Below are 288,358 nucleotides of genomic sequence, written 5' to 3'. Positions count from 1 at the left end.
TATACTGCCTAGAGCAATCTATACTTTTAATGCCATTCCGATCAAAATTCCACCGGTATTTTTTGAAGAGCTGGAGCAAATAATCCTAAAATTTGTATGGAATCAGAAGAGACCCCAAATTGCTAAGGAAATGTTGAAAAACAAATATAAAACTGGCGGCATCACGTTACCTGATTTCAAGCTTTACTACAAAGCTGTGATCACCAAGACAGCATGGTACTGGCATAAAAACAGACACATAGACCAGTGGAACAGAGTAGAGAGCCCAGATATGGACCCTCAACTCTACGGTCAAATAATCTTTGACAAAACAGGAAAAAATATCCAGTGGAAAAAAGACAGTCTCTTCAATAAACAGTGCTGGGAAAACTGGACAGCTATATGTAGAAGAATGAAACTTGACCATTCTCTTACACCGTACACAAAGATAAACTCGAAATGGATAAAAGACCTCAACGTGAGACAGGAATCCATCAGAATCCTAGAGGAGAACATAGGCAGTAACCTCTTTGATATCAGCCACAGCAACTTCTTTCAAGATATGTCTCCAAAGGCAAAGGAAACAAAAGCAAAAATGAACTTTTGGGACTTCATCAAGATCAAAAGCTTCTGCACAGCGAAGGAAACAGTCAACAAAACAAAGAGGCAACCCACGGAATGGGAGAAGATATTTGCAAATGACAGCACAGACAAAAGGTTGATATCCAGGATCTACAAAGAACTCCTCAAATTCAACACACACAAAACAGACAATCATATTAAAAAATGGGCAGAAGATATGAACAGACACTTCTCCAATGAAGACACATGAAAAAATGTTCGTCATCACTAGCCATCAGGGAGATTCAAATTAAAACCACATTGAGATACCACCTTACACCAGTTAGAATGGCCAAAATTAGCAAGACAGATGGCTTGCTAACCTTTCTCTGTTGGAGAGGATGTGGAGAAAGGTAACCCTCTTACACTGTTGGTGGGAATGCAAGTTGGTGCAGCCACTTTGGAGAACAGTGTGGACATTCCTCAAGAAATTCAAAATAGAGCTTGCCTATGACCCTGCAATTGCACTACTGGGTATTTACCCCAAAGATACAGATGTAGTGAAAAGAAGGGCCATCTGTACCCCAATGTTTATAGCAGCAATGGCCACAGTCGCCAAACTGTGGAAAGAACCAAGATGCCTTTCAACGGATGAATGGATAAAGAAGATGTGGTCCATATACACTGTGGAGTATTATGCCTCCATCAGAAAGGATGAATACCTAACTTTTGTAGCAACATGGACGGAACTGGAAGAGATTATGCTGAGTGAAATAAGTCAAGCAGAGAGAGTCAATTATCATATGGTTTCACTTATTTGTGGAGCATAACAAATAACATGGAGGACATGGGGAAATGGGGAGGAGAAGGGAGTTGAGGGAAATTGGAAGGGGAGGTGAACCATGAGAGACTATGGACTCTGAAAAACAACCTGAAGGTTTTGAAGGGGTGGGGGGTGGGAGGTTGGGGGAACCAGGTGGTGGGTATTAGGGAGGGCATGGATTGCATGGAGCACTGGGTGTGGTGCAAAAACAATGAATACTGTTACGCTGAAAATAAAAAATTAAAGAAAAATAAAAAATAAAAGAAATATTAAAAATAAAAAAAAATTTTAAAAAGGCACAGGGATGTTACTCGGAAATCTAAATGGAGTCAGGCTCCAGGGAAAGGAGGAAGTGCACTGTGTGTTCTGGACAGGCATTTCAGCCTCAGTGAGTCCCTTGGAGGCCAACTGCTTTCTTAGCCTCCAGTTCCTCATCTGTCCAATCCACTTCTCCAGGGATTGGATCCCCTAGACCTCCCCTGCCACCCTGCATTGGAGGGGCAATCCTAGTTCCCTCAGCTCCCATACCTGCATCCCCTCCCTAGCCTCAGAGGGTCTGGGTGGGCACTGACATTCAGCCCAGGGAGGAGACTGGGAACCAAGCAGTGATAGAGAAGACCCAGCAGCTGAGCTCAGAAAGAGAAAAGGGGAGGGGAGAGGGCAAAGAGGGCTGCAGGAGGAGGCAAGGAGAGTGGCTTGGCTGAAGAGCAGTAGTTCCCTGACCAGAGGGCAGCCCCTGGCCTGTTTGACTAAGGTTTTTTTTTTTTTTTTTTAGATTTTTTTAAGATTTAAGATTAAGATTAAGTTTTAAATTAAGATTAAGAGAGAAAGAGTGTGAGAGACAGCATGAGAGGGGAGAAGTTCAGAGGAAGAAAGTCAGAGACTCCCCATGGAGCTGGGAGCCCAATGTGGGACTCGATCCTGGGACTCAATCCTGGAACTCCAGGATCATGAACTGAGCCGAAGGCAGCCGCTCAACCAACTAAGCCACCCAGGTGTCCCGAGTTTGACTAATTTTAAACGGATGTCTTATCCATAGACCCCTGAACTCCCTTTCCTTTTTGCTAACATAAAACATTTACCTTAGAATACCTAATCATAAATTCTTGCTCTACTCCCTTTGAAATGTATATAAATATCCTTCAAAGCCCCTTGCCAGCTTTAAGATCCAGGGAATGTCTTTCTCAAGGACCTGGGATGTCTCTGAAATGTAATCATCAGAGAAGATCTCCATGGTAAGGTAGGGGCTTACCTTCAGAGGGTGCCTTGCGCCAAGTATAAAAGCCCCTCCTGTCATGAAGACAAGAGAAAATGTACTTATTCTTTGGAAAAAGCCATTTAGCAGACACAAGTGGCCAGTGACAATCCCCACCGTCGCCACAGACCTCTTATAAACTCTGTCTTTTGTTTCACCTGAGGTGAGTTCAACTTCTCTGCCCGATTGCCATAGTCTGAAATAAAGTCTTCCTTGCCTGGTTAACCTTGCCCAGACAAGGTGTGCTTTGATATCTTCTAACCCAAAAATGAATGAGATTTTTGACCAACAGGCCACGGAAAGTCCCATTTGTTTCTGACGAGAAATAGAGGCTCACCGGGCCTCAGCAGTAACAAGCATCTTTGTGCCAGAGTAAACACGCTCAAATTTCCTCAGACTTACAAAAAGTCCTGTGGTACAGGACTGACATGGATATGCAGGTCCTGGAGTAAAGGAGCTTTCCCACCATCATTTAGGTTTAGTTTAGCTCTTTCTCTTTAAGCATTTTCTCAACAACCCATTCATGTGTGAGGGTGAAGAAACAGAAGGTGAGTGATATAGTTAACTAAGAGCTATCACCTGACTAGAGACCTGGGAGCTTCAAGGCTACCTGCTCACCTGCTACCTGAGAGAAGAGGGCTGGTGCGCACGTATCCTAGATTTAAGGTCTAAGCTGATGTCCCAGCTCACTCACTGGGTGCCTCCCACTACACTAACAGGTCTCTCCAGCCAAGAGCTGGTCCGTTAGAGTGGCTCCCTTAAGTTGAATAATAGTAAAAAATGAGCCAACATAGAATCTATGAAAAAGCAATGTAGCCATTTGCCCAAAAAATGGCAAATTATAAGGAAAAAGAGACAAAGGAAATACCTGTTTGCACCTCAAAAGAACTGCTACAAAACAGAGAAAATACATAAAGAAATTAAATATGGCCATTATGAAAAAGAGTTCAAAAGAAGAAATACAAAATTATTTGTTAACGTGACATTGAAACTGCGGAGGAATTTTTTTTTAAAGATATTATTTATTTGACAGACAGAGATCACAAGGAGGCAGAGAGGCAGGCAGAGAGAGGAAGGGAAGCAGACTCCCCGACCGAGCAGAGACCCCTACACGGGGCTCAATCCCAGGACCCCGAAACCATGACCAGAGCTGAATGCAGAGGCTCAATCCACTGAGCCACGCAGGTGCCCCAACTGCAGAGGAATTTTTAATGTGACCTGAAAGAACTCAGAAAAGACAGGAAAGAGAGGGACCCCGGGGTGGCTCAGTCCTTAAGCGTCTGATTTCGGCTCAGGTCATGATCCCAGGGTCCTGGGATGGAGGCCCGCTTTCGGGTCTTGCTCAGCAGAAGGCTCCCGCTCCCTGCTCCCAAGCTTTTGTTCCCTCTCTCCACGTGTCTCTCTCTGTCAAATAAATAAAATCTTTAAAAAAAAAAAAAACTGGTAAAGTAGATCTTTCTTTAATGAGAGCATGATTATGAAAGATCAGACACAAAATAAATACCGAGACACATCTTGACAAAGTTTATTGGACTTTAAGAATAATGAAAAAATCACTATTAGACAAATCAAATCACTTTTGAGGGTTGGAGAAAGAGGGAATGAATACTGGGGCCACACTCAGATGTCACCACTGAAATATTCAAGCTAGAAGCAGGAGACCCAGGTATCCTATCAAGAAATGAATGAAAAGCTGAAAAACGAGATGTAGACAGCAGTGATTTATCTGGATACAAAAATAAGGCTTTAGATAGCCCATCTTCTTGTAACCAAACTTCTGAAACAGCTTCAAATGCTGACTTGCAAGGGAAAAAAAGCTTTTTAAATTCAAGATAGTAGCTATTTAAATGCAAGATAGTAGCTATTATCGAGTCAAATTTTAATCAAAAACAAAAATCAAGAGGAGTAGGCAAAAAATTCAAAAAGCATTTTTTTCCTGAAGAAATTTGCCAATTAATACTAAAGTTAGCTGTGGGGGAACAGGGGCTGTATAAGTCAAGGCTCAGGTTGTGCCCAAGATGGAGCCTCTAAGAAAACCCCATAGTCGCACAGATTCACCTCAGGGTCGGAGTGAAGTAGAAAGAATGCTGCACCATTATCCATTCATCCACTCCCACAGGGTTTTCGGGAAAGTTACCTTGGTATCATTCTGAGGAAGGAGAGAAAGAAAAAAACAGAGACAGAGACAGACAGAGAGAGACACACAGAGAGAGAGAGAGACAGAGAGAGAGACACACACAGAGAGAGAGAGAGAGACAGAGAGAGAGAGAGAGACACAGAGAGAGAGAGAGAGAGAGACAGAGAGAGAGAGAGACACACACACACACACACAGAGAGACACAGAGAGAGAGAGACACACACAGAGAGAGAGACACACACAGAGACACAGAGAGAGAGAGAGAGAGACAGAGAGAGACAGAGAGAGAGAGAGAGACAGAGACAGAGGATGACGGGAAGGAGGGAGGTTTCTAGCAGAATAACCCAAATTGGAATCAACAGAGTTGTCCAAGAAATTTCAAGCATTGTCAGTTTAAAATGGTTCATAACTGGTAGTGCTACAAGATAAAAGCAAATATGACTCTTCTCCAAAGAAAAATCCCTTCATCCTAGGCCTCAAAGAACTCCCAAAAATTATTTATCAAAGGAAAGAAGTACTATACAAAAGAAGCAAGAATTATAAGAACGATTACAAACAAAAGACTACAGAAAATACCCAGTATAGATTTCAGATGCTTGAATTAGAAGATACAGATTTCTTTAAAAGAAAATAAACATGCTTATTATGAATGAAGAAAAACATGCTTTAAAATAACTGTATGGAGAGACACTACAGGAAGTGACACAGTAATTTGAAATGGAACCAAATAAAGTCTCTAAAATGGGGAAAGTCCTAATGAAACTTAAAAATTCAATGGACAGGGAAGCCTGGGCCGTTCAGTCGGTTAAGTGCCCGCCTTCGGCTCCAGTCATGATCCCAGGGTCCTGGGATCAAGTTCCACATTGGGCTTCTTGCTTGGTGGGGAGTCAGCTTCTCATTCTGCCTGCCGCTCCCCCCTGCTTGTGCTCACTCTCTCTCTTTCTCTCTCTGACAAATAAATAAATAAAATCTTTTAAAAAATCCAATGGACAAATTTGACAGATAGGATGCTGCTGAGAGGGAAAATAATAAAGTGATATGTGGATCAGAGAAATTCCCCAAAATACAGCATGAGGAAACAGGAAGACAGATTATACAGAAAAGAATTTAGGAGGCGAAGTAAACAAAGTGAGAAGATCTAACAAAATTTCAGTTGAATCCTGATGGGGGAGAGGGAGAGAGGGAGAGGAAGGTTGAGAGAGTGAGAGGGAGAGAGACAGAGAAAGAGGGAGGAAGGGGGAGAGAGAGGATGAGAGAGAGATGAAGGGAGAGAGAAAGAGAGAGGAGGAAGAGGGAAAGAGGAAGGGAGAGGGAAAGAGGGAGAAATGGGACAAAAGCAACATGCAAAGAGACGATGGCTATGAATTTTTCACAAAGGCAAGAAAACCAACAAATCTCAAACAAGGTAAATAAAAAATAAAATCACGCTTAGATTTATAATGAATACACAGAAAACAAAAGACAAAGAGGAAATCTTAAAAGAAGCCAGAAAAAAAAAATAAGAGGAACGAACTCTTCCCAAAATATTTTATAAAATCACATTAGGACACCAAAACCAGACAAAGTCATTACAAGAAAAAAAAAAGTACAAATTAAAATCCTTTATAAACATGAATACAAAACTCCTTAACAAAACACTAAAACTCAAATCTACCAGTATGTAAAATGATTACACATCATGACCTTTATGGGTTGAATTGCATCTTCACACCAAACAAAGATACAGTGATGTCCTAATCCCCAGTACCTCAGAATGTGACCTTATTTTGAAATAAGCTGTCTTAGTCTATTCGGGCTGCTCTAATAAAATACCACAGACTAGGTAGCTCACAAACAACAAATTTATTTCTCACGGTTTTGAAGGCTGGGAAGTCCAAGATCAAGGCACCAGCATGGTGATTTCGGTGAGGGCCATCTTCCCAGTTCACAGTCGGTGCATTCCCATCATGCCTTTACATAGGGGAAGGGGCTAAGGAGCTCTCTGGGCCTTCTTATATACAGCACTGATCCTATTTGTGAGGGCTCCACCTGCGTCCTTAAGCACCTCCCAAAGGCTCCACCTACTACTACCCTCACCCTTGGTGGTTAGGATTTCAACACATGGATTGAGGGGAGAGGGACACAAACATTCAGACCTTAGCTTAAGCTCCTTGCAGACTTAACCAAATTAAGATAATGTCAAAGGATGGGCTCTAATCCAAAATAACTGCTGTCCTTATGATAAGGGGAACTTTGGTCACAGACACAGATACACATAGGGAGGGAAGATTATGTGAGGAGACAAGAAAAATACCGTGTGAGGTATAAAATGAAATCATGCTGCTACAAACAAGGAACACCTAGAGCTCCCAGAAGCCACAAGAGGCAAAGAATGACCCTTCACCCACAGGTTTCAAATCAAGCCCTACCCTGACATCCTGACTTCAGACTTCTATCTCTGCAAGTTCTGAGACAATAGATTTCTGTTGTTCTAAGTCACCAAGTTTGTGGTACTTTCCCATGATAACCCTAAGAAATGGATAGTGATCTGGTGGGGTTTATTCCAAAAAAGGAAGTTTGAGTCATCATTTGAAAATAAAATGATGTAATTTATCATCTCAAAAGACTAAAGGGAAAAAAGTCCTAGGATAATCTCAATAGATACAGAAGAAGCATTTGACAAATTTTAACATCAATTGATAAAAACTCAACAAGCCAAGGAAATAGGGTAAATTCTTCTACCTGATGAAGGATATCTATGAAAGACCTGCAGCAGATATCAGACTTAATTGTGAAAGACCAAATGTTTTCTTCCTAAGACTGGCGACATTGCAGACTGTCCTTATTCACCAGGTGTATATAATATTTAAAGGGAGGTTTTCATCAATGCAATAAGGCAAGACAAATAAACAAAAAGCAAAGGGAAAAGAAAGAAAGAGAACTCCATTCACAAATCACATGATGGCTTATGTAAAATACTCTCAAAGAATCTATCATAAAAACTTTTCTGGTGTACCATGTGAAAATAATTGGAGATTAAGACTCCCCTCCTCCTAAAGAGAAAAAAATAGCTGATTAAACTGAAAATCAACAACTCTTCTTAGATCTATCAGATAGTTTAGGTCACAGGGCAAATTGTCACCCCAAAAATGGAAGAGTTGGGTAAATACGAAGAATCACAGTTTATCTCTGGAGCCAGCAACTGGTAGAAACATGAGAGGCTAATGGACAAATTGCAGAAGGCTGAGCCATGCATTAGCTTTGAGATAAAATCTCCTGAAGACACAGCCCAAGAGGGGGACCTTAAGGAGCACCGCCATGTTCTCAGGGTGAAGATCAGAGACAAGGCCCCTCATGCTTCCAGCAAGGGAAGGGGAAAGGGGACCATTATAAAATATGCCCAGCACATTCTGTTCCCCTCAACAAAGACCTGCCCTCAAGGAGAAGTATTTTACCAGAGATTCATCAACACGGAAGAAGGGAAATACCTAACTTTAGCTCATTCTAGTCTTAGTCTTCCTGTCTCATTTAACAGGGGAGGAAAAAAAACCACCTAAAAAGCCCTTGTGAAGAACAAAACCAAGTCATAGGATTATAGAACATTTGCTCTCTCCTGCACTTACCACAACATGAATACAGTTCCTGTACAGTAAGAGGGAATGACAGCTGAAAAAACTGGCTTAAAACCTATTTAGAAAGGAGTCGCAGTCTCTTCAACAAATGGTGTTGGGAAAATTGGACGGCCACATGCAGAAGAATGGAATTGGACCATTTCTTTATACCACACACAAAAATACACTCCAAATGGATGAAGGACCTCAATGTGAGACCGGAAGCCATCAAAATCCTTGAGGAGAACACAGTCAGCAACCTCCTTGACCTCAGTCACAACAACTTCTCCCTAGAAACATCACCAAAGGCAAGGGAAGCAATGGCAAAAATGAACTATTGGGACTTCATCAAGATCAAAAGCTTTTGCATAGCAAAGGAAACAGTCAACAAAACCAAAAGACAACTGACAGAATGGAGAAGATATATGCAAACGACATATCAGATAAAGGGCTAGTGTCCAAAATCTGTAAAGAATTTATCAAACTCAACACCCAAAGAACAAATAATCCAACCATGAAATGGGTAGAAGACATGAACAAACATTTCTGCAAAGACATCCAGATGGCCAACAGACACGTGAAAAAGGGCTCCACATCACTCAGCATCAAGGAAATACAAATCAAAACCACAGTGAGATACCACCTCACACCAGTCAGAATGGCTAAAATTAACAAGTCAGGGAATGACAAATGTTGGTGAGGATGCAGAGAAAGGGGAATCCTCCTACATTGTTGGTAGGAATGCAAGCTGGTGAAGCCATTCTGGAAAACAGCATGGAGGTTCCTCAAAAAGTTGAAAATAGAGCTACCTTATGACCCAGCAATTGCACTACTGGGTATTTACCCCAAAGGTACAAATGTAGTGATCTGAAGGGGCACGTGTGCCTGAATGTTTATAGCAGCAATGTCTACAATAACCAAACTATGGAAAGAACCTAGATGTCCATCAACAGATGAATGGATAAAGAAGAGGTGGTATAGATATACAATGGAATACTATGCAGCCATCAAAAGAAATGAAATCTTGCCATTTGTGACGACCTGGATGGAGCTAGAGGGTATTATGCTGAGCAAAATAAGTCAAACAGAGAAAGACAATTAGCATATGATCTCTCTGATATGAGGAATCTGAGAGACAGGGTGAGGGGTCATTGGGGGTAGGGAGGGAAGAAATGAAACAAGTTGGGATCGGGAGGGAGACAAATCATAAGACAGTCTTAATCTCACAAAACAAACTGAGGGTTGCTGGGGGTTGGGGGGTAGGGAAAAGGTGGCTGGGTTATGGACATTGGGGAGTATATGTGCTATGGTGAGTGCTGTGAAATGTGTAAGCCTGGTGATTCACAGACCTGTACCCCTAGGGCAAATAATACATTATCTGTTAATTTAAAAAAAAAAAAAAAAAACTTCTCTTGAGAAACAGCTGCGTTTTGAAACTTTGCTACTTAGAAATGTAACAGTGGAAGATGTGGGGTTTGGGAGGGTTTAGATTTCATGTGAGCATTCAGGGAAAAGAGAGCTGAGCACTGGGATAAGGCAAAAGGAGATTGCTTGAGAGAGACAGCAAGAAGATGGTGGACTTGGTGTGACATGCCAACCTCAGCAGGTTCAGCTATCACCCTGAAGGGCAGCTTCTGAGGCAGACTACAGGAGAAGAAGGAGATAACTCAGTCCCCGCTGATTCAGTGAGGACTTGGTCTCTAGTTCTGCGATTCAGAGGTAAATCAGTACTGCTGTGCTCTCCATTAATGGGTTCTGACACATGGCTAAGAGCAGAACTACTGCATAAGAAAGAGAGACAAGACTTGCCCGGGGCTGTGCACAGCCAAGGCATACTTGAAAGTAAATCTATCTTCATAAACCAATAAGAAAAAACAAATTTCAACCACAGTGGGTAAATTAAAACTAGTCTTAGATCATCTTAATTTCACATCTTGGTTTATTTTATTTTTTTTAAATATTTTATTTAGTTAGTTGAGAGAGAGAGGGGGAGAGAATGGGTGAGCATGAGCAGGGGGAGGGGCAAAGGGAGAGGGAGAGAAGTAGACTCCCCTCTGAGCCTGGAGCCTGATGTGAGGCTCGATCCCAGGACCTTGGGATCATGACCTGAGCCAAAGTCAGATGCTTAAACAAGCGTGGTATTCAGGTGCCCCCCTCACATCTTGCTTTAATGTCATGTTGTCTTGTAATGGAAATGTATATATGTTTAATCCATATTTACCTTTCTATTTAATAAACAGGTATTTTTATGTAGGTAAAACACTCTGAATTTTAATAAACTATGGCTATATAAAGGGGAAAAAATAAGAAGGAGTCTCTAGGGAAACCAAAATACACACTGAATCTGCAGCTGCATATAGAACAACATCCAGGGGTAGGAAAGGGAAGGCTAAGAACTAGCTGAGCAACTTCTACACAAAAAGTGAGTGACAACAACCCACATCAGAGTGGTAGGAGAGGCTGACACTATCTCACTGTGAACGCTACCAGAGGTGTGGCAACACACAATCAGGAGGAAATCAGAACCCTGAGCTTCTCCCTGAAGAGTGAAGGGTTTGAACCCCACATGTGGCATCCTAACTTTTTCCTGCATCTTAGAAATGAGCCCCCAAAACATCTAATGTGGCTCGCATCCACAAGACTCACAAGACTATGGTGAACTGCGTTGTTCTTAAAGGATTCACATATGCAAATACACCTACCCCAGGACCAAGCACACAGGCAGCCGACTGAAAAGTGCCTACCTAGACTTTTGTTAGAAAGTCATGTTAAAGCACTAGCCTGAGGGGCTAGCATCTGCATTAACGCACATCTAGGGGTCTGTAGAAATTCTCTCCAAACATGGAGGCCCGAGGGCGCCATCTTTGCACTCCCCTTTGCCTCCCTCTAACCCTCTGGTATCTCCTGGAGTGGAGCTTGTACCCCTGTCTTGTGACATGATTTTGCAACCAACAGGACTTATGCTCCTGAGTCCCACTGGACTGTAAGCAACGGAGACAGAGTTTTTACCCAGCCTCCACCCCGTCTACAGGGCAGAGCATAGAGGCAACAGACTGAGGAGCCCAGACTCTCTGTGAATCAAGCCAATTAATTTCTCCCCACAGGTGTCACCTGAGGGGCAGGCTTCTAACCAAACACACATCTAAAGGCCCACAGTCAACCTCATCCTCTCCAGAGACCTGGGAGGTTAGGCACTGTCCGTACTCTGCCACCCTCCAGAGCACCAGTGTCTCCCAGAGGGGAGCTTCTAGACTCAGTGGTGCCCCAGTTTTCATGGCTGCCACTCAGGGGATGCTGCTTGCTTCCCTGGCTCTGGTTCCCAGTGGGGTTTACCTTCCTGGTCTCATGGGACGGGACTGCACCAGTCACAGAGCTGGTTCTTGGCTAGCACCACCCCCAAGTCAGGTCACAGACAGTGGACTGAAACCAGCCCCTCTCCCCACAGCCCCAGTCTTTCTGTGGAAGAGGCCTTTTAGCTGGTCCTGGAGCTTCAGCCTGAGGGGCAGGCTACTGGTTTGGCACACTAAGGACTGTTGACGTATTCTCTAGGGATGGATGCCGGTGGATGCTTGCTGTGTGCTCTCCCTCTACCGCATTCCGGGTTGCCAATATCTCCCAGAAACGAGCTGGCCCCTCATCTGGGCACCCTGATTTTTCTAACTGCTGCCCGGGGATCACCTCTAGGTTGTCTGGCTCTTAAGCAGCAGGATTTATACTCATGGGTCCCCTAAGAACGTAACCAACAGAGAAAGTTCTTAACCAGCTACCCCTCTGAGAGCAAAGCAGAGTGGCAGCTGCCTTTCTGCAAAACAGGCCTATTGGCTTCATAGCTGCAGCCCGAGGGGCAGGCTTCTAATCAAGCACACATGTAACAGCTAACTGGAATCCTCTCCGGAGACCTCAGAGGCTGGTACCGTCTTTGCAACTGCTACCCAGGGGACTCCTCTAGACTGCCTGGTTCTGCTAGCCAGTGGGGATTACATTCAGGGTCCTGCCTATATACATGAAAAACTTCATGTATACGTGAAAAACTGCCACCTGAAGGCCTATGTACCAATCAGGAAATGAAAACACTAATTTTAAAAGATATTCATTGCAGCATTATTTACAATAGTCAATATATGGAAACAACCGAAGTGTCCGCTGGTGAATGAATAATAAAGAAAACATGGTGTATAGATAGATAGCTAGATAGCTAGATAGATAGATATAGGTATAGATATTATTCATATATATATAAATAATAAAACATGGTATATATATGTGGTATATGTGATATATATGTATACCATGTTTTCTTTATATATATGTGGTATATATATATAATATATATATCATGTTTTTTTATTACTCATTCTCTCTCTCTCTCTGTATATATATATATATAGAATTAATTATTTAGTCATAAAAAAGAGGAAATCTTGCCGTCGGCAACAACATGGATGGACCACAAGGACAGTATGCTAACTGAATTAGAGCAGAGAAAGACAAATACCTTATGATCTCCCTTACATGTAGGAATTAAAACAAACAAACAAACAAACAAAAAACAAGCTCATAGATCCAGGGAACAGATTGGTGACTGCCAGAGGTAGGGATGGGGAGTGGGCAAAATTTTAAAGAAGGTCAAAAGGTACAAACTTTTGGTTACAAAATAAATAAATCCTGGGGATATAACATACAGCATGGTGACTATAGTTAATCATACTGTGTTGCATATTTGAAAGTTGCTAAGACTAAATCTTAAAAGTTCCTATCACAAGAAAAAAATTTTGCAACTATGTGTGATGACAGATACTTACTAGACTTGAATATATACAAATATTGAATCATTATGTTGTATACCTGAAACTAATGTTGTATGTCAATTATATCTCCAAAAAAAAAAAAAAAAAGTTAAACATAGAGGGGCGACTGGGTGGCTCAGTTGTTTAAGTCCAACTCCTGATCTCAGCTCAGAGGTTGATCTCAGGGTTGTGAGTTCAAGCCCTGTGTTGGGCTCCATGCTGGGCAGAGACTTACTTAAAGAAAAAAAAAAAAAAAGTTAAACATAGAATTACCATATAATCTGGGAATTCTACTTCTTGACTTTTCTTGATTTTCTCTCCAAAAATTAAAAGCAGGGACTCAAAAAGAAACTTGCACACCAGTGTTCACAGAAGTATTATTCACAGTGGCCAAAATGCACAAATAACCCAAACGCTCATCAACAAATAACCTGATTTTTTAAAAATGTGATATATACATATAAGGAAATATTACTCAGCCTTAAGAAAGAATGAAATTCTGATACATCTTACATGGATGAAACTTGTAAACATTATGGTAAGTGAAATAAGGCAGACACAAAAGGACAAATATTATGATTCCACTTATAGGAGGTAACTAGAGTAGTCAAATACACTGAAACGGTAAAAACAGAACGGAGGTTATCAGGAGCTGGCAGAAAGGAAAAAAGGAGAATTTAATGGGTATGGGTTTTTCATCTAGGATGATGAAAATGTTCCTAAAATATAGAGTGGGGATATTTACACAATTTTGTAAATGTACATTATGCTACTGAATTATTAACCTAAAAATGGTTTGAATGGTAGATTTTCTGTGTCTCTGACCTCAATAAGATAATAGGCAACAGATATTATAAAACTATTATAATTAAACAGTGACTAGCAACAAAATAAGCAAAGGAAAGTTGAGCATATACACATACAGAGGCTTGGAGAGTAATGAGTGGCATTAAAATTCTTTGGGAAAAGAATAGACCATTCTGAAAATGACACTGGACTAACTGGTTAGTGATATAGGGGAGGAAATTATATCTCTAACTTACGCTACTCACAAAAATACATTTTAGATAGGCTAAATGTCTAAGCATGAAAAGCAGAATTTCAAATATTTAAAAGAAAATAGTAATTGAATCTGTATGATATCACGGAATGGGAAAGATTACTGCAAAAATGGTCAAAAGCACAAACCATAAAGGAAAACACTAATTAATCCAACTCACTTCATGACAACAAAGAATCTTTGGTACATTGCAAAATGAAATAAAATTTAAAAACAAACCCCATACCTCTAGAGTATATTTTACTAGAGTATATTTTACCACATGTAACTGACACAGGTTTTCTACCCAGATGATTTTAAGAAGTCCTACAAATCAGTAAAAAAATATAAAAACAGGGGCGCCTGGGTGGCTCAGTGGGTTAAAGCCTCTGCCTTCAGCTCAGGTCATGATCTCAGGGTCCTGGGATCGAGCGCCGCATCGGGCTCTCTGCTCAGCGGGGAGCCTGCTTCCTCCTCTCTCTCTCCGCCTGCCTCTCTGCCTACTTGTGATCTCTATCTGTCAAATGAATAAATAAAATCTTTTAAAAAATATATAAAAACATGAGCAAAATATATGATTTGTGATTAACTTGGCCCATAAACATACTAAGATATGCTCAAGTTCAATCAGGCTAAAGCTAAAAACTCAAGAGTGTGATAATGCCAAGTGTTGGTGAGGACATGGGAAATGAGAAGCCAGCAGAGGACTGGTGGAAGCATAAATTACTATAAGCATTTTAAAGAGTAAGTTTAGGCTGCAGGTGTCCCACAATCCAGTACAGTAGTCACTACTTATCCATGGGTGGTACATTCCAAGACCCCCAGCAGATGCCTGAAACCACAGAAAGTACTGAAACTTATAAACGCTATGTTATTTCCTATTCATACACAATTATGATGAAGGTCGAGTTATAAATTAGGCAGGGTAAGAGATTAACAACAACAGTAATAAAATAGACCAGTTACAACAATATACCATAACAAAAGTTATGTGAGTATGGTCTCTCTCTCTCAAAATATCTGGTAGTATCGTAGCTCACCTTGGGTTGATGGGAGGTGATAAAATGTTTGTGTGATGAAACAAAGCAAAGTCAATGACATGGGCACTATGACCTAGTGTTAGGCTACTATTGACCTGCTGACCATACACCGGAAGGAGGATCATCTGCTCTTGGGCTGCAGGTGACCCCCAGAATGACTGAAACCTTGGAGAGCAAAACTGTGGTTAAGAGGGGACTACTGTATTTCCGCTTCTAATTATGGCTTTAAAAAATCTCATACGTGTGTCCAAGGAGGTGTGGACAAGCATGTGCATTTCAGCACCATTTGCAACAGTGAAAAAAAAAAGGAAAAACTTGTCAACAGAGGAACAGGTAAATAAAACCCATCTTGGGCTCCTGGGTGGCTCAGACAGTCAAGTGGCTGCCTTCGGCTCAGGTCATGATCCCAGGGTCCTGGCATCAAGCCCCACATCAGGCTCCCTGCTCAGCTGGGAGCCTGCTTCTGTAGCTGGCCATTCTCCCTGCGTGTGCTTCTGTCTCTCTCACTCGCTGTCTGTCAAATAAACAAAATCTTTAAAAAAAAAAAATCTTAATCGTGTGATGAAATGTTGTGGAGATGTTTAAAAGAGTGACTATCAACAGATGATAGATGATTGATATGGTAGATAGAGCTCTGAAATCTAAGAGTGATGTGAAAATGATAGATATATGTACTCTACTAAATCATTTATGTAAACTTTTCAGAAACGTAAGTACAATATTGTGTCTTGCTTGTGGATCTGTATTTGTAATTGTATTTGTAAATGTAGGTATGTAAATGTATTTTTAAATGACTGAAATCATTCACAACATGCTCAGAATAGTAAGTGCCTGCAGCAGGGTCCAAGGGAGGGAGACGGAGGGATTGAGCATGGAGGTAACATTAAAGGTGATTTTTGCAGGGTGCCTGGGTGGCTCAGTGGGTTAAAGCCTCTGACTTCAGCTCAGGTCATGATCCCAGGGTCCTGGGATCGAGCCCTGCATCGAGCCCCGCATCAAGCCCCGCATGGGGCTCTCTGCTCAGCAGGGAGCCTGCTTCCCTTCCTCTCTCTCTGCCTGCCTCTCTGCCTATCTGTGATCTCTGTCTGTCAAATAAATAAATAAAAATCTAAAAAAAAAAAGGTGATTTTTGCTTTGCCTTATCTCCAATGATTTAACAATTAATCTATTCAATTTAAATTAAATAAAAATTTTAAAACATAAACATTTAAAAACATAAAACCAAAAAATAACTACATACATATATATAGTTTATAAATATATATGTGTGTGTAAACCTATATATCTGTGTGTGTGTGTGTGTGTGTGTGTACATATGTAGGTTTATTCCGTATGGTGAACATATACATGTTTGTTGAATTTTATATATATGCACAGACACATATCTCACAGAGTGACTGCACTGGCACCCGCCAAACAGTGACAGTCCAAACTACTAGAATGTTTTTAAGCATTGGGTAAGTGAATATGAATCTGTTATCTCGGTTTATTATTCTTCTGGCCATTTAGGGTACAGGGCACTGATTCCAGCCTCTTGACACCTGTTCCACAAAATTTCAAGGGCCAGGCCCTGGAATGAAAGGGAAGGACTGGCTCCCTGGGTGAGCCTGGGACTCCCAGAATGGACCCAAGTTCAGTTACTGGAACAGTTACAGCTGCTCTTAAAGGGACCACACACTGAAACAGAGGGTTTCCTAGTTACTCACCAGTCAGGCTGGGGACACTTTTGACTGGAAAACTGACCCGTTCTGGTTAATATCCTGAATGTCTTCACCCAACACCAACAGCCCTAATCCGGACGGTGGCCCCTGGTCCTGGCCCGGAATCAGCAAAAACCTTCCCAGCTTGCCTCTGGAAGTTCTGAGAGTGGAGGGCTCAACACGGCCCTCACCCTGTGCTCCTGGGACAGGGCTGTCCTTCCACTCTCCCAGCCTGCTTTCCTTGCCCTCTGAAGTACCTCCCTCCTTTCAGTTCAGCCTAGAAGGATAAAAGAGAACTTCCATGCTTGTGAGTTAATTCGCTTTTCCTCCAAATGGTAAAAAAAAAAAAAAAAAAGGAGGGAACGTGCCTTCCTAATAGGTGAACACTTAAAGATAAGACAGTACCTCACCGGATACATGAACTTAACGTAGATTTGATAATTGATGATTTTCACCAATACTGTTGTAGACTAAGTCACTGGCTTTCAAAATGTAGGGTCTCAGGATTCTTCAGATTCTTAAAAAGGATCAAAGAACCTAAGGAACTTTTGTTTATGTAGTTTATATCTATTGCTAGTATTTACCATATTAGAAATTACACTGGTACAACCATTCCTGAGAACAATCCAGCATGACTTAGGGAAATGAAATATGTAAGCCCGAACCTCTGGCATCTACTCTAGGACATAGATACAAAAAAACAAACAAAAAAAAAAAACAAAAAAACCACCACTACAGGGCAGGTTCATAAGAAGCTGTGTACAAGTTCATAAAAGCAGGAACAGTTAGGAATAACCTAAGTAAGTATGAGTAGAGGAAAAGATGAGCTATGGCATGTGGCTGCACCAATCAGAAGGATGTCATATAAAAAAAATAAAAATAAAAATAAAAAAAGAAGGATGTCATATAAAACAACATGACTAGATCCTGAAGACCAAGCATTTTACAAAAGTTGGCAGAATGAGATTTATAGTACAATATCCTTTATGTAAAATTTTAAAACTTATACAAAGTAAATATTATTGTATAGTTTTCCAAAGAAATATATTCAAAATAGAGAAGATGGCTGGAGGGGGAGGGGACAAACATTAACTATATGAGTGAGTGAGGAATGTGGAAATGCAGACAGGAGATGAAGAAAAACTGCTCATGAGAGACATCCAAAGGTGGATTACTCTGTAAGACTGTCTGTCACAGGTAGACAAGAGAATTTTTACAGTCCTAAAAAAAAAAAAAAAAAAGTGATTTATTTTTCTTCCTTCTCTTCCTGTTTCTCATCATTCCCAGGTAAATTCCACACATGTGCATATCACTTTTAATTTCTTCCTACCACCATATTTAAATTATTGGAATATCGGTTGGCAGGGGTGCCTGGGTGGCTCCGTCAATTAAACATCTGGCTTCAGCTCAGGTCATGATTTCGGAATCCTGGGATTGAGCCCCACACTGGGCTCCCTGCTCAGCAAGGACTCTGCTTCTCCCTCTCCCTCTGCCTGCTGTTCTGCCTGCTTTTGTTCTCTCTCTTTCGGTCAAATAAATAAATAAGAATATATGAGCTGGGGAAATGATGTCTGTGTTTCATGTGTCATGAAACAGCTTCTGATTCACTATTATCATCTCGAATGTAGAAGGTTCGCTTCCCTGGATGAATCTGAAAAGGGAACATCTCACAAGTACTTAGAAATCAGCACTTGGAACAGAGTTAGCCGCCCTCCCCTAACTCTGTATTTTTAAAATGGAACATCGCTTGTAGCAAAGATGTTAACTGGATGAAATGTAACATGAGCCCAGGTGGCAGAAAGCAGTTCCTTGAACACACTGGGGAAGAAGAGGTACATCTGCTCATCCTGATTTGCTTCTCCCTACCGCACCCTTATCAGCTCTCCATAGGGTGCTATGACCTCGTGATGGGTCACAGTTTAGGGAAACTATGGAGCAGGGCCCACTTCTAGACTGTCCACCAGGAGACTTAATCGTGCCCATTCTCCTACTAGTTTGGTAGAATGCCCTAACAAAATGCCACAGACTACATGACTACATGATATAGATATAAATCTATTTTCTCACAGTTCTGGAGACTAGAAGATCAAGGTGCTGGCCGGTTAGGCTTCTTCCAAGACCTCTCTCCTTCCCTTGCAAATGACCATTTTCTTGCTGTTGTTGTCATGTGACCTTTCCTCTGTAGACACACATTCCAGGAGGCTCTCTGTGGATTCTAATCTCTTCTTGTAAAGATACCAGTCATATCAGATTAAGGCCCACTCTAAAGGCCTCATTTTAACTTAATTTCCTCTTTAAAGGCCCTGTTTCCAAAAAGTCACATTCTGAGGCACTAGAGATTAGGACTTCAATATATGAATTTTTTTAGGAGACGTATTTCAATCCATAACAATTTCCAAAGGGTCTTGCTCATGACCAGGTTCCTCTTGATGCTTTAGCAGCCAAGGAGTTTAGTACCAACCACGGTGCTCATATTCTGAATCAGGTGTATTTTAAGAGGATACCTGATCCAAAGAATGAGCGTCCTTCTCCAGGCCCCAGACTCCAGGCATACTCATTATCTCCTCTTCTCCAAGATAACCTAGGGGGTAACTGGGATATCCTTAGGGCTTATCACATTGCCTTCCCTAAGATAAAACTTGGCTTATTCATCTTTGACATCCTGATTACCATCACAGCTGCTGGCAACCTAATAAATTATGCACAGATGTACCTTGTTTGCAGGCCAGGAGCAGGCTGAAAGTGAGGAACACTGGGGAGGATGGGAGAACCAGAAGATGCCATGAGGGAGTCAGAGAGGGTAGGCCAGAAACTAATGTGCTACCCCTTCACTTTTGCAGTAACCTCCTTGTATGGAAGTATGCACTTCCAAGTTATAGCAAGATTCCAGGCAATTTCCAATTTGAAAATATGCATGGGAAATAGCAAAAATGATAGATTTCTTATAGTTATCTCATACTTATTTAAAACTTACGATTCTCAAGGAATAGTGTCTATGTGTTTGACCAGGAAAAGGTAGGAACACAGTATTCTCATATTCCAGGGAAAACCAGCAATGGACTTGTTCTGGACAAACCTAACTGTCAGTCTTAGGACACAAACTTGCCCGTCAGATCTTTAGAAGTGAACCTTAAAGATCTGACCAAGAGGAGGGGAAACCACTGAAGGATGGTGGTGGTTGTCTGGGTTGGGAGGCCTGAAGTGAGACAGAAAGAAGGGTTAGATGCCAAACTATGAAATGAAATTACACCTTTCTGGTCAAGACTGGCCATTGTTGGGGCACCTGGGTGGTTCAGTTGGAAAAGCATCTGACTCTTGATTTAGACTCAGGTCATGATCTCAGGGTTGTGAGATCAAACCCCGCATTGAGCTATGCACTGGGTGTGAGCCTGCTTGGGATTCTCTCTCTCCCTCTCCCTCTGTCCCCCACTCCTCTCTCTCATCCTCTCTCAAAATTTAAAAAAAAAAAAAATTAAAAAAAAAAAAAGACTGACCATTGTTCTGTAGGGAAATTTGTCTTCAGTTCATTTGCTGGTATTCTCTAGTCTATATTTTTACTTTAAGGATGCTCTTCCCAGCCTCCCCTTGAAAGACTACTGTGGACTAGACTGTGCCCCCCAAAAAGATATGTTGATGTCCTAATCCCTGGTATCTGAGAATGTGCCCTTATTTGGAAATAGGGTCTTTGTAGATGTAGATGTAGATCTTTGAGAAGATGTCATTAGGTGGATCCTGATCCAATAGGATTGGGGTCCTTATAAGAAGAAAGTGCCGTGTATAGACAGAAACACACCAAGAGTAGTGCCACAAGATGATGGACAAAGAGAATGGAGTGATGGGTCTATCATCAAGGGAACACCAAGAATTGATAGCCACTGCCAAAAACTAGGAAAAGGCAAGACAAGATTCTCCTCAAAACCTCAGAGGGAGCATGGCTCTACAGATACCTAGATCTCAGACTCGTATCCTCCAGAATTGTGAAAATACACTTCTGTTGTTTCAAGCCACCTGGTTTGTTGTGCTCTAAGAAGCTGACACAAACTTCTGGATACAGAAGCTCTAAGGAACTGATACAAAGACAGACCTCCTGGAAGCACCGTCTACACCAGCGGACTCTGCTTTATCAAGTTCCATTAATCATTCAGCTTGATGAAATCGAGTACTACCACTTCACAGAAACTGCTCACAAAGATCACTGCTTGTCAACGTCCTGCTTGTCAACTGCTCCAACAGACTCTTCTTAGATCCCCGTGTCACTTCCTGGGGGCATCTTCTTCCTCTGTCCATCTCCAAAACATCAGCGTGCAGCAGAACTCTGTCCTGGTTCCCTTCTTTTCTTGTTTGAAGCCCTCTCAGTGTGAGAGTCCATCCATTCTAACACCCAAGTGATTATCACAACCATGAGAGAGGCCCAAATTCAAATCACCCCAAACCTATTCCACCTTACATTTCCTGTAAGTTGAGAAATAGTTTAACAATCTATCGTGCTGCCAGAACACAAACTAAAACCCTTCAGCTTACTCACTCTCCACATTCAACTGTCAGTTTCCTCTTAAATACCTTCTCCATCCACCACCATTGCCAAAAGTCTACCATGACCCACTCATTTCTCACCTGCACTGTCACAAGATCCTCCTCTTTAGTTATGTCCTACCCCATGTACTTATTTCTTTCCAAAATACAAGTATGATGATGTCACTCTCAGCTTAAGAACATGACTGCCCTCCAAATGGAGCCCAGGCTCCTTAACTAGAGTGTTCTATAACCTGGCCCCTGGTTACTTAGTCTTTCTTGCCCCTCACCCTCTCTTTTCCAATTAGATTGAATGTTGAACAACTTTTGGGTCCCTACACTCAAGTCACTTTCTTGCCTATAAACTCTGGCTTGTGATACCTCACTAGACTGTAATTCCCACAAGGACAAGAACCATGTCTAATTCAACATTCTATCTCCAGTGCCAGGCAGTGTGCCCAAAAATTTGCAGGTATTCAACACTTGTTAAATACAGGAATGGGCATACCTTTGTCTGTAGGTGTCCTGCCTCAGAGCCTTCTTAGAAGCTGAAGCAGTGGAAGGCCACTGGCCTCTTTGAGCTCTGCCCAGAAATATGGGAGAATGGTTGCTGTTTCCTCTGCTCCCCATGCCCTTTCTCCACACCCCTGCTAAGGGAAAACCTTTACCATGGGCAGAAAGCAGGTTCCCATCCTTCAAAATAAGTAGTTCTAGAAAACATCTGGAACATTCCCGGAGAACTGAGCTCCCACTGGCCACAGGAGTGATTTTCAGACCACACTGTTATATTGGCTCTTCCTCACTCCCTCATGGTCACAATATCCCTGCCCCTCACTCAGGCTTTTGGAAGTGTTACCCAATGTTTTTAGCAGTTGGATCTGTAATACTTTGGGGGAAAAATAATCCACATTCAGAGCTCTGTTAAGATTTGTGGCTTAAAATAAATTCAAATGCTCAGAAAATTTAAAATGCATTCTGTGTAACTTGCATTAAATGACAAATTAAATAAGAAATTATAGCATATTTAGGATAATCACAGGGAATGAGGCTTCCTTGGTTTCCAGACCTGTGGGCTGCAGTTATAGCAATCTTCAGGTCATGAGAGTTCACCACGATAAGTAGTAAGGAGAGAAGTCTTCACTGATAGAGTGGGATTTGAGCTTGGTTTCCCAAAATAAATACCTTATCAAAGTCTTGACCCCCAGAAATCCTCACTGGTTTACTGGGGCTACTCAGAGTAAGGACATTCAACACTGAGTCTAGGAGGAACAGATTCTAGAGTTTGTGTGAGTATTTGATGCTATGAAATTAAAGTCATAATGACATCAATAAAGACTAATGTATAATGCATAATGATGCACCTTTCCACTGTCTCTACATGTATGAACTACTCAATGGTGATTAACAGTAAGTACTTGGGAAAAAACACATCTTTGTGTCTGAATCCCAGCTCAGCCACTGATTTTGCAACTTTGGGAAAGTTTTCTTAATTTTTTCTGAAACTAAATTTCTTCATCTGTATAATGAAGATAAGCTATTGCTATGGGTTGTCACAAAGATGAAATAAGATTATACATATACATATAGCACTTAGTCCAGTTTCTGATACATGTGCTTTTAAATAATATGTATTGTTATTGTGTCTCATGCCCTTTCATCTCTCTGGAAAAGTTAAGTAAATGGCCTAAAGAAGAGCTAGAACTAGAGCCTGGGCTCCTGAATCAATCCTGACTTCATGGGTTTGTTTATAGGTTATGATTTGTAAACCCAGTACAACAGAAATTTGTTTCACAATGCTAAATATAAACAGCCAAGGGTTTTTCTTTTTTTTTTTTCTTTTTGTTTCTTTTCACTTGGTTCACCTTATTACCACACACCGACTGTGAGGCTTATCCAATTCTCACAGTGCGTGGAGAGGCAGGGTGAGCAATTAACTTTAACATTCTGGAGCCAATATGGACATTGACAGGCTAATGTTGACCTCGTGGCCTTGATAGGGACATTATGGTTTATATTGCTATCCCTGCCAACAACACCAAGTGAAAACACCTGGAGAAGTGGGCTGAAGCCACACTACTCAAGGTCACCAAGTCATTCTCAATATCATCAACCACAGTCAAGATATTCTGTGGAAGGAAAATAGGACAAAGCTAGTATCAATGAATTCCATGTTCCGTGGACTTGGAGATCTAGTAGTTCTCTAAATTAATAATGAGCATTAGTTTTCTGTGGCTACAGTAACAAATTATCATGAACTTGCTGACTTAAAACACCAGAAATGTATCCTACCACAGCTCTCGAGGCCAGAAATCCAAAATTAGTTCTAGTGAACCAAAAATTAAGGTGTTGTTCATGGGGCACCTGGGTGGCTCAGTCGGTTAAGCAGCTGAATCTTGATTTTGGCTCAGGTCATGATCCCAGGGTCCTGGGATCCAGCCCCACCTCACCATGCGTGCTGCATTCAGAGGGGGCTTTGCATTCAGCGGGGAGTCCCTCCCTCCTCCCCCTCCCCCTGCCCCACTAGTATGCTCTCACCCTCTAAAATAAATGCATAAATCTTTAAAAGAGAAAAAAAAAACAAGGTATCGGCAAAACACCTTGCTCTCTCTGGAGACTCAAAGGAAGAATCCAGTCTTCATCTCATCCAGCTTCTGATGGCTGCCAACATTCCTTGGCTTGTGGCCATAAAACTACAATCTCCCCCTTCATCTTCCCATGACCATCTTCTCTTTTTCCCGTGTAATCTCTCTTTGCCTCTCTCTATTTAAGGACACCTATAATAGCATTTAGGGCCGATTCAGCTAATCCAAGATAACCTCTCCATCTGGAGATCCTTATTTAATTACAGCTGCAAACTCTTTCCCAAATGAGGTAACATTCACAGGTTACAGGCATTAGGATGTGGATATCTTAGGGGTGGGTGCATTTTCAGCCTACCACAATGGGCTCATACTTCCTAAAACATAATATCCAGGTACTCCATCAGGCTTGTTTCTAAGACATAAAATGGGCCCCTCTATTCACAAATATATATTCTTTACCATGATTTAACAGGAAATGCCTGAAAATCCAACCATGATCCCTAAAAGAGTCTAATGTCTGCTCCCATGATTCTTCATGCAACAATGCTGGCTGTCTGGTGAGTTGCCTTCTGCCCAACAATTTAACACTTCCCTGAAGAGTCTTCTCATATATACACACCTTTGATTACCTTCCTTTCCACTAGCACAGTAATTAGCAAAAATAATACATTATAAGGAATATACAGCCTTAAGAAGAAACGTTTTTGAAATGTGTAGGTTAAAGAACAGAGCAAATCTGGTAAGTGACTGGTAAATTTCCCAAATCTGGCAAAGTAAAGCTGTCCCCAACACAGCCTCCCAGAAGCTGACCCTCCAAAGAGGGAGATAAAGTGCCAACAACTCAAGCAGCCACAAGAATGCAGGAGTTGCTTTTCCCAGTTGCAGGTGATGTAGAAAGACATCTTCTTGGCTTCTCGCTCTTCATCCAGCCCTCACCACGCCCGCCTTGAAGGGAGTGCTGTCACCAGGTCCTGCTTACAGCTGAAGCGTGTGCCCAATGCATTGGTCCGTTATTAAATGAAACGAGACTGAGACAAAGTGAAAGTTATTTAAAGCTTTATTTTATGATAAGTATTAGAAGTTAGACTGATCAGCCAGGGGAACAAGACTGAGACAAGGTGAAAGTTATGCAAACCTCTATTTTATGCTAAGCATTAGAAGTCAGACTGACCGGCCAGAGCCATTTCTGAAGAGAATGATCACCCTCAGCTTACAGGCTCAAGAACTGACTGACTGACCGGTCAGGGCCATCTCCGAAAAGGGCGACCCCTCCCCATCTTACAGACGACCTTTTATAGAGCAAAAGTCTGGCCACACATAGGTGGCCAGTGAGATGGTAGTCATGTTAGGTCACACGCAGGTGGCCAATTGAATTACAATTTACCCTATAGTAGCTGTTTGCCCTAACCTATTACTCTGGTCAGAATTGGTGCTCAAGGTTGGTGCCCAAACGGCGGGGTTTACATTCTTTTGTGGTTCGGGAAAAAGTATGTGTGTTTCTTACTGATTGGATGTCTCCACCTGGCCCGACTCGTCCTTGTATTCTGGGCTCTGTTATCAAGAACTGGCCGACCTGGCCTTGTATTCTGGCCTCTGTTATCAGGAACTAGCTGACCGTATTTTACTGGTTTCCCAGACTTGCTTCTAAGTAAGTTTCTCGGGGGGGCGGGGGGCAGGGTCAGTTTAAGTTTTACTGCACAAACAACAAAATGGCTTTTAACCAAGATGGAGTCGCTCTGGCTAAATAGGTTCTTACATTCCCCCCTTTTCTTTGGAGATTAGTCAAATCTTTGACTTTTCAGCCAGTCTTTTGTTCCCTTATTATTTTCTCCTGAACCATTTTGACCCTTAAATCTTTAAGGTAGTTGAAGGTGGAAGGTCTCATCTTCTGTAATTTCTTCCTGCTGAATAGGGGTGTTTATAATGCAGGAGCCAAAAAGCAACATTAGTAATAGTAAAACCAGGGGGCCTGCAGTTGCTGATATTAGGGAAGTCATCCACGGAGACCAGTTGAATAAACTTTCATACCATCGCTGGGAGTTCCTGCGTTGTTGTTCACACTCATCTAGTCTCTTTTTAACAGCTGCCAGACTGTTTTTAATGACTCCAGTGTGATTTACCCAGAAACAGTATTCCTCTCCTAGGGCTAGGCGGAGCCCCCCTTTTTCTAGGAATAGTATGTCAAGTCCTCTTCTATTTTGCAGTACTACTTCAGCTAAAGAGCTCAAAGAATCAGTTAGTTTGTCTATATTTTTATGTATGTGGCATAGGACAGCATCTATTTGGGACTTAAGAGTCTCAAAATCTACTTTTTCCTTTATTAAAGCTGCGGTTCCTACTGCTGTGGACCCTGCTATCCCTGTCATAACTAGTGCTAGAATTAGGATGGGAACCGCATGCTTTGTCCGTTTTATCCCTGCAGTAAGATATTGGAACCCTTTGGGTCCTCTATAATGATCTATTCGGGGAAGAATGTGGGCAGTTATGCAGAGTTTGTTCCAGGAAGAGTTTTGGAACAAAGCGAGATTAAGGCATGACATGAGTCCTGAACTGCAAGCAAACCAGGCTCCGGTAGGAGCCTTAAGGAAGTTAGTGAAGACAGTAGGGACTAATATGGTCTCACATAGGTCTTTATATGGGGAAGCTTGTCTTCCTTTTTGTGTTGCAAGGCAAAGTCCTTTTCCTTCTATATCCCCTAGGGTTAGTCTAGGTATCCTTCCCCATTCACAAGAGTCATAAGAACTTTCATTTTTTATCTGTCCCTTTCGAGTCCCTATGGTAAGGTTGGCCCCCATTCCAATATAATATGGGGGCTGAGGGTTTAAGCATAGCCAACAGTCTTGAGTAATATTAGGGTCTGAAGTATTTAAAAAGTTAAACATTGAATTTACCAGTGGGAGTAAGACTTTGGCGGCACTGTTGTCACTATCAACATTCTCTTTTTTATTTTCCAGAATAGTCTCTTTTGGAGTTGGGGTGGCGAGTGGTCTTGTTGGTTTTGGTGGCTTGGGAGGATTCAAAACTGGGTTTGGCCCTATAGGTCAGGGTGGCTCCCTAATTTTTATTTTTTGGATGGTGAATTGTCCCCCTCTGTCTGTGCCAGTTTCATAATATCTGAGGCCCCAAGATTGGCCATATTCCCAAAGATGGTCCTTGGGGTTGGTGATTGTGATAGTTATATTTGTACAAAACTTCCTATATTGTCAGGACGCGGTTGAGGAGAAGATCCCCCCAGCCAAATTTCCAACAAATTCTTTTTGAGTTACATAGTTGTTTGTCCTGGTGGGTGCAACGGTTATATGGGGATCATGGTTTGTTCCCCAGTCAGAGGCTATTGTTTCACAACCCCATCATGCATAGTAATAGTCCGAGGCTCCCCCATATTCTGTATAGACCCCTGTACTAGGACACATGTAATAAGGGACATACGTGATGCAGGGGGTTATGGGTGCCAGTTGGCATATGCTTATATTAAATTGTACAGTTGGCTGATGAGTTAGCCATTCACCGTTTTGTATAACCTTTCCCATTTCTCCTAATTCTGTTTGTCTAATTTCCCATCTATATTTTTCTGTCTTATGAGATGACTCAGAATCTCTTACACAAACAGGTAACAATAGGAGCAACAATGAATTCAATGAACTTTTTTGAGTCTTAGCTTTAGTCCATGGTTGGCGGGGTCCATCGGCAGTTGCTTCCATCTCTGGGGGACATCCTTGTCCTCGGCTCGTTTGATGTGACTTACATGAATCCAGGCCCTGATGCTTTCTACTTTTATTGCCATGGGGGTGGTCAGGATGACAGTAAATGGTCCCTTCCAGTGAGGCTCCAGGTTTTCCACTTGGTGGCGGCATATCCAAACCAAGTCCCCGGATTGGTAAGGATGTGGTTTCACTTCAGTCTCCATCTCAGTGTAGGCAGCTCGGATCCCTGCGTGGGCTCTTTTTAAGATAGACTGTAGTGCCTGCAGTGACTGGAGTACAGACTGATCAGTCATTTCCTCTAGGGCAACCTCTTGTAGCCAAGGGCAGAGCGGGGGGCGGGGGGGACGAGGGGGGGGTGTCTCCCGAACATTATTTCAAATGGGGTAACCTTATTAAGTAGGGTGTACATCGCACCCTAAGGAGGGTGAAGGGAAGGAGATCCACCCATCCACTGCCAGTCTCCAGAATTAACTTTGTCAAGGTTTCTTTAAGAGTCCGTTTCATTTTCTCTATTCGTCTGGAGCTCTGGGGCCGGTAGGCACAGTGTAGTTTCCAATTAGTGCCCATGGCCTTGGCTAATGTCTGTGAGATTGAACTTACAAATGTAGGGCTGTTGTCTGACCCAATCGCGGGAGGCAACCCAAACCTAGGAATTATTTCTTCTAGTAGCTTTTTGGCTACCATTCCTGCTGTCTCATGTTTGGCAGGAAAAGCCTCTACCCAGCCAGAAAAGGTATCTATAAAAACTAACATATACTTGTGTCCATATTTTCCCTCCTTCATCTCTGTAAAATCCACTTCCCAATAAATTCCTGGTTCCTTACCTCTTTCTCTTTTCCCTCTTCCCATCCTAATTCCTCCTGCATTTACTGCCTGACATTGAGCACATCTATCAACCACATCCTGTGTTATACGCCCTAATTTAGAAACCTGGAATTGCTTGCCTATAAGCTCTTTAAGGTTGTGTGTCCCTAAATGAGTGCCCTGATGTATTTGGCTTACTAATTTTTTTCCTAGTCTTTGAGAAAGAATTAACTTTCCTGTCCTAGTCTTAGCCCAATCCCCTTCGGAGTCTAATTTAGCCCATTTTTGTAAATATGTTAAATCTTCCTCTGAATAGTCTGGTTTTTCTGGTAGGACTGGAGCCGGGAGTGTAACCAATTCTTGTGCCATTTCTCAAGCTGCTTGTTTTGCGGCTCCATCTGCTAATTGGTTTCCTTTTGAAACCAAATCGGTCCCCTTTTGGTGCCCTGGGCAATGCACAATGGCCACCTCTTTCGGGTCCCAAATAGCCTGGAGGAGAGCCAATATTTTTTCTCTGTTTTTAATTTCTCTTCCTCCTGCTGTTAATAGGCCCTTTTCTTTATAAATAGTCCCATGTACATGGAGAGTAGCAAAGGCGTACCTGCTGTCTGTATAGATGTTGCCGGTCTTACCCTTGGCCATCTGGAGTGCCTTGGTTAGTGCGATCAGTTCCGCTTTTTGCGCCAATGTTCCGTGTGGCAGGGCTGCTGTTCAGAGTTCCTGCTCAGGGGAAACCACCGCAGCCCCCCAATACCTCTTTCCATCAATCATGTAGCTACTCCTGTCTGTAAACAGAGTTATCTCCGCATCCGGGAGGGGAGTGTCTCTGAGATCTGGCCTTATTCCTGTGGCTTGGGTTAGGATCTCCCCATAATTGTGTGGGTGGTCGGCCAGCTCCTCCAGCAGCAATGTGGCTGGATTTAGTATTGCCGGGGGCCGGAAAGTTACTTTTGGTTCATTGAGGAGGAGGGCCTGATACCCCGTCACTCGGGCGTTTGTTATCCATCGGTCTGGTGGAGTCTGGAGGAGGCCTTTGATAGCGTGAGTGGTGGTCAAGATGAGATTTTGATCCAAAGTCAATTTACTTGCATCCTTGACCAGGAGGGCCGTGGCAGCAATTGTGTGGAGGCAAGAGGGGAACCCAGCTGCTACTGGATCTAGTTTCTTGCTAAGATAGGCTACTGGCCTTTGCCAAGGCCCTAGAGTCTGAGTCAAAAGTTTTTTGGCCATCCCTGCTTTTTCATCCACATACAAGTGGAAGGGCTTGGTAACATCTGGGATGGCCAGTGCTGGGGCACTTAATAAGGTTGTTTGTAATTCCCGAAATGCCCTTTCTGCCTCAGCTGTCCACTCCACCATAGTGAGTTCTCCCTTAGTTCATAGAGGGGTCGGGCAATCTCTGTGAACCACGGTATCCACAGTCTGCAGTAGCCCACCATCCCAAGGAACTCCCTCACTTGTCGGGGCATGGTGGGGCGCGGGTATCGGGTGATCATCTGTTTCCTGGACTCGGTGAACGCACTACCTCTTGGGGATCAAAGCCTAGATAAGTGGCATGGCTCTGACAGAGCTGTGCTTTCCTTGCTGACATCTGATACTTTTTTTCCAGCAAAGTCTGTAAGAGAGCTCTCGTCCCCTGCAAACATGACTCATAGTCCTCAGCGGCTATTAGCAAGTCATCAGCATACTGTAACAGAGTGACTCCCGGGTTAGAGGTCCTGTACTCACACAAATCCTCATGTAGGGCCTCATTGAAGACGGTAGGTGAATTCTTGAACCCTTGGGGAAATCTTGTCCAGATGAGTTGGCCCTGGAATCCTTCCTGTGGGTCAGACCACTCAAAAGCAAAGAGGGGCTGAAACTCCCTTGCTAGAGGTATGCAGAAAAATGCATCCTTAAGATCTAAGACAGTATACACAGTTTTTGGGGGGCCCAGGAGGGATAGTAGGGTATAGGAGTTAGGCACTGTCGGGTGGATGTCTTCAACCCTTTTATTAACTTCCCGCAAGTCCTGGACGGGTTGATACTCTCCAGTCTCAGTCTTTTTGACGGGCAGCAGAGGTGTGTTCCATAGAGACTTACAAGGAACTAGGATTCCGTCTCCCCAGAGGCGGTTAATGTGTTTTCTGATCCCTTCCTTTGCTTCCAGGGGAGGGAGTACTGCCAAACGCGAATGGCTGTAGCCGTCGCTTTTAACTATACCACCACTGGAGGCTGTCCCTTGGCCAGGCCAGGGGGCTTTCCTTCTGCCCAGACTTCAGGGAACTCAACCTGTAGGGTTTGGAGAAGGTTTTCCTCCCTTGTCTCTCTTGGTTTTAAGGCTGGCTCACAAAGGAAGTGTTCATCTACTGCTGCCATAAGCATCTGCACAGTGGGTTGTCTTAAGGTCACAGTCATGTCTCCTTCCGAGAATTGAATGCCAGCTCATAGTTTGTGGAGGAGATCTCTTCCCATTAGGTTATATGGGGCATTAGGGAGGACCAAGAATCTATGTTTGACTATTCCCGAGGCCAAATTTTAAGTTCTTTCTGTTGTCCATTTAAGTTTTTCTGTGCCATTTGCCCCTTGTATCCAGACTTCTTCTCCAGATAATTTTCCCATAGGCTTTAGTAATGATGAAAATTGGGCTCCTGTGTCCACCAAAAAATCAACTGGTTTCCCCTCCACCTCAATTTTAACCTGAGGTTCGGGGAGGGGCTCTGAACCACGGCCCCTTCAGTCCCTGGTGGCCAGCAGTGCTGCCTTCTTTTCGGGGCATTCTCTGGCCCAGTGTCCTTTTTCCCTGCAGTAAGCACACTGATCTGAATCTAAGTCTTCTCGCCTGCTTTCTCTGTGCTTAGACTTCTCTTTCCACAGACCATCCCCTACCTGCCTTTTCCCTCCCCATTGACCTCTTTCCTCTTGTTTCCTTCCTGCCTCATGTAATGCCAAAACTTAAACTATTTTTCTAAACTGCTTTCCATCTTCCTGTGTATCCCTGTTGTTAAACACCTTTTCTGCTATTCCCACTAACTCAGTCAGATTCTTCCCTTCCAATCCTTCAATCTTCTGAAGTTTCTTCCTTATATCTGGGGCTGACTGACTGGCAAAGGCAAGATTTATTGCTCTCTGGTTTTCGGACGCCTCAGGGTCGATCGGGCTATACATTTTATAGGCTTCCATAAGCCTTTCTAGAAAAGCCCCCGGAGACTCATCCTTACCTTGAGTCAGCGTACTAATTTTAGATAAATTTATGGGTCTCCTTGCAGCCGCACGGAGGCCTCCCAGCAGAGCCCGGCGGTAGAAACATAAGTTCTCCTTACCTTCATCGGAATTTGGATTCCAGTCAGGGGTTTCCTTCGGGCAGTAGTCCTCCATTCACTGGGCATCAAGGTCCCGGCCAAGTCTCTCACTTATCACCTTATGGGTCTCTCGCATAATGCGATCCGTCTCTTCTGCGTTAAAGAGGGCCATAAGGAGCTGTTGAATATCCACCCAGGTGGGCTGGTGAGTAAGAAAGACAGTCTCCAAGAGAGTAATTAAATCCTGAGGGTGGACAGAGAAGGATTTATGTTGGGCCTTCCAGTTATAGATATCAGAAGAGGGAAAAGGAATATAGGTTAGGTGGGGGCACCCTTTCCCGTCTGATGGAGCGACCTTGCGGAGAGGCAGCATAGGTGCCAATGGCACCGGTGGGGCAGAGGGCGGCAGAAGCGTGTAGAGGGAAGGGGAAGGATCAGGGCGGTCTTTCTGCCCAGTGGTCCCATAGGTGGATCCCGACCGTGTATGTGGTGGACTTGTAAGGGTGTCTCTGGACCAAGAGTCAGGTTTAGGGGATGGATAAGAAAGGGGAGAATCCATGTCCTCCACATCTGACGGAAGCAGGATGGTTTTCCCTGGTTTCCCCTCATCTTTCTGTTCTGGTTTTGGTGATCTGACCTGCCTTAGAGGGAGAGAAATGGTTTTATTAGTAGGGGGAAGGTGAGACTTGAGCCATGACGGTGGCTCTTCCACCAGTATCGCCAGGCCACGATGTACGGTATTTGGTCTCAATGGAAATTGAAAATCTTACTCTGGGTAGAATAGATTTGAACCAAGGCAAATGTCCCTTCCGGTGGCCATCCTGTGGAGAAAGTGGGCCACTCCAACTGGCAGAGTGTTTTTATTTTTCCTGGGTAAACCTTGCCACCGGACTGGGTGGCTTTACCTTGAAAATCCTTGAAATGCTGGAGAACAAGACTTAGGGGTGTTACAGGTTCCTTACTCTCCACTTTGCCTCATTTCTTTAAACACAGCAAACAACACAACAGACAACAAAAAGACAAGACAAAGACAAACGCAAACCCAACGGCCCTTCCTCAACCAGATATCAAGTCTGAGGATGTGCAAGATATAATCCCAACTCAAAAACACAATCTGCCGCTGGTGGGGATTTTCTCGGTCCCCTGACCGTGTAGGGGGACTTGAACCCCTGGTAACTGCCTAGGGGGACTCGAACCCCCTGTGACCTGTGACCGCCTAGGGGGACTCGAACCCCCTGGCAGGTCCTTGACTGCCTAGGGGGACTTGAACCCCCTGACAGGTCTACTAGTGGAGGGAAGGGGTGTCCCCGCATCCACTCCAGCCCTGGGGAGCAATACTGCGTCCAGTTTACTGTACAAACAACAAAATGGCTTTTAAGCAAGATGGAGTCGCTCTGACTAAATAGGTCCTTACACCATGGTCAAGTCATTAGCCAGTCACTGGGCTTGAAGCGGTCCGGCCAACTCAGTTCTGTCTGCAGAGTGTCCAGTCACTACCTCATGCGTCCGCGTTTGTCTGCGGAGCGCTCTTAGTTGGCCCTGGTGCACTAGCTTGGATGCAGAGCTGGAGAGCTGCTGGCGGAGGACCCTCCAGGGCTACCAGGCCCCAGCAGCCTGGCTTCACATAGCCCGCAGACTCCAGGACCGGGCCCAGCACGCGCCCCCTTTCCCCCATCCCCCGCCCCAGCGTGCTCGGGACCGCGCCCACGCACGCCACCGACGCACCGGCAGCCCTGCAGCTTTTGATCCTTGACTACACGGAGGCGCGCAGGCGCACAGCCGTCAGTGCGGAGGATCTGCCAAAACCTGGGACTTGGACCTTCTCAGTTGCGGTCGCCCGCTCTGAGGTCCCTGACTGTCATTGGCGTCGTGGCGCCTTGCTCCCAAACATGGACAGTGCGCTGTGTGTGCCCACAGTCCATCCCAGGATCGAGGCTTGCCCACCGTGGGGAGGGGATGGAAGCGTCAGGTTTCTGTCCCTTGGGCCCCTCCTTTTTCACCCGACCAGGGGCCGGCCGACCTTAGCGCAGGACTTCTCCACAGCCTCGCCTGGTGTGAAGTTCGGGGTTGGCGCGGTCCCCGTACCTTCCGTCTCTGCAGCCCGCGGGGCCATGGCTGGTCCAGCCACCGTGGGCTCCTCTGGCCCTAGGAACGTGGGAGATCCCAGCCTTCGGACCGGAAAGCTGGCAGGAGACAAAAGACGGCGCAAGTCCTGAAAACTTAAGCCGGCTCAAGAAGGGTGAATGATGGTCAGACTCAGACGGGGCCAATAGCCTTGGGGATGGCGGAGTATGAGAATTCTTGAGGTTTTCTGGTGTAGTCGGTAAGAATGGTGGCCAGCGAACTCTGGTGAGCAAGAAATGTCACGTGTCTTGATTTTCTGGGTCTCAGTCAATTTCAGACTCCTCTGAACCACGTCCACCCACCCTTCCCTGCTCCCATCGGATGTGCTAGTTGAATAAAAATTACCCCAGCCCTTGTTGGAGTCTCCTTAGCAGGGATTAGGCCAAATTCTGACTTGCTGGGTAAATTCGTGGTTAGCAATTTACCCAAGGTCACATTGCCAGTAAGTGGCAGGATTCACACCCAGTTATCCTGGACTCCAGAGGCTGTTCTCTCAACCAACATGCTAGATCTCTTTATGAAATGTTTAGCCTCAGCTGTATTTGAAACCAGTTTGGGTCACAGTGCTCTGAACCATGAAGCGCACTGGACTAGGAGTCAAAAAATAGAACTAGCAGTCAGAAGATGACCTATAATAAGACTCTATAGTTCTCTCCTCTTCAGTGTCCTCTGGATGAAATGGGGTTAATGCCCGAGGTCTAGGAATTCTAGGTAGTGTAACTGGTCATTTGAAGGCCACATCCAGCCCATCATAATGATGTCTCCCGGCTAACAGATTTTCAAGCCCAGCTGCAGCAGCTAGCTCCTAGGTGAAGTAGCCTCATCATTGCTGATGCAAAACTAGATTCTATACCACTAATCTGGTTGGTGCACGAGGACAGATGAGACATTCTGAAGGTGCAAAGGAGGTGATTATAACACTAGCTGCCCCCTATACCCACTCCCTCTCCACCTCCCTTCAAACAGACACAAGAATCTAACTGTGCCACGTGGGGAAGGGAGGCTGACTCGAGACAGTGACTCTGTGGTCAAAATGCTGCTTATCAGTTTCAGAGAAATCCCTCACATCACATATGGCTGAATAGCTCCTGGAATTATCCACAGTCCATATCAATTTACATTTTACTTTCCAAAACAAGTGTAAACCCCCCCCCCCAAAAAAAGAGCAGCAACGTCTAGGTACTTCTTAAGGCACACGTGCTGACTTCCTTGAAGCCAGAGGCCAGTGACACATGAAAGCACAGACCAGAGGGAGTTTTAAGTGAAATCTGCAGCTCTTCTCTTCCTCTCTCTAGGGAACCTTAGTTGGCAAGTCAGAACAGATTCCTGGAGAGGGTTCTGGTTGTGTGAAAACTGATTTGCAGGCTCAAAGGCTTGTGCTCCCCTGAGGCAAAAGGGAGTTTTCTTAAATTTAAGAAATCATCAAAATGGTTCCTATTATAACAGACCTTTGTATGGAAATAAGCAGACTTGCTCAATCACTCAAAATCAAATGGCAGGCTCATTTGAACATAATATCAATGGCTGTGTTATATGTGAAATTTTATATCCATTCCAAATAGGAAATAAAAATTTTTAAATTGCTTCATTTTGGACATTTTCGCCTAAAACCCAAAGCATTCCGAAGGGAAATTCCACTTAAAGCCTACATGAATGAATGAATGAATGAATGAGGAAATGAATGAATGCAGTTTGCTCCATTCTTATAGAAACCCTACCTTTTCACTTCTGAGTTCTTTTATAGACTCCAGGAAGTGAGACTTCATCTAGCTTATCCGCAGAACTCTTGGGAAATGGAACTTTAGACCGATCACATTCACCCATTCTGATCTTTAAACTTGTGAGAGATAGGGATTTCACAATCTACTCAATAAACAACCTCCATGCTTAAAAACCCTCAACTTTGGAGTTGTTTTCCTGGCTCTAATCCAGGCCTTCCTCCCAACAATTCAGCATTATAGAAACTTAGATCTGGAAAATAATCTTACAGGTGGTTGTATTCGTTTTCCAACAAACTTGATTGATTAAAACACAAATTTATTATTTTACAGTTCTGTACATTAGAATTCCAACAGATGTCAAAAACTCAACACAAGTCATAAAAATAGTGCTAACAGGGCTGTGTTCCTTTTTGGAGGCTATGTATGGGGCAGGGGACTCTTTTCTTGCCTTTTCTACCTTTTAGAGGCTAACCATATCCCTTGGTTTGTGGCCCCCCTTCTTCTTCCTTCAAAGCCAGCAATATTGTACTTCTCTGTTCTTCCCATTATCCTTTGACTGCAACATCAACCAGGAAATGTCTGATTTTAAGGACACATAATTAGTTTCTTCCTCCCTCCCCCATTGTCCAGAATAATCTCCCCATGTTAAGGTCCATCACATGTATAAAATGCCTTCTACCATGTAAGATAACACTCAAAGGTTCTAGAGATTAGGATGTAGATATCATTGGGGGCATCATCATTCTATGTATCACAGTCGTCTCTTCCAACTCCTCCCTTACAGATGCTCCTCTAATCTGAGTACTTCTACAGATGGGGAGTTTATTACTTCACAAAGCCATAAAACAGTAATGATGACCAACTCTAAATGTCACAGAATTCTTATGTTCAGTCCCAGTAGCTCCCATGCATAGGTCCTTGGGACCTATGGCAGAGATCACAAGTAGGCAGAGAGGCAGGCAGAGAGAGTGGGGGAAGCAAGCTCTCCACTGATCAGGGAGCCCGATGCGGGGCTTGATCCCAGAACACTGGGATCATGGCCTGAGCAGAAGGCAGAGGCTTTAACTCCCTTTAACCCAGGCACTCCACATAGGTCCTTGTCTTAAGAAGCACAGGAGAAAACCTAAACTGGTATCCCCACCTACATATCCCCCACATGAAGTTCTTGATATATTTGAAGACATCCAGAAAATTTCCCTTTTATTCATTAGTTGAACAAATTGAACACCTATTGTATGTGGATGCTATATTCTAGGCTTCAGAGATACAGTTTTATTAATCAGCCAAAGTCCCCAATCTCATAATGCATTTCTTCTAGTGAAGGAAGCAGGTGAATAATCCAATAGACAGAAAGCCTTAGCATCACCTTGAATACTACCAAATCAGGGGAACAAAAATAATTTTTGGAAGAATTTTATATATGTTTTCAAAATCACCTGTTGGGCCACCTGGGTGGCTCAGTCGTCGGTTAAGCGTCTGACTCTTGATTTCAGCTCAGGTCGTGATCTCTACGGTCATGAGACTGAGCCCCACCTCAGACTCTGTGCTGGACATGGAGTCTGCTTAAGATTCTCTCTCTCTCTCTCTCCCCCTCTGTCCCTCCCCTCCCCCCACCCAAAAAAAAAATTCCTTTCTGGCAATTATGGAGGGGGTGGGTAGAACTGGTTAGACCTTTGTACACATATTTTGTATTTTAGAATTGTTTGCATTTTGAATAAGGGAAGAATACCAAAACCTTTTCAGAGCCATGGGTCTCTGAAGATCTTACTCTAGCCTTGAGGGAGAAACAATTGTAAATGAGGCAGATCGGTTTCTATTAGATTAAGCAAAGACGGCTTCCTGGAAAAAGTGGAGCCTTCCACGATGACCATCCAAGATTTCAGTAAGCCAAGACTAGGGGGAGACATTCCATAGACTCGTACTGACACCATAGCAACCAGATGAGAGGGGGAATCAGGGCAGATAAGCCTCCTAGTTTGGGCATATGGCTGAAGACAGGGCATTTCCTCTAGTTGTTAAATAGAAGTCTTCGCAAAGGCACAGAGAAGGCTAGGAATTCAGTGGCAATGGGATAGCACAGTTCTGGCATCTCCCCGTACTATCTGTAAAGATCCTGTAAAGCAAGAAAGAACCAAAAGTCAGACGTGGAGGATGAGCAAGGCACTTGGGAAGTTGGAGTCCCCAGTCCGAGCATATCTTCTCACATGATTGGCAGCACATCAGAATAGGGAGGTCTGACCCTGTAGTGCTCAAAAGGAAGGTAACATGAGCCCACCAATGTGCTCTTCAGAAATAACGTGAGGGTGTTTGCAGCACAAGAGCCACTTCTTACAGTGTCCCTCTCTACAGCCTACAAAATCCAGGTCTAAGCACCTTGGTTTGCTGTGGTTGAGTTTACCCGAGTCACTCAAAACGCCAGGCTGTGACAATCTGTAAAGCAAAAGCTAGAGGATGCTCCAGTGGGTGAAGTCATCAAGGCATTTTTCTTATTCATTTAACTTAAATTTTACCCTTTTCTCTTCGTCTAAATGCAGCCTCTCCACATGCGTTCTCAGAGCTGGTAAGAGGGATGTGTCATTCCCACTCATAGTCTGCGCTCCTGTTTCTAGATGTCACTGAAATAATGTAAATAAACCTAACCAGTTTTCATTCAAATGTCCTGACATAGAAAATGAAAAAAAAAATCTGTTTATTTTTAATTCAGCTTTCCAGGAGGCTCTGCCGTTGACACAATAATATTAAAAGTTCACTGGACTGAGTTATCTGATGACACAGCTTCTCCATTGTTGGGAAAGTGATGCATTCTGTAATCAACATTTGAGGTCTCTCCTTTGATTTCGCTTTCTTATTAGAATGCTTTGTTGCCAAATGATTAAGTTCGTGTATTTATGTTGGCTGTCTGCCTTTTAGACTCAGAAGAATTCTGACTTTTGTTTGGCTACAGATTGATGTCAGTCATGGTTCTGAAGACCTTCTTAATGACTGCTGGAAACGTTTCTGGCTTTGTTTTTGTTGGGACCAAATTTGTATCTGGTGATGATAACCTCATTCTCAGAGTTTCTTATTTTTAAATTTTGTTGTGTCCCTAAGCGGGTATGCTCACTTGAAACTACAAATTCTGCTATAAGTGGGCAGGGTCTAAAATAAGAACAAAATGGTAGTACAGTGTTGGCTCCCTTACTCAGTGTCTGAGTAGATAGTGGTATGACACTGGCATCTTATTCTTTTTTGGTTCTCTACAAGGTTCTGGAAAACTCTGATCACTCCCTACTGTTACTACCTGTATCACCCAAAGGAACTTGGGCACATCTAGTAGCAAAGATCAATGGTTCCCTTTCCTGTGAGGCAAAGTGTAATCTTGCTGGGGCAGCCAACCATGACTCAGTTTCTTCCCGTATTTGTACAGAGGTTTAACTGTTGAAAGATGTAACATGATTGAGACAATTTGACTGAACCAAGCTAAGCTCACTTAATTTCTACAATTACCATGGAAAATATTCCAAACCTCCAAGTCTACTCTTAAACAGGAAATTGTTTCTCAGGGGAAGTTCCAGGGTTGACAGATCTAGATGTGACCTCTACAGTATCAGATCCTTACTGACAATTGTAGCTTTAGACAGTGGGTAGGAGTTGAGAGGGCTTATCTGTAGGCACATGTGAGACACTCTGAGGAGCTCAGAGGAAGACTTTGAGAGGAGCTGGAGATCATGCACTAGCTGGTGGAAATTTGGGCTGTACAAAATGGCCTACTACTATCAATTTTATCTGATTTGTCATTGTTCATCAATCACTTCTCTAATCCAAAAGATGTCATGGCTGGTGGATTCATGGGTTCTTCTTTATCATCACCATCACCATCATCACCAATGTTTTGATTCATTATTCATTTAGCATGAAACAGAAAAATCCAGAAATCCAAAGGGGGACTGAGTCATATGAAATGTCAGAGAACTAGAGTGAAAAATCTACAAATTCTTTCTGAGAATACAGACTCATTATCCAGCTCCAGTTCATGTGGCCAAGCCTCATTAAAGGATGCCATAAAGCTAGAATATTAAAAAACTGGTAGAGAAATAGATAATGTTCTATGGAACATTACACTCTATTTAGACTATTTCAGTTCAGGGGGAAGTGGTGGTGTGTGGGATAGATTATTAAATACAAGATGTTGGAATAATTGGCCCTGTTTGGGGGGGGGGATGATTAAGGTACATTCTTCTCTCCAATATTCATAAAAATTAATTTCAGATGGATTAAATATGTAAGTACGTTCACTTACTAAACAAATACATATTTAATCCATTACCATGTTCAAGTTGTTGTAGATATAGCAGTAAACTAGACAAGAATCTCCGTTCTCAGGGTGCCTGGGTGGCTCAGTCAGTTGAGCACCCAACTCTTGGTTTTGGCTCAGGTCATGGTCTCAGGGTCATGGGATTGAGCCCTGCATGGGCTCTGCACTGGGCATGGAGTCTGCTTGACATTCTTTCCCTTTCCCTTTCCCTCTGCCCCTCCCTCACTTGTGTGCACATATGTGCTCTCTCTTTCTAAAATAAATAAATCTTTTTTTAAAAAGTAGAAGAATCTTGGTTTTCATGGAGGCTACATTCTAGTGCAGATTAAGACAGGAAGCATATTAGTAGGAGTATGTGTTATGCAGAAAAACAAATCAAGCAATGGGAATAGGGAATAGGAGTTTGCAATTTCAAATAGGATGTTTAGGGAAGGCAACACTACAAAGATAACATTTGGGTAAAGACTTAATAAGGTAGGAAGGTGCTATGCAGTTATGGAGGGGGAACATTTCAGGCAGAGGTAGCATTTAATACAAAGCCCTAAAATGGGAGCATACTTGTTTCGGAAATCGCAAGGAGTGGCTGATGTGCAGTGAGTGCAGGGGAGAATAATAGGAAATAAGGCCAGAGAAGTAGCCAGGGATAGAAGGTTGATGGCCATTATAAAAACCTTGGCTTTTTCAAGTCAGATTGGAAGTGGCATGATCTGATTTTAAATGGAATCTCTCTAGTTTTTGTTTGGAAATAGAGTCCATGAAGGCAAAGTCAGGAACAGGAAGACCTGTTAGAAGGCTATTGCATTACTCTAGCTGAAAGAGAGCAATGGCTCAGACCAGAGTGATTGCCGTGAAGGTAGTGAGAAAGTGGTTGTTTCTGAATATGTGGAAGGCAGAGCCAGTAGGATTTGCTGCTGGGTTGGATGTGCAGGCAAAGGAAAAATAGGAGTACCTCTGTCTCCTGGTAATCATTCCCTTTTGGAATCCCCTCCTCTTGAGGGTGGGCTGGACCCAACGGCCTGCTTCTAACCAACAGAAGATGACAAAGATGACGGGATGCTACTTCACTGAGTAGATTACATAATACTGTGACTTCTGTCTTATTAGCAGACTCTGTTACCTTCTTAGCTTGCATGCTTTGATGAACTAAGCCGCCACGTTGGAGAGGCCCATGTGGCAAGGGACTGAGGGTGGCCTCTGGCCAACTGCCAGCTAGGAATGGAGTCCTTCAGTCCAACAGCTATAAAGAGAAATATTGTCATATTTTATTTTATAATAATTATACATTTCTTAAGAAAAAATTAATAAACAAAGTTTTTAAAAATTCAACTAGCCACTTTGGAGAACAGTGTGGAGATTCCTCAGGAAATTAAAAATAGATCTTCCCTATGACCCTGCAATTGCACTGCTGGGTATTTACCCCAAAGATACAGATGTAGTGAAAAGAAGGGCCATCTGTACCCCAATGTTTATAGCAGCAATGGCCACGGTCGCCAAACTGTGGAAAGAACCAAGATGCCCTTCAACGGATGAATGGATAAGGAAGATGTGGTCCATATACACTATGGAGTATTATGCCTCCATCAGAAAGGACGAATACCCAACTTTTGTAGCAACATGGACAGGACTGGAAGAGATTATGCTGAGTGAAATAAGTCAAACAGAGAAAGTCAAGTATCATATGGTTTCACTTATTGGTGGAGCATAACAAATAATATAGAGGACAAGGGTAGATGGAGAGGAGAAGGGAGTTGAGGGAAATTGGAAGGGGAGGTGAACCATGAGAGACTATGGACTCTGAAAAACAACCTGAGGGTTTTGAAGGGGCGGGGTGGGAGGGTGGGGGAACCAGGTGGTGGGTATTAGGGAGGGCACAGATTGCATGGAGCACTGGGTGTGGTGAAAAAACAATGAATACTGTTACGCTGAAAATAAATAAAAAATTAAAAAAAAAAAATTCAACTAGAAATAAGAATTTATAACACATATAATCAACAAAATAGTAAATGAGTAAGATATAGTTGCAATAATACATCTTAGTATTTTAACTTCATACTAAGGTAATAAAAAACTCATAACCCGATGAATATTAATTCAATGAATATATGTAAATGCACAACAATATCAGCAGGCAATTCACAGGGAAAAATATGACATACAATTACATTCAAAGATGCTCAGCCTCACTAATTTAAAAAAATGCTAATTCAAACAACAAAATACCATTTTTCCTTCTTATAGCTCCATAAAGTAGGTGCATGAATACCATACTTTATATATACTGCAATTTTTATAAACTGAAGATTTGTGTCAATCCTGCATCAAGTAAGTATGTGAGTATCATTTTTCCAACAGCATTTGCTCATTTTGTGTCTGTGTCACTTTTTGGTAATTCTTACAATATTTCAAACTTCTTCGTTATTATATATGTTATGGTAATCTATAATCATTGATTACGACTCACTGAAAGATAATGATTAGCAATTTTAGCAATAAAGTATTTTTAATTAAAGTATGTGCATTGTTTTTTTAGACATAATGCTATTACACACTTAATAGTCTACAGCACAGTGTAAACATAATTTTTATATGCACTGAAAAACCAAAGAATTTACTTGACTCATTGCAATATTATACTTATTGCTGTATTAGCTTTATTGCAGTGGTTTGGAACCGAACCCACAATATCTCCCTCTGAGTTATACCTATGCTAATATTGTCCCCATTTCATAGATGAAGAAACTGAGGCTTCAAGAGGCTAAGTAACTTGCTCAAGGTCACACAGTAATTCAGTTGCAAAGCCAGAATTTGAAACCAGTGTGTCTGTCTGCAGAGCTAATAGTCCTAACCATTGTACCATCATAGGGTGATATGTAAACCCCATCATCTCCCCTCTTATATACACACACACCCACACATACACACAGTCATGTACAGGACCATCTTTTGTAATTTCTCTAAAGATGACCTTATTTATTTGAACCTAATTTTCCTTGGACATGTTATATGAGTTATTCTTTTCAGTCAAATCCTGATAAGATAAGCCAAGGATCCTGTTGGGGGATATACCAAGCAGATTAAAATATATATATAATAGAAGACCCAAAAGTAGAAGAGAATTAGAAAGAGTCATAAAAATATTTAAAGATATAATGACCAAAGTTTTCCAAAATTTGATTAAAGCTCACAGATCCAAAAAGTTCACTGAACATCAAATAAAATAAATTCAAATAAAACTACCCAGGTACATTGTAGTCACCCTGCTGAGAACCAAAGATAAAGAAAATGTCTTGAAAGCAGCAAGAGAAAGAAGATATCACAAACATACATTGTTTCTGATGAGAAACAATATAGGGCCAGAAGTCAAAGATACAAAATCTCCAAAGTGCTGTAAGAGAAACTTTTTCAATCCAGAATGTTATGTCCAGAGAAGGGAACCTTCAGAGATAGGGGAGAAATAAAATATTTTCAATTAACTAAAAGTAATGGGAGTCCCGGACAGTGTTACAGGGCAAGGGAAAAAAAAAAAAAGGCATACATATCAAAAAGGGGAAAAAATGTGCATATGAAAAATGTGCATATGAAATGATTGGTACACAGAATATAAAAATCTTTAAAAAGCTACCAGAATAAGTGAGTTTAGCAAAATCAGAGAATATAAGCTCAAAATACAAAAACCAATTGCATTTCTATATGCTAGTAATGAAGAGCTAGAAATTAAAATTGTACAAAAATAGCATTTACAATGACTTCAGACAACCCAAAATACTTAGGCATAAATTTAACAAAATATACAAAATACGCTAAAAAAAAATCATTGATGAAATTAAAGAAAACCTAAATACAATATATACAATATTGTATATCTACAATATTCACAGATTGAAAGATTCAATGTTTTTTAAGATGTCATTTCTCTCCCAATTGATCTGTAGACTCAATGCATACCCAATCAAAATGCCAACCTCCTTGATGGAGAGGGACTTAAAAGTTTTTAATTTATACCCAACTTGGGTCTTGAACTCATGACCCCGAGATCAAGAATCAGATTCTCTTCTGACTGAGACAGCCAGTTGTCCCTCCCCACAGCCGCAACCTTCTTTTACATAGATATTAACAAGCTGATTATAAAATCTATTTGACAACACAAAGGATCTAAAATAGCCAAAAGAATAGAGTATGGTGTAAGAAAAGATATATAGAACAACACAACAGAACAGAGAACTTAGCAATAGACTCACACATACACATTTACTAATTCTCACCAAAGAGTTCAGTGGCAAGGATAGTCTTTTCAGCATACGGAGTTGAGACAAGAGAGTATCCATATTCGAAAACAAACAAAAAAATTAATCTTGATTCTTACCTCCCACCACACAAAAAAATAAGCTCAAAATGGATCATAGATTTAAAATATAACAGCTAAAGAAGATGAAGAGGGGCACCTGGGTGGCTCAGTGGTTTAGGCCTCTGCCTTTGGCTCGGGTCATGATCTCAGGGTCCTGGGATCGAGCCCCACATCGGGCTCTCTGCTCAGCAGGAGCCTGCTTCCCCCTCTCTCTGTCTGCCTCTCTGCCTAGCTCTGATTTCTCTCTGTCAAATAAATAAAATTAAAAAAAAAAAAAAAAAGAAGACAAAGAGAAGGTGGCAGGGGAGGAATACATTACAAGAGAAGGAGGAAGGAAGAAATCTCTGTGATTTGGGATTAGGCAAAGATTCTTAGGTAAGACACAAACTGCATAAATGATAAAAGACAAACACTGATAATTTGGACTTCACCAAAATTAAAAACATTCTCCTTCAAAGATGCCATTAAGAAAATGAAAAGGCAAGTCAGACACTGGGAGGAAAAAACATCCATAATGTGTATATATCTATGCATAGTATGTATGTATATCTATATCTATCTATATATATATATATATAGTATAGATAACTACATAGTTACACACGTTGCATCTATGCATCTAGAATCTAGTATCACATACATAGATATGGATCACAAGTGACTGATACTCATAATACATAAGGAACTCTTACAACTCAACACTAACAAGATAAACCAATGGGGGGGGGGGTGGGAAACATATATAACTATATAAAGAGAGGACTAAAAGAAGAGATATAAAGAGCTAACAAGTACAGAAAAAAATATTGTCAACCTCATTAATCATCACGGAAATTCAAATTAAAACTACAATGAGATACCATTTCACAACCATACAGTGGCTAAAATCAAAGAGCCTGACAATTTTACCTTTGAGTTAGTGTTTTCTAAGTGAAGTCCAATGAAACAATGGAAAATGCATGTGAGCAGAGGAGATGTTCATTATATGCCTGTGTGTTCCTTCCTGCCTCGTTTAGACATGGTGTTTGCAGTGTCCCGTGAGCACAGAATTCTGGTGAATGCAATGCATGGGCATTCGGCAAGAATCGAAGCAAAGAAAAACTAATCATGTTGTTCCTCAGAAAATTAAAATAGGATTATCTATGGGTATGTATCCCAAAAGAAATGAAAGCAGAGACTTTGTACACCCATATCCATGGAGGCATTATTTACAATACCTAAAATGTAGAAGAAATGTAAGTATCAATCAGTGGATGACTGGGTAAACAAAATGTGGCATCTGTGTACAATGGAATATTAGTCAGCCTTAAAAAAGGAAATTCTGACACAAGGCACAACATGGATGAACCTCGAAGACATTATGCTAAGTGACATAATGAGTTGCAAGAGGGCTTTAAAATGCTGTAAAAAAATACTACATGATCCCACTCATCTGAAGTACTTAACGCAGCTAAATTCATAAAGACAGAGAGTAAAATGGTGGTTGCCAAGGGGCTGGGCAAGGGGAAAATGAAGAGTTTGTGTTTAATGCTATAGAGTTTCCATTTTGCAAGATGAAAAGAGTTCTGTGGGTAACAGTTGCGCAACAGTTTAAGAGTACTCAATGCCACTGAATGGACCCTAAAAATGCTTAATGGTTCCATGTATTTTACACGGTTCTAAAAAACTAGTTATGTTGCATGTCTGGCTGAGAAATCAGGGGCACTGATAGCCCTAAGACACAGAGTTGCCACGTAAAATACAGTGTGTCCCATGCGGGATTTGGGATGTACTTGTACTATAGAAATGATTTGTAGTTTCTCTGAGACCTAGATTTAATCGTTTATCTCAGGTTTTTATTTGCTAATATGGGCAATCCTACTCAAGAGGCCACACTTGCCATTTGAACCAGAACTTCCTTTGAATGAAGAAAGGGGCAGTAGCATTCTAAGAAACAGGAAACACCAAAGAACGCTTTTTCACTTGTGTTACCCCCTGTGTTAGCCAACTACTTACACTGAGAATGAAGACCTAGGACCTAAAAGGAGCAAAAAAAGATCAGGCAGCTACAGTTCCTGCTCCTTTCAGCTCTTTCTCAGTCATCACTAAGCCTAAGGTAGCCTTGCTACAACGTGCATGTGTCAAGAAGAGAAATAGAGTTGACTTAGTTTTGAGCAGTGTTTCTATTGCTTTCCTAAGAGCTAAATAAATATATGCTCTATGAACTCCAAACTGTGTAATTTCAGTGATTCCACATACAAGCTAAAAGCTCTTGGATTTGTACCTAAAACTGGCTGTTTGGGATTCTCTCATGAGACCGTCAGTCAGGTACAGACACAAAAGGAGACGAGGAGTAGCTCAAGACAAAACAAAGGTAATTACACTTACAGGTCCTAGAGGCAGGAGGCGCACAAGGTGAAATCTGAGATGCCAGAGTGGTCAAGAGGCGGAAAACGAGAGTGGGGGTGGTTACGTGTGCCAGCGGGGGGTGGGGCCAGGAGGCTTGCACTTAGACCAGGGTCTTTATTGGTGTTTCCTTGGAGAAGTCAAGACAGGGCAAGAGAACAACGTAGGATAGACTAATCTGAATCATTTCTGGAGGCTTTGGACTACCGGGGAGGTCCCTAGTTACCTGAAAACGTGTGAAGAAAAAGTCAAAGGAATATAGCCTACTGGGGTGCAATGGGCCAGGGAGAGGAGGTATGGCTTTGGATTGGACAGCTCATGTAGCAACAGCATGCTCAGGCTGAATTCCTTGCTATCTTTAAGAATTGGCTAGCCCAGGATGACATGCGCTCCCCAGTTGGAAAAGATTTTTAAGATGTCGAAATGTGATAATGTACAGGGGGAAAATACACACACACATATACACACACAATGCAATTGGCCCTCTGATTTTTAACATCATATTAAGGAAAGTTTGGGGTGATAGTAACGGGGGTTTTTGGACTAGGGGCTTAAGTTGCCCTAAACAGCATAGAAAATATTTTATTATGAGAGTAGAGAGGAGAAACAGAAGTACAAGGAGTCTCCACAGGCAGGTCCATAACTACATTTCCCATCAACACAACATTAGCCAAGAAAAATAGATCCCAAATTTTGAAGGTTTTAAATAATAGCTTGGAGGAGTTCAAAGTCTGTTAGAAATATGTTCAGGTCAAGGTGGTAGGTCTGGCAGTTATGTTGTCGAAGGGTATGAAATGATAAGTTCATAGAGTATATATTAAGACTAGTGGTTCTGTGTGTAACCAAGAGGAAACAGTGGTTCGGTGGTGGTCTGAGATACAAGGTGGGAGATCGCGGTGGGAAGTTGCAGGTGGGTAGTAGGAGGGACAAAGTGTTGACTAATATGAAGCAAGTGCCTCCTGGGGAAAATGATAATCTCCATTAATTTTTAGAATGGCACAGATAGAAGTAACTTCTACCAGATTCCTTGTTAGGCATGGGAGTGCAGGATGCATATCTGAGAAGAGAGCAAGGAATATACCAGGATCCTGGGCTAAGCAGACAGTGAACTCAGAAACATAGCAGAACCCCTACTATTAAAGAAAGGAAAGCAAACATGCCTTGTGTCCAATTTGTGTCTAAGGAGAGGCAGTCTGGGGTCATCGTTTGGGTCATCGTTTGTGATCTTAGTATCCAGGGCGAAGTATCTCTCACACAGTGGCTTAAGTCATCTCCAATGCTGAGTCTTGGGTAGAGACCACATCGTCTGAGGTGATGTCATCTCCAGCAGTGAGCTCCCCAGCCAGGGATGTGGGACTGGGGTATACTTTTCAAGTGGGTACTTACTGGAGTTGATGCGGGTCTCAGCATTTGCCACATTTGGTTGAAACAATGTTTACTGGAGTGTAAATGAGTGAAAGCACCCTGATCAGGAATAATAAGATCAGATATAACAGAGTTTTGTATTTTGTTTTTGTTTTTGTTTTTGTGGAAGTTCAGGTTCAAATGCGTCCCATGTCAGATGGTAGGTGCCTGGCCTGGGCGACAGTCTATGGTTAATGGGTCCTGGGAGAGTGGGAGAATATAAATCGCTAGCCTAGGAGGGAGCAGTCTCTCTCCAGCCAGAAAGGCATTTGAGGTGTCCAAACATCATAACACAAAGAAAATTTCTCATATATACATATATATATGGAAAACAATATATATATATAATTTCCATATATATATGGAAAACTTTCTTTGTGTTATGATGTGTGTATATAGACATATACACACACATATATATGTGTATATAAAATATATATATATTTCTTTGACATTGCATAATATAAAGATGAAATAGCAGTAAACTTCACGCTAATAATTAATAACATGAACAAATAAAAACCACCATGACAAGTCAAGAGAGAGACTGCAGAAGAAAAGAGCCTTATATTTCCTGCCTTTTGAACAGTGAACCACACATTTGAATTTGCAACAGATCTAGCAAATTATGCAGCTGGCTCTGGCTTATACATTTCTGGTAGGAATGTCAATGGTATGACCATTTTGGAAAACAATTTAGTGACTTCTTGTAAAGTCAGCCATGCATTTACCACATGACCTGGAAAGAGAAGCTGGCGAAGCTAAGTTGGTCACATTTGCAGCCTTCTGAAGAAAGTGAAAGAGATCTTATGATCGGCAGCCCTACCAGTAACACAGAGAATGGAAGAAGAGTATTTCCTCTAAAAGAATGGAGAAAGGGATGCTAAGCAAGCAGCAATAATGAGGCAGAAAATGAATAAAGAGAGAAGCGAGAATGCTCTATTGCAAATGGCAGCGCTCAAATTTCAGGTTCTTGCTTTGATTCAATCCCTTTTTTGATTCAAGCCTACATTAAGACATTATCTAGAAGGGCACCTGGGTGGCTCAGTGGGTTAAAGCCTCTGCCTTCGGCTCAGGTCATGATCTCAGGGTCCTGGGATCGAGCCCCACATGGGGCACTCTGCTCAGCAGGGAGCCTGCTTCCTTCTCTCTCTCTGCCTGCCTTGTGATCTCTGTCTGTCAAATAAATAAATAAAATCTTAAAAAAAAAAAAGACATTATCTAGAAAGATGACTGCTTTCTGCAAAGAATTGCTTGTAAATTGCACCTGAGGCAACCAAACATGGATCAAACATATTCAAACACATATGGGCCACTAGTCCCTAGGAGTATAGAGTTATTAATGATTTTACTTAAAAGCAGTGTAACTAAGAGGCAGGCTTGGGCTAAGATTCCTAAAATAGTAATTCAGAATTCATGAGGCCTATTAAGTGTCTGAGATTTTATGTTGCTGCCCAGAAGTTTGGTTTCATACCTCGAAAGCCAGTTGACTGATACCCCAGTGACCCAGCTATGAGACCTGTCTAGAAGCTTCAGGGACTGACTACTTATTCCCTACTGGGAGGACAAAGACAAGCTGCCTATGGAGGGGTGTCGTTCTAGACCCCTGCATGGTGGAAGGAGGAGAGCCTTTCTGCCCTTATTCTGGGAGTGTAGCTCTATCCTGCCTTGAAGCAGTCTGGCCCAAACTGAAGAGCCTGTAATGCAAATTTGGAGAACCAAGGTCTGCTTTTGGCAACTGCCACTGGCCTTTTGGTTGACTTGGGCCAATTATTCACTTTTCTATACTTCGGTTTCTTCCCAAATAAGCATAAATTATTCTTACCCAACCTAGTCTCAAATTGGTTCACACATGAGACAATAAGCATGAACTCTCTTTCGGAAAATGAAATTTCATAGAAAATTGAGATGATGTGATACTTATTATTAGTAGCTCTAGAGAGTGGGGCTGTACCCTCCCCTTGATTATGGGAGAAGATAAAATTAGGACCGTGTTTGGATTTGGAGAATGACCTTTCAATATACTGCTATTCATGAAATAAGGATCAAAGAGTTCTGTGGCTATGCCAGCTTCCTGAAAACCCAGGAAATGCTATGAATCCAGAAAAGGTATTAGCTGTTAAAACTCAGAGATGGACTATTTTAACAATGATAAAAGTCAGCTTCTTATCTCTTGCCTCACAGCATCCTAAAACAAAAACAAAAACAGAAATAAAAACCTTTAACTGATTCCCAGAAGCACAGACTTTACAGAAAAGCTGGAGGAGACAGAGGGTCAGCGAGCAAGAATAAAAATAGTATGGTACATTTGGGAAGGAAAAATAGAGACCTCATTATCACACTGGCAGATACTGAGAATAAATAATGAACAAAAGTACCTCAAGGCTTAGCCAAATTGATCACAAACTGGGTATGAGTCAGCAACCCGAGTCCTTTTATTAGTAAAGCTCAAAACTGAATATAATGCTAATATTTTATGCTGATGTTTATGAAGCACTTATTATGGGCAATGGATTCTTAGTGTATTCGTGCATTTAATCCCACCAGGTAGGTGTGAGTGTTATTCAATTCATTTTCCCGAGTGAGGAAATGACCAGAAAGTTGAAGTATTTCCACAAGTTCTCCTAGCCCTTATGTGGCAAATCTGAGACTTGAGCTGATATCTGTCTCCAGAATCTGTGTTCCTAATCTCAGTATTGTAAATCGACTCCCAAAGATCACCCTGCTCACATAGAACATGGGTTGCAATTCTGGGTTTTGGCAAAGGGCCTTGGCAAACCTTATGCAGATTCAAAGGATAGCAGTGAAAGGAATAAGATTATTATTTAATCTGGAGAAAAGAAAGCTAAGATACAATCCAGAGCCATGTTAACTTATTTGATGGCAATTGGAATCAGGGAATGGAAAACCAGTATGGGTGGTTTTGGAGAGCAAAGAAGGAGTCAGAGTAAACCAGGATCAAACCGTGATCTAGAAGTTTCTAGAAGTGAAGAGCGTTAAATATTTGTGGTGGTCATGAAGCTGCACCACTCGAGAACCTTGATGGGGGAGTATAAGTGACGGTCAACCTCCAGGTGTCACACTATTGGGTCTGCCCTGGCACTCTGGCCCTTGCCATGCTGACCCCCAGGCTGCCCTAGCCAATGACTGGGCCTGAGGAGGTACAAGAGCTGGACCATTCCTCCCCCCATCAGCCTTGACTTCCTACCTGAGAGACGCAGAACTCCACTGCAGTCTGAAGCTCTTCCTATCTAAGCCTCCTCCTACCCCCTTCCTTTCTTAGGTAACATACCTATATCACAGCCTGGAAGTTCTCACCTATGCCTGCTCCCTCACCTTTCTCCTTAACAGGTGTTCCCCCAATAAATCCCTTGCATGTAATCTTGTATTGGTGTTCACTACTCAGAGACCCAAACTCATACAATATTGAGTGTGTACTGAAAGGGAAATGATACCTTTGTCTTTAAAAGCAAGTGTGGCAACTAGTGATTGAGAAACTTTAGGCTTTCAGGGCCTAAAGAAAATGTGCTTAGAAAATGGCCCATCTTCTCCCAGGCCTGAAATTCTAGGAGTTTATATTTGGGACATGAATATAACAGATTGAATGTTCTCAGCTTTATTTTTTTAAGAAAAATTCACTTCGTTATAAAAGTAAGAATTAGGACCTTAAGGTATTATCTGAATGACAATGAGAAATGCCTGAAATGACATCTTCATTGCACCTGTTCCCACCTGTGATCTGAAACCTGCACTGCTCTAACAGAAGCTATTAAAATTAATCAGATTAATCAAATTAATCAAAAGTAAGCAGCGACCAATACTCATTAGTAACAGACGGCTGTAGATCTGAGGTTTAAGCCCTCACAAACCAGCTTTGGAACTCTACTGAATCCTTGGAACAGCATGACTCAGCTCAAACTTCCCCCAAATCCTAAAGAGTCAGATAACCCATGGCTCAGCATTTGTCCTTACTAGGTTAGAAGAGGCCTTTCCCTAGAGTGAGTCATCAGCCTTATAAGACCCATAGTTAGACATATTTTGACAGTTAAAAGAAGGGTTAGAGCTTTGAATAATTCTTTGTAATTAATAAAGTAAGACATTAAAAAAATTACAAAGGATATTATGTCTTGCTTCTAACAACCTGTGTGACCTTGGATAAATTATTCAGGCTGTCCAGATCTCTCTTTCTCTCTCTCTCCCCGCCCCACCCCCCCACACACATTCTGCATTTTGGGAGTCAACATTATAAAATCATTGAAGTTGTAATCCTCACCCCCTATTAAGGGGTTAAGGTTATTTTTTGTTTCTCATGAGGACTGGCCATTTCAGAAAATGCCTTTCCATAGGTATATAGTACATTTCCCTTAGGAGGATGTGGTCATTATCCCTCTGTATACTCAGTTGAGAAGGTTAAACCTCTGTTCTCACCTGAACTGGTTAAAGAGCTTCATGACAATGTTATATTGAATAAGGTGTTTGCTATCATCAGCTCCCAAGATAGAAACAACTCTACTATCAAACAATCACATAGAATAAACACTCTTTAAGATTAAACCTAAAACCTTCTTCTTTGCAAGGAAAAAAAAAAGCTGAGTACAGTTAATGGTGAGACACATTTAGAATTAAGCTGTAAAAGGGCCAACCTGTTCTGACAAGGCACTCGCAACCACTAAGCCCCTTTCCCACTTGCCTATGTGGTTCTCCCCACTGTCGAAATGACCAGCCTGTCTGCCTGCTCTTTGGCTGGAGGACCCTTCACCCCCTCCCAGTGGTTGCGGATGGGAGTCAGGAGAGAGAGATGGAGGCAGTGAGAGACAAGAAAAGCACCAGACACATGAAAAAATGTTCATCATCACTAGCCATCAGGGAGATTCAAATCAAAACCACATTGAGATACCACCTTACACCAGTTAGAATGGCCAAAATTAGCAAGACAGGAAACAACGTGTGTTGGAGAGGATGTGGAGAAAGGGGAACCCTCTTACACTGTTGGTGGGAATGCAAACTGGTGCAGCCACTTTGGAGAACAGTGTGGAGATTCCTCAGGAAATTCAAAATAGAGCTTCCCTATGACCCTGCAATTGCACTACTGGGTATTTACCCCAAAGATACAGATGTAGTGAAAAGAAGGGCCATCTGTACCCCAATGTTTATAGCAGCAATGGCCACGGTCGCCAAACTGTGGAAAGAACCAAGATGCCCTTCAATGGATGAATGGATAAGGAAGATGTGGTCCATATACACTGTGGAGTATTATGCCTCCATCAGAAAGGACGAATACCCAACTTTTGTAGCAACATGGACAGGACTGGAAGAGATTATGCTGAGTGAAATAAGTCAAGCAGAGAGAGTCAAGTATCATATGGTTTCACTTATTTATGGAGCATACAAATAACACGGAGGACAAGGGGAGATGGAGAGGAGAAGGGAGTTGAGGGAAATTGGAAGGGGAGGTGAACCATGAGAGACTATGGACTCTGAAAAACAACCTGAGGGTTTTGAAGGGGCGGGGGGGGTGGGAGGTTGGGGGAACCAGGTGGTGGGTATTAGGGAGGGCACAGATTGCATGGAGCACTGGGTGTGGTGAAAAAACAATGAATACTGTTACGCTGAAAATAAATAAAAAATTTAATTTAAAAAAAAAAAAAAAGAAAAGCAGAACACACACAACCAAAGCCACCATTTACAGAGCAAGGTGGCCCGAGGCAGAACTGGGGGCCTGGTTTAGCCACTGTGGTAAGTAAACAGAGTGGCCAATGAGGACAGGGCAACTTGAAATTTGAGAAAGACATCCTTGAGGTACCTGGCTGGCCCAGTCCGTAGAGCTTGTGACTCAGTGTTGGGGTGGTGAGTTCAAGCCCTACGCGGATGCAGAGCTTTCATTAAAAAAAAAAAAAAAAAAGTAAAAGAAAGGCTTCCTTTATAGCGTCTCAAGCACCACCATTCAACATCCAAGATAAATTTTTTAAAAATACTTTCTTCAATTTCATTCTTGTTCTCTTTGTTAACTTGCAGGAATATTAGTTTTTTCTGCTTTTGGCTGCACTTAAATCGTACTTCAGAAACACTCTGGGTAATGTAGATTTTTGTGGGCTGGCCTGGGAGCCTTTCCCCTCTTGCCTCAAACCACAAACATATGATATTGTATCTATGGTAAATGTGTTCTGAGTTAAAAAAAAAAAAAAATCTTACAAACAAGCTTTTAATGTAAGAGCCATTTGTAAGCCAGGGCCTACCTATTTATGGCACTTTTATTCATTTACTTATTAAATATATACTGAGTGACCTACTATATGTACTAGGCATCATGCCAGGTGCTGAGGATAATTTCAAGGAACTCACAGTTCTTTGCAGAAGACAGTGTAGCTGAAGTGCATAATGGGGAGGAGAGCAGAGCCACATCATTACTTTCATGGGCTCTCAGCACTTTTGCCTTCCATGCCCCTCCCCCCATAAAAAATATTAAAATTATATTCTATTACTATTATTAAAGATAAATATAATACAGTTTGAATTATATTTTTTTCTGACTTAAAAAAAATTAAAACACAAAAATGTGATCCTAGAATTCAGGAGAATATTCTGAGCTATAGATGGAGATGTGGGTGTGTGTAGAAAAGATAGCCTTAGGCCTGCATGCAAGATTGACCCTTGGCCAGTATCTAGGAACTTGATTTGGGGAGGGTTTCCACTATTCCCTTACTGATAAAAGTGCCTCAATGTACCTAAACTGTGTAAACAATATGTTTTATGCTTAATATTTCCTTTCTTTCTGGGAGTCTAGAATTTCGGTACATGACAGGCAGAGGTGTCTATGTGACCAACCCCCAATAAAAACCTTGGGCACTGAGTCTGTAATGAGCTTCCCTCGCAGACAACACTTCTCCCGTGTCCCATTGGGTGCTGAAGGAATGTAAGTGTGTCTTGTGTGATTCCACTAGGATAGGACTCGTGGAAGCTTGCCTGGTTTCCTCCACACTTCAACCCATGTGCCTTTTCCCTCTGATTTGTCTCCTTCCCTTATAATTAATCTTAGCTGTGAGCACAGCTATGTATGTGGTGTCCCATGAGTCGTAGCCGGCCACTAACCTGGGGGTGGTCTTGGGATGTTCCAACACAGAAAGTTATCAGGAAGACTGGGTAACTTCAACCCTGGGACTCAAAATAGAATTAAACCTCTCCCAAGCAACATGATTGCAATGGACTGGCCATGTGACTTGAGTCAGAGTAGAATGGTCACTCTGCCTCATCCTACAGACAAAAATGAACATTGCAAAGCACACTGTCTGAAGTGCAGCAAAGGGACAAGGGTAACACTCAAGGGAAGACTAAAGAAAAGCTCCCCAGTACGCCAGTAGCAAAACCTACTTTGCTAAGAATTAGAGTGGTAAGATACCCAAAAATTGTTGCAAGGGCCATGGCTAGTACCTCTAGCAAATCAAGAATACAAGGTTTCTGGCATATGAAACAAGACCCCAACTGAAATTGTTAAGGAGCTGATTAAAAAGTTTTAAGGAAGTTATCTAAAAAGTCCCTAACCTGTTACACAGAGACTTAGGACTGTTCAACACTACAGCAGTTCTTGAACCAAGTACATCAAAGTGCTAAGATCAAAGCTGATCACTAGCATCTCCTCAAACCTTTGATCCGCCACCATGAATACCCACCCACAGCACCAATAGGGAAATTCTCTCTGGATGTCTTTCTGAAAGTGGCCCTAATTCAGGATCAGGGCCAGCCAGATTGGCTGAAGAAACAACTTACTCTACATTCAGATAAGGAAGTCAACAAAGAGATGCTTACAAGACTCAATATTCCTATCATTCATCCCACTAAGCTTGTTAGCAAGATGTGTGTACATTCTCTACCAGTAATCAATGACATTTCTTCCCACCTTTTTAGTTTGATCTTTATTCCGGTTCACTCTATCAGGTAGATAGAAGTTACATTTATCATTTATCCCATAAGCTGGATGGTAAGGGATCACAATTAAACCTGATCAATCCAACTTAATGGAAGAATGGACACCATCCAGGGAAGAACATGTAAGAGTGGCTAAATTGTGTCACTTCACAATACAGAAGCTATATATGAAGTTGGATTATTTCCCACTGGGGAGAATATAACAATTTTTTGCAATTGCACAGAAGACAGTTTGAATACAGTTAAGTAGGGGCATTTTTTCAGTCAAATGTGTAAGAAGGAAGGGCACATATATACTCGGCAACCAAGAGCTTTCTCGGTCTTCAAATGAGACAGTTATACCACAGAGGAAAAATACATCTGAAAGTGTTGTTTATTTTGCAGAAGTCATGTGATTATGTTATTTTAAAAGAAAAAAAAGAAGAAAGAAAAAGTATAGGGGCCAACTCAAAGAGTCTTCAGAGATTTATGCTCAAAATTAAACAAAAAGCTTGCGGAGAGTAATTATTGTAATTGATCCCTAATTATCTCAAGGGCAGATACGTTCAGGGCCTAATACTTCCATAGTAACCGAAAAGAACTTATGACCTGCCTGTGGAGATTGAGGAAACAGTCACCACTAACACTTGCAGTCATGTCTTCTGGAACATCAAACATTTGGCCTTCTCAGTGATGGATGGCTCTGGCTTGCTGGGAAATCATCTTCTGTATTAACAGATAAACCAGCTCTGACTTCCAATGTTATACAGGGTTGAAGAGAGGACCCCAAACGAGCTTATTGCCACTGCAAAGAGAATAATTACCCCCTTCATGTGGAGCACTATTTCTACACAATCCCTTGCTCCTCTGGCCAGACATTATTCAAATGGAGAGGTGCAGAAGATTAGAAATTCACCAGAAATTCTTGTCTATGAGTAATACTCGTGAAAAAGCCTCAAACTCAGCTTATTAACTATGATCCTTAACACAGGGTCTTCAGATGACTCGTTCATTTCTTTTCTGGATCCATCCTTACAACACAGATTCTGCTTTATAATTTTCAGGAGCAGCCCCTCTCATCATTTGTGAAACAGAAAGGATGTATTTGCATATGGACATTAATCACAAAGACATGCTATGCTATAAGATACTAGAAAAATATTTTTACGAAGGAGTAAAATTGATTGAAATCTTCTCAAATCATTTCTGCTTTTCCAGAGTGAAACTGAGTGGGAGAAACACAAGCTTTGGAGGCAAATGGTCCTGTGATTGACTGTAAACTCTGCCACTTACTATGTTAAGTGGCAGTAATACTTCAAGAGGATCTTAGGAGGCTTAAATGACAAATTCATTTTAAATACTGAAAGGAAAATAACCTCAGAATGAGTAAGAAACAGTCAAGTACAGGTCAATGCTAGTTGAAATGATACAAATCTAGGATAAAAGAGGGAAAGCAGCTGGGAAGCTGACAGTTTTGACACAGGAGTTTGCAAGACAACCACACTATGAAAAACAAGCTCTCAGGATGCGGCATGGAATGTAATATTCAAATGAAGAGTTTCAAACTATTTGTTCCTTTCTATATTGGAACCATAAGGGGTACAATCATTGCTAAATAGAAGCTATAAATAAAAAGGCTTTGTATTTGTCATCAGCCCGTTTACTGGGAAATGAATGAAAATATTAAATACACTTCTTTGTTCCCAACTAGAATACCAATTTACAAAATGTATTAAGCTTTCCTGCCATTTTCAGGGAATTTTCCATATAATAGAGGATCTGGTTCTATTTCAAATGCCTATTTGAGATCTCTTTACATGCTGGTCCTACCACGTCTTGCAAAGGACGAAGTCAAACAAAGAATCAACGTGTTTCTACTTTTTCTTCTTTATCCCTACTTTTTTTCCATTTCCCCCTCTTTTGTTTTCCTCTTGATATTCCTAACTGATCAAACCAGGGAAGGTAGAACTTCCTGAAGAATATTCCATATATAAATATATGGATTTAGTCTCTTGTCATACTGGGAACAAATGGTAACACTCAAATGAGATACACAAATAAGGCTATATTCAAGATAAATGTCTAAATTGGCATAGCTTGTAACACCTCTCCCTCTTCTATTCGGGTGATTTTCTGTCTGTGAATGTACCACTCTCCCACTTCTTCATAATGAACAAGAAACCAAATGTCTTTTTCCCCCAACATTTTTACTTCCTTCTCTTTCCAGTTTCATTGCCATCGCCCTGGATTAGAGAAAACTGAGGATGATAACTGATAATAAAATGATCACAATAGTTTCTTTATTGTTTTCTTTTGCTCTCCCTTCCCCATTCCACTGTGTTCTGAACACTACACCACACCAATTTTCCTGAAACTTGAAAGAGGATCTTAGCATTCACCACTAAAATTCATCAAGAGACATCTAAAGTCTGTAAAGTTAAACTCCTTAGTCGGGTATTTAAAGCCTTCAAACATCCCAGTCCCATGTCCTATAACTAAACTATAGAAACCATTTACTCCAGACAAAGTCATGACTCTTACTAAAACCTTTCACTCCAGGTGTTAAATGCAGTCCTTAAAAATTCCTGTGTATGCATCTCACATGATGAACTGAATACAATTACTAATCAGAAAGTAAAAGTAAATCTTAAGATACATGTAAGTCTCACAGAATCTGGTCCTGAGGTATTTGTTCTTGTGATTTTGCCCAAGCAGTATCACCACAGGAAAACTGTGTCATATATTCATAAACAAACACAGAAGTCATATAATTCAGTAACTCATTTTACCAACTGATTTTCAGTTTCTAAGAGCAAATATCCTTTTGCCTATGAAGACGGGGACTTTGTCCTCAGCTAAATCCTCAACACCTGTAACAATGCCTACACCTTGTAGGTACAAAAAAATTTTTTTTGAGTAAATAAACCACAGGGGACCAACAGAAAAGAATAGTTCACATACAGCTTTAGTTTTAATATTTATTGGTAGAAATAGATCTTCAATGCATACTTTATGTGTTTATATAAATTCTACATTCTCTTTTGTTTTGTATTATTTGGAGTTTTTTGGCCTCCAAGTGAACTTAACATATTATCTATGCATTTGATTCTTCATAGACATTTTTTTTAAGATTTTAACGGTAAATTTAAGAAACCATGCATATTGTATACCTTACTTAATATCCAAAGAATTGTCTGCACGTTCAAAAAAGTCACAAAAAGGCTGAACTCAAGTTAAATAATCTACATGTACTAAAATGTCCATGTTCCATTTCTGAGTAAAGAAATACTTTTTCAGTATTACATATTGCTTGCTGTCTAGTAAGATTGTCAGAGACGCTTCAGTAAATTACCTCTATTTTTAAATATCTTAATCTACTTCCTCCCAGAGATGATCCTGTAAATGTCAAACATTGTGCCATATGCAGTAATAGCTCAAAAGCTTAAATAAGAACCAAACTGTAGTTTTTAGACTGAATAGTTTAACCTTAAAATTATATATCTATATATACATATATGATATGCTGCATATCAAATTTAACATTTCAAATAACTTAAATATATTTAGCAAACATTCAGCCAAACACTCTTTCATGAAAAGATACTGTCCTTAGAACAAAAAGTGAATGAAAGGCTTATTTAGACACCAGTGTCTGCACATGGTACTAAGCCTATGGAACATGAAAGTCCAAGTAACATCTGCTGTGCTATCAAGAAAAGGAAGATTGACTTTTAACCTACTGAATTGTGCAGATACAAAAGTGCTTAGCATGACAAAATTACCAAAATAAAAACATTTTAAAGATTATTTGGTTCTAGCAATCTTAACTATTCTGTACTTATGAATAATTTAACATTTGCCACTTTAAGTTTTATATAAATTTTCTTTTTAACAAGTTAAAAAAGCACACAAAAAATAGTTCAAACTATAATAATCTGTTCTTTTTCATCCTGGTTAGCTCATCACAAATGATTCAACAAAAGAGCGCTTAAATACTCAGCTCTACTAAAATGTACTATTTGAATAGACCCAACACTTCACCCATCGTTTGCTATGCTGGACCCTAAAACAGGCTGCCGACAGATGGGGCAAGTGCAATTCTCTGAGAGCCATCGGTCAATACAATGAATGTGAAATTCGTGCATGCAAGGTAATTGCCTGAGCTTGTTTCCAGTTACATAGTCACTGATACACACACTACAGATTTTACCTAGTTCACTATCGATACTGTTATGCTCATAGTTCCGGGTGGAAAGATTGTCGATCTGCTCTTTGGTTAAACCACGTATGTGATCATCATCATCACCTTCATTCAGTAAAAAGAAGTGTGCAAGGCGAAGGATAGGGAGTGTTCCAGTTTCAACTAAGTTATTTGAATTTCGTGACTGCCTGCCACCTCGATTATCACTGCTTGGGGCAGGAGGCTGGGTGGTCTGGTTTGCACCATGCACTGCAGTGCTGTCTTCTCGGGCCCGCCTGTTTGGGGAGGCACCTTCACTGCGCTGGCTGATGTCATTAGCTGCACCTACATTACTCAGATCTGAGTGCCTCTCTGATAAGTGCTGACCATGTCTCTGAATCTCTGACTCAGATTCGGCCTCCATTAAAGAACTCAATTCTCCAAATCCAGTCATGATCTGCCTTAAAATTGACCGAAGAGCCACTGATGACGGTTCAACAAGCTCATTCTCAGAAATCCTACGAAGAGGAACAGTGATAGTACTAACATAGGTCTGAATACCTGACCGCTCTAAACGGGAGATAGTTCGGCGAAAGCCCCCACTGTTGCTTTCGATAGTGACTGTATTTTCTGCCAGCCCTACCCTAGATCGAGTCCTACTTGCAATACTATCCCGATCGCGGTTTTCTCCTGGACGAATCCTTCTCACTTGGAGGTCCAGTGTGATTGTTGGATGTCGTCGTGCAGCAGTTGAGGATCTGCTGGATTCTTCTCCTTCTTCTACTGTTATTCTTGACACAAGTCTTGAGTTAGAGAATGGAGCATAAGCTGTACCTCGACGTTCCCTATCTTGCTCTAAAAAGACACGTGTTATACCTCTCCTCCTAACAGACCTTCTCGAGTTTTGCTGTAAAGGTCTACCTTCCCTCTGTGAATTACGATAAACAGTGCCACTTTGTCTTTGAATTGGTGAACGGCTTCGACTACTGAAAGTAGACCGTAATCTTATTGGCTCTAATCTTTGGTTTGTATTCCTCACTGTAACGTTAGTTCTAGCCCCATTTTCCCAAACATGTGCCGCTCCAAACCGCTGCCCCTCCCTTTGCCTGAGTTGACTACCACCTGACTGGTTTGTGTGACCACTGAAATTAGTACGTGGAGCACTAGTTCTAGGAACACCAACAGCTCCCCCAATTCCATTTCTTAATCTTTCCAATGTTGAGGAAGATCCTTCCACTGAATTCTGACCCCTTGAACCAAGCCTAGTCCTTGGGATGTTGGAACTACTACCATTAAAATTCATCGAGGTTTGGCTTCTTGTTCGCCTAGCCACAGGACTAGCTGATCTTTGTTGCCTACTTGTAGTATGATCTCTGCTAATGTCTGAAAATGGAATGCCTGTATGATCTTCACCATGAATTTCAATTCCTCTATTCTCATGATTTATGTGTATTTCCAGACTAAACCGAAACTCTCCACTGTTTGGGTTTGTTCGACTCACAGCTCTCCAAGTTTGGTTCCCATTTTGTCCACTTCGAGTTGCATTTCCTGTGCGTCGAAAGGTGTTCAACCATTCTAGCAGAGAATCTTCATTTGAATTTTCTCTAGGGACTTCTGACTCTGGAAAGCAAACCAAATCAACTTAAGATCAATTCCTAAAATCTATGCTCTTTTATTGAAAGCTTGCAAGATAAAGTTTTAAATTAAGTTATATTTAAGAGCATCTGTGTATATTTCAATGTATTAAAAATGGCAAAAAACTAAACTTTCTCAAAGAAAGTATTATACTGTAAGTATAATATATTTTTATGTACTATAAAAATATAAATACTGTTTATGCAAAACCCTGAAAAAATCCTCACTCTTACTTTCTCTGTGCCTGTTACTGGCAAATATTAAGGAAAATGAGAAACAGATCCCATACCAAAATCATACATTTAAAATGCTTTATTCATATGGTAAAATCAATAAAATGTAGTGGCAAAACTTATAAATTCACCTTGAATTTGTGGAATCCTTCTGGTAAAGGTAACTCAGCATTTTTGCAATTACATATTTTTGTAACCTTAGGAATTTTATCCTATTTCTCAGGAACTGCCAAAAATGTGTATCTCAAGAAATACGGCTTTCTGAATACAATATTAGAACTACATTATGTCTTTATGTGAAGCTGGAAAACTTTAGACATGTTAAAGACTGTATCCTTATCTGTAAATTGGAGATAATAAAAGTATAAATGTCATAGGGTTATCATGAGAATAAAATAAGATACTGCATATAAAATGATTAGTATAATACCTGGCACAGTATGGCTGGCCACTACCTATAACATATTTTCTGTTCATTTAGAATGTAAGCTCTGTGAACATAAACGGTTTTGTCTTATTTTATTTACCGTTAAATCCCCAACCTCTACAACAGTATCTGGTACAAATCAGACTTCCAATATTGTTCAGTGAATCAATTTAGAAGTAAATGTGTCCCTGATAAGCTTTTTTTACTACAATTCTGCTACTATGGGAAGCTTGTTTTCCATTTTTAACCAGTGGATCATGTAAAGGGCAAAACTCAACAAAAAACATTCTAATGCACAGGAACTATACAGACTTTAACCTTAACTTTTATTCTACACAAAAATGGCTGTTAAATGAGATTGATTTCATTTCATTACTACAATCTCTTATAAAAACTATTTTTATATGTTAAAGCTATTAATAGGCTTCTGGTGTCAATAAAAATAAACAGCAACTTTAGCCATATCTAAAGATACAAACTAAAACATAATAAAAGAGTTAAGTGTTACCAGCTACAACAATATAGTACAACTCTCATATCTACATATGCAGAAGAAAAAAGGTTAATATCCAATTTCCATTTTAATTTGGAAAGAAATAGTAAAAGGCAGGAAAAGCATTCTAAAGGATACTTCCTTCTTTAATTACTTGAATATTGTGATGATGTGTATATGTTAAGAGTTCACTAATTATCTAACAAAACCTGTCCTGCCTTTCTCCCATTGTAAATGCATTGTAATGGTCACGTGAGCAGCCTGGCAGATGGGTGTGGCCATGTAACTGTCATCAATGGAATCAGAGTGGAAGTGATAAGCTCACTTTCAGGCTAGTGCCTGAACCTCCTTCTGGAACCTGGATGAGTAGAACCTAGATGCGGCTGTGACTTAGCTTGATCATGCAAACAATACTCTGGAGCAGCAATGTCCAATGAAACTTTCTGCAGTAGTGGAGATATTCTACATCTGTGCTGTCTAATACAGAAGTCTCTAACCATGTGCAGTGACTATTGAGCACCTGAATACGGCTAATAGGAGTGAAGAAGTGAATTTTAAAATTATTATTTAAAATTATTTAATTTTTACTTAATTTACATTTAAATGGTCACATGTGGCCAGTAGCTCCTGCACTAGATGGCACAGTTGTAGAACCACTCTGCTGGCTGGCTGGCTTCCAGGAGGATTACGGAGTAAAGTTTCCCTATCTTCCCTGAACGGTCAACATGAAAGATAAATTTCTATCTTATTGAATCATTACATTTTTGAATTTTTAATAGTCTTTGCCCTAATACAATAATCTTAATATAGTATGTGAAACTACCAAAAAAAAAAAAAAAAGGTGAAACTATACCAATAATAAATACCTCTGGGGAAGGAAATAGAACTGGTAAGAGCTATATTAAGTTGGCTTTACTTTTAACTCCGTATATTTCTCTTTAGTTTGAATTTTCTTAAAAACTTCTTATACTATGACTTAGTGTTTTTTCAATAAAATGACAAAACAAACTCAAAAACAGTAAAAACAATAAAGCAGGTCACCTCACTCAGTCTTTCTGTATCGCTCGGTACAAATTTTTAGAAGTGAAGTTTAGTTCCATTACTTTAAAAAAAGTAGTGTGTACATTCTAAGATTAAAAAGAACTATGCTGGTAATTAACTTAATTGTATACTATAAGCTCCCTAAAGGCAATCTGTGTATAAAAAGGTTTTTGTATTCAACCCCTGTCCTATACTGCCTAACTACACTGCTTTGAATATAATGGGTAAATGCAATCTGAATATCACATTAAAACTGGAAAACATTAAAAACAAACATATCATACAAGATCCAGTAAGTACAAATTTGCATTTGCTCCAATCAAACCTGCTCCCAATGGAAAGGAGTCCACAATACCTCTGGTATTTGTCCCATTTCTCAAGTCAGGCTGAGATGCCAGTTGTTCCTTGACACCATCTAACCTCTGTTGTAGTTCTTCTGATGTTATTTCTCCTAAAAGAATAAAAAAATGAAGGGTAACACTAATCTTCAGCAATCTGTAGAAGCCATTCTATTATTTTAATGTTCTGTTAAACTAAAGACAGTTAAAAATATTTAATTGACACAAGTATATATCATTGTGGTTGTGTCTCTTTTATGTTTTATTAAAATAAAAATATAAGATTTAATTTGAATAATTTAAAAGGTCCTCTTAGTTGATACACTAAGGAATCTATAAGCTCTGATTAACAGATTTTTGTCTGAGATAAAAAGAAATTTAAAAGGCTGGATTTCTAGAGAACTTTGAAACTGTATTTGAATTTTACCTCAGTAGCTCACTATATGGGTTATCAATATATGATGTGCAAATATGCAATATACAAATGTATACCGTACAAACATTCAAGTTTTAATTAGTTCATTTGTGAAAAGAATTTGTATAAAATTCACGAAACACACTGGACTTTTGGAATATTATTAATTCAGCTAAATAAGTAAATTATAATACCTCAGAAGAGTTAGAATTGGGTTCTAAGTAATATTTTATTTGTATAAATATTACTTAAAAGAGAAATAGGACCATATATGTAAATATTTGACACTATTATGTACATTAAGTTATTTGTTAGCTTGGCATTTGTATAACAGTGCTCCATGTCCAAGATTCATACTTAATTATCAAATACAGAAGTAAGACAGTGATTTTCTATTTTGTTATATTAAAAGGTTCTTAAATTTAAAAATAGTGCACTATATTTTGGGAGAGGGAAGCAGGGGGAAAAAACCCTCCTTATTTTGAAACTCCTCTTATAATGATAGAAAAGGTGTCTCCTCTTTCACCCATCTCTTACCAGGGGTGCCTAAAAGATTGTGGTCTCTCATTAGCCTATAATCTTCATCACTGAGTTCATTAATAAACTGATAATAGGCTTCTTCTCTGTGGAGACGCTCTTGCTGCCATCTTCTCTCATTTTCACGATGATTATGGTCCTGAGATGAGGTTTCTTCACTACCATCATGCGATCTAGATCTAGAGGTATTCATACTGAGATTCCTGGCTTTCTGTTCAAACAATATACATTAGATTCAAGCTGTTAGTCATGGACTACACATGGCTTCATGTTTTTAACTTATATCTCTTTATTTTCATTTTTAAATTTCATTCTCCAGTCATATATTTCATATGCCAAATTTTGCACTGAATAACTCACATATAAAATGAAAAAGGGCTTCTTAGGAGACAGACTACAACTGGACCTACTTCTTTGCTCAAAGCCATTGTTTACGTCAGACTAGATCTGGTTTCATCACTCATTTCTAATTCCTGAATACCAAAGTGATTATATCGCTTTTTTTTTTTAACCTCTTGCACTCTCTGGTAAAGTTGATCTAAAAGCCCTCCCTGATGTTTCAAATATCTGGGTACTTCATGTTAGCATATAAATTTTAAGCTGAATTATGCACTTTAAGCATAATTTTAAATTATGTTCTTTACTTAATAAACAAAGAGCTATTGGGAGGCTATGGTTTACATTTACTTCCAGCAAAGGTATTCTTCCCAAAATAAAACCCGTATTTGTAATATTACCCTCCATTGTACTTTGTTGAGGTAAAAATAATTTAGCCTACTATATCTACTGAACAGACTTGGGGTTAATCTCTTCTTAAACCTAACAGGAAACAGTACTCAATGCATGGCTTTGAGGACTGTGAATGTACAGCAGAGTACTCTGTGTCTCCCACAGCAAACCTCATCCCTAGGCCTGGAATAGTTAGTCCCTGAGGTTTCGGAGTACCAGTGAAACTTCTTGGCCTTGCCTAGGCAAACCTTATTTTTGGATTATACTTCAACATCATTTCTTAGAGGCTTATTTTTAAACTCTACAGAAATCAATGGAGAAAATTATTTGTTTCATAAATATTTCAGAATTTCTTAAACACATGTATTTAGGGAGTCAACAGTTCTCAACTGGGAAGGCACCAACTTACTTGAGAAAATTTTTTTTATTTAAATTCAATTAATTAACATATAATGTACTATTATTTTCAGAGGTAGAGTTCAGTGATTCACCAGTGTTATATAACACCCAGTGCTCATTATATCACGTGTCCTCCTTAATGTCCATCACCCAGTTACCCCGCTCCCCCACCCACCCCTGTTTCAGCAACCCTCAGTTTGTTTCCCTCGATTAAGGGTCTCTTAATGGTTTGTCTCCCTCTCTGATTTTGTCTTGTTTTATCTTTTCCCCTCTTCCCCTATGATCCTGTTTTGTTTCTTAGATTCCACATATGAGTGAGATCATATAATTGTCTCTCTCTGATTGACTTCTTTTGCTTAGCACATAATACCCTTTAGTTCCACTTGAGGAGAATTTTAAAAGTACAGATGCCCAGATCTCATCTCTAATCCTAAATCAGAGTTTTTCAAGGTAGGGCCCAGGTCTATCTTTAAGAGCTAATTTGGGTGTTCTGTGGATGAAATAAACTATTCCTTGACAACTTCTGGATGTTAATAAAGGGTATCTGTAATATAGCACATGACTTAATGGCGGCTGGGGAATCAAATAGCTAGGTGACCAGTGAAGCAATTGTTGCAACTCTGACTCAGTGTTTAAGCAAACTACTTTAAATACAAAGTAAATTAGTCTACAAGTCTAAACTAGGTATGAGTAAGCAACTATCCAATTTCACTTGCATTCTAACATTAGGTTACACATTCAAGGATTTTATTACAGTGATTATTACATAGTTTTTTAAAGGAAAGATCTAGTAGCACTACCCAAACACCAATTAACATTATTAAAAACTCGAGATTTCTTTCCATTTTTAGAATAAACAGGACTAGGCCATCATTAGCAAGAAGCACATTTGGCACATACAGCAGTAATACGATTTTTTGTACCAAACAATCAAAAAAATTGAAAGCTATTATAAAATCAAGCTACCCTACTATTATTCAAAACTTTAAGAGCTTCTTCTCAAAGGTAATTTTCTTATACAATTAACCACAATTAAACAAAGTGAGTACCTTATTTTCCTTTCAACATGCTTTTAATATAGGCAATGGCATCCATCCTTCAATTGTTTGTGCTTTTTTTGAGAGCTGCCCATCTGAAGCAATAAGAGAGAATGGAATTATTCAATAAATTGTCTCTTTGAAGGACAGGAATGGCTAGCAAAGCCAAAGCTCTGCTGCAAAGTCAAAGCAAAATCTTCAGTGGATTTGGTTAGACACTCCCCTAGAAAATTAGATCCCCACACAATTAGGTCATTAAAACCTCCCGCAAGGCCCTTTTCTCCCACAACAGAAACTAGGCCTTCCCTCCTACACTGTCACAGCTCCTGGGATTACAACTCCCCCTCTCAGAGGCCTTCCTTCCTACCCTGCTCCCATTCAGATGTTACCAGGGTTAAGTCTCTCCAGTTTACTTCTGAACCTTCACTTTCTTGCCACCCCCGCCCTCCGTCCCGCTACTGGTTCCTTCCCTGGCCGTTGCGACCGAAGCTCGCGCCGGGGTACGGTTCGCACCACAATAAACAAACTAGGCTCAAGGGCCCAACCAACCTCTTCCCAACCGAGCCTCAAGTAACGCTTCCCTTAGCGACCTGGATTCCCACAGGGAGGCAGGTGACAGACGGCGCATCTGAGCCAATCACCAGTTAGGGGGGCGCATTAAGAGAGCAGTTAACCAATCGGAAAAGAGATGGGGGCCAAGGAGGGCTGGCTTTCCTCAGCGTCTCCCGGAAGTAGTGGCCGAGCCCGGAGCCTTCCCCCCAGCTCACCTCGTCCGGAGCGGGGCCGTCCTCCTATTCCCCGAAGGAAAGTCTGTGGCGGGTGGCGCGCCTCTGGGGTCCTGGAAGGCTGTGACCCACGGGCGAGAGGGGCTAGCCTCCGGAGGCCGCTGCGCCCTCTAACCGTTGACTGAAGGGAGAAGCCGGAAGCCCGTGCTGCAGCACTCCGTGCTGGAGTCGTCCAGCTGGCGGGGCGGCTCCGGAGGAGGGACGAAGGCCCCGGCCCTGCTTTCCTCACTGCCAGGTGCCCCCTCGGACGAACGGAGACGCCGCACCGCCGGCTGGACGCTCGCGGGTGCGACTGAAAATTGAGTCCGGAGGGATCCTAGGGTGCTATCGTTCCGCGTTCCGTCGCGTCAGTGCTCGCGGCCGGGGTGGTAGTCCCAGGGCCTCCACGAGGAGCGTCAAGTACCGGGCCACTCAGCGCTCCTGCAGCTGCATAGTTCCGGGGACACAGCCTGCTCTCCACCATTGGGAAGCTGTAGCACCTACGCTGCTCTTTGTTGTGGCCTGTTTGCCGAGCCTGGCTATGGAGTGCCACCGAACAGCAGTCTGTCCCTGTTTCTTTGCTGCCTGGGTACCACGTTAACTAATCAACCAGGCTCTTCCCTTTATTGCTCACGGGCACCTGGAAACTACAAATCCCAATCATTCTAAAGTGCTTTCGTTTGTGTTTCTTCACTTTTCCTCTAGGAATGCACTTGGAAACCCCTCCCTTTCATGTCTCTCGTTTTATTGCTGAGATGTGACACTTAACCACATGAATTAAGCCCTTGAGTGGGGCTCAGCCCAATCTGGTGTAGGCTCCTTTCTTACAGCCCTACCACCCAGAAGACTTCATCATTGAACAGTGTTCACACTTATTCTTCATTCGTTCGTTCATTAACTCATTCATTCATTCCTGCCTTAATTTTTGAAGAGCTAGTCTATCGCCACCATTAAGCGACCGCCTGGGTAGAAGAGGTAGTCTTCTTAAGTGTGGACTTAAGTAGGGGTAGATAGACAAGTTAAAAAAAAAAAATCATATCGTTATAGCTGCTAAAATGGCCCTTTGGGATATCTCTCCTGCATACCTCTATAGACTGATCTTTTCTTGAACTACTTTAAGTCCCTTAACAATCATATGGGAACTCCTAAGCAATCCCCAACCCCACTTCTACCTAGTTTCCTTTATCTCCCAAGACCCAGCTCATTCCTCATCTTTAAGGAACTTTTTCTGACATATCGGAAGTGACACCCTCACTCCACCCTCCAGCCCAACATTCACACATAAAACTATACAGATGTCCCTTTGGGGTTCTTCAGAGCATCCTCTGTATAACTCTAGCATATATTCATTTACTTGACAAATATGGGGTGCCACATGTACTAAGTGCTAGTGGTAACAGCAGAGGATAAAACAAACAAGGTCCTTGCCCTCCTTTTCAATGGAAAAAAGACAGCCACTGAGCAAGTGCTCGCAATGATTTTCTGTTAATTTATATATCCCATCTAAGACTCTAAAATCCATAAATTTGAACAAATGGTTTTATTCATTTTTATAGTCCCAGAATTTAGCTCAGCTCCTGACACTTTGTCCTCAGCTTACCGCATGGAGGAGCAGAGAAAAATGCAAACTTTCTGCAAACAGGATTAATGCATGTTAGTACAATGACCTCAGAAATTGTGAGTACAAATCAGAGAAAGCCACAGGTGAGCTATCTAAATTTCAAGCAGAAATCATTTGAAATATCTACACGAGTTTTTTAAAGAGCATACTAGTCCATCAAGTGCAAATACCTTTAAATATTAAACTGAAAGACATGTATATATCCTAAGAGTCAAAAAATGTAAAATCCAATCAAGTGATTTTAGCTGGTGGGAAGCTGCAGATTTTTGTGAGTGAATGAATAATGTATATACCTTGAATCCAACACTCTGCTTCAGTTTTATAGCCCAAGACAAAGTGACTATAAAGAAGGGTGAGATATGGTAATTGTGAGAGACAAGTCATTCTGGACATCTGTATTCCAGGTTTCATTACCTGCCCAAATCTCTGTTCTAACGAGTCTGAGTTAACTGGAATGACATTTGGCCTTTTTAGTGTGTATACATCTTTTAACTCCAGGACTTTTGACAATTAAGAATAAAAAGGTGTAGGGATGCCCGGGTGGCTCAGTCAGTTAAGCTTCTGCCTTTGGCTCAGATCATGATCCCAGAGTCCTGGGATTGAGTCCAATTGGGTTCCTTTCTCAGCAGGGAGTTTGCTTCTCCCTCTGCCTGCTGCTCCCCCTGCTTGTGCTCTCTTGCTCCATCTCTTTCTCTCTCACACACAAATAAATAAATAAAATCTTTTTAAAAAAGAATAAAAAGGTGTTAAGAGAATTTAAACCATGACATTAAAATGATCCTCTGTATATTTGGTGTTTTGTGTTCTTACCATCTTTAAATGATTTGGCGTCTTACAATGGCAGCCTTAATTAAAATGTAAAATGCAAAATGAATAGTTGCTTTAGACATCCATATCGGTTGAAATCTTACTGAGTTTGTAGACAGTATGGGAACAACTAAGAGAAGTTCAGATTCATTGTATAAATTTTTACAATTAATTTTAATGTTATTATTTAAGGATTCATTGAAGGCATCAAATCCAACACTTGAAGTACTTATGGAAGGAACATCTCTTACAGAACGGACCAAAGAGGAGAGAGCTACCCCCTTCTAGGTTGCCTGTGGAAGTCCTGAGTCAAGAAGCTACTGCATCAGCTGCTGCTGTAGAGTGATCTAGAAGCCAACATCCAAAAACATCTGCCACCACATCCATTAGTTGTCTCTTAACACCATCAAAGCTGGGGATTGGGTGCTGAATCCTACTGCAGAAAATCCTCCCTTCTCTATAACCTTGCTTACCATCAGAGAAACAGCCCCAAGTGGATAGAAATATGGCCTCTGCTTTGGCTCCATTTCCCACATCTTGGTGAATATGTTTTAACTGGCATAAGCTAATTTGCATTAGAACTATAGTTGCAGAAAAGTCTGGGTAAGGTCACTTTTAATATGCCAGCCCTTGTACGAGATGGCACACTAGAAGAAGGAAAGAATGGAGGTTGAGTGAGGAAATCCAAAGTATCCAAAGACTAGTCTCATCAATTTCACCTACCCAGTTAGGCCAGAAATTGTGTCTTGGGTCAGGTTCTCTAGAAACAGAACCTGAGACAAGGATTTTTGTTCAAGTGATTTATTAGTGAAGTGCTCTCCAGAGAAGGCAAGGGAAGAAAACAGGATTGGCCAGGAATACAAAGAAATAAGAAGGAACTTCAGCTGATCCCACAAAATTCATCAGCAAGAAGACCAATTTTTTTGTGTCCCCATGCCATTGGATGAGGTTTGCAGGGGCAGAAGGACAATTCTCTAGGGAAGGTGGCATCCTGAATTGTTATCCAACATTCAGAGCAGCTGAAATATAGATGAAATAACTTATAAAGTGGAATTGGACAGAGCGCACACAGAATTCACTCTAGTCTGCTCTTTGTAATGCATAGATCACTTACTTTTCACATTAAGTTACTCCAAGCACAATTTTTTCAGAATTCTTATTCGTCACAATTTCTGGGAAATTTTACAAGAGGAGGGTAATGGAACAAACCATGGTCCTTATTGCTGCAGTTGATCTCACAGCCACAACTGTTAGCCATTATCTCCCTCCTCCACCACCCCTTCCAGATTCCCCTCCACTTGGGCTATCACTTCTGTTAGCACAGGTGGTTTGACTGATGGATTAACCTAGGCACTGCTCCCTAAGGGGTTTCATACCCTGGTTATCATGTTCTTATCAGGCTGCAGTTGCTGTACTTATCTGTTTATAGTTAAAACCAGGCTTGGGAATACCAAGAAATGCCCCCAGTGGACTTCCTGTGTGCCAAGCACATTCCTCTCCATCTCCATTATGTATCAGTGGCCCCAACTCCTGACGATTTGTCAGTCTTCCAGCATTAGGAGCCCCAAGTGATCTGGGAGCAACCATGGCTTTAAGTTGAGAGGGATTCTTGCAGGAGGAAGGAAGCCTCCCACGTCTGATCTCCAGGCTGGCAGGGCCCAAGGTTGTAGAAGGGAAACACAAAGTCGCCAAATGGATCCCTGGGAGTGATGGCAAGCAGGCCACTCCTACTTCTATCCCTGGATCTCTGGCCCCATAAATTCTACCTACTAGGGACACCAACACATATTATGGCCATTGCTTTAGGAAGTAAAGGATAAGGTACCAGCCTCATGGGCTCATTTTGAACCTGGAGCCTTAGCTGTGTCTTCACCAGCCATAGGTGTGCTCCATCCATCCAACAGCTCCCTCACAGTGTGTATGGTGTGTGTTATGACCAGTGGAGCCTTGGGTCAAGTGCCTGCCACTAACACCCTCTTGCTGTAAAGTGAGCCCCTAGGGTGGAGGCAGCATTATATGAGATCCCATGTCAGAATATCAGACTTCAATCTGAGGCTGTATTATGGGAGAGCCTGTGTCAGAGTCCTCGGATAGTGGTGCTGACTGAGGTGCTGTGGGCAGAAAAAGCAGACCCATTCTTGGAATACAGGCCAAATCCAGTCATGATGACATAGTACTCTGGATCAGGAGGGTCTGATGTGTCAACTTGCCACCCAGCCACTGTTTGACCTCCTTAAAAGCTCAACATTGGTCTCCGCTGCTGATAGTCAAATATTTAGTAGTAGCAGTAGTTATGCTGAATTGGAGAGAGAGTACAAGTTCTTGGGTCTGTGCGTCCCTCCATCTCTGCCACTGTGGCTGTTCCCTCCATTAGCCTGCTGTGGGAGAACTTGGGTGGCCAGTGACACAGGCTGACTGACACCTGCCAGCCTAGTCCATCCTACCTGCTTGGTTGGTTAGTGGCCTCTTCAGCAGTGGACACTCTCTAGAGGGCATTAGGTGCCATAAAATGTCTTTACGTCCTGTCCCTCCCATAGATGCAGCCACCTGTCTCTTCTCCAACCTTCCCCCATTCTTCTTCTTCCAACTCCTGACCAGTAAGCTGAGCTAACATTTGTCACTATAGAGTACACCCTTCCCCTGGCCCCTCCTGTCTCCAAATGAAGTTGATGACTAAATACTCCGCCAACTGGGAAGATTCCCCTTCACCACTCTCTTTCAGAACCACCTCCGAGCAGGGCTAAATCACAGGAGCAGATATTTTCAGCTTGTCGCCATGCAAAGGTGACCCATCCATGAACCAAGCTTAGATTTTTCCTTCTGTGTCAGCTGGTCACAGACACCCGCCCCCACCCGGCTCCCCACCACCCACCCTGAGGCCATGGCTATGGCTTGAGGGAGAAGCCTTGGTACAATTGTGGTTGGTGACATGGGGGGGGGGGGTCCCAGCCACCTGTTACGCAGCTCACTTGTGCTCTCTGTATTTGCTTGAGCCTAACCCCAGATGTATGAAATGGCTTTATAGCACATTGCTGCTACAACCATCTGACCATCCTCTGACCCAGTAAGTCTGGCAGAACCCAACTTAGGATCACTTGGCGTCTCATGAGCACTTGGTGTCCCATGTTAGATGCTTAGTTTCTGCCAGAGCCCAGCAGCATGACAGGGGCTGCTTTTCAAATGCTGAATAGTTCCATGCTGCAGATGCCATGGCCTTGCTCCAGAACCCCGGGGCTTATGCTCTGATTTGCTTATTGGGGCTTGCCAGGAGCACCAAACGGCATTTTCCTCTGCAACAGACACCTCTAGCACCACAGGATCTGCTGACTCAAATGGCCCCAGTGGGATGGCTGCTTGGGCCATGGGATGTACCTACTGTAGAACCCTCTATCGCCCTGGACCTTACTAAAAGATAGCCACCTTTTAAGTCACTTATATAATATAATATAATAAGTGTATTCCCAAGTGCAATGAATATGCTGCCTCCCAAACCCAAAGAGATCTCTGAGCACTATGCTGTCCTCCCAGCAGCAAGAACGCACAGTCCAATAACTTTCCTTATACTTCAGAAATGTTCTAGCATGCTCAGACCACTGTATCCCTAAAACCTTGACTGACATGGCAGGCCCCTGACCCTTAGTAGGCTTTTCTCCCACCTTCTGTGGCAAGTATGGATTACCAAGGCATGCAGAGTACTTGCCATTTCTTGCTTCTAAATTGTAATCAACATATCAATGCTTCATCAGTGTAGCAGATCAACATAATGTTCTTCTGGATGTCCAGGTTGTCCGGGTCCCTTTGAACTCTATTATGCCAAAGAGCAGGATAATTAACATTGCCCTGGGGCAAGGGTCTACTGTGTTCATGCCACGTGGATGCCAACTGCCTCTGATCCTTCTTCCTGGTGAGTTCAGAAAAGAACACATCTACAGATTAACAGTGGAATGCATGTACCAAGCCTGTATTAATAGACTCTAGTAAAGTTATATATTTTTAAAAAGCAGCAACAGTGGAGCCAACACTTGTTTAAGTTTGTGGTACTCCACCGTCCTATGTCATGACCCATCAACTTTTTGCCAAGGTCAGATTCACAAATTAAATGGCGCTATGACAAGGAGCAACATATCCTCATTTTTCAAGGCTTCCTGGATGGTACTCATCTCTGTCATCGCCCCTGGCCTGCAGTACAGTTTTTTACTTACTGTCTTGGTGGAAGAGGGGTGGTTTTAGGGACTACTTCTTGGTTTCCTACCATAGTAGCTCAAGGAACCAATGTGAGGTTTCTGCCAACACCTGAGCATTCTAATTCTGATCCTACATTTGGGAACCAGGGAAATAATTGAGGCCATGGAATCAGCGGACCCGCTTTAGGCGGACCCGCAGCCAGAACTCCAGTTATTACCTGACTCCCTGTTGGTCCTTCCTTGTAAGAATGCAACTTCCCTTTCCGCTGATTGGCTCTCCGTCTAAGAAATGACTCCAGTCTGGAAACTGCACGAGATCATGACTTTCCATTGCGGAGCCTGATCTCAACCTTCTGCTAGCCTATTATTAATTAGGGGTCATATTCTATTTACATATTTTTAGTACTTTTCTTCCTGACTGCCCCTCTCTCATGCTCCTACAAGCACTCTGTGGGGGCCTCTCCATGAATCCTCAAAGATCAGGCCCCTCGGCTGACGTTCTGACTTCGCCACCCATTATAGGCATTAAAAGGATCTAACGTTTAAGTGCTTCTGATGGCTAAGTGCTGTCACCTGCCTCTGCTGTTCTGGAATTCTCTAATCCCTTTTGCTACCAGGAAGCCCAGTTCTGCAACGCCATCTCTTACTATCAGCCTCAGCCTACAGGGAATGTTCTCTCAATGATGCTTGTAGCCCTTTTACTTGGGAATTTCTTATTGCCTTAGTTTTCCCTGGCAATGCTTGAGAAAAATAATCAGCTGGTGGGCTTTCTGATCTTCTACAGTAGATCCGTTCTATCATGGTGTTATGGACTATTTGTGTTCCTCCAAAATACATATGTTGAAATCAAAACTCCCTTGTGGGAGTATTAGCAGGTGGGACCTTTGGAAGACGATTAGGTCACAAGGGTGGAGCCCTTATGAATGGGATTAGTACCCTAACAAGAAAAGGCTAGAGAACTAGTTCACCATCTTTTTGCCATGTGTAAGATACAAGAAGTCAGCATTCTGCAACCCACAAGAAGATCCTCACTAGAACCTGACTGTGCCAGCACCCTGATCTCAGACTTCCAGCCTCCAGAACTGTAAGAAATAAGTATCTGTTGTTTATAAAACACCCAATCTATGGCATTTTGTATAGCCGCCAAGCTGACCAAGACACATGTCCACTTCTCTGAGCCCTTTTTAAAAAATATTTTATTTATTTTTTTGACACAGAGAGAGAGAGAGATCACAAGTAGGCAGACAGGCAGGCAGGCAGGCAGAGAGAGAGGGGAAGCAGGCTCCCTGCTGAGCAGAGAGCCCGATGCAGGGCTTGATCCCAGGACCCTGAGATCATGACCTGAACCAAAGGCGGAGGCTTAACCCACTGAGCCTCCCAGGCGCCCCTTCTCTGAGCCTTTTGCTCTCTTCCTCCACAGCCTGTCATGGCAATTCTGTTGCATTTAACGTAAGCCACGGTTTCTTCCAAGTTTCCAAGAGCCATTCGGCAGCATAACAGAAACATTCTCGAGGGGCTTTACAGGGAATTAAATCCTGTTTCATGGGGGAAATGCCCCCCTACTGACAAATTCTCTTTTCTCCAGCTTTTTGGCCTACCTGCCTTGCTCCAGCACAATCATGGACCCCTCCCAGAAGTTTTCTCCCTGTTGTTCCTGATGAAAAATTATTTAGGTCCAATTACTCTTTAGCTTATAACCCCTCTCTGCTTATAGCACAACAAGCATGTCCCTAATTGAACCACGGTGAAATGAGTCCCCAAGTGAAGTGGGCGCTGAGAAATCTTTGCCTTCATCTGAGATTCCTGCTCAGCAAGGGAAGGAAGGTAGGAGACAGAACCTTCCTAGCAAGGGGCGAGGACCACTTCGGCAGGCCCATTAATTCCGGGGAGGGTGGGGGTTCACATGCTGTGTCTACCCAGCAATGCCATCTGCGTATCTCAGGGTCTCATGCCCTCCCTCTCCGATCAGGTCTGCCTTGACTGAGTATTGAGACCTCTCCACAGTTCTGCTGCTCCTGCAAGTTAGACCTAGACAGATCTGCTGTCAGGAATGCCCTCTGACTCTCACAGTTCACTCCTAATCCATGATTAAGTGTCTTGAGCCGGCCATTTTCTTTCCTTGGTACATCAATGGTGCCCAGCAGTAGCCATCCAATTCCACTGCCCTTATAATAACTGCTTCCTCCATACCTCTCAAATGCCAGACAACCAGCCAGGCCATTTTCTTCCACCTGCAAAACACACCAGCTTCCCACAGGGCAAAACCTCAGCCACTGCACTGTTTCATGGGCCAGGACTGTCCACACTCCACCAAATTTTGTGAATTTTCCCCTGGCCATTCCCATAGCAGGTGATGCAGCTCCAAAAGGTCATCCTTGCTTGCCGCAATTCCTCCAGCTAGCAACTATCTTAGGTTGGATTCCCCAGAAACAGAGCAGGGTCAGTGATTTATTGATGGAGTGTTCTTCAGGAAAACCTTTCACTAGCGAGGGCAGACAGACAGGAAAGGGAGCAAAGTTGAGCAATGACGGGCTAATGCCTAGCCTAGCTCGATTCTTTTATTTGGGAAAAATCAATCCTGTCTCTCTCTACCAAGCTAACTCTTTTAGGACTCATGAGCTCTGACATCTCCCTCAGAAGATTCGCTGACTCTTTGACCTTGGTTACGTTTTCCTTCTCTGTGATCTTATAAGAACCCATATAATTAATTGTCTTCCAACTTAGTGAGGAAGAGAAAAGAGAAGAATTTTCCAAAACACCTGTGATACTCCACTCTCTGAGGCTCTTAATATGCCTTAATTGGGATATTACATGGGAAAATTGGGATATAACATGGGAAATCCACAAGTCTAGCGAGCAATTAGGACTAAGGAGACTAAACTAGACTATGATGTGCATGGAGCAGGCTTCTGGTCCTATTCCTCTTGATATTTCCAGGGTCTACCTCACGATCTATGGAAGCCATACAATAATATTGAATAGATGAATGAATGATTGAAAAAAGTAGAGCAGTAAATGCAATTTCTTCCCTACTTATGACGAAAACTGATGTTTAACAGTATTAAATCACATTTATAAATAAAGTTGACCTAAGCAAACTTTCCATTCCTGTGATCACAAATATCCCCAGAAGAGGTAAAGTTACCAAATTCTACTCAGACTTATAAAAAGATAGCTCTGGTAAATCAGTGGAAGATTAAAGCACATCTATTTTGCTGGAATAGGCAAGAGAATAGGGATGGACAAGTTCATAAGAAGATAAGGTCAGTGGGAAAGGAAATAAACATTTAGGAATACCCTCCATGTTCCAGACAACATACCAGCTGTTTTCATAGCAGCCAGAAGGGCACAGCATACAATAGGAGCTCAGTAAATATTGTCACAGGAATAATGGGGTGGAATGGAGCAGAGGGTGGACGGGAGGGGGAATGACTCCTGTGTAAGAAATAGTCCACACATGCCCTGTTGAGAACTGTCTTTTTAAAATATGAAGGTAGCCCCTGGGTGGCTCAGTCGGTTGAGAATCGGACTCGATTTTTGGTGCAGGTCAGGATCTAAGGGCTGTGAGATCAAGCCCTAAGGCAGGCTCTGAGCTTAGCAGGGAGTCTGCTCAAAATTCTCTCAGTCCTCTGCACCTCCCTCCCTCTTTAAAATAAGTAAATCTTTAAAATATGAAGGACATTATATCTGGAAAGAACTATAGTGAACTGGGCTGGGAATGAGGAGAATAGGAGACAAGAGCTTAAATCTGGAAGTGCTGGAAATTCATTTCAATAAGCATTGTTTATGATTCAGAACACATATTCTAGAGAAAGCATGCATATAATTCCCAGCCTAGTCCCAAAATTCACATTTAATCTGTAGTGGATCTAAATGATTAATTGTCCAAATATGGGTTTTACTTCCTGTGATCAGATGTGCCTACTATAAAAATACTGCAGGGAGAGAAGTGGGTAGAAGAAGGGGATATTCTGACAGTCACTTAGAAATGAGGTTTCTTTTTAAGATCTTATTTATTTATTTGAGAGAGAGTGAGCAAGAGAGACAGCATGAGCAAGGTGGAGGAGCAGGAGGAGAGAGAGAAGCAGACTCCTTGCTGACCAGGGAGCCTGATGTGGGGCTTGATCCCAGGACCTTGGGATCATGACCTGAGCCAAAGGCAGACGCTTAACTGACTGAGTCACCCAGGTGCCCCAGAAATGAAGTTTCTAACCTAAAAATAGATTGTGTTTGAAAATGTGTAAATTGCTTATCAGAACTCAGAACTCATTTCATTAGAAAGAAAAGTATACATGGTGGTTCAGTTTCTCACTACAAAGCTTAACTGGTAAGTTGGTTGAAATTAAATTTTTTAAAATTTGATTTGACTCCTCTACTGTCCTTGCCCTATAAGTTTATTTACCACTTTTTTTTTTAGTTCCTTCTTTTATATCTGCGACCTTGGGCCAATTACTTAATCTCTATATGCCTCCATATTCTAAACTGTAAAATGAGGAGGACCACAGGACCTACTTAATTCTGAGGATTAATGACTTCATGCCTTGTACATAGAAAATATTCAAGAAATAATAGCTGCTATATCTATTATCATATTATTGTCTGTTTATGGTGGGCTATCTCAAGGCAAAACCTTAGACAAGGATTCATGTAAAAATACTTTATTTAGGAAGTGTTTCCTGGAAAAACCAGGAAGGGAATAGGGGAATGGAACTGGAAATGAAAGGAGCTTAAGTAAGGAATGCTATGCCAACTTTGACCTAAATTCATAGACACAGGAGATAATGTAGGTCACCCCTGCATTGTCCCAGTCAGAGGCTATGAGAGCTGGAGTAGTCATACTTGTACATATAGTTATTAAGTTAAGGTGGGGGTGGCTTAATTTGCAGGTACTTTAGTTGTGCAGGTGAAAAGTAAGGTGGGTTCCAATAGCCTAAGAGTAGCCCCACATGTAGCCCCAGGTCAGTGCTCTGAAAGGATATGGTCGTCTGCTTGACTCGGCATCTGCTACCACATCATCCTCATTATCATCATCACTACCTCCCATCAGACACACAATGGTATATAGTATAAAAGGCATTGTGTCATGTTCTGGGAATTAAAAAAAAATTCCTGTCCCTCTACCCATTAGAATTCTTCTGAAGCCACAGGATAAATACACAAAGGTATAAGAAGTACGTGCCAAACGCCAAGTAAGTGTAAACAAGGTGCTGGCTATGAGTATATCAGCTTTGGGTGACAAGGAAAGATGCTACTAGAACCTGAGTTGAATCTCAAAGAGTGGATAGGGTGTAGACAAGTAAAGAAAAAAAAGTTGGGGGTGTTGATGAAGAAAGGAGTGGAATGATGAATGTTTTAGGGAGAATCAATAAACTTGTTCTAATGTGGTGGTTCTCAGCCTTGAATGCTCATTACAATCACCAGTGAGCTTTAAAAGTCCCACTGCCCAGCTGTAGCCCAGATCAATTACATGTGAATTGCCGGGGTGATTTGCCCAGGTATTTCCAAAAGACACCCAAGGCTGAGGACCACTGTTTTAAATTGACCAGGAAACAGCTTATGAGAAACTGGCTAGGAGCTACACTAGAGATACAGAAGAGCTCAGATTGTGGAAATTTTGGCTATGCGGAGCTAATTACTTTAATCTCACTCTAACGTTTCTATTGCAAGCTGCCTTAACGCATTTTTCCTAAGTCAGGGGAAAGTAAATACAGAGCCTGGAACATTAGATGAAGGAGTGTGAACTCCTTGCTGTCGGCAGTGAAAGGTCACACAGGGTCCTTGAAGATTTTTGAGCCCAAGAATGACGTAAATAAAACAACATTTTAAAATGTAAACAGGATGTAGAGTTTTGGAGCAAAAAGGACAATATTTGATGGAACTTGACCTTGGCTGGTAGGGGGAAGGGCTACTAAAGGAGAAAAAGTTCCAGAAGTTCTGAGCATGAAGTTGCATGGAAACAAATAGCCTCGGGTATCAAGTATCAGGTGGTTGCAGAGGTGACCTAACCATGTTTATGTGTGAAAAGGGAGCTATGTGGTTCACAGGAGAGCCATGTTTGTAGAGGAACCAGCCAGAAAAAACTTGGCTTTTCTGGTGAGTGGACCTGAATAACAGTGCAGCTAGCTATAGGGTGAAATATATTGGAATGAGGAGCAAGAATAATATTTGAAGCCTTGAAATTCTGAACACAAAACTACACCGTGTTCCTATAGATCACTTGCTACACTGTTGTGTAGCAAAATATACTTTGCACTGAAAAACAGAAAGTACCGTGCTTACTCCAAGAAAAAAGACATCCAATAGAAGAAAAAAGGACAAGATTATAATATTGTTTATCATATAAAGAGGTAAATTTTCCTTAATTCTTAGAGAACCCAAGAGCAGAATTCATCATTGACAAATATGCAACATTTTCAGTTTGGGATGCCCTTATCGGTCTCTGTAAAGGGAAGCTGTTAGGTAAGAAAAGAAGAAATCATTTTTAACCTGTTATTTATATTATTTCTTCAGCTGTCTGTTTTCCTCAGTATGTATTTGATGGGGTCTTCTTACCATACATAGATATGAAAGAAGCCAGGAATGAGGGTAATTATTTTTTAAATTATCCTACAAAAAAATTAAGTGAAAAAATTTCAAGCTACCGTTATGCTTTATAGCATAGATCCTGTTCTCATTTTCCTCATTTCCCCAGCTTAAATGTCATGGTCTGTCATTTTAACTACTCTATCACCGATAATTCTAACCTCTGTCGCCTCATCTTCTTTTCATTAAACCCAGCTGGCAAGGCTCTAACCCTGGATGAATCTAACATCTGTCTTTGCCAGGCCTCCACCTGGGCTGCTGAGTGCTGGTGATGAAAGTCTTACAACAGGGCAGATGGATATTGATATAAATGCATGGCTGCATCTGCAAATGGACCCGCGACATTGACTGGAAGTCCCACGATGCTATCCTGCCAGCAGGATAGTGTGTTTTAAACCTGTAGTCTTTTCGGACATGAAAAGATCTCACCGATTTCTCCTTCTACTCCTGTCTCCTCACTCACAGAGGTGAACTTTTCTTGTAGCTTATAGAGAAAACCAAAGCCATTTGCAAAGGAACTGGTTCAACTTCTACCAAATTCACAGATTTATACGTACCCATGAAAGAAACCAAAAAACCGAAGGTATTGTACCCTTCCTATAACCAAGAAGGGGAGTGTGCTTGCCCCTCTTTGAATCTGGGCTGGTCTTGTATCTTGCTTTGACCCAAACTTATTCCTTGCAAAATTGTTCCCATCTCAATAAGTGGCAGCATCTTCAGGAGTCCTCTTGATTCCTTCCTTTTCCTCACAACCAACCGAGCATCAAGTGCCATACCTACTTGTCCATCTGTCTGTCAGTCTCTCTTTCAATCTTTTCTCCTGCAATCCACTGTTAACATAGGAGCTGGGATATACTTTTTAAAGTATAGATCACATCTGGTGGCTCCCTTGTGTACAACCTTCCAATGACTTCCTATTGCCCTAAAAATAAAATCCAAGCCCCTTATTATGGTCTAAAAGGCCCTGTATAATCTGGTCCCTGCCTACCTCTTTGTATTTCTCTCACACAACCTCCCCCCTCACTTGTGACACTCCTATCACATGAGACTCCTTTCCCAGGGTGCCTGGATGGCTCAGTTGGTTGAGCACCTGCCTTTGGCTCAGGTCATGATCCTGGGGACCTGGGGTCAAGCCCTGCATCAGGCTCCCTGCTCAGCGGGAAGTCTGCTTCTCTCTCTCCCCCTTGTCCCTCCACCCTGCTCATGCTCTCTCTCTTGCTCACTCTCCTCAAATAAATAAATGAAATCTTAAAAAAAAAAAGACTCCTTTCCCAGCTTAAAGCCTTTTTTTTTTAAAAGGTTTTATTTATTTATTTGACAGAGAGAGAGAGAGATCACAAGTAGGCAGAGAGGCAGACAGAGGAGGAGGGGAAAGCAGGCTTCCCACTGAGCAGAGAGCCTGATGCGGAACTCGATCCCAGGACCCTGAGATCATGACCTGGGCTGAAGGCAGAGGCTCAACCCACTGAGCCACCCAGGTGCCCCCAGCTTAAAGCCTTTGCACTCGCTGTACACCATCCATCCACGTGGATTACCCTGATCTCCCACCTTAGCAGGTTTTTCTCCTCATCATTCCGATCTCACTTAAGTATTACCTCAGCGAATCCTTGACCATCCAGGCAGTCTGAAGTAATCTCCTTCGGGCTCACTTTCCATCGCATTGCTTTGTTTCAGAACCTTCACTGTACCTAGAGCCTTATCCCTTCTCCTGTGAGCTCCCCACCCCATCTTCCTCATCCCTCTGAATGAAGGAGCTCTCATATTTTTATATGACCCTGCCCCGTGGGGGTCCAGGAATGGGCCCCCAACCTAGCTGGGCTGGAGTCCTTCCTGTGATTTTTAGAACCAGAGTTGAGAAACAGTGTCAGTTCTTCTCTAATGATAGGTGTCTGATGACAAATTCGGCAACTGTTAGTGGTCATCTTTCCAGTCATGTGAAAATGAGTCTATAAGAACAAATGACATTCACATGATGAAGGAGAGAAAGAAAGTTATTTTTGGAAGTGCTTTTTGGTTTTGGTTGTTTCTAAGTTTTAAATTAAATTATATTCTGGATGCATATGGAGTCAATTGAGCAATTTTGCATTAGTATTTTCTTTGTAAAAATTTAAAAGGCTAGAGTGTCGATTGACCTAACTTGTTCTTTCTTGTGTACAATGCTACTCAAATGTAGATGTTTAATATGTGCTTTTTGATGATGAAGATGCTGAACATTCCACCTGCAGAATGGAAGATTAGAAACTTTCTGCTTAAAGCACACTCTAATATCAATTGAGAAAACAAAAGTGGTAGAGATGAGAAGCGATCAACTCTGAGAAGACCCACTTGGGCTTGTTTGTACATCAATACATCATGTTATATACAGCATCAAATTCTTTTTGAGTACACTGCAAAAAGTACACATTCAGAGGCAAAACAGAGGTAAACTGTTAAATATTTTAAAATGACTATTCCCCACCCCCCCTTAAAGTCTATTTCAGCCTTTATAGAAATCAGTCCAATTCAACACATGCTAATCAAATATAATTATGCAACCAAGTTCTGGGCACTTTAAGAGATACAGAGATGAGTAAGTCAGAGACTCAGTCATTAAGGTGTTCATTAAAGGACATTTTTTTTAAGTACATAAAAGAAATTACTAAAATACAAAGTAGCTGTGATGTTTCTATATGAGTTACAAATAAAGTATAATGGCGCCAGGGCTGGAGTAGGAGCTCCGGGTGTTTAAAAAAAAAAAAGGAAGGGGATTATATTCAGTTGTAAGAACCAGGAAAAGCTTCATGACTAAGTTAGGCATTTGAGCTGTACCTTGGAGGATGGGTAGGACTGCAAAGGTCAGAGATGGTATGAGGAAGCATCCAGCCTTTGAGGACAGGCCAGACAAAGGCATATTTGGCAGCAGCATGAAGAACAATGTGCAGCTAATGAACTCCTAGGACTGACAGTAAAACGACATAATGTCTGTCTCTTGGCATTGCTATTCACTGGATTTGGGAGGCTTGGGGCACAGTATGATCATTTTCAGAAATTTTAAGTTTGAAATGGCAGCAGAATATTCCCTTAGGCTGAACAGGAGGTAGCTGAAATGTGGGGCTGGTGTTTGGGAGGCATGTTAAGACTGGAGATGTTAAATTTAGAATGTAAATAAAAACCACATTTATGAAAAGCGTGAGCATTATTTGACATTGTTTGGAACATGAACCAATGAGGGTCAGAGACTCTGCACCATCATGACCTCCAGTGACCGTGTAAAGAGACATGTGATATCAGTATAACCTGAAATTGAAAATCAAATTGAAATGACAGCTCCATGTTCCTGATACGTTCAATTCATTGAAGTAACAGTTAAGTATGAACCCTCATTCTGTGATCTATAGGAAGCCCATTCTAAAAACAGATTCCATTCCTCAAGTTTTTGGAAACATAACATGTGCCTAGCCTTTCCTGCTCATGGCTTTGGCTCTGCAGGCCACTTTTTATATTTCATAATTGAATCTCGGGCTGCTGCCTTCTCTTTTCCTCCAAGCATGGACACAGGTAAGACCAGGCTGATAAACTGGAGATAACAGGAGGGTATTACCACACAGAAAAGAAAAATCTAAAATTGGATATTAGATGTTACTTCTCCTAAGACATTGGCCAACCTCCCTCAAAGTCTCTAATGACTGTCTCTTCCTTAGCTCTCCATCCTGATGCTGTGTTTTGCTTACCTCAAACCACCATATTCTCCCAACCTGGAGTTCAGATCCTCAACTTCACCCTAGCTCCAGAGAGGGAGGCAGGCCTTTCTCTGCCCTAGTCCAAGTCTGGCTTCCTTTCCTGCCCCAGGATTACTGATAGAAATAATACTGTTAGTTAGCTTGACTATGGTAATACTATTTATGTCTGTATATATATGTGTGTGTATACAGACATATACACACATCACATTGTACATCTTAAAACTATACAATTTTTTAAAGAGTGGGGAAAGGGAGAGGGAATCTCTCTCTCTTTTTTTTTTTTAAGATTTATTTCTTTATTTGTCAAAAAGAGAGAGAGAGAGAGCAAGCACAGGCAGACAGAGGGGCAGGCAGAGGCATCGGGAGAAGCAGGCTGCCAGCCGAGCAAGGAGCCCGATGTGGGACTCGATTCCAGGACGCTGGTATCACGACCTGTTCCGAAAGCAGCCGCTGAACCAACTGAGCCACCCAGGTGTCCCGGAGAAAGAGAGAATCTTAAGCAGGCTCCACACCCAGTGCAGAGCTCAACCTGGGGCTTGATCTCATGACCCTGAGATCATGACCTGAGCTGAAATCCAGAGCCTCACTTTCACTCATGTTTGTAATATGTGTCAATATGTTAGTATCATTGTGCAGCCCTTATCAGATTGTGAACGACAAGAATACACCAAATAATATTTCGCGAGGTGTTCACAAACACACAGACTTTTTGATAATGATGATGCCCTTTAACATCTGGAGTTCGGCAGGGGAACAAAATGTGGTTCTAATGCAAACTAACCTCCCTCGCACGTAAATTTCTCTGTTTAAGTTTATGGCCCAAATCACACTCTAGCGATATTGCAATAAAATAAAAATTATTTTTCCTCCAAGCTATTGAAACTCAGCTCCCCTTGGACTACTGATCCCAGCATGCAACGCTCCCGTATTACCACTGTGTGGGGTGGAGTCATAGAAGGGGCGGCAACGGCGGTGGCCTGTGCATTCTGGGCATTGTAGTCTAGGGCCCTGGCCGCCGTCGGGACAGTCCACGTGGTGCGTCTGGCGGCAGCTTTGGGCAGCGGCTACCCTGCTTCTTGCACTGGGTCCTCGAGGTGCGGGCCCCGGAGAGACCGGACCGGCGCCGCGGACCAAGCTGCAGGGAGGCCCGGAGGCAACCCGAGCCTTCGCGACGTTTTTGCGACAGCCGTGGCCGTGTTCCGCGAGTCCCCTCCCTCCCTCCTCTCTCTGAGGAGGTACCGGCTGTTGTGCGGCGCTGCCTTTCTGTTTGAGTGTATGGGAGAGAGAGTGAGTGAGTGAGTGTGAGCGTGTGTGTGAGAGGGTGAGGCGTGAGTGCGAGTGTAAGGGAAGGAGAGCCGGCCGCGGCCGTCCCGCCGCTCCCCGCAGCGGGAGCAGAACGCGCGGCACGAGCGAGCCGGAGAGCCGGCGCCCCGGGAGCCCGCGGGGACAAGGGCAGAGACGCCGCTCCCCACCCCCAGCCCTCGTCCCTCTGCTCTCCTTCGCCCGGGGGAGCCTCCCCGTCCCCCCACGCTCTCGGTCGGCCTCTGCCCCGCCGTCCCCCTGGATGTCCCCGGCGCTCTCGCGGGGCCTCCTCCTGCTCTTGCCGCATCAGTCGGGCTGGTGCTGCGGCCGCCGGGTGTAGAGCGGGCGGGTTCCCGGGGGCTGCGGCTGCCGGTGCTTCCCCGGTCCCCACCCCTGTCCCCCGGCCCCCCGACCCAGCTCCCCGGCCCCGGAGGCTGTGACAATGGACTATGACTTTAAAGTGAAGCTGAGCAGCGAGCGGGAGCGGGTCGAGGACCTGTTTGAATACGAGGGCTGCAAAGTTGGCCGAGGCACTTATGGTCACGTCTACAAAGCCAAGAGGAAAGATGGGTGAGTGTTTGTGTCTTTGCCGGTGTCCGCGCTGGGCGGCGCTCCCGCAGGCCGAGGCAGGTAGCCCGGAGGGAGAGCGGGGCGCCGGCGTGCCGGTCTCCCACTTCCTCGACACCAGCATCTGGCCCTGCTAGCCAGGTTTGGGGAGGAAGTGGTGTACGAGGGATCCAAACCCACACGAAATCCTGCGTGCTGCTGCTTCTGTGTTCTACTTTGGTGGCGAATGGGGAAAAGGAGCTTCTACTCCATGGGCTGTATACTTTTCAAGGGTTTCGGTTACAGATTAAAAAAAAAAAATTTTGTAGTAAAACGTCAGTTTAAATGGTTTTCGGGGGGGTTCGATTTATTATGGTAACCTTCTAGGAGATTTCCTCACGCCTCTGGAGTGACATCCATCAGTCTGGAAGGGAAGCTGTGATCCTTTCCCCCACCAGTTTGTAATTGATTTATTACCAAATTTGGATTTTATTTAGGGGAAAGAAAGCAGCAAGTTAAATGTGATGCTGAAGAGTTCTTCGTAGTGATAATCTGTAACATAAATGTAGCAGTTGCTATTTAGATATCATTAACCTGTGAGTTTTAGATAGAACAATGGGGGTTTGGTGCAGGGTGGGTGGTGGGGAAAAAGGCAAGGGACAAATAGGGACTATTTTGTTCAGGCCTGTTCCCCCAAAATTTAGCAGTTGGCAATGAACTGTAAATAGTCTCTTTGCTTTAAATATTTTCCCCTAGAAATAACTTAATTAAGTCTATGACTGGTAATGCTCCCAATTTAGTTTCTTGAGCAGGCAAGTGAAGTGTTCATTTTTTCCTTTGTCAGTAGATGAATGTCGTGTAATATTGACAAAAGAGAAGGCAATTCTTAGTTGAGGGAAAAATACATTTTATTAACTCCTTGTTTTCCTCTTGTTAAAACGTATGTTGCTCTGTTGCCTTTGACAGTATAGAAAATTGCTGGAAAGATAATGTCAGAGCTTATTATATAATCTTTAGATTTCAGTGTAAACAAAGTAGGTTTACTTGAATATCACTGTTAATTTGTTAGCTGCTGTTCAAGTTTTAAAATAATTGCTTTTTTTTTCACATTAGGTAGGAGGGTATGTTCAGAACTATATTAGCACTGAAAAAATGAAACCATTCATAAAGCCAAAGTAAGTTGGGGGAGCCATATTTGTAAATATTTTAATATTCTGGATATTGGAAAAAGAAGTGTATATTTTAATCCAATATTTTTCTTAGATTTAGTGAGATATCTCTTTAAAATAAAAAGGGACTTTTAGAGGAAGATAGTGATTCTAATAAATTGGGTATGTGCATTTCAGTGCTAATATGCAGCAGTTAAAGCAGGACAGATACCTGTAAAAGCTACGGATTTGAAAACTTGATACTCTGTGTGCTGCAGATATTTAAAAGTACTTCTTAGTGGAATGGATAATCTGGTGACATTTGAGAAATCAGCATCTGGAGATACCTACCATTGACTCTGTTGTTTATACTTTTCATTGAAGAATTCCAGCATATTTTTAAAATGATCCTCATATAATATTTTTCCAAAAGCCTTAAACCATCTCCCTTTCCCCCAATATTATGTAATTTGGGGCATATTCAGAAAATCCCCAATCCCATGAGATTAGGCATAGTAGTATATTTGACTAGTCTGTCATCTGTTTTGTAAAATTCTGGTGACTTGAAATTATTTTTAATCTCTAAGAGAAGCCAGTTCTATTTTCATAAATTACCAGTTTAAGCTAATAAAACATACATTTATTAACTTTGATTTTATATTTTATTTTAAAACTATGGTATTTTTTATTGGCAAGTGGTACTTCTAACCACATTTTATATCTCATGGTTAAGTTTATTTTAGACCAAGAATAATTTTAGAAGCATTAAACAACTTAAAAATAGTCAAATGTATAGTATGTGAACATTTCTTAGTCATTTTGATAGCTAAAAAGTAGCACTGCGTATTGGAAAAAATAACTTTATTTATAATTCTTTAGGCTTGTTTTCTAGTAACCTTTAATGATTTTGTTTATAAGATGAACTTTAAAAAAATAAAAAAGGATCAAATGTCAAGAGAGTTTTAAAATACTTAAAGACAGTTTTTGTTTTCCAGAGGGAATATTTTTGGTTTGGCTTCTTATAACCTCACTCTGGTAAAATACAGCTTTGTATTTATGAGGTTCTTTTGATCTTTTGTCAGTGAAATGTAATTTAATGCATTTTAGTCTTGGTAAAATAAAATTTGTGGCTGTTTAATCTTTTGTAAAAAGATGATGATGAAATAATTTGTTTCTAGTATTGATTTACTTTCAAATTAAATTATACATTCTGTAACTGAAATTGCAGTTTACTCTAGGAACCCAGACAATAACACCTTCAAAGAGAATCCAGAGATTTACAATAAAATAGGTTTTGTTTAGACATATTTGACTATTAAAATTAACATATGTAAATGTTATATCCTTTCAGTTGTTCAGCAAGCATCACAGAACATGAATACATAGTAAAAGAATTTAAACCAGATGAGTTAGCTTCTTAAATTATTTTTAGGAAACAAAACAGCTCAAAAGGTTGTTGCTTTGACTTAAAGAATTAATACTGTCCTGCTAGTATCCTATACTTATGATAAACTGTGCTTTATAAGGAATGTGGGGAAGGAGGAAATACTTTATTTGAGGCATGAATATATGTATCGATAAAGGTCTTTTTGTAATTGTGTTAATTTCAGATTCTAATAGAGTTAAAACATAAGTGCACAATAAATCTTGGAAATAATTTGCTCTCACTGTCACCATAAATGAGATAGAGAGTGTCCTTTGTGTCTGAACACCAAAAGGGTACTCAGTAGGAAGCAAGGAGATTCATTTTCTTTCTGAGTCAATTACATTTCCTTTTGCAGAATTTAGGTAGCCAAACTCCTTTTGTTCCAAAAAATGGAAAAGTGCAAGAAGACAGAAAACAATTTGTAGTTTTAAATTCTTAACTCTCATTATAGGGAATGGACATTTCTAGAATTTAAAAATCAATTTGACATAAGAGTTTGATCTCTAAAAAAGAAAAGCAAAAGGAATTCTTTTGAGCAGTGTTGTCAGTTTGCTACACTCTATGTTCAGAAGAGCAGATAATATATAATTGGGATTGTGTGTGTGTTTGTGTGAGAGAGAATGAGAAATATAAAGAAAACTTTTGTTGGGGTACTTTTGTAGGCAACCCGCAGATTAGTAGGCAGTAATATTGATAATAACTTAATTATTGAATAAGAGCTAAGTCCTTGGCAAAGTCCTTTACATTTATCATCTATTTAACCCTCATGAGTACCGTATCAGGTCAGTTCTGTTTTTCAGTTTTACAGGTGAGGAAACTGTAAGAAAGGTTAAACTGTTAGAAAGGTTAAATTTGTCAATGGTTATACAACTGATTAAATATCAGAGCTGCAGTTAGGGGTTACAAAGAGGTTTCTTACTCCAGAGCCCATGTGCTTAACCATTATGCTTTATATAATTAATATATTAAGGTAAATATAAACCTAGACATGGAGATTTGGTGTTTTAATGGGTCATTCAGAAAACATGAATACCTTATCATAGGACTAGGCTTTTCAATTAACTGGTATACTTTTTAAATATATTTCTGAACAGCCCTGGTTTTTTCCAGTGCCATGAGTGTGTATGTAGGTATGTGGGTGTATCTATACATACACACATACATTGTATGTGTACAAATATATACACACATACATACACATGTGTGGAGGGAGAACCTAACTCTAATAAGGCGTGTTATGATAAGACAGTTCTTAATCTAGTGGGAAAAACTCTTGAATCCAACCTCAAGGTCAGTTTTCTAGTTGGGGAGACTAGAAAACTGACTTTGAGTTTGGATTCTGCCTCTCATTACCAGTATGACTTGCCTTTTGTAGCCCTTGGTTTACTTATTTGTAAGACTGGAGGATTTGAGTTGAAAATTTTACGGTCTTTTCTAGTATTATGATTTCAGAAAGTAAAAATTATAAATATAAAATGTAATACTTTTGCAAGATGAGGTAACCAGCCACGAAAATTTTACTTTAGACAGTGATACATTTTTTTTTAAAGATTTTATTTATTTATTTGACAGACAGAGATACAATTAGGCAGAGAGACAGGCAGAGAGAGAGAGAGAGGGGGAAGCAGGCTCCTTGCTGAGCAGAGAGCCCGATGTGGGGTTCAAACCCAGGACCCTGAATACATGACCTGAGCCGAAGGCAGAGGCTTTAACCCACTGAGCCACTCAGGCGTCCACATTTTTATGTTTCTTAGTGTCACGTCTTAATGTGGGTTCTCGCCAGCTGGCTAAAAGAAGTTAGGTCAACTTCCAAAGACTTACCAGCTTTACCTGCCTTATACTGCTATAGCATTCCATCATCTTTATCTCTACAGATGTTGGGATTTACAGGCTAGTGCTTGCTTCCACTTCTGTGAACCATTCATTTGGTGGCTAGCACAAGGGACTCTTCTGATCTAGTCTGCGTGGGAGCTTTAATTCAGTTTTAATTCCTTAATTATGATCAGAACTTGGTGGAACCCTTTGTTTCCCCTGAAGGAATCTAATAGTTTTTCTTCCAGATATTACTGAATTCTGTATCTGTGTTCAATTTGTTTTAAATATTTCTTTAGATGTCAGAAATGCCAGATACAAAATGTATACCCATTGTTGGGGATTTTGCATGCCCAATAAGGAGTATTCCTTATGACTTTTTAAAAATGTGATAGAAAGGGACTAGCAGAATATTCACTATGCACTTTATGTCTGCTTACTGTTGACTTTATCTGCCTTGGGTATTCAGTGCATTCAGATCCACTGGTTGAAACCACTTTGAGGTTTCATGCTTAAATTCCATTTTCTTAGTATCAAGACTGGCAAATTAATTAATTTGGAATTTGTTTATTTGATTTTTAGTTTTGCTCTTTCTTTGAACATTTGAAGAAATCCATTCAGTCATGCATTAACCAATATTTATTGGACCCCTTTATATGCCGAGCACTGTCCAAAGTATTGGGCATACAAAGATGAGTAAAATATTCCATTATTTGAGGAGGTATCTACTGGGGAAACCAATGTAAATAAATTGCAGCAAGGTAATAAGCACTATAATAATTAATACAAGGTGCGATTGGAACACAGAAATGGAAAGTCCCAACTGTTTAGGGTTTTCAAGGAAAGCCTCTCAAAGATGGCAACATTTTGTTTGACTTTTAAAAGATGGGGAAGATCTCATCAGAAAGGGTATTTTAAGACGACTGGGATAAAGAACAGTGCTTTCTTATTGTCTGCTACAGACCCCAGTAGATTTTGTGTGTTTGAATTTTTCTTCTCACACATTACCTCCCCGCACCTTTTTGCCTTTGAGCTCCTGCTGTGTGTGTTGTATTAGGTACACACACTACAGATGGTCCATTGTACCCACCGGACATGATGACGTTTCTATTACTTAACAGCAAACACCTTAATTCTCTGTGTGGCCGTTTTCCATCACAAGAATGTTGCTGAATCAGAGTATGGGCAGCCTCTGAAATTCAAATGTCTGATTTAAGAATGATCTCTCATAGGTAAAGCTGCCATGGCAAAACTCCATTTTGATTACAACTCTAGATAGCAGGTGATTTTACCTTGGTCTCACCTCCATGAGGAGTAGGGAGCCAGAATTTTCTATGCTGCAAGATGGTGGTGACAACAAATTGGAGGGGGAATTTCTGTTGTTGGAATCTGATGTATGAAGAGATGGGAGGGAGGTGGGGAGATGGCTTCCAGCAGCCTGGATTTCAGCTAGGAAAATAGAAATAATGACAGATTATGATAAACTACTGTAGGCATTTGCAAACTTACCTGCTTTTTCAAAAATTATTTCTCTTAGCAAATGCGGTCAGAATTATGATTTATAAACATTTGAAATGTGACCCATACGTAAGTTGCAACTGTATGTACTAAATCAGTGTTGAGAAACTGATATTTTCCCTGTGGCTGGTGTCTTCTTTCTTGTAGTGCCTTTTGTTGTTGAATCCAATCCTCATTGTCTATTCTTTTTTTATTCTTTTTCTGTTCTTAGCTGCTGCTAGAGAATGAAAATCCTACTGTCCTTTCTTCCTTCAGAACAATTTGTAAATCCTTTTCTTCACACCAGCTTAGGTAGGCCTTGGTCATCTCTTTGTTACTTAGAAACTACTAAGATATTTTTTGTCTTTAGGTATCTCTTGTTACTTCAAGGAAGTTCTTGATGTTGTTACTAAAAAGTGACCTTCAGCTGTTATTTTGATCTTGATGCTTGAAGACCCATTAGTGTCATGATTCTCAAGGTTCCTTAAGTACAGTTGTCAAAGTCACAAAACCACCCATTTGTAGTAAGCTGCCTTTACTGATGGAATTAATGTCATGTCCTCCAGATGTGTTATGGCAGGAAAAAAAGGCTGAGAACCCCTTTTTAAAATTGAGATATGTTACATACCATAACAGTCACCCTTTTATTTATTTATTTTTTTAAGATTTTATTTATTTACTTGACACAGAGAGAGAGAGTGAGAGAGAGCGTGGCAGGCAGAGGGAGAAAGAAGCAGGGTCCCTACAGAGCCAGGAATCAGACGCAGGGCTCTATCCCAGGACCCTGGGATCATGACCTGATGACCCTTAATGACTAAGCCACCCAGGTGCCCCACATTCACCCTTTTAAAGTATACAATCCACTGCTTTTTAGTATGTTTCCAAGGCTGTGCACTTATTTCCCCTTTCTTTTTTTTTTTTTTTAAGATTTATTTATTTATTTATTTGACAGACAGAGATCACAAGTAGGCAGAGAGGCAGAGAGAGAGGAAGGGAAGCAGGCTCCCTGCTGAGCAGAGAGCCCGATGCGGGGCTTGATCCCAGGACCCTGAGATCATGACCTGAGCCGAAGGCAGAGGCTTTAACCCACTGAGCCACCCAGGTGCCCCTTATTTCCTCTTTCTAATACCAGAACATTTTTATTACTCCAAAAAGAAACCCCCTATCAGTTAGCCATCACTGCACATCCTCGTCTTTCCAGCTTCTGGCAACCACTAATATACTTTTTCTATGGATTTGGCTATTGCGGACATTTCATATAAATGGAATTATACAGTGTGTGGCTTTTTTTTGTTTTTTACTTACTTACTTACTTTTTACTTAGCATAATGTCTTTAAGGTTCATCTATGTTGTGCATGTATCAGTATTTCATTCCCTTTATGGTTGAATAATATTGCATTGTATTGGTATAACACATTTTGTTTACTTATTCATCAGTTGGTGGACATTTGTGTTATTTCTACTTGTGCTGGAAATTTTTCCTCCCAACTGAAGTAGGTTCTAACATTTAGGTTTGGAAATCCTAACTGCTTTATCTTAACATACAACTCCAATAATTCCCTCTTCACTCATCACTCCACACAACATATTTAGTCCTTCATAGAGGTATTATGTAACTACTTCAGTGTATATGTGGTTAATGTTTATATGTCCTTTGGGTCTTTCTGGTGAATGTTTATGGGTTAGATATTATAGATTTCCTCTAGGGCAGTAATTGTGTTCCCCTCAGTTCCTGGCACTTTGCCAGATGTTGACAGGTATTGAATGCTTTTTTATTTTTGGTGTACATGAAATTCATAGTTGAAAGTCTTCCTTTTAAGTTCGCTAAAATTAAAAACTTGAGCATATTATAGGACACTAAAAAAGGAGCATCTTATGAAAATACTCAGACAAGCAAAGTTGATACCAGGAACAGAATTGAAGAAAACCAAAAGCCAGAGACAAGGCAAACTTTGTTACTCAGCTGAACCAAATATAAGTCCCAGGTATTTGAAAAATTGAACCACTACAAAGGATAAAGGTATTTTCTGAAATATACCTTGTAAATAAATCAGTTTAAGGGGGAATCAAACCTATATTTCTAAATTTAAGGAAAATATAATTAGTCTTGGGACCAGAGTTGACATTTTTGTTTAAATTCCATGGTTATTTGATATTTGAAGTTTACTTTTGTTGTATGAATACAAAATTATTTAGGCTACTACTACTCAAGGTGACTCAGTTACTCCTCTCCCTAGACAGCTCTTTAAAATCTATAGTTTTATTATAGCTCATGAACTGTAACAAATAATCATTCCAAGGAGAGGAATTCTTTACATCATGATGCAGGGCTCAGTCTGTTCCTAGACACATGGATTTAGAGGCTGTCCAGAGAACTAAAGGGATTAAAAAAAACCTAAAACTTGTCCATCAGTGATATTATGTTTTATGTTAAACAAGTCATATTTCTGGGGAAAGCAGAGTTAAGTATTGAAAAAATGATTTTTATAAGGCTTTTGTTTTAAGGAAAGCCAATTGTGAAAATTTAAGTTCATATAGAATAAATTTATGTGGAGTTTTTTTTTTTTATTTTCTTGAAGTACCTGAGCTCTCCTAGTGTATCACATGACTCAGTTTGCAAAAAATTCAGTTCATACGCAATTTTTAAAACATGTCAAGCTTATAATTTGTTTTCTAATGCTAACTTAACATTGAAGATTCTTTTAAATGTAAAATCAGATCATTCAGATATCTGACATTTCATTATAGTTTCTCTTTAGCGGTAGTTTTGTTTTCTTGTTGGTAAAATTTTTTAAAATGTTTTTAATTTATTTGGTGACTATTTGCTGAACATCTGTAATATGCCAGGTTCTGTGCCAGATATGGGTGATTCAGCAGTCAATAGGCCATGGTCTAAGTCCTTAGTGAACTTACAGACTTTTGAGGGATACAGGCAAGTAAAAAGGTAATTAGAGCATAGTAGGATAGGGCTGAGATAGGGAAAAATATATAGGTTGCCATATGGGTACCTGATCTGCTCTTGGGGGTTTAAGGATGATATTTCAGTTGCGACTTGAAAGATAATTAGAAGTTACACAAGTGAATGGGCAGTACATAAGAGTGAGTGAGTGTTGGGGACTTACTGTGCAGGCTAGAGGGGTAGCATCTGGTTCTGGAAATTCTTTATAAAGGAAGGGGTTCTATTTTGTTGAAAAGGGAGTGTGGTAGGGGTTGTATGGTGTGTAATAAACAAATTTTAACTTAAATTATTTATTTGAATTGATCTCAGAAACTTTTATATCATATTATAGGTGGGAAGGCTAAAGCTCTCTTCAGGACCCTTTGGAACCACCACTGAGTAGCATTTATAGAGATATGAAGGAAAGATAGTATAGTGAGGGAATTGAAAGGATTTCAGTGCCAGATCTTAGAGAGTAGTAACAAGTGAGGTGAGAAGTATAAAAAATTAAGTTGGAGAAGTAAGTGGAGTCTTGGAAATCATGTCATGGACTTCATACTTTATTCTGAAGACAATGAGGACCAGTTGTAGGATTTTAAACAGATAGTAACAAGTTCAGATTAATAATTTTAAAAGATTGCTTGGCAACACATTCAGAATAACTACAGGGAACTGGGGTTAGGAGAATGTAACAGTATTCTAGGTGAGAGAGGCTGGAATTAGGAAATGACCGAGAGAATGAGGAACAATTGATAGGACTTGTTAATTTCTTGGAAGTGAGAAAGGAGGAAGTAAGAAGAACCATGGATAAGGCTTAGGTTTCTGGTGTGAGCAGCAGGATATTGCCATTCACACAGATAGCCGAAACAGGAAAAGGAGCAAGTTTGAGTTTTGTTGTATTGAATTTTGTGTACCTGTTAAACATCTAAGAAGAAATGTCCATTAGGCAGATACATGAGTCTAGTGTTTGAGAGAGAGAGAGATCTGGGTAGAGGTAAACTTGGGACTTACCAGGTACTTGAAGCTTTGAGCAATCTTAAAATTGTCTAGGGAAAGTATAGAATGAGAAGAGATCCTAGGATAGAATGTAGAAAAAAAGATGTCCATCCAGGCCAGTAAGTTGAGTCCTGAGAAGGAAGAGAAAACTCAGGATCAACCCCATCGTGCAACAGGATTTACGCAGTATATAGCTTATTGGCTGTACACAACAACTTGGAGAAAAACCAGGACTTTGTAGGTAAAAGTATAACAACCAATTAGAGAGTGTTTTCAGTATGCCACACAAAGGGCAAGGGAGATGATGAAATGTTTGGGTTAAGTAATGTATGCTAAACAAAAGGAAAATTCAGTGAAAGATTTTTGGACCCTAGAGCTGAAATTATAACTCACTTTGTAGGTTTTATCCAAAATGTTTTGTGGTACTTTTATGGGTAGCTTTATCATTCAGGGCCAAGCAATGAGAAACTTTACTTCCATCTTTGGTTCCACATTGGCTGTATTATTGAAGCTAAACAGGTAGATACTAGCTTGCTATTTCTTTATTTGTTTGTTCATTCATTCCATGCTATTCAAGGTAGTTCTTTTTTTTTTTTTTTTTTAAATAAAATAGCTTTTTTTTCCCCTCTGATTAAGAGTGATACAGGTTCATTGTAGAAAATTTGTAGTCCAGAAATGTATACAGAAAACTAAAAGCCTGTCTGTCTTTAGACAGTTACTGTTTTCTTTATCATCTTCACAGATAATGCTGTGAATATGAGTAGAGATTAATGAAATCTAGTATGATCTTACTTTTTTTTTCATTCAAGAATATTATGCATCTTTTCCCACCAGTAAATATAGTTATAATTAAGTTTTAATTATTGTGGGCATTACATATATATGAATATAAATATGTATCTAGTGAACCAGTTCTCTAGTGATAGAAAAAATTTAAGTAGTCTCCAAATTTTAACCATTACAGTTATCAAAGGATCTCTTAGAAAATATGTATGCAGTGCTCCAACTGTAGCATGTCCTTGAAGTGGAATTTCAGGGTCAAAAGTTATATACTTTAAACACCTGTCTTTTTATTATCAAATAAGATTAGGATATGAAATTCATATATCCTCATAATAAAAAATTCAGACAGTACATAAGGATAACTAGGAAAATCTAAGTCTTCCTCTTTAGAATAATCATTGTCAGCAGCTCCTCGTGTGTATACATAAAGAAGCATTTATATGTACGGATAGACTTTAAAATTTATTGTAATACTTTATTCAATTTGAGCATACCACACATGCATATGAAAAAGAACGTAAATCTACTGAGTGTAAACTGAAGTGTTGTCACCCTGTCTCCTCCAGCCACTCAGGTCCTCTTCCCAGAGCTGTCCACTGATAGCTTTCTTGGGTATGCTTTCTGGTTTGTGGGAACAAACATCTTTTGACTATGTTATTGTTTTTCACATGCAACTCTTATTTTTATGAAGTCACATTTATCATTCATTTCTTTAATGGCTGCTGGGTTATATGTCTGAATTAGTTAGAAAGGTCTATATGTCATCTTTAAACAAAAATTGTATGATAATGTGTATATAATTCTGTGCCTTGCTTTTTTCAGTTCATATGTTTTGGTGATCAGTATCTGTGCATATAACACAATTCATTTCATCAGCTCATCATCCTGTTTTATGGATGTAATATAATATACTGGTCCAGTTGAAGGGCATTTTGATTCCTTCACTTTTTCATGCTCCTTAAAAGCACTGCAATAAATGTCCTTTACATCTATCTTTGCACACAGCATTCTCTCAGGTGGGAGCAGAACTTCCCAGGGCCCCAGAATTCCCCACAGAGTTATTTGCTGATACCACTGGCAAAGAGTAAAGTTTTCCTGTAGGAAGAGAAGCTCCCTTGTTCTATCTACAGGTAGTTTTATCCCTGTTGGCTTTCAGTGGTCCTAGAAACTGGTCATTATGCCCAAGAACAAGTTACTGTTAACAACCCTGGTACCTCACTGCAGGACTGGTGAAGTGCAGGTCAGTTTCTTAGGAATAAGTCCTAATAGGCCTGGATTAAGGCTCTTCTGTGGGTCAGTGTTATGTCCTATAGAAAGTTTGCACCAATTACACATCACCACTCCAAAAACAAAGCTTACCTGAAAGGAAGAAGTGGGAATAGATATAGTATTGATATGTTTGAATGAATCATGGGGAGGTAAATACATTGTAAAGTTGGAATTGTTTAGATTATTCTTTTGGAACTTTTGCTTTGAGTTTTCTTTCTCCACATAGTTCTTTGTATTTTAGATTACTTGTTGGGATAGAAAAAATTAAGAGCCATGTGGATGTTTAAAGTTATAGTCATTATTATGTTTACATCTTATGTTCATTTCATCAGATTTCTCTATTCCCACTTAATATTGCTGGTACATTTTGTTCCTATTACAAATAACTAATGCTCTAGATGTGTTCTACCTCCAGCCACTTAACATACTGACTCTTACTTAGATGATTCCTTCTCTTTCCTATTGCTTGGCTTTGGTCATGCTTTCATTCTCTGCCCAGCTTTGATCTTCACCCAATCTTTTACTGTCTCCCCCTTTCTGGCTTGCTTTTCATTTTTTATTTTTATTTTTTTACATTTAGTTTATTTTTGCTTAAATTCAGTTAATTAACATATAGTGTATTATTAGTTTCAGAGGTAGAATTCAGTGATTTATCAGTTGCATGTAACACCCAGTGCTCATTACATCACATGCCCTCCTTAATGCCCATTACCCTGTTTACCCTGTTCCCTCACTGCCCTCCCCTCCAGCAACCCTCAGTTTGTTTCTGATGGTTAAGAATCTCTATGGTTTATCTCCCTTTCTGATTACATCTTGTTTTATTTTTCCCTGCCTTCCTCTGTGCTCCTCTGTTTTGTTTCTTAAATTCCACATATGAGTGAAATCACGTAACAGTTGTCTTTCTCTGATTGACTAATTTCACTTATCGCAATACCCTCCAGTTCCATCAGCATCGATGTAAATGGTTAACTATTCATCATCTGCTGACTAATAGTCCGTTTTGTGTGTGTGTGTGTGTGTGTGTATGTATATACATATATATGTGTGTGTGTGTGTGTATGTGTGTATGTGTATTTGTGTGTGTGTATATATATATATATATATATATATGCATACACCAAATCTTCTTTATCCATTTATCTATCAATGGACATGTGGACTCTTTCCATAGTTTGGCTATTGTGGACATTGCTGCTATAAACATTGGGGTGTAGGTGCCCCTTTGGATCACTACGTATCTTTTGGGTAAATAAATACCTAGTAGTGCAATTATTGGGTTGGAGGATAGCTCTGTTTTTAACTTTTTCAGGAACCTCCATACTGTTCCAGAGTGGCTATACCAGCTTGCATTCCTACCAGCAGTGTAAGAGTATTCCCCTTTCTCTATATCCCCACCAACATTTGTTGTTTCCTGACTTGTTCATTTAACCATTCTGACTGGGATGAGGTGGTTATCTCATTGTGGTTTTGATTTGTATTTCCCCGATGAAGAGTGATGTTGAACATTTTTTTGTGTCTTTGGCCATTTGTATGTCTTCTTTGGAGAAATGTCTGTTCATGTTTTCTGCCCATTTCTTGGCCGGATTATTTGTTCTTTGGGTATTGTGTTTGATAAGTTCTTTATAGATTTTAAATACTAGCCCTTTATCTGATAAAACATTTGCAAATATCTTCTCCCATTCTATAGGTTGTCTTTGGGTTTTGTCTACTATTTCCTTAGCTGTGAAAAAATTTATTATCTTGATGAAGTCCCAGTTTGCTTTTTCTGTTTTGTACTGATTTTGGTTTTGGCCTTGTGCTTTGTCACCTGTCTCGGGTGACCTCTGGGCTTACCTCCACAGACTGGGAAACGAGCTCCTGCTGTCAATGAAATTGCTTGACTGTGTGTTCAGCAGAGATAATCATTTATGGTAGATAAGCAGGCAGGTGATTATTAAGATAATTTTGATGCGTTTCAATTTTGAAGAAACTTACAAAAAGTTTTAGGTACTGTTATAAATAATTCTTTCTTCATAGACATAATTTCTGCTGGACAGAATTTGGGAAGGTATTTACTCTGTATAGAGAGATAAAGCTGAAGAAATTCACAAGCATTTTCTCTTCTTATCTTTTTTTTTTTTTAAAGATTTGATTTAGTTATTTGACACAGAAAGAGAGAGAGCACAAACAGGGAGAAGCAGAGGGAGAGGGAGAAGCAGACTCCCTGCTGAGCAGGGAGCCGATGCAGGGTTTGATCCCAGGACCCTGGAACCATGACCTGAACCAAAAGCAGATGCTTAACGGACTGAGCCACCCAGGCACCTGTATCTTTTTATCTTAAAATCTGTTAGTACAAATAAGTCCAGCTCTACTTGAAAATCTAAACCCGATATCCTGAAGTTGAAAGTTACTATTATCCTGTTTTAGCCGAGACTAGCTGACCTCTGCATATCCTCTTTAGGCTTGTGACATGAGCTAGACCTGGAGGTGCATAAGTGAAAAAAAAATAAGGAAATCTATTAAAGTAGCATATACTTCTCATACTTATCTGTTCTGCTTTTCATTTGTTTTTTGGATTGGACCATTCAATTCTAAAAGGTGATTCAGCGTGATGTTCTTTAAGTACTTGAAGTATTCAGTGCAATCAAAAACTCTTAACACTTTTAAACCTTATTATTTTGACTTTGATCATGCAGAGTCTTTGCTCTATTTCTTTTGCACTTTGTGTAACTGGACTCACTGAGTGTAAGTTTGCTTGCTGGTTCTCAGATCAGAATGCGGTACAATTACATTTTGCCTTAGTGAAATTCTGTACTATAATTATCCCAGAACATTTTGGAATGTAAGATAACATTTGCCACTAGTTATTTATTTTAAAAGTGTTTAAAAGTACTTTTGATCTAGTTCTATTGTACTAAGTTGAGAAATTAAATCCCAGTTGTCTTCATGGAGAAAAAATTAACATTACTTTCCAAGAAGTTACAGATTTATAGTTCATAAAAAAATTTTTTTTAAATAGGCTCCATGCCCAGCGCAGAGCCCAATGTGGGGTTCGAACCCACAACCCTGAGACCAAGAGCTGAGCTGAGATCAAGAGTCTGATAAACCTACTGAACCACCCAGGCGCCCCATGAAAGTTCTTTGTAGCTTTATCGAGATAAAATTACATACTATAGTTACCTATTTAAACTGTACAGTTCACTGTTTTTTAGTATATTCAGAGGGTTGTGCAGTTGTCACCACAATCTAATTTTAGAATATTTTTGGCCCTCCTAAAAGAAACCCTGTACCCACTAGCAGCCATTACCCTTTCCCTTCGATCCTCTAGCCCTAAGCAACCACAAATCTGCTTTCTGCGTCTTGATTTGCCTACAGTGGACATTTGATTTAAATGAAATCATACAATATGTGGTCTTTTGTGACTGGCCTCTTTCACTTTACATAATGTTTTCAAGGTTTATCAATGATTTAGGATGTATCACATTTTGTTTAGTTATTTATCAGTTGATAGATATTTGAGTTGTTACCACTTTTTGGTTATCATAAATAACGCTGCTATGAACATTGGTGTGCAACTATTTGAGTTCCTACCTTCAGTTCCTGCCTTAGGTATATACCTAGGAGTGGAGTTGCCAGATCATACGGTAACTCTGTTTAATTTTTGAGTAACTGCCAGGCAATTTCTACAGCAGCTGCACCATTCTACCTTCCGAACAATTTGGGTTCCAGTTTCTTCACATCCTTACCAACACATATTTTCTTTTTCTTTCTTTTTTTTTTTAATATAGCCATCCTTATGGGATTAATGGTATCTCGTTGTGGGGTTTTTTTTTTCATTGTGGTTTTGATGTGCATTTCCCTAATGATGATGATGTTGAACATCTTGTCTTATACTTACTGACCATTTGTGTATCTTTGGGAAAACATAATCAAATCTTTTGCTCATTTTAAGATAGTGTTATCTTTTTATTATTGAGTTGTAGGAGTTGTTTTTAAAATCTGGATACTAGCCCCTTATCAGATACATGATTTGCAAATATTTTTTCCCACTGTGGGTTGTCTTTTTACTTTCTTATTGGTGTTCTTTATAGCATGGAACTTTTTAATTTTGATGCAATCCAGTGTGTTTATTTTTCCTTTTGCCACTTGTGCTTTTGGTGTTGTATCTAAAAACTGCCATCCAACCCAAGGTCACACAGACTTACTCCTGTGTTTTTTCCTAAGAGTTTTATAATTTTAATCCTAGATTTAGGTCTGTGATAAATTTTGAATGTTGTGTGAGTTGGGGTCCAACTTTGTTCTTTTGCTGCTTGTGGATATCCAGTTGTCCCAGCATCTTAGAATTATCTGGGTATCTTTGTTAAGAAATCAGTTGGTCCTAAATGTAGGATTTTTTCCTGCACCCTCAGATCGGTTTTACTGATCTATATGTTGTCCATAAGCCAGTACTACTTTGTTTTGATTACTGTAGTTTTATAAATCCATTTTGAAATTGGGAAATGTGAGTGCTCCAATTTTGTGAGTGAAATTGGGAAGTGTGAATTGAGAGTGAAATTGGGAAATGTAAGTGCTCTATTTTCAAGATTTCATTTTTCATTTTTTTAATTGCAGTAAAATACCCATAATATAAAATTTACTGCTTACCCATTTTTAAGTATACAATTTACGGATACTAAGTTCATTCTTATTGTTGTTCAGCCATATCCCACCATCCATCTCCAGAACTGTTTTTGTCTTGCAATACAGAAACTCTGTATCTGGTCAGTAATAACTCCCCCTTCTACTCCCATCCCAGCCCCTGAAAACCCCCATTCTACTTTTTGTGCCTGTGATTACTGCTTTAAGTACCTCATGTAAGTCACTTTAAGTACTTCATGTAAGTCTCTTTTTTGTCTGTGGTTACTGCTTTAAGTACCTCATGTAAGTGGAATCATAGAATATTTATTTTTTTGTAAATGGCGTATTTCACTTAGCAGAGTATTCTCAAAATTCATCCATATTTTTAGGATATGTCAGAACTTCTTTTCTAAGGCTAAGTAATATCTCATTAAATGTATATACCACATTTTGCTTATCCATTCATCAATTGATGGACATCTGCGTAGCTTCCACATATTAGCTACTGTGAATAATGCTGCTGTGATCATGGGTACACAAATATTTCCTTAAGACCCTCCTTTCAGTTTTCTTGGGTGTATAACCAGAAGTGAAATTGCTGGATCATATGGTAATTTTATTTTTAAATTTTTGAGGAATTGGCATACCTTTTTCCTCAGTGGCTACACCATTTTACATTTCCACCAACAGTGCATAGGGGTTCCAATTTCTCCACATCTTTGCCAACATATATTATTTTCTGGGTTTTGTTTGCTTTTATTGTAGCTATCCTAATGGGTATCAAGTATCTTGTAGTTTTGATTTACATTTCCCTGATGATTGGTGATACTGAGTATATTTTCATGTTCTTATTGACTATTGTGTAAGTTCTTTGGAGAAATGTCTATTCAGATCCTTTGCTCATTTTTGAATTGGTGGTTTATTTTTTGTTGTTGAGTTTTAGTAGTTCTCTTTATATTCTGAATATTAATTCCTTATATATGAATTGTAAATATTTCCTGCCATTTTGCAGGCTGCCTTTTTACTCTGTGGATATTGTCTTTTGATACACAATTAAACAATCTGTATGAAGTCCAATAGCTATTTTGTCTATTTTCTATTTTGTTTTGTTTTGTCCTCTGTGCCTTTGGTGTTATATCCAAGAAATCATTGCTAAATCCAATGTTTTGAAGCCTTCACCCTGTTTTCTTCTAAGAGTTTTATAGTTTTAGGTCTTATATTGAGGTTATGAATCTATTTTGGGTAATTTTTGCATGTGTTAGGTAGTTGTCCAGCTTTATTCTTTGGCATGTGGATATCCACTTCTCAACCACTTGTCATAAAGATCTTTTCCTACATCAAATGGCCTTAGCACACTTACCAAAAATCATTTGACCATATATGCAAGAGTTTATTTCTGGGCTCTTTATTCTCTTCTTTTGGTGTATATATTTGTCTTTATGTCTCTATCAGAGTTGTTTTGATTACTATAGCTTTGTAGTAAGTTTTGAAATCAGGAATGTGAGTTCTCTCTAGCCTTATTCTTCTTTGTCAAGATTGTTTAGGCTGTTCTGTGGCTCATAAAGTTTAAACTCTTATTGTATTTGGTCTTATATTTTACTTTACCTTTTTTTTTTTTAAGATTTTATTTATTTATTTGACAGACAAGAGATCACAAGTAGGCAGAGAGGCAGGCAGAGAGAGGGGAAGGGAAGCAGGCTCCCTGCTGAGCAGAGAGACTGATGCGGGGCTCAATCCCGGGACCCTGGGATCATGACCTGAGCTGAAGACAGAGGCTTAACCCACTGAGCCACCCAGGCACCCCATATTTTACTTTTCTAATAGAGTGGAATGTGTGTGAATGGCTCTAGGTTACTAAGTTTTCTTTCTAGGTAACTGGTTCACTTTTTATTTACCGAACTTGTTTGTAATCTCATACATAATGAATGGGAGTAATATTTGCAACTTTCTTGATCAGTATCTTTATTGTTTAATTTAAAAAATGATTTTATTTTAATCTTTGCAAATTTGATTGGAAACATGGAATCATAGTTTTATTTACATTTGTTTCATTAATACTTAAATTTATAGCTTCATTTTTATTCATTATTTAGTGTCTTGTAATTGCCTGTATTTTATCTGTTTTCCTATAATATTCTTCTTTAAAAATTTTTTATAAAGTGTTTTGTTTAATGGGATATTAACTCTTTTTATTCATATTGCAAATATTTCTAATTTTTATTTGTTTCTACATTTATGAAATTTTAATGTGTAATAAAATTCATCATTGTCTTATTGCTTCTGACTTTTCTCCATTACATACATTTTTCTTACATCTTGTAAAATTTTTAAGGTCTTTAAAATTTTTGCAGTTAAATTTATATTTAATCTTTAATTTATGTTAATAGTATGTTATGTAGGGTTCTAAGTTTTCTAGTCCTTTTAATACTGCTGGGTAATTCTTTCACAATTGATTTGAAATGCTACCTTTATCATTTCCCTAGTTCCCATGTATACTTATATTTCTCTGCTAGTCCACTGATCTGTCTATTCTTGTGTTACTCCCCTATTGTTTTTAAGTCATAGATTATAATAACTGGTAAGGTACCTTTTCATTACTCTTTAAAAAAATTGTAGTTGTTTTTGTCCATTTATTCCAAGTAAACTTTAAAATCAACAGTTCAAGAGGCTCCTGGGTGGCTCAGTTTGTTAAACATCCAGTTCCTGGTTTCAGCTCAGATTATGATCTCAGAGTCCTGAGATCAAGCCCCATGAGCCCTACCTGGGGCTCCATCCTCAATGGGGAGTCTGCTTGATAGTCTCTCTCTCTCCCTGCCCCTCCCCCTCATGCTTGTACACATGCACACTCTCTCTCTAAATAAATAAATTTTTAAAAATACAAAATCAGCAATTCAAGTTCTAAAAAGTATTTTTTGACTTGGGTTTAAATGTGTTAAGTGTGTTGATTAATTACTTCCCATATTCAGCAGTATGGTTGTGTTTTTTTTTAATTCAAATTTTATGAATCTTGATAAAACCTTATAATCTTATTCATATAGATCCTACATATTGTTTATTACTAGGTATATTGTTTATTACTAGGTATTTTATTAGTATTATGTGTAGCTTTATGTGTAACTTGTCTCATGCAATATTTATGATATACTAACAATTTTTCATTAACTATTTGTTATGGAATTTAAAAAAAATACCCAAAATAAGGGTAGTTCAGTGAATCCCCATTAACCTTACCATGATGCTAAAAGAGCCATAAACTTTCTCTTCCTCTCTAGTTAAAAGTTCTTACTGCATTTGTGACTCTTTCCTTTTACATTTTTAGTTTTATTATTAATTTTTTTTCTAGTACTTCAACTTTAGAAAATCTGATGTTATTGCATTGGCTGTAACTTTTTAATAATGGCAGCGTTGAGGGTGGGGTAGTTTTGTCTTACTTTTAATTTTAAATGGTAATGTTACTAGTTTTTTCTTTGTTAGGTAAGACCTCTTATTGGTTTTTATTTTCATAACATTATTAGATATGAGATTGATATCTTATGTGCAATATACTAGCTTTGTGAGCTTGAGCAGTTTAATCTGTTGGAGCACTTCAGATTTCTCATCTGTAAAATGAATTCATCCCGCGGAGATCTTTTGTGTAATACGATAAGATAAAGCATGTAAATGAAGTTTTCAAGCTCTTGTAAGGCCATCTAAGTTTCATGTACTTTAATATATTTATTAAATTAATATCACTAGTTCAGTCATTCGTGATTCTCTGTTTCTCCAGTGCCCATTTATGGTAATTCATGTTTGTCAAGAAGAATTTGAGATGTTTATTAGTGGACAATTTTCCTAAATGTCTGTTTGTAGATAGTAACCTATAGTGCTTCTGCTATAATGTCACAGTTGTGTTCCTGAGAAATGTTTTATTATGAAAAATCTCTTATAAAAACAGCTGTTTCATTGGGGAGAGAGGGCTGCAGGGTTTCTGTTGACTTTCTATGATCTATCTATCTATATTACAGCTGTAATCTAAAAGTACTACATCTGTTGACTAAATTTTATAGAAACAAGCCATGTATTTACTCCTATCCCATTTAGTTCATTCACATAGAGGGTTCTTAGATACCCCTATCACCTTTGTCTTTGACCTTGCATTCTTTTGTTTACTTCTGGCAGTGGTAAACAAAAGAGTAAAGTTGTACTTGGATAAATAGAACAATTCTGTTACAGAAGAATGTCCATACACTCAAACAATGCATCTATGCATGCCTATTTTTTGCATGCAACTATTATTTTTCCTACTTACTCTATGCTGATTCCATTTTGCATTGTAATAACAATGGCTTTGTACACTGATTTTTACCCCTAATTAATTGGTAGTGTTATAACCACATTGTGTTATTAAAAACTCATGCTATAAGAGACTTGCCTATTTCCTAGTATAGAGTAAATAATTAAGTGCTGTAAATACTCCTTGATTACAAATGGCCAGATGACCCATTTCATATATTGAGACACAATATTGTTGCTCTGGCTCAGTGCAGGTGTTCAAGCTTGGTGCAGTTAAACTGTGCCTATTGAATAGGATCTGGGTGTATAAATATGGTTCTTCTTATTATAAACTTTTGAATGGGTTCCAGAAAATTGTAGGGGAGAGTATCTCTAGAAAACACATGTGTGGGGGTGGGAGTTGGGCAGATGAAGCAGGTATTTGCTGTTATCATTAGACCTTGTATTAAAAACAAAGTAAAAAATGTAATCCTACTATTGTATAAAATCTTAGTACCTTTTTACTTTTTACAAGTGTTATCATTTTGTAGGGAGACAAACTAGAACAGGTTTAGAGGAAGGCAAGTAAAATGATTGGGAGAAGGGTTTTATATAAACTAAGAGGGTTTGTGTCTTTCTGCTTAGAAATTGAATGGATGAATTTAAAGTATAGAAACTCAGGTAAGTTGAATATGACCTCGTTTCTAAATCTCAGGCTTATGAGCTCTTATTTCTTCCTTTTCCAATCTTGAAATAGGACAGTTGGATAGAATCTTTATAATACTATATTTCACTGTCAAAAACATAATGAATTTCTCGAAAAGTTTAGGTGTATTTATGAATGATAAATCTACAATTAATTACTAAGTGAAACTTGAGGTTTTGTTCTCAGTCTTCTAATGATGAAGGGGTAGCATACCTTCCCGTATGGGTGCTACTTTAAATATGTGGAAGACTAACAAAACTTTGTGACCCAAGATATGTAATTGTGACCAATAACTGAAACTAAAGAAGACACACTTTGGCACAGTAACATAAAGAGCAATTTTATAATAGACAGAGTTGTCCAAACATGAGGTAGGAGGCAGAGGATTCTTTCCTTATACACAGGGTTTCAGCATATCCTAAATGACAAGTTGATGGAGTTGTTTCATAGGAAACTCAAGTATTGGATGGGTGTTTGGACTAGATAACTTGTATGGTCCTACCAGATCTGAGATTTTATAGTAAAATATGAGGAACCATTATCAGAGAACATTGGACCGAATGGGCTAGATCTGGAAGAAGTACAGTAAGTTATGCTGAAACCTGGAGATGGCTGGTTTGTCTTTCAAAGTTGATGAGCTTCACTTACATTTTTTAAAAAAGATTTATTTATTAGAAAGAGTGCGCACACAAGTGCATGGTGGAGGGTAGAGGGAAGAAGAGGTTTTTTTTTTTTTAATTTTTTTATTATTTATTTATTTGAGACAGAAATCACAAGTAGGCAAAGAGGCAGGCAGAGAGAGGGGGAAGCAGGCTCCCTGCTGAACAGAGAGCCTGATGCGGGACTTGATCCCAGGACCCTGAGATCATGACTCGATCCCAGGACCCGAGCCGAAGGCAGAGGCTTAACCCACTGAGCCACCCAGGCACCCTGAGAAGAAGTGTCTTTTTAAGCAGACTCCATGCTGAGTGGGGAGCTGAGATCACAGCCTGAGTCAAAGCAAAGAGTCAGATGCTTAAGTGATGTGCCACACAGGCACCCTACACTTTGCATTTTTTAAACAATATTTAAATGTTTTTAAAAATAATGAGGTGATCATAGAAAGAAGTATAAACAGTGTATATACATAATACATTGAAGAGCTGAACTGGAAGGCAATGGTGCTCCATTCCTCCAACTTCTCTATTTCCTTCTCCAACTATTGGTGAGGGAAAGGGAGGGTCGAAATTATTCTGAGATTCCTGGCTTGAATAATTGAGTTGGTGGTGGTGCCATTAGGGGAGAGATGGAGTAACTCTTGGAAAAACAGGAAGCTGTATGGGACAGTCTTATTGAATTGTCTTAATATTGTTTGTCTTATTTAATTATTTAGGCCTTAAATTTTGTTTGCCTTCTAGTGACATTTTGTCTTCAAAGATGTCAACTTATTTCAAAAGGAATAGGAGCAGACTTGAAGAGATTTTTACCGGACAAATTTGGGGCAATTTGAACAACAAAAAGAGTAATAGATTATAATATGTCAAATGAAGAATCCATGAATCCCTATTGACAGTAAAAAAGGGAGGGAGAGGGAATTCTTTATAGAAGATTGCCAATTGATAAATGCAGAAGGAATGATAGAATTGGAAAAAAGCATTTTGAGACTTCCAGTATAATAATTGATTCAGGCAAGAATCATCTATCGATACTAAAGTCATTTGGTGAAAGTTTGTTGGAATATAGAATATTCCTTTTACCTCCAAGTATCATCTCATGAATAATTTACTAATTGCAAAGAAGAAAATAGACCTTTACACATGGAGAGATCTGGTAGTCACCAGCTTAACAAAATGATCAATCTTAGTGTCACAAATAGTGGGAGAGCCCATCACTATCTGTTGTGATGCAATTAGAAGATTGAAAGAATCACCTTTGAATTATTCTTGCCCAAAATGTTTAACTTAAATCTATAGGTGTTTATTATACTGTCCCTTCAATTTTTCATTAGGTTTAAAAATTTTCAAATAATAAATTTTTTGAAGGCATGATTTTTAATGACCATCATACATACTATATGACGATTTGTTAAATGTAAACCTTTGAATGAGATTACTTAGGGATGATTTTTATAAATGGTGGTTTAGGCCTTAAACTCTCAAATATTCATTTAAATCTGTAACAAAAATAGTGCTAATAGTAATCTTGAATGACTCCATAACTTTGAACATTTCACCTTTTCCTCCTTGGAGCCTTCATTGGAGGCTCTTCATTAAGAGCCTCCCAGAAGACTGAATTGATAAGGAAGGATATGGAATAGTGAGATGGAGGGATTGGCACCATTTAGGTCCCACAGTTCTATGATAGTAAGTAGCTCAAAGTGACTCCTGTGGGAACTTCGTGTTACTGTCTATAAATTAAGCCATTAAGCCACTGGTGATCTGTAATGATACCTCAGTATAATTTTAGTTTTCTTTCACTGATAACTAGCGAATGTGAATATCCTCTCATATGATTGATGACCATTTGAATATCTTCTTTTGTGAGATATTGTTCTAATCTTTTGCCTCTTTTTCTACTGGATTGTGTATCTTTATTGATTTGTAGGAATTCCTGTGCTTTGTCAAATATATATGTATTACAGAAAATTTTTCTCATTCTGTGATTTGCATTTTTACCTTCATAACAGTGTCTCTTGATTAAAAGAAGTTATTAATTTTAACACAGTTTAATTAATTAATTAAGCTTTTGGTGAGCAAAAAACAATTTAAGAAATTGTTGCCTACCACAGGGTTGCTTTTTTTCACATTTAGATTTATAGTTCATTCGAGATTGATTTTTGTATGTTAGGATCAAGATTTATTTTACACAGTAATAATTACTGCATCTTCTTAGTAAGTCTTTATAATAAGTGTAATAAGTCAGATAATATAAGTCTTCCAATTTGTTTTTTAAGATGATCTTGGCTATTCAGGCTCCTTTTTATTTCTTTACACATTTTAGAATTAGCTTGTCAGTATCTACCAAGTATGGATACACACCACAAACCCTACTGGGGTTTTAATTGTGATTGCTTTGACTCTGTAGATCAGTTTGGGGGAAAATTAACATTTTTATGACACTGAACCTTCCAATCCATGAACATGATATACCCTACATTTATGTAGGTCTGTAATTTTTCCGTATTTCATATGGAGAAATTCTTACACATCTTAAAATTATTTTAAATTTAATTCAATTAAAATTTTTATTGAAATATAGTTGATGTACACTGTTAGTTTTAAGTGTATAACATATTGATTTGACAATTCTGTGCCTTACTCTTCTCATCATGATAAGTTCAGTCACTGTCTGTCACCATGTTATTACAATATTATTGACTATTTTCCTTATGCTGTACTTTTCAGCTCTGTGACTTATTTTACTTCTTAATCCCCTTTATCTATTTCACCCATCCCTCTGCCCGCCTCCCCTCTGGCAACCACCAGTTTGTTCTCTGTCTCTGCTTTGTTTATTTGTTCACATATCTTGTTTTTTAGATTCCACATATAAATGAAGGCATGAGGTATTTGCCTTTTTCTCTCTCTCTGACATATTTCAATCAGCATAATACCCTTAGGTTCATCCATATTGTTGAAAATGACAAGACCTTAGTATTTGGATGGCTGAGTAATATTCCACTGTGTATACAGATACAGTGCATGAGGGTTCCCTTTTCTGCACATTCTTACCAATACATGTTATTTCTTGTCTCTTTTGATACTAGCCATTGTGACTGATATAAGACGATATGTCACTGTGATTTCTTACACATCTTTTGTTAGATTTATACCTAGGCATTGGACTTTTTTTTTATCCTATTGTAAATTGTATTTATTTTTAATTTTATTTTCTGTTTTTGCTGTCATGCAGGAATACAGTTGGTTTTTGTATGTGAAAAGTGATTCCAGCAACCTTTAAATTTGCTTCTAATTTTAATGATTTGTCAAAAGTTCTTCCAGTTCTTCTTGGTTTTATTTCTAAGATCATCCTACCACAGTCTAATCTACCAATGCTATTGTAATCTATTAGCTTTTCTTGAGTACTATATTACATTTAGATTGGAACTCATAAACAATTGACATTAAAATAATGTGTTATAAAGTTTGACGTTAGTAAATACCAGTTGTAGTACAAATATTTTATTAAACATGATTTCTCATTTCTAACAAAATTAGAGAAACCAGACCCTGGAAGATGCTAGTTCTTACCTTGAGCTTTCTTCTAGAAATAACTTTAGCATAACCGTGTGTTAAAATGTGTTAATAAAGGAGCTCCTGGGTGGCTCAGTTGGTTAAGCGTCTGCCTTCAGCTCAGGTCATGATCCCAGGACCCTGGGGTCATGCCTGGCATCCGGCTCTCTGCTCAGTGGGGAGTCTCCTTCTCCCTGTCCCTCTGCCCCTCCCCCAGCTCTTGCTCTTTCTCTCTCTCAAATAAATAAAATCTTAAAAAAATTTAAAAATAAAATGTGTTAATTAAAACAGCTTGAAAAACTATTATCTGATTTATGCAAATTTTGCTAGTTAACACTTTTCAGAAATATTCTTTGTTTTTCTTTCATTTATCATGGGTTTATCAAGCATTTATAAATTACCTGTTGTATAAGGCACTTAACTGCTCAGAGTTGAGAATTCAATAAGAGTGGAAGTAGGGGTTGGGAGGCAGATAAGTAGTTGTAATAAAGTGATATTAATGTAATTGTAGTATCTTCTCGATGTTATAGGAGCAAAGAGAAGGGTTACCTAACTTGTAGTGGAGGAAGCCCTTATGCACTCTATATAAACTTTTTCTCCTCTCCCAGGTCCCTATGAGATTTCTTGAAGGTTACTTTAAATCTCCCCCCCTGTTTTTTGTTTTTTTGGGGGTTTTTTTTGCTTCTTTTCACTGATAAGTTAGCACACATGTGAGTTGATATCTCATTAAATCAAATATATGTATTGCAGTATATTTGTATTCATTCAGCATATTGGTATTTGTTTGGGTTTTAAAAGAAAATAACATTCTTTTTTTCCTTTGTGGGAATTTTTTATTTTATTATTTTTTATATTTTTTCAAGTTTTTATTTAAATTCCAGTTAACATATAGTGTAATATTAATTTCGGGTGTAGAATTTAGTGATTCATCACTTGTATTCAACACGCAGTGCTCAGTACAAAGTGGCCCTCCTTAATCCCCATTCCTCTGACCACCTCCCCTCCAGCAACCTGCCTTTGTCCTTTATAGTTAAGTCTGTCTCCTGGTTCGCCTCTCTCTTGCTCTTTTTTTCCCATTTTTTCATATCATGTAATATATGTTTGTTGACATTCTGGAAAATAAAAAAAAATCATAGAAAGTGTTTAAATGAACACACATGTAGAAGGACAAAGAAATTCAGACTGGAAGTGAACATGCCAAGCTATTAGTTCTGAGTGGTAGACAAACAAATGATGTAACATTCCAAAATTTCTGCAGCGAGGCTGTGTTATTTTCTATCCAGGCATGGGGATATAAAGTAATTAATAGACTTTCTACTTTAGAAGATTTAAGTTGTGATACAGTCTGATCTTAAGCTTTACAAATACTCCTTGACAAGATTCCGTATTTTTATTTTATTTTTTAAAAAAGATTTTATTTATTAATTTGACACAGAGAGCAAGAGTGAGAGAGAGAGCATACAGGTAGGCAGAGCAGCAGGTAGAGGGGAGGAGAGGCAGGCTGCGCCCTGAGCAGAGAGCCCGATGCCAGGCTGATCCCAGGGTCCTGGGATCATAACCTGAGATGAAGGCAGATGCTTAACCAACTGAGCCACACAGGCACGCCTCCATATGTTTATTTTAATGCAAGTTGTAAATCACTAATTTTTTGGCAGAAATATTATTAGACAACTAAGTACACCATTATCAGTTTTTGGTTTGGTTTTGTTCTTTAGTAGTATATTGATGGTTTAAACAATAAAGATGTTTATTTCTCTTTCATTACTGAGCTGGTCAACAGTTGAGTGAAGGTAGAATGGATTTTTCAGGGAGCCAGGTGCCTTCTTTCTAGTTGTTATGTCATTCTCTACTCTTGAGCCTTGGAACTGTAAGTATGATTCCTGGAAACAGCAGCAGCAACATATGGGAACTTGTTAACAATGCAGAATCTCAGGCCTAGCCCAGACCTACTGAATCAGAATCTTCATTTTAACGAGATTCCTGGGTGATTCATGTATACATTAAGAACTGTTCTATGGTTTATCTTTATCTGTATGCTGAAAGATGACTTATCACCCTGTATTCTTACTCCATCTACTGAGAAAGGAGAAGGAGGACATGAAGTGGAGGTCATGCAGATTTGTTTTAAGGCATAAACTGGAAGCTGCCCACAGTACTTTTGGCTATATCTCATTGGCCTAAAGTTTGTCATATAGTCACACCTATTAGTAGTTAACAAGGGAAGCAGGAAAATCTAGTATATTTAGTTGGGTAGGAATGTGCTCAGCTATACATAGTGGGGCTGTGATACCAAAAGGAAGAAAAGAGTGGATATGGTAAGAAACTAAGAGTGATACTTTGGCTGAATATGGAATTCTAGGTTGGAAATTGGAAAAAAAAAAAAAAGAAGAAGAAGAAGAAAAGAAAGAAAGAGAAAGAAAACCCCAGAATTTTGAATATATTGTTATCCTGTCTTCTAACTTCAGTGTTGCTGAAAACTCCAATGTCTTATTCGTGTATATAACTTCTTTTTATTTCTGAAAGCATTTAAGATTTTTTAAAACTCCTGTTTTAACTGTTTTGATTGCTGGATTATTTCTGGGTTTTCCTTATTGTGTGTGGTTTTACCTGGTTTTGGCACTCAAACCCCCCCCCCCATTAACATCCAACAATATGGTCAGTCCAGATCTTTATCTCACTGTATGAGATCTTGCGATGAAATAACAAGCTGGAGGCAGAGGTGTGAAAGGGGAAGATGGTCACTTCAGCTTTTTAAGAATTAGAGTTTCCTCCTGTTACATGGTCATTTGGGGGCCATTTGACTGAATAGTGTTTGTGCAGCAGCATGTGATACTCTGGAGGTCACACTTAAGCACTGCAACACAAATACTTAGAAAAGGATTATGATTAGAGTCTGCAGTCTGTAGGAGCCAGGAGTGCCAAAATTAAGCCAAAAAATAGATCCCACTTTATCCAAAGAGCCCACAGAACCAGATGGGGGTTATTGGCAGAATTACCAATTTTATGATTATTATCTTTGCTCTTCCAGTATCCTTAATAATAGTGAAGATCCAAGGGGTGCCTAGGTGGCTCAGCTGTGATTCAGTGTCCAACTTGTGATTTCGGCTGAGGTCATGATCTCATGGGTCATGAGATCAAGTCCCTGTGTTGGGATCTGCATTCTGCAGGGAATCTGCTTTAGATTCTTTCCCTCTCTCTTTCTCTATCTCTAAAATAAATAAATCTTTAAAAAATAATACAAATTATAAAGATCCAAGAGAGGACTGAAGGTTTGTAAGCACACCACATTCCCCTTAAGACAAACTAATATTACATCTAAAGTAGCTCTTTTCTGGGCTCCTACGTATCTTGTTTTATGAGCCTTTGGGACAAAGAATTCTTTGGTCTTACTTGCATTGTCTCGTTCTTTTGCTCTGAACCTTGGTGTGTAGAATTCTTCATTACTTAATATGCTTCTTCTGAAGCTAGAAGTGAAGAAGCTTGATGTGAGAAGGAAGTAATTCAGAATCCCTTTGAGTGGTTAGGGAATTAGATTCTCAAATTGTTACCACGAGGGGAAGCTGATGGGCCAAAATGGGCTTTGGGTGAGAGCTGAAGGGAAACATCAGTTTACCAAGTCACAAATCTCTGATTAGTTGGTAGCTTGTAACCAATAGACTTTAATGTCATAGATTTAATGGTAGTCTTTAGGAAACACTTGATGATATGTGGGAATTGTCTAAGAATACTCTAAAATTTTGATGTCACTTATGAAGAATGATCCAGTACCAGGTAATGAAATTTATAGTGTCAATAGCATTAGGTAGCTTTAAAGCAGAGGAACTTGGGGTTGAATTTAAGTAGTGTGTCTTCACTGTGAGGGCTGTGAAAATGAGAGAGCTTCCACATGTACACCCTCTATTCTCTTGTCTTTTTCCGAGGACTACTCCTGTGAAAGTTAAGCTACAGAAGCTAGCTCCCCTGAAAGATCCCTGAGTAATGTTTTCGTGAAGATAGGACCCTCCTATACTATGAACAATATGATGAATCGTCTTTTGTGGAACCTGCATTTAAAAAGTTAGTTAAAAGTTGAGTCCAGTTACCTTTATCCAGAACACAAATTGATTCATTAGCAAGAAACTGGTACCACGTGAAGCTGCGTGAATACCAAAAGAAACTGTAAAAACCCAATAGTCAGTGCTACAGACTGAATGTTTGTGTCCTCCCCAAATTCATACGTTGAAACTTAATCCCAAATGTGTTTGCATTTCGAAGGGGGTCCTTTGGAAGATAATTAGGACATGGGGGCAAGCCCTTATGAATGGGATTAGTGTCCTCATAAAAAAGACCCCTGAGAACTCGCTAGAAGACAGCCATTTATGAACCAGGAAGCAGGCCCCCCAGCAGACACTGACTCTGCCAGCATCTTGATCTTGGGCTTCCCAGCTTCCAGTACTGTGAGAAATAAATTTGTGTTGTTTATAAACCACCCAGGGCATTTTTTAAAAATGTTTGTAAATTTAGTTAGCATATAGTGTATTATTAGTTACAGAAGTAGAGTTCAGTGATTCATCAGTTTTATATAATATCCAGTGACCATTGCATCAGGTGCCCTTCTTAATGCCCATCACCCAGTTACCCCATTGCCCATCCCCTCCCCTTTAGCAATCCTAGTTTTTTTGTTTCTTGTTTTTTTTTTCTTTTTTTAGAGAGAGCATGTGCACTGGCAGGAGTGGGGGCTTGGGGCAATGGGGAGGGGAAGGGGCAGAAGGAGATTGAAAATCTTAAGTGGGCTCCGTGCCCAGAGCGGTGCTGGGTGTAGGGCTCAGTCTCATGACCCTGAGATCATAACCTGAGCCGAATCAAGAATCAGATGCTTAACAGGGCCCCTGGGTGATGGTATTTTTGTTATAGCAACTGGAATGGACTAAGATGGTCAGTTCGATTATATGCTTTAGTCAAATCATGAGTAAATTTTAACCAGGTTTTGGGTTTATAAGAGGGAGTGACTAAAAATGGAAAAACCAGTTTTAAGAATAGGGTCCTTTAGGGTTATAGTTTAGTTTAGTTAAAGGTAACCTTAACAGCAAAAGAGGAAAAGAAGATAGCTAAGAAAATGAAGAGCAGAATACTAGAGATTAAAGCATGACAGTCATTAGTCTTGTTCTGTGGATCTTGGCCTAAAGGTCTTTGGTTGAAGCCCTCTCCTGCTAAAGACCTTCTGCTTCTGGAAGGATTGAACCCTCTCTTGAGGGATTTATCTAGTTCTAGGAGACTCCTAAGAATCCTCAGCTTGAGGTTTCTGGGTGCAGTAGTCTTCCAACAATTCAAGGCTGATTTATGCCTATTGAATTGAGAGACATGATTCCAAAGAGTTTCACTGCTCTACTAGTTGCAAACAGTAGATAGTTCTTTCCCTCAGAGTCAAGGACTATTTTTCTCTGTCTTTTCCAAAAGACCATGTCTTCGGGTTTTAAGTTAGATAGGAATCATTTAGGAAGATGTTGAGGAAAGGCTGCTTGTACTTATTAATGGTAAGACTGGGTATATTGCATGACTCCCTGGCAGACAGTGTTTGGCTATGTCTGCTTCGAGTTTTGTAGAGTCTAATATCAGAGATAACATTCCTAAATAAATGGGCTAGTCTGTAATAACTCACAATTGGAGAGTGGTTGAGCCCCAGAAGGAATTGATTTCATTGTCATTAAAGCCAGTGGTAGTATCTTAGGCCATGGAAGTTTGAGAGACTCTTAGGTGTTTGCTGATACTAGTTTCAGAATTCCCTTTGTTTTTTCTACCTTTCTTGAAGATTGGACAGTAAAGTTTCTGAGTAAGTGGAAGGGCTTTTGGGAACTCTTTAATAGTAGCTTCAGATGGGTACCTCTCATCAGAGAGAGAAGCTGGAATTTCTGAGGTTGGGAGCACACATCTATTTGATGTAGATGTGTATTTGAGATGTAGATTTCCAACAAGGAAGGGTTTATGTCTGTCCCAAGAATAAGCAAATGATGACCAGGACATATATGGAACCCTTGTATGAAAATCATTTGGAGGCATTCAGAGAGATCCTGAGGTTTGGACTCTTCGCCCATGCTCCACTTTCACTGTTTTAACCAAGGATTATGCTGGTGAGAGGTGAGAAATAAATCACAACATGCTCAGAGTTTAGTAAAGTTTTCCTACTGAGTGAGTTCACTAACCAGTTTGTCCTTACCAGAATATATATAATTTTATGTAAAATTTTCTCCAGGTTTCTTTTGAGGACCTCTGATGCCACAAAGAAACTGTCCTGAGAGTACCAGAAGCTAACTTGGGTAATCACCCAGATTTCTCCCCCAAACCCTTCCTTTTCCAACTCTGGAGACAATTGCTAGCATTGTATAATAGCCTCTTTGAGCCTCTATAAAGATTTGAACTTTTCCTGTCATGAAGGCTAAGATCTTAGTAAGGGATGCCTGTCTGCCATAATGGTCAGCCAGGGCATTTTCTTTAATCTTTATCTCTCTTTTTTTAAATGGGCTTCTATCTTTATAATAGTTATCTTTTTAAAAAGGAAGCATTAATGCTGGAATCAAGAACCCTCGTTGTTTCCAAAGCATTTCAAAATTATGTACTACCCCCAAAGCCGATCCACTTTGAATTTATATGTGTTAACCCTTTTAACTCCAGCTAACCAGTTCACCAACTGGCAAACTCTGGTGAATTCATGGTGAGTTCTGTCATCTGGGCATCTCTTGCCTCTAGCAAAGGAGTCACATTCTAGGGGAGTTGAGATCTGTTCCAGCATATTGTTTTCTTGTTTGATTCTCAAGATCTAACCCATCAACCATGAAGATTGAGTGTGAATTTTTTTGAGGAATTTCTGATAAGTCTACTTAGGGCATGGTTTGCCAATATAGACTAGTTTCTCCTCTTTTTAGAGAAGAGATGAGTAGCAAAGATCAGCAAACTTTTTCTGTGGAAGGTCAGATAGTAAATGTTTGGGCTTTGTGGGCTGTAAAACAATCTCTGTTGTATATTCTTTTTTTCTTGTTTTTAATAATCATTTAACATTATAAAAATCATTCTTAGCTCATAGGCCATCCTGTAGGTGGAATTTGGCCTGTGAGCCATATTTTGCTGACCCCTTAAGTATTACAGTGAATGGAAATATGTGAGAGATAAAGTAATGGGATTTTATATGAGGTAAGCCTCGTTGCTGAGACATCATCTGTCTTTGCAGTGAGCAACAAAGATTGTACAGTTTGAAGGACCTTGGGGTTGGAAGAAGATCCTTAAATGAAGTGGACAGAAGCCTTTAACTACTGTGGCTATTTTTAGATAAAATGGGTAGTCTTTTGCCACTGGGTCAAGAGAAACTTCGGTCATCTTTTGATCTTTGATGATTCTCATGAGGTTAAGTCAGAACACTAACGACTTGTTCAGATCTCTCATGGATGACTAGGTAGAATATCTTATAATAATTAACTCAGTAGGAAGTGGCTGAGGTGCTCACTTTATATTGCAAAAGATCTATTTGTATTTAGGTTTTCATGGAATAGCTTTGGTTACGGAGGAGGTCTTGGTTAAATTATTTAATAATCATACCATTATGGAAAAGTTGGAACCCATTACCTGCAGTGGTCAGTGAGATCTAGGAATCCTTGTAATTGTCTCAGTTATTTGTCTTGGAAAGTTTTGAATGATTTGTAATCTGTAAAGGGTAAGGGATTTATCTCCTTAGGATAACTCATGTGCCAGTTAGTATACTTTAATATAACTTTCTTTGGAAATTTTACTTCCTTTCTGAGCTAAAACAAAAAAATGTAATCAGCCTGAGGGCTTACCTCATCTTTCAAACACAACAAAAGACTATCCATAGTAGACTAGAGTAGAAACCCAGAGAAATTTAAGATCCTTAAGATACAGGTTGAGGACCTGTTGAAAAATGGAGGTGCCCCAGGGAACCCCTAAGGCATAACTGTCCAGATATAATTGATTTTCCTGAGATAAACAAGTATTGACTATTTTGATGTAAAGAAACACTACAGAAAGACACAGATCTCTAAGTGTGAAATATGTAGCTTTAGGAGGCAGAGAAGCATTTGGTCTGTGTGAAAGTGAGGTGAGAGGGGAGATGAAATATTCTATTTATGGCCTGATAGCCTGAATAAATCTATATTCTTTTCCATTGCATGTTTTCTTTGAAGTCATGAAGATGGGAATATAATGTGAACTACAATGAGTCCTTTTCCCTATAGGTTTTCAGCTGTTGTTTTTAGCCCTTCTTGGAGCTGCTGCTTTTAGAGAGTATCTCCAAATGTGGATAGGTATTTGGATGGGTCAGTTGAGCTTTGATGGGTTCAGCTTCAATAAATCTGCCAATGTCAGCAAATTTTTGTTTTTCCACAGAAAGGCGTACTTCCTAAAGATGTTGAACTTGGGTTTGATTTAAATAAAGGGATACCATAAATCAATGTTCAAATTAGCTATGACCTGATTATTGAATAGGAAGACATCATGATTTCAAGGAAAGGACCATTAGGAGAACACTAAATATGGTAATTCCTTTTGCACAGTAGCTCTTTCCCTATTAAATTACCTGGAGTGACATCACAAAAGAAGGGGGAAAATGTTCCTTTGTTAAAGGCCTGCCAGTAAGCTGAGGGTAGTGAAGGGTTAGAGACGCCATCACTGAAGTGGTTTGTCAGCTCCAAGAGAGACACAGGTTCTGTAATAGTGGTAGAGTTTAAGATATAGCATCAGTGTTAACACAGATGTTGCAAGATTGCCCTTTAATATTTAGAGAAATTTCTTCCTGTGAGTTTAAGGATAAAATAGGGTATTCTCCATCGTATTACCTTCCTTGATCACCTACTTTATTTTTTCCCTTCACTTTCTTGTCAGTGGCAGAACTATTGTTTTTCCATTGTCCTTTCTGGTTATATTATCTACAGATATCTTTATCAGAAGACTCACTTTATTAATTCAGAAGTTCTACACTTCTGTTATTCCTTTAGTAGTTACACCAGAGATTAAAACATGCATTTTTGACTCATTATGTAATATTAATTGGTGCATTTACTCTTTCCCCAAACAATGAAAGAATATTAAAATGTTTGAAATCCGTTTACCCTCCAATCTCTGACTTAATATGACAATGTTGTTTTATCTTTTAATGCTGTATGTTTAATACCCTACAAGATACTATCATTGTTATATATAGTCAATATTCATTTAGAAATACTACCACCATTACCATTTCTTATTCCTTCCTGCATTATTGGGCTTCCTTTATAGATCATTTTTGTTCTACCTGAAAAATAGCCCTTTTACTTATGCCTCTATGATTCATAATGCTTCTTGAATCTATAATTTGCTGTCATTAGTAGAAAATGCTCAGCCATTGTCTCTTTAAATTTGTTTGTCCCCCCCCCCTTGTTTCTCTCTCTCTCTTCTGATGGGATCCAGTTATACGTATGTTAGACCTTCTCATCTGTATTATTTATGTCTCTTATCCTGTCCTTCATGGTTTTTATCATTTTATCATTCCAGTCTTTATTTTGAATATTTTCCTATGATATCTCTTCCAGTTCATTAATCCCTTCTGCTGTACTTCCTGTGCTTTTAAACCTACCCATTGTGTTATTAAATGAAGTTATTTTTTCAGTTTTATAATTTGTTTTCTCCTCAAACATCTGTTGTGTCCTATTCTTGAGCTTTTGAGACTTTCAGAATTTCCAGTCTTTTGTTTTTTTTTTTCATTTTTAAGATTTTATTTATTTATTTGAGAGAGAGCACACAGGAGTGGGGGGAGGGACAGAGGGTGAGGGAGAAGCAGACTCCCCACTGAGCAGGGAGCCCAACGTGGGGCTGGATTCGAGGACCCTGAGATCATGACCTGAGCCAAAGTCTGACACTTAACCCACTGAGCACCCCAGTCTTGTGTTACCTTAAGCATTGTATGCGCAGTTAGAACTGCAGAGCCTATCTGGAGCCCTTTCAAGTCTGTTTCTGTTGTTTGTGGTTTCTGCTAGTTGTCTTGTCACTTCATGTGCTTGGGTTTTTGTTTTTGTTTTTGTTTTTTTTTAATTAGGTTTAGACATTGTATTTGAAATTTTTCTTTAGAAATAAGTTATACCTAGGAGATGCTATCTCCCAACAATGAGCTCTTCAGTGGTGCCTGAAGGAGCTAGCAATCTAGGACTATATTGATCAATTTTTCAGGCTTTGATATTTGAAGCCAGCTGTAGTCCTCATGAGAGTCAGTATACTTCTTATTCATATTGCTCATAGAGTACTTCTTTTTATGGTCTTAACCAAAAGTGCCTGGGCATTTCCATGCATCCTTTCCTTCTTTTTCCCTGGTTTCAGTGGTCCTTGCACAGACTGTAAGTTTTATCTCCTTAACCCTGCAGGGTTGTCCAAAACATCATTCAGCTCTATTGTAGGACTGAACATATCTCTTCAACTATCATTAAATCCTGAGTTAGCTTGTTAATTATTTATTTCTTATACCATATAAATTTATTTTATTATAGTTTCTCTTGGAGTCACATGCCAGTTATATTTTCCATTTTTTGTTTGTTTGAATAATTGGAATCCTTTTTTTCTTTTCAAATGAAATGTTTGTAGACAAGTAAAAGGTAATAAAAAGAGGATCTGTTTAGGTGGAGACAGGGCCAATGTCTTAATTCTTCCATATTTTTCTCCCTTTACCCCTTACTGTCCTGAGTCATCTCATTAAAATTTTAAGGCTCCATGCAAGTTTGAAAAATTTGCCTTGCAAGAAAATTTCACATCAAAGATTTTAAGTGTATTCGAGGCATATAAAAACATATAATAAAAAACATACCTTTACCTTCTGCTTAAGGAATAAAACATTACAAAATTAAAGCTTCTTGTGTACCTTTCTGTGGGAGGGAGAAGAATAGTCCCCCCAAAGATATCCATGCCCTAACCCCTAAAACCTTTGGATATGTTAAGTTACATGGCAAAGGGAGATTTAAGTTGCAGATGGAATTAAAGTCTCTCATCCAGTGACCTTAAAATAGGAAGATTATTCTGGATAATTTGGTTGGCCCAAGGTAATCGCAGTAGTACTGAAAGTGGAAGAGGGAGGTACAAATGTTAGAGAAAGAGATGTGACATCAGAAGCAAGGTCGGAGTGATGTGATATGAGAAGGACTTCTTCAACTGTATTTCTTATTTTGAAGATGAAAGAAGAGGTCTATGAACAAAGAAATGTGGTTGCCTCTATAAACTGGAAAAGGCAGGGAAACTGATTCTTCCTTAGGGCCTCTACAAAAAAATATAATTGTGCTGACACCTTGAATTTAGCTCACCAAGACCCATGTTGGACTTTCAACCTGCAGGTGTATATTATAATAAATTTGTGGTGTTCAGCCAAGTTTGTGGTAATTTGTTACAGCAGCATAAGAAACTAATACACCCTCTCTGATCAGATTTACATCTCTTACCCTAGAAGTAACCAACACACTGGTGTTAATAATTCCTGTGAATGGCTTTGTACTTCTATACCACATGCATTTTTTTTATATTGTATGTACATTAAGTAATGCTGTGCATGTGTTTAAACTTAATATAAATGGTATTGAATGGTACTTCCCGTTCTGTGGCTTTGTGGTAAACATTGTTTTTGAGATACACATATTAAAAAAGTAGTTATGCCTTATTCATTTTATTGCTGTAAGTTTCATTGTAACTTGTGAAAATTATATAGGTATTCTCTTAATGTACATTTGGATTGTTTGATAAGCACTTTTGTTTTTGTTTTTGTTTTTGTTTTGTTTTAAAGGAATCAACATTTTAAAATTAGAAGATTTCACATTAAAGTCTATTGTTGGGGCACCTGGGTGACAGAGTCAATTAGGCCTCGGCTCTTTCAGCCCAGGTCATAATCTCAGGATCCTGATATGAGCCCTGCATCGGACTCTACACTCAGTGGGGAATTTGCTTGAGGATTTCTCTCCTTCTCCCTGCCCTCCCCCCCACCACCTCCCACATCCCATCTGTCTAAAATAAAATAAATCTTTAAAAAATATTTCTGGCTTACCTTTAAAAAAAATTAGAACATTCATAAACAATTCTCTGGAGTTGTGCTATCCAGTATAATAGCCACTGGCTACATGTGGCTCTTTAAATTTAAATTAATTAAATGAAATAAAATTTAAAGTTCAGTTTCTCAGTCATACCACCTTTATTTCACGTGCTCAGTACTCATACAACGCTGATGGCCGCTACCTTGGACAGAACATAGAACATTTCTGTCTAATAGAATGCTCTGTTGGACCGTGCTTGGCTACTGGAGTCATAAATACCCTCTTTAGTGTACTTGTGCTCTTCAGTTCACTAAAGCTCCCATATCACATGCACATTTTTGGCCCTTTCTCTGATAGAAGATACTTGCTCAGGAAGGTTTGAATCCCAGCTAACACTTTGACTTTGGCCATCTACCAGACGTTTTGGTGTGTCTGTTTTCTCATCTGTAAAATGGGGCTAACTAATTAGCTATTCTTGGCATTACATTTGTTAATATATAAGAAGAGTATCTGGTGCATTGTAAATGTTTGTAAGTGCTGATTGTCCTTATTGTGTAAATTATCTCCCTGATATCTCTGCATACTTGAGTATGCTGCCCTGCTTTTAGTAGCAAGTTAAGCAACAATGAAACTTTCTAGACACTGAATCCTCTTTCCTCTACCACCCTGTCTTTCACCTTTATTATAGGCATATTTCTTTCTTTCTTTTTTTTTTTTAAGGGAGGGGCAGGGGGAGAGGGAGAGAGAGTCTCTTAAGTAGACACCACATGCAGCGCAGAGCCCAAAGTGGGGCTCAGTGTCACGACCCTGAGATCATGACCTGAGCCAAAATCAGAAGTCAGGCATTTAAATGACTGAGCTTATTATAGCCATACTTCTTAGGACCTATTTGTTCATATTACCTTTAGTTCCTCACTTTCCATTTACTCTTAAATGCACTCCAGTCTGGCTTCTGCCTCCACCATTCCATTTAACTCCACTTGGCTAACATCACCATTCTGTCTGTTGCTAAATCCGGTGGACACTTACAGAGCCAGTATCACATAATGGCTAAGAATTCAGGTTCTGGGTTCTGCGTAGTTTGCTAGTTATGGCCCTGTACTAGCTACTTGCTTTCTCTAGGCCTTAATTAGTTCATCTGTAAAAAGGGGTTAAAGAAGCTTTCTGATAGGGTGTTATGAGAAATGAATGAATCAGTACCTTTATAGTGCTTACACCAATCTTAGGAATGTTATAGTCATTTAATGAATGCCTCCTATTATTATCATCAGTATTCTATATTTTAACATATTTCCTTTCCTGAAATATTTTCTTCTTGAAATAAGAAGCTCTTGATTTATTATACTTTACTTATATTTTGTACGTATGGCTTCTCTTTCTCATTCGGCTGTGGGAATTTCTTCTTGTCTTTTTTCCAATGTAAAAGTGAGAGTTCCTCATAAATAGATCCTACAAAGCCTGATTTTCAGGCCTTCTTTTCTTTTTCCCTTACACTCTCTTCCTAGGTAATATCATCAACTTGCAGGTGTCAGATACCTTTGAAATACTGAAGATTGTGTGATTTGCCTCTCTGGGCCAGACATATCTTTTGAGCTCAGGACCCATTTATACACTCATCTACTCACTTCCATTTTGATGTATGACAAGCTTCTCAAACTGAGCATGTTCAAATTTGAATTGTTTCTCTTTTTTCTCCTTTGCATTTGGCAGCATTATTGACTGAATTTTTACGTCAGTAATTTGGAAATTATCTTGGATATCTTTCTTTCAGTCAGTCACTAAGACCTGTTGATCCTTGCGTTCAAAATATAATTCCAATCTGTCCACCTTTTACTATCCAATCAGTTGCAGCTTCTCTGCTATTAATCTAGACCAAGCCACTGTCATCTCTTAGCTAGAAAATAGCCATAGGAGTTTTTTTTAATTGTGGTAAAATATAGATAACATAAAATTTAATTACTCTACTGTATACCATTTTCACGTGTACCATTCAGTAGTATTAAGTACATTCACATGTGCTGCCATCACCACCATTCTTCCACAGAACTCTTTTCATCCTGCACAGCTAAAACTCTGTACCTATTAAAGAGCAACTCCCCATCTCCTTCCCACCAGCCTGCGGCAACCACCATTCTGCTTTCTATCTCTATGAATTGAACTGTTTCAGGTATCTAATAGAAGTGGAATCACAGTAGTTATGAACCACACATAGGTTTTCATCTTAATTCTTGGTAGCCTACTCTGTTAAATATCCTCACTCTTTTTTTCTTTACCCTTTCTATTCTCCTCTCTGCATTCTTTTCCTCTAACCCTTCTTAACCTCTTTGCCCTTCCTTCTGTTCCACAAACGTATTTTTGAAAATAGGGATTAAATTTTCCGCTCAAAAAGCATTGAATGACTGATTCGATAAGAAAACAAAACTCAAATGTATTTTGCCTACAAGTGACTCACTTTAGCTTCAAGGATATACATAGACTCAAAGCAAATGGAGGGAAAAAGATATTCCATGCAAGTGGAAACCAAAGGAGAGCAGAAGTAGCTGTACTTAATGTCAGACAAAGTAGACTTTAACTCAAAAGCTATAACATGAGATAAAGAAGGTCACTGTATAAATGATAAAGGGATTATGTCTTTAAGGGGTTATAACAATTGTAAATACATATGATCCCAACATTGGAGCACCTAAATGTGATAAGTATATGCTAACATATGATGGGAGAAATAGACAATAATATAATAGAGTAGGGAACTTCAGTGTTCTACTTTCAACAGTGAATGTGATATCACCTAGGCAAAATCAATTAGGAAACATTGGATTTGCACCAATGTTATATGTATATAATATCTGTAACATATATATGTGTTATGCATGTATATATCTATATATAACAGTGTTGTATATATAGCATTCCATCTAACAGCAGCTAAATATACATTCTTCTCAAGCCTATGTGGATCATTCTCCAGGATAGATCATATGTTAGGTCATAAAACAAGTCTTAGGAAATTTAAGAAGATTAAAATCACACCCAGTATCTTTCTAGACCACAGTGGTATGAAACTGGAAATCAGCAACAGGAAGAAATGTGGAAGACTCACAATTATGTGGAAATTAAAGTACTACTGAACAACCAGCGGATCAAAAGGCAAATAAAGAAATAATCTTGAATCAAAAATGGAAACAGCATCCCAAAACTTTGTGATGCAGTTTTGTGAGAAAGTTTATCGTGATAAATGCCTACATTAAGAAACCGGAAAGATCTGCAGTAACCTCACTTTATAACTCAAGGAACTAGAAGAAGAACAAACTAAACCCAAAGTTAACAGAAAGAAGAAAATACCAAAGTTTGGTATTTTCAGAAATTAATGAAAGGGAGATCAAAAAGAAAATAGAAAATATCAATGAGAGAAAGTGATGTGTTTTTGAAAGCTAAACAAAAAATAGCTTTGAAACTTTTAGCTAGGGTTAAAAAACAAAAAACAACGACTTGGATAAATAACATCAGAAATAAAGAGGAGACATTGCAATTGATGTCAAAGAAATACAAAGGATCATAAGAGATGACTATGAATGATTATATGCTAACAAATTAGGTAACCTATAAGAAATGCATAAATTCCTAGAAACATACAGCCTACCAAGAATCAGTAAGAAATAGAAAATCTGTTCACAGTAACAAAGTAAGGAGATTGAATCAATAACCAGAAACCTCCCAACGAGGAAAAGCCTAGTACCAGATAGTTTCCTGGTAAATTCTAAATATTTAAGAAAAGATTAACACCAGTCCTTCTCAAACTCTTCACAAAAATTGAGGAGGAGGTCAGCATTTTGCAAGGCCAGCATTACCCTGATATCAAGCCAAATGAGGACATTATAAGAAAAGAAAACAGGCCAATATACTTACTGAATAGAAATGTAAAAATTCTGGACAAAATATTAGCCAACTGATTTCAGCACCATATTAAAAGGATCTTATGCTATAATCAAGTGAGATTTATCCCTGGGATGCAAGGATCTTTCAACATACACAAATCAATAAATGTGATACATCATGTTAATGGGATGAAAGATAAAAATAGATAAAAAAAAATAAAAATTATACAATCATCTCAATAGATACAGAAAATGCATTTGCCAAATACAGCCTCCTTTCATGACTAAAAATTCTTGACAAAGTAGATACAGGGGGAATATGCCTCAAAATAATAAAGGCCATATAAAACAAGACCACAGGTAACATCATACTCAGAGTAAAAAGCAAAATAGTTTTCCTCTAAGATCAGGGTGCTTACTCTTATCATTCCTATTCAGCATACTACCAGAAGTCCTTGCCAGAGCAATTAGGCAAGGAAAATAAAAGACATTCAATTCAGAGGAAGTAAAATTGTTTGTTTGCGGATGATATGATCTTATACCTAGAATATTCTAAAGACTCCACCAAAAAACTATTAAAAATATTTATCTATTCATTGTAGACGGAGAGCACAAGCAGGAGGGGCAAAGGGAAAGAGTATCTCAAGTAGACTCCATGCTGAGCAGGGAGCCCCATGTGGGGCTTGATCTCATGACCTGAGCTGAAACCGGGAGTCTGATGCTTAACCAGTTGCACCACCCACATGCCCCAAGAAATAATTTGCATTTCTATGCACTAACAACAAAGCATCTACAAAGAAATGAAGAAAAGAATCTTATTTATTTATTTATTTTAAAAATACTTATTTATTTGAGACAGAACAACAGTCAGGGGCAGAGGCAGAGGGAGAAGCAGGCTCCCAGCTGAGCAGGGAGCCTGATGTGGGACTCCATCCCAGGACCCAGGGATCATGACCTGAGACACTTCACCAGCTGAGCCACCCAGGCACCCCAAAACAATCTCATTTAAAATAGCATCAAAAACCATAAAATACTTAGGGGTAAATGTAATGAGAATATTTGTACAATGAAAACTTGTAAGACTTTAATGAAAGAAATTAAAGAAGACACAAATAAATGGAAGGATATCCCATGTTGGTTAAATGGAAGAATAATATTGTTAAAATGTCCATACTGCCCAGGCAATCTACAGATTTAATGTAATGTCTATCAAAATTCCAGTGACATTTTTCACAGAAATAGAGAAGACAATCCTGAAATGTGTATGGAACCACAAAAGACCCCAAATAGTCCTGAGAAAGAATGACAAAATGGCATCATCCTTTCTGATTTCAGTCTATAGTACAAGCTCACAGTGAAAAAGTATGGTACATAGACCGATGGAACACAATTGGGAGTCCAGAAATAAACTCTTGCATATTCTAATATGTGACTAGTATTTGACTAATAATACAAATATGTCATTTAATATTTGAGTAGGGAGCCAAGAATGCTCTTTAGAGTGACTAAGGGGTAAAGAGCCAGTTAGATATCTGCTCCTGTAATTCAGAAGGGGAATGATATGGATAAAGAGTGGCAGTAAGGCTGGGGAGCAGGGATTTGATAACTGACTAGGTAGGTGAAAGGAAGAGGAAAATAAAATAATTTCCTGATTGGGTAATGGTGAACCACAAAATTGGGCAAGTTGTGAAGGTCTGAGGACCAGGGCTGAGGTGAAAGTGGGAATAGGACAGTGGTTTGGAATCTCTAGGTACGGAAGCAGATCCCTCTGACTCTTGAATCCTTTCACTTCCCCTGCTTTCTTGGTAGTCCAGAGTTTGCAGGAGAAGGGAAAGATCTCTGACAGGCTTTCACAGGTCTAAATTTTCGAATTGGCCTTAGGTGTCCATCACTTTAACCTCTTATTCACCAGATATTTTTTAATTTGATTTTCCTTATCTCACATTTTATTTTGGAGATAAATCTTCTGAAGTAATTTTACCTTAGACTTTCTACATATAACTGTCAGAGTAGATCTGTTCTGAGAAATATAATGTGGAAATGCAGGCCAAAGAACATTTCCAAGTTTCTGTAAACATCACTTTAAATTCTTCCGCTTTTAATTCATCTTAAAGAAATCAAACATTAGAATCCAAGTTAACTCTGAAGCTATGGCTAATATGTTTTGTAAAACTGGGTTACTAGGATGAAATAGCTTATGTGTTTGTAGCTCTTTCTAGGTCTATTTCATATCTAGATCACTGCTTCAGACTCAGAATAGATTTATAATTATAGAGTTGGCCTTCATGCAGGTATTCTCATTCTTTGATATCAAATTTATGAAGTTTATGTATATACTTTCATCCTAGGACTTTATAATAGTAGGAATGAAGACAAATTATCCATAGAGTCACCAAGCTAGTCTTGCAGCAATGTGTAGTATGGGAAAATTTGTCATTTCAGTGGTCTGTGATATACTTGCTCTGCAGTCGTAAAAATACATTCACTTTTCATTATGAGCAGATAACAGTCTTCTCACAATCAATCTTTTCTCCAGATGTCTATTCAAGAACAATTTTATAGGTGTTTAATTACAAAAATTGTATCAGCTGACATGTTACATAATACAGATTTGTTCACAAAATGATATGAACTATTGTTTTGTCTGATGTGTCATTTAAAAGTATTTAGCTCTTTAAAGGTGTAAAAGATTGATTTATTAGGAGTAGCAAAGCTTATCTAACCTGTAGGAGATGTTAAGAGTTTATTAGAGTCAAAATTTGTTTGTACATCTCCTTTTGAGAACTGTTTGGAAATTGGTTTTCCCCACTACCTTTACATTTTATGATTGATCTAGTTCTGATAATCATAAGATATTTTCCCCCTTTTGTATAGTCTTTTGTGCCTTGTCTCTTGGTTTCAAATCATTCCAAGTGTATAATTTGTTAAATCATAGCTTTTATACACAATTTAAATATGTTTACTTCTTTGCTATTTTTTGGTTTTATGTAATTAAAAGATCGTAGATCTGTGAATGCCTCAAGGAAAACTTGAAACCTCCAGTAGTCTTTTGTTTAAGGTCTTTTGGTCCTCTTTTTGTTGTTTATATGATAATAGTGCTTTAAATGAAAAGTTTCTGATAGCTTGTTATCCATGCATTGCCAGATAAGTTGTTGGGAGGGAGTTTGAATCTGTGTGTTATGATAAGCAAAAATAATGTGCATATTAACTCATGTAGGTAGAGGAGATGTGTTCATTTATATATGACCCCTTTATTGCTGTGGTGAAAATGCCTAAGAGTATTTTACCTGGAAGCAATTTGTAAAAGAGTTGGTAGTCCCTCTTCCTGAACTGAGCAAGTGTAGCGTATGGTGGAAAATGCTTTCTGGAATCAAACTGCCTGATTTTGAGGTCCTGGTTTGCTATTCTCTAGCCTTGTGACTACAGATTCTCTCTTTCCTTTTATGTAAAATAGGATAGCAATAATATGTTGTGATGTCATTATTAAAGAACACTTGCACATAAAGGACAATCTGTATCATAAGCTATATATACTACGTAACTGATAGTTGTTTTTGTTTTTGTGAACCACCTATAAAATTCTTCTCATGACTACCTGAGTTAAAACAGCATTGTGGGTAGTAAGTAAATCAATTGTCCTAAGAATGGTTTTCTTCTTCCTCTGTGTATATATTTATACACACATATATTTAGATGTATATCTGTTTATGTATATATGTGGGTATATAAGTGCATATGTATGTATATGTATTTATGTACACATATTTACATATATATCTTGAAACGTGCTTATGTATGTGCACATAAATATTTCTGCAGAAAAAGCATGTGGCCAATGCTGTCTATACATAACTACATATGTGTAAAATACACATTTTGGTATAAATAATTCCAGTGCATGTATGGCATGGACTTTTACATTGTAATTTATCTTAAATGCTTAATGTGTAGTACTTGGCTATGGAAAATGCTTGGTTCATACTATATTCTTCTAGGAATCTGATTCATTCTCTGCCTGCCAGGAAGTTGCATTTATTGAATATTCACTTTTGGAGAAATGGGCTTTCTGGTATTTTGGAAAGTTGGAGGCAAAGTATATAGTTCCCGTTCCTGGGACATGACTCGGCTTCCTCCTCTCAGAAAACACTGAACTTGCTTCAAGAACTAGGAAAACACAGGACTTATAAGTCTACTAATAGAGTAATTTTCTACAGAACAGTATGAAAGTGTCAGATGTAACAGGTTAATGTTAATATTGCTGTAGGACTTAAGCTTCTCTAATTTGGCATGACCCTGCCTTGTGAGGAGAGATTTCCTTCACCCACTCTGAAGTAGACTGCATATTTCATTCCTCTGTGTGGCCCTCTGTTTCTGGTCAGATGTTACATATTTACCTAATTACAATGAGACTCTGTCCAAGTCTACCTTATGTGTAATCGGTGTTGCAGCAGTGGGTAGAAGGAAATGGAAGAAGAGGCAGGTTTCTTCTTGCCAGTTTTTAACTCCTGTGAGGCTCTGAGCCTGTATTTGGAAGGACTGTGCTTAGACAAGGTGAGTTTATCACTCCCTGACTCCACTCCTGTTTATTTATATGTTGAAAACAGCAAAATCTTAGTTTGGGCACTTGTTATTTGACTTTTAGATTTTTGACAATAGCTTCCTAATTACCCTTTTGGCCTCCAGTCTTGATCCTTCCAGTGTATGCTAATGTGTGATTTTTCTGTAAGTTTAGTCTAGTCAGATCTTAAATTTTCTTGTTTAACACTGTCAAATATCTATGTAATTCTGTTGAAACTTTCATAAATTTTATATATCTTTGACATATACCAAATTTAACTCTTCTCCCGCTGTAATTTTTTCCCTAGACTTTTAGGAAATCCTGTTTTTGGACCTGAGTAGGGGTGTTCCATTTAACTGGTTGTTTCTTGGTTTTTGTACATAGAATTGAATTGAAAATACTGCTTAGTATTTTAGTACATGGCATACTATCATTGTCAACGTGCAAGGCCCTCTATTTTTCTTTATTTTTCATTCTCTTATCTTTGCCCATTTCTCTTATCCCATTATAATCAGCTTCCAGTCTTCTTTTTTCAGTGTATATCCTTTCAGCCCCTATTCCAATCTAAATATCTTTAGAACATACTTGTATTCCTGAAAATATTGTTTGTGTAGGGTTGTAAGTTTTCATGTAAAAAAAGATCATTCTTTTTAAAAATTTTCTGTGTCTACTTAACTATACATAGACCCAATTCATTTTTTTTTACCATATATTCTCAGTATATGCATATACCATGTGTCACTAATCTGCTCCCAGTGATGCACACACAGTATACCTCTGTTTGCTTCTACAACTGTCACTTTTTGCAGCTATATCCTGTGGTACATAAAATCAGAAGAGAAATTGCAGGTGTAGGAAATACACATACTTAATATCACTATTCTAGATTGCTTTCTAAAATGTTTGTGCTAGTTTATACTCTTAGTAATAATAGGAAATGAGGGATACCCTTCCTTTATATTTTCACCAGTTTAAATGAGAACCATTAAATAATGTTAAATATTAGTCTTTAAAGATACTAGAAACAAAAATAGAATGCAAAAGTGAGAGAAAAGGTGCATATTCATTTAAGTAGAAAAACTTTTGTGGCCTGATTTTTCTTTATAAATTCAGGTTTAACACTTTTTTGCTAATGATAGAATAAAGATTGCATGTAAGAAGCTGTAATGTAAAGACTTCAGATCCCATCCAGTTTATTTGTTCAACAAGGAGCATTCATAACATTCTTTTCAATTATAGAGTATTGGTGACAGGGTAGAATGTAGATTAAGGGAGATGAAGACATTTTTAGGGTGTTTTAATAACTTCAATCTTAAATACTTATTGATAGTAATACTTGGAATATAATATATGAGCATTTAAGAAATGTTTGGGTATATTCACATGCCTGATGTAATACTACTTTTAAGAAAAAAATATTTGGGGTCAAATAGAAATAAGTGTATATATGAAATAGGAGGAAAGACCAACCATTTGGGAGAAAAATACTATGCATTAATTTATGGTTTTAGAGTTGCTTATTTCTTTGACCATGAATATTAAGGAGAAGAAAAATGATTATAGGTGACTGATGTCAAGATAATAGTTCTTAAAGTCAAGATGCAATGACTATAATAACTTTACTTTTTGTAAGAGTTGTGTTCAGAAAAGTGACACTGTGGGCAGATGACTTAAGAGAGATTGATAAGTAGTAATCTATTTCTAAGCAAAAAGCCAAGTTCAAGTGTGGTTTTGGTGCAGACAGAAACTTTCCTAGGTTTGACATCACAGGGACTGCCTGTCCTGTTTACTGTTTTGAGTTTACTATTTCAGAAGTTGCTTCGTATTTGAGTATGATTGCCCAGGAGTTAGAGTAAGCTGAGTTACACCCAAAAGAAGGTGGCTACAATCTCAGTAATTAGTGTGTTTGCATATTTTAGTGAAATCATGAGCAAATTGTAGCCAGGAATTGGACTCACACAAGGAATGACTAGGGATACAAAGAGCAATATTATGAGTATTTTTATTAGACGTAATAGTATCTATTAACAATTCAGAAATTTAAACCAGAAAAGAGGTTGGGGGTTGGTGAGAGCATGCAGATTTAGCCCAACAGTCTTTGGTTCTGGCCATTTAGATCTTGTTCTGTGGATCCTGGGTGGAAGCTGTCTCATTCTCCAGGATCATCTTCTGGAAGATTCTTAGGAATCCTCAATTTGAGGTCTCTGGCTGGGACTGTCTTCCAGTAATTTGAGGATGTGTTATGTCATTGTAATTGAGAGCTGTGCATCCAAGGAGTTTTACTGCTGTTTTAGTTGTCAACAAAATATGCCAAGGTCATTTCCATGGGGGTTCAAGTGCAGTCTTTCCCTAACAATGCTGAAAAATAGCCGGTTACCTATTCTGAGAGCATGTTGAGCTGATTAAGTATCTAGCAAGGGAAGATAAGATTGAACAGCTCTGGAAAATTACTATGTTAACTAGAATTATTTATGGGAGAGAAAGGCTCCTGTATTAACCATATATTACACAATTTCTAAAGATTCAGTGAGTGATTACCCACAGAATTAGAAGGTATTGTGAACAGTGAGGACTTCAATCAACCTGCAGGACTCCTTGATTTCTACCATCAAGTGTGCTATGCTTGTTTCTGATTGACAAGGATATTAAAACCTAGAAACAAAAATCAAATTGAAACAGTTATTGTACCAGTTTTTCTATAAGAACATGAGTCTGCCTCTTCTTGACTTGAAGTATATAAAACATTAAACATATATATCTACATGAATACATTTTATTTGCATCTAATCTATAAAGACTGAACTTCTCTTTTGATTGGACAAATAAATCAATTTGGAGAGAACAGAGTTTTCAAAATAGGAAATCCAAAATTACTTTAAGTCTAAAAGTTTATTATTTTGATTTGGGGACCTAAGTCACAAAAGACAAAATCAAAAAGAATTTTAAATTATAATAATACATGAGCCTTAGTCGTGGTATCCAAAGGTAAAAAGTAGTTCCACGCAATATTTGAAAATACTATAGCAATAGGAATAATAATTATTAGGACCTTTAATCTTTTTAAATAAGGAGATTTTATTAAAAATGATTTTAAAAATGGATTAGGCCCAGTGATATATATTAAGAGCATTCTTTCCCAAAATGGAAATGTTAAGATCATTAGAAATACCTAAGGTATATCACACTACAGCAAGTTAGGTGGTTGAGTTCACATCTTTGTAGCATTCAGCCAGCCCAGCTTGTTGTCTTATACCATCACTAAGATTCCATACTGTAGTCTAGCACCCTCCCAGGCCTTTTCCCTGCAGTAACCATCAAACTGCAGCACACAATGACAGTTGCTTATGATGTGCTTCCAAATTACTGCATAATAAAGATAATTACATCTTCAGTTTAACACATTAGACTTTGTGTAATTCACAATTTTTACTACATAACTAAACACAGTGATTAGTTCAGCTGTTTATTTCCTTCTCCCCTCCCCCCCAAAGCATGACTTTTTTTCCCCTAAAACATGAAGGAAGCAGTACACTGATTTCACATTCTGGCTCAAGCTCCTTGGTCTGGCCAACTCCTCCATAATGTTTTCCTGTCATTGCTGCTGACAGTGTAATTCTCCAGAACAGAGTCTTAAACTCCAAACCACATCTACTGACACTGTAATCAATACTTCATGATTTTACGGCATGCAGTTGCTCTAGAACTTCTAGCTTCTAAAACTGCTATTGAGAAGTCCACAGGTATCCCGATTCCTAATCCTCTTTTAAAATTTAATTTTATTGAGTTATAATTCACATATAGGATTGTGTAAATTTAAGGTATACAACTTGTTGACTGATAAATTTATATATTGCAATATGATTACCACTGTAGTGTAACTAACACTTATGTCACATAATTATCATTTCTTTTTTTGGTGGGAAAATTTAAGATCTAGTCTCTTAGTAACTAACTTTGAAGTTTATAATACGGTGTTGTCTATAATCACTATGTTGTTCACTGAGTCTCCGGGTCGTTTTTATCTACTGGTTGCAAGTTTGGTTACAATGTCTCCCCAGTGTGTCCAGCATCTGGTAACCACCATTGTGCTTTCTGTTTTTATGAGTTCCGGGATTCCACATGTAAGTGATATTGTACAGTGTTTGTCTTTCTCTGATTTATCTCACTTAGCTTAATGTCCTCAGGTTCATCCATGTTGTCACAGATGGCAGGATTTCATTCTTTCTCATGGCTGAGTAATATTGATCCTTTCTGAGTGACCCATTACCTATCTCCCCTGCAAGCATGTTAAATCTGCTCGTCTCTATTTTTCTGAAATGTCTAAATATTGTGTCTTGATGTAGATCTATTTTCAACTATTTGTGATGGGAACTCATTGGACCCTTTGAGTTTTATAAACCCTGTCATTCAGTTTAGGAAGTTTCCTTGAATCACTTCATTAATTTTCTTTCTTTCTGTTCTCTGTTCTTTCTTTCTAGAACTCCTAATTATTTGTATACTGGATTCCATGGGCTGGTTGTCTGATTTTTCTGTTTTTCTTTATTTTATTGTTCTATTTTATAGAATATCTCTTCAACTTTATTTTCCATCCAACCAATTCTACCTCCAGAAATACCTCATACTCTCAGTTCTCTGCTTTTGGAGGAATTTGCTATGTACATCTCATTGGTTCTCAGCTTTCTTCACTATCAGCTTCTGAGTTAGTTTTCCTGGATCCTCTCAGTCAGTATTTGTACCCTTACTTTTTAGTTTCCAAAGTTTTATGCTGCCTTCTCTCCATTTTTCATCTATATGAGTTTATATCTTTTAAACCTTTCTTTACCATAGGTTTAGTAGGGTTGTAGGAGGGAAGTGAAATTTTTTTTTTTAATTTATTTATTTGACAGATCACAAGTAGGCAGAGAGGCAGGCAGAGAGAGAGGAGGAAGCAGGCTCCCCGCTGAGCAGAAAGCCCTATGTGGGGCTTGATCCCAGGACCCCGGGGCCATGACCTGAGCCGGAGGCAGAGGCTTTAACCCACTGAGCCACCCAGGTGCCCCGGGAACTGAAATTTCATATGTGTATTCACTACGCTATTTTTTTTTTTTAAGATTTTATTTATTTGACAGATCACAAGTAGGCAGAGAGGCAGGCAGAGAGAGGAGGAAGCAGGCTCCCTGCCGAGCAGAGAGCCCTACACAGGCCTCCCTCCCAGGACCCTGGGATCATGACCTGAGCCGAAGGCAGAGGCTTTAACCCACTGAGCCACCCAGGCGCCCCTTCACTATGCTATTTTACCAAAACACTGCTCATTTTTTTTAACTACTCTTTTACAACCATTTTATATTATTGACTTAATTCTCCTGTCTATTAAAAGCAAGTGTTCATTATGGTTTCATCCTTCTCTTTTTGGTCTTCTCACATAACATACTTTTCCTCAGCTTTATTTATTATTTATTAATGTAATATTTTCTTCACATACTTACATGTTTTTTACTCTCCCTGAAGTAAAGCACATCACATAAACTCTATACCCCTCTTAGGAGACAGCTGACATAGAAGACGCTCTCCCATCTTACCTCTGCCTGTTCCTGAAATCATCCATTCTCAGAGCTGTCAGCATGTTTGATGCTATGAAACTGCTACTGCTTCTCTGCTGTACTCTGAGCATGTCACACCTCCCCTGTGCTTCTGTATTTTTGTACATGGCTATTCCTACTTTTTGGGATGTTGGCTGCAGCTACTGATTTCTCTCCCCAGCCCCTCCCTCCTTTCCTGACAGACATCTGAAGTCTTAAGAATCTCTGCCTAAGTAGTCTCTTTCTGAAGCTTTCTTTCGTCTTGCTTCAATCCTTCAAGCTATAGTCTTATCCCCTCTATTTATAGCACTTAGAACACCTTAGTACGATTATTTATTTATATAGTCTGACTACTTCAACTGGATCATGACTGAAACTAGGGAACAGATCATTTCCCTCTCCACTGTGCCATTTTACTATGACTGTGTAGATGGTTATATAACTAAATGTACTCTGTAAACCACAAAGCACTATTACATTATGTTAATTGTGTTCAGTGATTTTCAAGAGAAAGTTGCCTTTTTGATAATTAAACATCTTCAGTTTTTTTATTCTATAATTTCACCTTTCTCATCATTTACTTTTATAAAATATAAGACATATAATTACTTGGGATGGGGGGTGAGGACTGTCTACAGATGAGAATTTTTCAGTTCATTGAGAAGACATTTACATCTAGCACCTTGGCTATTTATAAATAAGAGAAATTCGGGGTCATTGTTAAGGAGGTGAAGGGATAAGCCTTTGATTTAATTTATTTTCTTTCCCATCACTTTCTCCTTAGAGTGCTCAGATCTAAGATGCTATCCTCAAATAGGACATAGAGCAATTTATTACACTCCTGGGTTAATCTTCTGGTTAAATCAGTACCATATATGTGAAGGTGTGTAATAGACTTATTCTGACCCTGACTTCATTCTTTCTTTCTTCCTATCTATCTATTTATTTATTTTAAATATTTATTTATTTGTTTATTTTGAGAGAGAGAGCAGAGAGAGGGGCAGAGGGAGAAGGAAAGAGAGAGAATCTCAAGCAGACTACCAGCTAAGTATTTACTCCCCTGGAGTGTGGAGCCCTGTGCGGGGCTATTTTTCATGACCCTGAAATCAGGACTGGAGCCAAAACCAAGAGTCAGTTGCTCAACTGACTGAGCCATCCAGGCGCCCCTCGACTTCATTTTATTTTTGTGTCACTCTCCTTAACTTCTTTTTTTTAAGTCTTTCAGAAATCATTCAGACTTAATGAACATTAAGTATAGATACACTTAATGTATTTTTAAAATAATGGGTACCTGTGGAGCTTTACTAGAAAATACATTATAAAGCTGAATGTTATAAAACAAATCTTTTTTCTGAAAAATAATGTTGGAATTGGGATTTTTTTCCCCACAACTAAGGATTTGGTGTAAGTATGTTGTTAAAAACAAAGATAAAGCTATGTAAGTTTTAATAATAATTTAAGATAGTAAAGTATTAAATGAGCTTAAAGGAATTTATTTTATAAGGAGTTACTCATTTATTCAACCAAACCTTCTTTCATTGTATCTTGAACTCTACCACCTTTGCCCTTACTTTTAGTTTATGACCCTAATTCCCAACATCAGGAAAATATGAAAGCCATCAAGATGAGAACTCTCCCTAAAAGTATTCCTCCTTCTAGCCCTCTCTAATCTCCACCCCCCTCCCCCCGCCCCAGCATTTCAGTCTTTGCTCTCTAAATTTTTTTACCTCTCTCTCTGATATCAGCAACTCCTTTTCTCTGGGTTTCTCCTGTCAGTACTTACTCTATTTAGGTCTTTTCTGTCTTGAAAAAAATAATAATTGTTTAACCTGTGTATTACTCCAGCTACTAACATCTTTTTCCCCTTCAGATACCTATACTTACTGTCTTTGTTTGCTTATGTATGCCCCATTCATTCCTTAGCCTTCCGTAGTACACACTCTGCCGCTACATCACTCCAGCTATTTTTGCCTAATCTACTGTCTGGTGACTTCATCATTGCTAAATTCAGGGGACACTTCCCCATCCTTACCTTACTAGCCTTCTTTGCAGCTTCTGATGCTATTTACTATTCTGCCCTTTTTCAAAATCTTTTTTTTTTTTTTTTGACAGTGCTTCTCTTTGGTGTCACTTTACTCTCATAGCTTTAATTACTGTGGATATGCTGATCATAGTAAAATGGTGTCTTCAGCTTTCTCTAGAGCTTTAGACGTGTTTATTCAGCTTGGCATTTTCACTTAGGTGTCTCATATATAGTATAGACTCAACCTGCACAAGACAGAACTGTCGTCTTCCTGTTCCCTCAGATCTTTTCCTCCTGCCTTTTTTTATTTCAGTCAGTAATATGCCATTAACCTATTGCCAGAGCAGAAATCGTTTTCTTTGACTCCTCTTCCTTTTACCCAGAGTTCAGTCACCAGGTGCTATTGGTTCTGCCTTACATCACTCCAGTCTACCCCGTATGGCAGCCACCATTCTGTGGCCACCACCATCATCCTTCACCTGAGTAGTTTTAACACTGTTTACTTTTAACCGGCTTCTCTGCCTCCTGTTCTTATTTACTCCCCCTAAGCATTAAAAAGGCAGCCAGAGATATTTTTTTCAAATAAAATATAATTGATATTTTCTTTTTTTTTTAAGGTTTTATTTATTTATTTGAGTGAGAGAGAGAGAGAAAGAGCGCACAAGCAGGGGGAGGGGGGAAGGGAAAAGCAAACTCTCCCCACTGAGCAGGGAGCCTGACGTGCATCTCACGACCCTGAGCTGAAGGCAGACGCTTAACTGATTGAGCCACCCAGGCTCAATCTTTTCTTTTTTTTTTTTTTTTTTAAAGATTTTCTTTTTTTAAAGATTTTATTTATTTATTTGACAGACAGAGATCACAATAGGCAGAGAGGCAGGCAGAGAGAGAGGAAGGGAAGCAGGCTCCCCACTGAGCAGAGTCTGACACGGGGCTCGATCCCAGGACCCCGGGATCATGACCCAAGCTGAAGGCAGAGGCTTTAACCCACTGAGCCACTCAGGCATCCCCACCCAGGCATCCCTAATTGGTATTTTCTTATTAAAGAAATCTTAAATGGAGTGCTTCCTGTTATTCTTGGAGTAAAAAGACTTTTATGTTGTGGTTCCTAATTAATGCCATCAGCCTTATCCCCCATTGTTGTTGTTGTTGTTGTTGTTGTTGTTGTTGTTGTTGTTTTAAGATTTTATTTATTAGAGAGAGAGAGCGAGCACAGGCAGACAGAGTGGCAGGCAGAGGCAGAGGGCAAAGCAGGCTCCCTGGCAAGCAAGGAGCCCGATGTGGGACTCGATCCCAGGTCGTTGGGATCATGACCTGAGCCGAAGGCAGCCGCCCAACCAACTGAGCCACCCAGGCGTCCCTTATCCCCCATTGTTTATGGTGTCTGTTCTCCCTCAGATGGTTTTCTTTCACTTCATTTGTCTTCACATTGTGTTTTCCCCTTAACTCATAAAACACACACACACACACACACACACACACACACACACACACACCCCCAGCAGTTCCTGAAGTCTGATCTGGGAACTGCTAGTTACCCCTCACACACAGTCCTTTCAGAGTGTCCATGTGGTTGGCACTGTTTTCATTGTAGTGCTATGATACTGCAGTTGACCCTTGAATAACATGGGGGTTGGGGGTGGGCTCCGATAGTCCACCACTATCTAAAATTCATATATGGGGACGCCTGGGTGGCTCAGTCGGTTAAAGCCTCTGCCTTCGGCTTGGGTCATGATCCCAGGGTCTTGGGATCGAGCCCCGCATCGGGCTCTCTGCTCAGCGGGGAGCCTGCTTCCTCCTCTCTCTCTCTCTGCCTGACCTCTCTGCCTACTTGTGATCTTTGTCTGTCAAATAAATAAATAAAATCTTTAAAAATAAATAAAATTCATATGTAACTTTTACTTCCCCAAGAACTTCACTACTAATAACCTTACAATAAACAGTAGATTAATGCATATTTTATATGTTACATGTGATATATAGTGTATTCTTACAATAAAGTAAACTTGGAAAAAGAAAAAGAAAATGTTAAGAAAATCATAAAGTATACTTATAGTACGGTATTGTATTTATCAAAAAAAATCTGCATATAAGTGGACCACGCAGCTCAAACCCATCTTGTTCAAGGGTCATCGGTATTTCCTTTTCTCACTGTCTCGTGAATGTACAGTGAGTTTTTTCCAAAGGTGTCATAACATGATGATGTCATTGCTCTGGTGGCTAATAGGTATACGCTTTTGCATTTTCTGTTTTTAAAAGTTCCCATTTAAAAAAATCTAATAGGGTAAATAATGATAGATATAACAAAAACTCTTGAGAGTCTTCAGTAATATCCAAGAGAGTAAAGGGGTCCTGGGTCAAAAGAGTTCAAGAATTGCTGTTTAGGCTTCATTCCAGTGGTGTTTCTTTTGAGAAGTTTTTGCTTAGGTCCTCTACCAGAGTAACCATTGAGTAACCTCTGTGATTTGTACTTGCCCTGTCATAGCACTTATCATACTGTAATGTGGTGTGTTAGTTGTTTATCTGTCTAGACCAGTAGATGCAGAAAGCTCTATAGAACAAGGAACTCTGATGTATCCCCAGTACTGAGCACAGTTCTGAATACGTAGTAAGTGCTCAATAAACCATGTTGAGTGACTCTCTTTGAAGGTATTGGGGGATATGAGGACTATAACTTGTTTGAAATTATCACCATTTTGTACTTTAGTGATACATTCATTTCTTAATTTTTTGACCCACTGATATCTGAAAGGGTTTTAGAAAACAAGTTGTGTATGTGTGTTTGTTGAGTGTTACAGTACACACACGTACACATACATATATAGGAAGGAAATGTATACATATTAGAGCAGGAAGAACCTATTTCTGAGTCTTTGCCTTCCCAAACCATAGAGCCTTGGACAAATCTTTTTATTACTTTGAATCTGACTTTCCTCATCAAATAGTGGGATTGGACTAGATTATCCAAAACCTTTTTCCTATATGATATTCTGTGATTACATGTGAAAGGTATCAAAAATGTATTATGTGATTTATAATTATATTTTATTAAAAATGCACATACATTTAGTTTTATCCAAATATTAAAATAACTTTGTTTTTACAGGAAAGATGATAAAGACTATGCTTTAAAACAAATAGAAGGAACTGGGATCTCTATGTCGGCATGTAGAGAAATAGCAGTAAGTGAAGTTTTTTTATAATCATTATCATCAATTGACTTATGAGTGTCAACTATGTAGGTCTCTGAATTGTGTTTGTCACATATACACATTAATTGAAAGTTGGTAAATATTTTTCTTATTGACAATCTATAGAAAAATATATTTGTTTCCTAAGAGAAGTGAAGGTGGCATGTAGTTCTAGCAGGAATAACTATATAAGTTCATTTGTTTGGGAGTAAGTCAATATTAGTTGTTTATATAAATGTGTATTTTTCCAATAAATGTCACTAAATATTAAGGGTCCAGTTATTCATATTATTTCATTGGGTGCAATAAAAGTAAATGTGTATGAATCTTTCTATTTTAATAAGATGAGATTGATATCATTACTTACATGAACTTAAAATGAGATTGTATTATTTGATTTTCATTTTATCTGTTCATTTGAATATGTAAAAATATGTGCTGTTTTCTTTTGGAAGCATAGCTTTCCATATGGTGTTAGAATCTCATTTTGATTCCAAAGGAAAACATTCATGTTAATGCATTACTAAACAATTATTCACACATTTAAACTGAGTATTACTTCCATGAGATTTTACTTCAGTTGTTACTATTGTAACACTGTGGATTCAAATTTGTCTTTTCTGACTATAATCAAAATATTCTAGAATATATATTAAAATCTTTGTTTTTGTCACTTTTAGCCCTTGTATTTGTCAACAGATAATAGGCTGTTGTGACCTGGATATATTAATTTAAATAATTTTACCCATTTAACAGATTCTATACCACTGGGGTTTCTGTTAACAGCCATTTGTTGTGTATTATGTTGATGAGAACTAGAGTAGGTAAAAGTAAAGAAACAGAGCAAGTGAGAATCCCTGGCCTTAAATATTTACACACCGATGAGAAAAGGCACTCATAAATCTTATAATAATAGTGTATGGGAAGAAAAAAAAAAGGGCACCTGGATGGCTCAGTTGGTTAAGCAACTGCCTTCGGCTCAGGTCATGATCCTGGAGTTGGGGTATCGAGTCCCGCATTGGGCTCCCAGCTCCATGGGGAGTCTGCATCTCTCTCTGACCTTCTCCCCTCTTGCGTTTTCTCTCTCTCTCTCTCTCTCTCTCTCTCTCTCTCAAATAAGTAAATAAAATCTTTTAAAAAAAAAATGGTGTACGAAGAGCAATGATAGAAGTACATGGAGAGTGAGAAAATTACCCACATCTCTAATCAAGAGAATCAAGGAAGGTTGCAGATTTTGGAAGACATGTAAGAATTACCTCCATGAGGGGTGCCTGGGTGGCTCAGTGGGTTAAGCCTCTGCCTTTGGCTCAGGTCATGGTTTCAGGGTCCTGGGATCGAGCCCCTCCTCTGGCTCTCTGCTCAGCAGGGAGCCTGCTTTCCTTTCTCTCTGCCTGCCACTCTGCCTACTTGTGATCTCTGTCTGTCAAATAAATAAATAAATAAAATCTTTAAAAAAAAAAAAAAAGAATTACCTCCATGAGGGAAGAGTAGAGGTGAGGTGGAGGGCATTCTTTCATAACCAAAGGTATGCCGTGTTGGAAGTTATATTTCAAGTAATTGGTAGATTTTTAATGTTCTTGGATCTAAAGGAAGGATATCTGTACCTTAACTATCAGTTCTTCAATATCTACAGTTCTACATATTCTAGTTAGTTTCGAAGAATTAAAATCCATTAAACTGTGGTTAGTGATGTTAGATATCATGATGGAGATTACCTTTGGGGAGGGCCAGGGAGTGACAGAAGGGGGAGACAAGGGACCTTCAGGATTCTAGTAATACTGTTTCTTGATCTTGATCTGGGTCTGGTTATGTGGGTTTACTATGTGAGAACTCACTGCACTGTGCATTTATGGTTTTTGTGCTTCTCTCTTTATTAAACTTGAGCAAAATGTTTTAAAAACAACTCATTCATTTTAGGAACAGGCATTCTTCATGTATATGTTAATAACAATTCAGTTTGGCATAGAAAGAAATACAAAAACTTACTTTTAATGTGTTTGATTGTGGTTCTTCAATCTAAAGTGAGCAGAAATTTTTATTTTTGATGCAATTTACTAATTTTTCCTTTTTATGACTATTGATTTCTGTATCTGGCTGAATAAATCTTTACTTATGGTTGTGAAGAAGTTTTCCTTTGTTTTCTTCTAAAAGCTGTATAGTTTTGGTTTTGGTTTTTTGTTTCTGTATACTTAATTCATTTTTGTTTGTATAGGTGTGATGTAAGGTTTGAGCTTCTTTCCCGCCTTACTCCCTATGAATGTACAGTTGTTGTAACATCACTTCTTTAAAAAGATTCTTCCCGCATTGACTTTGTTTGGCACCTTTGTAAAAACTTAAGTGACTGTATAAGTATGGACTATTTCTGGGCTCTATTTTGTTCCATCTTTGTCTATACTTAACACCATTATCAGGACGCTCTAGCTTTACAGCAAGATTTGAAGTAAGATTGTATATGGCCACCAGCCTTATTCTTCTGTTTCAGGATTGGACTATTTTAGGTCCTTTGCATTATCATATAAACTTTTGAATCAGCTTGTTAATTTTTATTTCAGTAATATGACTGCTGGGATTATGATTTGGATCAATTCAGGGAATATTGACACATCCAAACCATGAATCTAAAAAGATATAGTTTCAGTTTTTAAGGTTTTCTTTAATTTTCTCTACAGCATTTTATAGTTTTTAGTTGTAGAGGTTTTGTATACCTTCTGTTAAATTCATTTCTAAGAGCTTCATGTTTTCTGGCACTATTGTATATGGGATTATTTTTAAATTTTTAATTTAAAATTTTATTTCCCATTTGTTTGCTTCTATACTTAGAAATAGAACTTTAAAAAGAAAAAATAGAACTTTTAAAATATTGTAAATTTTAGATATGTATGTAAATTCACTGGCAGGTTTTGATGATACATGCAGATTTTCTACATAAATAATTCTGTATGCAATTTAGAATAGTTTTCCTTCTTTCCATCTTTTTATTTTTGTTTCTTTTCTTTTTGCACTGGCTCAGGTCTTTCATATAATGTTGAAGAGTAATCAGGATGGACGTCTTTGACTTGTTCCCAATCTTGGTGAAAGTGTTTTCAGTGTTTCACCATTAGGTAAAATGCTAACCATAGGGTTTTTTAAATAGATGCTATCAGTTAGACTAAGGAAGTTCCTTCTGTTTTTTTTATAAGTGGTATCAAATTTTTCTACATGTACTGAAATGACCCTATAGTTCTCTTTTATTCTTATACATTGGTAGGCTACATTGATTTGTAATGTTTATCCAGTTTTGCATTCTTGAAATAATTCTTGCTTGGTTATACATTGCTAGGTTTGATTTAGTAATATGTTGTTAAAGAGTTTTAAGTGTATGAGTTTGAAGGATGCTGGTCTATAATTATGTTTCCTGTAATGTCTTTGTCTTTGGTATCAAGATTGTGCTGCCCTCATGAAACACATTAGGCAGCCTTTTTTCATCTCCAATATTCTGACAGTTTCTGTAAGATTGATAGTTTTTCTTCCTTAAATGTTTGATAGAATTCACCAACCAATATTATTTACTTAGTAGATAAAGAGCTCTTCAGATTTTATTTTTCATCTTGTGTTTGATATATTGTATTTTTTCTGTAATTTGTGTATTGCTTTTTTTTTTTTTTCGATTTTATTTATTTATTTATTTGACAGACAGAGATCACGAGCAGGCAGAGAGGCAGGCAGAGAGAGAGGAGGAGGCAGGCTCCCTGAGGAGCAGAGAGCCCAGTGTGGGGCTCAATCCCAGGACCCTGAGATCATGACCTGAGCCGAAGGCAGAGACTTTAACCCACTAAGCCATCCAGGCACCCCAATTTCTTTCTTTCTTTCTTTCTTTCTTTCTTTCTTTCTTTCTTCCTTTCTTTCTTTCTAAGATTTTATTTATTTGACAGAGAGAGATAGAGGGCACACGAACAAGTGGCAGGAAGAGGGAAAGGGAGAAGCAGACTCCCCACTGAGAAGAGAGCCCAATGCGGGGCTCAGTTCCAGGACCCTGGGATCCATGACCTGAGCCGAAGGCAGACGCTTAACGGACTGAGCCACCCAGGCATCCCTGTAATTTGTCTATTTTGTTGTTGAATTTATTAGCACAAAGTTGTTCATAATATTCTGTTATCATTTCGCATCTATAGTTTCTGTGGTGATCTCCTATTTCATTGCTGGTTGTAATTTGTGTTTTCTGTTTATATCATTGATCTCTGTTCTTATCTTTATTATGTTCTTCCTTCTACTTTGGGCTTACACATCTCTTTTATCTTCTTAAGATGGAACCCTAGGTAATTGATTTTAAATTATTCTTTTCAATAAGCAATTAAAACTATTAATCTTCCACCAAGCAGTATTCTACTTGTATTCCGTAAGTTTTGTTATATTGTATTTTCATTGTCATTTAGTACAGAATATTCTCAGTTTTCTTTGTGATTTTTGTCTTTTATTCATGGATTATTTAGAAATATATTGTTTAGGGGCACCTGGGTGGCTCAGTGAGGTAAGCCTCTGCCTTCGGCTCAGGTCGTGATCTCAGGGTCGTGGGATCAAGCCCCGCGTCAGGCTCTCTGCTCAGCGGGCCCCCTCTCTCTCTGCCTACTTGTGATCTCTCTCTGTCTCTCAAATAAATAAAATCTTTAAAACAGTATATATATTGTTTAATTTTGGGGGTGCCTGAGTGGCTCAGTTGGGTAAGTGTCTGACTCTTGATTTGGGCTAAGGTCATGATCTCAGGGTTGTGAGATTGAGCCCTGCATTGGGCTCCATGCTCACCCTGGATTCTGCTTGTCCCTCTTCCTCTGCTCCTCTTATCACAACGCAGTCTCTTGTCTCTCACACTCTCTCAAATAAATTAATTAAATTTTAAAACATATATATAGTTAATTTTTAAACATGAATGGAATAGAAAACCCAGAAATGAATCCATAATTATATGGTCATTTAGTTTTTGACAAAGGAGGAATGAATATACAATTGAAAAAAGTCTCTTCAGCAAATGGTGTTGGGGAAACTGGACAGCTAAACTGGACATGCAAAAGAATGAAACTGGACCACTTTCTTTCTCCATATACAAAAATAAACTCAAAAGGAATTAAAGACCTATATGTGAGATCTGAAACCATAAAAATCCTTGAAGAGAGTACAGGCAGTAATTTCTCTGCTGTCGGCTATAGAATCATTTTTCTAGATCTGTCTCCTGAAGCAAGGGATATGAAATCCAAAGTAATCTATTGGGACTACATCAAAATAAAAAGTTTTTGCACAGCGAAAGAAACAGTTAACAAAATTAAAAGGCAATCTACTTAAGAGAAAAAGATATTTGCAAATCACATATCTGATAAAGGGCAAGTATCCAAAATATATAAAGAACTGATACAGCTCAACACCCAAAAAACAAATAACCCAATTGAAAAATGCACAGAAAATATGAACATTTTTCCAAAGAAGACATGCAGATAGCCAACAGACACAAAAAAGATGCCCAACATCACTCATCATCAGTAAATGCAAATCAAAACTACAATGAGACATTACCTTATACCTGTCAGAATGGCTAAAATCAAAAATACAAGAAATAACAACTTGGTGAGGTTGTGGAGAAAAAGGAACCCTGGAGCACTGTTGGTGAGAATACAAACTGGTGCAGCTACTGTGGAAAACAGTATGGATTTTCCTCAAAAAGTTCGAAACTGAACTACTCTACAGTTCAGTAATCACACTACTGGATATTTACTGCAGAAATTCACAGGGACACATGCACCCCTCTGTTTATTGCAATATCACTTTTGATATCCAAATTATGGAAGCAGCCCAAGTGTCCACTGATAGATGAATGAATAGAGAAAATTGTGTGTGTGTGTGTATGTGTGTGTGCGCTTGTGCGCACGTATGTGCACATATGCGCACACAAAAATATTCAGCCATAAAAAAAGAATGGAATCTTGCCATTTGCAACAATATGGATGGAGCTAGAGAATATAATGCTAAGTGAAGTTAGTCAGTTAGAGAAAGACAAATACCATATTATATTACTATGTAGAATTAAAACAAGCAAAAGGGGAAAGAGTCAAACCAAGAAACAGACTCTTTAACTATAGAGAACAAACTATTACTAGAGGGGAGTGGGTGGGAGATGAATGAAATAAGGGGTGGGGATTAAAGAGTACACTTACTACCATGATGAGCACTAAGTAACATAGAATTGTTGAATCACTGTATTGTACACCTGAAACTAATACAACGCTGTATGTTAACTATGCTGGAATTATAATTAGAAAACTTAATGAAATTTTTTTTTAACATGTGAGTCTTTTGGGATAATTTATTGCTGATGGCTAATTTATTTCCATGTGGTCAGAGGAAAGAGATCCTATATTTTAGAGACATATACTGAAATATTTACAGGTGAAATCATGTCAGATCTAGGATTTATTTCAAAATAATCCAGGGTAAGGTGGGAGGATGGGGTATGAATGTTGATAAAATGAGATAGGCTGAGAGTGGATAATGATACACAGGGGTCTGTTTTACTATTCTATTTTTTTCAAAGATTTTATTTATTTATTTGACATAGATCACAAGTAGGCAGAGAGGCAGGCAGAGAGAGAGAAAGGAGGAAGCAGGCTCCCCGATGAGCAGAGAGCCCGATGTGGGGCTCGATCCCAGGACCCTGGGATCATCACCTGAGCCGAAGGCAGAGGCTTTAACCCACTAAGTCACCCAGGCGCCCCTTACTATTCTATTTTATTTACGTTTAAAAAATTCTATAAGAAAAAAATCGAAAAGAAAAAAGTATCCCGTCTCTTGGTACATCTTACCAGCGCTCTTCCCTTCTTTTAAGTTTTTCTCTGAGAAGTCCTTTTTACCCACCAGGCATCTCCTCTATTTTCTTACAGTCTGCCCCCAGTTTGTTTCCTTTCATAGCACTTATAATAAATTATAAGACACTGCTTCTTGTTGGTTTCTATTTTCACTACACTGTAATATATTTCTTCACCAGCATGTGCTAGGTGTGACACAGTCTTTGTTCAGTAAGTACTTGTAAAGGGGGGTGGGGAGAACTTCAAGCACTTCTACTAAAGTTAAGAGCATTGCATGTCTTCATCCTCATTGTGTTGTTTGTGGTTTGTTTTGTATTTCCAGAATTTCTTTCTAGGTAGAATCCCTTAAGCTTAGTGGTTTTCAAACTGTGCTTCAGGGGACTATCAGTATTCCAAGAGGCAGTCTTGTAGCTGGAATAAGGTAGCGAGGGGAACAGAAGTAAAACTGCAGACTCTACTTTTAAAGTTCACATCTGTTTTAATCTGGGTATCTCAGGGTTTGTTTTTGGTTTTATTCTTAACAACTCACAAGAATTTGATTGAAGAAAGCTTCCACAGCTTTAACAAAATAATTGAAATAATTTTGAAATGTTATTCTGTATACTGTTATAGTAATTTCAACTTAGCTATCATCATACCCGTGGCATAAATGTAGAATTTATTATTTTTGCCATGTTGTAACATTTTAATACTAGAAATCAGTGTTATTTTGAGAATATCAGAAGTTTTATATCCTATTTTCTCACTGGTCTAGGTGCTATTTATTGACAAGATACAGTTTTAAATGTTATTAATTTATTTTTTACTTATTTGTACTTTAAGGGTTGAAATTAAGTATGATATTGTATGGTACAACTGGAATGAATTAAGTTAATAAAGAATGATATATTAAGACATTTGTATTTTTAGTAGTGCTCTTAGTACAGGAAATTATAAGATTTTATTCCCAGTAGAATTAAAAGAATTTAGGTGATTTCTGTGATAGAAACCATTGCTTAAATTTATTCAAACCTTTTCTTTAAATTTTTTTTTAACATAAAATCCTCAGAAAGACAAAAAAAGAAAAAGGTATCTACATGCTATGGGCTGGCTCTATGTGGTGATGAAATGCTAAAGTGCTTTTCATCAGCTGGGAGAACTTTGGGATGTTTCCACAGCGTCAGAGTACCAGACTCAAAGTACTGCCTGTAGTACTTAAAGTCCTGGCCAGATTACCCGTGCTTTACCTAGCTTTGCCACTTACCAGCTTTTAGGACTCAAGGCAAGTTACTTAATTTCCTTGTGTTCTCGTTTTCTCATTTGTAAAATGATAATAGTGTCTCATGGGGTTTATTGTGAGGAACTTAGAATACTTCTTTGGGCCCGATAAACTCTAGGTAAATATTAGCTACTCTCAATAAATCATCAGTTACCACTGCTGCAGCCACAGCATTAGGATTGTGTGCTTACTTGCATTTGTCTCCCACTCGAGGACTTCAGCAAGTCTAAGCACATTTTATATGCCAGGACCTAGTGCATCTCCACAGTGGCTGGCATGGAGGAGGCATTTGCTTAATGATAGCCCTGCCAGATGTAGCCCAGCTCCCTGATTTTTTGGAAGTACTTCAGTAGAAATACTGACTTAGACGTAATTCCCCACTGAAACTCAGTTTCCATCTCTAACCCCATACTGACCCATCTCCTGATAAATCTCCCTTAAAACACCCAATATTAGAGTGTTTTACTTAGTAATAGTAGTTATTTACTGTATTAGTTTGCCAAGTCTGCCAGAACAAAATACTATGAACTGGGTGACTTAAACAACAGAAACTTACTTTCTCAGAGTCTGCAGAGTTGGTTTCTTCTGCGGCTTCTCCTGGGTTTGCAGACAACCACCTTCTTGTGGCCTCTTCAGTGGCTGTCTATCTGTACAAGCTGCCCTGGTGTCTCTCTATGTGTCCTAACCTCCTCCTCTTACAAGGTCACCATTCAGATTGGATTGGGGCCACCCTACTGACCTTATTTTAACTCAGTTGCCTCTATAAAGGCCTTGTCTTCAAATACAATCACATTCTGAGGCACTGGGGGTTAGGGCTTCAACAAGAATTTGGGGAGATTGAGTCCATAACACTGTTACTTAATTACTTACTTATGATTATAATTACTTATAATAATGATAGTTCTTACTGATAATATATTATTAAATCATTACCCTGGAAGATTTGTTGTTTGACTAGTCAGCTGGATGGTTTAAAAATAGAAGAGGATTAGCTTTTTTAAGACGTAGATTTTTTGAAGAAGTGGAATAAGGTTTTATGATAAAAGCAGTGATCTTAGTCCACAGATCAGAAGCAAAGGGTGTGTTGTATGATGCCTTTTAATTTGTATGTATTGTTTATTCACAAATTCATTATTCACCAAAATCTTAATGAGTGTCTATCAGGTGCCTAGGCAGGGTGCTAGAAGGTAGCAATTGTGAGCAAAACGCGTAGCTGCCATTGGCCAGTTCACAACCTAGTATATACTTAAAATACCTATGCCTCTGGAATGTAAGGAGAAATAGTCCCCCAGTGTATTAGGTCTTAGAATGTGTTGGTATTTGGGGTGCCTGAGTGGCTCAGTCTCTGCCTTCGGCTCAGGTTATGACTACGGTCGTGGGATCGAGTCCTGCATCGGTCTCCCAGCTCAGCCAAGAGCCTGCTTCTTACTCTCCCCCTGCCTGCCTCTGTGCCTGCTTGTGCTCTCTATCTCTCTGTCAAATAAATAAAATCTTTTTTAAAAAGTGTTGGTATTAGACCTTAGAGTGCTGACTTTGTACTTTAAAAGCCAATTAAATAATTTTAAAAGCATTAAAATCCTGATTTGAACCACTACCTAGGACTGTGATAATGAGCAAATTATTTAATCCCCTCAAACCACTGTTTCCTCATTTATGAAATTAGAAGTAATATAAATATTTCATAGGGTAATTCATGATTCAGTGACATAATGCATGTCATATGTTTAACACCATACTTGGCACTTACAAAGAACTTAATAAAATGGTTGCTGCTGGTTTTGTTTTTTGGTTTTTGGTTTTTTTGTTTTTACCAGCACAGGAGCTAAACCTTATCTTGGAGGTGAAATTGAGGAGATACTAAGAATAGCTTTTTATGTAGGTTTCTAATAATTGGAGAGAACTTTTGCCAGGGCTTTGGAGTTTGTTATAATTTCTACCCTGCCAGTTTCCAGAAAGGATTTGAAATAGTGCCTGAGAAGCGTGTTCCAATCATGAGGTAATGGAGAAAACACTGACCCAGAACTAAGATGAACTTAGCACTGGGTTTAGCTCTGGAGCCAGCTGGATGATCCTGGGTAATCCTGAAGTCTAGACTTTCCCTATCAGATTCTTTGCCTTCTTTATTAATTAGGAAATGGTTAATCTTGGACAGTGACCTTTAGGTTTCTGAAGCTTTGTGTATGATCTCTGAAGTCTCGTAAGTTTGAAATTATATTCTAAAAGCAGAAATCTATAACTTGAATTTAATCTTCCTCCTGAATAAAGTAATTATCACTTTCCAGAGAATAATTATTAATATAAATGAGTATTTAATAGATAGTCCATTCATAGTCTTTCCTTGGCTGAATTCATTTCAGAGTCCCTAATATATTGTTAACATTGCATTTATATTAATTCTTGTTTTGGTAGCAGTGTTCCTATAAAAGGTACTAAAGTCATAAGTTCTAAAACCTTGACTTACTCACATGGCTGTCGTGTATTTGGAAAACAATTGAAAGGCACTGTGTAACTCGGTTTTAACTGATAAAGACGTAGTATCAGGCTTCATGAGAAATTTTTTCTTGACATTGTTACTGCTGTTGTTCCTTTTTTTTTTTTCCTGGCAGAGTAGGAATAGTTTTTAACTGATGGATTATTAGGCCCACTTTGGTTAATAAATGAGAATGAAATAAGGCAATAAAAGATTTTAAATAGAATGTCCTTCTAGGAAATGAGAAAGGTTAAGTCATAAAAATGTGTTCTGCTTAGATGCCTCTGTCTGTATAAGTTCTTTATTATTTTATTAAAAGTTTATAAAATCTTAATCAACTGTATAATTTAGTGCCTAAAAAAATAGTTGCTGTATCTCACAGAATTACAGATTTTAATTTTCATCTTATATTTGATATTGACAAATGTTATATTTTTTAATGTTGCAGTTAGTTTTTTAAAAGCTATTGAATTGTACACTTTAAATTATTAAAATGGTGATTTTAATGTTGTATATTTTATCACAATTAAAAACCAAAAGTAAAAACCAACTAAACAATAACAACAAAATAGATTTACTCAGTTATATCTTCTCAGTATCTTTTCTCCAGAGTTTTTCTGCATTTGTTACTGAAGCACGTATCTGGACACTTTCAAAATAGTGTGTATACTTACTAGATTTTTAGGATTGATTACCATTGGGTTTGTATTTCTGTGAATTACAAATGTATGATTTACTTAACATTATTTTCATGGCAAAGATTTTTAATTGCTCTTCCTTGTTTTGCAGTTACTTCGAGAGCTTAAGCATCCAAATGTCATCTCTCTTCAAAAGGTTTTTCTGTCTCATGCTGATAGGAAAGTATGGCTTCTGTTTGACTACGCTGAACATGACCTCTGGGTAAGGTGAATTGCTGGTAGACATCGAGCCATTGGTTTCACTCAGGGATTAAGAGTGACTAGAAACAATTTTAATTTATCTTACTATGAGATTTACATTTTAAAAATAAAAGTAACCTCATAGAATGTGATTGATGAATTACCAAGTCTAGGGTATTTTGCTTTGTATTACTACATTTTGATCTTATCAGTGTAAACTTTGTAACATGCTACAGAAAAATAGTACAATCTGAAGAGTATAAGAATAAGAATTATTTAGTATTGTTTCCTAGCTGTAGATTTTTGATAAAATTTTAAAAAGTAACTGTAATAGCTATTTTGTTATAGAATTTAAAAGCAGCAAGTTTCCTTTTACTCTATAAAGGAATATAAAATGAGAAAGTGGTATCCTTATATAGGAAGATAAATATGTTATATTTGGAAGACTAGACTGAGACTTAACGGTTTTTTGTCTGTTTTTTGTCATATGACATTTAGTCTATTTGTTTTTTGTCAATGACATTAAGCAAGTCTCTTAATGGCTCTGAAGTTGCAGTTCCCCCAACCCCATTTGTAAAATGTGGTACTTTTCCTGCTTTTTTAACAGGATTTTTCTGAAGAGCAATTTTGTATTTGAAAAACTTTATAAACTAAGCGTACTATACAAATGTAACATACTATTAATCATTTATTGAATATTATTCATATTTAATACTCCATGTTCTAATGCACTTCTTATTTCCATCAGCAGAAGTTCAATGTTGTACTTACTTGAATTGGGCATGTTCTTGTATAGGAAGAATTCTTTGTGGAAGAGGGCTCCCAATTAAATCCTTGAAGATTCTCAAAGTCAAGTAATTGTGGTCTATTAGATTAGTTTTATTAGGTTAGCTAATACAATGACAAAAATGATGTTATATTGATAAAAATTATTATTAAACTGAGAATTTAAATTTATCTTAGCTAAATAGCTGAATTACAAACAGCTAACTCAGTATTTTGCATTTACTCACTAGATCGTTTTTAAAATTGGTATTTACAGAAGTCTTGGGTAACTATAAAATTTACTCCTTAATGTTCTTTGGAAGTCTGAAATGCCATCTTGGGGATAAGAGTTTATGATATATCTAAAGAAAATAGCAGGATAGCCAAAGTAATTTTGAAATATACTCACAAAACTTATATCCTATCAGTCTTGTGTAAAGAACATGTTAACACAGATTACAGTTTAGAAAATAAAGCGAGTGAACAAAAACACAATATTACATTAAGTTAATAAGTACTTCATTTCTGTGACCTATATTTTTTCTGGTATTTAATAAGTAATTTAATAAGATCTTTAAGTATTTCACTGTGTTTTGTATATTGTTCTATATTTATATTTATATATTGGTTGTGCATTTATTGAAGTAAATACCAGAGAAAACATATATACAGATCTTCCTTGACTGACATGGGGTTACATTCCTAGTAAACCCATCACAAATTGAGAATCTCATTAAGTCAGAAATATATTTAATATACCTGACCGACCTATGGAACATCACAACATAGCCTAGCCTACCTTAAACGTGCTGAGAATGCTTATATCAACCTCTAATTGGACAAAATCATCTAACACCAAGCCTATTTTATCATAAAGTGTTGAATATCTCATGTTAGTAATTGAATACTGTACTGAAAATGAAAAACAGAATGGTTGTATGAGTATGGAATGGTTATAAATGTATGGGTTGTTTACCCTTACTGACTGGGTATAGTAGCTGCCCTTGCCCGGAGTCACAAGCGAGTATCGTACTGCATGTCACCAGCCTGGGAAATGATCAAATTTCAAAATTCCAAGTATGGTTTCTGCTGAAAGCTTATTGCTTTTACTCCATCATAAAGTCAAAAAATCATAATTTGAGCCATTATAAATCGGGACCACTAATACTGCCATGCAAGGGATTATAATCTTCTGGTTCAATTTTAAATATCTTTAAAATTTACATTTTTCATTCAGCTGTAGTTTGTAAATATAAATACAAAATTTTGAAATAAAACTAGTACAAATTCTAGTAAAATTGCTCAAAAATAAGTTTGCCTTCTAAAAATAGTACAATAGTTTTAAACTCTTTTGCTAATTTCTAGAACTAGCCTCATTGACATAATTTTAGCTTCAACAGATTTCAGAAATTGAAACTTACATGGGTTTCATATAGTTTCAGATTTATAAGAAATATTTTTGCTCCATAGATTCCTGTTTCCCATGAGTAAATGCAGTTTGATTCAAATTGTTTTTATGTTATCTGGAAGGAATTGCTTTTGAACTGAAAGTAGACATCAGATTTTCTGTTTTATGAAACTATTGTCCAAAGTCAATGCTGGTTGTAAATATTTTTGTTGTTGTAGCTTCTGTTCTTTTAAAATAAATCTAATCAAATCAAAGTGGGATTCTGTTAATAAAAATTTGTTAAATTAGGGTGGCCAGTATTGAATTGAATACTCATACTTGAGCCTAACATGAAATCAAATTATATGACCCAAATTTATGTGGAATTTTCTAGGCTGGTTTATAAACATGATTTGTAATAAAATGTGATTTGTAATAATTGAACATAGGAGATAGTATTATATTCAATATAGTTCCTAACAGGCTAGTATGTGATATCTAATTTTACATGTAGGTATAAATAATTATACTTTTACAAATTATGCTGCATGCAGGGTTGCCAGATGTGTGTATATAGTCATCATTGGCTTTATTGTCATCTTATTAATATTCATTGAAGTCAAGTAAGTACTTTTAATGTTCATTTTAATAAAAATCAAATAATTCACTTTACTAAAACCTCCTTTATCCATTTTATTTTCTTATTTTAATTGGAATATTGAAGTGAATTAACTGGGGTAAGATGGCAGAGTGTAACAAAACAGTCCCAGTAAAAAGAGTCATTTAAAAAAAAAAAATCACTCAGATGTTGGTGAAATTTCATGATAATCACACCACATATTTATTATATAGCTCTGAAATAAAAATGAAGGTAAGAGATTTCCCCAGTTCCCCATAGTTTTTTGTAGTTATAAAATATTGGTAAAAAAAAAAAAAGGTATTTTGTTAAAACTTAATGAAAGTGTTAACTGAAGAAATGCCTATAGCATCATTTTTTTAACCTCCCCTACATATTATTGTTACTCTGGCAAATTTTAATTTTTAAAAATATGTATTTTAATCTATTTTTATTAAGCTCCAGAGAACCACTAGCCCTTATTAAGGTGGACAGACTTTATTGTCACACCATTTCTTGGGATAGGTGACAGAACATTCTAGATTATTGAGTTGTAGCTCTATTTTGTTTGACTGTTTTTAAATACTTCGGAAAAATAACAGAAGAAAATTAAAATAGTGTAATGCTGCTGTTAAAGTATAGATTAATCATACTATACGCATGCCAACTGATATAATTTATCTTCCCACCAGGTAGTCTTTGCTATATATTTTTCCTTTGGAAAGTAAAACTGCTTCACTCATTAGTTACTAGTTATTTCTTATCCATGTTCCACTTTTTATATCATCAAAAAATAGGAAGTGAAAATGTTGACATCTAATATAAAATAAGTCACCCTTAATTATGGTTATTAATTTCAAGAATATGCTTAATATTCACTCAGAATTACTGCTCAAGAGTCTGTTCATGTTCACATGAGGTGCCAGGCATTTACCTATGTTTTACATACAGCAGAATTGACTTCAGCTGAATTGTAGGTGTTCTTATAGTTTAAATGTCCTTTAATTAAAACAAAGAAACCTGTCAAGAGAGTTTGAAACATTGGATCTTGTTTCTGTTGGGGTACCTTAATTTTTAAGTGATTTTTCTGTTTATAAAGTGGTCTTGTGTTTTATCAGATGTCCACTGATACTATTCCTAGAAAACTTTTAATGGTTAGTACAGGCTGTTTTTTTTCTCATCTGGATCTTTCATGTTTCTAAATATTTTCAGTGTGAACTGGTTATTTACATGTTATTTCTTTATGCTTATGTGTATTTTACTGAAATAATTTTCCTATTTGCTTTGTTTATAACTCATGTATTATAAATAGGTACCACATCTATGCTGTGTCAGCCAACCCAGAAGTATCTCTTGAAATTTGTTCTATTTTTTTTTCTTTTCATTTAATCACTACAGATAAAAAAGATTCTGTTCTTGAAAATTTCCACCAGGTAAACAGGGATCAAGTATACTCTGAAAATAATTTTTAATTATGCTTTCAAAATAAAGTCACATTATTCTCTGCTTCTCTGTTGCAGTCATTTATTTTCTGAGACATGATTATATGCTTAGGAAATGAAACTTTAGCTCTAAATTTTAATTTATGTTACTCAGCAGAATCTAAGGTTATATTTTCAATATCTTTGGGAATCCCTGAGTGTTTCTTTTCCTGGCAGGAATATATTATACATCAAATTATCTTTCCCTCTTTTCTTTTTTAAGCTTCTGGTGATATTTTTCTTTCTTTCAGCATATAATCAAGTTTCACAGAGCTTCTAAAGCAAACAAGAAGCCAGTTCAGTTACCTCGGGGAATGGTGAAGTCACTATTATATCAGATCCTAGATGGCATTCACTACCTACATGCTAACTGGGTGTTGCACAGGGATTTGGTAAGTTGATGTAGTTAGGTCTAAGCTAGAAAGATGCCTTTATAGTTGGATGATTTTCTAGTTGTCTCTAGATATTAGTGCTGCATAGACCTCCAAACCTTACAGAGGGAGTGAGGGTGCTATAGTCTCATAATATAGTCTAGCACTGTGCTGTTTTTATGATACATCCTACTTCTCGGACATACCCTGGCCGACACTTACTGAAGAAATGAAGGAGGGCACATTTATTTTCCTAAGCTTTTGTTTACTTTTAAGACTACAAATGAAGTATTGGCTTGCTTGATTATTAGGTGTTAGGCAAACTCTAGAAATTGATATATTTATGAATAACTTGGAAATGAAACTTTTGGAGCCTACTATATACTAAGTTACATATTAGAAGAGGAGATATTAATTCAGTCTACTGATTTTTTTAAGCCTTACTTTATTAGTAGCACATTTATTAATCGTAATCGAGTACCTTATTCAGAAGCCTTGCCATGAAAACAAAAACAAAAGAAGCCTTGCCATGTTAAGGTACATTGAATTTTTAAGAATTTGGAAGCTTCAGAAATTGGCTTTCTTATTTTTATTTTACATGACAGAATAATTTATGCCTTTTTAAAACCCATCTAGGATAAAGATGTTCATTAAATTGTGCATTGTTCATTAATCTTCATGGATGTAAATTTAAATCTCTAATTCCCCTTATTGCATAATTACATTGTGCTTTTGTTGTTCTTTTCTTTGTAAAGGTGGTAACTATAGTAAAATTTGTAACAATGCCTTCATTCCAAACAATTATAAACACAATGCTGGAACTGGTGATTTGGTCTCTAGTTACATGTGTTACATTGGAAAAAACCCTGTAGACTTTGAGGCAGAGCTGATCTGCCCCTTGTACATATTCTTTCCAAGCTGCTGTGTATTCAGTACCTTCAGATCAGATGTTCCAATGTCATAATTTCTGGTGCGTTCTTCTGTCTTCAATAAATCTCCTTTCAATATGTTTAATGGTATTTATTTTATCTGTAGTTCTCATACCTAGAAAGCATTTAGACTGGGACCAATAACTTCAGAAATTTGGTTGAAAGAACTTCTTTATTTTTAATACTACTGGAAAATTCATAGTTGATATATGTAACAGAAGTAGGACAAATCCATTGACTCTTTATGAATCTGAAAATAAGGGGCTTCTGGATGGCTCAGTCATTAAGCGTCTACCTTCGACTAAGGTCATAATCTCAGGGTCCGGGGATTGAGCCCCACATCGGGTTCCCTGTTTAGCAGGGAGACTACTTCTCCCTCTCCCTGCTATTCTGCCTGCTTGTGCATGTGCGCACGCTCTCTCTCTCTATGTCAAACAAACAAACAAATTTCAACCTTTATGGGTGGAGTCAACTTAGGGAAAAATTATTACTACTTTTGAGCTACTGACCTTTTTTTATGATCTCTAAAAGAATAAAATCTGGCAAAAGGGCATTTTCCCCTAATTATGCTGAGATGACACACATTTTCTTTTCATAGTAAGTTATTTTTCATCATTAAAATATATATGTTTATTAGATGAATACAAATAAACAAACCAGTATTTAAATTGTTAATGTATAATATACTTAAACCACTTAAGTAATATTAACTACAGTAGTGAAAATAATTATAAAGTTTAATTTTTTAAAATTTCTCTTTTGGGATAGCTCTTTCTATTGGTGCAGCCCACATGAGTTCTCTTTGACCCAGGGATGGTGTAGGACATGTCATTTCAAAGTTCTCTGTCTGTTAGTGGTGTGCCAGGAGGTGGGGGCCAGGGGAAGCAGTGCACTCTAGATGGCAGTAACAGAGGGACGCACTGTCTGGAGATGATTTAAAAATAATAATGAAACAGATGAAAAGTAGTTATTTTCAGTGTATTGTCACCATATGCTGGCAATTGTGAACAATATCAGTGATAAAATACCCCTGTACCCAGAGCAAACCACTCCCACTCCTCTACCCCCTTTATATGCCACTGTTATCTGTTTAGTAGTCAGTTTATCCAAAATATTTTCTAAACTGTGATATATTATTTGTGTCACACTTCCTTTTTGATTTCTCCATTTGGAGTGAGAGTTCCTGTATCATCTGTGTGTGACTCCTTACACCTAACTCTTCTGTGCATCGCAGGCCCACAAGGGCGCACTGAACCATTGTGTCATTAAAGTGGTCACCTCTGCCCCTCTGCCCCCAGTCTGGATCTTACTGGGTCAGGTGCTTATCGCTTGAATTTGTTCTCAATTTTTAAAGAAATACTTATTATCGAGTTTTGTTTTGTTTTTTTTTTTTTTTTTAAATGTACCCACCTTCTGCTAACTGAAAAATAGATTTTGGAGTTTTGAGGTCATGATGTTCAACTTCAGTTACATTAGAAAGTCATATATGAATACTACTTTTTTTTAATATATGAATCTCCAGTGTAAAAAAGTATTTACTTTCAGGATGTTCTTCAGAAGCTGTATGGCTTTTTAAACTCTTTGTTATTATTTGCAGATGAAATATTTACCCTATAAGAATAAATATAATTAATAGTTCATTTCATTCCTTGCTTCTTTTCATTCAGGTTTAGATGAAATGTGGCAATATATATTGACCTTAGAAGACCTATATAGATTTCTAATTTATGAACTGAACTAGTTGGTTGAGTTGCGAACTTGCCAAGAAAAACATCATACTAAAATAGATGATAGGCACAGACTCCCTAAAAACATCATTTTAATAATGCCCCAGAATGTTACTGAAGCTTTTGCTTAAAAAATTGTCTTCATTATTAATAGACCTACTGGTTTGAGGTGATAGAGTTACGAAGTTCTTTGATACATGAAGCTGAACTTTAACAATTAATAATCCTATTTAGTAAAGATTAATTTGTCACTGTTAACTACCACATAGTAGCAGATCAGTAACTGGAGTTATCATCCATGGTGGGAAATAGAGATTTAATAATTCTGAAACTCTGGTTGGACTGAAGTTGGTAATAAATGCATATGTGTGTGGCTGTTTTAAGAAGAATGGGCCTGAAAGAAAACACATGCAATATTTATTTTTGTGAGATAATTTATGATCTAAGCCAAAATTTTTTAGTTTTGGAACATTAAAATATGTATGTATAAGTTGGTTTGCTTTTACACTTAATCTGTTTGCTGTAAGTAGAGATAAATAAAAACAAAGGTGCATGCTTTGTTCTTCCCTTTGACTGCTCTTTCTTTCCCTTTCTTCCTTTGTTCTCTCCTTGGGAAATGAGTAGTCTGACCAACAGGCTGTGGTCCTCGTTCTGGCATTACCATATGTATTAGGATTCTCCAGAGAAACAGAAGAGTGTGTGTACACACACACACACACACACACACACACACACACACACCCCTATATATACACACAGAAAGAGAAAGAGAGAGAAAAGTTTATTTTAAGGAGTTCCCTCAGGCAAATTGTGGAGGCTTGGTAAGTCCAGAAAGTGCAAGATAGGCAAGAAGGCTGGAGACTAAAGGGAACAGTTGCCGTTAAGTTCATGGCAGTATGCTGTCAGAATTTCCTCTCGTTCAGGGGAGATCAGTCTCTGTTCTATTCATGTCTTCAACTGATTGAATAAGGCCCATCAATGTTATGGAGGGTGAGCTGCTTTTCTCAAAGTCTACAAATTTAAATGTTAATCTTATCAAAAAATGCCTTCACAGAAACATTCAGAAAAATGTTTGACCAACTATGTGGGCACCATGACCCAGCCAAGCTGACACAAAATAACCATTCTATACAAATGAGTAAACAGAGGCACAAAGTTGAAACAATATGGGACCATGTTTTTTTAACCCCCATTTATCTGCTTATATAAGATAGGAGTGTTGGGTTAAGGAATATTAAGATATTTTACCTGCTACTAAGTCTTAATGAAAACTTCAAATAAAGATACTATTTAAATGACTCAAAATAAGGAAAGGTTTGAAGTCTTATTAGTCTGATTGGGTTGAGTTTGGTGGTTTTTCTGAGCACAAATAAAAAGATAGTAAGCACCAAAATCATATTTGATACTTTTTGTGTAGAAGCCAAAGTTTGATTTGGCAATGGTGTCTGAAGTCTTTCTTCTGAAATGATAGTCCTCTTTGACTGAGTTAAAGCACTTTGGCAAGGCCATGAGAAGTTGTCACTACTAGTGCCTCTACTATGACCATTTTAGGACACCAGCCACCCGGCCAGTTCACTCTCTTATCTGCCCTCTTTCAGTAGAAATGAATATTTTTGGTATAACCTTCTAATTTTAGGATTGGTTTTCTTGTGCAGTTGGGAGTAAATTTCAAAGTCAGGCTGTGATTTGTTTGTTTTAAATGAGAAGAATTCCATGAGTAGATTAAAATTTAAAAATCTCTGCATGCCGGTATTTGTGAATTGAAGTGAAAGCTAGTTATATTTTTTTTTTCCTTCTCACTCTGTATACCTACTTCTAGCTAACTCAAAGGTTGCCCTGCCTACCTGAATCCTTTCTTCTCTTCATCTCTGGTGTTTAAAATTCTGTTCATCCTTTGAAGCTCTGTTCCTGCTACCTCAACAAAACAGCCCCCCCCCCCATCACTGGAAGTGAGTGGAAGTGAGAATGTGCTCATCTGAAGTCCTATAGCAGCTACTTTGAACTATCAAGGGCACTTAAACTAGTTTTGGTAATAAGTTCTTTATTTGATTATAAGTTCCTGAGGACAAAGACTGACTTAAATTGTATTTGTATCCCTCCCAGTGCCTAGCAAAATACACAATCAGAGTATACAATACTGCTTATATTTGTTAAATAAATAAACTAGCTCATTTGTAACAGAAACAAAGTGGCTTCCAAGGTGATTCTCCATAGGTTATTTCTGCTACCTGATGTTTCTCCTACTACTACTCTGTTACATTTCTTCTTTTGACCTACCCTCTTAGCTCTGCTATGGTTTACTGCAGTGGAGCAGTGCAAAAGATCTCTTAATACTATATTTTCAGTTCTTTTCAGTGGCTTCCCTCTTTCTACCTAAAAGAACTAGACTCTTATCTGCCAGTCCAAAGACCATTCAGCCAATGATATTGATCTGTTGATTTCTTTTTTTTTTAATTAAAATTTTTTTTCAGTGTTCCAAAAATTGTTTATGCACCACAGTGAAGCCTGTTTTACCTATTTTTTCATGTTTTGATGTAATATATTTTTTCCAATGTTTTCCTTTGATCTTAACATAAGAAAATCTCCATCATAAGTCCCTTACTTTTTTCAAACACATCTTAAAAGTCCCTTCTGTGCAAATTATACTTTAGTTGTAGATAAGGCAGTGATGCCTACCTTCTGAACATAGCAGCTATTCTGAACTTGAAACTCTCATATTTCACTCTTTCTCCATAAGTGACCAGTTCATTACTAGTCACAATGTAAATACTTTAATTTCTAGCTAATATTTATTCACTTTTAGTTTTCTAGTGCATTCAGTGTTGGTTGAATTTTATGCTTTTGGCTGAAAATATTCATCCAGCCATATCAGACCACAGAAATGATTAACACTTAAATCAGACTCTAAATATTAAAGACTTGGGCTTTCAACACATTTGCTAAGGAACATAGGAAAGTAGTTATTATGATTGGCCAGTGAACCATTAATTTTTGTTAAGTATATAGCAAGTTCTCATGTGGTCATTAATGTGTTCCACTTTTTTTTTTTTTTTTTGAGAAAAAAATGATAATCAAAAGTTCATTTTAATTATTAGCTTAATGGTTTTATCATAGTGGTATTTAACTTGGAACTACCAGACACATAATGTTGTACTAAGTGGAGTGTAATTTTAAGTGAGAGATACTGTAACTTTTCATCATAGCTTTTTTTTTTAATTCAAGCTGAATTACAAGGCTGTATATGAAATTTGTTTTGTTGGAGTATTGCATCTATCAGCTGTAATTACTCTTGCCTGAAACTAATTCAAAACAGCTTTTTATGCCACAGTAAAATTTCTTAGAAAATAAATCTCTACAGAGATTTCCTTTAAGGCTATGCCAGTAGAGATGTGCTACTGTGAGAAGTGTATCATGTGAGAAATAGTTCAGTGGGCCACTCTATGTACATATTTAAAAGAGGCTTAAGCCATTTCAAAGCTTTAATCTGGCTTAAAAACTGATAGTGCTGTTGCCCTTCAGTTAATTCTAATTATCTCCAGTAACTTGGAATCACTTGGTGGGGCTTCAGCTGTCCTTAGTGAAGGATGGGTTGGTTTCCTAGCAACCATCAAATAAGATCAAAATCTCTGAGTGAGCCAAGCACTGAAACTCAATTTCAGAGGGCCTTCTTTATCGAGGCATCTTATCATGTATTGATGGTAGCATGATGAATTATGGGGGTATTCTGGGTCTGATTCTCTTTATTTGAGTGAAAGATTGCATGGTTTATTGGTTTTGCTTACCAATACTAATATTTGCTCATGGTGATATGGTTTGTTTTGAGGTGCATGTTTTATTGTCTCTTGAATTCTGTCACTAATAAGTGAAAAAACTGAGAGGCAAAGAGGTTAAATGACTTGATTCTGGTTACTCGGAGAACTGTAAAACAGCTGGATCACTAAATGTAGGGATTTTTCTTCTAGGTCAGTGATTTTTAAATTGCTGGTTGTAAGCCATAAGTGAATTAAGAGAGCACACAACACAACCAGCTTTTCTATTTTTTTTTTTAATAGAACAGAATTTAAAAAAATCAGTACATCATATATTAAGGGCAGTTACTTGTTTCACTTATATATGTTTATATGTGAATATTGTCATTTAATATTAAATGATTTCCTTCCTGTGGGTTGTCTTCAGAAAGGTTTGAAAGCCACTGCACTTTACTATTTCCTGGAAGGTATTTGATATGGTTAGGAAAATAAGAAAAAACTTACTCAAATCTTTAGAAAATACTTGGTCCCAAATTGTAAGTACTTAAATGTTTTACACAAACTTCTTGACAGTGATGTTTAAATTATTTTCAATAACAGCTGCCTTTAGGGAATACATTTTTCTAAGTAGGGTTTATTTATGGGTGAGAGAATTCTAGGCAATTTTCACTTCCTTCCTTTAATAACTTCTAAATTGTCTGAATAGTTTGCAGTTAACATATATTATTGATATAATCAGAAAAAAGTGTTTTGTTTTTTTTTAAGATTTTATTTATTTATTTGACAGAGATCACAAGTAGGCAGAGAAGCAGGCAGAGAGAGAGGAGAAAGCAGGCTTCTTACTGAGCAGAGAGCCTGATGCAGGGCTCGATCCCAGGATCCTGCGATCATGACCTGAGCCAAAGGCAGAGGCTTTAACCCACTGAGCCACCCAGGAGCCCCAGAAAAAAAGTGTTTTATCTAGACTAGAAACTGAGGAAAATGTATAGTTAGGCTGTTACTAAAGTTCACACATGGTATTCAGTGTGGCTTAGGGTGTTTTTATGTTGTTAAAGATGATGCTGTTAAAAAAATAAAGGAAAAAAGAAAATATGTCCATACGTTTCTTTCTGCCTAAAAAGAAGGGCCAGTAAATTCCTTTTTTTTTTTTTTTTTTTTTTTAGATTTAATTTACTTATTTGAGAAAGAGAGAGAGAGGGCATGAGCAAGCAGGAGTGGGAGATCACTACCCCAGCCAAAGGTAGACGCTTAACTGGCTGAGCCACCCAGCCACCCGAGGGCCAGTAAATTCCTTTTTTTTTTTTTTTTAAGCTTTTATTTATTTATTTATTTATTTATTTGTCAGAGAGAGCAAGAGTGAGCAAGCACGCGCAGAAGCAGGCAGTGTGGCAGACAGAGGCAGAGAGAAGCAGGCTCCCTGCTGAGCAAGGAGCCTGATGCGGCACTCGGTCCCAGGACCCTGGGATCATGACCTGAGCGAAGGCAGCGGCTTAACCAATTGAGCCACCCAGGCGTCCTGGGCCAGTAAATTCTTTAGGGGTTAAAAAAAAAAAGATCCTGAGATTACTCATATGCTGGAACAGGAAAAACAACAAAATAATTGAACAGTTGGGAAGAAAGAAGCCTGCACTCGCAGCCTCTGTTTGTTTTTTTGCTCCTTCTCTGTGCTTTTGCTCCATGAGTGTGGGGGAACATGTTAAGCATGTTTCTTTAAAACAGAACTTTAGGGTGTGGTGTGTATAGGTAGCTCAGTCGATTAAGGGTATGACTCTTGATTTCTGCTCAGATCATGATTTCAGGGTCCTGAGATGGAGCGCATCTGCAGCCTGCTTAGGATTCTCCCTCTCCCTCTGCCCACCCCTATTACCTGCCACCCCTGCCGCCACCGCTGCCTGCTATCTCACAAAAACAAAGGGCTGCCTGGGTGGCTCACTCTGTTAAGCTCTATAAGCTCTGCCTTTGGCTCAGGTCATGATCCCAGCATTCTGGGATCCAGTCCTGCATTGGGCTCCCTGCTCAGTGGGGAGTCCGCTTCTCACTCTTACCCTCAACGTGCTCATGGCCTCTCTCAAATAAGTAAATAAAATCTAAAGAACAACAAAACAAAACCCCAAAACCAAAAAACAAACAAAAAACCCAGAGCTTTTGGGAAGAAAAATGCTTTGGGAAATGTCGGGTTTAATCATGCTTATTGCTTGAGATTTGCTTCATTTATTGGGAACTCCAAATATTTACTCCAATTTTCTCATTTGTTTAATTGTATAGCATTAAGATTGCATCCATGAAATTTAGGCTTGAGGATACAACATGGGTTTTACTGGTGATAGCTGATTAAGGCAAACTTAAATGAGGTTTGCATTCATTTTAATTAATATTATGAATATTATACTTATTCTAAAGTGTGTTTACTTAAGTGACCAATTGGGCAATTTTCCTTGAAAATACTTGATTGTTTGTAAACAGTCTGTTTGGTTTATTGACAAATGCTACTTTTGCTTAATTTTGATATTAATATTGAACATACCCAATGGACCATGTTCTGTTACTTGTAAATAATGAAAAGGTAGCCCATTTAATTTTACTAAGTGGCACAATTGCAAATACACATGTTCATATGGGCAGGTTACAAGTTGGTAATAAAAATATTGTTATTTGGTTTGCATATTGCTTTCAGGCTACTTTTTCTTGGATCCTGAATGAATCTTTTCAGATACTTATCAGTGCAGTACTAGAATATTTTTAGTCAAATTTCTCACCAATCAAGAAGGGTTATTCTAAATAATCTCCTCAAGATTTTTTTTTAAAGAGTGTAGACAATATTTTTGAGTGATCCTGAAAATTTTGTAGAAGTAGATGACTGTCAAAAGTTTTAAGTCAGATATATCTTTTCTCTACTTTTGACATAATTGATGTGATCCATCATTCTATCATTTATATAACTGCTTCCATTTTTATAAACAAAATACTACTATCTAGAGCAGTGTGTTTCTAAAAACAGGACAGATTGGAAAGGTTTTGTTCAAAGGACTTTTGAATCATATTAAAGACAACAATTTCCCAGGTCTGTGCCTGCATCTGATATAAGTTATTACTGCTGGACATAGTGTTAGTGGTGAATCCCCACTTTTTCTCTTTTGGCCTTTGGACTTTTATATCAGGAAAGGAGAAATACACTATCTGTAGTCAAAATACAGAGAAATGGTTTTTCTAAAAAAAAGTTTCAGAATTATCTGAATTATACTCTGAAAGACCATATAAAAATTAATATTGCAGTCACTTTCTAATAGTAGAGTCAGGCCTTAGAGTATTAGAGTATTATATTTTTTTCCAGACTTCTGAAGATTTGTCAAAGTAATTTAATCTTTAAAGATAGAATATATTAGATAAGGTTTTGTCTTACCTCAGCTAAAATTGTCTTCTAAACCTGTTGAAGTCACCGGCTCCCATGGCAATATATATCTTTCAATAAGTCTTTTTCAGTTTGACTCCTATATGTCTTTACCAGATAAAAGCAAATGAGAAGTGGTCATATAGGAGGGGAAAAGTAAGTCTTCCTAAAGAAACAAACATATGCAGTTTAACCATATTTCAAAGTCAGTTCAACATAAAAGCTCAAGATTTTGTATAAATGCTTATAAATGCTATTCTAATCAACACATAGGAATTTTTTTTTGAGACTTAGTAAAAATGAAAGTTTCCTCAGGTATAATTAGATATTAAGTTGGTAATAGTTATTAACTATTGAAAAAATATTTCTTTATTAAAGTTTCCTACCCTCAATATAGCTGGGATTTTACTTTTTCTTCAGAGTATTACTTTGTTGTAATCACCAAGGTCTGTTTTTATTATTTAATTTATGTATAATTTGTCTTCAGACATATATCATGCCATAGATATAATACTCTTAAGTAGATATATAATGTGAGGATTCCTAACTCTGTACTAAGATGTCTGAGGAGTGCCTATGTGAGTTGTCAGTTAAGCATCCAGACTCTTGTTTTAAGGCTCAGATCTTGATCTCATGGGTCCTGAGACTGAGCCCTGTGGCAAGCTCTGGGCTTAGCAGGGAGTCTGCTTGAAGATTCTCTCCCTCTGTCCCTTCCCCCAACTCACACGTGCACATTCTCTCTCTAAAATAAATAATCTCTCTAAAAAATAATAGGTGTCTGAATTTCCGAGATTAATTTCAATTCTCTAGAATATATAGTCTTTTCAAATTATAGATTGACTCATAATTTAGGTCAGTGCCGTTTAAGATGCCTGTTTAATAAAACCATAAATGATAGGAGAAAGACTGCTAATTTTTTAATCATTAGTTTAAAAATGTGTTTATATAAACACCATGTACCATTTGAAATGAAGGCCATTTTTTTATTTCCTTAATTTCATAGACTAATAGACCATAAAGTTGGAAGGCATCTTGGAAGTGACCAATCCCATCCCTTACGTGGTGTGGTAATTCTTGATAATATGTCCAGCAGATAACAATCCCATCATCATTCAATGTTTCCAACAGTGACTAGTGTTCTGTCTTATTATACTAGACTTGTTATTTCACAGATGTATTCCTTAGAAGGTAGAATCAAAAATTCAGAATGTATAACACTCATTCTTTGGCCCCTTTCTTCTTTTGATTGATCTTCTCTTCTATTTTTTTTTTTCTGTCTGATTAACACCAACTGGTAAAATCAGATGTTGTCTGGGCCTTTATGGTAAGGAGGAAGAGGAGAATCCAAGAATAAAAAAAAGAAGTACCTGAAAGGTAGGAAGAAGTGAAGAATAACAACAGGAATAATTAAGAAAAAAATAAGAAATGGTTGCATGTGGTAAGGACCAATAAGGGATCTTAGGTTATGCATCTTGAAAAATTAAGCCGCTATTGTAGTGGGCCTAAGATTTGTTCGAATCTTGGTCTACTATTTAATTACATAATTTTTGGTAGGATTAACCTCTCTAAGTGTTACTTTCCTCATTTATAAATGAGGCCAAACCTTTATTTTTATCTTTTTGATTGAGTTTCATTTAAAGTATTAGGGCTGTGATTGGCACATAATAATGTTCATTTAATACATTTTACTACCAACTTATTGTCAGGTTGCCCTAGGAATATAAATATACCTTAAGGGCAGGAACTTTATCCATTTCTTTTACTCCTATATCATTAGTACCCAGAATAACATATTGGTTGCACAATAAATTTTTATTGAATGAATACATGGATTCTTGTCAACTCTATCTTCAAAACATATCTCAGATCTGACTACAGTAAGACCCTCCAGTACTCAGATTTGAATATAACACATTGGCCATTGGTTCTGCTCATCTGACTAGTGTCATGTCCCAAAGAAGAATAAACTTCGGTGCTTATTGTCAGGGAGAAGAAGCTGTGGGGAGAGTGAAGCTGTGGGGAGAGCGAATCATGAAGGGAAGGGCAAATTTGGCAGAGAGTCTGCATTCTTGTAGTTCAGTATCTAGATCAGTCCAGTAAATCAGGAGCCACAATAAGGAGATTCTAAAATTCTTTGCTGGCAGGACATGGATTTGGATTTTCCAGGTGGACTTCCAGGACTGCTAGTTCTTTAGGCTGACTTTATTTGTCTCATTAATTTCTGTTCATTTACCCCAGAGTAATCTGACCTTCCAGGTGAACTTTTTGGACTCCACTTATTGCCTTGTGGCTTTACTTATCATTTCTATTACTGCTGTTCTAATCCAGGACACCTGGATTACTGCAAAAACTCCCCAAGCAATCTAACATTTTAGTCTTGCGGTTTATATGGTCTAATATCAACATAGCCTTGAGAGTGATCCCTCTAAAAAGTAAACCATGTCGTATTCCACTACCTAAAATACCTCTGTACCTTCCCACCTCTGAGACTGGTACATAGAATCTATCCCAAACATACCATATTACCTCTTTGTACTGCAGACTGGGAAGCAGAAAGCCTGCAGCATTGTTTTATATATTACTATTTTATATATTACTAAAGAAAACGTTTTGCTAATTTGACTGTCCTACAGTAGGTATAAGATAGAACCCAGTTACGGAATTACAGAATTTTAAAGGAAAGTAAAAATTGGAATGTATGAAATGCATTTTTTCCCTTGTTATATGGTAATGATAAATGGCAAGGACCTGTTTACTAGTGCAGTGGCAAGTGATTGAGGTGACAGTTTTTTTCTGTCTTTAATGAAAACTCAAGTTTCACCATTAAATATGATGTTTGTTCTGGGGTTTTGGTAAAAATACCTTTTATTAGGTTAAAGATGTTTACTTCTATATTTAATTAAGTTGTTTGTTCCTACATCAAAAGTGGATTTTTTTTAGTGCTTGTTCTGCATCTTTTGAGATGGTCATATAGCTATTTCCTTTAATCTGTTAATGTGGAAACTTACATTTATAAGGTTTTGTTTTGCTTTTGAAGTTGAACCATCCTTGCATTCATGGGAGCAACTCTATTTGGTCTTGACTTTTTTTTTCAGTCACTATTGGATTCCCTTCTAATATTTTATTTCATCTTTATTGACAAGTGAGTTTGGTCAGTAATCATCTGTTTGTATACTGTCTGTTTTGTTTTTGTGATCATCAACTTCAGAAAATGATTTTAGTCTCTTAAATAGCGTGTACAATATAGAAATTCTTGAAAGGTCAGTAAAAGTCATCTGTGAAATTCCACTTCTGGTGCACTGAAGTGGGGATGGATGATTTTTTACTACAATTTAAAATGTTTTAGTGGTTGATGAACTATTCTGGTGTTCTATAAAACCCAAGAATAAACAAGCATTTTAAAATAAATAAAAATTACCATAATTGGCCTTGGAAGAGGTAGAAAAACTTAAGAGACCAGTAACTATGGAAGAAATAAAGACATTTGTCACAGGTCTTCCTCCACAATATGTAGCAATAGCAAATGGTTTCACAGTTGCTTCACCTCTCAAGCAACAGCTAATTCTACACTGTATAAACTATACTAGAGCAAAAGAAAGTTTCCTTAGTAACTTTGTAGGAAGAAAGCATAACAGTCACACAAAGCTGGTGAAGATAATGTACACAGGCCTGGACCAGTGTCACATGTAAATATTTGTGCATATTTCTTAAGTAAAAATGTTAACAAAAAAGATCCAGAGTGACACTGAAAGAATACTGTGTTCTAAGTAAATGAAGCTCATTTTAAGAATGCATGATTTAGTATTTGGAAGCCAATTAACAGGTTTCACAATATTTCTGGTGCTAAGAGAATAACACTGTGGTTATCTCAGTAGTTGTAAATGTAAAACTTCAGCAGAATTCAATGTGCAGTATTATTTGACAAAACTTAATATTCATTTCTGATTGAAATTCCTGTTAAAAATAAAAGAAGGAAACTTCCAAGCATGAAAAGTATATATAGAAAATCAACAGCCATTAACCTTCTGACCTTCTGTCACTACTTATTTAACAGTGTTCTGGTACAGAAATAACTTAAATAGTTAAGATAGGGGCAGCTCTGTTAAAGCAAAAGAGCCTTTATAAGACAATTGTATTAGGGGCACCTGGGTGGCTCAGTGGGTTAAAGCCCCTGCCTTCAGCTCGGGTCATGATCCCAGGGTCCTGGGACCAAGCCCCGCATTGGGCTCTCTTCTCAGCAGGGAGCCTGCTTCCTCCTCTCTCTCTCCGCCTGCCTCTCTGCCTACTTATGATCTCTGTCTGTCAAATAAATAAATAAAAAATCTTAAAAAAAAATTTTTTAAGACATTTATATTAAATATAAATAATATAGATTTAGAGATAACTAGAATTTTATCCATCAAGATGTTTGTAGTGGTTTAACTCTGTGAGATGAGATTTCAGGTAAATTTTACTTTCTATATTCGTATATTTTAATTTTCTACAAGAATGTATATATTTTTTTAATATTTTATTTATTTATTTGACAGAGAGATATCACAAGCAGGCAGAGAGGCAGGCAGAGAGAGAGGGGGAAGCACACTCCCTGCTGAGCAGAGAGCCCGATGCGGGGCTCGATCCCAGGACTCTGAGATCATGACCTGAGCCGAAAGCAGAGGCTTTAACCCACTGAGCCACCCAGGCGCCCAAGAATGTATATTTTTATTACTTTTTTTAAACAGCTGATGCTAAGAATAGGCAGTTTTTTAAATCTCTAAAAGGTATAAATGACTAAAAGCTAGAAGATGATCAAAAGCAACTAGGGGTGTCTCATAGGGCAATATAGAAAAATCATCTTAGGGGCACTGTCCACTTAAGCATGAGCACCCACCCCCCAGGAAGCATTTACTTAAGAATGACTACAGCAGTGAATCATCATTAACAGATTATAGTGCTAGCTGCCATCATAATTACCATTATAATATATTTAGGATCTTACATATCAAGTATCTTGCTGTGATCCTTTTGTGAGCATTCCTCACATTTAATATCTGCAGGACACTTGGTTGTCATTTTTATTTGTATTTTATAAATGATGAAATGGAGATTAAAGTCACACAGCTTAATAGCTGGTGCCACCCCTGAGTGTTTTCAGCCTTATTCTTAACCACTTCATTCTCTAAAGAAACACATCATATTCCTCAGATGTTTAGGGGAGGAAAATAGTTGAGAACCACTGGTCTCAAGTCTGTATCTTTTCAAATAGAGAAGAAAATTATAGTATCAGATAAAGTATTTTTTATTTCAGAAGATTCAAACACATTTTATAATAGCAGAATGATTAATGAATGATTAATGATTAATTCTTTGCTATACAGCAAAGAATCTGTGGTTTGTACCAAAACTAGTAGAAATATATAATTGTAGGGGCGCCTGGGTGGCTCAGTGGGTTAAAGCCTCTGCCTTCGGCTCGGGTCATGATCCCGGGGTCCTGGGATCAAGCCCCACATTGGGCTCTCTGCTCAGCAGGGAGCCTGCTTCCTCCTGTCTCTCTCTCTCTCTCTCTCTCTCTCTCTCTCTCGGCTTGCCTCTCCGCTTGTGATTTCTGTCAAATAAATAAATAAAATCTTTAAAAAATATATATATATATATAATTGTATACCTTGCCATTTTTCTCTCAGATTATGACAAAAATTTTTAAATAAAGAACAAACAAACATTGTAGAATAAAGCAATGTGATGTAATACAGTTGCTTGGCATTTAGAGCTTTCTAAAAGAATGTATTTTTATTTAATTTTTTAAAAGACTTTATTTATTTATTTGACAGAGATCACAGTAGGCAGAGGGGCAGGCGGGGTAGGGGGGAAGGCAGAGGCTTAACCCACTGAGCCACCCAGGTGCCCCAAGAATGTATTTTTTAAATAAACATTCACTCACAAAATTATACTACAAAAGTTCAGTGTGTACTAGAGACTAGATTCGTGGTAAGACCTCACAAAGTCACAAATTCTGCATTTCAGAACACAATAAAATAAAGATAGAAATAAAAGAATTATCTTAACTATTAGACATCGTCAATTGAAAAAATATGCCATTTAAGACATAGATTAACAAAAATTGAATGAATATACTCGCACTATTATTATTTTTATATTATTATTATTATTATTAAGAACTTACTATGTAATTAACTAAAAGTTATTTACAGTAAAGAAGAGCATCACTCTTTAGTATCATTAGGGAGAAGTATTTTCTTATCTCTAATAAAATTTTTTGTTACTTATTTCTTAAAATTACACTGAAACCCACATGGATCTTAGTAGCAAAATATACTTTTTAAAATTGGGATATTCTAGCTTTAGCTGGAGATAAATTTCTAACTAAGTAAATTCCTAACTATTACTAAAGATATAGTAGACAAGCTGAAATGTAAAAACACTAGTAAAAATACCCTTAGAGAATATAAAATGTAAAGTTTTTAGCAAGAGGAAAGTAACACGTTAGAAAAATGATAAAAATAATATATCTTTACTATAAAGAATATAGAGAATTGAGGTGAATATGTAAATTTAATCATCTAATCCTCCTCAGTAAAACAAATCTACAGAACAAATCAGAACATGATTATCAGTGAAAGATACTCAAAGTTTTAAGTTACTATTATATAATCAACTTAAGCTAATAAAAATTAGAAAATCTTATATACATTGCATATATACATTGTTTTCCAGATTGGTTTTATCATACTTAATGGTATTTTTTTTAATTAATTTATTTTTGTAATAAACATATAATGTATTTTTATCCCCAGGGGTACAGGTCTGTGAATCACCAGGTTTACACATTTCACAGCACTCATCATAGCACATACCCTCCCCAATGTCCATATCCCCACCACCCTCTCCCGTCCCCCCTCCCCCCAGCAACCCTCATTCTGTTTTTTGAGATTGAGTCTTTTATGGTTTGTCTCCCTCCCAATCCCATCTTCTTTCATTTTTTCTTTTCCTACCTCCCCCCAAACCATGCACATTGCATCTCCACTTCCTCATATCAAAGAGATCATATGACGGGGCGCCTGGGTGGCTCAGTGGGTTAAAGCCTCTGCCTTCGGCTCAGGTCATGATCCCAGGGTCCTGGGATCGAGCCCCGCATCGGGCTCTCTGCTCAGCAGGGAGCCTGCTTCCTCCTCCCCACTCTCTGCCTGCCTCTCTGCCTACTTGTGATCTCTGTCTGTCAAATAAATAAATAAAATCTTTAAAAAAAAAAATTAAAAAAAAATTAAAAAAAAAGAGATCATATGACAGTTGTCTTTCTCCGATTGACTTATTTCGCTAAGCATGATACCCTCTAGTTCCATCCACGTCGTCACAAATGGCAAGATTTCATTTCTTTTGATGGCTGCATGGTATTCCATTGTGTATATATACCACATCTTCTTTATCCATTCATCTGTTGATGGACATCTAGGTTCTTTCCATAGTTTGGCTATTGTGGACATTGCTGCTATAAACATTCGGGTGCACGTGCCCCTTCGGAGCACCACGTTTGTATCTTTAGGATATATACCCAGTAGTGCAATTGCTGGGTCATAGGGTAGCTCTATTTTCAGTTTTTTGAGGAACCTTCACACTGTTTTCCAGAGTGGTTGCACCAGCTTGCATTCCCACCAGCAGTGTAGGAGGGTTCCCCTCTCTCCGCATCCTCGCCAGCATCTGTCATTTCTTGACTTGATAATTTTAGCCATTCTGACTGATGTGAGGTGATATCTCGTTGTGGTTTTGATTTGTATTTCCCTGATGCCGAGTGATGTGGAGCATTTTTTCATGTGTCTGTTGGCCATCTGGATGTCTTCTTTGCAAGAAATGTCTGTTCATGTCCTCTGCCCATTTCTTGATTGGATTATTTGTTCTTTGGGTGTTGAGTTCGCTAAGTTCTTTATAGATTTTGGATACTAGCCCTTTATCTGATATGTCGTTTGCAAATATCTTCTCCCATTCTGTCAGTTTTCTTTTTGTTTTGTTAACTGTTTCCTTTGCTGTGCAAAAGCTTTTGATCTTCATGAAATCCCAATAGTTCATTTTTGCCCTTGCTTCTGTTGCCTTTGGCGATGTTCCTAGGAAGAAGTTGCTGCGGTTGAGGTCAAAGAGGTTGCTGCCTGCGGTCTCCTCAAGGATTTTGATGGATTCCTTTCTCACATTGAGGTCCTTCATCCATTTTGAGTCTATTTTTGTGTGTGGTGTAAGGAAATAGTCCAATTTCATTTTTCTGCATGTGGCTGTCCAATTTTCCCAGCACCATTTGTTGAAGAGACTGTCTTTTTTCCATTGGACATTCCTTCCTGCTTTGTCGAAGATTAGTTGACTGTAGAGTTGAGGATCTATTTCTGGGCTCTCTATTCTGTTCCATTGATCTATATGTCTGTTTTTGTGCCAGTACCATACTGTCTTGATGATGACAGCTTTGTAATAGAGCTTGAAGTCTGGAGTTGTGATGCCACCGACTTTGGCTTTCTTTTCAATATTCCTTTCACTATTCGAGGTCTTTTCTGGTTCCATATAAATTTTAGGATTATTTGTTCTATTTCTTTGAAAAAATGGTTGGGATTTTGATAGGGATTGCATTAAATGAGTAGATTGCTTTAGATAGAATAGACATTTTCACATTATTTGTTCTTCCAATCCATGAGCATGGAATATTTTTCCATTTCTTTGTGTCTTCCTCAATTTCTTTCTTGAGTACTTTATAGTTTTCTGAGTACAGATTCTTTGCCTCTTTGGTTAGATTTATTCCTAGGTATCTTAGGTTTTGGGTACGATTGTAAATGGGACTGACTTCTCAATTTCTCTTTCTTCTATCTTGTTGTTAGTGTAAAGAAATGCAACTGATTTCTGTGCATTGACCTTATATCCTGACACTTTACTGAATTCCTATACAAGTTCTAGCAGTTTTGGAGTGGAGCCTTTTGGGTTTTCCACATATAGTGTCATATCATCTGCAAAGAGTGATAGTATGACTTCTTCTTTGCCAATTTGGATGCCTTTAATTTCTTTTTGTTGTCTAATTGCTGAGGCTAGGACTTCTAGTACTATGTTGAACAGCATTGGTGATAATGGACATCCCTGCCGTGTTCCTGACCTTAGTGGAAAAGCTTTCAGTTTTTCCCCATTGAGAATGATATTTGCAGTGGGTTTTTCATAGATGGCTTTAATAATATTGAGGTATGTGCCCTCTATCCCTACACTTTGAAGAGTTTTAATCAGGAAGGGATGCTGCACTTTGTCAAATGCTTTTTCAGCATCTATTGAGAGTATCATATGGTTCTTATTCTTTCTTTTATTAATGTATTGTATCACATTGATGGATTTGCAGATGTTGAACCAACCTTGCAGCCCTGGAATAAATCCCACTTGGTCATGGTGAATAATCCTTTTAATGTACTGTTGGATCCTATTGGCCAGTATTTTGGTGAGAATTTTCACATCTGTGTTCATCAAGGATATTGGTCTGTAATTCTCTTTTTTGATGGGATCCTTGTCTGCTTTTGGGATCAAGGTGATGCTGGCCTCATCAAATGAGTTTGGAAGTTTTCCTTCCATTTCTATTTTTTGGAACAGTTTCAGGAGAATAGGAATTAATTCTTCTTTAAATGTTTGATAGAATTCCCCTGGGAAGCCGTCTGGTCCTGGACTTTTGTTTGTTTGGAGAATTTTGATGACTGTTTCAATCTCCTTACTGGTTATGGGTCTGTTCAGGTTTTCTATTTCTTCCTGGTTCAGTCGTAGTAGTTTATATGTCTCTAGAAATGTATCCATTTCTTCCAGATTGTCGAATTTGTTGGCGTAGAGTTGCTCATAGTATGTTCTTATAATTGTTTGTATTTCTTTGGTGTTGGTTGTGATCTCTCCTCTTTCATTCATGATTTTATTTATTTGGGTCCTTTCTCTTTTCTTTTTGATAAGTCTGGCCAGGGGTTTGTCAGTCTTATTAATTCTTTCAAAGAACCAGCTCCTAGTTTCGTTGATTTGTTCTTTTGTTTTTTTAGTTTCTATTTCATTGATTTCTGCTCTGATCTTTATGATTTCTCTTCTCCTGCTGGGTTTAGGCTTTCTTTGTTGTCCTCTCTCCAGCTCCTTTAGGTGTAGGGTTAGGTTGTGTTTTTGAGACCTTTCTTGTTTCTTGAGAAAGGCTTGTACTGCTATATATTTTCCTCTCAGGACTGCCTTTGTTGTGTCCCACAGATTTTGAACCGTTGTGTTTTCATTATCATTTGTTTCCATGAATTTTTTCAATTCTTCTTTGATTTCCTGGTTGACCCATTCATTTTTTAGAAGGATGCTGTTTAGACTCCATGTATTTGCGTTCTTTCCAAATTTCCTCTTGTGATTGAGTTCTAGCTTCAGAGCATTGTGGTCTGTAAATATGCAGGGAATGGTCCCAATCTTTTGATACCGGTTGAGACCTGATTTATGACCCAGGGTGTGGTCTATTCTGGAGAATGTTCCATGTGCACTAGAGAAACTTAATGGTATTTTTTATAAAAGGATTTTGAATTTATAAAATTGATACTTGAACCTGTTTCAAGGGCCAAATCTGTTAATGTGTATCAAAAAACCTTAAAAGTGTTTATAATGTTTACCCAACAATTTGACTTTTTGGAATTTCTCAGGCACTTTCAGAAATGTTTGTTATAACATCATTTTTCGTTAATTAAGGAACTAGGAACAACCTAAACATTTAATAGGAGGTAATTGATGTAAAATTTTGATGAATCCATAGGATTCCTACGGTTTATATAAGAAAAGTAATTTCCAAATTTAAAAAAATTCTTCATGATATACTGTGAGGAAAGGTTACAAACAATATAGTTGTATGATGCCATTTTTTAGTTTTGTAAAGAGAAAAAAAACAAAAGGTAACCTGAAATGTTTATAGCGGTCCATCTATTAGTTTAAAGATTATAGATGTAAGAGTCATCTATTATCAAGCACATTGTTCTTGTCTTCATTTCCCAAGTTATGTCCATTGAGCACGTATCCACCTTTGAAACTTAAGCAAAGCAAACTTCTAATTTTAGGACAATATTGCTATTGACATTTGGTCTGATAATTCTACTTTGGAAATTTCATCCCAAGGAAATTACCTATTGAATGTGTCAGGGTGTTTCGGGGGATAGTGGGGAGGCAAGTATAATTTTTACAAACATTGTCAGTGGGAACATCATCAGGGTTGGTACCAGAAGTGGGGGTGTGGGGAAAATACAGCCAGCTGTCTATTAATAGAGGAATACAATGTAATTAGTCAAAGTAATGTACAAACATCCAGATGTGTCCAGAAGATAATAACTTGGGAAGATAGAGCTCAAAGCAATACTACCCACTGATCACTGTTATACTAACAATTATATAAATTAATATTGTTTAGAATAGTATTTGGAGTTAGAGTGATTTTCAGATTTGAATATAAACTATGCTTTTTTTGTTGTTGTTGTAAAATTTGGTTAACTGGAACTGTTTTGAAAACTAAAAGACTTTTGATATCCTTTCTCTGCCTCTTAATACCTCTACCTTAAGATGCCTTTGATCTCTTTAATGTTACTCAGTTTTCTAGTCTTAAAGGTACTTTTTATTCCTTATTGGGTACTTTATTAGATTCTTCGCTGGAACTGTGTTATAACACATCTTACAGCTTTACAAAATACAATTAAGCACATCTAACTTGGAAAATACATTTCCATCTACAAGAAAATATACACATATATATTAATATGTGCATACACATTCTTAGGAATCAATAAGAGATAGTTGTACCTGTAAATTTAAAAGTTTATTTCTGTTGCCGTGTTTCTGTTCCGTGCACCCATGTCTCATTGTTAATGAAATGAATATTGCCTCTGGTAGTCTATGACAGTAAGAAAATGACCTTTGTGTCAGTGAAAATAGGAGATTATATTCCAGATTGATCTTACTGCACTTAAACTGGTATTTTATATCTGAACTGCCTTAAGTGGGCAGGTTAAGAATTTTTTAATTTTAAAAACTCAACATTTGTAGTTTTAAAAGATACCAGTTTTTTTTTTTTTTTTAAAGATTTTATTTATTTATTTGACAGACAGAGATCACAAGTAGGCAGAGAGACAGGCAGAGAGACAGGCAGAGAGAAAGGAGGAAGCAGGCTCCCCACCGAGCAGAGAGCCCGACATGGGGCTCGATCCCAGGACCCTGGGATCATGACCTGAGCCGAAGGCAGAGGCTTTAACCCACTGAGCCACCCAGGCGCCCCAAAAGATACCAGTTTTAAACTAATAATGTGGATCATGTTTATTATTTGAAATACTTTTGATGATGATATTCACCACATGGTATTTTATGTGATTTTGTATTACCTAGGAGATACTAGATGAAAGCAAGAAGTAGAGCTAGTAGTCTGGACTGGAGGAAAGTGGGAGGGGCTTATTGAAAGGAATTGTCATCTATTATTAACGTGATTACTGTCATGTAGTTAAATGCTTGTCTCATAAAATACCTCGATTTGCATTGACTGTGAGAACCTAATTCCTATTCTCCCTAGAAGAGAGGAGTTCTTAGGTAAGTGAAAGATGAGTCAGCATCCCATGTGTTTTGATACTCCAGTGAGCACTGCCTCCATCCCTTGAGAGGTACAGACCCTTGTGGAGGTTTAGTAAAAGACGATAGTGAATTCTTGAGGCACTGTCTCTTATTTATCTTCCAGACCAGCTCCTGAGCTTTCACATTTCAGGCAGGTTGGGGATCATCACCTCTGCTGAGTTTTTCCTTGGCTGAATTTACCCCACCCGTTAGTCTAACCTGACTGAACTCTATGGAGGCAGCAACTGTTGACTTGTTGCTTTGTTGGTCTCTAGGCTTCAGTGCCTCTTAATTCAGTATATACGGGGTAAATGTATAGTACTTGAACTGTTGACTGTAGGGGATGGAGTTCCGTATTACAAGTCACATTTACTTTCTAATCATCAAGCAGAATTTGTTAAGAAGTTATGCATTTTTTTTAGATCTATACAAAAAGCAAAAAACAACTTTCCTAGAATAAAAGTTGGTAATTTCTCCTTTAGCTTAAAGGTGTTCATTCAGCAGCAGTTGGGTAAAATTCAGTATTAGAGGTAAAAAATATAATTCGTAGCTCGGAAGAAAAAGTGAAAACTGTAATGTAAAGACATCTTCCAGATCTCATTCATTGGATTTCCAAATTTCTTTTTTTTTTTAAGATTTTATTTATTTATTTGACAGAGATCACAAGTAGGCAGAGAGGCAGGCAGAGAAAGAGGGGGAGGCAGGCTCAGAGAATCCGATGCAGGGCTCAATCCCAGGACCCTGGGACCATACCTGAGCCGAAAGGCAGAAGCTTTAACCCACTGAGCCAACCAGGCACCCCTGGATGGCTGCAAATTTCTAACCCAACTCCTTAGAAGATTTCATTAAAACAATTTTTTAAATAACTGAATCTATATCTATTTAAGACTTTGCCACTCAGGTTTGAATCTCATATGTATATATAGAGTTCGTTAATTTTTTTCAGCATGTATTGTAGTACATAATGGTTAACAGCCAAACTGAAAGTTTGGAGTATCTAGAAAATGTGCCACTGGGTTGTGTTGTTTATAATGTTTGTGAAAGTTAAATTCTGAATAAATCTTAGAGTACAGCACTAACAGTGGTTTTTGGTTTTTTGTTTTTTTAAGATTTTATTTATTTGTTTGAGATAGAGCAGGAGCAGAGGAGCAGAGTTAGAGGGAGAAGCAGGCTCCCCACTGAGCAGGGAGCCCGATGTGGAGTTTGATCCCAGGACCCTAGGATTATGACCTGAGCTGAAGGCAGACACTTAACTGACTGGGGGCACCCCTAATAGTGGTTTCTTATGGATTGCTGTTTTTTTTCCATAGATCTATCAAGAATGAAATTTTCGTGTTGCCTCAAGGTCTCCATTTTGCCTTGACACCTTAGTGCACATAGGAAGGCCCCATTTTCACCCCTGGAGTAAAAAGGTCTTGGCAGTTACCTGGACAGATGAGCCATCATTCATATCTGCACATATGTCAGATGCCTCTGATTGATAATGGTGGTTTCCTAGTCAGCCCAATTCCTGTCTTTCTCAAGACAGAGCTCCCTATAGTCCTTACCTTTTTTTTTTTTTTAATCAGGATTGACCACTCAGATGAAATCAGTTCACCATTTCTGCTATATATCAAAGGCATCAGTGTACTATTCCACAGCATGACAAATTCTAGAGGACAGAAAGCCTCTACATGAATGGTTTTCTCTGCAATACAAATATCTTGCTTTAGGAAATACCGGTGAATTTTTTTAAAAAAATTTTTTTAAGATTTTATTTATTTATTTGACAGACAGAGATCACAAGCAGGCAGAGAGGCAGGCAGAGAGAGAGGGAGAAGCAGGCTCCCTGCTGAGCAGAGAGCCCGATGCGGGGCTCCATCCCAGGACCCTGGGATCATGACCCCAGCCAAAGGCAGAGGCTTTAACCCACTGAGCCACCCAGGCGCCCCAATACCAGTGAATTTTGGGGGGAGCATAACAAATAGAAAGCAAAAAAAGCCATGAGCCTGTAATATAAAACAAGGATGTGTTCTTTTAATTACAAACACATTCCCCCCACCCCCCGCCCCAGAAGAAACAAAACAGCAGTAAGAGAAGGGTATCATAGTTTCAAACAAGTATACTTCAAACAAGTGTGTCATTGATTTATTTCATCGTTGAGCAGGCAGTGAAAGGTGTTCTATAATCATGTCTGCATAGCATAGCCATATTTGAAGATGTTGCTGTGATGTAATACTACTTCTAACTCATGTTGGGCCTCTGATCTCCATAAGCAGAAATATGGTTAATGGAGTGTATGCCTCATTAAGATGTAAACTTTTATATGTTCTTTCAAAGTGATTATCTTGGATAGCATATAAAAGATCACAGACTGTTTACCATAGTTATGGTTATTACCAATTGATTCGTGTATTGTCATTAAAAAATGGAAGTTTTGGCTCTAGAGCTAAAAACTACCAAATTCTACTACCAGACAAAGAAGAAAGAAATGAGCTTTTTGGGAGAATATTGTTTCAGTATGGCCTTAAATACTAAAACAAAAATTACTAAGTCTTTGAAGCCTTCCTTAGTTAATACTGGTTAAGCAACAAGACAAAAGAGTATTCATGATTGTTAGAGCCTTTCTACCTTTTTCTTTTGAAACTTCCATTAGATTGCATCCATAAAATAAATTTAGTGTTAGATTTCTCTACTAAAATCAGAATATCGCATCTTGAGGCATATAGAATGCCATCATAAAAATAACATGAGGAGGGACCCATCATTCATAAGTAGTGTACAGAAACAACACAGCACCATTCTTGTTTGTGACTATATGGCATGCCCAAACCGAATTTTAAGTTCACTTATAATAGTAGTGTTGGTAATGGCCTTTAGCCCCAAGACCTGCTTCAGATCATACAATAGGCAGCAAGTTGCCTAGAAGAGCAATTTTTAAATATTAGCTAGAGCTTTGTCCCCAAATCTTTGACAGAGAAACTGTTTATTCCCCCAATCAGTGCTAAAACCCTGGTTTGGAACTTGACAGTCTAATATGTCTCGAACAAAACAAACAAGAGAGGGAGTTTCTATCTCTTTACCCCATAGCAGGTAGACCAGTACCACTTACCCTTACTTTCTAAGATATGGGCCCAGCTGCTGAATGAGTAAGAAAGCAAAAAAGGGGAGAGATTTTTCCACTTCATGTAAAATAAAAGGAGGAGAGAGATGTCAATGTTGTGCTCTGCACTTGCCAGGTACAGAGATAATATTTTAGGATTGAGCACTTAAGTGCTGGAAAAGTCCATCACAGCAAACCAGTTAATCACTTTGCACCTCTGGAGAAGGGAATGGGGTTTGGGACATGGTGGAGGACCAGTGGGTGGTGAAAGGCTCTAAGTTTTAATTTTATGTGACTTTATAGTTGAATTGTTTGTAATCAGAATGTAGTCATGTATTATTTATGTCATCAAGTGGCGGCGGGGGGCGGGGGGGCAAAGAATCAGATTTTGCCAAATAACAGAGGAAGGGTCTTTGGGGCAGTAATAATGGGATAACAGATTTGAAAGTGTCACAGGACACTGAAAACCAGTATGACAGGAGCAGTGTGGACAGTGGCAGGTGGGGCAGGATAGATTGATGGGAATGAGCTTGCAGGTGCGTTGCATCCCCCCATAAGGACTTTGGATCTTACTCATAGGTGATGAGAGACTAATTAAAGTAGAAATAATATTTCTCTACATATGCCTGATAATAAAGCATAGCAAAAGCATTCAAAGACACCTTTGAAAAGGTTCATCCGTACCACTGTCACTAACTCTTTGTTCTTCTAGTCTTTACCCATCCTATTTTTTTTTTAACCTGTTTGTAATCGCAGTCTGTAAATCATTTTGTGTTCTGTTTTCACCCTATCTCAAGAATTTTCCATGATACTACTATGGAAGATTTTAAGCAAAGGAGTGATATGATCAGCTTTGTCTTTCAGAAAGGTTACCCTGGCAACACTACAGAGATGGATTGGATGGAAAAAGAATCATAATGGGCTTAAAGAATAGGGAATGTGTTCAAGAGATGTTTAGGGAGTTCTTCCCCAACGGACCGTAAGAAGAGAGTTCTAGCACAGACATGGACGTTTCTTCCTGAGCCCACGTTGGTAGTTGAGAGCAAGCCTTACTCCTCAGCCAGATAGAAATGCTGCCTGATTCCTCTTGGAAACCCTCCTCTGCCTTCAATATTTTATGCTAGTTTCAGAGATCTGATTTCATTTTGAAGTAGGCTGAGCTCTGAGAGTCTGCAGAGTCTAACTCAGTGATGGGTTAGCACAGTGCATGAAAGCAGTTTTACTTGTGTTAGGCAGCACTTGTAGGTAGTGCACAGGGAATAGTGTTATGTACTTCTTCAGCTACTTCGCCAGTTGGTTTTTCCAGGGGTCAGGAGTGTGTGTGTGTGTGTGTGTGTGTGTGAGAGAGAGAGAGAATGATAGGGGTTCTGAAAATATTTTCTTGAATGAAACTATTATTATTTTTATTATGGTAGTATATATTAATTGAAAAACTTGCTACATAAAGTTACTTTCCAAGATGATATATTAGGAAGGGAGCACTAGACTTAAGCCATGGGGTAAATTCTGCTGCTGCTGCCCAGTCTTGTAGATTATGCTTACAGGGCAAGTCATTTAATCTCTCTGGTGCCTAGTTTCTTAAAAATCTAGAACTTGTAACCTCTGATATGTGTATGCCACCATTTCAGCAATTCTTTTTTCTTTTGGCTAGGGATAAAAATTTTTTTGATCTGTAGTAGCTGAGAGAATAATATACTGTAAGTTATATTTTGTCAGTAAGAGCATGGGGGCTATTAGTAGATGTGGTTAGGGAAGCTTGTGAACTAGTTAGCACTGTAAACAGCCTTCGTTAAAATCCTTAATTTTAAGGTTGTTTGATCTGTATTTGAAGGGTATTCTAATCTAGTTTCACTGTTATTTAGCAGACTGGCAGAATTAAATGCCAAGTAGACAGCCTAGCAGGGTAAGAAATGTTTGGGGGTTGCTCTTCCCAACCCTTTCCTCTCTGTTCATCCAACCCCCTTATCTTCCTTCTTCTTCTTTTCTTCCTTCTTGCTGATGAGGCCATAAATCTCACATGTCAATTATGTAGATACCACTGTAGCAGACTGTAGATGATAGTTAATCTTGTATATTTTTAGAGACTTTAACACTATTTGGAATTTTACTTTTATAAAATCTCACTTTTAAGTTTTAGCTTCTCTTTATTTAAACATAAAAATCTCACAACTGTTCAGGTCATAAAAAATTCCTCTTCACTAACTCATTTAGAAAATACTTTAGTAAACTGATTATCTAAAATTTATTTGTTAAAGCATAGGTACACACTTTGGCATTTCAAAAAAAAAAAAAGCTATCCGGTGGCTCCTTCCTTTGCTATTTAGAAGTAAGTCATCTTTGAAGATACATTTCCCTTAAAGTAGCAAGACATTTTGTACATTTGAAAGAGTTGGGAGGAACCACAACATTGTAACTTCCCGTCAGATGCTCCACAGTAATGAATACAGACTCAGCTAAATAAGCCGAGAATAGCTTTATTAGCTCTGCCTGGAGAAAAGCACTGTCATATTTGGGCCTTCCTAATGTTTGCACATTGCTTTGCATATATACACATAATGTTTCTTTGGTGACTTCCTGTGTTTGATTTTAATTTTTGAGTAAATGAGATTTTGTAAAGGTGGATATGTTATATTGGCATAATGTCTATTTAAAAGAAACCACTATTGTCTACTGAAAAAAAAAACACTATTTTGTTTCCACAGAAACCTGCTAATATTTTAGTTATGGGTGAAGGTCCTGAGCGAGGAAGAGTAAAAATTGGTATGTTTTATTTTTGATAAGTCACAGTGTAGCACTCTTTTAAAACTTTTGCAGACAGCAATATCACTTCTCACTTTTGCTGTAATGATATGCTATATTCATGTAGTTCCTTCTGATCAAAGCCATTTCTAAAGAGTTTACATTAAAAGTGAAAAATGTTTCACACTCTTAAAAGGTATCAGACAATCTTTAGAGATTGAAGTGTTCTAATTATAAAATAAGCCAGGGAAGTTTCTTAGAAACCTTTGCCTTCATTAAAAATAGCCTATGAAGGTGAGTGGCTTCTTTCCATGTTAGAAGCCAGCCTCACCTTTAGTCACAAAGGCATAAAGCAAACTAGTAATTACAGCATCAGTTCTGTTCACCTGAGCCAGTTGAGATCAGAACATATGTCTCTGTTGACCTTTCAACATTAGGAATTACAAACTAGGAAAACCGTGGAGGCTGGAGAGGTACAGAACCTTAAGTTCTAGAAGGCCTCTGCCTAATGGGAAAAGAAAGTAACAAGCATTCTGTACCTTGGCATGTTTTCTAATAGCTCTGTTTTCTTATATATCAGAGCAAAATTTTACCCAGTTCTGGTCTGGTACCTATAAGGATAAAACTGAATTTCTTAAGTCTGTTTTTTTTTTTTTTCATTGTCATTTCTAAGTTGTGTTTGTCACATTTATTTAGTTTGTTTTGTGTGTGGGTAGAAGAAGTGTTGTAACTAAATTATGTTAATTTAAAGGCAGCAGGATTGTGGGAGTATATAAAAAAAGTAAAGAGTACTTTCTGATTGCAACATTTAATATAAAATCAAATTATCAGCTAATTTGTACCATTTAACTGACAAAGAAAAACCTAGGTATTCCTAACCCCTCTTCCTCATCCTCCCCTATAAATTCCCCAGATCTCACTTTCCACTTTTAATTAGACCCTCAGAATACTCTTTTATCATGCAAACCTCACAAGGTTTTTAGTATCACAAACATTTGATGTACCTCGGAGTACTCCTAGGCACTGACTCCCTTTGACAGCCAGACACTGTCAGTACTTAACTCTATAGGGTCACCAAATGCCTTGTAAGTCCTAACTTGTGTTTTAAAAAGCCCAATTTGGTTGCATCAAGTTCTTCAAATGTAAGTTCAAAGTGTGCAAAATAAAAAGGACCCAGCCAAACAGTAGTTACAGACATTTTTTTAACTAAGATTTGGAGAAATTTTATATAACAAAATAATCTAGTTTGGAATTATATGTAATGCATATCATGTGAGCAGGTTTGGGGGATACTAAAGGCTTAAAGCATTCACATTTAAGAAGAAATATTAGTTCTTCTATAAACCAGTATTTAGTAATCTGAGTCATGGTTTTAATTCTTTACCAAATTTCTGTATTGGTTTTTTTTTTTAACCTCCGTAATTAAGAAGGTTAGTTGAGAGCCTCCTTCATTAAAAATGTATATTAGGAGAGCAAAACCAAACAAATGGTAGATGAATCTTGAAATTTTTGATAGGTGGTATGAATAGGTGATCATTCATTCAATGTGTATTTGATAAAAGCTATGTGTAATGACACTAAATAGATACTAAAAGAGATGAAAAAAGACAGTTTTTGCCTTTAAGATTACAGTTTAATAGGATAAACAGTCCTGCCTGAATAACTACACTACATACTAAACTGTGTCAAATGCCACAGCTCCAGTTCTGAGGTAGGAGTTTATGACATTTGTCAAATCATTTAATTTCTTCTTTTGAAAATTTTTTCTTTTTTCCTCCTGAAAAAGGAGGTGATTAAACTATATGACCTTTTAGAAGGTCTTTTCCAGCTTAAAAAAATTACTATGATTCTTTAAGTTAATAAAATTCAACCTAAATAAATGGGGGGAGATAGTGGTATTAACATACTGTATAGTCATGATTATCCCAGTGACCGGGCTTATTGATACAAATAATGGAAAGCCTTACTATAATTCAACTAGTTTCTCAGTGCTTATAACCAATACAAAGAATGGACATGAAGCTTAACAACCCTGTCCCCAGTGGTAGCGTGACAGGCAGAAAGAAATCTGCCCAAGAGTATAGGGTCACCCTTGACCTTTGCAGCAAGCATATCTATAACCCAGGTGAAGAATTCAGCACATTTTCCCTATCTTAACAGTGGTAAAATTAATCAATTAAATTTGTAAAAATATATTGACTTAACATTATTATTATCTTTATTTACAGCTGATATGGGCTTTGCCCGATTATTTAATTCACCTTTGAAGCCTTTAGCAGATTTGGATCCAGTAGTTGTAACATTCTGGTACCGAGCCCCAGAATTACTTCTTGGAGCGAGACATTATACCAAAGCTATTGGTGAGTATAACTAATTAAAATTCCATGGCATTTTAAAAGTGGCTTTGTTATTGTAAAATATACATATTTCTGTGTATTAAATCAAATAATACAGAAAACTATAAAAATAAGGCAAAAACTGTCCTAAAATTCCACTACTTAGAAACACCATTATGAGCATTAGGAATGTATTATTCTAAACATCTCTCTCTGATAGATATTTTAAAACTTTTTAAATATATGGGATCATACTGTACATTCTAAGTAAAATATATTTTAAATTTTACTTGAGAAGAGAAATAAGCACAGAAAAATTTCTAAACCATTAAACTTCAGACAAATGTTTTTTTCACCAAAAGAAATACTTCTAAAAGATCCCCTTGGAGTTAAGGAGAAAAATTATAGAAAAGGTAGTTTAGGATATCTTAATTCACTTTTTAGTTTTTGATTATGTTGATTACCTCCATACTATTAAGAATTGGGAAATTCGTGCTCTTTTACTTCTTCAACCTCCTAATTTATAAGCTGTGTTAGAAATATTGTTGTCATTATTATTATTACTACTTTGTTGATGTTTACAACATTTATTTTCTATTTACAAACCATAATTCCCACAGTTTATACCAGATTATATACTGTAACAGATTCAGTGCTCAATTACCACAGTCCTTTTTCCATACCTTTCGCATTACTGACATCTTTATTGTGCCTCATTTTATTTCATTGAATTTTTTCATCGTGTTCTTTGCTTATGTGCTTTTCTTTTCTTTTTCCCTTTGTTATATGTCTTTACTGTTTACCTAGCTTGCTGTGTTCTCCAGAATAGCATTAAGCCTGCTTTTGTTTTTCTTGGTTGATTCCATCCTGAAGTCTTCTATGCTATGCTGTGTTCTCGACTGATTTTCATCCTGGCTTTTCTTTTCTCTTTTTTTTTAATTCCTCTGAGTTGGACGTATTTCCTTCTGTGCTTTATTATTTTGCTGTAGCATATTCTCAGCTTGCTTTGGAAAGGTGTCTTGGAGGTAAATTTTCTTGTTTTTGTATTTCTGAAAAATGCCTGTGTCTTACTATTTCATGCAGTTTGGCCAGGTTTAAAATTCTAAATACAAAATAACTTTTCTTCAGTATTTGATGGTGCTCTTCCATTGGCTTGTAGCGTCAGTGTTGCTAACGAAGATTCACGACAGTCTTGTACTCATTCCTTGCTGGATTACCTGGGTGGTTTTTCTTTCTGAAAACAAATAGGATTTCTTATCCTTCTGTTTCACAGTAATGTGCTGACCACTTGGTAGGCACATTGAGTCTGAAATTTGTATCGCACAGCCCATGTCTGTGGAAAACTCTTAAACTAGTCTTTGATTTCTTCCTCTCTGTTTTCTGTGCCTGTCTTTCCTAAACTGAGTGTGGGCATATGTTGGACTACTGACTGGACTACTTGATACCACTTTTCTTATGTTTTTCTGCCTTTGTCTTTTTTTCTCTAAGAACCCCTTCTTATTCTCTCTTAGCTTTTTGTATCATTTTATGCGGGCAAAAAAGCATCTCAACTATCTGTGAGGATGGTGATAACAGTGCTTTTTAATTGTTTATAATTTGCTGTTTTCCTGAAATAATTATGTGTTTTCTTTATAGGCTCTCTTTTTATTTATATGTCTCGGTTTCTCCCTTCCACGTGGCAAGTGTTCGTCCACTATTTGTTGACCCTTGATTATCTCTTCATATTTAAGAATCAGCTTACAGAAAAGTCCTTGGGAACTTTGTGGACATAGATCATAGGGCTCATTGAGTGGAAGATTTCAGAGTGAGCTAGCAGAGAACTACCGTTAAGAGGGGGATCCCCAAGTGCTAGCATGCACAAGCCTTTGTCCTGAGGCCATTCAGATTCTTTAAGGGAAGAGTCTTCCAACTTTAGGTCCTAGTTTTGTACCTGGTAGCTTCAGGGCAGTGGAGGGGAGCAGGAGAAGGAGAATCAACTATTCAAAACACAGTCTTTGGAAAGAAAAAATAATACAGACTTTGTAGCTAGTCCTCTAAGGACAGAATCTTCCAGAGTTGTACAGGACAATCCTGCTTCACACTCAGCAATAATACTGTGGCCTGGGGCCTTCTCTGAGCTGTTTCATCTGCCTTCCATCTTCCCGAAGTAAAGTGTTCTTATGTATCTCTGCCTAGATCAGGTCTTCATATGGCCAGTCTCTCTCTCTCTCTCTCTCTCTTTTTTTTTTATTCAGTTCTTAGTCAAAACACTACTTCTTCAGAGAGAACCTCAATGATCACGCAGTCTAAAGTAGTCATTCAGCCTTCCCCAACCCACTTCCATCTTACTGCCTCGTTAGCATCGTATAGTATCTAAAATCCACTAAAATAGATAGACCTTGCCAACTGGTCATCCTAGTAGGCACTGTATGCAGTGAGAACTCAGTACTCTTTGTTGAATGAGTGAATGAATGAATGAATCAGTCAGTCTTATCCCCAGTGATCTCTTCCTGTTCTTTTTATTACTATGGATTACTACTAACCTTTCTTACTTTGCTGCCATTTCAGTGTATACTCAAGAAGGGAAAGAAGATATGCTTGTGATCATTCCCCCATATTAATCCTTAACCCAACATGTCTTTCTTCAGAAAATCTTTATGTTCACTAATGTTCATAACTGCTTTGAGATCATATTTCATTTTATAAAAAAGTGAAGGCAGATAAAGTTAAGTCAGTTAGATACAAGACTTCTCTGTACTATCTTTGCAACTTTTCTTTAAGTCTAAAATTACTCTAAAATAGAATGCTTATTTTTTAAAAAAATCAATTAGAAGGAAAAGTAAAAATTACTGAAGCTATATTATTACCTATACATACATTTGGTTATCTTTTTTATAAGTATATTCTGAGTGCTTAGAATATAAACTAATATGATGCATAACTATTTTTTCCACCTAGGAAATGAATATTCAAATGCATTGTTATTTTTGATAAGACGTATTAACAGACTACACAGATAAAGTAGTGGTTGCCTGGGACGCCTGGGTGGCTCAGTTAGTTAAGCCTCTGCCTTTGGCTCAGGTCATGATCCCAGAGTCCAGGGATCGAGCCCCACATCAGGCTCCCTGTTCAATGGGGAGTCTGCTTCTCCCTCTGCCTGCTACTTCCCCTGCTTATGCTCTCTCTCTCTCTCTCCCTGGCAAACAAATAAAATATTTAAAAAAAAAAAAAAAAAAAGATTGCCTAATCTTAGCTGTTATCCACTGAAAACTTTGAATTGATTTAAATTAAGTAAAAAATACACCATCACAGAAGCTAGAGATTCTGACTCTATTATCTTTTTCTCAAGAAACATATTTTGTTGTGAACATTGCAATTTGTATAACCTGTTATTATTCACTAGGACAAGCTGCAGTCGGCAGTTTTAATGCTGGACTATTTGTCACAAAGCTAAACTACTAGCAGTTAGGTAGATTCCCTTGTTCAAATGGCTTTATAATTTGCAAAAGAGAAGGCCTTTCTTCATATTTTTCCTCTCTTCCTCCTTCTCATTTTATCCAATAAATCAAAATTTATTGGATAACTATTAGCCAAACTTTTTAAAACTTAAGAGAAACCAAAATACATGCAAATTAATCCAACTTATAGCCTTAGCTTTGTCACTCAGGGTGGGATGTGTGTGTGTGTGCTTGCTCACGTTCGCACACATGCTCACCCCCAAGTAAAACATTTAGTTCTTTAGCCTCATTGTTTGAAAGTGAGAATTTAGACTAAATCATCTCTTAGGTCGTCTTCAACTCTGTGACCCTGGATAAAACAGTCGCTTCTGAGGTGGGAAGAATATAGAGGGAACAAACTGGGGTGCAGATGGTTGAAACCAAGGTTAGGCCAGACCTTCTGCGATGGTGATCCCTGCCCTATGAGCACCTGACTTGGCCAAGAGCAGTCTTTAAAACACTTTTCCTTTATGAAGACATTGGCTCAAAAATGTTAAATATGGGTATCTTTCCAATTACTTCTTTTTTTTTTTGAAGGAGAAATTATATGTAAACTATTTTTAATATAAATTTTAAAGAATAGAATAAAGGAATAAAAATGAAAACCTCTTCCGTGATTCCAGTTTTTCCCACACAATCCCATTCTACCTGTTACTTATGTAAGCAGCCTGAGGGTCCTTTAAAGTACAAATTCCCCACACCACAGTGAAAGCTACTTACCAAGAACTTGCCTAGCATTTTTACTTCCTGTCAGATGGTTGTAGTTTGAGCAGCTAATAGAAGAACTTTTGTAGTTCAGTGCACAGATTACTTATTCAATAGTTCATTTTAATGGCATCATTTAGAAGGGTGAAATCTGCTAGTGGAGTTTGGTAGGTTATGTTAAACTGAAGGCTACTAAGAAGCAGCCAAAGAGCACAGGGAAAAAATGTTCCCATCCTCTATTCCAGACAGACTTTAGTGCTGCAGTCTTTTATTCACTTGTACAAAACTACAAGCTGAATCATTAAACCAAAAAGAGTAAATAATAGGTTAGTAACATTGTACTCCCAGTGACAAAGTTTAATTCAGTTTTGAGTATTTGGGGGTTTTGTTTGGTTGACTTCATGGAGAAACCTGAAAAGGGAGTTTCAGTCTTTAATTAATCATCACTGAAGCAGTCTTAAAGTTTTACTAAAGTATGGACTTTTAAACTCAGATGTTTGTTCTCAAATAACTGAATGCCCACTAATTACATGGCATTCTATTAGTGAGAAATAAAGTAAGGAAAATGAGAATTTACTCTTTTATTAAGGTAGAAACTTGCTGTTAATACATCTATTGATTAATACATTATTTAACAAGCTCCCCCCCAATTTGGGTCCACATAGTCTGCTAATTGCTATCTACTTTGCCTAGTTAGCTCAATAGCTGCACAAAGCATCACAGAGTTTGAGAAGTAGATGAGATTTATGTTTTTACTTTGGAAAGTCCTTCTAGAAGGAAGTAAAGTAGGCAGGTAGGTGACCAGGAAAGGACTTTTCCATGAACTTGGCACATTCTGAAGGGAAAAAAAAAAAAAAAAATAGTTAAGATAGTTAGGAGAGAGTTATGTACACAGATTTAGAAATTTTTCTAAAATAATAACCTGTTTAGCTAACTTCATGATTAATGTCTGGATCAGGATTTTGAAGAAAGGAAGGATGGTGATGAGATTGCCAAAAGGTAAGAGACAATAGAAAAGATAAAGAGAAGAAGGTTATAAGGGTAAGAGTAAATAAAGTCGAATAAACTATTTCTTCCGACTTTCTGACCTTTTATTTTAGAAGCAGTTTGTCACTTTAACGATATAGCTACACCACTTACTTACTTCTCATCTTCCTTACATGTTAGTTTTCTTTAGTATTTTTCATAGCTAACCAGAATGAGTTGTTATGGTGTCTTCTGGATACTATGAGTAGAGTTTTAAACATGCAAATTAACCCATTGGCCCTTTTTGTGATGCTCCTTAGCTTGCATATCTTTTCCTTTGATTAAGATTATCATAAGTCAAGTTATCACATGGGGTACATACATCAAAAGAATAATCACAAAATAATTTCTCCGTTTACTTTCTGATACTAAAAACAAAACAAAAATAGCTTGGCTGGTATGTCTTCATACTTTTCTATATGCTGGTATTGGCTAACTTGGTTCTCATGATGTGGGAGAAAACGGATATGCAAACAGTGTCCTTTTTAAAAATTACTTGCTTGTAGTTATAATCTTAATAAATAGATGATTAACTTGTTATTCTGAAATCTATAAATGTGATAATTTTACCTTAAATATTTATATTCTAATTTTAGATTTTAGGAATTCTGAGTTATTTTATAAATTAAGATCTTTTTCACATTTTCTATTTATGTGACAATTATTAACATACCTGAACAATTGGCTTTAATAAAATAGTGGTTTTTATTTTTCCCTCTATAGTTATTTATATTTATCACAGGTATTGGTTAGATCAATCAGAAACGACTGATTGCTGTGTTCACACCATTGTACTTAGCATAGAGAGGTTAACTTTGCTGGTTTAGGACTTTGTTAAAGTAGGAACTGAATAATTTCAGTTTTAAATTCTGAAATGGCATGTAGATCTTTCCTCTATTAATAACAGTTCTATTGAGTAAAAGTTAAATATAAATAAAAGTTAGCTTATATCTTAAAGTGAATGAGAGGAATTTGTTGTACTAGAGGAATCCATTTTGCCTGGCTTTTATAAATAATTCTAGTGAATTTGTACCCTTTATACCTATTGTAAAGGTAGTATTTTGCTCCCTATTTTCTTATCCTTATTAAATTGCAAAATCTGACTCCACTGTAGCATAAAGAAATACTTTGAACAAAAAACTGTTCAAGTAGAAATGCAGTTTCATTAGAATATTTGAGATCGGGCATTATCTTTCTCCTGCTATAATAACACCTTGCTAACTTGTGCTAGCATGAAAGGATAATTATTAGACTTTACAAATTAGCAAATACATAGACTAGATAAAGAAAAAATATTTTTATCTCAAAAAATTATGCTGATTGTTTTTGGCAAGTATGCCCAATTTCAAAAGCTATTTGGGTTTTCTATTTTTGTTTTATTTTCTGTTTGATTTTGTTTGTTTGTGGCTCCTGTGCTCCATATGCAGCTTTGTATGTATTTCACAGATAAGGTAATGTTTGGTCCATTTAAAAATTGCCAAAAATTTAGCTTACTTGATATGAACTTGGAATGAAGCCCCTGGGTGGAATGGAGGTATAATAGGGAATGAAAAAATTGGGATGTGTCGGGTGGGAGTATATATTTACAAGCAATATTCCATGATATTTTTAATGATAATTGCTTTAGGAATTAATATGACTTATTAGGAAAAGAAAAGAAACAAAAACAGTCCCCACCAAGATAAAAATGCATTTTCTTTTGGAAAGAACCACTTTATTTTCCTCCTTTCTTTTTCTTTTTTCCTTTCCTTTTTTTTCTTTTCTTTTTTTTTCTTTTTGTTTTAAAGATATTTGGGCTATAGGGTGTATATTTGCAGAACTACTAACGTCAGAACCAATATTTCACTGTCGACAAGAGGACATCAAAACTAGTAATCCTTATCACCATGACCAGCTGGACAGAATATTCAATGTAATGGGATTTCCTGCAGGTACACATTATGTTTTGTTTTTGTTTTTAAAGCACTGTTGTTTGAACTTAGATATCTTCATTGGAAAGGTGTATATCTTTAGCTGATGAAAGCTACTCATACTCAGTTCTTTATATTTATGGCTTGCATTAATCAAAGATCCTTAGAAATAGCAAAATTTATAGAGTTCACAAATTAGCATAAAGTATTTGTGGGTTTTCTGAATTTGAGGAGTATATTTTTGTTTCATTTTATTCTTTTGTTTTGTTTTGTTTAATATTCGAAATGATAAAATATTTGCAATATCTGTATTAAAAGGTACCTTTAGTTCTTACAAATAAAATTCAGTAGTATGTATTTTTGTCTGGCAGCACATATAATAATGTCATTACTTGGTATTTAAATACAAATTTTGAACATTATTTATATTTAGGGCACTATACAGAATCACATTATATTAAATAATAGAATTTTTTACCCTATAACCTTTGTCAGTAAGAACATTCTTTTAAGTGTTCTGTTAGAACAGCAACTTTGCCTACACTGATTGGCAGCAGGGAGAAAGTTGTTTAGGTATCTCATCACAGGCGTCAGACCCCTTAGTTTTTCAGCAATCTCCCCATCCCTTGTTATGCCATAGCATGGTAGTTCATCAGTATCTAAAAACTCTCCCCAGAGGTCTAGAATAATGAAATTTTGCTTTAAAAACCTACATAATATTGGCTAGTCAGGTATTTATTAGAAATTATTTCTTACTAGGAATTTTTATCAGGCCAGAGTAACTCAAGACTAATACAGAAATATCTGGGAGTTTTAATTTCACATTCCCTTGTAGGAGTGTTAACACAGATACTAACTTTCTGCAGAATTGGTCAATGGGTCTGTGAATACTGCTTTTTTGTGATGAGAATTTTATTTATTCACTAAATATTTGAGTACTTGCCATGTGCCAGGCCTTGTGTTATGCATAAAATAATGTTGACATAACTGGCATGATTCTTGCCTTCTTGGAATTTGTATTATACTACTTGAAGTAGAATGTTTAAATAATAGCTATGGTTTGAGTAGATGGAGAAGAATGGCCTTTTCTTCCCACTTCTGAATGTGTCCACCATTTCTAAGGCCTGAGAGAAAGGAATGTGGTTTACAAGGCAGTGGAAGAGGGGGGTGGCCTCTGCAAGAGATGATTCTTAATGTATAGTTTAACAGTTAGGGGAAGCTCAGATTATAAGAAAGTTGAAAAGCAGGCAGTAGGATTTAGATTTAATGCACAAAAGAATGAGAATCCATGATAAGTTCTTGAGAACTAGTGACATGGTTTACGTTATATTTTAGAAAGATTAGTATGGTTGTGGTAGGTAAAAATCAATTAGAGAGAGGTAACTGAAGACAGGAAAGCCAGCTGATTGCTTATATAGCAGTACTCCAGGTGGAAAGTGATAAAAAGGATGGAGAATAAAGGACAAATACAGAATTTTTTATGTGCAATTGAGGGAAAAGTAAAAGATTATCTCAGGATGTCTAGCTTGAGAAATTAACAAAATAGAGAAGTTAGAGCAAGGAAATAATTGAGAAAATCCCATATGTATTTAGTTGACTTTACAGTGCGGTGTCTTTGGAGGCTAGTTGTACATTTCCGTGTAAGGAGATTGAAGGCAGATGTCTAAAGGTCATTGAAAAGCTAACGGTGCGGTGAAGCTACCTGCTGTAGTACTGCAGCTGGTGGTCTTTCAGGACAAGTCCATTGACGGTGATGAAGAAAACTAGCCATTTAGCACATGTTGTTGAGGCAACTCTAAGGCCAGCAAGCCAACTGAAATATTTTCTTCCTCATATAAGTAAGCTGGGGTTGTTAATGTTACTGAAACTTGCCAAGCCACCAGCTGACTTATTTGCATAGTAGTTATGTCCTACCTTGTTCTGTTCCAGACAGTTGTTGCTGCTTACATCGATCACTGCTAGAAAACAGTGTATTTAATAAAGTGAACATAAGGAGGTCCATGTTAAAAAAAATGCATTTTACAGTTACAGAGGGGGATGATTTGTCCTTGAAGAGATTGGTTGCTAATGTAACCAAGACATTGGGTAGAAAGGGGGAAAAAGTGGTCCTACAAACAGAAATAGAAATATTTATTAATAACTTATTCCTCTCTACTTACAGAAATCGAAGTAAATTATAGTAAATTACTTAGAAAGTGAGCCCTAAAAAGATAAACTTATAGTGATCTAATGCTATACAAGGAATGAGAATTGTATTTATAGGTCAAGATAAGATATTTACTATAGCTAGTCATTTATTTGAGGTCTGTGCTTTCATGGAGGGTCAAAGTATATAAGACGTGATGAAAATTGAGGTAACTTTTATTAAAATTCTTGAGAATAGGAACCTAGACAACATAAAATTTTATCAATATATTTCACAGATAAAGATTGGGAAGATATAAAAAAGATGCCTGAACACTCAACATTAATGAAAGATTTCAGAAGAAATACGTAAGTTGGAAAGAAAATAGACCTTTGTTGATTTTTGCTTTTCCAGAATCCTCTGTATCAAAGATTGAATATTCAATGGAATACTAAACATAAGCTTATTCTAATAAATACTTTTACTTATTTACTTAATAAATATTTTATCTTTTAAGATGTTTAAGTGATATAAAGAAGGTAAACAGCTAGTTTTAGCACCTGATTTGGATATGAGAAAAGAACTCTTTCCATATTTATTACTTTCTGGAAGCAAGCATCAGTGGAAAGGATCACAGCTGAAGCAGTCAGAGACTGAAATAAGCAACCTTGCTAGCTATCACTTGCCCACCCACCAGGATTGTGTAGTCATTTTAAGCAAGCTTTCATAGAGAAGAAGGAATATTTCATTTATTTATAATGCAAGATCAGAGCATTGGGAGAGGACAGTTTGAAGGCCTATAACAAATTTTTTAAAAATTTTAAATTTATTTTAAACCTACTAGTAAGGCTGAATTAAGTATTTGACCCATATGTTATTTAAGAGAATTGTTGAGATAACAGTCTTATAAAAAATGCTATTCAGTATATATTATTTATGAAATTATCTTGTGTTTTCTCAGTGGTATCCATTCATGAGTGACTAGTGTGAATATTGAATAAAATATGAAATTGAGCTAATGCTATGCCAATTATGCCATTTTCAATAAATACTCTTTATCAGTTGTGATTAAAATGATTGTTTGGAAAAACTTCAGCCAATGTAAAATTAACCTCAAAATCTCATATAGATATTTCATAGTATTTCTCTTTCAGGTATACCAACTGCAGCCTTATCAAGTATATGGAAAAACATAAAGTTAAACCAGATAGTAAAGCATTCCACTTGGTAAGCTTTAGAGAACAATAATAAAATTTTTTCCCTGGTTAGCTAACCAGAGGTGTTTTGGGGTCAGTTTATACGGTTATTTAACACTCTTAGAGTACTTTAATAGTAAAACCAAACATCTTGTTGCTGCGTATTAGTAAAGACATGAAAACTTGTTTTTCCATACCCATAACACGGTTTAACAGACTAATGTTTGGTTACATTAGGTTTTTTAAAGATAGTTATTGTACCAAGTCTGTCAAGAACATTTTTTAAATTATATTTATTGGTTTTCATCGATTTTTTAAAAAATTTCAACAATTTGAGAGAAGAATCTAAAAGAAAACCATCCCACTACTCAGAAGTAACTTTTACAAATTATTTTGTATTTCAACTTTTTAAAAGATTATTTTTAAAAATTTTTAACTCCCAAGATACTCTTACAAACTTGGGTATTAGAAATCCTTCGGTGATAGTGTGTATTACTTGCTTTTTCTGGAAGAATATGAGAGATGCAGAATTTATTACTGTATAATGGAAAAATAGTTTATTTTAGAATATAAATGAATCCATGCGCTATTGTAATTTATGACATTATAGTCAACTTTGCCAGCTTAAATTTGCTTACAATAAAATTTCCATTTTTACATCATAACAATTAAAAATGATTCTGGGGGTTTTTTAAAGTTATATAACATACAAAGGGGAAATTTCAGGGAGTAGGTTGTATTGTATTTGGCTTAAAATTCTTTTCATCCTTTATTCTCAGTATTTTTAAATGAGTTCATTAAGTGGGAATTTTCTTTGTCTTAAAAGTATTATATTTTCCTTTGTTACAATAGCAGGCCACTTGCAAACATTTTGTCTATTTTGATTGTTTCTTCTCTGTCTTCTGCTTCTGCTTCTACACCTTCTGTTTATTTTTATTTCATGTCATATATCATATATTTCATATCTTATCAGCAACTTAAAAAGCAAGGCCTAACTATCTTATTGCCACACAATATATTATTATCCAAGTAATGGTTTCTTATAATGTACTTATAACAGGACCCAAATAGGAAGGTAAGTTAGATCTTTCAAAGTTATGCACTTATTTATTCTAACAAAATAATAATAATAGTGGTAGGCCCAGAGTCACAATTCAGGGGACTTGCTCTTACTTACCTCCAACTTGCTGCTATTCAGTGTAGTCTGCAGTGACTCTCACAACCATCACCACTGAAAATCCCAGAGATATACTTCCCTTGCAGCTTAGTTGCCTGTTTTTACCGTGGTGACCTATCTTGTGTGGGCCCATCTGAGAGCTCTAATGTAACTCCATTAAAACTGTTGAGCATTTTAAATGGCAAACCCATGCTTTTGCTTTCACCTCTAAAATTAAAGTTGTGCTTCCACTGAAATATCGGATCATCATAATTAAATTTAAATCTTCCCATCCCAGCATTTCCTCTGTATTTTTAAATATTTTATGTCTGTCCTCTGATTGTGTCATCTCCCATCAAGTCTCAATGCATCTGTTGGTTTTCAAGTGCGATCCTGGTCCTTAGCAGTAGAATCCCCAGGGATCTTGGTAGAAAGGCCACTCCTCAGACTCCTGCACAGATATCCCAGTCAGAGCTCTGGAAGTGGGGCCTAGCAGTCTGCTTTGAGAGGTGCTCCTGGGGCACTTCTGATGTACTCTGAAGTCTGAAAACCACCATATTAGATCAAAGAGGATAAGCTGAGAGACCACTATTTAGATAAGCTCTTAAATCACCTGCTAAAATCAAATGTTCTAAAATAAATAAAAATAAGTCAAATATTCTAGTTCATAAAGTCTTAAGTGAACTATGTTTTAATGAAAAAAGACTGAATTTTCACATTAGCGTGACATTTCTGTAGGTAGCAAAATAATTAAAATAATAATAATAATGGCAGCTAACACATAGTGCTTTCTTTGTGTTGGGTACCACTAGAATTGCTTTCCATGTATTTCCTCATTTAATTTTGAAAATAAACCTATGGTAGTAGGCGCTATTTCTAATCTCCGTTTGACAAATGAGGTTACAGAGAGATTAAGCAACTTGTCCAAAGTCATTCAACTAATAAATGTTAGGTGAAGACTTGAACCCAAGCAGTACCTTCAAGTCTCCATTCATAATTTCTCTGTACTTCACAAGTTCTGTATCAAGCATCGTATTTACTTAGACTATGATAGCACTGGCCAGGAGAACTTTCTCTGATGATCTTCACTGTCCAGTAGGGAGTACATTAGCCACCTGTGGCTCTTGAGCTCTGCAAATGTACCTGATATGAATGAGAAATTGATTTTTTAAGCTTAATTTGGTTTTAGTTAATTTGGTTTTAAATCTAAATAGCCACATGTGGCTAGTGTATTATTTGTGTTATAATTTTCCCCTTAATAGAAAAGGAATAGAAAATACAAGATTTTAGTCCTGTTTTAAATTGTACAAAGCACTTTGCATAATGTAGGTGATTGGTTTAGAGTAAGAAGTAAGTTTAGTAGCCTCTTACAGGAGAACCAAGTGAGATCCTGGTTATTAGAACAACTAAATATGAATTACTACATCAAATGTAATAGTCAAGTTTTTTCTGTTGTTAATTTGGGGGAATAAATACCCTTCAGATTGTGGTGTTTTCATCAAAAAGCATATACGTCCCACATATGCCTGAGGATATAAAACTATGAGAAGTAACACAATAATGTTTTTATGATTTATGGTTTCAGCTTCAGAAGTTACTTACCATGGACCCAATAAAGCGAATTACCTCAGAACAGGCTATGCAGGATCCCTATTTCTTAGAAGATCCACTTCCTACATCAGAGTAAGTGATCAATTTATTAACTCACCAGCATGGTAGAATTTTTTGGAGCATGATTGTTTGAGTTGTCATCTCCAAGTTGCCACTCCTCCTACCTGGGGACCCAGGGAAATCCCAATGACAAGCAAAAACTGAGTTCTGATGACTGAGGTATCATTTCAGGCTTTTAGAGGTAAGAGGCACTGCTGTTCCTACGTTCCTTAATGAAACATGGCCAGCTTGGGCTTCAGTGGGGCGCCAGGTACACAGTGGCGGGTTGATTATGTGTGCTGTGGCTCACTCACACTCATGGAGATTGCCCGCTGCTTGCAATTACAGTTTTATGTTCTAATGGCAAATTCCATCCCCAAATAAATTTGTGTTTCCCGTGCATCTTTTATATGGAGAAGGGAGAGTTAAAAAAAAAAAAAATTGTGTTCAAATAGTGACATTTCCGCTGGAGTCTATATTTGGGTTGTAATACTAAAAGAGTAAGCCCGGAATAAAAGAAAATTGAGTCATATTTGATGATTATTGATTATTTTTATACAATGAAATCCCTCCCATGGCCTGCTGTAATGTCACTGATTAGAAGAAAAGATTCATCTTGTCACAGTTGCACAGTTGAAAGGTACTTATTTTACAAATATGGAAACAAAATCTGTCTTGAAAGAATAAAATGAAGCATCTGAAATATTGATTGGCATACCAGAAATCGTTTTTCTTTTTTCTCCTGAGCAGTGTTTTTGCCGGTTGTCAAATCCCTTACCCAAAACGAGAATTTTTAACAGAAGAAGAACCTGATGACAAAGGAGACAAAGTAAGTATTAAAGTACATTTGGGTGCTTCTTGTTTTATTCAATGCTATGGTAACATTTTCTTGTTTGTATTTGGTTCTCCTTCTGAGTTGAACTTTATTTTTCTGTTTAACCAATTGAGAAGAACCAGCAGCAGCAGCAGGGCAATAACCATACTAATGGAACTGGTCACCCAGGGAATCAAGACAGCAGTCATACACAGGGACCCCCATTGAAAAAAGTGAGAGTTGTTCCTCCTACCACTACCTCAGGTGGACTAATCATGACCTCAGACTATCAGGTATTTCCAGTTTATTTTGTACTTACTTGACTTATCAGTATTTGTATATGGGTTTGTGACCTTTGGAAAATGCAGTATAACTAAGAAAATGCTGACCTTTATGAACCTGGGAAAATATGTTGACATGAGTGTTACTGACATGGAAAAGTACTGACTATGGTACAGAACAGGGTACTTACTGACTTTTGAATTAGACAGACCTGGAATGATCAAACTTAAGTTATGCCATTTATTAACTGTGTGACCTTGGACAAATAATATAACATTTCCTGGCTTTAGTTTTTCATCTCTAAATGAGCCTGGCCAATCCTTACTTATAGTTGTAATAGGAGTAGATGTAATAAATCCTAGCCCCTGATTTGGGGTAGGAGCTCAATCAAGGCTGTGTACAGTATACCAAGAATGATTAGGAACACAGGCTTTCAGGGGTTCCTGGGTGGTTCAGTCAGTTAAGTGTCTGCCTTTGGCTCAGGTCACGATTCCGGGGTCCTGGGATAAAGCCCCGAGTTGGGCTCCCTGCTCAGCAGAGAGTCTGCTTCTCCCTCTCCCTCTGCAGCACCCCGCACCCCCCGCCCCAGCCTGTGGCCTCTCTTGCTTGCTCTTTCTCAAGTAAATAAATAATATCTTAAAAAAAAAAAAACAACACAGGCTTTCAGATCCCAGCCGCTGGCTTTGGGTAACCTTGAGTAAGTAATTCAGATGTTCTCAGTTTTCTTATTTGCAGAAGTGGTTGATGGCAAGTGTGAGGTGGAACTAAGGATTAAATGAGAGGACATAGGCTAAGGCACAGCGGCTAGCCTGCTGTAGTGCTTAACAGATGTTACCACTTTTTTCCCTGCTTTTATTATCATTACCATCATTAAAATTCTTAGTAGCATTCATAGTACACAGTAAGCACTTCTTAAGTGGTGGTGGTGGTGCTAGTGATGACTGTAATAACAAGAGCTTGTTGGGTGCTTACTATGCCAGCTTTTATACCAAGCATGAAACCTACATTATTTCCTTTGATCATTGTGGTAACCCTGTGAGGTAAGGGTGATCATTGTCATTCCAGAGATGCTCAAAGAGGTTAGGTAACTTCCACGTGTTCACCTGCCGAGCTGGGGGTAGACTCAGGACACAGGCTTAGATCTGACAACCAAGGCTGCTCCGTTGCCTGCTTGTGGATCCCCTCACATGGCATTGTCGGTTTCTTTGCAGAAAGACCGTTGGAAAATCATTTACCTCCCTACTTATTCTAATATTGCCAGCTCACCTGGGTCTCAGTGTGGGGAGGAAACTGGAAACTGGAACCAAGTAAAGTTATTTACCTACTGAAAGAGAAAAGGAGATCTTACTAAACTAATAAGGATCCCAGAGCCTGCTATGACCCTTCAGAAATGAGATCTTAACTCTCTGCTTTGGTTAAGGAAAGGCCCAGTCTACCAAACCATAGAAATTCTTGTCTGCCTGGGTAGTAACTCTTTTCCAGGAAACTAAACAAGGAAATCAAGGACAGACATCTCTGGGGGTTATTGTTTGTTCCAGCATCTTTTTATCCCTATCCGGGTGGGAAGAGTGCATCCCTCTTGGCTCAAGAATGTGTTTGCTTGTTAAGGTGATGGCATCCTTGGAATGAAGCAGGGCAATGCTCGGACCTTTGTTATTGAAACCAAGAAAATTGCTGTGCTTCTTTGTTTCTTGGCGTTATCTGATGGTTGGTTTTTGTAGTAACTGTAATTTCATGTGTCTACTCTTTTTTTTTATTTTAATAAACATATAATGTATTTTTATCCCCAGGGGTACAGGTCTGTGAATCGCCAGGTTTACACATTTCACAGCACTCATCATAGCACATACCCTCCCCAATGTCCATTTCCCCACCACCCTCTCCCGTCCCCCCCTCCCTGTATCTACTCTTTTTAAAATGTTATTTTGCTAGAGTTGGTAGAATTTAGAATTATAGAATTATATGATTTATTGAATATGCTTTGAAAGAAGGAGGTAGTAAATTATGGTTAATCAGTTATTATGTTTGTCTTGGGAGCTAATAATAAGAGAGAGAGGTGCAGGAAGGGAATAACAATATAACAGATCAAAATCACAGGACTCTCAGCTCTATCTCTGTTCTTTCCCTTTGTGCAGTTTTTAGAATTGAGAATAACATTGTTCTTACATTTCTATAATTATAAACTTAATTTTATATATAACTTGTTGCAGAAAATAAGATTCATTAAAGGGCATAAAAATATTTAATGCCTAAGAAAATGATTCTACAGTACCTTTTCTTGTCCTGTTCATTTTTATTCTTCAGTCACACGTGTGCTGGGAGGCTTCTGTTGAAGAAACCAGTATGTAAATTAGCTTTGAATGTCTTCGTGTATATATCATTAAGTTCACGTATAAACATCTCAAGCAAATTAATTATTACTTATCAGGTGGTTACAAAACAGCTTAAAAAGGGGATTACTGCTATAGAAAAACAATGAACTGCACAGCAGAGTCATGAGACTCAGCTTAGTATTATTTACTGGCAATACTTCTGACCTTAGCTGACATTAAAAGATTGGGAGTTTTTGTCATTTTCATTCTAAAGCTAGTACATGGCACAAGATTTTTAAATTCTTACTGCGTCTAAGTAAATGACATTGCAAACCTAAGCCTCGCCAGCTTGGGATAGAGCCAACTCTTAGAAACACCTGACTCTGCTTCCTCGCTCGTTCTTTTGCAGCGTTCCAATCCACATGCTGCCTATCCCAACCCTGGACCAAGCACATCACAGCCACAGAGCAGCATGGGATACTCAGCTACCTCCCAGCAGCCTCCACAGTACTCACATCAGACACACCGGTACTGAGCTGCGCTGGAATGTTGTCGATGCACTGTTGCTAGCGCTGCAGGACTGACGGTGCAGCTCTCTGCGGGAACCTGGTATGGGCCATGGGAATGTACTGTACACCCACATCCTCAAACTGTCCGGTAGCCAAGTTCCACCACTTTTCACAGACCGGGGTAGTGGCTTCCAAGTTGTACCTGTTTTGGAGTTAGACTTGAAAGAAAGTGCTAGCACAGTTTGTGTTGTGGATTTGCTACTTCCATAGTTTACTTGACATGGTTCAGACTGACCAATGCATTTTTTTCAGTGACAGTCTGTAGCAGTTGAAGCTGTGAAATGTGCTAGGGACGAGCATTTGTCGTTGTATGTGGTGAATTCTTTCAGTGTAACAACATTATCTGACCAATAGTACACACACACACACACACACACACACACACACACACACACACAAAAGTTTAACTGGTACTTGAAACATACAGTATATGTTAACTCAACAAAATAACCAAGACTCAAAGTGAGATTATTTTGGTACACCTTTCATTTTAGTGTCTTATCAGTGGGTTGATTCATTTTCTACATTAATCAGTGTTTTTCGACCAAGGCTATTGCTTGGGTTTTTTTGAAAGTACAAAAGCCACATAGTTTTTCCAGAAAGGTTTCAAAACTCCCAAAGATTAATTTCCAACTTATAAGTTTGTTTTTATTTTCAATCTATGACTTGACTGGTATTAAAGCTGCTATTTGATAGTAATTAAATATGTTGTCATTGATATAAACCTGTTTGGTTCAGCAAACAAACTGAAATGATTGTCATAGACAGTGTTTTATTTTTCCTGTTGGTGTTGCTGATTAGTGAGCATGCTTTAAGATGAAAAAAGCATGAATGATAACTTCCTCTGAAAGGTGCGGCATCCCATTCAGATATTTTGTCCTGATTTTAAAGCTGGTTGGTGTAGTGCTATTAAAATTTTGTTCAGTTAATTTTCCTTTTTAAAACTTGTTCGCACGTTGTTTAGGGTGCCCTTACTTCAGCAAAGGAGAAGGAGTAGGAGAGCCTTAGAATTTTTGAGGAAAAAAAAAACCTATAACATACAATGTACTGTATCAAACTATTTTACATGAATGACACAAGTATTCTGAATTTAAAAAAAATTGAACATTGTTAAAAACAAGGTGTTATGTAATAAATTTATTTTTCATAAATCAAAATATGAAGTCGGCTCTATTTTTATATACACATAGGTGTTTTAAAGTACGCCTTAACAAGTGCCCTCTAATAACTAAATCTCTTCAGTTGTTTTCCTTAGCAATGTCTATATATTCTGCCTCCGGAGTGGAGTGGAGAAATGACTTATGATTTGGATATGGATTCTTTGCTCTGTTGTACTGAGCACTATAATAGAAGATGTCAACTAGACTACCTTTCTAATTGAAAGAATTATGATGAGCCTTCCATTTCTAGAATAAAGTCTAATTCAGTATGCTAAGAACAATTTGTTTTAGCCCAAATAATTATTTTTCCTCCCTCCTTCAGCACAAAACAGAGATTTAAAAAGCTAACATAATTTTTTTTTCTTAAAAAGTCAGCTCATTCCTATAAAAAAATTCTAAAACATTTGAAGAACTGAGGAATTCCAATCCTGATAGCCCTATCGCAGTAAGAACAATTCAGGAGCCAAATCTGCATTTCCACGTTCTCTCTCCCCTCCACAGCTCCTCCACACAGCGTGAGGATCTGATCCTAGAGCTCTGTCCTCAGCACCTTCAGGAGCTCCCCTCTCTGGCCACGGACTGAGTGGGTCTTACCTAGCCATGTCTTCTTGTTTCCCGCCACTCACATTGTCTTCTGTTTTGCCTCCCTGCCTTTGATACAGTGGCTTCCAGCCTTCATGGGCATGAAGATCATCCACAATTTGTTTTCTCTGGATCTAGTCCCAGAGGACAGTTTGGGAGAGTGGAGAGGGACATGGAATCTTCATTTTTAACAAGCTCCTCAGTTGGTTCTGATGTAGGAGTCTGAGGCACAGGAAGAACACCTCCAAGCTGGTCTGAAGGTTGAGCAAACAGCAACATTTCAGTCAGTGGCTTGGAGAGAGGGCTGCCTGTTGACAACCCACCTTCTCCTGCATAAATTTCAGAAAGCAAAACCCATTACAGCAAGTTCCACTGTAAATGTTGGAAATTCCTAGGGCTCAGTTCTCAGATTTTTAAATTTATCAACCTTCTTTCTTGGCGTGCTCTGTCCAGTCTTGAGGAGTTCAACATGTTGGGGACTATCAAATTTATATATCCAGACTATTTCATATATAGTTCCTGATTCATATATTTAATTGCATCTGTGACACATAGACAAATAACATACCCAGACCAACCACCATCCTCCAGTGCATTCCTTGGCCTTTTTCTCTACATTGCACCCATCACCTATTTTTGACCGTTTTCTGTCTCTTCCCTATAGAATGGAAGCTCCGTGGAAGGATCCCTGTTCCATCTCAGCCTCTCCTCTTTCCACTTGCTCCCAGGTGGTCTCACCCAGGCTCAGGACTTGTGTAGGCTGATGGTTGCCAGATTTCCCATCCTGACCTACCTGCTGTATCTGACTCATTATTGAAGATGGGCTCTAGACTGAAGACATCCAAAGAGGACTCCTGGCTCTGCCACCCACCCTGCTCCTTTTACAGACTTAACTGTCCCAGTGACTCAGTGACTAGGAACCCCCTCCCTCCCAGTCATCCAAGTCACACAGAAACCTTGGCACCATCCCCTCTCACACACACTATATCCATTCTACATGCAAATCTTGGGTGCTTTCCCTTTCTATCCCCAATCGAACTGCCTCACCACTTTTACTGTGCCACCCTGTGCCAAACCACAGCCATCCATCTCTTCCCTGGACTCTTTTTTTTTTTTTTTAAGATTTTGTTTATTTATTTGACAGAGAGAGACACAGCGACACAAGAGACACGAGAGACACAAGCAGAAGGAGAGGGAGAAGCAGGCTTCCCGCCAAGCAGGGAACCCGATTCGGGGCTCGATCCCAGGTCCGAGGGATCACGACTCAAGCCAAAGGCAGACACTTAATGACTGAGCCCACCCAGGTGCCCCTCTTCCCTGGACTCTTACACAAGCTTCCTGCCTGTTTCCACCCTAAACTCCCTCAGCGCCCCTGCCCCTGCCCCCCCCCCCCAAACACACACACACAGAGCCGTCTAAGTGACGATTTTAACACAGCTCATGGCCCTCCCCTGCTCTCATCCCTCCAGTGCTTCTGGCTCAGTGAAAGCCAGGCAAGTCCCTGCACATGGTGGCCTCCTATTTCTTATGACTGTCTTCTGTGCTGTCCTTTACTGTTCCTTGAGCCTGTCAAGCACGTCTTGTCTTACGGCTCTTAGGCTCTATTCTGTCTGCCTCTGCCCCCTGCTCTCCCCCGCCAGTTCTGGGCTCCCTTCCTCACTTCTTTAGGCCTCTTTAGATCTTATCTTAGGGAGGCTTATCCTTTCCATTCTGAAATAGCAGCCTGTTCTCCACTTTCCCATTCCCTATCTCCTTCACCTGGCTTCATCTTCCCCGCCCAGCACTGACCCCACTAATTTACACTTGTTTATTGTTTCTCCCCACCCTACCAGAAGATAAACTCCACAAAGGCAGCCTTTTTTCACTGAGATGTCCCTGACATGTAACATGGTGTTTGTTTGGGGGGTGAGAGGTGTTGATTGGATATACTCCAGTATTGCAACGTGATCTCCCCCACAGTTAGCTGGCATCTCTATGCAGGCTTTTTATGTACTACAATAATCCCAGCAACTGCAAGAGCGTCTGGCACACAATAGTGCTTATAAATATTTACTGAGTGAATGAATGAGTGCATAAGTGACTTTGTATTTGGATGTCAAATAGTATCTCAAACCCAGCATATCTAAAAGAGAACTTTTCATCTTCTCTCCCTAGCTACCATCTAGCTTCCGAACTGGTGCCTGGCTCCTGCTCATGCTTCCCCCAACACCTTTCTATAGCCTGCCTTCCACATAGCAGTGATCCTTTCCCCTGAGAACAGTGCTTACTACTTGGCATTTTTATACATATTTTTTTTTAATTTGTTTATTGTCTGTCTCCCCCGTGGAGGTGAAGACTTTGTTATCCTTTTAAAGATAAACTAGCATGGTCATTGTACATGCTCTTGATCCTTCAGTGGCTTCCCATCACACTTAGAATAAAGTCAGAATTTCTCAACATTGTCTAAAATATTCCAGTTTGTTAGCTTCCTCTCCATTCTCATTTACTCTCACCCTCCCCATCGATGATTCTACTCCAATTTGGACTCCTTTGTTTTCCTTGCTATGCCTTCACTTAGCATTATACCCCCATGTGTTGAAATGGCAAGATTTCATTCTTTTTTATGGCTGAGTAATATTCCTGTGTGTGTGTATCACATCTTTATCCATTCATCTATCCATGGACACTTGGGCTGCTTCCATAGTTTGGCTATTGTAAATAATGCTGCAGTAAAAGTGTATGTGTCTTTTCAAATTAGTGTTTTCATATTCTTTGGGTAAATACCCAGTAGTGGAATTGCTGAGTCATATGGTAATTGTGTTTTTAACTTTTTGAGGAATCTCCATACTGTTTTCCTCAGTGGCTGCACCAATTTGCATTCCCACCAACAGTATAGGAGGGTTTCTTTTCCTCCACATCCTTACCAACTCTTGTTTCTTGTATTTTTGATTCAGCCATTCTGACAGGTGTAAGGCAATATCCCATTGTGGTTTTGTTTTGCATTTCCGTGATGATGAGTGATATGGAATACCTTTTCATGTGCCTTTTGACCATCTGGATGTCTTCTTTGGAAACATGTCTGTTCATCTCTTCAGCCCATTTTTTAATTGGGTTATTTGTTTTGGGGGTATTGAGTTGTAACTATTCTTTATATATTTTGGACACTAGCCCTTTTTTGGATATGTCATTTGCAAGTATATTTTTCCCATTCTGTAGGTCGCCCTTAGTTTTACTGATTGTTTCCTTCCTATTTTGATGTAGTCCCGATAGTTCATTTATGTTTTTGTATTCCTTGCATCAGGAGACATATCTAGAAAAATGTTGCTACAGCTGATGTCAGAGAAATTGCTGCCTGTGTTCTCTTCTAGGACTTTTATGGTTTCAGGTCTCTCATTTAGGTCTTTAATCCATTTTTTAGTTTATTTTTTTATATAGAATGAGAAATTGCTCCAGTTTCATTCTTTTCCATGTGGCTGTCCAGTTTTCAACATCATTTATTAAAGAGACTGCCTTTTCTCATTGCATATTCTTGCCTCCTTTGTCAAAGATTGACCATATAAGCATGGGTTTATTTCTGGGGTCTCTATTCTGATCCATTGAACTATGTGTCTATTTCTGTGCTAGTACCATAGTGTCTTGATTAGTATAGTTTTGTAGTAAATCTTGAAATCTGGGATTGTGATACCTCCAGCTTCGTTCTTCTTTTTCAAGACTTGTTTGGCTATTTGGGTTCTTTTGTGGTTCCGTACAAATTTTAGGATTATTCTAGTTCTGTGAAAAATACTGTTGGTGTTTTAAAAGACTTGCATTAAATCTTTAGATTGCTTTGGCTAGTGTGCACATTTTAACTATAGTGGTTCTTTCAGTCCATGAGGGAGTATCGTTCCATATGTTTGTGTCTTCAGTTTGTTTTATTGGTGTTTTACAGTTTTTGGAATACAGGTCTTTCACCTCATTGGTTAAGTTTAGTCCTAGGTATTTTATTCTTTTTGATATAAATGTAAATGGAATTGTTTTCTTAATTTCTCTCCCTGCTACTTCATTATTACTGTATAGAAATGCAGTGAATTTCTGTATATTGATTTTGTATGCTGGCTACAACCTTACTGAATTCATTTATCAGTTCTAGTAGTTTTTTGATGGAGTTTTAAGGTTTTTTTTTTTTAATACATATTGTATCATGTCACCTGCAAACAGTGAAAGTTTACTTCTTCCTTACCAATTTGAATGTTTTTTATTTCTTTTTCTTGTCTGATTGCTGTGGCTAGGTGGAATACAAGTGGTGAGAGTAGACTTCCTTGTCTTGTTCTTGATCATAGGGTCTCCGTTTTTCAATATTTAGTATGATTTTAACTGTGGGTTTTTCATATATGGCCTTTATTCTGTTGAGATATGTTCCCACTAAATCTACCCTATTAAGGGTTTTTACCATGAATGGATGTTATACTTTGTCAGATACTTTTTTTCCGTCTGTTAAAATGATCATGCAGTTTTTATCCTTTCTCTCGTTAATGTAAAGTATCACACGATTGACTTCTAAGTATTGAAGCACTCACGCATACCAGGAATAAATCCCACTTGATTGTGGTGAATGATTTTTTTTAATGTATTATTGGATTCAATTACCTAATATTTTGGAATAGTTTGAGAAAAACAGGTATTAACTCTTCTTTAAATGTTTGGTAGAATTCACCTGTGAAACCATCTTGGTTCTGCATTTTTTTTCTTGAGAAGTTTTTGATTACTGATTCAATTTCATTGCTGGCAATCCCTCAGATTTTCAATTTTTTCCTGATTCAGTTCCAGGAGGTTATATGTTTTTCCAGGAGGATATTTGGTAGATATCAATAAACTTTTTCTAAAATTTATATGGAGAAGCAAAAGAACTAGAACCTAGAGGATGCATTACCTGGTTTCAAGACTTAATCTAAACCTATAGTAATAAAGACATTGCAGTATTAGAGGAAAAATAGGCATGTAAATAAATAGGACACAGTGAGTCCAGAAAGATACTGATACATATAAGGGCAATTGATTTTCCACGGAACTGTGAAAGCACTTTAGGAGAGAAAGAATAGTCTTTTCAGCAAATGGTGCTGAGCAATTTGGTATCCTTATGCAAAAACCAACTAAAGAAAGTTTCGATTCATACCTTGCACCCATTACAGAAACTAACGCAAAACAGATCATAAACTTAAATCCAAATATAAAGCAAAAAACTATAAAACCTGTTGAATAAAATATAGGAAGAACCTTATGACCTTGTGTTAGGCAAAAATTTCTTAGATACAATACCAAAAGCATGATGCATAAAAGAAAAAGTTGAAAAGTTAGACTTTATCACAATTAAGAACTTCTGCTTTTCAATAGACTATTAAGAGAATGGAAAGACAGACACTGACTGGGAGAAGATATTTGCAAGTCACTTGAAAACTTGTATCTAGAAAATAAACCCTTAAAACTCAACAATAATAATAAAAAAAAATTTCTTATGGGCAAAATATTTGAACAAACATTTCACCAAAGAAGATAAGCTGATGGCAGGTAAGTTCCTGTAGAGATGCTCAACATCATTGCTAATTACAGAAATGTAAATCAAAACCACAGTGAAATACTACGACACACCTATCAAAATGGTTAAAACTAAAAATAACAGCACCAAATGCCAGTGAAGATGTGCAGTAACTAGAACTCTCACATTGCAAGTGGGAATGTAAAATGACACAGTCATTTTGGAAAAGGTTAACAGTTTCTTTTAAAATTAAACATACCCTTGTCATATAATTCAGCTATCCCAAGTGAAGCAAGAACATGTTCACACAGAAATCTGTACACAGCCCCTGTAGGGGCTTTAAACTGTAATTGCTAAAAGCCGGAAACCTATCCAAACATTCTCCAAATGGTGAACAGATACTGTGCAGTAGAGAATTTCCCTTATAGTAATAGGAAGTGCTTTACTAACACACACGAATGATTCGCAGCTCACTCTGCTAAATGCAGGAAGTCAGACTCGGACTGTGTAATCTCATTTTTATGACATTCTGGAAAAGGCAAAATTACAAGAACAGAAAAAAGATCACTAGTTGCCAGGGGCAGGAAGGAGAAGAGGACTTAACTAGAAAAGAACATGTGAGTATTTTAGGGGGTGATGAGACTCTTCTATATCCTGATTTTTATCATGGCTACACAAATGTATGTGTCAAAACGCACAGAACTGTTCAGGAACATTTTAGTAGTTTTGAACTCTACTATAGTGAAAGACAAACAGAAGGGGGGCAAAAGGACCAGCAGTACCTAGTGCTGGCAAGGACAGGGAACAACTGAAACTGTCATACGTTATTGGTAGGAATAGACATAGAACAGGCACTTTGGAAAGCAATTTGAGAGTTCCTTATAAAATTAAACATGTATTTCCCATGGGACCCTGTGACTGCGCTCTCGTGTATTTGCCCCAGAAAAATGAAAACATGTCCACACAATGTTCAAAGCACTTTTATTTATTATAGCACCAAAATGGATGTCTAGCAACAGATGAATAGGTAAACACATTGTAGTACATCCGTGCAGTGGGATAGATCACCCAGCATTAATAATGGATACTCATTAGAATCTTAATCGTAGTGATGGTCACATGGATATCTGTATACATTTTTTCAAAACTCCTGGAACTGTACACTGTAAATTGGCAATTTGTATGGCATGTAAATGATGCCTTAAAGTTAGTTTGTTTAAAATCCAGTAATTCATCAAGCTTTTAGCACAAGCCTAGCGTGGAAGCATTCGTTAAAGTTAACTGTTATTAGCGTTCTATCCATATGGAAATTTGATTTTTCCAAAGACTTACAATATAGTTCTAGCAGGTGAGTTGAACTTTCTGGGTCATTTCATGACCAGATGTTTCCTAGCCTTTCATGAATCAGCTTAGAGCAATTACATGAGCACAAGCGGACGGCTAGACATAGTAATTCCAGGGCTGAACTATTTAAAGGTACCTCTGACTTCAATAACCTTCATTAAGTTTTTTCTTTTTGAATTCTATGAAGCTTAGGGGCTCCTGCTTTTCAAAGATGGTGCTGAACAATTAATTATCCTCACAATATTCACCTCACCTAGAGACAGCTATGGATTTTCCCATAGACTGAATGTGTTTTGAGGGAACAATAGAACTGAATTCACATCTGAACATGGGGTCTGTGTTAGATAGGCTGTGAGGGGGGCACCTGGGTGGCTCAGTGGGTTAAGCCTCTGCCTTCAGCTCGGGTCATGATCTCAGGGTCCTGGGATCGAGGCCCTCATTGGGCTCTCTGCTTAGCAGGGAGCCTGCTTCCCTCTCTCTCTGCCTGCCTTTCTGCCTACTTGTGATCTATATCTGTCAAATAAATAAATAAAATCTTAAAAAAAAAAAGAAAGGCTGTGAGGGCTCGTGGCCAAAGAACTGAACAGACCACAGTCACTATCCTCAGATACTCACAGAACTTAATTTAGTTGAGGAGTCAGGATATACATATAGGAAATACAGCAATGGGAGCCATTATTGGATCAAGCACTAAACGGAAGGTTAAGAACCATAATTGTTTCTCTTTTGAGAAGAGAAAGAAGTATGGTGTAAAACATTTCAGGGGCGAGGAGGGGAGGGTATTGGTACAAAGCATCATAAAGAACATGGGTTTAGGATCAAAAGACCTAGGGCTTGGTTCTGCCAGTTGCTTCATGTAAGGCCTTTGTCAAGTCATTCTTTTCCAAGTTCTTGTAAACAGTAAGAATTTTAGTCATAACTGTGATGCTTTCAGTGAGTCACAGAGATGCTAAAAGGCTCTGTGTGGGGCAAGCTCAATCACTATTCAAAGTTGCATAGTTATAAGTGTATTATCTCAGCTGGACCCTAGAGTAACACGGACTGCCTGCCACGGGACAGGCACTACATGAAGCATTTTACACATAATATTCCTCACAAAAATTTGGGGAGGTAAATGAAAGTTTTCATTTTACAAATGAAAAAAAAAAAGTGTGGAGAGATTATTCCCTGCCCTAACTCAATCAGTTATGTAGTAAAGTCAAGATTACCTCAGCTTCCAGGCCCCAGAGAAAGGAAGAAGTCTACGATTGTCATACATGGTGAAGCGGTCATTCTGTTCAGAGTACAAAATGTGTCCTGGACAGAAGTAGCCAGAGATGAAATTGGTAAGCTTGTGGCCTGCCAGTGACGGCTGTCTTGTTGACAAATAAGATAATTTCTTAGGTGTGTTTTCTCATGAAAGTTATGAAATAGAAAAATAGAAAAATAATTTGTATCTTTCCAGTTAACTGATAATGTCTGTTGAAAGCATACTCAACAGTGCTAGTGGATGTGAAAAAGAGGCCAGCTTACTGGCCCCTAAAATCGGTTTGATTAATATGCAATAATTGCTTTTCCAGTTGAGTTTCTTCATCAGTGGAAAATGTGCTCCAAATAGGCCAAAATAGACAACCCACAATTTTCTCTGATCTAATCAAAGGCTCCTCCTGGGTACTTGCAAAATCCTCTTGGTCCCCTTCTTCCTCCAGTATGACACCATTTCACTGTGAGCTTGTACTATAGACTGAAATCAGAAAGGATGATGCCATTTTTGTCATTCTTTCTCAGGACTGCATTGCTCTTTGGGGTCTTTTGTGGTTCCATACACATTTCAGGATTATCTTCTCTTTCTGTGAAAAATGTCACTGGAATTTTGATAGAGATTACATTAAATCTGGATTGCTGGGGTAGTGTGGACATTTTAACAATATTAATTCTTCCATGTAACTGACATGGGTTATCTTTCCATTTATTTGTGTCATCCTCAATTTCTTTCATCAGTATTATAGTTTTCAATGTATAGGTCTTTTACTTCCTGGGTCAAATTTATTCCTGGGTATTTCATTGCCTTTGATGCAATTGTAAATGAGATTGCTTTTTAAATTTCTTAACCCGGTAATTTCTTTTTTTTATTGGATGCTGGATACTGTGAATTTTGCTTTGTTGGTTTGCTAGATCTTGTTATATTTGTTTAATGTTGAATTTTGCTTTGGCATACAGTTAAATTAATTGGATCCTTTTGATGTTTGCTTTTAGGTCTTATATGTCAGGTCCAGAACTGGCTAGGGCTAAGTAAGTAGTGATAACTAAAGAAATGTCCATCTGAGAATTCTGCCAGGTGCCCCAGCTACCACTCTGATTGGTAGGAACATAGACTATCCTCAGCCCCATGTGAGCTCCAGGAAGTGGTTTTCTCTGACCTCAGGTAATGTCCTCCCATGAATGCACAGATCAGTACTCAGCAAAAGATTTGAAGGGACTCCTCTACAGATCTCCCAAGCAACCTCTCTTTCTGTGCAATCCCACATTTCAAAGCATTAACTTTCAAAGCACCTTAACTTCTAGCCTCCTTAGCTTCTATATAGTACAGCTTCTATCTGCTCAACACACCAAGACCAATGGACTTCATTTGGATTCCCTTTCTTGTACTGGAACCCGCGTTCAGGCAATAAGTTCATGCAAGAGGAAAACTTACTTTGTTTCTCAGGGATCATAGTACATACTGTGCTGCCTATTATCTGATGCATGAAAATCAGTTTTTAAATATATCAGTCCTGGGGACGCCTGGGTGGCTCAGTGGGTTAAGCTTCTGCCTTCGGCTCAGGTCGCTCAGGTCATGATCTCAGGGTCCTGTGATCGAGCCCCGAATCGGGCTCTCTGCTCAGCAGGGAGCCTGCTCCTTCCTCTCTCTCTGCCTGCCTCTCTGCCTACTTGTGATCTCTCTCTGTCAAATAAATAAAATCTTTTAAAAAAATAATAATAAATAAATAAATATATTAGTCCAATTTTCAAATTGTCTAAGGAGGAAGGGTAAATCTGGTCCTATTTTTCCATCATGGCTGAAAGCAGAAGTCACAGCTAGAGACAGTTTGTTAGGTGGGTAAAACATAAAGCAGATTCATGAGATTTATTAGCATTGTGATATAAGTGAGTTTGATATTGATAAGAAGTCAGTACATGTTCCTAAAACTTGTGTACCTGCCCAAACATCTGGTTTGGCAATCTGGTATATAATGTGACCCTCTGGTTTCCCAATGAGAAGATTGAAAAAGTAGTTTAGTGGCACCTAGGTGACTTGGTCGGCTCAGGTCATGGTCTCAGGTTCATGAGATTTAGCCTCCCATCAGCTCTGTACTGGGCATGGAGCCTGCTTAAGATTCTCCCTCTTGGGGCACCTGGGTGGCTCAGTGGGTTAAAGCCTCTGCCTTCGGCTCAGGTCATGGTCCCAGGGTCCTGGGATCGAGCCCCGCATCGGGCTCTGCTCAGCAGGGAGCCTGCTTCCACCTCCCTCTCTCTCTGCCTGCTTCTCTGCCTACTTGTGATCTCTCGCTGTCAAATGAATAAATAAAATCTTAAAAAAAAAAAAAAAGATTCTCCCTCTCCCTTTGCCCACATGCCCCCTGCTCATGAGCTCTCTCTCTAAATAAAATAAAATAAAGTTTTATTATAATTCAATTTTGTTACAAATATATAAAATTACACATTAGATAAACTAATATATTATTTTAGAATATTGTCTTCCCTCACTTGTATGAATTTTATTCATTCTGTTATATGCATCTTTGACTTTACTAACTTTGTCATTGCCATAATCTCTTTTTAAGGTTAAAATATCATTTTCATGTCATTGAAATTGTATGAGATACAGCATTTTTTTCCTTTTAATGTATAATGCTCTCACTGGAAATTTTACCTCGGCCACAAGTATTCATTCACGTTACAGGAAATGGCTTGTCTTGTGCTTGTTTTTGTTTATTTGTTGGTTTGTTTTCATTTAGCAATCACCACATGCAAAACACTTACCTGTGGCTTTTGTAAGTGATTTTTGTAAGGCTTCTTGACCATATAACCAGCAATTATAATTGGGTGTATATACCACCAAAGATAATTACGAAATGTTAAACCTGGTCAATTTCTTTGTCTTCGTTTTTAAAAATCCATTTCATCACTTGACCTCTGTAATCATCCAAAATTAGCATTTTAAGATCATTTTAGACTTGAGTTGCAAGATAAAATACAGGGTGTCCACTTAAATTTGAATTTCAGATAAACAGTAGATAAATTTTAGTATAAAATGCCACAAATATTGTATGGGACATACTTATATTACCAAAAAAAAAGGTATTTAACTGGGCATATAGAATGCCCCCCTAAAATAAAAATACAGACTTTTATTTGCTAAATCTGGCAATTCTATTTTATTTACTTTATTTTTTTAAAATTGAAGTATAGTTTTTTTAATATAAAGTCTTTTTTTTAAGATTTTATCTATTCATTTGAGAGATGGGGAGAGAGAGAGAGCAGAAGCAGAAGAGGCGGAGGGAGTGGGAGATCAGACTCCCCACTGAGCTGGGAGCCCAGCATGAGGCTTGATCCCAGGACTCTGGGATCATGACCTGAGCCAAAGGCAGACACTTAACCATCTGAGCCACCCAGGTGCCCCTAAAATTGAAGTATTGTTAACACACAATGTTGCATTGGTTTCAGTTGTAGGACGGTAGTGATCTGACAACAGTGTACGTTATGCCATACTCACAAGTGTAGCTACCATGCGTCACATACAACATTATTACAATACCATAGACTCTATTCCCTATGCTGTACACTCATCCCCATGACTTATTCACTCCATAACTAGAAGCCTGTACCTCCCACTCCCCTTCACCCATTTACCCATCCCCTCCACCCCCAGCAACCACCAATTTGTTCTCTGTATTTATGGGTCTCTTTCAAAGAGTTTTTTGCTTGTTCATTTGTTTTGTTTTTGTTTTTTTCAGATTCCACATTTGAGTGAAACCCTGTGGTATTTGTCTTTCTCTGTCTGACTTATTTCACTTTGCATATTACCCTCTAGCTCTGTCCGTGTTGTTGCAGATGGTAAGATCTCATTCTTTTTATGGCTGAGGAATATTCCATTGTATATATATACCACGGCATCTTTATCCATTCATCTATTGATGATACAACCCTATTTTAGATCTGTGTCTTCCTCAGATAATCTTCATAAGATGTTGCTTATCAGATTCCTTCTCTTTTGAGTGATAATATTGAAAGTCTCCTTTATATTTGGGCATAAACAGTAATCTTCATCATTTTCTTCCTAAATAGTAATACCATAAGCACACTTGACTATACTTACAAGTATCTTCCCTTGGTAATGGGTAGAAATTAATTCAGAGAACCAAATATTGGAAGACTATATTCATCAATTTTCTGAAAATGCTACCAGAACCCACATTCCTAATTAAATATTATGATATTCATTAACACAGGTTTGGGCTAGATACGTATTTTCATTTTTCTCTTCATATTCTCAGACTATTTTCTCAGAGTCTCTGGGCATCCCAGCCTATTTCAGAGGTAAATTTATCTTTATTGCCACCATCCTGACACCCCAGCTTGTAGGTAACCTCTAACCCACACATGCTTGTGAGGTAATTTAAATGCCAAATGGGTGTGTCTATGAAGTAATCCAGGATTAAAGAATCTCTTTGATCAAATTGACTGTTTAAAAAATAAATAGAAGTCTCGAGGAGTGAATTTCTTCATAAAACTTAATGTGTTTTCTTCATTTGTTCTTAGCATCGTGACAATAACGCCTTCATTTTCCCCTGCTGCATTATATAGAAAGAGTAATTCAGTTTACCTCAGTACTGTGGAATCCTGGTGGGGTGTCAGATCTTTAATGACTTAACTTGTTCTGTCACTTTATTAAATTAGGGGGGAAAATAACGTTTGCCACTTTCGATCCCGTTTTAGAATCTATGAAAAAGTGTTAAGTTCCTTCACGGCTCCTGAATATCCTCAGTTAATATCAAATTGTACCCAGCTTGAAGCATTTCCTATGATTCAGAAAAGCATTTTTGTTCATCCCCAAGGATGCAAATTGGAAATAAAGTGATAAAAACTTGGAAGTAACACAATAAAACATCCCTAGGAGGCATGAGAATCCTGCATTAAGCCATCGGTGAGTTTAGAATCCTGCCCAGATGTGCTGCAAATATCCCTTCCACACAGTGAAAATATTCACTGCCCTCTTTAAGGCAGCAATTTTTCCCTATGTTGCTTTCTTCTTTCTTTCTGACACAGAAAAGCAGCTGCTGCTCTTGTTGGCAGATGACTCCTCTGTTCCAAGGGAAATTAGAGCGCTCCCTGCCTTAGAGGCTGATGCAATGGGGAGGTCAAGAGTGCTTGCTCCAGCAACTTCTTTATACCCTGGCTTAAAAGGAATTTCTCCCAGCACATTCCTATCCCGAAAGAACACCCTTGCTTCTCTTTCCAGAACACTGCTTTCTCTACCAGCCAGACCACTGATGGGAACCAGAGCTTGACCAGCCCCATAACCCAGTTCCTTACCCATATTACTTTATCATTTTTACACCAAAGATTTCATGTGTACCAGGCCCAGCATCCTGAAAGAGAGGTATTTTTTTCTGTGACATTAATTTAACCAATGGCATTTCTTTCAGACTTTTCTTCTCCCATTCTTAAGGGCGAGCACTCCTGGAGCCGGGTTGTTTCCGGTACCCTCCCTCATCCAGGAACTACCAAGCCAACTTGAAAAGATGCCCAACCATCTTTCCTTTACAACCTGATCTCTTTCACTAAACTTTATACTGAATGATGATGTGGGCTTTAGTCAGACTAAAAATGGGCCATGAGCTGCTTGCCTGAGGAAATGGCGTGTTTCGGAGAAGAAGCATGGCACTGTATTCTGACCTAAGCTGGGCTCTTGGGGCAGCGTTGGGAAAAATCATCTGGTTCTTCATGGCTCGGGGAGAACAGGAGGAACAGATCCAAACAGGCAAACTTGGGGCTGCCAGGTGAACGCCAGTCTGAGGCTGGCATCTTTCCAGAGTTCCAGCACCCATCAGCCCGGGTGCTCTGAGTCTCCCAGTGGGACTGGGATGGGACTCACATGAGCTCACGACACCCCCGTTCCACTGACATTACCCAGTCACCCTCTGCGAGCCTCATAGGAGCAGGAGCTGGCCGTCTCTACTTCCCCAGTGGAACCACGGCTGGTGGGGAGGTCACTTGGTGGTTAAATGTCGGTTAAACTAATTCATCTTGGAAGATAATGTCTAAGGCTACAGTTTCTGGTTGACTTTTCTTCAACCTCCGCCTGTGAGCAGAACAGGACAGGGAATGGCAGGCAGTGGGCAGAAAGTTCTAGTAGCATGCTACTAAAAATTCAGGGGGGTCAAAGGTCTTAACTTTAATGGTTGTTTTAAATAGGCCTGGACTGCTTTTTCTTTTCCTGGGGGAAGTCGCTTAGCCATTTCAATTTTTGATATCTACTAAAAGCATTGAACATTTCTAAGCACAGTTAAGTACTTTCCCTAACATCATCCAGGAAGAAATAACTGGGAATGTACTTTTCCCCGACTCCTGCCCCTCTCAGAGCTCTGCACCTCACAGGTGCTCTGGGCTGAAGATCCCTTTGATCTCCCAACCCGAGAGCATGTTGAGTTTCTCCTGTTACCAAAAAATGTATTCTGCTCCCTTTGAGTGAACAATCTTTTTCTTTCCTTCCCTATTTCTTTCCTCCCTCCCTTCCTTCCTTCCTTCCTTCCTTTCAATTCCATGATACTAGAGTATTTAATCTCAAGGGAAATAGACATGAAACCAAATCTGTACTTTACATAAAGGAGACTAAAGCCCTTAAAGTGACACAGCAGACCAGTGTCCCCATCCTCCCCATTTTTCCCGCTTATGTCTCTGTCAGTTACCAGATACCAGTCCCCCATCACCCTAGTCTTGCTCCTATCAGAGGGGTAAGGAGATCGAGGGTAGGGAACCTACTACACCATCCTAACCACCAACTTAAACTTGTCTGTATTCTAACTCCTGTCTCTCCAAGTGAGCACGGTGTCTAACCCTTTGTAAACATTTAATAAATTCCCTAAAGACAAGGGGTGAGTTCTGTTGGGTTTTTTTTTAAGATCTTATTTATATATTTGAGAGAGAGACAGCGAGCATGAATGGCAGGGAGGAGTAGAGGGAGAGGGAGAAGCTCTCCTGCTGAGCTGGGAGCCCATGTGGGACTCGATCCTAGGACTCTGGGATCATGACCTGAGCCGAAGGCAGACACTTAACTGACTGAGCCACCCAGGCACCCCAAGAGGTGAGTTCTTAAATTTACTAAGCACTAAATCACTAAATTTACACATCAGCCACCATCTCACCATGTGACTTAATCCTCACAACGATCTTAGGGCGCAGACGTTATTATTATTCCTATTTTCCAGATAAGGAGGCTGGTATTTAAGTGGTTCGCTTCTTGCCCAAGACACACAGCTCTCAGGCAGTGCCAGGATTCCAGTTAGGCCTGTCTGCCTCTACAGCTTTCGTCTGTACCTGCACAGTGAATTTGTGAACCCACGCTGCTCCATTAAGTCAATGGAGGGAGGCGGGAAGGTGAGCCGCAATTGGGGGACGAAGCTGATGCGGAGGCGGGCAGAGCAGAGACCGGCAGAAGTCACGGCTGGATGTCGACCTACCAGCCACGCAGCCCGGCCCTTTCTGGACTTTCAGGTTACATAAATAATAAATATCCTTGCTCTTTAAGCCATTTTGAGTTTTGTTTTTTGTTTTTTCGTTTTTTGGGTCTTTTTACTATTTGCAATGGGAAGTACTCATTAATACCCTGGGCAAGTTAGGTCTGGGATTCTTCACCCACTGCTACCTTTTCTGCTTACTAATTATTTACAGGTATCTTTTCTGTAGGAACCTATTCTTTAATGAAATTTTAATTGATATTTATCATGTAACAGTTGGCTCAAACTACATCAGTATATTGGCTTTCTGATTATTGAAAACGTGTTCACATACCTCTGTTTTGATCAGTTTTCTTTTTTCAGCATTTAACTTCCATGTTTATTTCATGCCCCTAAGACTTTATGCAAGTGTCTGGCTCTTCATTGAGAAAGAGCTAACATTTCTTCCTCGGTGGTGCGTTGCAAGCCTGCTCTCTGATCGCAAAGCCCTTTATCACCCCCTGCCAAGCTGATTGATTTCTTTGAGAGCTGCACAATCCCAGCCTTGTGGGAAGAGAGTCTCCCACATTCGGAGAGCAATGCCTGGTTTAGAAATGCTCTCTGTCTTTGTCCAAGACCAAGTCTCTTCCGCATCCTTGATTATGTCTAAATGATGCTCTTATCCTTAAACAGAGCCCACTTTCTCAGACTACCCGGAAGCACTGATTTGTTTACCAGCCCCAGGGATGGGAGGAAGTGGGGGTCGAAGGGGCAATCACACAGTCAGGTGAGCCGCCACTGAGCGCTGGCTGGGGGAGAAAGTGGTTTGAAAGGCTGGGAGGGTTTGGTGTCGTGCCAACCTATTGACTGAGGAGTCTACACAGCCTGCCTGGGAAATCAGATGGGCAGGCAAGCAGGGATTCAGAAAGCTTCCAAATGGGGACACTTGTAGCTGTAATTGTCCCAGCCGGGGTGGGGCACAAGTGTGAGGAGACAGTGCCCGCGGTGTGTGTGACCTGGGTGCACGTGGGCCTTCACAGCAACCGCAGCACTCAGGAGTGGATGGCACGGGGCTCCCATGCCACAGAGGATGACTTCCCTCGTGCTGTGGCTTAGACGACACACCGAAGGGACAGGTACCACCACTGAACAAGAGACAGGACCAGGTGTGTCAGGGAAGACAGAGAGCCTAACGGAGTCTCGACTGAGAGAGCTGACCCAGCCCGTTGAGTCTTGATAGGCCTGTATTGCTGGTTGGGCTTAGGAAAGCACTGTCCCCTGAGGGTCTGCTGACCTTTCCATGGGGCCGTTATAGGCACAGCTGTGATATTAGAGTTTAATAGGACTGCTCTTAAAACTTCGTTGGCTCAGGGCACCTGGGTGGCTCAGTGGGTTAAGCCTCTGCCTTTGGCTCAGGCCGTGATCTCAGGCTCTTGGGATCAAGCCCCACATTGCCCTCTCTGCTCAGCAGGGAGCCTGCTTCCCCCTCTCCCTCTGCCTGCCTCTCTGCCTACTTGTGATCTCTCACTCTGTCAAATAAATAAATAAAATCGTAAAACAAAAACAAAAACAAAAAAATTTCATTGACTCATTCACAGAGGCCTACTATGTGGCAGCCAGACCCTGTGCTGGGTTCCAAGGATTAATGAGAGTTAAGTGTGGATGTTTTAGGTGGATGGGTGGGGAAAGATGGTCTGGGTTGCAAGTCTAATAATATTATAACTAGCTTCTTATTCAAAGAAATGCTTTTATAATTCCTTTCCTGAAATGAGAAAACCTGTGTAGTTCAGAGTCATCCCATTTGTAAACACTGCGGGTTCAAGAAACACCCGAGAGGCTGGGAAGCCTTTGAGGACCTAGACTCAGCTTCTGAGATTCCTTACAAGGAGTCCTACAGAGGTAGGACCAGATCCCACTCGGCCCCTGGAGAGGGACAGGATGGCACCGTTAGCTTCCCGCATTCCTGAGTCCCCTTCCTGACCTGTTCTGCATGAAGCTTCTCACCCACGGTGAAGCAGCCTGCCATGTCCAGTGGGCCCACCCCTCTGGGGATGAAAGAGAGTAAGAATTTCCTGTACATCCCTTGGTACAGTCATCTGGAAAGAGGCAGCCCCCAACCCAGGACAAGGCCAGCAGGCTCTGCCGGAAAGGCCAGGTCTTTAGGTCTCCAGGTCTCAGAGCCTCACTCACTCAGGTCATGCACTGGAACCTGTAGGATCGCCGGGCTACCTTGTGCTCAAGGAGCCCCATTTCAGACACTTCAGCATCAGCTGTCACATACTCAGTCCCAGAGAAAACTGACAAGAGTTGTATGACAATCCCACAACCTGAGAACTGGGTCCCACTCCCAGCCCGCCACCCATGGTGCTCCAGGAATGAATTCACTTTGGGACCAGCACAATCGTTATCACTTTGTACTGGGGCAGGCATGATGAATTCATTCATCTCTTAAACTGTGACCATTTAAAATATTTTTGTATTCAATATTTTTGTAACTTCTTTGGCAGCTCTTTTTTTAATATACCGAGTGATTAAAAACTAGTTTTGGGGGCGCCTGGGTGGCTCAGTGGGTTAAGCCTCCGCCTTTGGCTCGGGTCATGATCTCAGGGTCCTGGGATCGAGTCCCACATCGGGCTCTCTGCTCGGTGGGGAGCCTGCTTCCTCCTCTCTCTCTGCCTGCCTCTCTGCCTACTTGTGATCTCTCTCTCTCTGTGTGTCAAATAAATAAATAAAATCTTAAAAAAAAAAAAAAAGGAATTGGCTCTGGACTTGTTCAGTCTCAAAGACGTTTTGCATGGCCTAGACATCAAGGTTCGACAGGTGGAAGGGGGCCTTGCCTCTCCAAGTGTGGTCTCAGGGCCAACACATCTGCATTACCTGGAATGTGTTCAAAACACAGAATCTGCCTTTTGGCAAGGTCACCAGGTGATTTCTAAGCACCCTGAAAGTTCGAGAAGCACAGATGTTGGGAAGACAAGGAGAAGATGAATCAGCAACCATAAGCTCTGGCCTGATTTCGGGACTCTGTCCTCTGTCTGTGTGTCCTGTGTCGGGGACAGTCTTCAGCTCTGCTCAGTCTGAGGATTCTGCCACCCTTGCTGTGTTTGGGATTAAGGAGTGAGCATCATCTGAGCCAGCACACTGAGCTCCTCCAGAGGAAGAGGAAGGGACCAGATCCAGCCACTCAGCATCCAGTTTCCAGAAAAATAAATAAATAAATAAAACTGTACTACTACTCAATGATCATTATCATATTTTAAATTTCATCAATAAACATTTTATGGACATTAGTTTTCTTTCCCATTTTATGTCAGATTTATAGAGGCAGAAAGTAGAAGGGTGGTTGCTAGAGGCAGGGTGGGGGAGTTGGTGTTTAATGAGCACAACGTTTCAGTTTGGGAAGATTACAAGGAGTTGTGGAGAAGGATGGTGGTGATGGTTGGACAACAAGGCAAATGTCCTTAATGCCCCTGGACTGTGCATTTAAAAATGGTTGATGATCGATCTTGTCAACGAGGTGTGACAATGAATATAGAAAACCTAATTCCAGATGGAGTTGGAAAGCAAGCAAGAAAAGGTTCTCACTCGCTACTGCTTGTGGTAGTTTACTTTACACGCCCGGGCAGGAAGGAGGATTTTCTTCTTGCCTGGCAACAACTTAGCCGATGAGAAGCTGCCACAACCCAAACTCTAGCTTTCCTCCAATGAACTTTTTTCCTGAACAATCCATCCCAATGTGTACCTTTTTATCAGTAAAAGGACACTCTTGTCCTGTGTTCTCCTGGCTTGCTTATGGTTTTCATGCCCTGAACTCTATGTAACTCCTCTCCTATTCCTGCATAAACTCAATGTTTGCTAGATAAATCACTGGCAGTTTTATTTTTACAGTTGACAGTGGGAAGGCAGGTCCAGGACCAGTTGGTGAGAATCAGGCTGAAGGAGACCTTGGAAGTGGGCTCCTGGGGTCCTGAATCAGGGCTGATGTTAGGAGCTCACAAAGGCGGAGGCCAGGTCCCAGATCCCCCATCTCCTCCTTTGTGTCAGTGTCTCTCATTCCACAGCCTCCTCCAAAGCTGTCCTTGAACCTCAGATAGGAAAGGGGAGGCCTGCAGTGGGTGATTGCTGAGTCTCTGAGAGGCAGGGGCGGGGAGTCTCTGCCCTGTTCCTTACACAGTTACTGAACCGCGGCTTCCAGAACAGTGAGACAGATACCACCTATGGGTTTCTGACGGGACTGAACAAAGGACTGTGTGGCCGAGACTCCCGAGATGATGCTGTGCTGTCTGAATGCGAGGTGAACGAGGAGGCAGATGAGAATTGGGTCAAGCACTCGGGGATGTTTCCAGCTGCTCAGACATCTAGAGGGTTTCCACTGGAGGAGAATTGGGTCACGGAGAGAACCCTTTTGTGTAACCCTCAGGGTCACGGGTCAAGATCCAGTGCCTCAAATCAAAGACTGAAGGGCTCAGAGTCCCCATCCTGTCCTAGGCTCTCACTCCTCACATCTCCCGCGTCATCTGCCTTCTACCACCCACTGTTCCCCGGGTGCTCATGGGCTCTCATTAAACCATTTATTCGCTTGGTTTTCCAAGGAAATAAATGATCACAGCATTCTTAAATGTAATACACTTTTCGGCAGCTCCGGTTGGTTCGGTGGAGCCCAACAAGACAAAGGTACTACTTCCGGGCCAGGCGGGGCCGAACCAGTGACCACAGCGTCCCCGAACGTGCTGGACTCACTGGCGAATCTGCCCTTTCACACACACAGTCCCTTTGCCCGGTGTGCTCACCCCTCAACCCTTCCTCTTTGCCTCAAAGACTCTTGGTCAAGCGTTCACAAGCTTCCAGCGACTTCTGTCTGCTGACACCAGCAATCCTACCCGACCCCCAACTTCCAGCGGCGTGTTGACCACAGCCCCACACGCTGGACTGTAATTGTCCATACACTTGTGTGTGTGCGGGACTGTGAGCAATTTGCGGGTAGTCAAACCTACTTCTTAGTTGAGGGTAGGGGTCTGGGGGGTGGGGGAGGGATGTCAGGCCTGGGATGGAGACAGTATCTTTCTTTGCTTCCGTGGCACGTAAACCTGAGGCTCTCAGCCAGGCATGTTCAAGGGCAGGCACCAAGGACATTGTGAGGGCCACTGAAGGTCGGGGCTGGCCTGTCTGCCCACGTGAGGCTCCCAGCTCAGTTCAGGAGGCCAGGGCGGCCTGGAGCACTCAGGGCAGCGCCGGGGAGGAGCCTAGCAGCCGGCCCAGCCTGGGGGAGGAACTGGAGTACACGGTGGAGGACAGGAATGAATGTTTCCCTTAAAAGCTGACACTTCCTAGGCGGGGAGCCGCCTTTGGGAACCACTCTGCTGAGGCTCTTGGGTGGAAGATGAGGCAGAGGCCACAAAGCAGGGGGCAGAGTCTCAAGCAGGAGACTTGTGTGGAGAGGATGGAAGAAAAGGTGAGGGGAGCAGGAGGGAAGGACAGCTACTGGGGCGACTGTGGGAAGCAGGGGGACTGTAATCAGTCCCTGGGAGGGGGCAGGGAAAAGACCATTTAAAAACAAAGATGCTTACGTTTATAATTGCACTGCTGGAATTGTAAACCTCTTCTCTGGGTTCCCACCACCCTATCGTTGTGTGAGAATGTGCATGTGACGGGGAGCCCAAGGCATGGGTGCATTTGAAAATGCTCCCCAGGTTCCTCAAATGTGAACAAGGGTTGAGGACCACTGCCCTGAGGGGGTGACTCAAGAAGGAAGGGAGGGAGTTTCAGGAGACCCCCAAATGCAGAATAGAAAGCAGGGAAGAGGGTCAGGGAGGCAGAGAGCAGCCAGCCAGGACACCCCTGCAGGGAGGGACCTTCTGGGGACCTGCAGTGCACAGGGGACGGGGCACTTGCAAATACTATTCCTGATCGCCCTCGTGTCTCCAGCACAAGGCCTGTGTCCGCAAGCCGTTCAGGGAGCTTCCCAGGGGCTGACTCACCGGAGCTGTGCAGCATTCCATAAAGTGGCAAGAACCCACCCCTCTGCAGGTAAGGACAGAGGAGCTCCGAGAGCTGCCACCCCAGTGGCAGCCCCATGGGGATTCGAACCTGGATCTCAGGTGCACGCATTAGGGTGGGAGTGGGGGGTGGGAATGGTGCCTCCCTGCCCTCAGTCCCAGCCTGCCCTGTAGAGCAGACCCATGGGAGCTGGGGCAGGTCCTGCTTTGCTGCTGTTGCGCAAAGCTCTGGTCTTGAGGTTAGCTTTTCTGTGGCCTTAAAATGATTGCTATGTTCAGTCTGTATGTTAGTTCATGGAAATGAGAAAAAATCTTGGTGGCATAAGGCTATAAATCCCGTGTTGCTCACTCCTAATTGTGCAGGGAGGCATCGACTTTCCAATAAGTATAATTCACAGATAATCCAGATAATCACCAAACCTAGGAATTTCCAAGGACTCTAGGGTCAGACCTCTCCAGACCTTGGAGTTCACAAACACTAAGCAAGACAGGCCACAGGGGAGCAAGGGAGAAGAAGTGAATGGTTTGAATCCAATTCTAGTCCCCAACTCAAATATTTGGATTCCAGGCTGCACTCAGGAATCTAGGTTTTAAACTCCCTGGGTAATTCTGATGGCTCCAAGACCTGGGATCCATTGGCGGGAAGGGCCCATGAACTGGTGAATTGGGCCTTGCCTCCCAGTTAGCTCTACTTCCCCATAAAAAAGTGAGCCTCTGTCCCAGGCCACACAGAGAAGTGGAAAGAGCCCTCTCTGGGAGCCAAGGCTCCAAATTCCAGTTTTGACTTTGGGTGAACTGGGTGGACAGGCTGACAGTCGTCAACATCTGGACACTTTGGTTTTCTTTTCTTTTCTTTTCTTTTTTTAAAGATTTTATTTATTTATTTGACAGAGATCACAAGTAGGCAGAAAGGCAGGCAGAGAGAGGGAGAAGCAGGCTCCCCGCTGAACAGAGAGCCTGATGCGGGGCTCAATTCCAGGACGCTGAGATCATGACCTGAGCCAAAGGCAGAGGCTTAACCCTCTGAGCCACCCAGGTGCCCCCACTTTGGTTTTCTTATCCGTGAAACACAAAAATTAGACAAAAGAATCCCCAACATTTTCCTGTGATGAATTTATCTGAATCTTTGAGAGTCTAATTTCTTATTCAGTAAGGATAAGAATATTTTTAAAGGAATAGGGATCAATTCCCCAAAGGAGAGTTGCGATAATTTTAGTAACTCTTCTTTTTTTTTTTTTCTTAAGATTTATTTATTTGACACAGAGAGACACAGCAAGAGAGGGAAACAAGCAGGAGGAGGGGGAGAGGGCGAAGCAGGCTCCCCAGAGCCCAAGGCAGGGCTTGATCCCAGGACCCTGGGATCATGACCTGAGCCAAAGGCAGACATTTAATGACTAAGCCACCCAGGGACCCCTTTAGTATCTCTTCTTAAATCTTCTAAGGAATTTGTCAAGACCTTCTAACCAACTCTCTCATCTTCCTTCCTGCCCATGACAGGGACCCTTTATGCCAGTGACAGCTGGGCCTTCACTTCTTGCCTGCCTCTCAGAAATCTCCCCTCTGACTTTTGCTCTTCCTTTCCTGGAAACCTCAGAGAGGCAGTTTTCAATCCTGGCTCTATACTAGGATCACCCAGGAAGCTCTTAGGAATTATTGGTACTCAGGCCTTACCCCCAGACAAATGAATCAAAGTTTGGGGGGGGTGGCATTTGTAAAGCTCCCCAGATGATTGCGATACATGAGAAGGTTGGAGCTAGCTCCCCAGAGCTGGGGTGAAAGCAGGGGTGATGGGTCTCAAGGCATTTCTTTCTGGAGTAAGGGAGCGAACGTGTAGGGTTGAATTTGCAGTATGGTCAAGTCTTCTCTGCCTAGACCTACATGCCAGCATTTTAAATATACCACATGGATATCTACAGGAGCAAGGATCAAATACACTGTAGAAGGGAAATGAGAACATCAGGCCAGCTGACACTCTGTACACTCGCCAGTGGACCTGAGTCAAATCTCCTGCGATTTGGTCTTTTCATTTGCAAAGTGAGATCAACATTGCCCTCTGACTTACAGGGTTGTTAGGTGAGTCACAGGCGGTAAAGCATGTGAATTGGCTTTATAAACTAGAAAGCATTATACAAATTGAATGGATTTCAGTACCTTGCATATAGGAGAAATTCATATATTCAACAAAAATATGCCAGCTCTTTCTCCATTAATGTATGGATTCCATGCATTATTACTACCAATCGAAATGCCAGCAAGCCTTTTTACAAAAATCAACAAGTTAATTCTAAAATTTGCATAGAAAGGCAAAGGGCCTTGAATAGTCAAAACAGTTCTGAAAAAAAGTACAGACTTGGAGGACTCATGTTCTCTGGTTACAAAGCAAGAGAAATCAAGATAGTGTATCCGTGTAAAGATAGGCAAGTAATTCACTGAAATAGAGGCTTGAATCCCAAAATAGATCCCCATATATATGGCAATGTGATTTTTTTACAAAACTGACATGGCAGCTTAACAGAGAAAAGATAATCTTTCAACAAATGATGCTAGACCATTGAGATAACCATACTTGATAACCATACTTGAGATATATGTATGTATATCTATCTCCTATGAATGAGTAAACAATGAAATTATGAAATTATGGCATCTCAAAACAATGGAATACTACTAAGAAAGAAAAAAGCATGAATTAGAGACCTGGCATTGGCATGGATGTGTCAGTAAAATATTATACTAAATGAAAGAAGCCAGACACCAAGGTTATTTAGTATTTGATTTCATTTATGTGAAATTCTACAAAAGGCAAAACTATACTGATAGCAAGCAGATCAGAGGTTGCCAAGAGTCAGGGGGTGGGAAATGGGGATTGAATACAGAGGGGCCTGAGGGAACTTTTGGAGAGATGGAGATATTCTATATTGCAATTGCAATAATGGTACACAACTGTACATATGGGTCAAACCCACTGAACTGTTTAGTTAAAAACCATAAGCTTCATTGTATATAAATTATATTTCAAGCAAGCTGACAAAAAATTATTGGAACCTTTGGCCTGCCGGGCGCTACACTGGAAACTTTGCAATGAACCAGACATGGCATCTACCTACAAGTACTTGCAATTAAAAAAATAAGTGTGATGTATCATTGAAAGTGCTGTGACAGAAACTCTACACAGAATAGACAGAGGTTGATTCTCACCAGAGGAGGGAGAGCAGGCTAGGTGGTACTGACCCAAGTCTGGAAAGATAGGTAGATATTTGCAAAGTAATAAAGGGGAAGAAAGCAGTTCTAAGCAGTAAGAGCCCAAGAACAAAACCTCACAAGCTGGAAATAGCTAGACACGTTCCAGGAAATGCAAGCAGTTGGTTGAAACATAAGGTTCCAGGAAGAGCATGTCCGAAGATGAACATGTTGAAGGGTCTCATAACACATACTCGGACACTCAAGTTTCGTCCTATAAACAAAGAGAAACTACTGAGTAGTTTGGAGCTGTAATAAACAGGTTCAGTTTGGTGTTTTATAAATATTGCTCTGGAGGACAGATCAGAGGGTGGTGACAGCTAGATTGAAGGCTAAGAAGCCAATTAAAAGACTAGCCATCGCTCAGATATGATAAACCATGAGTTTTGTTCTGTGGAGTGACGTTGAAGCGAGACCCATGAGGGGTATTAAGGGAGCGTAGTTGGAAGTGTTGGAGGGTGTTGCATGAGAGAAGGGTGAAGAGTCAAGCAGGACTCCTTGGATCCTGGCTTGGGGGACTGGGTGGCTGGTGGTGATATTTTTCAAGATGGCAGATGCAAGGAAGAGCAAGCGTGGGAGGGAAAGATGAGTTTGTTTTGGCACATGGTTAACTTTTATATGGTCCATCCCAGGGGAGTATCTACAAGGACACTGAATACCCAAGAGTAAAATTCAGAAGAGAGCTAGGCTAGAGTGGTTCAAAGTAATGCTCACACAGATGGCAGCTGGAGCCAAGGAGTGAACAAGAGTGATCCCACAGAGTCACAAGGAGGGCTTGTAGTTATGGAAGGGATGATCAGAGAACAGGAAGCCTTGACAGAAGCTGGGAAATAATGGTTAAAGAGGAGGAGATGGCCTGAGAAAATGTAGTACAGGGAAGCAAAGGAAAAAGTGAGCTTTTAGAGAAAGAGATGGTCAACACCTTCAGATGCCACTTCTAAGTCAGTCGTGATGAAAACAGCGAAGAGTCCATTAGAAATGCCAAGTAGGAGATTGCCAGTGTTGTATGCTGAGCGAGTGGCTATGAAGTTGTGGTGACAGAGGCTGATTGCAGAAGGCCAAGCAATGAATGAGTGGACCAATGAAGAAAGATCTTAGCCATGAAGGAGACAAGAAGGACTGAAATAGGAAGAGAACACCATTTCCTCTGGGAATTCAGGAAGGACATAGAGGGCGAGTCCAAATAAAGATAACCTGGAAGGAAGTTGAGGGAGTTTGTAGCTGAAGATTCATTTCTCAATGGCTTTGAGGAAAGAAGTGAGAGTTGGAATGCCATTGCAAGGTATCGAAAGGGAGTGAATCTGTGAGCTTCCAAGGGCACTGGAAGTTGCACCGTATGTCCACAGTGTCTTCTGTCTGTAATGGTTCTGCTTTTTCTGCATCAGCACTGAACTGTGTATGTGTGGCAACCAGGAAAACAGATGGTTGAACTGACCCAAGATATGGATGTAACAGGACGGATGTGATAGAAAGGCAAGGTGGTGAGGACACTTAGAGTCTTAACAAAATGGAGAAAGGGATGACCTCCAGGAATGAGGCTGGAAGGAGCAAAAGTGGAGGCATGGGGATTAAAATTAGTAGAAGAAAACCAGAAAAGTCAGAGGAGGAGAGGGAAGATCATTGGTGCCCAGTCTACAATGCCGTGTGAGTCTTGCCACGAGGGTTAAAGTCCTCAGGATGATGTGGGTAGAAAGGAGTGAGGCATCAATGTCCACAATGAATGACGAGTATGAGGCCAGAAGCTCTCAGCCGTAGGTATGGTGAAGGTGGCCTGGACTTCAAGGTTTATACCTGAGAGTAGCAGAGTGATGGTCTACAAGAAGCAGGAGAGACCAACGGTGCTGCTGCAGCTGAGTGCTCTAAGACGTTTGAGGTATAAAGGAAAACGGGGTCCCCACTTCAGAGAGTGCTGGGGGCTATTCTTGGGGTTCGGCCAAGTTTCCTGTAAGGCTGGGAGGTGGAAGAGTTGGAGATGTCGATACAGCTAATCCGGATGACAGCAGGGCAGCGGTTAGGAGGGAGGGAGTAGCCCCTGGAAGTGAGGGAAAAGGAAAATGAGGGAAAAGTCTGGACAAAAGAGGACACTTAGAGGCCCGCTGGGCTGGTGACAGGACGGCAGGGATGAGAAGCAGGGGGCTGGGGTTGTTGGCCTCAAAGTTCCAGGCAACTAAATGTGGAGACTTTCAGGGGTCTTACATCCAGACAGAATATGTGAAAACTAGTAATGGGGAAGCTCACTACAATGGAGATGGGAGTTTTCCCTACAAGGGGAACCCTTACCCCTACCACTTGTATTCAACTGCAGACCCGACAGGAGGAGGGGGACTTGACCTTACACGGACTTGAGCTTGCACGTGGATACCACTGTCCTACTCCAGCAGAAGGAAGAGAAGCTTTCCTCCTCTCCAGGCAGGAAGGAACAGCTCAGCCAAGGAAAAGCCACCACACTTGGAGCTCCCAGTTTACTCCAGTGGACGCTTAATCTGCAACAGGCTTTTTCAATTACCCGCTTTCTCCTTAAAAACGGGTGGCTCTCTTTGGGTTTCCTGAACTTGCCTACAGTTTTGCGACAGCTTGTCTGTCCCAGATTGCAACTCTCGTTCATCCCCAGATGAACCCATCTTTTACCGGCAAAATAACAGGCAGTTTCTATTTTTAGGGTCCACAAAGGCGATGGGGAGTTTTGCTGATGTCCTGGAGGAGGAGGAACAGGAGACTCTCCAGGGATCCTGCCGGGAAAAGATTCCTGCCGAGGAGGATCGCAGAGCTTTTCGGAGGTTTACTACTTGCTGGAAATAGTTGCTTGTGGTTTAATTAAAGGACAGGGCTTTTACCTCTAGACTCAGTAAAGGGTGCAGGTTATGCCTTGTAGGTCCCTCAATAGATTTTGTTTAACTGAATTGAAATAAAAGTCCAGCTCACGTGTTACTTGTGGAGTAATAGGGCCTCGGAGCTGGAGAGACATACAATGTTTATGCATCTTGTATATGACAGTCCCCACCATGGTATGCATTTTACCGACCTTCACACCTGCCCCATCCCACACTCATGCTGGTCCCCCTCCACTGCCCCAGGGTTGCCTTTCAGTCGTCTCAGACTGTTGCCTTTCAACTGTTCCTCAGACTTGTCTAGCTCTTTCTATCTCCCTGCATATGCTCTTGTCTCTTCTTGGAAGGAAACTTCCCCATTTCTGTCTGGCTACTCCGACTCATTTTTTCAAGCCCTTTCTGGCTCTCCCAGGCATACTTCGGGAGCTCCTTCTGCTAGTTCCAACTACAGTCCCTCACACTTCCATCAAAGCAATAACCATGTCACAACACGATTGCTTGCTGCAATATTGTGATTTATAGCAAGTATACATTTGGTCATTCAGATGACTGGAATATAGTTCTTGTATATATTTGGTCTTTGTCCAGAGTTCCTGGCTCACAGCCTCCAACACCCTCAGTCTCTTTCTATTCTGTGTCTTTACGCCCAACTCTTCGGAGCCTCAGGGTCTCAGGAAATGATTAAACACGTGGATTTTGAAGCCAGATAAAGCCTGAACTCAAATTCCAGGTCTGCCGCGTATCAGCCACTAGCTGCTGTCCTTGGGGGGTTACTTAAACTCTTGAAGCCTCAGTGTCATTATTTATGACATGGGGTGGGGATGGCGGTGGCAGTGATGGAGAGGTAAGTGACAATGTCTAACATCAAAGGAGAGCATGTATCCAAAGCTCTTTGCACAGTTCCTGGCACACAGTGAAGTCTTTGTATATTAACCAACAGTTTAATTGCTGTTTTTTAAACAATACTTTCAGAAATTCTCTTACAACTTAGATCTCTTCAAATCCTGGTGAAAAGATTCACACCACTTTAGAAACCAGGACCCTGAATTATTAGTTCACGATAAGAATGCCAAGCAGATCAGACACCACGTTACCCACCTGACCTCCTCCCTGGGGACAGCGCCAGGGACGTACTGGGAAATTGTCATTATCCTCCTCACAATTTTTAGATTCTGTTAGGCCTATTGTTCCTGTCTTCCCCATGTCATTTTAGCTTCTTTCCACAGCATGTCACATTTCCATGCTAATTCACACTGAGCTATGATAGTGAAAGTCTCCTGGATTTAAACCCTCCATCAGAGAGGGTGACCCTTCCCTGGACTTTTGAGTCCAAGATTTTGGGCTCTGTCTTACTCTGAGAACGGACCCCCTCCCCCTTCCCCCGCCCTTCCACCCCCACTCCAGTCCACTGACGACACCATTTATTCTCAAAGGAAAGAAAAGCAGGTTTTTATTTATGGGCCTGATGAGGTATCATATAGAGTTGCAAAGAATTCCCCACTGGAAGTTTCTCAGCAGCCAAGGGCCAAGTGCGTTCGTCAAAGACACTATTGATACAAGGGAACAGCACCAAGTGTCCTCAGCTGCCCTGAGAATGTCTTTCCCGAGTATTTGTCTGGAAGTAGGTCTGACATTTCTGACATTTGCAAGGGAGCCTGGGGGACTGGCGTCTGAAGCAAGGAAGCAGCTGGTAGCTCTCTCCCACAATCAGCCCTGAAATGTTGTGAAATTCCGTTGTTTTGGACAGCCAGTGCCGGGGGCCTGAGAGATGTGACAGCGGGTCATTACAGATGCCTAAATCACACCTGGTTCCGGGCCCCAGAGAGCCGGCCAAGCTTTTCTGTCCTTCCCTCTGTGTCTCTGTCTCTGTCTCTCTCCTGCCCTTCTTTGTACTTTCTTTTCTTGTGCGTGTGTACCTACACAGAACTTTAATAAAACCTCTAATGAAGGTTAAATATGTTTAGGATAAAAAGTACTTTTGTTGTAACTCCTTTTAAATTAAATAAAAGTTCTGAAAGGTCAGGACTGTATCATTGGAGTATCAGGAAAGAGTAAATCTCAAACATCTTATTTGAGAAAAGAAACTTCAGATCTGGTTTCGGGGGGTACAGTCCCCACAGAGCTAAGTTTCACATTTCAGCCTCGATTTCCGGTGATGGTGGCTAGGTTTATCTGGATTGTTCATTTTCTCCTAAGTTAGAAAACACAGAGTGTGTTATATGGCAGGGGGTCATGTTTACCCAAATTCATAAGGTGCTTTCTTGCCCAGTTCTTGTTTTGAATGACTGAACTACTCTCGTGGGTAACGGGATTGAGCGATCCTATAAAACTCGGAGATCGCCACCACAAGGCTCCACATTGGCAATGATGAAATTTCTAAGGCATCAAGCTCAATGACCCAAAGAAGTATCACCGTGACAAAGGCGTGGCTTTCCAACTTCAGTTAAAATGACTTTTTCCTGAAGAATGCATTTTGGGTCTTTATGTTGTCGTCGTTCCACTAATTTCCTCCAGTTGATGAGACATGGAGGCAATGCTCATCAGCTCAGTCAAGACAGGTAGCTCAGGAGTCTCTTAACTCTTTCCTCCGAGTCCGTACAGTGATGCTGCCAACATCTTGTCCTTACAAACCCACCTCCCTCCCTGTCCCTGCCTGGCATGGAGACACCTGGGTGTCCCCAGACCCTGGATCTGCTCCCTTTCCCTTCTCCCCACCTCCTACCCTTTCCTTTAACCCACTTTTCCATCTCCCAGCCTAGAAACCTGCTTGCTATCTCCGTCTTAACAGAGGAAAAGCGTTTTACCCCTGGCTAGGAGTGAGGGCAGGGGGCGGATGGGTACAATTTGCCAAGGTCTGTGGTGTCAACACATCCATTGTGGGTGTATTTCAAGTCAGTTTAACAAGAAGCTCACCTAATTCCTGAAAATTCAATAACCAGCTCTCCCAAAGGTGGGAGGCTTCTGGGGACATCTCTGCCACCTTCTGCTGGCTCTGCACTGACGTCGGAGCTCTTTTTCTCCTTCTCTGGGTTGTGGAACTTCTCAAGGGGCAATCCACCATCCCTGCTTGTATTTCCTAACGCTGAAGTCTCTCACAACAAGCTTTACAATCTGGCTTATACCTCTTCGAGATCATTAGTAAATTCTGTTGTTGTTGTTGTTGTTGTTGTTCCTACAAAAGTGATCCCTGTGAAATCCAAAAGCAAAGAACAAAAAGAATCCATCAACAAAAATGAGTAGGAGTATGAAAGAGGTCTCATCAGGGAGCTTTGAACTGCAAACCCACACTCTTGTTCCTGGTCTTCCTTAGCCTCTGCACTCCTGGTCACCAGTGGCCTCCCCCTCCACCAGGAACTCTTCTCTCTTCTTTCCTTGCCATTTTTTAAATCGAAGTATGGTTGACGCACAATGTTATATTCATTTCAGGTGCACAACAGAGTGATTGCACAACTCTGTGTGATGATGGGCTCCTCGTGAGCAGAGCTCCCCTCTGTCACCGCACAGCGCCATCACAGCACCACTGACTGTATTCCCTGTGCAGTGCCTTTCATGCCAGTGACTTACTCATTCCGCAACCGGAAGCCGGTGTCTCCTGCTCTCCTGCACCCGTTTTGCCCATCCCCCACTTCCTCTTCTTGCAGCCATCGGTGTGTTCTCTGTCTTTACAAGTGTGTTTCTGCTTTTCATTTTTCATTTGTCTCATTGTTCATTTGTTTGTTTTGGTATTTCTCTTTCTCTGTCTGACTTAATTTCACTTAGCATAATACGCGCTAGGTCCACGCATGTTGTCACAAATGGCAAGAGCTCATCATTTTTATGGCTGAGTAATATTCCACTATATTTATCACATATTCCTTATATACTCATCTACTGATGGACACTTGGGCTGCTTCCATGTCTTGGCTGCTGTAAATAAAGCTGAAGTAAACATGGGGGTACATATATCTTTTTTAACTAGGAGGTCTCCTTTCTTTGGCTGTACCTTCCTGTCTTCTATCTCTCCAGAATGCCTTCCTCCTCTCCCACCTCTCCCTCCTCTGCCCACACAATGTCCAGGTCCCCAGAGCTCTCTTCTTCTCTTCCCTTCATCATCTCTATCAACCTTGATGTTGGTGACTCACAAGCAGATCTATCTGGGACTTCTCTTCTGTGCTCCAGTTCAGTGTCCCATTTGCCTACAGTTCCTTTCCTCCCAGAAATGTAAATAGTCTGGAACAACCCCCACCAGCTTGACACACACACCTTCCCCGCCGTCTGCATTGAGTCCTGGAGACTGCAAATACCATAGAGTTTGTTCCTCGGCACTCCTCACACATACATCTTGCTTCTCGAATCTTCCAGCTACCTCCTACTCCATTTCACCTCCACAGTTGAGACCATCATTACGTTTTGTCATACCTTCTGGCCTCTGGAACTGAGGAATTTCTTTTCTTGAAAAGAAACCCAGCTGTAAGGTTTTTATTTATAAAACATAGCTCCAACCAATCTCGCCTTCCAGCTCAAATGCCTTTGATTCTATGAGGCTTCACCTTAGCTTGGCATCAAGGTCCTCAAAGACATGACTGGCCCCTAATGATCTCCCAACATTATCGGCCACTCCAGCATTCACCTGCCCCTAGACTTGTCCGTGTTGTTCCCTCTGTCTGCAGTTCCTCACTCCCTGTTTCTACCTATCTAAATCCACCCATCTTCAAAACCAGGTTCAAATGCTACCCCTCCCCTGAACTTTCTTCTGAGCTCCCAAGCTATAGGTAATTGCACTTCCATTCTCTGAACTCAGAACAATTTTCTTGTGTCACCTCACTTTCTGCCTTGTGGTAGAGTAATTTGTGAACAAAAAGAGGAAAACTAACACCAGATCAGTCATGGCATTAGGATTTTGATTAGCACCTTCAATGTTTATACAACCCTGGGAGGTGGGTACAATTACCCCCGTTATAGAAAAGGAAACAGTGGCTCAGAGTGGCACCCTGAAATTGAATTCAGATGGCAGCCTGGCTGACTCTACATCTGTGCTAATAGATGGTAATAGACTAATAGTGGTAATAGACCACTCCATCACGTCTGTCTTAACTCTCCTCTCATGGTAACTTCCTTGAGACTACAAGCCATATTTTTTTCATCTTTATACACCTCAAGACTCCCAGTGCAGGGCTTGGCATTCGGCCGGCACTCTGAACGCTGAGGGACTGAATGAAGGATGGGTTGACCAATTGGTTTGCCCACTGCTCATTTCTTAGCTGTGCTGAGGACTGCAGCTGTGCATTCCAGAGTTACACACACTATAAATATCTCACCGCCCATTCACGTTTAGATGTTTCTTCCTGCTCTCTGTGTCCTACTTCTGTGTCTCTCTTTGATTGGCAAGCTTTGAAGGAGGCAGAGATTGAATCTGTGGTTCTTTTTTGGCCAGATCCTGTGCCTAACAATCAACAAATGATTTCTGGTGATGGAAAAAAAAAGTTGTTTTTCAGAATGATTTTGTGCTGCTTTTTAGATCAATTCCACTTGCATTTCCTCCACCTCATTGTAACAGATAGAAATTGCAGGCAGAGCGTGACAACACCTCTGTTATGACAATTACTTATTCTCAAGACCCCCAGCCTATGGTGACTTAGTCTACTCCTCCCACTCCGCCCCTTCCCCGCCCCCTGCTGGCTGCTCAAAGCCCTCATCCTTTATCGGAGTCTACACTCGTGCAGGGGCGGAGCTTCCCACAAACCATACCCATGGGCGAGGCTTTCCCTCCAAATTTTACCTGTTCTTGGTTTCTTCTAGATTCCTTAACTAATCTTACAAATCAGCTGAGTCTAGACAAACATTCACGGAACTACTGCATTATTCCTTACTCCTTCCATTAAACAGTACCCTCAGGGAGTACTTTAATTGAGAAAGTAACTGTGAGGATGGGAACTCGGGTCCCCGGTCTCCTGTTGAAAAAGATATTTTAGGGCAAGGGGACTCTCTGAGGAACATCCCACAGCACCCGCTACCTATATGGCTGGCCCCATCCACACACCACCTCCCAGAGCCTGCCTCCAACTCCGTGTCTGCAGCCAGAAAGTGATGAAGACCCCAACTCTCATTGTCCATCCGATATGCAGGACGACTCACAGAACAGGCTGGTAAAACGGGACAAACGTAGATGTGATTCTCCCAAGAGCAAGACTGATCTATGGCCCCCATGGGGATGGGCACTCCCCAGCCTAAGGAAGCGGTTGTCAAAGCTGGCCAAGGGGCCTCAAAGACCAGCACGGACAGTGTTTCTGCTCCTCTGACCCCTCCTCTATCAGTGATATCTCTGACGGAATGTGATACCGACCTGTCCTGTGTGCCATACATTCCAGTGCTTTCTGACACAGACCAAGGGACCCTGGAGGGATGGCCAAGCTCCTTGGCAGGGTCAGAGCGAGAGGGACACCACACTCACCCTATCGTGCAGATGGTAGGATGAACAGGACCCTGCACACGCTTTTACTTATTCGAGAACACCATGTAGCTTCTGACTCCCTTGGTATGTCCCTTTGACATCAGAAAATCCTTTTTTTACCTCCAAACTGATGCATAAATCCCACCGAAGCCTCAGATTTGTAGTGGGTGGATATCATGGGCATCCACGCACTGAGCAGCTGTTGTGGGATTTCTGACTTTTGAACGCACATTCATTCCCATGAAGAGCTCCAGGGACATCTAAGCCCTTGGATGCTCCCTCCTCTGCTTGTCCTCTCTCTGTCCTCAACACAGAGGTTACTGTAGCTATTACTGCAACTGTTTGGGGCTTGTTCAGTAAAAAGTCCCTTTTAATCCAGCGTTACTAAAATGTGTCCTAGTTTGTTCGCATATACTTATTTGAATCTCAGTGTATGATGGGATGAAATGTAATGCTAAGAAGTAAAATTGTTCTACAGTGACTATGAATAGTTATTAGCCTCTTTTTGGATACTGGAAAAATTTTATTTGTGGCAAGGTGATATACTGAAAAAGAGAGAGTGTATGTCCCTAATATAAGAGTTAGGAATTGGCCAGATAAATGTCAGGTTTTATAGGGAGACAGATAGGTAGGTAGGTAGGTAGATTATAAATATATTATATATATATATACATATTTATATTTTTATATTTTTATATTCATATATGTGATACATATGTATTTCAAAGTATAGCGGGATGCTAATTTCAAGTATTGAATGACGGAAGTTCAAAAGTCCTTTTTCTCTAGGGAGAAGGAAAACGGAGGTCAGGCTGTGAGACAGATGCGGATGGGTTGATTTCCCAATGGAGATGGGGTCTGATCTCCTGCACAATTAGCCAGAACAGCCGTTTGTCATGTGCTGGCTCCTGGCCCTGACATTGTGGATTCACCTATGGGGCTCACAAGTTCAAGAGGGAAGCAGATGTTCAGGGCTGTCCCCAGCATTGGCAGAGGCAAGCCATGGTCAAGGCTGTGCTCCCAAGGCAAGGCCATGACAGTGCCCTAGGGCATTCTTCCTGAAACACTCTGGGAACGCAGCCTTTGGAAAGGTCTGGCACTTACACACTTGACCTTTTAGCTGTGTTCAAGAAAGGAGGAATCCCCAGTAGTGACAGCATCCTCGAATATGCCCACCAATCCCGAATTTGCTGGCAGCGTTCAGGAATGAGGAACGCTGACTTAACCTTTTAAACTCTTTAGAATTTTGCACAGTTTCTTGATCTCTTAGAATTACCATTATGAAAAAGCACAAATGCTATCTTTGCTTTAGAAAACAATAACCTAATCCAGATGCCAGTCTCAGGCCCAGCTCCATCAGATTGGCCTGGTAAACTTGCTGAAAATACAGACCCCTACCTCACACTCTGAGCTCTAACCTAGTAGGCTTGGAGTGGGCCAGGGAATCTGCACTTAAACCGGCTGGTGTGTGGCTAGATCTGAGGACACTGGCCTGGTTTAACTCCCCATAAACTTAGAAATCCCTTCCACAATATCCCCAAGCCAAAGAGTCTTAACAGTGTTGTTTCTCTTACTGAGCTGGAATCGGCCACAGAGGAGTATTTCCCCATCTGCCCTGGTTTACCCCTTGGCACAATAAATCAAAGCCTTCTGAACTTGGGGGTTGGGAGCACAGCCTGGGGCAAGAGAACGGGTGGGCTGTGAACAGGAGTAAATTTGTGTGTGCACATGTGCAGACATGTGTGTGTGTAAACAAGAAGGCACGCTTGCATGCATTCGGGGTACTGGTTGGAGCAGACAAGAGGCAGAAGTGAAACTAACATTTATGAATCAACTGGGCACTTGGCACATCCCGGTCCAACAGCTGGCAATATCCAAGAAGCAGAGATTGGGGCAGGATAGGAAGGAGAGGCATGCAGAAGCAAAGTGGACGAAGGACTACCTTATTCAAGAGCCTCCAACCGCAATGTCACTGGCCTGATCTTTAAACCTGGAGGACTGGAAGTGGGGGACAGGAAGCCAGCATCAGGGACCAGCTGAAGTTAAAGAAGATCGTATGGTGAAACCCCGTAATACCCAAGTGACTAGAGCAAAAAGAAGTCAGCCATTCCTCCTTAGAGGGGGGAAGAAAAAAACGAGCTGCTGGCTTATGACATCTGAATGGGGTGATGTCTCCTTAGTTCAGAACTAAAGCTATTTCTAGGTCCCAGTAATGCATGGGGCAAGGGCTGTCATGTGCATGGGCTCCTTCATGCTGAAGAGGGGCAGGGACTGCACAGAAGGATTCATTTGAAGTTTCAAATGTGACGCCAGGATGGGGCAGGCCCTAAATACTTGGGTCTCCTGATACCTCTCAGTTTTCATGGATTCTTGGTCACCCTGATTGAGTGCCTTTGATTAATCAAGTACCGTAACCCAGGAGTGATCTAATCAGAATGGAATAAAGTGGAATGAATATCTTCTTTGTTCTGGACATCAGACTGCTGTTGTAGCTACCACGTACTTCATTCAGCTTTTAGTAAGACTGGTTTACATTGACCTTGAAGACATCCAAATCCTCTAGAACCTTTTCAGATCTGAATATAAGTCGAGAATTTACATTTTTTAAAAAATGTGTACTTATTTATTTGAGAAAGAGAGAGAACATGCAAGGGTGAGGGGCAGGAGGAGATAAGGAGAGAGAATCTCAAGTAGACTCCCTGATGAGCCTGGGGCCCAAACAGGGCTCCTTCTCACATCCATGTGATCATAGCTGAAATCATGAGTCAGAAGCTTAACTGATTGAGCCACCCAGGAGCCCCAAGACTTTCACATTTTTTCTTTTTCAATTTCATCTTTTAGTCTTGACGTACCTTTTCTATATTTTGAAGGATTTTCTGAAGCCTGCTCCATGGCCAATGTAGTAGCTAGCCCCCACGAGCTGCTGTCATTGACAAATTCGATCAACATGATTTTGATGTCTTCATATAAGCTTTTAAAGAGAGCTTAGACAACACAGAATTGATATACATCTTTGTGGCACAGAAGAGACCTCCCTCTACCTTGATGTTGAATAATTAATGTTCTTCAACCAACTACAAGGTCACCTGCTTGTCCCATCACACACAGCACTTTGCAAATGACTGAATTACAGCATTTATCAAAGTGTATCATAATTACTTCTTTACATAGATGTCTCGCTCACCATGCTGAGTTTCTCCAAGGCAAGGACCATGTTTTATTCATCTTTGTGATTTCAATGCAGAGCACAGTAAGTGTACAATGTACATGATAGGAATGACTCATCTGGCCAACAGTTCCCCAACGTGTCCACAGAGAGGAGTATCAAGAAGAGTCCCAAATCATCTTGCCAAAATGAAGGTACTCTTTTATCCTGCAATTCAATCTATCAAGACATTTAATGAGGTATGAGGTTAACTGGACACAATTTAACACCCCAGAATCATTCATTCCTCTCCTTAATGTGCATGAAATATTAACTGAATGACATGCCATCAGTTTGTTAATCTAACCTAGACATTTGTTAGTACTCAAGGTCACATTCATTGGGTCTTTGTTTCTGTTATCCACCTTTTTTGGTATCCCCCCCCCCCGCACTTTGAATGTCCACAGTCCTTTTGCCTCTTACCAATTTTCCATAATTGCTCCAAGATTCCTAATCATCTCTGCCTCCAAGGAGCCTCGTGCTGGCTTCCTGAGAGGTCATCCCTTGGACTTGCCTATCTGAATTCATGGAAAGGCTTCAATGCCAGCTGCCAATTTCCTCCCTTCTCTTGAACCACACACTTCCTTGTTAACCGGGACTCGACATGGGTCTCTGTGGCCAGGTCTGGGAGGAAGAGTGAGAATGTTATTTGGGGGGACCCATACCCTCTCATGCATGGCTTGGGTCAGGGTAAGGAACTGCTGCAAAGGGCATGAGGTCACTTTAAGCAACCCCCACCAAGGACCTCTTGAATAACCTTATGGGGAAAAGGCCTCCCCAAAACCATGGCAATTGGATTTCCTGCCAGCCCTGGAAGGAGGGATTGGAGAAGGCTTGATGGGATTGAGAAACATTGAAGAAAGTGGTTTGTCTTCCCTCAGGAATATCTCAGAGCTAACTGATGTCATTACATCATAAGTCTTTCTTCTCTCCCGGTGTTTAGATCATTTTCACTGACGGAGAAGACAGAGGAGAAAACTAGGATGTATTTCTGTCATTGCCAAGCTCTCTTTTACCATCTGGCCACCAGCCAAGAAGAGTTTCAAAGCTTCTGGGCTTCATGCTTCCCAAATCTCGTCTCAAAATTTGCACGGCTGTATCCTGTGTGTCCATTCTCAGCAGTGTGTTTCTCTCTTATACATTCATTCAAAAGGGGTTATCCAGCTATTGCCAGGCACTGGACTAACTGGGGACACAGCCCTGAACAAAGCCATCAGCCCTGCCCTCCCGCAGCTGGCCATATACCAGCAGACAAACCATAAACAAGACAAATAAGCCAAATAATTGTTATGTTGGACGGTAGTAACTGCTGTGGAGAAGAACAGAGTGTTGGGCGTGAGGGACGGGAGTTGAGATTTGAAACAGTGTGGTCTGGGAAGGTCTCACTGAGAGTCACCTCCAAGGTGGGGTGTGGGCAGCCATGCTGGTGTCTGGTGTGGGTGCTGGGGCCACCATCTACTTGCCTGTTCTTGGAGGCCACAGTGACTGCAGCAGAGAATTGGAACATGTCCTATTAAAATTAGAGTTCCAGAGAACCTGCTAGTTTCTCCCTCTGTGTGTCAGAATAGACTATTCTGGACTCCTGCCGAAATGCTTTAGAAGCCATGGAAGTAAGTAGCCAGGATACTTGTCCCATATAAGGCGGCCTCAGATGGCTGTGCTTTCTGAGTTCTTGATATCAGGCCATGCACTGCCATTTTGTTAATTTATTACATAACTATTGAGTGCCCATTAAACAGCTATGAATAAAACATTTCCACCCCTGACATCATGTGCTCGAGGATACTAAGAATACAAACAATTGTCCCAATAGAGGACATAAGAGGGAAGGGGGCACACTGAGAGACACAGGTGGCTTCTGGTGGGAAAGGATGTCCAAATCCCGTCTTGAGGAAGGCTCGGGAAGGAGTGGGCCAGGAAAAGAGGTGAGGCAGAGCTTTCCAGACTCAACATACCCAGGGTACCAGAGATCCCTGCACGTGTTTAAGACACTCTCAGAATGGTTCCAGCTGCCTGGAGGGAGATGAGGTGGTGGGGTTGTTGGGGATTTGCGGACGGAAGGATGGCAGAGACATGTGAGTGGCAGGGTCAGCACAAGCCCGGTTATGTCAGTTCTTGTCGAGGAGAACTACGTTCTAACTGGACTGGAAGTCATTGTGCAGTTCGACTAGGGAAGTCACATGGTCATATGCTTCCTGATGACATGAGGAGAGCAGAGTGGAGAAGAAGCAGCAGGAGCAGCAAGACCTCTGGGAGGTGATGGTGGCCTGAACTCGGGTGGTGTCACAGAGCACAGAGACGAATGGACAGACTCAAGAGGAGGCGCCCAATCTGCAAACTGCGGTTTTGATTTGTTGTCTGGCGTGAGGGAGGGGTTAAAGATGACACCCAAGTGTCTGACTTGATAAAGGTGGGGAGTGGGGGGTGGGCCATTTCTGCTAATAGGACATCAACATCTCTCCGTTCTAGCTCAGGTCTCCTGAGAGCACAGACTGAGACAAGGATTCTGATGCTCAAGGCACTCAACCCTGTGTACCCCCACGTGAGGCGGTTGTTGGCAGTGGACTAGCCTGGGCATGGGGTGGGGGGTGCTTCTAACATCTTCAGTGAGTTGGAGCTTGTTCTGCAGAAGACAGTTCTCCCAAGAAGGGGACACCTGTGTGTCCATAACAGCCAATATCCCTAGGTGCTAGGGACAGGAGGACAATAAAAGGGGCCCACTCTGCTCCCAGGCTCTTCTCCTCTCAATGTGATGGAGTTAGGAGGAGGGGCCTTTGGGAAGTGATTATTAGGTCATGCGGGTAGAAAGGTCATGAATGGATTAATGACCTCATAAAAGGGAGATCAAAGAGCTCTCCCATCCCCCCAACAGCATGATTACCATATAAGGATGCAAGAAAGTGACCTGCAACCCAGAAGAAGGTCCGTCCTCACCAACACCTGACCTGGCTGGCACCCGGATCTCAGACTTTCAGTCTTCAGAACCATAGGAAAGAAATTTCTGGTGTTTATAAGCCACCCAGGCTTTGATGCTTTTTAATAGCAAGCAGTTCATGCACCAGAGAAGACAGGTTGCTCCGACTGAGGGCCTGATTTCACTTGCTAGTGAGTGATTTTAAAATCCTGCCTTTAGAAATCTGCATTTCCACTTCAGATTTTTCTGTTTCCCATCCATGACTTGGTTGTGTTTGGTAAGTTGAATTTCCTGGAAAAGCGTGCCCTAAATAAAGGAGCTGTTGTTTGGGTCCCCAATAGATTGTCCTAGTTTTAGCTTACGAAGAGTGGGTCATGGGGAAGCCGTGCAGCTGTGGCTCAAGCCTTCCGAAGGCGACATCCATGTTTTAGTCTACGCGAACAGCGCCCCCAGGAGCTCCGGGGGTGGTATAACCAGCGCTGCGTTTCACAAAGGGGAGGGGCCGAGGGGGTTGGGCAGGGATGCTCTGAACTTGGCACTAAAGAAACGCACAGCAACGTTGCCCTGGCTTCGCTCCTGGCCGGTGCATTGTTTCTAGCTGGAGTGGAGCCGGCAGAGTTGATGGGGAGGGGCTCTGGGCACGGGGTCCGGCCAGGCTTGCTGCTCTGTGAAAACGCAGCGACGCCAAACACGGATCACAAAAGTCCCAAGTGCCCTAAGGGAGGACTGTGCCGGGCTTCCCTCCCACGGCATTCAGGGCGTGACCGTGACCTTGCCCTCCAGCTGGACTGTGGCTCTCTCACAGCATTGCTGGGACGTGTCCAGGTTGCCGTGGGAACATGCGGGGGCGCTCCCCGTCAAAACCCAGACCCCTCAGAGCTGCTGCAAGATAAAGCACAGGGACAGGGCCAAGTGGCCAGCAGCACTGTCTGGGCGGCCCGCCGGCCAACTGGGAAAGGAGTCTGGAAGGGACCTAGGCCTGGCCTGGCTGCTGGAGAAAAGTGCCCCTTGGTCCCCGGAGGATTCAAATCCAGCTCCAGCACCCACTAACCACCCCACTGTCAAATGGGCACCATCATCACCCCCCATGGTTACCGTTGGGGTTAGATGAGAGGACATGGGCAAGTGCGGAGCCTGGCGCATGCCCAGTACCCCCTATGTGCTCCCTGGTGAGGGCAGGAGGTAAACCACTTTTCTACGCATAGCGTGGTGCCATTTGCAGATTCCCGATGTCTCTGCTGGCATTAGGTGACCGGTAGCTTGGTAAACACCGGGGATTCTGCTTCTTCCAAAGGGATCTCTGCTTCCCCAAATGGCTCGTCCCTTGACATTCAGTCTAATTACTCCCTTTTTAGTTTGCCGGCGATGATCCCACAGTACACAAGAGCTCAGCCTGGTAAACACCTTTAATCTTAACAACTAGGCTTTCTTATGTGTACTCCTTTTCCTGCACCAAAATGGAGGATTTAAAAAACGGAAACAAAAACAAAAACAAAAAGCCTTCGAGTAATACTTAATCATTGTAGGAAAAATTCGATAATACAATATAGATAAACAACCAGAAACACAATTACAACACTCCAAATCTTTCCACCCAGAGATAACCACTGTAACATTGATTCTAGACTTTTCCCAAGTAAATATATAAGATCTTTTAAAACAAATTTGACTCACATTACACAAATGAATCTACACTGTTTTCCAACACATATATGCTGAACATCCTTCTAAATACGTAAAAATAGAAGTATAATCCTCAGCGTCATCTTAAATGGTTGTATTCTTTTACTTGATTACAAGTATTTATATGAGATATAATTATTTATGCTATTATAATAATTATATATGTGATTATAATGTATTTTACCAATTATTTAAGAGTTTTGGATTATTTCTGTTGCTCTGAACACCGCAGTGAGTAATTTTGTGCATGTGTGTTTGTGCTCTCAAACACTTGTTTTGTAAGAACAAATTCCTGGAGGTGGAATGATAAAGAGTATGTATTTTATGAAGGCTTCCTATGTTCCTTAGAAATACCTTTTACAGTCCTCCAATCTGAGGACATGGGTTGTTTTCCTCAAACCTACAACAGCACTGCCTAGACTTTAATTTTTTTTTTCCAACCCATTAGATGAAAAATGCATTCTCGTACTGTTTTCTTCCTTTTTGTTTGAGTAATGAAAATGATCATTTTGACACTTACTGGCCCTGTATCTATGCTGCTTATTTTATTAAATGCCTCTTGAATACTACTCTCAGCCATTTTCCCTCACTCTTTGTTGTTTGTTAGGAGCTTTCTATAATAAGCTCCTATACAAACCTCTGCCCAGGAAATACCCCCTCAGTGAGGGTGAGACATTACTGCGAGTTTGTTGTTGAAATCGGCACTCATCAAGAGGACTGAGCCTGGCTGGCAGCAGACACGTGTGGCCTTCACCGGACTGCATTATTTCACATAGCCTCGTGTCATTAAGGGTCATCTGTCCTGCAGCTCGTGTCAGAACGTTCTTCCTTTTTGAGACTGAATACTATCCCGTTGTATGGATAGATCACATTTTGTCTTTCCGTCATCTGTTCCCGTAACTGACTGCATTTTGAAGGGCAGTACGCACGAGACTCGCTGGAGATGGGGCTAAGCAGATTGTAATCGATGTTTCTGGGATGGGGCTTGAGACCGCAGCAAGCTTCTGGACCACCTGCCCTCCCAAGCCAGTTCAGTTCTTCAGGCACTGTGTCCCATCCCACTTGTGAAAATAAGCGGCAGCACCAAGGAATGAACGAACTTACAGGCAGCTTTTTAAAAATATAGATTACCGGGGCGCCTGGGTGTCTCAGTGGGTTAAAGCCTCTGCCTTCGGCTCAGGACTGAGCCCCGAGTCGGGCTCTCTGCTCAGCAGGGAGCCTGCTTCCCTTCCTCTCTCTGTCTGCCTCTCTGCCTGTTTGTGATCTCTGTCTGTCAAATAAATAAACAAAATCTTAAAAAAATATATATATATGTATATATATATATATTATCTGTTCTCTCCTTTCTAACCAGTTCCAACCGCCCTGCACCCCCCACCCAACCACTCCCAGCTACCCCCCACCACTGCCATCTGACGGGTCTGAGCAGCGCAGCCTGGGTCTGAGTGCCTCTCGGCCACGGCCAGGCCCCCCCAGCTGGCGTAGCTCCCGACTCCCTGCAGGCCTTTCCCTGCTCCAACCCCCAGCCTTGTTTTTATCTGTTATATGTACTTGACTTCTTTCATTTGGAATGAAGATCCTGAGGCTAAAAGCCTGTACCCTGTGTTCATTCGTACAACAAATATTTATTGTTACTTTGTGCAAAGTGCTGTTCTTTCTAGATACAGAGGCTACAGCAGAGAGCACAAGAGACCCAAATCCCTGCCTGTTACTAGCTCTCAGGCTGATGAGGACATAGATAATAAACAAGAGAAACAAGGAAATTTGAGCTAGTGATGCATACTAAACGTGAAAAATAAAGCAAGGAAGAGAGAGAGGAACTAGGGGGTAATGTGGATATTTTAGGGAGGGAGGCTTCACTTGGAGACGAAGTCGGGTACAGACGGGGGTCAGTGAGGGAGCCAGCCATGCGGGGATCTAAGGGCTCATTCCAGGGAGAGAGAACAGCAAATGTGGACGTGCAGGGGCAGGAGCATTCAAGGAGCATCGGGAGGCCAGTTGAAGGAGCATCGGGAGGACAGAGCAGGTGACGTCGAGGAGGGAAGATGAAGCCAGAAAGCCAGCAGGGTGGGAACATGGAGGGCCCTGCGGACCAGGCTGTCCCATAGAGACATGAGAGCAACACGTGCATTTTAAAATTTTGTTGCAGTCCTACTAAAAAAGTAAAAGCAAACAGGTGAAATTAATTTTAATATATTCTACTGAAGCCAATGTATCTGAAATATTCTTATTTCAACATGTGGTCGATAGACAAATTATTGATTAGGTATTTAATTTAATAATAATAATAATAATTATTATTATTATTATTTTAATATTGTCTTTGAAACCCGGTGCGTCGTTTACACTTACATTACATCACGATGTTGACTAGCCTCATTTCAAGGGCTCAATAGTCACTGTAGCTAATGGCTAGCATAGTGGGCAGCTGAGTCTAGACCGTGTGAAGACCTTAACTTTTCCTCTGAGAGTGTTTTAAAATGTAGGATTTATTATTATTCAGGTATGACAAAGGCCATGGATCAGGAGACAAAAGGTCATTGAAAAATGTGTTAATTACACCTACAGTTCCCAAGAGAAGGGGTGTGGCACTCCACAGGGACCACACCAGGAGAACCAGAGGCCTTTGGGAGGCAGAGGGAGAGGGAAAAGCAGGAGCTACGTGACTTTTTGTGGTTTCTATGGGAAGGAACAGGAGAGGTTTAGGATTAGTAATTTGAGTAATTGCAGTGGGCTCTAGGGCACAGGGCTGTTCCCAGTTGTCAGTAGCTGGCCCTGGGGTGATTAGGACAGGGATTTGGTGGCCCGGGAGGGTAAGAGTTCCCTGGAGAAGGTGGTGGGGGTGTGGGTTCTGGACTGGCTGGTTTGCATATGAAAGTTCCCTCCTAGGTGGACAGGGGTTTGCTCTCTCTGCGAATAGGCCAGTGGGGGGGTGGGGGCAGTCTCTCCAGGGTCTGCAGGTCCCCAGGATGTCAAAGCCTTGGCAATAGGAGGTTAATTCAAAGAGAAACAGGAGCATTGCAGGGTCGGAGCCAAGCAGGGGTGTGATCAGGCTGCTGTTTATGCAGGACTGGCTTCTGGTGCGGGAGCCACCAAAAGGGGACAGGGTGGACACGGGGCAGTTAGGTGCTGGTCGCAACATTCCAGGGTAGTGGAGGTGAGAGCTTGGGTAAGGATGGAGGCTCTACGGCGGGGGGTGGGGACAGACAAGACAGATCACTAAAGTGATTCCTCACATAAGCAGCAAAATGAAAATAGGCACTCTCCAGCGTACTTTTAAGGATAGGATCACACGTTTGTGGAAATGCTTAATTTCAATAAAATTCCGGGAGAGTTTAGACAGTGAAATAAGAGCAAAACAGACCCAGAGTTATGCTTAGTTGGCTCCTCACTGCCTCGAGACAGTCCCTCTGCCAGGCCTGGTTGTCACATTTCCCAAGTCAGAGTTGGGGGGTTAGAAGCGGGGCTGTCCCCAGACTGGTTTGTAACAAGAGAGGGCTCACCATCACCAGAGCGGAGCCCCATTTACTCCCACCAGAAGCCCCAGGACTTTGCTACAGGAAAGACTTGTTGTAAGAGCCATTTACCATTCTGTGATCCTGACTCTATCCAGAAAGCAGCTGCTGCCGACCCGGGGTCTGAGGCTCAGGAGTCCATGGGGTTCAGTCCCCTCAACGGTCCCTCCACCCACCCCTGTGGCTCATCCCAGTATCCAGGCAGGAGACGCCAGAATTACTTTTTCAAATTTTCTTCATAATCTAAACAAAAAGTGTTTTTGATTCCTGAGGTCTCATATCCTTCGTGCATGGCCGTTAACTCCAGCCCAGCTGTGGGAAGCACAACCTATGGGGACATTTCCCCTTCACATTAAAACCCAGAGTTGGGGTAAGCCAGACCTAGAGCTCTCTCAGGCATAAAGACAAAAGCCTAAAAAGCGCCTCTTTCCTGCAGGCGGGCAACACAGGATGGGGGCTCTGTCTTTGCCAGGTGTGCCTATAAAGCAAGGTGGTTGATATTGGTACGTATGTCGGCAATCCCTGACGGCAGGCAAGTGTGTGCAAAGTTGCTCCCTGAGGAGCTGTATCTCGTTCCTAAGTTTTTCCCGCATCCAGGACATAGCTGGGACTCGCTTCTCCCGTTAAGTCCCACTGAAAGCCCCATCTCTTTTTTTTTTTTAAGATTTTTATTTATTTATTTGACACAGAGAGAGAGATCACAGGTAGGCAGAGAGGCAGGCAGAGAAAGAGGGGGAAGCAGGCTCCTGGCTGAGCCGAGAGCCCAATGTGGGGCTCGATCCCAGGACTCTGGGATCGTGACCTGAGCCGAAGGCAGAGGCTTAACCCACTGAGCCACCCAGGCGCCCCCCCATCTCATTTTTTAGAACAAAAATAATGGTATTATTTATTTTGATCTCGCATACCATCTATCAGACTTTACTCTGAATTATTATTATTATTTTTTTTTTTAGGATTTTTATTTATTTGACAGAGAGAGATAGAATGAATGGGTTGGGGAAGGAACAGTGGGAGAGGGAGAAGCAGACTCCCCGCTGAGCAGGGAGCTGAACCTGGGGCTCCATCCCAGGACCCTGGGATCATGACTTGAGCCGAAGGCAGGTGTTTAACTGACTGAGCCACCCAGGCACTCTGAATTTTTTTCTTGTTGTTAATTTCTGAACTCTTTTTTTTTTTTTAAAAAGACCCGTATTCTGAAAGCAGTTGTACTCGAAGTCTACCAAAAAATTCATTTCATTGTTTCATCACTGAACATCACAGTGTATATTGTTCCAGTTTCATATGCACATAATCTCACTGAAAAATTACTTATTGAACGATTATTCCAAATTTCATATAGAAAAGTTTATAAATCATACATGTACATGTTGATGAATTTGTGCAACTGAACATCCCGTGGCAACCATCACTCAAACTGACACACAGAACATTAACAGTAGCCTGGAGGGGCCCCTTGTGCTCCTTCTGGGGTAAGGGCCATCCACACCAAGGCCAGGGTCAGGTGAGGCAAGCGAGGCCCCTCGGAGGCACTCACCCTCAGGGTTAGCATGAAAACCTCCTTACATCTTGCTCTAGTCCCCACCTTGATCCTGACGTCTAATAGCCCTGATTAGTTCTGCCTGTTTTTGAGCTTTGCAGAAATGGCACGATCCAAAAATGCTCTTTTGTGTCTGACATCTTTTGCTCACCATTATGTTTGTGAGATTCACCCATATTTTTGCTGGGAGCTGTGGTTGGATCACTCTTGTTGCCGTCAAGCAGTGATTCTTGAACTTGGGTGGACACTGTCATCACCTAGGGGCTTCGTAAAACACAGATTGCTGAGCCTTGTCCCAGAGTTTTGGTTTCCGTAGGTCTGGGACAGGACCTCAGAGATTGCTCTAATGAGTTGCCCATGATACCGATTCTGTTCTTCATGAGACTGTACTTAGGGACCTATCGCTGGATAGTGTTCCATGGTGGGAACGTCTCAACATTCATTTATCCATTCTAATGCTGATGGGCAGGTGGGTTTCCAGTTTTGGACTATTAAAAATAGGGGCTCTCCAGACAGTTTTGTCCATGCCTTTTGGTGAACTGTCTATGCACTTCTGTTGGCTGTGTCTCCGGGAGTGGAATCATTAAGTCCTACAGTACATGTAGGATTAGTTTTAGAGAAATACGGTTTTCCAAAGTGGTTGCACCAGTTTACTTTCCCACCAGCAAATAATGAGGATCCCTGCTCCACACCTTTGTCAACACTCGATATAACCCACCATTTTTCTTTCGGACATTCTGGTGAGTGTGCCCCAGGATCTCACTGTGACTTCAATTTGCTTTTCCCTGGTAATGAATAGGGGAAATCATTTCATATGGTTATTGGCCATTTAGCTAGCTTCCCTTAGGAAGTGTCTAGTTGAGTCTTTAATCCATATTTCTAGGGATTGTTTGACTTATTCTTATTGATTAGCGGGAGTTCACGATGAGTCTTTTGTCAGATGTGTGTACAAATACCTTCTCCCATATGCTGCCTTCACTCTTCTCAGTATCTCTTAATGGACAAAAGTTCTTAGATCTAGGTAGTCCAATTCACTAACTTTTTTCTTTATGGTTAGCATGTCTGTGTCCTGATTAAGAAATCTTTGCCAATTCCAAGATTCCAGATAAATATTTATCCAATGTAAGCTTGAGTGTTATCATGTGAAAACTTTGGACCCAGAGCTGTCAACCATGGTATGTGTACTTTCAGCAACCATGGCGTATGTCACACATTGTCCCTAAGTCTTCCTGCTTACACTCCATCCACATCTTCTCTGCTCCTATTCCTGTTCTTCTTCCTCTCACCTTCTTGTCCCTGGTTCTTCCCTGTGGCCTCGCAGAGCTCCTACAAAGAACAAGTCCCCTCTGGCCTCCCTCCTGTCGGGTCTCCTGAGCCCATGATGGATCCTCTATGACCTGCTCCACAGAGCCCACTGGACCATAGCACCATCCCAAGAAGACTGACTGGGCTGTGTTCCTGGGTCAGATGTGGTCGCAGGGTCTCCTTCTTAGACAAGAGTCCTTCCTTTCAGGGAAGCATTTCTGTGTCTGCTGCTGGGTAGTGCTCATTCATTACTTTTTCCTTCTGGATGTCTGAGATCTCAAATGTCATGGCTGGACTTCTAGAATGGATATCAATCTCTCTCTCTCTCTCTCTTTTTTTAAAGATTTTATTTATTTATTTGACAGACAGAGATCACAAGTAGGCAGAGAGGCAGGCAGAGAGAGAGGGGGGGAAGCAGGCTCCCTGCTGAGCAGAGAGCCCGACGCGGGGCTGGATCCCAGGACCCCGGGATCATGACCTGAGCCGAAGGCAGAGGCTTTAACCCACTGAGCCACCCAGGCTCCCTGGATGTCAATCTCTTAAAGTTGGTTTAGGGTCGAATTCATTCTGCAGATTGCATTTATGCCTTCCCAGTCCACCAAGCCAAGGCAACACAAATCCTGGGCAGAGCCCAACCCCAGGGGTGAGCAGGACCCACACTGGGAGGTGGGTTCAGCATGTTTGCGTTTGGAGGGAACTGATGGTGGCCAATGAGAGTTCACAGAAGATGCAGAGGCTGGTAAGTGAGCATTGAGAAGCACCACCAGGGAAACGACTTGGAATGAACAATTCAGGTACCAGCACGCGTGGCTTGAAAAATTCTCTTAGAATGAGCTTTGTGTACCTCTACCACACCTTTTACTCTCATGATGTGGTCTTTACCCACAGGAGTCTTGGGCCATTTCTGAACAAAAAGCAGCATTCTCCTAATGGTTAATAGAGCTCATTAAAACACCCATCTCCATTTCTCGACAAAGTGCTTAATGAAAGAGTAGCTAAAATGGGGGTCCCTGAATTGATGTCTGTTATACATAATTTCAGATTTCTATTAATGGGCCACCAGAGGTGTACAACAAAATAGTAGAACTTATCTAAGTTTTACTTTGGAAAGCATTAGATAAATTTTATTCCCTCAGCAGATCTGTCTCGTCAAATGTTACCCCCCCCTTTTTTTGTACTTTCTGAGCACACATCAATAGAGGGGATGCTGTTGGCAACAGTGGGGAGACCAGTTAGATGTTTTCAGTACAGCACCTGGTGTACAACAGACATGCCAGCTAGTCTTGGAGGGAGTATAAACGGTGTGCTTACCAGTCATATCGGATTTTCAAACTGTGCCTTCTCTCTCCACTCCTGTTCAAGGATCACCTTCTTCACTCCTTAACTCTCTTTACTTATCTTTTTGTTTCCTTACTTGTTTTCTGGTGGTTTCTTTTTCAGCTGCCCTAAGGAAAGGCAAAATTCTTTCCTTCCTTCTTCGTCCTCATTCTTCTCCCCTGGTTAATTTCCCATCCGCCGTCTGTGAAATTATCATCCTCACAATCCAGTCTTAAAGAGTACTTCAAGACATAATTTTGTTCCTTCAACCTGTCTGGTTTTGCCATTTATTGCTTGGGAGTATATGGGGATTTTTTTTTCCCCAGTCACCGGTAGTTATACTTAAAAATAAAAATCTAGCATTCCAAGAAAATGATCATAGATATATGAAAAATGACCAGGTGGTTCATCCCAACACTGACTAGCAGAGCAAAGAAAATGAGAAGGAAACAAATATCCGTCTATAGAGACTGGATTAAATTGAGATGTGTTCTTGCAACAGAGTAGTAAAAGCTGTCCAAATGATGCCCTAGAATAATATTTGAGGATGCGGCAAGCTGTTTATGATCTACTACTGGTGAAAAAAAAGGTAAAAATTGATATGTAAAGCATGATCCCTTCTTTGCAAATGAGCCAGCTCTACACATCTCTAGTCATAGGAAAAAAAGAAAGGAATCCTAATGAGTAAGAAATAAATGTTAGTGGGACAAGTTCTGAGTACAGGAGAATCATTGTTGGGTTTTATTTCCCTGTTTTTGCTCATCTGTATTTTCTATGAAATCCACATGTAGGTTTTGAAATGAGAAACAAATGATGGTTTTAAATTTTTTAATGTAAAATTTCAGTGAATGAAGAGACATAGACATAGGGGCCCCCAAGGAAGCAGACAAGGAACCAAATGCTTGTTTGGAGTGACAGTGCATGCTGCCAGCCATGTGAGCACCATAGGGAGGCCCGACCTCTTCCCAGGTTACCTAGCTGGACTTGGACCTGAAGTAGACAGCAGTCAACCCCCAAGAGGCCCCTTGGTAGGTAACACACAAATTTGAAGAGGCTCAGGGTATCTGGGTGGCTCAGTCAAGCGTCTGCCTTCAGCTCAGGTCATGATCCCAGGTTCCTGGGTTCAGGTCCTGCATCAGGCTTCCTGCTCAGCAGGGAGTCTGCTTCTCCCTTGCCCCTCCCCACCCCACTTGTGCTCTGTCTCTCTGTCTCTCTCCGATAAATAAAATCTAAAAAAAATAAATCAAGGATAGATGCTCAGTGACACACCACCTATTGAACTTCCTCATCAACAGGGAAGCTTGTTCTGACTGGTGGCTGGATTAGTCTGAGGAAGTCGGTGCAGCAAATACCATAGACTGGGAGTGGGGTGGGGAGAGAGGCTTAAGAAGCAGCAATGTACTGCTCACAGTTCTGGAGGCTGGAATTCCAGATCAGAGGGTCAGCAGGTTTGGTTTCCTCTGAGGCCTCTCTCCTTGGTTTGCAGACGGTTACCTTCTTGCTGTGTCCTCACGTGTCCTTTCCTCCATGCATCATGGTCTTGGTGTCTCCCGGGTGAAATTTCCCTTTTGTTGTAAGAACACCAGTCAGATGGGATCAGGGCCCACCCTCATTTTAACTGTGCTCCCTCTTTAAACACCCTATCTCCAAATACAGTCACATTCCGAGGTTCTGCGGGTAGGACTTTAACATCCGAATCTGAAAGGGACACAGTTCAGCTCAAAGCAGCAGCTGTCCTATTTCAGGTGAACTCAGAGATAAAGTGCTGCCTGTCCTAAGTAAGGCATCATGTTTTTCTTTATCCCTTCCTTCCTTCCATCTTTAAGATTATTTATTTATTTATTTATTTGAGACAGAGAGAGTGAGTGAGAGCACAAGCCCAGGGGAAAGGCAGGGGGAGAGGCAGGTTCCCTGCTGAGCAAGGAGCCTGATGTGGGACTCGATCCCGGGACCCTGGGATCACGACCTGAGCGGAAGGGAGCCATAACCATCCAAGGCACCCACGTGCCCCAGGCATCATGTTTTTCTTAACATCATCTGCATTTTTACCTCTGCCCACCAGAGGGCAAACTTTCAAAGTGCCTATTTAAAAATGCAAGCCTTGTTTAACTCTTCATAAGCCTAAATAGTTTCTTTTTAAAATAAAAGAAACAGACAACCTTGTGCTACTTATTAACATGAGTGATTATCAGTTTCAATCTCCCTTTCTTTGAAACTTTGGGATCACGTACTAAGACAATTTTCCATTAGTGGGTGTGAACGTCTTGAAATTTCAAAACCGGTTGTTCCAAAAAGCAATTCTTTACGCATATTACATTTTATTATAACCCCTATCTTTTCAGTTTCATTATCTCAATTCCTCAGCACCTTCTGAGATAATTAGAGAGTTATCATGCAAGAATGAAAAAAAATGAATTTTGAAGTCAAGGTACTTCATTTATCTGGTTATTCAATTATTCCCCTAGTTAACAGAAATGTTACTGTATGCAAGGCAGTGGGATTCAAGTCCTAATTCTGCCACTTGGTGGCTATCAGGACCGTGGGCAAGTCAATCTCCCTGTATTTCCGCTTCCTCCTTCCTAAAAAGGACGATATTGGCCTTAAAAGACTGTTCTAGGACTCAGGGCAGTCAGGTAGTGGGGAGAAGTTTGGAAAGCCTCTGTCAGTTGTTAAATACTTGCCAAGTCTCATGTCCACTTTGTAGAGCAGTTTCTTGGGCTCCCAGGGTCAGGGAGCACCTGTTTCTGAATCTCTGGGAGTGTGTCCATTGTGGGGGAAGGGTCTTACCCCAAACTTCCTGATTGAGAACCTCAGGGTCGGGGGGTACTATCCAGGACAAGCTGCCTGTTACTGAGTTCACCAGCTGACCGGGTGGAGAGCCCCAGCGCTAGCCAGGCAGGGTCTCTCAGTGTGAGTGCTATTGCCATGTGGGGCTGGATCTTCTTAGTTATGGGGTCATCCTGTGCCCAGCAGGATATTGAGCACCATCCCTGGTCTCTACCTCACATGCCAGCTGCACATCCTCTTCCTCTCCTGGTGTGACGAATGTCTCCAGCCATCACCAAGTGGCTCCAGCCCAAGGTTCAAATGGGCCCCTGATGGAGGACCACTGAGCCCGACAAACGGGATTGGTCACAATGCCATCAGGCAGAGACACAATCCCAGCCCATCACCTCTCTGGGCGCAGCTCCAAGGGTCTGGCCCCTGCCACACTGCCTACACCATCGTTTCTGACCTCCTCGGGACCTGAGCCAGTCTTCGTTGAATGATGACCGCGTGGCCGGGATGCTTTATAGAAATGAACTCAGGGAACACACGCCTTGCACGTGGACGTGATTGTGAATTCTGCCTTAGAAGTGAGGAGCCAGAGGTTCAGAAATCTGTGCCCAAGTCCAGATGTGCCTCTGAACTCACTGCTTTCCATATCGCTACATCCATTGGCCAATTCCTTATGCCCCACCCTGTCACTCTCCTTAAGTCACTTGCCTAGTCCCATGGCAGGCTGTGTAAGGACAGATCCATGTCCCAGGGAGGCTGTGGAGCACAGCTGTATGGTGGCTTTCTTGTCGTTTAGTGGGCAGAATGGAGGTAGCATTGCAAATCTTACGCCAGTGGTGACCTCTTTTTATATCTGGGATACAGAAAGCCGTGTAACATGCACATATCGAGAGAGAAGCTGAGCGCCACTCGGAACTGACTATAGGAATCAGCAGCCCAAAAAGAGAATAAACATGGCTTCAATGGGGAGGAAAGAAGAGCAGAGAATCACTGGGGAACCCCTGAAGGTGCTCCAACAGAGGCTATCGTGGGCTGGGACAAGGCCGCAGCTTCGGTTTTTCCCATCTGGGCAATGGACACACCACCATTCGCCATGTGGCAGATCAGCTGGGAGGCATCTCAAAGAGAAGTGGGTTTGTGAATCCACAGCATAGCTCTTGTCACACAATAATGTAGCCATGTGCTTTCTCCTCCCCTCTTCCGTCTTCTCACCCTTGTTCTTTCCCTCAGCCTGGGAGGGCTTTCTACCTTATGTGTGCCTGGGCAGGAGAAGTGTGTGGACATCCACGTGACACCATGTTTCACATTGCAAAGGTGGGAGGGACCAAGGGCGTCATGGGGACAGGCTCTCCCCGCCAGTGTGGGTCTGGCCACTCTCTGCAATCTTGCCTTATCTCCTTCGTTGGCAGGAGGTCCGGCAAGGCTGGCCCGGCCAGTGCCACCTGGTGAAGACGGAGTGGAAGGTAGGCGTCCGCCCGCCGTGAGCAGTGCCTGGAGCCTGCAGGTGAAGGCCAACTGAGCTCCAGGGAGGTGACAGGGCTGGGATGGGCTTGTTGGAGAGGCCCTACGAGGAGGTAAGAAGAGAAGAGGGAAAGGGGTGCCCGCAGCTCCCGGTGATGGAATGGACAGACCTAAGGCTTTTGGGGGCTCAGGAATCATGAACCTGCCTTGGGGAAGCTCCTCCTGGGCCTGGAATGAGGGACTCTGGCAGGACTTGAGCAGGAAACCTGGTTCCGAGTCTTCAGAGAGGACCCGTGGAAGAAGGGCGTAGGGAACGTGCAGAGGTAGGACTGGAACCTTCTCTACGGCGGCCAGCTGGAGCTGGGGCTCTGCCTCTTCCTTCCCTTGCAGGATCATTTGACGGGCCCTTCCCGCTCCTTCCTTTTAAAATGAGAAGCAAGTTGGGGTTGAGACTACAACAGCAGGGCTCTCCTCTCACTTCACGGTTCACGGAGGCAAAGACCCGAACCCCTGCCGGCCTCTCTCAGGAGCTCAGGGAGTTTGGGAGCTCGAGAGCAGGAATTCCTGCAGCATCTTCCCACACCCTTCCCCTCCTCCGAAAGAGCATCACACGTGCCACACGGCTTCGTCATCGCCTATTTGCAGCTGAGCCCCGTCGTAGGTACACAGAGCAAGTGAATTCAACGGCAGGTGCCCAAAGAAAACGTGAAATAAAAAATAGAAAGCCTGAGATTTCTGCCAGCCATCCCCCCCACAATCTTCCTCTGCCCTAGAGCGCGAATCTGCGAGCCTTTGCATCCAGTTCTGATCCTCTCTTGCCGGGAGCATCTCACACACCAGTGTTTGAAGCTACGATGCATATTTTTCATACAACATGACCTCAAAACACGAGCCAAGTCAAGTGCTTCCTCGGGTGCTCAGCCGCGGAAACAGCCATCTGTTCGAGGGCTGCGGGGAAGCCGGCTGTGTTGTAGTTATTGGGAGGCTGCATTTCAGATGCCAACATACCACCTCCCCGAGGGATTTTTTTTTTCTACCCAAGAGTAATTTGGATTATATTTGATTTTCCTTGTGATGCTGATGTGAGAATCTACCTGGCTGCTCCCAGAGAGGCAGCTCCACCCTGGCTTTCTCCCTTGCTCAGCCGGGAGCTCCTTGAAGGGTGGATCATATCTAATTCATGTTTCTTCCTCCCAGTGCGTGCCTGGCACGCAGCAGGCATGCAACCGTGCGTGAACAAACCAGCTCGAGGGCAGCCGAGGACGGGTTCCTGGACAGCTGGCTCCTTTCCCTGGGGGTGGGCAGACTGAGATTGTAGATGATGATTCAGTCACACTCGAGATACGGGGGAAGGGGACGGATGCTGGTCTGCACCATGTTCACCCACTGTACCTTCCAGTATTTCTTTACAGGCTCTAGCTTGCGTTGGTAAAACCCAAACAGCTGACACAGGTGAATTCTCACCTCTCGTAAGGGACTGCAATTCAGATTCCTTTGCGGGATCCTCTTTTCCTAACTTTGAAAACTTTGGGAGTCCTAGTTTCAGTCTAGGGCTCTGTCCTCTTCTTTTCTCCGGCTGCACGCTCATTTCACGTGGTCCTGCCCAACCCCACAGATCTCAGCATTGGTGTGACCTGCGCTGCCCAGTACGTGGCCATTGGCCATGCATGGCTCTGGACCATGTGAAATGTGACAGGCCCAAACTGAGACACACCATCAGTGTACGTACACACTGGATCTTGAAGATTTAGTGCAGGAAAACATGTAAAATATCTCATTAATGCTTTTGTATTAATTATATGTTGAAATGATAAAACGTTGGCTCCACTGGATTAAGCCAAATACAGGAAACTTAGTGTCACCTGCTTCTTTAGACCTTGTTTTTAATGTGACTACTAGAAATGTTTAGATTAGCTTAGTGACTCACATAGAAATAAGTTTCTATGGGACACTCTGATCTATATACTGATGACTCTGAAATTTCTATCTTGAGCTTCTTTTCTCTGAGTTTTGGAGTGGCGTATTAAGGTTATCTGGAGAAACAGAACCTGTAGGAGGCGCATTCACACACACGTGTGTGTGGGGGGGGTGTGGGTGTGTGTCTGTGTCTGTGTGTATGTGTCTGTGTGCAGAGAGAGAGAGAAAGAGAGAGAGAGACTTTAAGGAATTAGTTTGCATGATTTTGGGGCTGGCGAGTCCAAGACCTGCAAGGTAGGCTGGGAGGCTAGAGACTCAGGGTAGAGTTGGTGTTACAGTCTTGAGTCCGAAGGCAATCTGCGGCAGAATTCCTTCTTCCTTGAAGATCCTCAGTCTTTTCTCTTAGGGCCTTCAACTGATTAGAGGAAGTCAACCCACAGCATGGAGAGTAATCTGCTTCCCTCGAAGTCTACCAATTTAAATGTTAACCTCATCTAAAAAAAAAGAAAGAAAGAAAGAAAGAAAGAAAGAAAGAAAGAAACCTCCACAGCAACGTCCAGAATGGTATCTAACCAAATATCATCACCATGCCCAGCCAGGTTGACAGATAAAATTAGCCATGACAAGTGGGTTGGCCAACTTGGGGTCTCCACATGGTTGTCTCATGGCCATCGTAGACTTTATGCCCGGAGCAGACCTCTCTGCTCCTCCCCACTCCAGTGGATAGGGTTCCCATTCACCCAGTTGCTCAGCCCAAACCCTAGGAGTCCCCCGTGGCACTTTTCTTCCCTCCCTTCTCCTCTCCTGTCCATCAGCCAGTCCTGCCAGCTCTGCTGTTAGATCAGATCCTGATTCTGACACGGCCACACTGGTCCAAGCCACCGTCATGTCTCACCTGCACATGACAGTTCTCTAAACCACCACCTACTTCCCCTGCCACCAACCTACACACAAGTCCCACAGCAAGTATGCTCTCCTGTTTATGACACCAACTGACCAAGGAACCCCTGGTCTCAAAACTCCAATGGCTATCACATTCAGAATAAAATAGGAAATCTTTACAGAAGCCCACAGGATGCAAAGACCAGCGCTTGCCAGTTTCTCTGAGCACCTGTTCTACGGCTCACCCCTGGCCAAACTGGCCCTCTTGTGGCTTCTCGGACACGTCAAGGGCACTCCTGTCCCAGGATTTCTGTAGGCTTGGCTCTTCTCCCTGGTCTTGCGCTCCGTCTGTCCTTCTGTGCAGAGGCAACCTGCCAGGCCCGCCCACTGCTAAGAACCGCCTCCCTTGGGCTGACACGGGGCCTGTTACACCTCTTCAGATGCTGATGTGTCTGTGCGAACCTTTCTGACCTCACTTGCCACGTGTCCCTGGAGCTTCTGGGCTTCCATGCCAGGCCACGCTAACCTCTGCTATCCTCAGTCTCTCATTGGGAATGACCGTAACAGGGGCTTCCATTTCACAGGTTTGTTTTGGGGGATTAAAGCGACAATCTTCATAAAGTGCTGGCTCATGGCAAATATTCAACAAATGCTAGCTAAAACATTGCTGATTTTAGTAGTGAAACTTACAGGCTACAGAACCGAGAGCCATGCAACAGGACAGGGGCAGCCTATAATCCAGGTTTCTGACTGTTTATGTCACCCCCACCCCTGACTAAGAGCCTAAGGGGTAGGATTATTTGGGGTGGGGTGGGGTGCATAATTCAGTTTTTATTTTATTTTATTTTATTTTTTTAAGATTTTATTTATTTGATAGAGAGAGAGACTGGGAGGGAGAGAGCACAAGCAGGGAGAGCTGCCGGCAGAGGGAGAGGGAGAAACAGACCTCCCCCTGAGCAGGGAGCCCAATGTGGGGCTTGATCCCAGGACCCGAGGATTATGACCTGAGCCAAAGGCAGATACTCAACTGACTGAGCCATCCAGAAGTCCCCATAATTCAGTTTTTAAAAGCAAATAAAATTTCACATTAAATACAAAGTTACCAATGGCTGCAGAGAGAGGGTTCAATATTTTCCCTCTTACTCTGTGTTTTCTTTATTGGGTTTGAATCATCACAGCCTTTCAGTCTTCCTTTCTTCCAACTCAGCACATTTGGTCTTATGGTCCCAGCAAGGGACATACTGATTTTAAGGTGAAATCTGTTGTCCTGGCAAGTTAAGAGTATACTGTGAGAACGGGCTTCCCACTGAAGCTGGTACATAAAATGGGAAGTACAGCCCCAAATCAATGAAAAAATAGAAGGAAGCAACACGCTGCTTTGCAAACTGCTAATGGGATTCGCGGATGTCATCTCGGAATCTTCAAGAAACGCAACACAGGAGAAGCACCAAGGGACCAGAGACAGATAGTGCGGCAGGAATTGTTGAAATGTGGAAACAATAAGAGTACGTGGAACACCAGCCAGGACATAACTCAATTTTGCTTCGACGATCTGGAGGGCAATTGAGAATCGTGCCTTGCTTCAGGGCCATTACCCTAGGCAAGTTCATTGTGTACTGTAGATGGACAGATGTTCCCATTAAGACACTAACTGCTAACAGTTAGCAGTTTCCTGGGCAACAGGGGTTGATCTGTTAATAATCGCTTCCATTTACTGGCCCCCTCTGTGCCATGAGCCATGTTCAGTGCTTTCTTTACATTTTCTTATTCACCCTTCCTGCCGCTCTCTGAGCTCTGCATTAGGAGGTTGTCGATGTGTAGTGAGATAGCGTATGCACAGCCATCTGGGGAAAACTGTAGGACCTGAGACTCGGGTATGGACGTATTTGTGTTGGAGTTTCTCTTCACCACTACTCTGCACTGCCTAGAAAAACCCAGATGGGTCTCAATGAGCAAGAGGCCAAAGAAAAGTCAGCAAAGGTGATGGAGATAGGCAGTGGTGAGAACAGACAAGCGAGGCTCCTGTGAAATGCCTCACTCACTTCACAGCGAGGGCGAACTTTCCATGTTGGAAATCACAGTGTCCATGTGGGATGAATGCCGTTCTGCATGAAAATGCCAGGAGCTGCTTTCAACCAAGGGTTCAAAGTCATGTTACGTGATGGGAACTTGATTGGAGACTGGGGAATCTAGAAACTCACCCTGTTTAGGTTGTAGCTATGGTTTTCCATCTGTACGACCAATATCCATGCTCTGAAACCAATGTGTTGCTTATATTCTGTTGAGGAAAATGATTTTCCCATTTTCCCATGTGCTACTTTGAATCACTTGATACTTCAGGAGTCACAGACCCTGACCAGAAGCAAGTGGGACCCTCAAACTACATAATTAATGAGAGTTTCATGAAGGGGATATTCACAAAGATTTGGACAGGGTTGAAGGAGACCAGTAGGTTATGGAGAAGGTCTCAAGACTCCTGAGCTCACCTGCCCTAGAAGGGCCAAGAGGAGGGAGCAGAACCCAGAGCCTGGAGAGGGTCATTATAGGCAAGTCTGCCTGACCTGAGCCTGCTCCTGTAGAAGGATCCGCAGAGGTGGGGGTAAAGGAGATCTAGGGGGGCTGTGTGTTCTCACCTCACTTTCTTCCCAATCCTCAAACCCTGCCGGTGCGACCTAATGGGAGCCTCTGATCAGGGACACTGTTCGTGTTCCCAGCATACAGATCAAGGTGCAGAAAGATGGAAGAATGGATTGGGCTGGGGTTAATGGAAGACGCCTACCACAATCCCCTGCTTCCAAAATAGAACATCTGAATCGAAAATATTTAAAACAAGGACAAAGAGAAAAAACCCAAGTGACCAAATGAAGTGATGAATTTTTTTTTAATCAAAATAAACAACACCCATAGAGAGGTCACAAACAGAAATAACCCTAAGACTATCTGATTTGGCCTGGCACATGCCTTACACACGTTTGCATTTATTGCCAATATTTAAATATTGGGAGATTTTTACACATTTTACACAGACATCTGGATTTCGTTTTTCTTCCTTTAAAAAAAAAAAAACAGAAGAATAGCTGACACACAATATTGTATTTTTTGAAGGTGTACAACACAGTCATTCAATGTTTGTGTGTATCACAAAATGGTCCCCACAGTAAGTCTAGGTCCCATCTGTCACCATACAAAGTTGTTACAATATTACTGACTACTTTCCATATGCTGTACATTACATCTCTGGAAGTTGTACCTTTTAGTCATCGTCACCTGTTTTCTCCATCCCGCACCCCAAACCCCTCCCTCGGGCAAATCCTAGTTTCTTCTCTGTATCTACGAGTCTGTTTTGTTTTGTTTTGTTTATCCACTTGTCTTGGCTTTTATTTTTATTTTTTAAAGATTTATTTATTTATTTGAGAGAGAGAGAGTACATGAGCAGGGAGAGGGGCAGAGGGGAAGCAGACTCCCCATTGAGCAGGATTACCAACTCTTAAGATCATGACCTGAGCCAAAACCAAGAGTCGGATGCTTAACCGACTCATTTGTCTTGTTTTTTAGATTCCACATGTAAGTGAAATCCTAAGGTACTTGTCTTTCTCTGTCTGACTTACTTCACTTAGCATAATACCCTCTAGTTTCATCCACATGGTTGCAAAAGGCAAGATTTCATTCTTTTTTACCGCCTAATAATAGCCCACTGTGTGTGTGTGTATGCACACACACACACACACACACACACACACACACACACACCCCTACCACATCTTTATCCATTCATCTACCAATGGAAATTCTGTTACTTTCATATCTTGTCTATGCTGCCATGGGCATGGGGGGCAAATGTCAAAATCGTTTTTGTTTTCTTCAGGTATGTAGCTAGAAGTGGAGCTACTGGATTGTATGGTAGCTCCATTTTTAATTTTTTGAGGAATCCCCATACTGTTTTCCACAGCGGCTACACCAATTTCCATTCCCACCAATAGTACATGAGGGTTCCCCCTTTTCTCCACATCCTCACCAACACTTATTTCTTGTCCTTCTGAGACCAGACATCCTGACAGGTGTGAGGTGAGGTCTCATTGTAGTTGTGACGGCATTGCCCCGATGTTCAATGATGTTGAGCATCTTTTCATGTGTCTGTTGATTGTATGTCTTTTTTCTTCTTTTGAAAAGTGTCTCTTCAGGTCTTCTGCCTATTTTTCAATCAGGTGGGTTGTATTTCAGTATTGAGTTTATTTGGATATTAACCCCTTAAGAGATTAGTTATCTGTGAATTTTTTCTCTTATGCAGTCGGCTGCCTTTATTTTGTTGATGATTTTCTTCGCTGCGTGATATCTCTTTAGTTTGCTGTAGTCCCATGTGTTTATTTTTGCATTTGTTGTCCTTGCCTGACAAGACAGACTCCCCAACCCCACCCCGCCAAAATACCGCAAAGACCAATATCAAAGAGCTTATCACCTATGTTTTCCTCTAGGAATTTTATGGTTTCAGGTTTCACATGTGAGTTTTTAATCCCTTTTGAGTTTATTTTTGTATATGGTCTAAGAAAGAGGTTCAGTTTCATTCTTTCACTTGTGGCTGTCCAGTTTTCCCAGCACCATTTATTGAAGAGACTTTCCCCCATTGCATATTCTTGCCTCTTTTGTCATAGAGTAATTGACCATATGATCATGGGTTTATTTCTGGGTTCTCTCTTCTGTTCATGGATCAAAACCATCCCGTTTTGATGATTACAGCTTTGTAGTGTATCATTCCTTTTGCCTTGAGCACGGACATATCTGCCTTCATCTGTATCCCCCTGGTATTACCTTAGCTATCACGTCACTTCCTTCGGGTGAGCGTTGTCTCCAGAAGCTCCTACAGCATCCCCAGGCTAGTGAGGATCGCGCTGTGTTCTCACCTCTGGAGTTAATCTTCAAGGACAGGGACTGAGCCTGTCTTTCCTCTTGTATCCACAGGACCTCTGCATGACAGCCACTCAGTACTGCTGGACAAATACACGGCCACACCCCAATCCCTCATAGTTTTAAAGAAACCAAAGTCAAGTCCTCTCTAGTTTGGTGTCCAAGATAACCAGTATGAAACAAGCAGCTCCAGGAAGAAAGTGAATGAGTTTGAAGAGAGTCACGAGCTCACTTCCCGGCAAGACCCGGCTCTGGCCGGCTCTTACCATCCTACCTCTCATGAGAAAACATTTGGTTTATAGGATGCTTCTGACCTGGCTTTGAAGAACCAAGAACACATTCAATTTAATTACCATTCAGCATTAGTCGGCTTGGATTCACAGAAGTCCTCACTCTACATATTTATTAAGAAATCCATCCACCCTCATTTTTCTAGACAGGGCAATTTCAGACACTTCCTGTCTCCAAGAAGTCATTGCTAATATTGAATTCCAATAGTATGTGAAACTGTGGCTGGCAGCCAATAAAAGATGCTTTAAACCCCAGCCCTCCCTCGATAGCCCAGCAATTTGTGAGCAACCTAACAGGCAGTGGAATTCATAGAATTCTGAATCCAAGCCTTTCTTTTTCAGTGGCAAGAGACGAGAAAGGATTGATGGCCCCACAGGGGCCGGTTTTGGAATCAGAGTTGCATGCATTCATCCATCCTGTGTTCCCAAGGAAGTATTATTTTTCCAGAAGACTGGAAAACATACCCCGACGTGACAAGGGAAAATGCTAGAATGTATTTACTTTCTCCAACCGGAAGGCAGACGCCATTCCCAGACCTGACGCAAGCAAGGCAGGTGGGGGCCGGTGCCAGCCAGCGTGGGCCCCTGCCTGGAGCCGGACCTCAGGTCCTCGGGAGAAGAGAGAGCCCATCTGCTTGCCCAGCGTGACGTCGCTGTAATGTGTTCAGCAGGTCCCTTGTATTTCCTCTCTTTGGGGATTTAATGTAATGTGTGTCGAGTGCAACCAGAATCTCAAAAGCATGGGGCCGTAGGGAGAGAAAGGGCCTCAAGCTGTAAATAGCAGCAGAATGAAACACCATGTTTTTTTGTTGACAGGTGCTCCCTGGGGGAGGCTCCCTCCTCCCCAGGAGGAGTTCCATCACCGGAGGCTTTCAGCACCCCTGACAGAACGACATGACAGTCCACAAAGAGGTGGAGAAATGACTGCTCTGTTAGTACAACGAGATTAAATGGGACTCCTTGTCAGGGACAGGAACGAGCAGCGGCGATACACTTCTTCCTTTCTGCAGAAAATGGTCCGAGCTTCTGGGTGGCGCGTGCTCTCTAGAATTAAGTCCGTCGTGCAATTAACAATTGGTTTCACAGAACCCCGGGCTGTCACAGCTCCTATGGGACGTTGATGTCACACATCCAAGGTTCCACAAAAGGCGTTTCACAGAGGAGGCACCCCAAATGCAGAAGTGATTTCCCCAGGGTTGTGCGGGGGGTTAGAAGCAGAGAGGGAAGCCAATTTCCCAATCCAAGCTGTTCTCTTTCTTAGGGTGCTACTTCCCCGAGAACACAGCCCTTCATCCTTGGGGTTTAGACAATCAGCCATAGGCCTGTTTGGGCTGCTATATCCAAACTACAATAGGCCAGGTGGCTTAAACAGCAAACACTTGTTTCTCACGGTCTAGAGACTGCAAAGTCCAAGATCGGGACTCCAGCAGATTCCGTGTGTGGTGAGAGCCTGCCTCCCAGTTCATAGCTGGCCACCTTCTCAGTGTCCTCCCAGGGTGGAAGGAGCCAGGCTCTCTTTCCCAGGGCACTGATCCCACACGTGAGAGCTCCATTCTCATGCCCTAATCGCATCCCCAAAGCCCCACCTCCTAATACATCACCCTGGAGGTTCTGATTCAGCATCAGAATTCTGTGCGGACGCAACAAAGGCTCTATGAAGGTACCAGAAGTACCTAGGCCCAGGCAGATGCTCAGTGGGAGGCAGGGAAGCATCTTGCTGCCCCGGCCTGCCTCCTCCCAGCTCCCAGCCCAGCTTTCTTTTCTCCCAAGACAGAGACAGAAAAGCCCAGAGCAGGTTTCCAAGACTGCAGACCACACTGTCGCAGGTCTGTAAGTCACCGGGCGGAGTGAACTTCTCTCCCACTTTAGCCGATCCTGCCTGCTGCTTCTTGACAATGTGACCCGTGCTGACCAGAAGTTTAGCCATTTCCTCTTTTCAAAGTAAATACTTGTGAAGGGGACAGTGTCAAGGAACCCAAGAGGGTTTTTTTGGGGGGACAGGTGGAGAAGGGTGTCAGATACCCCAAGATGAAAAGGCGGACTGAGCAGGAAGACTGGAACCAGTGGGGTTTTATTCTTAGGGGGTCGAAGTGTATGACAGCTTGTCCCCAGGCTCCAGCTCCGGGTCTATTTCCAAGGCCAGTTCTCGAAGAAACTCCCAAGTGCCTACAGACCGTCCCTGATGATCAAGGTGATGGCTTTTCTTGCAGCCCAGATTTTCTACCAAATGCTTCAGGGCGCCAATGAGCTGCCAGCTTCTGGGCCTCATGGCAGATCTGGGAGGGAAGTGCTGGGTGTGGAAAGGGCTATTTGACCCCCAGGCCTTCCTGTGTCTGGAGGCAAAACTCCAGTGTGTCCGTGGCAATCCTGTCCTTCAGCAATTAGGCTGACAGCCCGTAAAATGGGCTTTTGCAAATAAGGTGGGGGAGGGCTGAGCAGGGAGATGGGCCCATTGGCTCAATCAGTATTTCTTCCTCTACAACTGGACATGGAATATAGATGAAGGATCTGAGTATTAAGAGGGAAAAAAGGCACTTCTGTTCTCTCATTCCATTTGCTCACCAGGTAGGAGTGGGGCCAGCAACCTGTTCCAGAAGGCTTGGCTCTCAAGTGTGTTGAGTTCTGCCTCATCGTTAGCTTCCCTAAGAATGTTTGCTTCTTTAAAAAATATATATATATATATATATATTTAAATAATAACAATTGCTGTAGGGTTTACTTAAAAAGGAATAACTTGATTTTCTCACAAAACAGCTAAGACTGCTGATCCCTGGTAAAAAGTCAATCTCTTCCTTATTCCAGTGTGTCAGCCAGTTTGCTGCTGGGAATTTGCCAAAACAAATAATCCTAAATTCTGAAAAATCTACATTCAAGACTATGTTTAGTATGGCACTACTTATTAGCATGTAGAAACAGTAAACTCTTTAAATATTTAATGATAGGGTGATAATAGTTAAGTAATCTATGTAAATTCCCAGGAAGGAATATTATTCAGTCATTACAAGTGATAAGAAAAATGCTAAGTCCACTGGGAAAAAAAAATGAGGATGTAAAATTAAATCATATCTGTGTACTTCTCTAGAGACATGGGAAAACCCAGCCATAAAATTTCCTAAAGCATTAACAGTGATTGCAGAAGGGTGGCAGAATCATGGATGATTTTTTTTCTAAATTTTTAGATACATAATCATATATTTGTAATAGAAAAATATGAATGTAACTTAAAAAAAATGATTGCACAGACCCCCTGAGACATCTCATTCTTTTGGACCTAAAAGTCAGGTGTATGACTTGAGAGAAGTCCCCATGTAGAGGACTTGGCAGTTTCGTGACTCAACATGAGTCACCGGTGAGTCAGCCTCGTGTGGACCATGCAGGTAGTTGCTAGGATGGCTACTGCTGGTTAGGTGGTAAAAGTGTGGTTTCTAGAACTCCTGATGTTCTCTGCACTGGCCACCTGACTGTGGACTTTGCTGTCCAGAGCTGCATGTTACAGCAACCAGGAAGTGGGGGTGACTGGAGGTGAGAGGTCAGGGCAACGAGGGACCTGAGGATCCCGGGATGGGAGCGGCTATAGTCCCCAGATGGGCGTGTCGTGCTGGGGAAAAAGGTGTAGCAACAGCCCATTGGTCATCCTCAAGTATCTGAGAAACTAGAACCTTGTCTTGTTCTTAACATCTGCTCCCTCTTCCCTAGGAAGTTGGTATCTTTATCCAAGAGCCACCCAGGAAAAGGTCACTCTTCATTTGTTGCCCTGGATTTGAGTCTCTAGGTGCCATGCCCTGGACATCAAGTCCAGTGACCATCCTGCATGGTCCTTGTCTCCCTTACATCAGGGCCGATTGGCCAGGCACTGAATTCTTCCCTTGTAAGTGCTTCAACTCGACATGAACTGAACGTCCCTTGTCATTATTTCTATAGATAGAGTTGCTGCTCTTCCTCCTTTGCTTCTGTCCAAATCCACAAATATTTTCGGGAGCCCTCACCACATGCCAGCCCTGCGCTGGGCACTGGGGTGCTAAGTTACCCCAAAGAGACTACAGCTTTGCCCCCAGTAAACCTACATTCTAGTGAGGTAGGAAGAGCTAACAATTGGTAGGTATTTGCATGTATTAACTCAGTACTCATCCCAACCCTGCTGGATGAAGACTATGATTATCTGCATCTTAGAGATGAGGACCTGGAGGAGCAAACATCTTAAGCAACATCCAAAGAGACAGATCCGGGGTGCCTGGGAGGCTCCACGGGGTAAGCATCCAACCCTTGGTTTTGACTCAGGTCATGGTCTCATGGTCATGGTCTCAGGGTCACGAGAACAAGCCTGGGGCAGGCTTCATGCTCCACGGGGACTCTGCCTGCGATGCTCTCCCTCTCCCTCTGCCCCTCCTGCTCGCCCACACGTGCACTCTCAATCATCTCCCCATAAATCAATAAAATCTTAAAAAACAAAAAGAACCTGAAGAGACAGAGCTGACGGTCCTCTGTCTTCCATCCAGGCTGGATTTGCCTCTGTGCCGTCCCTACTTGTCTGAGTCTGCTGTCAGGAAATCCTCCCTGTGCTGCAGTGAGGTGGGAGGCACCCCGAAGACGGAGTGTGAACAGAAGGACGCAGAAGCGGAGGGCTACCTGATACCCTGATGACCTCCAACCGCCTTTGCGAGAGGCTCTGTCACACAGACTCAGTGCACCAGCCTCAGGCTTCCTCTGGCCAGTTCAAGAGAATATCAGTTGTATTTTCTTAGAGCACATGAAAATAGAAGATTTCTTTTCAAGCAAAATATTTTCTTGGTGGTAGCTCACTCTGGGGGCGCGTGTCCTAACCAGCTGGGATAATTGCTAAGTACAAGCTAAGGACTGTGATGCAAGTGCCTCCTGCTAAGCACCAGAACATGGGAACCGTCCACCGAGGTGGGCAGGGATTCTAACCCACCAACCCACAAGGCTGAAATTTTACTGACAGCAGGGTTTTCCTGATGACCATGACAGTTATAAGTTCAATTACCAGTTTTTTAAGGGCATGAATCGAATAGGAAATGCTAGATGACCTGTTCGTATAATGTTGCCTGTGAGCATTTTTCTGTTTTCTGTTTTGTTTTGTTTTTTACTGCTACACACTTGAAGATGTTGAAAAGATCCTGAATGAGGAAGACACATTTTCCCTAGACTCTGGTGCCAAATTAAGAGACAAAGTATCCTATATAGGGTGCTCCTGTAGAACCATTTTTCTCTTCAGGATTACATCCATTCTTTTGTTTTTAAAATTAATTTTACTTATTATTGCATTAACCTAATATTTTTTGAGTGCCCACCACACGTCTGGCATCTTTCTGGGCATTGAGCAGAGATAATAAGGCACACAAAACCTCTCAGGGAGTTCATATTTTGGGGGGGCAGGAAGATAGCTAATAAAGAAAATACAAATAAGCATCCTCGTACACACTCTATGGCATGCACTATATGCATACACTGTAATGTCACTTGGTCATTAACCACTATGGGAGAGAAAAGATGGGGTAAGAGGAAAGAATGTGAAGGCGAAAGGTGGCTTTAGCTGGGTCTCTGAGGAAGTGACACGGGCTGTGTGTCTTCAGTGTCTTCAGTGACAACAGCATAAGGTTCAGACCTGGCTGGGCACAAAGCCCACCTCCCTACAGCTGTAAGCAAGAGAGAGAGAGAGGGAGAGAGAGCATGAGCATGGGGAGGGGCAGGGGGAGGGGAGAAGCAGGCTCCCCACTGAGCAGGGAGCCCGAGACAGGGCTGAGATGACCCTGAGATCATGACCTGGGCCAAAGGCAGACGCTTAACGACTGAGCCACCCAGGTGCCCCGTGGCTTTTCTTTTTAAAAGGAAGATGGTTACTCTAAGCATAAGAAAAGTGTTCCATAGGTTGAGTTCAAAACCTGTGTGTGAGGTTCAGTGCAGACAGACTCAGGACCCTCTGCAGATTTCAGTTCTGGGGGTGCTTCTTGGAAGGTCCACATTCAGGGTGGTTACAACTTCCAGTGGAACCAGGCGAGGCAACAGTGTCGTGCTCCCCATCTACTTTCTCACCAAAAGCCCTGTTACGGGTCAGATCGTGTCCCCCTGAAAGAAATATGCTGAAGTCCTAATCCCCAGTACCTCAGGAGGTGACCTTTTTTGGAAATCAAGCCTTTATGGACGCAATCCAGTCAAAATGAGGCCGAGGGGTGGGCTCTGATCTGATATGACCCAGTCCTCATGCAGAGGAGAAATGTGGACACAGGCACACAGAGAGGGAAGATGATGGGAAGACTTGCAGAAGACCTTCTACAAACCAAGAAGTATCTGAGGCCACCAGAGGCTGGGAGGGAGTCCTGGAACCTCCCCTGCAGGTTTCAGAGCAACCAAGGTCCTCCTGACACATTAGACTTCTGGCCTCCAGAACTATGACATGGTGAATTTCTGTTGTTGCAAGCCTCCTAGCTTGTGGAAAGTTGTTATGGCCGCCCTAGGACTTCTAGCTGGAGTTGGAATTCCACATGGAGAATTTTCTAGAAAGAGATTAGTTGGTTCCTGTTTTGAAGACCAGATTGGATTAAAAAGGTTTTTGTTTTTGCTTTGTTTGAATGACATTGTCTTTTTAAATATAAACATTGACCTGGACACCCTCCACCTCCACCCCCACCCCAGTCTGGAGAATTCCTTATCATTTTGGCTAAAGCAGGGTTTTATTCCTACTTTGGAAAAAGGAAAAAAAAATTGACAGGTAGTTAACTTTCGAGGTCTGTCTCCTCCAGGGCTTTGAAGATGAAGAAAAGCAGCTTAATTGGCTCTGGACTGTCTTGGGGGTGATTTGATATTCTTTTTAAAAATAGATAGCAAGGAAAATTGTCTCATATTGAAATGCAGCTCCCTCAGTCTCTGTTTTAAAAGCTCCCTTGCAGGCATCCCTCCCAGCTTCCCCAGAGCCCTGTTGGCGCTCTCATCTGCTCCCCAGGGCCAGCTGGAGAGAACTCTTCCTGATGTCCCCTCTACTCTCCCCTCTGCCAGCGCTTCCTCCATTTCCTCATCATTTTTAGGATTTCCCCCTTTCATGATATATCTGAATCCTGAGGAAATTTGGAAAAAGAAAATGCACTGCTGCTTCTTAGCCACGCTGTTGGTCACCTGCTGAGTGGGGGAGAGAGGGCTCTGGCTCTAGGTTGGCTCAGAGGGAGTCTGTCCTCTCTTCTCACGCATCCCAACCTTGGCAGCGGGGCAAATCCCTGTCTCTGCAGCTCCATTCGGCGCTGACACGGAAGAGGCCACAGCCCTCACCCTAGTCCAGTGCTGCTGAAGTGTGTTACACACCATTAGCTTCCAATTTCCTTGGCTTCTCAATTCATGTCATTTATTCCAAGTCATCTCTGGTGGATTTAGCGGAGCATAACCCTGGAATTTGACGAGAACATTTTGAAAACTCGTTAACTGTTAGCATCTTTTCTATTAAAATTCGAGGCCATAAAATTGCTTCATTTGGGTTTTTTTTTCAATGCCAAGTTCTTCTGTGCTCTGATGAATTTCAGGCCACCACACTTGCACGTGCAGGTGAATTGCATGGTAACAAAACCTAGGAACAATTATATGCCCAGATTTATTGATGACAAAACAGCACAGAAATGCCTCCTTTCCACCTTGCTTAGTTTGAGACTATCCCTGAAGCTTCTGGTGGTGTCTGCTGTGGTCTAAGTGCTTGACCAAAATCTGGAGACTGGAGGCCTGGGGGCAAATTTTATTTTATTTTAATTTTTGTATAATTTAATCCAACTTATTTTCTTCGAATATTTCATTATGCATATTAACAAAGTGCATCCATTAAATAGTAACACATAGTCCTCTTATGATATCAACAATTTTTATGTCTGGGGGCAAATTTTAAATTCCTCTTCAGGTCTTTCACTGAGGTGTTAATAGTTCAAAACGTGGAATCCTTTATGAAGGTTTGTGTTAAAGGGAAAGAGATATATAAGGAAAGAATCAGAGTAACAGTACCGTTATCACAAATTACAGACCTCTCTGGAATTGTGTTTGATGTGAAATTATAGTCTGTCTCCAACTTCCTTTTTGCAGCTGTGAGTTGTTTACTATTTAACTGTGTAACCTTAAATTATAGAAGAGATAGGAAAAAGATTCCCCGCTTGGGGCATAGTCTATGCTCATCTTTGCAGATATCTTGGAGCAAACATAGCATACTATTCCTATTAGTTGTCATATGGGTTAATTTTAGCACCCACCTCCTGGTTGCTCATGTAGTTTTCAAAGCAGTATATTCATAAATAAGGAAAAATCTGGAAAATCTGGAAAAATTTCAAAGCTGAACTGGAATACAGTGATCCGGTTTTAATCTTTAAAAAAATCAGCTTCATGGGGCACCTGGATGGCTCAGTGGGTTAAAGCCTCTGCCTTCGGTTCAGGTCGTGATCCCAGGGTCCTGGGATCGAGCCCCGCATCGGGCTCTCTGCTCAGCGGGGAGCCTGCTTCCCCCTCTCTCTCTCTGCCGGCCTCTCTGCCTACTTGTAATCTCTCTCTCTCTCTGTCAAATAAATAAATAAAATCTTTAAAAAAAAAAATCAGCTTCATTATTAATTTCCCTTCAGACATCTCCTGGGATCTGGCAAAGGCAAATTGCAGAAAGTTCAGCCAGATTGCAATTGGGCAGAGAATCTTATTTAGATCATATTATCACAACCAACCAGCAGTATTTGGAAATCAGACATCAATAATGCCAGGGAATGAGGGCGGTAGGAAGGACTCATAGCCCTCACAGTGCCCGCCCAGACCTTGAGTACCAGGGGTGCCCAGTGAACATCTGCTCTGCATGGGGACAGAAGTAGCATGAGGGTCCGGAGGGTCATTTTTGAGCAGGGACACCACATAATCGAAGGCTTATGCTGGAGGGAAACTGGATGAACAGACCCACCAGGAGACCATCGGGCTGGGAGTTGGAGAATGAAAGCCTGCCTCGAGAAATTGTAAAGAGGATAACAAGAGAAAGGGAGATGGCAAAAGGCACAATGACTATGATTACTCTGCATTCAAGATTCCTGCAAAGCCCTAGTCAAGGACTTGGTGGGCTTTCACCAGGTTCGGGCACACCTGAGACAGTTCTTGGACAGGTGAGGAAGTGAGTATCCAAAACACAACCAGGGCAGAAGGAAATGATGGAGCTTTTCCATAGTTACTGCCTTTTGCAACACTCATCAGTGCTTTCCTGCTTCTCTATCTGTAGCTCCAGGAATACCGTCCATGCAACCGTTTAACCTATCATGGAACACATGAGTACCGTGTCCCATACAAGCAGGAGCTGTCTTAGCATGTTGGAAACCCTCTTCTTACGTTTTCTCCTCTCCATACCCCGTCCTTTCACTTTGACCAGGGCTGGCTTCCAAGCTTCCAGTCCCAGGACTTTTCTGCTCTGCATTGGCCCTCGTATGGTTTCCTTGTATGGTTGTTCGCATGATTTTCATTATTATCGACCTCTCGGGAATTTCTAGAATTAATTCTCTGTGTCATCTCTTCTTAGGATAAACCACAGCACACCAGATACCTCCAAGTTTGGTGGTCTGTCCTACTTCTGTCCACCTAATTCCACTTTTCACACATTGGCTCCTAAATTCTCTTTGTAGGTGCCTTTTGTCATCATCACCATCATCATAATCATCCATAAAAGCTCTAATAAAAGGGCAAGAAGGCAAGATGGTCCTTCTGCCTAGCCAGGGTTCCAGGAGCATCCCTGGAGCTCCCCTCATCTGCTGATCCCAGCACACATGTGGCTGCGGTCAGTTCCCAGACACCCGCCACATGGCTCCATGTTTGCACAGCCAGAATTACAACCAGCTTGGCTATCCCTTCTTGACTTCCATGTCCTTAGTCCATAGCCAACAATGGCGGACTCCCAAATCAGCATTCACTTTGGCCCTTGGCCCCTAGCTTCCAGTCTTTTCCAGCCACTGAGACCAATTTGGGGCGATCCAGACATGGCAGTGGGAAGGGCAATTCCAGCCTGATTTGGGGGCAAATCAAAGAGAGGCCTTTACCACTTGTTCTGAACTTGGTTTGAGCCCTAATCACCCCCAAGTTCTGCCTTTGGCAACTTTTCTTTCCTTGTTCACACAGGGAAGGAACAATTACTATCCCTGTGAAAATGGCCAGGCCTCTGCTCCCCTTCTCTGTTCTCAGGCAGCACCAGACAGGGAAAGAGGCAACAAGAAAGTCATGGGGAATCCCTGAGGCTGTTAACTTCTCCAAACCTCTTCAGTCTTCAGAGACTAATTCCGAGGATCTCCAGGAGAGAATTTCTAAATAAAAAGAGGGAATACTGAATTTATTTATTAAAAAACAAACCAACAAACTACTTCCTCCTGGCAGGGTAGAAGGAGCCTCCTGTCTCACCACAAAATATGCCATTTCAGAAGAAAGCTTTTTTTTTTTTTTTTTCCTATTATGACAAAATAAAATGTTCCTTGGTCAGGAATGAGTAAACCTCATAAGAGGTAGCCCTTCCCTCCCCAGACACAAAGACTGGCTTCTATATTTTCTATTTTTAAGATCAATTCAAATCCCTCACACATGATTTGAGAGCAGTGGTGGAGAACAATTCTTTTGAGGAGAGATTTTTCAAATGGCATTTTATATCCTCGAGTCTCACTCCCAAGGCTGGTTTGGACCTCACCTGTCCATGGTGGCTGGCCCGTCATTATTCTGCAATAGTGTGCTCTCAGGAAACCTCATTATTCTTCATCCCGACCCCACGAAGCTAATGAGACAGGCCCAATTATTAAGCCATATGGCAAAGGGATATTTGGGTAAACAAATTTGTATTTCAATAAAATTTAACTGTCCCGTATGATATAATAATTAAAATGTAAATGGCAGTAGGGGCGCTTGCTTAAAGCTGACTTCATAGCTTACCAGATGGTACATTGCGGGTGATTTGTATTCCATGAGCAGAAGTTCTTCGGCAGGTAATCATCGCGGTATTCTCTCTGTCCATGTTTCTGTTTGTTAATACTTCTGGTTGGCTGTGTATCCCCCCTGAGATCAGCTCCGTTTTTGCAGAATTGCTTAGACCATGCACCTAGCAGTACAATCTACTGAAGGGTTTTCTTGCTTTTGTTTTTTTGTTGTACTTTTCTTGTTTACTTACATGAGTTCTCTCCTCCGGGATTGGAGGAAAGAAATAAAAAAGAGCACCCCCCCACCTCCCCACCCCCACCACCCAACCACAAATCCCCTCTGTTTTCCCGTCTCTACTTCCAATGGCAAAGGCTAAAAGCAGCTTTGCAGTAGGGAGTGCTTTCCCACACTTCCCTGGGTGGGTAGGGTTAAGCTGTTGCTCGGACTGAGGGCCGAATGGGGTAGGGAGAGCTAAGAGCGTCCTCTCTGCACTCATGCTCTCCCCATTCTGCTCTTTTCTGTTCATTTCTCCGTCCCTCCTCAGTCTACCCCTGGACCAGAGCTATGGGAGAGGGAGGGGGCAAAGGGCAGGGCAAAGTTACCAGCTGATTCTCTCTTGCCTGGATTCCCTTTTGCAAGCAAAGGGCCCCCTCACTCTCAGCCTCTATCGACCACGTGAACATCTCTCCCTCTCCTTCTTCCGACACACGCAGTAGCCTGCAGCCTCGCTTCGAGCAGTCTGTTTCTGAAAGTAGCACTAACCAGCAGGGAGATGTTAGAAGATCTAGATTCTAATTAAGGTCGCCTCTGATTGCACTAGACAAGTCCCTGCTGCTTAAAACAGGCTGAAAAATCTGATTAAGAAGGTTGTGGAGGATGGCACAGATCAGGACCAGGCACTCACATCAGCCCTCTTCCTGTGGACACTATCTAAAATGGGAGTTTGTAGAGGTTGTACAGTAAAAATTAAAATAGTCAACAATACCACCCCTTGCTAAACCATGAATTAAGACAGAGCATGGGGGGCACCTGGGTGGCTCACTTGGTTGTGTCTGCCTTCAGCTCAGGTCATGATCTCTGAGTCCTGGAATCGAGTCCCACGTCGGGCTTCTGGCTCAGCAGGGAGTCTGCTTCTCCCTCTTTCTCTCCCTCTGCCCCTCCCCACTGCTCGCTCTCTCTTTCTCCCTGTCCCTTAATAAATAAAAATCTTTAAAAAAAACAAACAAACAAAACAAGATAGAGTACAGGGCAAATGGTGACACTCAACGGGGCACGCAGCTCTATCTGGTAAACCCTTGGTATAGAAAGATTCCAGGCCCTAAAGATGATGTTAGAGGGGTTAGAGGATGTGTAGGCTTTTCCCTTAACCCAGCAGTGTAAGAAGATTCTATCACAGGAGTGCACAAAGTAAAAATGAGGCCAGTATTCCTCCGTGTGAAGAGGAAGAGCTGCCTTTCTGTAGGTGGGGACAGGCAGAGTTCAGTGACCATGTGGAATACCCCTACCCCTTCCATCAGAATTTATTTTTCAGTAACTTTAAATTTGAAAATACGTAACTTCAAATATACAGAAATATTGCAAGGATAAAAGTAGTACACAGAACACCCATACCTCCCAGATTCATGTACTGTTACTATTTTGTTCCATTTGCTTTATTATCTGTGCACTGTAATTTATATTTTTTACATTATATCATGTATTATATGAGCAAAAGACTATTTTTCTGAAGTATCTGAGAGTCAGTTACATAGAGTTGACCCTTGAACAACATGACTTTGAAATGTGCGTGTCCATTTATTAAGATTGTTTCCAATAAACACAGTACAGTGTTGTAAGTGTATTTTCTCTCCCTTATGATTTTCTCAGCAATGTTTACTTTTCTCTAGCTTGCTTCATTGTAAGTGACAGTATATAATACCTATAATATACAAAGCATGTGTTTGATTAATTAATTGTTTGATTTAAAGTACTGTAAATGTTTTATAATATATTGTAATGTATTGTAAATGTAATGTAATGTAAATTGATTAATTGTTGGGTTATCAGGAAGACTTTCAGTCAATAGTGGGCTATTAGTTAAGTTTGGGGGATCCAAAAGTTATAGGTGGATTTTTCAGCTGCATGGGTGGTTGGTGCCCCAACCCCCATGTTGTTCAAGGGCCAAATGTATATTTGGCCTCTTAATGTCTAAATACCTCAGTGTGCACTTCCTGTGAATGAGGCTAGGATCGATATCCTGATCAGCATCCTTCATGTAACCTCTTCTCCATGTGGCTAATTGGGCTTCCTCATAGCATGGCAGGCTCAGGGAAATTGAACTATTTTCATCACTTTTATGAGGGAGCATTCTAAGTAGCAAAGGCAGAAATTACAGATCTCTTGAGAGCCAGCTCAGAAGTCACATGGCTTCACTGTCACTCCTTTTATTGGTACAGACAAGCCGCAGGGTCAGCTGGATTCAAGGGCAGGGGAATGCAACCTCTGGTGGGAAAGAATTGCTGGCCATCTCGAATCCATCTCAAATCCACCCATTTTCTATCTTGTGATCTGGACATTAATGGATGATTCTCTGTCCCCTGCTGAAGTCTAAGCAGCAAGTTCTTTGGAGATAGGGTTCCCGTCTGTCTCTTCTTAGCAACCTCCCCATAGAACTCAGCTCACTGCATTGCACATAGTAGGTGCTTAATATTTATGGAATAAAGATTGATTAGAAACAGCATCCTCAATGGTCCAACCTGCTCGCCTTATTTCTGAGGACTCTGAAACCCTACGAAAGCTCTTTGGTAGTCTCAAGGTCACAGAGCGCCATTGTGTGAATCCCAATGATAGTCCTGTGAAACAGTGTTCCAGTAGAGAGGTGTGCCTGGGGCCTAAGGAGGCTGCTACAGGTGGTAGGAATGTGGTATGGAAGGGACTGTTGGCTTTCTCACTTGGCGCCTGTGTTTTTGAATAAAAACCCTTGCTTTGAATGGTTAATTGGCTTACCTGGGTCTGAATGTATCCATAAAACAAGATGGAAATATCTTTTTTCTATATCTGCTGTGAGGATGTTAGATTTAAAATACCATGGGAAAGACATGGAGGGGAGACGGGTCTGTGGGTTCTGGAAGTAGCAGTGGAGATGGTCAAAAGGTTGACCTGTCCACTTTGTCCCCCCCTGGTCCTTGTGACTGTGCTTAGGAATCCATACCATGAGTGTGGTCATTGTATAGGCTCACATTAGCCAGTACTCAGGGTCCCTAATGCAGCCGTACCCAGAGCTGAATAGGAGGCTTGAGCATTTTTCCTTCAGCCCGTGCTGTGCTAGGTCAGAACTAATGCCCATGGCTTCTGCCTCATGGGCCAATTTGTTCAACTTCAATTTTGGTCCTCAAGATTTTTGTTTTGACATTTAAAAAAACTGCCTCGTCAGTCTATGGGCCCTGATTTGGAGCATGGTTCTGAATGAATTCTAATGAATTAGTGTATCTTTCTGGATCTTTATGGAGATCTGGGAAGATAAATTGCATCTGTCTTCCAGGAGAGTTACAAATTCAGCAGAATGTCAGGCTGGGAAGGAGAGAAGGGAAGGATCTCTTACAGCAGCTCCAACCAGCAGCCAGCACAGGCCGGAAGACCGCAGGCTCTCAGACAAGGGAGACAGGACACAGGTGAAAGATATAAATGAACCGCACATTCCAGACCCCTGGGAAACCATCTGTGCCTATTAGGGAGGACTGTCCACCATTTTGGCCAAAGACGCAATATCTCACTTACCTGGTTGTCATTTAGATGACCACCTCCAGTATCTGTGATGCTGTCAAAACCTGGGAGGATGTGCTAAAGTCCATGCATCTCGGAAGTGCTAAAAGAGATGTCTCAGAATCTGTGACAAAATCCACGAATTTTTAGACAAAATTGGTTATCTGGTATCCAATTCCCAGACAGTAAGAAGCACCTTTGGAAGAAGGCAGGAGGCTTCTAGAGGCTGAAGCTGAAAGAGTGGAGAGAAATCACAACCTGATGGGGGAGGAGACCAAGACAAAACCTAAACAAGCCCTAAAAACAGGCCAAAGTCCTCACCAAGCACAGCATCCTGGGGTGCCCCCTAGGAGGAGGCAGGTAACTCTGTACTCTCAAGTTCCTGAGGGTAGAGCAGCGTCACCCTACTGCCTGATGTAAGAATGAAGACAGAGGGGCTCTGCTGGTACCCACAAGGGGTTAATATATGCCCATTACATTGTCATTTATAGAAACAGTTTAGAAATGCGGCTCTCCAAAATGATTAGACACATTTCTTAAACTTTTTACACTTAAAGGAATAGATTTTAGTTATCTGGGAAAGGTGTGAACTGTCTTAACCTGCTACGGCTGCCATAAGCAAATACCTTAGGCAGGGGGCTCAGACAACAGAAATCTGTTTTCTCAGGGTTCAGGAGGCTGAGGGTCCAAGATCAAGAGGTCAGCAGGGTTTGTCTCTCCTGAGCTTGTAGTAGATCACATTCTCCCTGTGTCCTCACAAGGCCTTTTCTCTGTTTTTCCATGTTCACCTGCATGTCCAGTGTCTCCTCCTCTTGTTATAAGGACACCGGTCATATTGGACTAGGGTTCCACTGTTATGACCTCATTTAACCTTAATCACTTCCTTCAGGATCCTATCCCCAAATAGAGTCACATTCTGAGGCACTGAGGGTTAAGACTTCAGTGTATGAATTCAGGAGAACACAATTCAGTCTGCAAGACTAATAAAATTTTCCTTCTTGATTTGTGCTTTATTTTGCATCAACACAGCTAATTCAGCCTTGGGGGAAGAATGAGCAGAGCTTCCAGTCATCATCTTTTCTAGTTATTCTGGAGCAACAGACAAGAGGGTTGAGGAAAACCTGTTTTTATGTAGCTTTTTCAATACATTACCCTCTCGTTCTCTCTCTCTCTCCTCTCTCTCTGTCTCTGTCTCTCTCTCTCTCTCTCTCTCTCACACACACACACACCCCTAGGAGATAAAGACTTATTTATTTTATTTCTGACACATCTTTGAAACTTCTCCTCTCTCCTGTCACTGCTTTCATTCAGACCCTCATCATTTTTTTTTCCTGAATTACATCCTCATCAGTCCCCCTGAAGAGGAGGTGATTTCCCCAAAACGCAGATCCCATAGTGCCACTTTCTGCTTACATCCCTTCAGCAGTTCTCCTGTTTGCTTTCAGAATTAAGTTCAAACTCTTCAGCAGGTTTGAAAGGAGGCTGACCAAACCGAGGTCACCAAGTGCCGGTGAAGGTGTGGCGCAACTGGAACTCTCTTACGTAGCTGGTAGCAAAGCAAACCGATACAGCCACTTTGGGAAACAATTTGGGAGTTTCGTGTAAATTAACGTACATTTACCATATGACCCAGCATCCTATCCCTACGTGATGACCTTCGGGAAAATGAAAACCTGCATTCACACAGAAGTCTGTATACAAATGTTTATCATTTATGATTGCCAGAACCTGAAACAAGCCAAAGTCCCTTCACTGGTGAATGAATCGCAAACTGTGGGACATCTATAAAATGGAATACCCCTTAGCGATAAAAAGAAACACATTCTTGACAGAAGTAACAACATGTATGAATTTTATACGCACTGTGCTAGGAAGTCAGGTTCAAAAAGCTACATACTTGGTGAACCCATTTATTCACGCTCTTGCAAAGACAACAAGGGACAGAAAGATCACTGATTGCCAGGGGCTGAGCTGGGGGAGGGGCTGATTACAAAGGGCACAGGGACATGTGGGGAGAAGTGTGGAACTGTATATCCATATCTTGACTGTGGGGTGATGGTTACATAAGTGTATGTATGGGTTAAAATCCACAGAACTGTCTACTGAAAAGAACGAGTTTTACTGTGTGTAAACAGTACCTTAATTTTCAAAAGTGAGAAAACAAAAGTATTACCCATATGTTCTGATGAGCCTTGTATAGTTCAATTTTATGCTTATTGTCCCACGGTAATTTATTCTAGTTTCTTCCTTTTACTCTAAAAAAGGTCCCCAAATTGCACAATTACAGGTGCCCAGTATAAACCTAGAAAGCAGCCCTTGAAATGAGGATTTGTGGATACACACTTTGTTTTGGGAAGTGATTCCATGGAATAGGAGTGGAAACTGGGAAAGAGTGAAACAGGGAAAGAGGCAGAGCTAACACTAAGGGGTGTCCCTCTGTGTATAACCGGGGCTTGTCTCCACAGGTTCTTAACCCTGTGTGGTTTGGAAAAGAAGAGCCTTTCTCCCCTGCTTTTCTCCTGCATTGGTCCAGCATGGCCCATGGAAGGCCATCTTTGAGGTTGTGCATCCTGCAGAGCAGGTGGGTTGATGCTGGCCTCCTATTTGGCATCAGAGAAGCCCTAGGAGGCAAAGGAAAGGTAC

General features: G+C 40.1%; 2 protein-coding genes across 4 annotated transcripts; one reads left to right on the top strand and one right to left on the bottom strand.

Moving 5' to 3' along the window:
- Positions 1-58,929: 58,929 nt before the first annotated feature.
- On the bottom strand, positions 58,930-68,508 carry RNF6 (ring finger protein 6). 2 transcript variants are annotated; one of them, XM_080798439.1, is made up of 5 exons: positions 68,201-68,508; positions 67,446-67,528; positions 65,269-65,479; positions 64,334-64,429; positions 58,930-61,769 (listed from the first exon to the last, which is right to left on the bottom strand). In XM_080798439.1, the coding sequence occupies exons 3-5, from the start codon at positions 65,459-65,461 to the stop codon at positions 60,007-60,009; spliced, it is 2,052 nt and encodes a 683-aa protein (XP_080654565.1). In that variant the 5' UTR covers positions 65,462-65,479; positions 67,446-67,528; positions 68,201-68,508; the 3' UTR covers positions 58,930-60,006. The 2 variants fall into 2 exon arrangements, with proteins under 2 accessions (XP_080654565.1, XP_080654564.1); XM_080798438.1 differs by lacking the exon at positions 68,201-68,508 and adding an exon at positions 67,983-68,005.
- A 17,827-nt stretch (positions 68,509-86,335) lies between these two features.
- On the top strand, positions 86,336-208,777 carry CDK8 (cyclin dependent kinase 8). Of its 2 annotated transcripts, none has more exons than XM_080798197.1 (13): positions 86,336-86,985; positions 143,730-143,805; positions 155,159-155,269; positions 159,748-159,888; positions 188,030-188,087; positions 190,295-190,426; positions 197,397-197,540; positions 199,943-200,012; positions 200,799-200,871; positions 203,582-203,679; positions 204,397-204,475; positions 204,595-204,753; positions 207,464-208,776. In XM_080798197.1, exons 1-13 carry the CDS (start codon positions 86,858-86,860, stop codon positions 207,587-207,589), a joined length of 1,395 nt encoding a protein of 464 aa, XP_080654323.1. In that variant the 5' UTR covers positions 86,336-86,857; the 3' UTR covers positions 207,590-208,776. The 2 variants fall into 2 exon arrangements, with proteins under 2 accessions (XP_080654323.1, XP_080654324.1); XM_080798198.1 differs by having other exon boundaries at positions 86,338-86,985; positions 204,598-204,753; positions 207,464-208,777.
- The last annotated feature ends 79,581 nt before the right edge of the window (positions 208,778-288,358 follow it).

The sequence above is a fragment of the Martes martes genome, assembly GCF_963455335.1.
Source record: "Martes martes genome assembly, chromosome: 3".
Lineage (NCBI taxonomy): Eukaryota > Metazoa > Chordata > Mammalia > Carnivora > Mustelidae > Martes > Martes martes.
The sequence above is the reverse complement of the archived record's forward strand: the minus strand, read 5'-3'. Positions and strand labels throughout refer to the sequence as shown.

Bases quoted from the DNA above. Each gene is read 5' to 3' on its own strand.
- RNF6 (XM_080798439.1), bottom strand. From the start codon at position 65,461: ATGAATACCTCTAGATCTAGATCGCATGATGGTAGTGAAGAAACCTCA. The intron at 64,430-65,268 runs GTAAGAGATGGG...TTATTCTTTTAG, and splicing joins CAATCTTTTAGGCACCCCTG to GAGAAATAACATCAGAAGAA. The intron at 61,770-64,333 runs GTATTGTGGACT...TTTGCTTTCCAG, and splicing joins AAATGGGACAAATACCAGAG to AGTCAGAAGTCCCTAGAGAA.
- CDK8 (XM_080798197.1), top strand. From the start codon at position 86,858: ATGGACTATGACTTTAAAGTGAAGCTGAGCAGCGAGCGGGAGCGGGTC. The intron at 86,986-143,729 runs GTGAGTGTTTGT...TTGTTTTTACAG, and splicing joins AAAGCCAAGAGGAAAGATGG to GAAAGATGATAAAGACTATG. The intron at 143,806-155,158 runs GTAAGTGAAGTT...CTTGTTTTGCAG, and splicing joins CGGCATGTAGAGAAATAGCA to TTACTTCGAGAGCTTAAGCA.